The sequence below is a fragment of the Amyelois transitella genome, chromosome 10 (assembly GCF_032362555.1).
Source record: "Amyelois transitella isolate CPQ chromosome 10, ilAmyTran1.1, whole genome shotgun sequence".
Classification (NCBI taxonomy): Eukaryota; Metazoa; Arthropoda; class Insecta; order Lepidoptera; family Pyralidae; genus Amyelois; species Amyelois transitella.
Window position 1 is genome coordinate 10,145,199 of NC_083513.1, and position 247,304 is coordinate 10,392,502.

Sequence of the window (247,304 nt, forward strand, 5' to 3'; positions counted from 1 at the left end):
ACCCGAAACCGCCGAGCTTGTATGAAGAGAGTTATGAATGTGGACGAAGCGAAAGAAGTATGCAGAGATCGTGGCAAGTGGAAAGAGGTAGTCTCTGCCTACCCCTCCGGGAAAGAGGCGTGATTTTATGTATGTATGTATGTATGTAATTTGATAATTCATACCTGGGAACAATTTTTGTTTATCTGAGAACGAAAATATTTCGTGGCGATAGATCTATTTATTAGGTGATACAACTTGATGACAAATATAAATTTTGGTGATAGAAAATATAGTTCCCAATAATAACCACTGAACAATCAGCGCTGGTTTAATAGCTGGCTTATAGCTAGCATAATTGTAGATAAAACACTTAATTAAAGTTAAAATAATCAATATTTATTGTTAAATTGGTAGTAGTAAATGTATTAAATTGGTAACGAATACTATTAATTTAATATCTGAACGAAATAAAATGTTACTACTGTATTGGTGACAAAATATCAAATAAAAAGGAGCCGCAGTCAGGGATCGATAATCGATTTATTTGGTGACAGATCTACCATTCTGAGCACAGAGCTATTATTTAAGTAACAAAACTGTTATTATAAGAACGAAGTTTATATTCATGTAATTCAATATAATTTTATTGGTTATCGATCTCTTATTTTACACATATATTAACATTAATTTGATAATTCATACCTGGGAACAATTTTTGTTTATCTGAGAACGAAAATATTTCGTGGCGATAGATCTATTTATTAGGTGATACAACTTGATGACAAATATAAATTTTGGTGATAGAAAATATAGTTCCCTTTTTCAATTGACTGTCATGTAGTTATATTATGATGACGAGGAAATCCTAGTAGTACGAATAATAGTCTTCTTCCTCATGACTTTTAGTACCGGTTGCATCCTCACCGCTCTAGAGAGGAGCCCGGGGTATGCCTTTGATCATGGACCCTGAATTGGGTGAGTCAGGTTTTCACACGATGCGACTCCCATCTGACCTCCACAACCTTTGCAGGAAACCTAACCCGTATTGGATCGATCATGGTTACACATCCAGTTTCCTGAATGTTTAGGTTCCTCACGATGTTTTTCCTCACCGTAAGAGTAGTATTCAAACTAATGTACATAACTTTCGAAAATAGTCATTAGTATATATACGTTAACTTACAATCTGTAGGAAGATAATAAATTATTTTTTCGGTCATCTCGACCACGTGTCAAAAATTCGACAGCATCGAATGTGTAACTCGATTACTCGACCAATCTGAATGTTTGTTAATGTTTTTGTATCGATACGCTTTGAATAGCTTTCCAATGTTTGTGAGACGCTGAAATGTTGGGGTTATTTTTGAAAAGAAACTTTGTATAGGGAGAGAGAGGGGACTTACGCATTTTTATTGTTTGTATGAATGTCAAACCAATAGATAAGGAAATTTTTTCTGGTCCCTACCCAAATAATGAGCATTCGAAATTCAATTTGAATTCGTAGAAATATTTGTAATTTCTTCAAGTGCAATGCTTTCGAAATTTTGCAAAGACATCGGGTACCTAATAGAGAAAAAAAGTATAAAAAAGCCTTTGTGCTTCAGTGTGACGTAAAACAATAATGACAAAGTTTTCGTAAATGTAACCATATCACATGAAAGAAATACTACTACAACTACTTATTAGGAGTAGTTTTCTTCATTTTCTTAGCGTAATGTAGTGCCGTGTGGTGCCCAGCACCTAATACAAATAAAGAATAGGACCATTACATCTCTCTTTCATGGACGTCGTAAAAGGCGACTAAGGGATAGGTTTCTAAACTTGGGATTCGTTTTTTAGACGATGGGCTAGAAACCTGTTACTATTTGAATCTCAATTCTTTCATTATGCCAAACAGCTCAATGTGGTCTATCAGTCTTTTCAAGACTGTTATCTCTGTCTACCCTGCAAGGAACACGGACGTGACTATATATATCTAAGTAATTATGCTTTTATTTCGAACGGAAACATTGAATTTGTATGAAGTTTATCACAAACCGAGTATTTTTGGAATACATTATCGTATTCTCGATTTCTTAGTTAAAAGTTATCTTTGTCTAGAGCTTTGGTTAATAGGCGTGATTATTCGAACATATCAAGCTTGTTTGTTCTTATAAGTTGTTGATTAAAATAGTGACCTTAATTATACATAAACTTGTTCTATAGTTGGCGTACATTCTATGGTCATTGGTCAAAAAATTCGTCCTAGTTCTAACCTTCTTGTCTTAGATCTTTAACTAGGTAAATGCTATTCTAGAATCCTATTAATATTATAAATGCCAAAGTTTGTATAAGTTGCGGGCGGCCTCTAGTTTAAATATAAGCGTGCATATTTCACACGGTATTCCTTACTTCGAGAAGTTTCGATGCAAAGTTTGTTGACTGTAATTCCACCTGTCGCTAAACATAGTTTAATGTCTGCTTAGATTTCGATGGATCTGTGAAGTTTTCAACTGTAACTTTGAGTAGTTATTGATTCAAATTACATATAGAAATTTGGTTTATGAAATTATGACCATGTCACCTCTTTTCGTTCTCAGCTTGGTTGGCTACCTATTCAGAAGCAAGTCGTCGCAAAGCTGGAATCCTATCCATGCTGTATACTATTTCTCAAGGACCCCTTCGCTCCGGATTATAAGTCGGAGAGAAGGGGCGTTGAGAATAGATATACCTACATATACTACTCTCAACGCCTCTTCTCTATATACATAGGTATCTTCGTAATCTATTATACTCGTATGTAAGTGCATTAAGTAACCTATTATTCTTATTTATAATATTATTATTTCTTTTACAGTTATTCCATTACTCGTACATCCACCTTCCATCCAGCATTAAGTCCAAGTCTGTTGTTCATTTTACGTGCATAAAGTTAAAAGAAAAAAATATAAACTTAAATTAAAAAAATATATATTTTGCAATGACGCCCCTTTTCCGGAGAGTCATGCAAGGACTACATAGTCGGGCTGGTTGTAAGCGAGCGCACTACCGTGCCCGCCTTCTACCTTTATTTATTTATTTATTTAAGAAAACCAACAGCGTTACAGTTACAATTTACATTAATATTAAATAATGTTAAAGCCAATAACAGGTTTTCCTTTCTATGCTAGTAATTTTAACTGCCTACATATAGTTGATTAATTACAATAGTTTGAGAAAAAAAATACAGGTATTAAGAGCATTGGCAATCGAAACGCTGACCAGTGCGAGAAAGTGCCGTTATTAAATTATATGGGGTAGGTATGAACTATCATTGCTGGGTAAATACGACTATCCAGGTCTTGGGTGGCGGGAGCGGCCAGCAATTTACTGGCCATCCGTAATGTCAAGGTCTCTGGTAACGTCGCTTCTGAGAGCCAAAAGGCATCATGGTAGCTCTGCGATCATATGATGCCTTCAAAATTTCAGGATGTCAGCGCTGAAGTGGTTATAGTGCGGAAGGCTAGCACACTAAGTGTCAGGAGCCCAGGAGAAGATATATATCCTACCTCTTTAGTAAAGAGGCGTGATCATTTAGTACATACATACATACATATGGTCACGTCTATATCCCTTGCGGGGAAGACAGAGCCAACAGTCTTGAAAAGATTGAAAGCCACGTTCAGCTATTTGGCTTAATGATAGAATTGAGATTCAACTAGTGACAGGTTGCTAGCCCATCGCCTAAAGAATCTCAAGTTTGTAAGCCTATCCCTATCATTTAGTATTCTCTATCATTTAGTCATTCATTTCATCTATCATTTAGTATTCTCTTAAAATAAAAGTATTAACTACATTATTCCCTTGAAGCAGTTTAGAACCTTCAATAAATTAAAAGCAAACTCCAAAGCTCAAGTTTATATTAGTTGTAACTTAGCTGAGTTGGGTGACGTCCTGAATACTTAGTGCACCAAGAGAAGTCTTGATATTAAGGTGAGATTTCGTAAACTTTGTTAAAGAATACGAGTATAGTATCTCTTTGCAAATAAATAAAGTGCGAGTCGGACTTGCGCTTGAAAGGTTCCGTACCGTCATTTTGTTTGTTTCTTAAATAATTATTTTTATATTCACATCTCTACTTGTTTATTAAAATCGACCAAACAATCGCCTAAACGTTTGTTGTATGGTATACCCTTTATTATTTACTTTATTGCTTTTTAATTATACATACATACATATAATCACGTCTATATCCCTTGCGGGGTAGACTTTCAGCTATTTGGCTTTAAGATATGATTGAGATCCAAATAGTGACAGGTTGCTCGCCCATCGCCTAAAAGAAGAATCCCAAGTTTATAAGCCTACCCCTTAGTCGGCTTTTACGACATCCATGGGAAAGAGATGGAGTGGTCGAATCCTTTTTTTTTATTGGTGCCGGGAACCACACGGCATCTATGTTGGTATGGTTATGGGCTTTTTAATTATGTATGTTGCAAAGCAACCCGTTGAAAAAAACGTATGTAAACATAAAATTTAAAGAAAATGTTAAATCATTCGTAAATTCCATAATGATTCCAAATTTAAACAAATTTCCCGACAAAACCGCGAAAATCCTTTCTCGACGAATAAAACTATTTCAATATCTCAATATTTCCCGCAAAACTAGGTACGTTGCAAAAATGAACGGCCAGGGTCCTAAGCAAACTTCAGAAACGTTTGTAAGCATCACCCCGCCTTATTAAAATTCGACCCACCACTGATCCCCACTGCTGTGGGCCGCCCTATATTTGATTAGGACTATCATTTTGAATAGTACCCTTGATCGCTTTGAATGTGATGAGCGGAAAGGTAAGTTGGACAGTTAAATAGGTCGTTAAATGGAATAGTTTAACTATCTATCAAATATCAAAATCTCAATTACAATCTTTACTCTGGCTCTGTTTACCCCGTAAGAGATATAGACGTGAGTATGATTGTTTATGTTATAGCATTACACATACATACATAGTTTGCAGAGAATGCTTTATGGCATAAAGTGCATCTGTTGCACACAATAAAATATAATATGATATGTACGAGTATGTATTCAGTAGCAAAATTAAGTTTTACAATTTTATAACTCTGATACACTTTGAAAGCAAACCTGTAATGATTCAAGTTCGGAAATCAATATGAATCTATTAAACACAGTTTCGGAGTCAGGTGGGACTGAACAGCCAAACTCCAGATTGAAACTGAGCTAGAATTGTGAACGTAAGAAACACCTGCTTCGATAACTTAGCGGAGGTAATTTGTCGCATCGAATTATTTTTATTACTCGACTGATCTGACTTTGATCATTTTTTCATTAAAATTATAAATTGATGTATTAAATTGGTAACGAATACTATTAATTTAATATCTGATTGAAATAAAATGTTACTACTGTATTGGTGACAAAATATCAAATAAAAAGGAGTCGCAGTCAGGGATCGATAATCGATTTATTTGGTGACAGATCTACCATTCTGAGCACAGAGCTATTATTTAAGTAACAAAGCTATTATTATAAGAACGAAGTTTATATTCATGTAATTCAATATAATTTTATTGGTTATCGATCTCTTATTTTACACATATATTAACATTAATTTGATAATTCATACCTGGGAACAATTTTTGTTTATCTGAGAACGAAAATATTTCGTGGCGATAGATCTATTTATTAGGTGATACAACTTGATGACAAATATAAATTTTGGTGATAGAAAATATAGTTCCCAATAATAACCACTGAACAATCAGCGCTGGTTTAATAGCTGGCTTATAGCTAGCATAATTGTAGATAAAACACTTAATTAAAGTTAAAATAATCAATATTTATTGTTAAATTGGTAGTAGTAAATGTATTAAATTGGTAACGAATACTATTAATTTAATATCTGAACGAAATAAAATGTTACTACTGTATTGGTGACAAAATATCAAATAAAAAGGAGCCGCAGTCAGGGATCGATAATCGATTTATTTGGTGACAGATCTACCATTCTGAGCACAGAGCTATTATTTAAGTAACAAAACTGTTATTATAAGAACGAAGTTTATATTCATGTAATTCAATATAATTTTATTGGTTATCGATCTCTTATTTTACACATATATTAACATTAATTTGATAATTCATACCTGGGAACAATTTTTGTTTATCTGAGAACGAAAATATTTCGTGGCGATAGATCTATTTATTAGGTGATACAACTTGATGACAAATATAAATTTTGGTGATAGAAAATATAGTTCCCTTTTTCAATTGACTGTCATGTAGTTATATTATGATGACGAGGAAATCCTAGTAGTACGAATAATAGTCTTCTTCCTCATGACTTTTAGTACCGGTTGCATCCTCACCGCTCTAGAGAGGAGCCCGGGGTATGCCTTTGATCATGGACCCTGAATTGGGTGAGTCAGGTTTTCACACGATGCGACTCCCATCTGACCTCCACAACCTTTGCAGGAAACCTAACCCGTATTGGATCGATCATGGTTACACATCCAGTTTCCTGAATGTTTAGGTTCCTCACGATGTTTTTCCTCACCGTAAGAGTAGTATTCAAACTAATGTACATAACTTTCGAAAATAGTCATTAGTATATATACGTTAACTTACAATCTGTAGGAAGATAATAAATTATTTTTTCGGTCATCTCGACCACGTGTCAAAAATTCGACAGCATCGAATGTGTAACTCGATTACTCGACCAATCTGAATGTTTGTTAATGTTTTTGTATCGATACGCTTTGAATAGCTTTCCAATGTTTGTGAGACGCTGAAATGTTGGGGTTATTTTTGAAAAGAAACTTTGTATAGGGAGAGAGAGGGGACTTACGCATTTTTATTGTTTGTATGAATGTCAAACCAATAGATAAGGAAATTTTTTCTGGTCCCTACCCAAATAATGAGCATTCGAAATTCAATTTGAATTCGTAGAAATATTTGTAATTTCTTCAAGTGCAATGCTTTCGAAATTTTGCAAAGACATCGGGTACCTAATAGAGAAAAAAAGTATAAAAAAGCCTTTGTGCTTCAGTGTGACGTAAAACAATAATGACAAAGTTTTCGTAAATGTAACCATATCACATGAAAGAAATACTACTACAACTACTTATTAGGAGTAGTTTTCTTCATTTTCTTAGCGTAATGTAGTGCCGTGTGGTGCCCAGCACCTAATACAAATAAAGAATAGGACCATTACATCTCTCTTTCATGGACGTCGTAAAAGGCGACTAAGGGATAGGTTTCTAAACTTGGGATTCGTTTTTTAGACGATGGGCTAGAAACCTGTTACTATTTGAATCTCAATTCTTTCATTATGCCAAACAGCTCAATGTGGTCTATCAGTCTTTTCAAGACTGTTATCTCTGTCTACCCTGCAAGGAACACGGACGTGACTATATATATCTAAGTAATTATGCTTTTATTTCGAACGGAAACATTGAATTTGTATGAAGTTTATCACAAACCGAGTATTTTTGGAATACATTATCGTATTCTCGATTTCTTAGTTAAAAGTTATCTTTGTCTAGAGCTTTGGTTAATAGGCGTGATTATTCGAACATATCAAGCTTGTTTGTTCTTATAAGTTGTTGATTAAAATAGTGACCTTAATTATACATAAACTTGTTCTATAGTTGGCGTACATTCTATGGTCATTGGTCAAAAAATTCGTCCTAGTTCTAACCTTCTTGTCTTAGATCTTTAACTAGGTAAATGCTATTCTAGAATCCTATTAATATTATAAATGCCAAAGTTTGTATAAGTTGCGGGCGGCCTCTAGTTTAAATATAAGCGTGCATATTTCACACGGTATTCCTTACTTCGAGAAGTTTCGATGCAAAGTTTGTTGACTGTAATTCCACCTGTCGCTAAACATAGTTTAATGTCTGCTTAGATTTCGATGGATCTGTGAAGTTTTCAACTGTAACTTTGAGTAGTTATTGATTCAAATTACATATAGAAATTTGGTTTATGAAATTATGACCATGTCACCTCTTTTCGTTCTCAGCTTGGTTGGCTACCTATTCAGAAGCAAGTCGTCGCAAAGCTGGAATCCTATCCATGCTGTATACTATTTCTCAAGGACCCCTTCGCTCCGGATTATAAGTCGGAGAGAAGGGGCGTTGAGAATAGATATACCTACATATACTACTCTCAACGCCTCTTCTCTATATACATAGGTATCTTCGTAATCTATTATACTCGTATGTAAGTGCATTAAGTAACCTATTATTCTTATTTATAATATTATTATTTCTTTTACAGTTATTCCATTACTCGTACATCCACCTTCCATCCAGCATTAAGTCCAAGTCTGTTGTTCATTTTACGTGCATAAAGTTAAAAGAAAAAAATATAAACTTAAATTAAAAAAATATATATTTTGCAATGACGCCCCTTTTCCGGAGAGTCATGCAAGGACTACATAGTCGGGCTGGTTGTAAGCGAGCGCACTACCGTGCCCGCCTTCTACCTTTATTTATTTATTTATTTAAGAAAACCAACAGCGTTACAGTTACAATTTACATTAATATTAAATAATGTTAAAGCCAATAACAGGTTTTCCTTTCTATGCTAGTAATTTTAACTGCCTACATATAGTTGATTAATTACAATAGTTTGAGAAAAAAAATACAGGTATTAAGAGCATTGGCAATCGAAACGCTGACCAGTGCGAGAAAGTGCCGTTATTAAATTATATGGGGTAGGTATGAACTATCATTGCTGGGTAAATACGACTATCCAGGTCTTGGGTGGCGGGAGCGGCCAGCAATTTACTGGCCATCCGTAATGTCAAGGTCTCTGGTAACGTCGCTTCTGAGAGCCAAAAGGCATCATGGTAGCTCTGCGATCATATGATGCCTTCAAAATTTCAGGATGTCAGCGCTGAAGTGGTTATAGTGCGGAAGGCTAGCACACTAAGTGTCAGGAGCCCAGGAGAAGATATATATCCTACCTCTTTAGTAAAGAGGCGTGATCATTTAGTACATACATACATACATATGGTCACGTCTATATCCCTTGCGGGGAAGACAGAGCCAACAGTCTTGAAAAGATTGAAAGCCACGTTCAGCTATTTGGCTTAATGATAGAATTGAGATTCAACTAGTGACAGGTTGCTAGCCCATCGCCTAAAGAATCTCAAGTTTGTAAGCCTATCCCTATCATTTAGTATTCTCTATCATTTAGTCATTCATTTCATCTATCATTTAGTATTCTCTTAAAATAAAAGTATTAACTACATTATTCCCTTGAAGCAGTTTAGAACCTTCAATAAATTAAAAGCAAACTCCAAAGCTCAAGTTTATATTAGTTGTAACTTAGCTGAGTTGGGTGACGTCCTGAATACTTAGTGCACCAAGAGAAGTCTTGATATTAAGGTGAGATTTCGTAAACTTTGTTAAAGAATACGAGTATAGTATCTCTTTGCAAATAAATAAAGTGCGAGTCGGACTTGCGCTTGAAAGGTTCCGTACCGTCATTTTGTTTGTTTCTTAAATAATTATTTTTATATTCACATCTCTACTTGTTTATTAAAATCGACCAAACAATCGCCTAAACGTTTGTTGTATGGTATACCCTTTATTATTTACTTTATTGCTTTTTAATTATACATACATACATATAATCACGTCTATATCCCTTGCGGGGTAGACTTTCAGCTATTTGGCTTTAAGATATGATTGAGATCCAAATAGTGACAGGTTGCTCGCCCATCGCCTAAAAGAAGAATCCCAAGTTTATAAGCCTACCCCTTAGTCGGCTTTTACGACATCCATGGGAAAGAGATGGAGTGGTCGAATCCTTTTTTTTTATTGGTGCCGGGAACCACACGGCATCTATGTTGGTATGGTTATGGGCTTTTTAATTATGTATGTTGCAAAGCAACCCGTTGAAAAAAACGTATGTAAACATAAAATTTAAAGAAAATGTTAAATCATTCGTAAATTCCATAATGATTCCAAATTTAAACAAATTTCCCGACAAAACCGCGAAAATCCTTTCTCGACGAATAAAACTATTTCAATATCTCAATATTTCCCGCAAAACTAGGTACGTTGCAAAAATGAACGGCCAGGGTCCTAAGCAAACTTCAGAAACGTTTGTAAGCATCACCCCGCCTTATTAAAATTCGACCCACCACTGATCCTACTGCTGTCGGCCGGCCTATATTTGATTAGGACTATCATTTTGAATAGTACCCTTGATCGCTTTGAATGTGATGAGCGGAAAGGTAAGTTGGACAGTTAAATAGATCGTTAAATGGAATAGTTTAACTATCTATCCAATATCTAAATTTCAATTCCAATCTTTACTCTGGCTCTGTTTACCCCGTAAGAGATATAGACGTGAATATGATTGTTTATGTTATAGCATTACACATACATACAAAGTTTGCAGAGAATGCTTTATGGCATAAAGTGCATCTGTTGCACACAATAAAATATGTATATGATATGTACGAGTATGTATTCAGTAGCAAAATTAAGCTTTACAATTTTATAACTCTGGTACACTTTGAAAGCAAACCTGTAATGACTCAAGTTCGGAAATCAATATGAATCTATTAAACACAGTTTCGGAGTCAGGTGGGACTGAACAGCCAAACTCCAGATTGAAACTGAGCTAGAATTGTGAACGTAAGAAACACCTGCTTCGATAACTTAGCGGAGGTAATTTGTCGCATCGAATTATTTTTATTACTCGACTGAACAAAAAAGTGCATTATGCTCTGAGTATTATGATTTATACATGGTTATAAATGCGCATATATATTAGCTCATCTATTTTCCTTGCGGGGTAGATACAGCCAACAGTCTTAAAGGCCACGTTTGATAGCCTATATCCTACAAGAAGAATCCCAAGTTTGTTAGCCTATTCCGTAGTTGCTTTTTACGATATCCATGGGGAAAATATGGACTGGTCCTATTCAATAATGCTTGGAACCACACGGCACTAAATAATAGTATACGGCTCTGAAGAAGATCATTGATATCAGATCTTTCTGAATAAAACTTGATGCTAGGATGTACAAGGTCCAAATCCTACCGCGCCATTTATAAATAACTGTTTTCTAAATAATATAGGTACAATAGTTCAATTTTTATTACTTATTGAGTTCAAATCATAGCGAGGAAACCTGCACGTTCAGGCAACTGGATGTGTAACCAACCATCCTACTAATATTATAAATGCGAAAGTTTGTATGTCAGGATGTCAATATGGACGTTTGTTACTCTTTCTCGCAAAAACTACTGAACCGATTACGATGAAATTTGGTATGTAGGAAGCTGAAGACCCAGAATAACATATAGGTTACTTTTTATAGTTCCCGCGGGATTGATTGTTAAGATATGACGGCGGGCGGCCTCTAGTGATCTAATATAGATTAGAGTTCTGCAGGTCGGAGTTTAGTCAAGACTCCCTTCATGTTAAAACTTCTTCATGGTCATAGGCTCCAATGTGTTTCGCAAATTGCAGAAAAAAAAAACAGTTTTTGAAAGTTATTTATACTTTGGCTGTGAACTTGTGTAAAAAAAAAAACAAAGAATACGCATAAAAAATTACTTTAATTGGCATTATGACCTTTTCCCAAAAAATATACTCATACCTAATGATTAGTAAATAACTAAGCACCTAGTGTTGTATTATACAAATCTTAAAGCTAATTTCAAGACAAGTTATAAAGCTAGAATTTAATTTCTACATCGTACCGTCGCGATATTTCGTAGGAAGCGCAAACAAGAGGCGGGTTCTAACTCAATGAGAAATATAGGCAGTTACTTATCAGATTTATTATGTTTCGTCTTCGGAAACGGTGTAGATACAAAATATTTATGATACAGAAGTTTATCAAACGTGGGGTGGATAGTGCCGTGTGGTTCACGGCACCAATAGATATATCTTTCCCATGAATATCGCAAAATGCAACTAGAGATAGGCTTATAAACTTGGGATTCTTCTTTTAGGCGACGACGGGCTAGCAACCTATCACTTTTTATGAATTTCAATTCTATCAGTAAGCCCTGCAGCTGAACGGAGCCTATCAGTATTTTCAAGACTGTTGGCTCTGTCTATCCCGCAAGGGATATAGACGTAAATATATGCATGAATGTGTCTTTTCTATTCAATCTACCTACATACATACATAAAATCACGCCTCTTTCCCGGAGGGGTAGGAAGAGACTACCTCTTTCCACTTACCACGATCTCTACCTATCTGTATCATACTTTATTTTGTGACATAAAACAGGAATTCGCGGTCCAGACGAAAACCGTAAACTTTATCACAATCATAACAGTCCCAGAGGGGTAGTTATTTCATCTTATTTCATGCACAGTTATTTTATTGTCTATTCCGTTATTTTATTGCCCTCTTTGATTTTATACGGGTGATCGGTGAGACGGCGATAGTCTGATATTTAGTACCCCTTTGTTTTGGACGTGGGGCTATCGTTTGGGTATCAGTTAGGAATATCTTTAGTTTTTCGGTAGCGTTTCATTTGGCATTTTTATGAAATTGTGTTGTATTTGTTTTTTTTTTCTTCTAAATTAATGTAAAGAATATTACCATGAAAGTATGCAGAGATCGTGGCAAGTGGAAAGAGGTAGTCTCTGCCTACCCCTCCGGGAAAGAGGCGTGATTTTATGTATGTATGTATAAAGGTTTACAAACTTGGGACTCTTCTTTAAGGCGATGGGCTAGCAACCTGACACTATTTGAATCCCACATCTATCACTAAGCCAAACAGTTAAACGTGGCCTATCAGTCTTTTCAAGACTACTGTCTCTATCTTCCCCGCAAGGGATATAGAAGTAAATATATGTATGTTATCTGGAGGATATCGCTTAATGCAAATGTTCTATTGATACTATTACCTACTAATGGGTCTTGGATGTTTATCTATATAAGTATTTATTATTATTAGTATCGATGAGTATCTCGTAACACAAGTCTCGAACTTACTTCGAGGCTAACTCAATCAGTGTAATTTGTCCCGTATATATTGATATTTATTTATATATTTAAAATTTATGCACGTACTATGTACAACAGTAATGATTAAATTATTATGTTTCCTTTGTAAAATTTTAATATATTTTATATTAAAAATAAACCGTATGTTTTCTTAGTTATTTATAAAAAGATTATCTATAAAGGAAGTACAAAAATAAAGGAGATTATAGGCTATTAGGGATGAGCTATTTTAAAATCACTTTTTACGCGACTCATTTTCCTTATTTTCCTTCCTTTCACATATATATATAATATATATTCTTTCACATATATGTGAAAGAAATATAAATATACATTAATATTTTCCTTATATACATATTATCTACTTACATTAATCTATTTATACCCAGTTAAAATTAAGCAAAAACAGATTTACACCAAAACCGAGAGTTCTCAGTAAATTAATAACGAGTGACCTCAGAATTAGTTTGGTGGGAACACAGCTATTTATCATCTCACCGCCACGGAGGTTGGAGCGGTCTGTTCCGAATCTTAGACTATTTGTTAGTGGAACTGTAGCTAAACATTGAAATTCTTGTTAATCCGTTAAGGCTGCTGTAGACCTGCTTCTGAACTTGGCTTTTCAATACAAATTAACAGTAAAATAAAAGTCTCAAGTTTCTTTGGGGAAATAGAAATAAATTATAATTATCCATAGTATAACACGTGCCGTGTGGTTCCCGGCACCAATAGAAAAAGAATAGGACTACTCTATCTCTTCCCCACGGATGTCGTAAAAAGCGACTAAGGGATTGGTTTATAAACTTGGGATTCTTTTTTTAGTCGATGGGCTAGCAACCTGACACTATTTAACACTTTGCGGCGCGGAACTGTAATAGCAGTACTCGCTAAAATTCGAAAATTGACAGTACGGCATATGGCGTCTCTAAAAAAGATAGTATAAACGGAGCTACGGTGATAACCGAGCCATGACTATGGAATCATCGTATAGGCCAAGATTTACTGGCAATCTGTAATCTCAATTCTTTCAAAAAGAAAAAAAGCTGAGCGTAGCCTTTCGGTATTTTCAAGAGTGTTGGCTCTGTCTACCCCGTAAGGGATATAGACATGATGATATGTATGTATGTATAACACTGTTGGCTCTGCCTATCCCGCAAGGAGTATATACATGATTATACGTATGTATAATCATATTATTCATACTTTCAGGCGATGAGCCAGCAACCTTTCTCTATTTAAATCTCAGTTGTATTATTAAGCCGATCAGCTGAACGTGGCCTGTCACACCAAGACTGCTGGCTCTGTCTGCCCCGCAAGTGATATAGACGTGATTAAATAAATAATAAATAAATCTTTATAATTAGTTTTAATTACAAAAAAGTTACCAAAAAAACTTACAAAAATAACTTAATAGGTATTACGAAAAAGGATTATGGTGGGTTGATACCTTAACTAGGAAGTATCCTGTTATATCTTAGAATATCAACCCTCCACCCCATTAAATGTATAAATATTTTTTTTTATTATATATTTCAATTACTAGCTTTTGCCCGCGGCTTCGCCTGTTAATTTCGCTTCCATAAAAAGATTGCTTAGATTAAGAGCCTTGCATTGACATAAACTAATATTATGCAAAAAAATAGATGTGCCTACGTGAGTGCGTGTTTGAGGATGCTATTCAATCATGCAAATTCAACTGGATAGATTTTGATGAAACTTACGTACACGGGAAGAATAATGCCTGGAATAGAACATAATTTATTTTTCCTACAAAAGCAAAGTCCCGGGGGCGCAGCTGTTAAAAAACGAATAAATTCTAAAGACAAAAAAAGGTAAGTATAATAATGGAAAGTTAAAGTATCTCTTTGTATACAACATTTGCTGTCTTGCCCATTGGAGACATCACAAATAAACTGTCACAGCTGGTGACCCGCGAGCAAGCGACGTAGAGCTGTCCGTGTGAGAAGCAATTCGTCCTGAGGTCGACTCCGGCTGCTCCAAGACTTTGCGATTTGTTAATTGTCATCGCGAAACATATAGCCACTGGAAACTGTACACGCTTAAATTGAAATGGAAAGTTGTTGGGAATGAGGGGAATGCGCGGTATAAAAACAATTTCACCAGCTGCACAACCAGTAAGAATTTTAGCTTCTATAATATTGTTATGAAGCGACACCACTTTAAGGCGAATCCCATTACAACGTTTCGGCGGCGTTAAGTTGCGTAGCAACATAATTGGAATGCCTACTTTTAGTGCAATTGTATGCGCGGGCAGTCCAGATGCCGAAAGTGAATTAAGGAACTCTACCGGATAAGTTGTAGCATCGGTACTATCTAAAACTGTATTTATGGATTGGTTTTTTGGATTTTTTTTCCAAAATACTTAAATTATTAGCAGCTGGTTGCTCATTTTTGGGTGTTAGGATTGCTCGCTCGCATATCCAAGAATCCTCGTGATGAATTATTTGAGATAGGTCTCCATAAACGAAATGGATAAGTTCCTTCACCGAAGTGACTACTTGACAGAGGTTCTCTGGCAGAGTCACCAATCCGTTCGATTCAGGCAACGTACCATTACCGATTTTAAATAACACATTTGAGAATTCTTGCGCTCGAGGGTTACCACCTAACGTATTACGTGTTAGACTTAATTTCCTAACCTGAGGCCAGAGTATGGATCGTTTGAGACATGCGCTTACTTCATCAGCTCTAGTACCTCGGCTTATTACGGGTAGAGACTGGCGGAAATCACCACAAAATAATACAGTGGTACCACCCATAATGCGATTCCCTGTTATTTTCTCCAAATAAGTAAATGTCTTAACCATGGAAACTAAACCAATGAAAAAAGAATTTTTAATTAATTAAAAAATTTGCCAGCGGCTACAATCGCGTTATTTCTTAAATTCTCATGTGGCGCCATCTCGTATCGGGTGGTCAAAAAATAAATATCTAAACCACGGGAACTAAATCAATGGTGAAACGGTAAGTACTGACGTTGCTATATGTGTGTTATTCCTGCTAATCTTGAGGAACATGGCAACCGTCGCCGATGCGGAGTGCGTCAAACTTCCTACATAAAAAAATCTTCTCATACATAAAAAAAAATCTTCTTAAAGATGTGGTGAAACAGTAAGTACTGGCGAAACTAAAATTACTTAATTAAAAATTTTGCCGGCGGCTACAATCGTGTTATTTCTTAAATTCTCATGAGGCGCCATCTCGTATCGGGTGGTCAAAAAATAAATATCTAAACCACGGGAACTAAATCAATAAACAAAGCATAATGAATTAAATCAATAAAATGCTATTTTTTTAATCATCATAATAAATATAAGAATTAATTATTTATAGTGCCGTGTGGTTCCCGGCACCAACACAAAAAAGAATAGGACCACTCCAGCTCTTTTCCATGGATGTCGTAAAAGGCGACTAAGGGATAGGCTTACAAACTTGGGATTCTTTTTTAGGCGTTGGGTTAGCAACCTGTCACTATTTGAATCTCAATTCTATCATTAAGCCAAATAGCTGAACGTGGCCATTCAGCCTTTTTAAGACTGTTGGCTCTGTCTACCCCGCAAGGGATATAGACGTGACCATATGTATGTGTGTATGTATAATTATTTATAGCTTTTTATATCGATTTAAATCAAAAATTACGAAGTTCCATACAAACTTGCACCCCCTATTTCATCCCCTTGGGATAGAATTTCAGGATTAAAAGTAGCCTATATTCTAATCCAGGTTACTAACTATATCTGTGCCGAATTTCGTTCAGATCCGTTCGGTAGATTTTGCGTGATGCGCGTACAAACATACAGACAGACACACGGACAGACAGACAGACAGACAGACAGACAGACAAAAATTCTAAAAAAAATTGTTTTGGCTTCTATTGACCCTAAAAAGACCCCTTATAATTTTTTTTCTTAAATATCTTCAATGTACAGACAAAGTTGAGTTACAGTTTTATTATATGTATGGATATGAATGAATGAATATAAATTGTAAGGCGTTTGAATTGTCGTCAAAGATTTTATTTTTCTTTGACGATAATCCGTCCAGTTATTTATATGTATAACATACATATAAATAACTGGACGTATCAGAAAATGTCTAGACAGTTTATTCCGGGAACGCTTATTGTTTATGTCTAGACGTGAACACAAGAAAGTAAAGTACCTACTTCAATTAACTTCAAGATCTGCTACAGTAAAATTAACATTGTAGCATGAATATTTATTTATTGGCAATATCGAGTGCTAACTAATATTATTAAACTAGCTGTGCCTGCGACTTCGTCCGCGTGGAATAGTTATTTTGGGCATCATTGAAGCCCTCAAGGATGCTCCTACCCCGATTTTTTTTACATTTTTCATTACTTCTTCGCTCTTAATAGTTGCAGCTAGACGTTATATAGCCTAAAGCCTTCCTCGATAAATGGTCTATTCAACACGAAAAGAATTTTTCAATTCGAACCAGTAGTTCTTGAGATTAACGCATTCAAACAAACAAACAAACTCTTCAGTTTTATAATATTAGTATAGATTAATCTGAGTGCCTGTTTAAACTAAAAAAATTTTTAATAGAATTATAACCAGAAATATGTACCTACAACTTACAAAAGAAAAAGAAATAAAAATAAAGTTGAAACGCCGGTGCAATACTATCTTGCCGTCGTCGGGTTTTCCCACACTCCCTTAGGGGAGTCGGAGTAGATTGGTCAGGGCTTTTGGCCCTCTTCAATGACATCATCGCTGCCTACGACTGTAGGCAGGTCGATGGGGCGGCCGTGGCGGCCTGGGTCTTCACGACTTCATACACTGGGAGTTCCCATCGGCGGCGGCGTCGTCACTGGTCGACGATGTCTGCCGCAAAGCAGCGAGGGGAGGGTTTCACCCGACGGCCCGGAGGGCGGGCGTGGAGCGGCGCAATGCCGTGCAGGTGGCTGTGTGATGACGCGTCCACATACACATCTAGGTTCTCCCACTTCAGGTTCCTGAGGATCGTCGAGTTCCTCACGTAGCGCAGGGTTGTTTCCGACGACTGCTCTGAGACTTTGGTTCTCTTGGGCTCTGAGTCTTCTCCTGTTGGTCTCAGAGCAGTGTGCATGCGTACCACGCCGGGGCCGCGTACGTGAGGCGGGATCTGACGTACGTTTGGTAGATCCCGAGCTTCGTCCTCAGGGGGAGGCTGGAGGAGAGAACTGCGTGAAGTCTTCCCCTGGCTGCCTTGGTCATGAAGCTTGCACTCGCCTCCCGCCCCTTTTATACCCTGCCGCTGGCGAGCGCGGCAACCGTTACGCAAAAATAATCCAGTATTTATGCGCGATGGCTTGTTAGCGTATTTCATTTCATGTATAAGGTGTTTCTATACCGATTTCGATGTTTCTTTTTTTATTGAATAGGTATTTATATGAATTTTTAAGAATTACGAATGCTGCAGTGTAGTTTGTTCCGCCGCTTCTTCTACACATGCGCTTTGGAAGCGGTAGTAGTTATAATTAGATTTAAGTTATGTGACGTCAATAAGTGATACCTTGTATCCAATTTTGAAAATAAATCTATTATATTCTATTCTATTCTATTCTATTCTATTCTATTCTATTCTATTCTATTCTATTCTATTCTATTCTATTCTATTCTATTCTATTCTATTCTATTCTATTCTATTCTATTCTATTCTATTCTATTCTATTCTATTCTATTCTATTCTATTCTATTCTATTCTATTCTATTCTATTCTATTCTATTCTATTCTATTCTATTCTATTCTATTCTATTCTATTCTATTCTATTCTATTCTATTCTATTCTATTCTATTCTATTCTATTCTATTCTATTCTATTCTATTCTATTCTATTCTATTCTATTCTATTCTATTCTATTCTATTCTATTCTATTCTATTCTATTCTATTCTATTCTATTCTATTCTATTCTATTCTATTCTATTCTATTCTATTCTATTCTATTCTATTCTATTCTATTCTATTCTATTCTATTCTATTCTATTCTATTCTATTCTATTCTATTCTATTCTATTCTATTCTATTCTATTCTATTCTATTCTATTCTATTCTATTCTATTCTATTCTATTCTATTCTATTCTATTCTATTCTATTCTATTCTATTCTATTCTATTCTAGTGTAAGTGTCATTGGTATTATAAACGTCAGAGTATAGAAATATAATCAGAAATCTCCGAACTGCTGAGCTATTAGGAATTACACGTGTTATTGTGAGTCAACCATAACAGATAGACTTATGCTGTCGTGGGATATTTTTTTAATAATTTTATGTAGAATATTTCCGTAATACATGGTTTCGCTATAGCTTTAACCATTAAGGCTGCACACGCGACGGAAGCTTAAAAAATCAAGTAACTTCTCCCGTTTTCCCAACATTTACTTTCACTGCTCTGCTCCTATTGATTGTAGCGTAATGAAAAGTATACTATAACCTGCTCAGGAGTATGAAGAATAACTGTACCAAGTTTCGTTAAAATCCGTCAAGTAGTTTTTGTTTCTATAAAGAACATACAGACAGACAGACAGACAGACAGACAGACAGACAGACAGACAGACAAAAATTTTACTGATTGCATTTTTGGCATCAGTATCGATCACTAATCACCCCCTGATAGTTATTTTGAAAATATATTCAATGTACAGAATTGACCTCTCTACAGATTTATTATAAGTATAGATAAATAATCTATAATAGTTTTTGAGAAAATTTTAAAATCACATAAAGACAAAGTTACTGTTTGTGGACGTTCTGGCAAAGGGTCAGGTCAAGAGTTCCTGAAACCGCCGAGCTTGCATGAAGAGAGATATGAATGAGGAAGAAGCGAAGGAAGTATGCAGAGATGTGGCAAGTCATAATATGTAGTCTCTGCCTATCCCTCCGGGGAAAAGGCCAAATTTATTTATGTATGTAAAAACATATGTAGTTCATGACGGAGCGGACGAACTACTTTTCTCAACTGCAACGATAGATTGTTTATTTTATAATATTAGTTAGCAATATTGTCAATAAATAAATATTCATGATACAACATTATTTATATCAGAGTATTAGCATTTATCCACGCCTACGCCCGCGCAAAATTAGCGCTACCTATAAATGCGTACAGGTTTTTCGCAAATCCCACGAGAACTCCAGTATTTACTAGGATGAAAAGAATCCTATGTCCTTGTGAAATATAATAATAAATATTAATTTTGTATGTATATAATATATGTACATGCAAAATTTCAAGAAAATTGGTTCAGTAGATAAGCTAGTAGATAAGCTTGACTAGATTATAAACAAACAAACTTACTTTTGCATTTATAATATTAGTTAGGATTAGGTGATAACTGAAAATCAGCGTTTTGCACTTCAGTTAGTGCAAAAATTCCGCTGAGTTATGATCTTTTCTACTTGCTGCAGCACGCAAATGCATCTCAACTGTGTTTTTTATAATGTTGTGTTTAATTCTGTATTTTGTGTCTGTAGCAACTGAATAAACGTTTTTATCTATCTATCTATCTATCATTAGACAGGAAGCAGTGAGCACTGATTTAAACAACTTCGATGTAAACTATATTCACAAATAAAATATTGATTGATTGATAAATATCTATATTATGCAGGCTTCGCTTAATATATGATCTAGAATTTATCTATATCCATATAAATAATTTATGATATTCTATTGTATTTTTGTATTAGAATCACACAAATGTAAAGTAAGTAAAAATAATTTATTCATAAAACACCATAACAAAAAAAGACACATGTTAGGCTTGGTCCAACTTAAAATTTTGATATACAAAAATTCAACTTTACCTGAACTTTTACGTCACACAGATTTCGTTTTACAGCGAACGAAGTCGCGGGCAATAGAAAGTTTGAAATGAAATTGTTTTCTATGCACCTTCACAAGCTCAAATAACGTCTTTCCTTTTAAAGGACAAGGAATTGAATAACCTAAAAGTATGTAATACTTGTAACTCGAATCTTACCTACAACTTCTTTTTGGCTGTACGAAATGGAGACTTTCTTCATTTTGACCAGAGACCTATAAATGAATTGCATAGATTTGAGGCCATATTTTATACTGGTATTTTAAGTCTTTTCTGTCATAGATCCGAGGTCTACCTTTGATCACGATCCAAGATCTAGAAAGATCGAGTAAGCACAGCCACCGTCTGACCGACTGCTTTGTTAAACGTAAAAGTAATTCCAATAAAACTTGATTTTGTGTTGGTCTTTAAATCCACGCCCGTCTTCACAGCGCCGGTTCTTTCCCTTTGAACTACTACAGCGTCCCCCAAGTAGCTCGCTATCCTATAAGTCTATCTCTCTCATAGCTAAACCCACGACCTCTTTAAATTTATAAAAATAGTCCTAATAAAGGTTGATGTAGTTATTCTATGGATCATTAAATTAACTCTTACGACGTTTTACCTAAAACGCCACAGTGGCGCCCAACGTGGGGCCCCTGTGAAAAAATAAGTTTATATTGTTTAATACACTCAGGTACTCCCTGATATTCACTCTCCCATCTATCCCTTACAAGTCTGTGTATTTAACAAATGGCCCGTTTTTTATTAGAAAACTTGGTGCCGCTTTCAATATTTTAATGTGCCTTCGCTTATTGAATTCTCAAATGTTTCCTCTCAATATATCTTTCTCAATAGCTCTCTCTGTTCTTTGTTTGTTGAGTGGCCTAAAGAATATGGCTCTTTTGTTATAATAACTTGGTTTTGCTGTTTTCCATATAATTTAGAAAAAAAAGTTGTTAAAATTAAGTGTCAAAAATCAAGTACAAAAATAAGTGTCGGCAACGAACGTAACGTTACATTTTTGTTCTGTTCATAGTTTGTTCTATATTTTATATGGAAAAAAGCTCACAGTGAACTGAACCAACATGTATTCAAACAACTGTACATAACTTAGAAAATAGTCATAGGTACATGGCCGAGGTGGGATTTGAACCTGTGGCTTTCTGCGCATCACGCTGTTTAACCGGGCACCTTACCGATTCGACCACCGACGTTTTCAATATTTGTCTTAAACTGTCCGTCCATGTGTTACTACTGCGAAGCAAAAGTTTCCTCAATTTTCTAGATATTCCCAGATCCATCCATGTTGAATATCACTCCAAATTCGTGTTGACGGGTACAAACTTGTGAATTTGTGTTTTAAAAGACACTTAAAATCAATAGATCACCGAAAAAAGGAAATACATTATTATACTGACCAAAAAAAAACTTGTATTATTAGGATAACAGCTGCTTTTTCTTAATATCAATTCTCGTTTTAAATTGATATCTATTAAGTATACTTAAGTTCTGTTATTTTAATGCTGACAACCAAATGATTTGCATAATTTGGATACGAAAAGTAAATTGAAAAGCTCATTAATTGTATAAGTTATTTATTGACAAAGTGACAACATCGACACGAAAACCTTTAAATTATTATCTTGATTTTTAAACGGTTTTTTAATCTCGTATCTCTTTAGATAAATAATCTGTAATATCATGTATCTCTTGTATTTTATTTTTGTACGACTGGATCAGTTGTACGACCACCGAGATAGGCACCAGCGTACTTATTTCCACAGAACAGACTCCAGCCACTAAAAATTTATTTTGTGTTTTTTTATTTTGTGGAGAAAATGAATACTTACATACTTACTAACATTTTTACAAATATTATCTTGCCACTAACGACACAGAATTTTGAATCATAAAGACATATCTTCTCATTACTATAATCATGGGTGGCAACTAAACTCGAACTGCGTTTACATGTTGAGACAAGTTGTTAAGTGTTGATGCTAGAGTTTGGACTCAAGTCTGGGGACCAAGCGGTCTCCGAGTATCGCATTAATAAATTGTAAACATAAATGAAGTATTTCTGAGATAAGTGAGTACTGACATTTCTGTAAGTCGCCATGTTTTAGACAAAAAGAACCTCATAGTTCCGACTTAAGTATTCGATGTTTTATTTAGAATATTCTGCCCTTGAGGCTTCAATGATGCCCTCAAGGATGAATCACATTTGCATTTTTCTTTGCTTCTTAGTTGCAGCGTGATGTTATATAGCCTAAAGCCTTCCTCGATAAATGGTCTATTCAACGCAAAAAGAATTTTTAAATTCGAATCAGTAGTTCCTGAGATTAGCGCGTTCAAACAAACAAGCTCTTCAGCTTTACAATATTAGTATAGATTTTCACATTACTAGTCTGAATGCACGACTTACAGAAATCATCACATCACTGATTTCTGTAAGTCGCCATGTTTTAGACAAAAAGAACCTCATAGTTCCGACTTAAGTATTCGATGTTTTATTTAGTATAATTATATAATATCTTTTGGATCTACGTGAGTCAGTCAGTATACACTTAATAGAACTCAGCTGGAATCACAGCTGTTGCACTATACTCCTAAAAGACGTATCTTGAAAACCTGATTCACCTATTCCAGGATCAAGGTAGTAAAGTAAGTGTAGTTTGTTACCATTTCTTCTGCACTGACGCTTTGAAAGCGGCAAAAAATTTTGTATTAAGTAATGTATTAACGTCAACCAATGTTGTAAAACTAAAAGATATGACGGGCTCCTCTCCAGAAAGATGTGGATGTAACCGGGACTAACGCTAGGAAGATCAAGACGACGTTGTCCCAAAAAGTCCCCGAAAAAGGGCGGAGTAAACATCCACAGCTAAATTATTCGACCATTTTATTTTATTCTTTACTTATAAGGCAGACCAACAACGTAAAAATCAAGCATATTACCAGTTTAGGAAACAAAGTGTCATTTACAGGTCTTCGCTTATAAGGACAGAACAAATATAAAATATAAATCTCTTGAATTAAAATTATAACTAAACATCTTTACAATTGATTAAAAAAATGTATGTATCATAAAGCAGAAAAGACCATTTTGAATACAAACTGTCAATTTTTCATCTCATCGTCGACCCAAAGATTGACCCCGGTTTTTTCCCTACATACATACATACATATCATCACGTCTATATCCCTTGCGGGGTAGACAGAGCCAAAAGTTTTGAAAAGACTGATACTTTTATCCCGACCCCAATATTAAAATGAATATTTTCTAACGAGGACTGACTAAAACTAGACACTGGCAAAAATAAGCTCATGAAGAAGTTTGGTTGCCACAGAGAAGGAAAAAGAAAAGAAAAAAGATAAGAAGAATAGTTTCCGAGAATTACACGTAAAATGTGTTTGTTCTCTTAACAATGTAAACTAAAAACCAATTAAAGTCTCTCGGTTTCAAAACTAGGGATTACAAATAATACCTACTTATGTGTTTGTTATATTTTATTGGTCGGTCTGCAAGTTATCGCAAAAACTTCGCTAATGAGTTAAGTTTCTTATTGCCGTTTACGGAGTTAAAGCAAGAAAACGCCATTTCAATTTCTAACGAAGTTACTTTCTTCAACCTGTTTCCTACTGTTTGAATATTCACTGTAATTATTAAATTTTGCTTTTATAATTTAATACATACTCGTATTTGTATTGTAATAATTAATTTTGTGTTTGGTATTTTTTTTATGAAAACAATCTGCATTCGTCAATGATTTAGATTTAAGATATCTATATTTGTAAATTGACGTCCGATGAAAATGCTGCAGTGTAGTTTGTTCCGCCGCTTCTTCTACATATGCTTCACTTATGTTGACGTCAATCATCGTTGACGCATCATTTACACAATATATCCGAATTTGAAAATAAATCTATTATATTCTATGACTTCGATCACTTCGTTAATTTATTAATTGAACAATTTTTTTTATTATTAACATTTTTGGAAGGAATATACCTTTGATATATGCAACTCTACAACAACTTAACAATAAATTTTAAGCTATATTATTTCTAGCAATATACATACATCTTTAAAAAATAGTGTAAAAAATATATATGTGTAAAGTGTAATGTTTTGAACTCTGTATTTTTTTACCGAATTGAATGTTAAAATCAGCACTCATAACCCACCGTTACTAGCACGGTCAAGTTGAAATGATTGCAATTACTCTTGCTTCGAGCTAAGTTCAACTTGTGAAGCTAAAACTTGCCCAGCTTCACCGAATTAACCGCATTAGTGTTTAATTAAAAACTTGAATTAATTCGCGAGCACTCTGTTAATTCATATTTCAGTACGTGCTACCTTTCAGCGATTCGATAATTTCATATTTTGAGTTAAAATTTATTTTTTGGTCAAGTAAAAAATCAAATCACACAGACATCCAAGAAGTTTATTCATTCATTCATTCAGACCATACTTCATGACCAGACCTGAGTTCGTCGGTGGTATCCACCATCCATTTCACAAGGATGTCGTAAAAGGCAATTAAGGGATAGGATTATAAATTTGGGATTCTTTCTTTGGGCGATGCGCTAGCAACCTGTCACTATTCGAACCTCAATTCTATCATTAAGCCAAACAGTTGAACGTGGCCAATCAATCTTTTCAAGACTGGTGGCTGTCTACCCCGCAGGGGATGTAGACGTGACTATATGTAGAATTATTATTATACAAGGAGGGTATAAAAACAATGTTACTTATTAAAATGTTCTTTTACTGCTAGTGTAGAAAATTAACATACGTACAAGATAAATATATTAATCAACAAAAGTATAAGACACATCCGAAGCAATACCACACGCGTTGCGCCCGCGCACCAAGTAGTAGAATCCCTTATCTCCAAAGTCTCCGCCCCAAGAATTCTTGATTATCCAGTATGAGACATTTCGCTCGGGAGTAACTTAAAACATAGAAAAAAGTCATATATCTAGTCATATATTTGTTGTCTACAATAAAAAAAATAAATTAACGAACAAAAAGCAACAATTTGATGTAGACATCAATTATACTAAAATATCGTGAGAAATCATATACAAAATAGCACATGAAGATGATTGATTATTTTATGTATGTATTTAGTTACTAATACTATTGTCATTTATTTCACAGGAATTTTATTAATTTTAATTCAAAATCTTTATTGTTTATATTATCATTAAGTATATCAGTTGGATTACAGTTACTAATGAATGAATGAATGAATGAACACTTTATTGTACAACATAATAACATAGTAACTTAAATTAAATATAATCTAAGTAGGAAGTACAATTGGCGGTCTTATTGCTAAAAGCAATTTCTTCCAGACAACCGATGAATGGATAGTAATTTTATCACACAAAGCCGGACGGGATGTAACAAATGCAACAGACAAGCTAATGAGTATTAATGCATAGACAAAAAATATTATAAATCCTTTACCTACATACATACATATTATGTATACATAACAATACATACATATTATATATACATAACAATACATACATATTATATATACATAGAAATACATACTATATATTTATATAATATATACTGAAAAATATAATATATATAGTAATACATAATAACTATTACGTTGATGTGTAACATTGTTGCAAATAAAATTCCTTCACTTGAGATTTAAAGAGTAAGAGTTAGTTAGAGTTACTACTTATAAGTAGGTACAATATGAATTGGGCATCGCAATTTTAAAATAATATAAATCGACGGGCAGGTTCATATTGACTATTACATACATAAAATATGTGGAATTCTCTTGTCACAACGTTCGTTCCCGTAGGTACTCCTCCGAAACGGCTTGACCGATTCTCATGTAATTTTGTGAGCATATTGATATCGTATATTCCATTACTTCTTTGCTCCTTATAGCCCAAAGCCTTTCTCGATAAATGGTCTATTCAACGCAAAAAGAATTTTTCAATTCGAACCAGTAGTTCCTGAGATAAGCGCGTTCAAACAAACAAACAAACTCTTCAGCTTTATAATATTAGTATAGATATAAATTCAATTTTGACTTACCAGTAACACCGTATCCAACTATCAATACAGAATGGTTCAGTTCTTCAGGGTCACACTGTTCGTCTGTTGGTTCATCAATACCTTCCGTATATGTGCCCATTGATTTTGAATTTATAGCTGAAATTTATATGAAAATATTTTCGAGCAACATAAAAATGTATTGAATGCTTCACTAAATGCTTAAGATCTATCTTCTCCATTGTAAACTAGAATTATCGCTGTCATCAAAAATATTTAGGCTTACAAAGGGATTCCTCTTGTAGGCGATGGGCTAGAAGCCTGTCACTATTTGAATTTCAGTTCCATCTTTCAGTCTTTTCGAGACTGTTGACTCTGTCTACCACGCAAGGGATATAGATATGACTACATGTATGTATCAGAAATATTTATTATTAGCTGTTGGGCGGTGCTTCGCTATCGTATGAGTTTCCAAAAAAAAGTATACACACTGAAAAATATGAATGTGTATTTGTTAGTCTGTCTTTTACGTCAACACCACTGAACCGATTCTCATAAAATTTTGCATCGGGGCGTCTATTCACGAAGCTATACTTATAGTTAACGCATGACCAACCTCGTAATCACGATAAAAATATCAGCTGCTTCAAGCAAAAGTCGACTGAAGTATATGAAACAGATGCTCTTTTTTTACAATTTCGTGGTTGCTCCTATAGTAAAAGTTGTTAAGTTTGTTATAGGTACTAGTTTACATGTACATTATCTCTCTCTTTTTATCCATCCATTTTGTTATCCAAAATGAAAAAATATAAGAATATCATAAGTCATTATGACTTGTTAACGTTCCTGAATAAAAAGCCGTTTTAACTGACCAACTTACCGGCGATCAAAGGTCCATTCTTGAATAAATTCTCTTTCATAACATTCTCATCAGGCTTAACCCGTTTGTATCCAACCACTGGTACTAATTTGGACGGGTCGCCATCCCATCTGCATTTCTGCTGGTGTTCCGAGTAACTGTAGTAATATTTCTCTTCAAGAACTCCACTTAAGACTGAAACTATGTGCCTGAAAAAGTGATGGTTGGAAGTTGGATATAACAAAACAGAAAAGTGAATTCATGACTTAAAGATGGCTTGGAGTTTCGGAGATATGAAAGGCAGGTTATATAAGGGGCAGTATACTAAGATTTAAGAAATTTGTTTGACGACAACCAATGTTGTGTAATTGAAAAATTAGACAACTATTTATTAAGTGATGTTGAAAATGTCCCTGCAATAAAAGCATTTTATTAAATAAGTGTGAGTTTTATATTTAGGCTTATTTGTAGTTTTATCTTTTAGTTTTCATTAAGTAGTTTTATTTAGATTTATTTTAATTTTATTAAGGTAACTGCTACAGCATAACATGCGCCTTATTTAATTAAAAAAGAGTGATTTTAACAAAAAAAAAAAAAGACTCTGTCACTGATGTGTTACAAGTATCTACTAATACTCGTACATTAAGTGAAAAAAAAAATGGACAAAATCACGGCTGTCATCTAAGCAGTATTTGGAAAGGTTAGAAATTAATTACAAACTTTACGATGTAGGCTCGGTTGTAACTTTTAATTTCATCTTCCGTGCTTTAATTTTTTAATGCGCCCCTGTATTTTGACCAAGGCCGGCCATACTTTTATAGCTTAATTAAATATCACGCAAGTAGTAAAAATTATGAACATAAGTCTAGTTTTATGCAAATTGGTCAGATGCTATGATTTTGATGGTAGAACATTTGTTGTAAAAATCTGACATGCCCAATGCAGGATCTTTGTTGAAATGGGCGTCACGGGCTCCTCATTAAAGTCCTTGAATTAAATATGTTTAATGATATAAAAAATAAACAATCATGATTTTTTTTTAATTTATAGGCTTCTAAATGTTTCTTTTTTTAACATTTGAAGTGTATTTTTAACAATTGTTTACCATTCTTTTAGTACTTAAATAAATGTACTATAAAGAAGTGATTATGTAACCAGGTTACCTTCTGGTTTTAATCCCGGGCCTAAACTACAGCGAAGACCCTCGACCAGGATAGTGCGCTTTGAAGATATAGTATCATCACTCCTGGCGCGAGTTCCAGTTTCCCAAGTCTTTCAGTCTCCGAGCAGACACTTTTATTACTCTTCAGTAACATACTAGCATGGAAGCTTGCACTTGATTAATGTGCTTCTATTCCCTTAGTAACCTTTTACGGTACTCATGAGAAAGACATGGAGTGGCCAAGTTCTAAAGTACTTTGAACTTATGAAAAAGAAACTTACGCAAGGGTTTTCAGAACACTTCCGTTAGTACACCCCTCGTTAAATTCAATGCAATCGATCAGAAATTGTTCAGACAAACTGACTTCCTGGTTGTGAGTTATTTTCATTTGACTCTCTATGTTAGCTGGAAATTAAAAAGAGAAAGAAAACTCTCAGTGCTCAATAATCAAGGATAAATTACATACATACATATAGTCATGTCTATATCCCTTACGGGGAAGACAGAGCCAATAGTCCCGAAAAGACTGAATGGCCACATTCAGCTGCTCGGCTTAATGATAGAATTGAGATTCAAATAGTGACAGGTTCCCTTAGTCGCCTTTTACGACATCCATGGGAAAGAGATGGAGTGGTCCTATTCTTTTTTGTATTGGTGCCGTGAACCACACGGCACAAGGATAACTTGGAGTATCCCAAATCAAGTTACCGATTTGAAGCAGCTGAATATGGCCTGTCAGTATTTCAAGACTTGTTGGCTCTGTAGAAGTTACGTGGTAGCCACAAGGTATGTAATCGAGATTATATGAATGAATGAATATTAATTTATTTCCGACGCGTTCGAAGAATAAGCGTCCATTGGACAAAGTCATTGGATGTAGTCAAAGAGTATTAAGACTATTCTAATTTCTAATGTTAATGTTGCGATGAACTATGATCTTACTTTTGAATGGTGTAAAGCATTTTTTTCTTAACCAAACAAAGATTTGACAGCTTGTTTTCGTTAACGTTATAAATGGAAAGTGTACAATTCAGAATAATATTTTCTTAAATTATTTCGACATCTAACACTAGAATAGAATAGATTTATTTTCAAAATTGGATACAAGGTATCACTTATTGACGTCACATAACTTAAATCTAATTATAACTACTACCGCTTCCAAAGCGCATGTGTAGAAGAAGCGGCGGAACAAACTACACTGCAGCATTTTCATAGGACGTCAATTTACAAATATAGATCTCTTAAATCTAAATCGTGGACGAATGCACATTGTCTACATTAAAAAACATGTAACTGCAACCGAAACTAAGTATTTATTTAAACAAAGTAAACTGAACAAGAACACTAGGGACCTTATAAAGTGGGTGATAAAGTTAAATCGTAAAGCGGAACGTACTGACACCTTGCGATGATGTCTAGCTGTAAACTGTACATTTTATGGACCCCTGAAATTCAACTTAAAATGTTTGAGGTATATATATATTCAGGCGAATCATTGAAAATTAATCTGTAATACTTTCGTGTAAAATTTCATCACCGCTCACAGCATCAGCATACAAATTTAACAAAATCTAGAAATAAATAATTTATGCTTATTTAGTTTCAATTTGATTTAATTATAATCCATAGTGAAAATAAACATTAATTTAGACACAGAAAATTTATTATTTACATGTTTATTTATCGTTTATTCATGGTAAATACTCGTAGTCACTTATTGGTTTCCCCGTAGAAACATTTTTCTGGAACACCAATTCCTATATCCGTCATACATTCATTCATATAGTTATGTCTATATCTCTTGCGGGGTAGACAGAGCCAACTTGAAAAGACTGAATGGCCACGTTCAGCTATTTGGCTTCATGATGGAATTGAGATTCAAATATTGACAGGTTGCTAGCCCATCGTCTACAAGACGAATCTCAAGTTTATTAGCCTATTCTCTAGTCAGTTTTTTACCGTCAAAGATTTCTAATTAAATAATTTCCAGGAAGAAAAACTGCGTGAGAGTGAAAGTTGAGTGTGACAGAAGGATTCTCCATGATACAATATATATTGATATTATATATATTATATACAATATATATTGATATTATATATATTATATACAATATATATTGATATTGTATCGCTCAATTTCCAATAACTTCAAACAATCGGTAGCGCCATGCCTACAAAAAAGAAAAGCAAAAAAGGCGCTGCGGAAATCGGTAAAATTTAATGACATGATAAAGAACAGCGTGATAAGCGAATGTTTGTTTGTTTGTTATATCTTTATTGCACAAAAATTTACTAAGTTATGAGAAATAGTAGATAGGCATTAAAGGAATAAATCACTTGCAATGGCGGACTTTTCACATGAATGGGATCTCTTCCAGTCAACCAGGAATAGAAAAGGCAACGTTTAAATATACTTAAAAGACAAGTGTAAATAGAAATGTAAGAGTGATAAAGAGTACCCGAAACCAACGAGATAGATAGATGGATAAAACTCTTTATTGTCCATAAGTGTAAACATACAAAACAGACAGATATGGTACTCGTACAAAGGCGGGCTTATCGCTAAGTGGACTTATCGCTCTCTTCCAGTCAACCTTTGGGTGGAAGGAAACCAAACAGGAGATTGGCGTTGGCACAGAGCAAGATAAATAAATGTTTAAACATACTACAATGTACACATAATATATATCAACGAGCTTGCATGAATAGAGTTATGAATGTGAACGAAGGGATAAATAAAATCGTGGCAAGTGGAATGATATAGTCTCTGCCTTACCGCCCTCCGGAAAAGAGCCGTGATGATGAGTAAGAAGAGAGAACAGCGCGATTATCATGATTTTACAATTATAATATTTATTCAAACTTCGTGTAAATCAATTAATCATAACAATATTCTTTCGTCCACATTTCTATATTAAGTTTTGACAATTGTGAAGTTGACTTTATTGAAGAAAATGCTGCAGTGCAGTTTGTTACCGCTTCTCCAGAACTGACTCTTTGGAATTGGCAGTAAACGTAGTTTTAAATAATTTATTTAACATCAACCAATATTGTGAAATCAAAAGATATGACAATTTTTAAGTTACGTTGAAATGTCCCATAATAATGAAGATAAAATTTAATAAAGTTTCGTTTTTCTCACCAATTATACTAAAAGCCCAACAAGCGGGACATCCTCCTTGATCCTTGACTGAACTCACAGCACCCTGCTCTCTCCAGTCAAAATATTCCGGGACGGTTACATTATTTTCATCATTCAACAAAACCCTCTCATATTCCCAATACGTAAGATTCCCGATAGGTAGAAAAATACAAGAATAAAAATCGACGAAAATTATGAACGAAAAAACAATAACCCTTTTTTGAAACATATCGACTTACGCGATCAATTAGTGCGAACAAAAAACATGGATTGATTTTATTATATAGTCTACAATGGAATTATTTTCTTTTATTTTTTATATAGCATTCAGTGTTCACGGAGAATGCTCGGAATAACTCCATTTTAGTGCCTCGATGATAATTTATAGACTTGTTATTCACAAACGGTGATAGGATTCCATGAATTTTTTTATTTTATTTTTGTTAACGATTTTATTTGTTTACGATGTTGTTGTTCACAGTTTGATTTGACGATTTCTTTTTTGACTAAGGTTTTATGAGTAATTCATTAATTTAACAAAAACAGACAGCTTTCTCTACAATAATAATACAAATGTATGCAAATTCAAAATTCAAAATTCAAAATTTTTATTCATTATTATAGGATATTATTATATCGCTTAATAATTGTCGTATGGTTTAACAACTTGGTTGACGTCAAATAAATTACTTAAAAACTAAGTTTACTGCCGCTTCCAAGGCGTCAGTGCAGAAGAAGCGGTAACAAACTGCACTGCAGCATTTTCATCAACAACGTCAACTTCACAATATTAAATTATACTTAGAATAGAATGTGGACGGGAGAATACATTGTTCACGGGAGATTTATATATTTATGAGATTTAATATTGAAAAAAGAAATATATATATATATATATTATGGATTGCCAATTTTAAAAAGATTTGACGATATGATTTTGATATGAGACTGGCTATCACTTAGTTGGCTGTATCTCATTAACCGTCCTAACTAGAAAGCTGGAATTTTAATAAATTATGTTATTACTGTTGCCGATCTATCTATATATACATATCTATCTATAAATATAAATAAAATAGCGTCTCCATACAATTAACGTGTTTTTTATTAGTTTTTCTTCAATAATAATATCGGTTATACGTAGACAACTTACAATTTTTACAGAATATTAAGTTGTATTTTATCCTAAAAATAAATAATTAAATGAAAATAAAGTATTTTTTAAAGGTCCCATACAACAAACGCGATTTTTTTTTTATAAGTAGAACGGAATCGTACGTGCTCGAGTCCGACACGCTTTGGCTGGATTTTTTCAAATTATTATATCATTTACTGCCGTGTGGTTCCCGGCACCAATACAAAAAAGAATAGGACCACTCTATCTCTTTCCCATGGATGTCGTAAAAGGCGACTAAGGGAATAAGGCTTACAAACTTGGGATTCTTTTTTTAGGCGATGGGCTAGCAACCTGTCACTATTTGAATCTCACTCCTATCATTAAGTCAAATAGCTGAACGTGGCCATTCAGTCTTTTCAAGACTGTTGGCACTGTCTACCCCGCAGGGGATAAAGACGTGACCATATGGATGTATGTATTATTTATGCAACACGGATAAGCCACCTACGACTCAAAAGATGATGAAGAAGGTTGTATATTATTTAGACCTCCTACAGTGCATAGAGTAACTGCGCGATACATCGAGAAATTTCAGCATTTAAACTTTTCATATTTGTCTTCCAACGTTCGAAGTGGCCTTATATCTCTAACTCGGAATTGCGAACTATTTCAGTAATATAATATCTACGTCCCTACAAAGTTGCAATGAAGAAGTTAAATTTATGAACGTAATGCACACAGTACCTAAGTGTATGGAAATTCTTTATCGGCGGTGTGAAAAGTTCCGCTCGAAAATAGAAATTCCTGATTTTTTAATGCCGTGTGATTCTCGGTAACAATAGAAAAAGAATAGGACCACTCCATTTCTTTCCCATGGATGTCGTTGAAGGTAACTAAGGGATAGACTTTTAAACTTGGGTTTCTTCTTTTAGCCGATGGGCTTGCAACCTGTCACTATTTGAATTTCAATTTCACCATACAGCTGAACGTGGTCTGACTGTTGGTCCTATCTACCTCGCATGAGATATAGACGTGATTAAATGATATAGGTATATATTAAAATAAAAAAAAGATTTTGTATTTTTCAAACAAGAGTCGAATACTATGTGTATATAATTACAGATGGCTTAGGGTCAAGGAATGAGATTCAGATCTTAATATTTTATGTGGAAAAAAGTGTTCAAATAAAATACCTCAAGTTAAATAAGCATTTCTCTTGATTATCTTTGAAAAATATTCACGGGAAGAAAATAATTAGCTGTCCATCTTTTCAGAACCTGGCAAATCAGGCGGTCTATTCACAAACTTTTACAAAGTAGCTTTAGGAGACATATTATAAAATTTATAGTCAATCGCAAAGAAATGTCTATTTTATCAATAATCGTTAATAATGTGATTTTTACACCAAAATTTTATATACAGGACAGAAACACTCTTCACCACAAAAGATAAGACATAAAAAAATATTAAGTAGAACAAAGAGCCATTTTCAGCTTCAAATTAAAAATAGATTTTATTATGAAATTCCTTTTTAAAATGAAATACCTCAGAAATGCAAAGTCCAGTGTTCTTTAATCAACGCTTTCCTAAGAAGACGCCGCGCCGGTGGAATGATTGTACAAGAGTCAGCAATTCATAGTGATGCAGATAGCGTAATTATCTCAGCTGGTAAGCACCAAAGACTAAGAGTTTGCTAGAAAAACAGTTGTTAATCATGTGGGACTAAGTTATATACCTACATTAGTTTGAGTACTAACCGATGTTCTTAAGGCTTGGAATAAATTGGAAGGAAAACTGTACGCACATTCAGGCAACTGAAGGGTTAGTGCGAGTTTTACTCGATCAAACGCGTCGAGCAAGTAAACGCGAATTTGTATGTGATTTGATCAGCGGACCAGCGGACCAAGTGCCGTGTGGTTCCCGGCACCAATACAAAAAGAATAGGACCACTCCATCTCTTTCAAATGGATGTCTTAAAAGGCGACTAAGGGATAGGCTTATAAAATTGCAACCCTTTTTTTAGGCGATGGGCTAGCAACCTGTCACTATTTGGATCTCAATTCCATCATTAAGCCGAGCAGCTGAACGTGGCCATTCAGTGTTTTAGGGACTATAGGCTCTGTCTACCCCGTAAGGGATATAGACGTGACTATATGTATGTTGATCAGCGCCACCTTGTGGTAACGCGATGGCACTAAAGCAATTCCATACAAATTCGTGATTACTTGTTCGACGCGTTTGATCCGGTGAAACTCGCACTACTCTCTGAATGAGATGAAAGAATCATCACCCGCTACAAGTACTATTTCTTAGTTCCGTTCTGTTAATGAAAAACACTTTTGTTAGTCTATGATCGACTTGCTCAACATAATGGAAAAGAAACTTCGTGCGACGGACAAAGGTGAAGTCCGGAGATAAAACAATATCTTATCCGGGATAAAATCATAAGTTTCCATCGAAGTTTCCCACAGCTGGAGTTAAAGTCTGGAAATTTTTTAACATACCTCGCCGCTATTGTAGAGCACTTAACTGTTGAATTTTAAAATAAAGATGTACTTAAATAGTAATTTCGTTGTTGGAAGTTGGGTTTTATTATTTTTAATCTACTTGTTATAAAATGAGGTTCTCGATTTTGTTTGTTGATTTTTGTTCAACGAATTGGTAATTTAATAGGAAAATGACGGCCTCTGTGGTACAGCGGTAGTACGCTTGTCTGTGACACCGGAGGTCCCGGGTTCGAATCCCGGGCATGATGAGAAAAGAACTTTTTCTGATTGGCCTAGGTCTTGGATGTTTATCTATATAAGTATTTATTATAATATATAGATAGTATCGTTGAGTTAATATCTCGTAACATAAGTCTCGAACTTACTTCGAGGCTAACTCTATCTGTGTAATTTGTCCCGTATATATTTATTTATTTATTTAATAGGCAAATGGAATACGTACCTAAGGTGTTACATAGAAAAGTGTGAGTGTGTTAAAATCCTACCTCGGTATCAGTATTTTTTTTCTAAGGTCAAAACACTTACAGGGAGCCAATATCGTGAGAAAACCTGCACATTAAGATAACTGAATGTGTGAACGTGTTCCAATATGATTTAGGTTCCGCTGCAAAGGCTGTGACTGTTAGCCAGGAGTCGCTTCGTACGAAAACACTACTAAACCAATCTAAAAACATTGCGAAAAGGCGCACCACAAGCTTATGTGGCGCAGTGGTAGTGCGCTTATCTGTGACATTGGAAGTCCCGGATTCTAATTCCAATTAAGGCATGATGAGAAACGAACTTTCTCTGGTTTTTTACGCCAATCAGAGAAAGTTCGTAACATAATAAAATATAGTATCGTTGTTAATAATAAAATATTGAGTCATTCGTATCTCGTAACACAAGTCTCGAACTTATTTCGAGGCTAACTCAATCTGTGTAATCTGTCCCGTACCTATATAATAATGTATTTATTATGTATTTATCTCCAGATTGGTGAAAATGCGACTGGTACAAACGTTAGGAACTTGTCAAATTCAGGATAGTGATAATGAGAGGACATTTAAACTAGCTCTACAAGTAGTAGAATATTTATATAAAAACAACATTTCTATTTCCTAGAAAAAAAATAAATAACGTTTTTCCATAAAGCAAGAATACAAGTGGAAACATTTATTAAACAATTCCTTTGTAGTGGCTAACGCATTCTGCGGCAAACAGCCCGGAGTTTCGCTCGATGTGTGTATTTTCTCTCAGTTTCACGATTTCACAGATTAAAGGCGAAATCTCACACATTGAATATGAAAGAGATGTATGCTTAACATTTTAAATGATTAGGGTTTTCTTGGAATATCTTACACGCTTCTTTCTGGGCCATTTCTACGTCGTAACATTTACGAATCTACTTCATGTATCGTTAAATGGATGTTCATACAGGAATATAAAAATATGTGTATTATGTCAATAATATCCCATGTGGGGTAGACAGAGCCAACAGTCATCAAAAGGCTGAAAGGACACGTTCAGCTGTTTGGCTTAATGATAGAATTGAGATTCAAATAGTGACAGTTTGCTAGTTCATCGCCTAATAAAGAATTGCAAGTTTGTAAGGCTATCCCTTATAATTTTTTTTTATCAGATACAAGTGACATATAACCGTGTGATCATGACAAAAGTGAGTTGAAGAACATTAGGTGCATGGAGAAAATAAAACAATATTAACTTTTATAGATTTAATTTCTCTCTGTTAAATCTATACTAATATTATAAAGGATTCGGATTCAATAATTTCTTTTTGTGTTGAATAGATCATTTATCGAGGAAGGCTTTAGGCTATATAACATCAAGCTGCAACTTTTAGGAGCGAAGAAATAATGGAAAATGTGAAAATAACGGGGAAATTTATGTGGGCTTCAATGATGCCCAAAATTACTATTCCACGCGGACTAAGTCGCGGGCATAGCTAGTCGCTTAGTAAAAATAGAAAACAAAAAAAAAACAATTATCAATGTAACGCAAAGTACCTACGCATAATCAAATTTCGTTTATAATTTCACACGTATTGATTCCATCAGAGTGAATCCCTTGGAAACAAAACTAATGTATGTATTTTTAAACTTGTAGCTCTGTTAAGGCTCAAGTCATAACTCAACCTTTCAGGTGCTATAAATCAGACTTCCAATATAATCATAATTAATTTGTTTTGTTCAAAATCATGGCCGTGAACCGATTATAAAGTTCCCTCCGATTATAAGAGAGGGTAGTTTTGCCGCCGTAAGGTTTAGACGTGTTTTGTATCGCTCCTTAAAAAAATAATTCTTCCACGGACAAACTTGTACATAAATTCTCGCAAACTATACATTATTTGGATAAATATCACGTGTGCTTTCACTCGATAAACACAAAACAATAAAAACAATAGTGGACGTGAATATTTTGAAGTGCTAATTGGTTATTTACTCGACTCGATAAGCCGCCGACATCGTCCAGCGAGCTGCGCGTGAGTCATCATCGCACACAACATAGCAGCGACTGCCCCGTACCACGTTCTCGTCGCGCGAGCCGGACTCCCCTGTACTACGCTGCCGCCCGGCGAGTGTCGCCGCATCGACTGCCCGGTACCACGTTTTCGCCGTGCTAGCGATACAACGGTCGTTTTTGATCGAGGTTTGGTGGTAGAGGGATACACAATGTCTTCTACGGCAAAAAATAATCTATGTGCTGGCTGTCGTCAGGTGATAAGCGGCCGATTTATCTGCTGCTCTGTCACTTCTTGCAAACAAATGTACGATCTAACATGTGCCAAAGCTGCCAGTCTCACGACTAATGAATTAAAAGTATGGATCTGCCCAGAATGCCGTGCAACGAGGAGAAAAACTGGAGACACCTCAACACCACTCCGCCCATCAACGTACGCGGTTCCCGAGTCTGAAAATGTTACAATGAGGAAGAAGTCCTCGCTTAAACCCCAGGACACCCAGGATGTCTCAATCACGGAATCTATTAAAAAACTGACTGATGAAATTCGGGGTATGCGGTCAGATATGGATGTGTTTCGTACAGAGGTAACCACTCGTTTTGAAGACTTTTCAGCTAACCTGCTAGAAAAAGGGAACAGGATTGAGATTTTAGAGGAAAAGCAGGAAATTCTAGAACGAAGGAATTTAGATCTCGAAATCACAGTTCAGTCGCTTCAAGAGCGTATTGCTTTGATGTCCCAACAATCCCTCAGAAATGAAGCTGAGATCCTGGGAATCCATGAAGTTGCTGGTGAGGAGCCTTTACACTTGGCTTTAGTTACCGCTTCAAAGATAGGGCTGGATTTGGAGGCAAGCGACATCGATGAGGCCACCCGCGTTGGCCCCAAACGTAAGTCCACGAATCAAGCTTCTGAAGAGAACCGCCTTCCTCGTCCCATAGTGGTCCGCTTTACTACAAAGGCCAAGCGAGATAAATTCATATCTGCTGCTAAATCTAGAAGAACAGTGGAGAGCAAAGATATTGTTGAAAACGGACCTGTCCGCAAGATTTACGTAAATGAAAGACTGACAGCTGAGAATCGGCAGTTGTTTCGTGCAGCGAGAGCACGAGCTCAGGAGAGCGGTTTTAAATTCTGCTGGGTCAAAAATGGTTCAATTTACATCAAAAAACACGAAAGAAGCTCGGCATTACGAATTACATCTACAAACGACATTAATTGTTTGGGAGGGCCCGAGGCCGATGTCGCGCGTGCATCCATGGGACCGTCATACGCTGGACCCGTCAATCACACTTAGGGGGGCACCGCTCATGGGCCCTCTTCTGGTTAACATACCTACATTTAATTTCGCCATGTTAAGGCTTCTGTCGTTTTTAATGTCGTTTATAATTATAATTTTAATTCTACTTGTAACAGATACGCCTAACGCTAAACTGTCTAACGCTAAATTTCTCAAATCTAAATATCCTTTTAATGACGTCAATTCCTGTCTCTACGAGTTAGTTATATTTCAATGTATGGCAGCATTGATCAAAACAATACAAAAATTAATTTTTTGGAGCCGGTTACGGCCACCTTAGAGTTGCTTTCTGAAATCGATGAATCTTTTAATATATCATGCCATACTCTTGATTTTCCTGAACAATGTGAGAGACTGTTACCAACAAATAGTATCAAAGTACTGAATATAAATATAAGAAGTCTACAAAAAAACTTCAACGCATTCCTAATAGTATTAGCGAGGCTTAACATTAATTTTGACGCAATTGTATTTGCAGAATGCTGGCTTACTGATATATCCGTAATTCCCCAGATAACCGGCTATTTATCGTTTCGTACAAGTAAGTTCATTAATAAGTGTGGTGGTGTAGTAATGTACATAAAGAGTTGTTGGTCGCCAGTTTTTACGGAATTACCGCTTGATGAAGCTAATTGTGTGCTAGCTGACGTACCGAATGTATTCTCTATTTTAGGTATCTATAGGTCACCATCTTTCAAAGATACAACTCCATTTCTACATTCTTTGGAATCATTAGTGGTAAATGTAAAGCAAAAAGCGCGTCTGATTATAACTGGTGATATTAATATTAATATTTGTGAACAAGGTCTCCAGGATAATAATGATGATAAAATATCAGAATATACTTGTCTTATGGCCCAGTTGGGTTTTGTGCCAGCTATCACTGTCCCGACTAGAATTAATACTTGCCTAGACCATGTTTACGTACCAAATCAGGGATCAACCACATCGATAGTATGTCGCACTGAGCTGACGGACCACCATGTAGAAATGGCGGCCGTTACTTTTAGCACTCCTGATACAAGGACTACTAAGAATCGCTATCGCAGCAAAATCGATTACAAAGGTCTGACTGAGGATATTGACTCAATTGACTGGAAGGAAATTCTCGAAGGTACATGCCCAATTGATACTACAGAAAAATTCGATACTCTGTTAAGAGATGCTGTAGCTAAGCATACTAAGTTAGTTAAAGTGAGTCACTCGCAATTTAACATTCAGCCTTGGATGACACCAGGACTCATTAGGTGCGCAATTCACAAAGATAAACTTCATGCACAGGTTAGAAAAAATCCCGATAAAAAAGAGATTTATATAAGGTATAGAAATTTTTATCAGAATCTCCTCAGAAAGCTCAAGTGGGATCATGACTCCAAACTGTTAAATGATAACCTGAACAATCCCAAGAAACTCTGGCAAAACATAGGCACAATTACACATACTCGTAAGCAGAAATCCAATTCATGCGATCTTATCAAAATTAAAAATTCCCCCTCGGAATCTCTGAACCACTGCAATGACTATTTTTCTACAATTGGACAGACTCTGGCTAACAAAACTTTAACTGCAAGAAACGAAACTGAAGATGACTTATCTGCGCGCGTCAGACTAGCAGTGTCGGGTCCTTTTGAATCATTTTTTCTTGGTCCAACTGATGCTGACGAAGTTCTGTCTCGTATACAAAAGCTAAAATCCGATAGCGCACCCGGTCTGGATGGTATCACAAATAGAATAATTAAATTAATAGGAAAAAACATTGCAGTTCCTTTGGCACATATTTTTAATCTTAGCTTTTCAACGGGCGTTTTTCCAGATATCTGGAAGACTGCAGCAGTGTCCCCGATCCATAAAAATGGTGCTAAGAACGAGCCAGTAAACTACAGACCTATCTCTCTCCTCAGTTCCTTGTCAAAAATTCTGGAAAGTCTAGTAAATACAAGGTTGATTTCCTTCCTGGACAAGCACAATTTAATAACAGAATCGCAGTTTGGATTTAGGAGGAACAAATCTACAGAGGATGCCATTTCTCTTCTGGTGAATGAGGTCGCTTCGCATCTGGATAACGGGCGAGCTTGTATCGGCGCTTTTCTTGATTTAGCAAAGGCGTTTGACACTGTGTCTATCAAAATACTTCTAAAAAAGCTAGAGATAATGGGTGTGAGAGGTATAGCCCTGAAATGGTTCACTAGCTATCTGAGTGATAGATATCAATGCGTGAGAGTGGAATCTGTACTAAGTCAACGCAAATCCGTACGTTTTGGAGTACCACAAGGGAGTATTTTGGGTCCCACACTATTTTTGGCCTATATAAATGATCTTCCCTCACTAGCAACTCCCCATAGTTCCATCATTTGCTACGCGGACGATACAGCAATTATATTCTCTGCTGAAAACTGGAAGAAGTGCCATGAAAAGGTTGATAAGGGCCTGTCTCAGGTTTCTAAGTGGTTGAGCGAAAATCTTCTTACCCTTAATGTCAAAAAAACCAAATTGATTTCTTTTTATAAAACAGCGATTTCTGCTCCGACACAATTTCCAAAAATCAAAATTCACAAATGTGCGGATTGCTTGACTTGTACAGATCCTAATTGCGAGGAGGTGGAATGGTCGCAGACAATTCGTTACCTGGGTATAACGCTCGATGAAAGGCTTAATTTCGCCGCTCACATTGACGTTGCGAGCGGAAGAGTCCGGAAATTGATTCATACCATGAAATTGCTAAGAGATGCAGCAAATTTCCAGTTGTTAAAGAGTGTGTATCTGGCCCTTTGTCAATCCATTTTAACGTATTGCATATCGGTGTGGGGTAGTGCAGCAATGACATACCTCATCAAACTGGAGCGTGCACAAAGATCAGTGCTAAAAGTAATGTTGCGAAAGTCTTTCCGACACCCTACTTCAGAGGTATATAAAGAGGCACAAGTCCTGAGTGTACGAAAACTTTACATCCTTAAGGTAACACTGGATAAACATAAACAAGTACAGAAACTGCCCAACTACAATGACTTGCTCCGAAGGCGAGTTTTTAGAGTGGAGCAACCTCTTGTCAATTCCGTGTTTGCACACCGGTTTGAACCATTCATTTCAAATTTTCTTTATAATAAAATGGTACGTCTTTGTAACATAAAAGATGTGAGCCCTGGACTATGTAAACACATGGTTAGAGCTCTTTTGATGAACTGGGACTACGTTCAGACTGAGTTGATGTTGACGACTTTGAAGTAAACTTTTGATGCGTTGTCTTTCCCTATTTCCTTTTATTTTTATAAAATGTATAGTTTAAAATGGTAAACTAATAAACCTTATTGTTATTGGCTTTTTGTAAAACTCTGTTAATCGTATTTTTGGCTGCCACAGGACAGGCTTGCAGCCTAGTGTGGAGCCAACTGGCAAATTTTCAATGTAATAGTGTAAGTTATAATAATAAATCATTCATTCATTCAATCATTCATTCATTCATTCATTCATTCATTCATCCTCGTAAATACACGGCTTTAAAATCATCAGAATGGAAATGCGGAGTATTTTCAAATTTAATAATTTGTTTTGTACTAACGCGTATAGTATGCTTAGTCAGCTTAATATGATTTAATAATTAATTTTATATGGATGTGTTGTTATATTTTACATCATATTCGTAATAGCTGATTTATTTATTCATATAATCACGTCTGTATCCCTTGCGGTCTATATTTTTCTTTCTTTGTTTATAAGCCTATACCTTAGTTGCCTTATACAATATCATGACAATCACGGACTTTAGAAGTCGAAGGTTTTATTTTATACTTCCAAGTTATATTCATACACGACCAATCAGAATTACTAACACGTCTGGCATGCCTGACATTATAAGCTTAACGTTTCTAGACTACACCAGTGCTATTATCATAAATGTAACACGATCCTCCAACGTCATTATAGCTGCGTGTCACATAAATAGCTTGTAGCTATCTGCAGTAATAGCTCCCCAAACGGTTAAGGTGCGTTCATATTGAGAGTATTCGTTGCATTAGAAAATTCGACGGTATAATAAATATTTCTGAATATTTTTTTATTACTTTCAAATACCATATATATATTAGGTCAGTTATTTTCCTTTTTTCTTCTTACTTCTGATATCTCTTGTGCACTTAAGAAACCTTAATGCCAAATTTCAAATCCCTAGACCCAGCGATTAGCGAGTAACGTTGTCTGTTAATCAGTCTGTGAAATTTCAGCATGCTTGAACGATGTAACTGATAGATTTCCATTATAATAAACGTGAAAAAGTGAAAATATTGTCTTAGTATAAAAACTATTTTTTTTTCTCACTCTGTGTATAGATTGTCGGAAGCATGTACAATAGACTTAAGACCTGTCGGTGCTGTGTGGTTCCCGGCACCAATGTAAAAAGGAATAGGAATTACGAATACTCGTTCCCATGGATTTCGTAAAAGGCGACTAAGGGATAGGCTTATAACCTTGGGATTCTTCTTTTAAGTGATGGGCTAGCAATCTGTCACTATTTGAATCTCAATTCTGTCATCGAGCCAAAAAGCTGAATGTGGCCTTTCAGTCTTTTCAAGATTGTTGGCTCTGTCTAGCCCGCAAGAGTTATAGACGTGACTATATGTATGTATGTATGTATGTATGTATGTATGTGTCTTAGAAGTAAACAAGCCGCCCCACTCAAGACCTTAACAAATTGGTTTTTCGATACACAAAACAAAAACACAAAATTTCTCAAGCTGGTGCAAGTGGAACTAATAAAACAAAAAGTGCCCACAATACAGAGGCAGGACGAATCAGGTGACACGAACGAAGCGAACAACATAATGACAATAGAATGCATGAAATAAAGCCGCACCTTAACACTGCCAGCAGATCCAATGCCGCGCATGGCTGACGACTGGACCCCGAGATAAAGGGATCTGCTGACGCGATGTGTCGCCCCAGCCACCTTTCTGGCTGTTTCTGACTGGCAATAAAGTTGTCTTTTCGATAACGTGTAGTTTATGGAAATGTTTAGCTTATCAAAGCTCACGAAGAATCCATGAGTTCAGTGCGAGCGGTTCGTTTACATACATACATACATACATATGGTCACGTCTATATCCCTTGCGGGGTAGACAGAGCCAACAGTCTTGAAAAGACTGTATGGCCACGCTCAGCTATTTAGCTCAATGCTAGAATTGAGATTCAAATAGTGACAGGTTGCTAGCCCATCGCCTAAAAAAGAATCTCAAGTTTATAAGCCTATTCCTTAGTCGCCTTTTACGACATCCATGGAATAGAGATGGAGTGGTCCTATTCTTTTTTGTACTGGTGCCGGGAACCACACGGCAAAGTTCGTTTAGATGTGAATATTACCAACTAGCTGTGCCCGCGACTTCGTCCGCATGGAATAGTTATTTTGGACAACATTTAAGCTCTCAAGGATTAATAATTTATATAAACTATTCAGGTTTATAATTAGTATAGATGTGACAGTGGTGAACTGACTCCCTGACCGCCGTAGTATAGCACTCGCGACTCCGTTTTTGTCGCGCGAAGAACTATAGCTATCCCGTTTCGCGTTATAATTAAAGCGAAACAGCGATAGCTTTTCACGTTATAAAAAAGGCGATGGTGTGCCATGTTACGGGCCGGATTGGTGCAGTTTCAATGACCTGGTAATGGCAGTAGAGGATAAGCGCTCAGCTTATCAAAGGGTCGGGTCAAAGGACCCGAAACCGCCGAGCTTGCATGAAGAGATTTATGAATGTGGATGAAGCGAAGGAAGTATGCAGAGATCGTGGCAAGTGGAAAGAGGTAGTCTCTGCCTACCCCTCCGGGAAAGAGGCGTGATTTTATGTATGTATGTTGCACAAGCCTGAAATAGGTCACGGGGAAGAGAAGGAAGGATATAAAGACTACCGTCTTTATATTCTTAGAGAGTAAGTGCGTTGCGGTACACACTTTTTAACCCTACCTAATGAAACAATTCGAGTTTATTTATTTGTTTGTTTGTTACTTCATAACGAGTTATCTAATTAATTAATCTTGTTGAAATTTTACGTATATATCATTAAGGGCCTGAAGAAGGACATGGGATGCCATTTATTCCGATAAAATCTAAAGTGCCGTGTGGTTTTGGTGTCAAGGCGTTCAATGTTAACTTTTAGCAACTATTGCCTCATATATTATCAGCTGAAGCATTACATTGCATTCAAATGTAGGCATAATGAACAAAAGACGTGTAATTTCCCTAATTAGTTTTGTATACTAATAATGGGGAGGCAACTTTAGATACAATCTCCAAGTCGACGAGAAGCCTTAGTTGCGGCAACAAAAAGGACTCACTAGTGTGGTCTAAAAAGCAAGTTAGAGATATAAGGTTAGTCACACATTGCAGAAACAAACGCTATTATAATCGCCATCTTATTAGTAGTATAGATTCCATCAGAGAGTAATGTGCATGAATAGAATAGAATAGGTTTATTTTCAAAATTGGATACAAGGTATCACTTATTGACGTCACATCACTTAAATCTTATTATAACTACTCCAAAGCGCATGTGTAGAAGAAGCGACGGAACAAACTACACTGCAGTATTTTTATCATACATACATACATACATAAACTCACGCCTCTTTCCCGGAGGGGTAGGCAGAGACTACCTCTTTCCACTTGCCACGATCCCTGCATACTTCCTTTGCTTCATCCACATTCATAACTCTCTTCATGCAAGCTCGGCGGTTTCGGGCACTTTTGACCTGACCCTTCACCAGGACGTCCTTAATTTGATCAAGATATGTTCGTCTAGGTCTTCCCACCCCGACCTTTCCCTCCACACTCTCCTTGTATATCTGCTTAGTCAACCTGTTTTCATTCATCCTCTCCACATGACCGAACCATCTCAACATACCCTTTTCTATTCCTGTAACTACATCTTCTTTCACATCACAACATTCCCTTATCACGCTGTTATTTTTATCGGACGTCAATTTACAGATATAGATCTCTTAAATCTAAATCGTGGAGGAATGCACATTGTCTACATTAAAAAAACATGAATGAATGTTGAACTAATTATGTCAAATATGTCATGTTATAGATTAAGACCACATTTAAATAAAGGTTCGCGAGGTAATTACGGAAAATCTCTCTAAGTACACTTAGAGAGATTTTGAGAGATTTATGGAATCTATTCCAAATTTCAAGAATCTAGATCCAGCAGTTTGATCTGTGCGTTGTCTGTCAATTGTCAGTCACTAGAATTATAAATACCTACCTACATGTGGATTGTAAATGTATTGTGTAAATTAAGCCAGGTGTATTGCTGAAGTTCAACATTTTCTTTAAATATAAAAGGAGAATAACACTGAAATACTTTTATAAATCATTTTCCTTACGACAAAGGCCAAAAGTGATATAAAAATATTTAACTAAACTTAATTTGAAAGACACAGACTGAGTGTTACCAAAGTAAACGTATGTGTCTTAAGTGTGCAATCATTTTCAAAGCGTAGTGAGAGCAACTTAATACAATAAGGACAGAGGACCAAAACTTTGGTTCTAAAGTGCTAATGATTGCTGTGCTATTTCGCTTTCGAATTAGACTTTAGTAATTATTATTGTTACAGTAACAGAATAAATAAACATACATACATATGGTCACGTCTATATCTCTTGTGGGGTAGACAGAGTCAACATCCTAGAAAAGACTGATCGGCGAAGTTCAGCTATATCGCTTAATGAAAGAACTGAGATTCAAATAGTGACAGGTTGATAGCCTATCGCCTAAAAGAGAATCCCAAGTTTGTAAGCCTTGTATAAATAAATCTAATGCAAATGTGACCGTTCATGTCGTAAATTCTTCTTCGTTTTCTGGCGTTATTATTCTAGGTAACATTGGTCTACTCGAGCTACTTAACTACCAAGTAAAGTAGCTCGCTATTATAAGGCGGCTACTTACTCACTCAACTCGTGTATACCTATAGATAAACCCACGTTCTCTTAAAAAAAATTAAAACTAGTCCAATAAATTTTGTCGTTATTTTAAGGATGTGACCAGATCAGAGTATTATGAGTGAAATTAACCCAAACACAATGAATCAGACTCTCCAGTTAATATTCGTGACTGGATTAACGAATCCCCTAAATAAGGGAGTGTATAGCGTGTTGCAAAGAAAATTTACATAAACGCTACTATCAGTTTTTTTTGACGGCCTCTGTGGCGCCGCGGTAAATACGCTTGGCTGTGACACCGGAGGTCCCAGGTTCGAATCCCGGTCAGGCGTGATGAGGAACGAACTTTCTCTGATTGGAAATTCGAACTTCTAGGCTTACTCAGTCTGTGTAATGTGTGCCGTATATATTTATTTATTTATTAGTTTGAAGTGATAGTTATCACGTTCAACTATCGTCAGTAAACCGACTTTGCAGACAACCGATTTTTTAAAGTCAAAACATAACTTTGCAAACTTGATTTTGGTCCATGAGAGCCTGAAACTACCGCACAACATCAATATTCAGCCCTGCCAACACATTAACCGCTAACTACAGAACAAGCGATGAAAATTTTCACTTTAAATCTATTATGTTGGCATATAAAGGCCTTAACACACGTATCGGTATTTCAATAAACTATGTTTAAGTTATGTTGGTCCCGACATTAATGTATGGGAGTGAAAGTTGGGTATGGCAAAAGAAGCACGAAAGTAGAATAAATGCAGTGGAAATGAGAGCGTTAAGGAGTATGATGGGTGTGAAATTGAGTGACCGGATAAGGAACAGCGTGATAAGGGAATGTTGTGATGTAAAGGAAGATGTAGTTACAGGAATAGAAAAATGTATAATTGTATGTTAAGATGGTTCGGTCATGTGGAGAGGATGAATGAACGCAGATATACAAGGAGAGTGTGGAGGGAAAGGTCGGGGTGGGAAGACCTAGACGAACGTATCTTGATCAAATTAAGGACGTCCTGGTAAAGGGTCAGGTCAAGAGTACCCGAAACCGCCGAGCTTGTATGAAGAGAGTTATTTATGTGGATGAAGCGCAGGAAGTGTGCAGAGATCGTGGCAAGTGGAAAGAGGTAGTCTCTGCCTACCCCTCCGGGAAAGTGGCGTGATTTATTTATGTATGTATGTTTAAGTTATTCCGGTATGATCTCCCAAACGGATCCAATCTTTATAATAATTATTACTTTTGTTCGATCTGATCCTCTCTAAAGTCACCTCTATATCCCTTGCGGGGTAGACAGAGCCAGCAGTCTGGAAAGACTGAAAGGCCACGTTCAGCTGTTAGGCTTAATGATAGAATTGTGATTCTCATAGTGACAGGTTGCTAGCTCATCGTCTATAAGAAGAATCTCATGTTTAAAAGCCTATCCCTTAGTCGCCTTTTAAGACAGAGGATCAAAATTGAATAGTAAATATTTCAGAGAGGATGAGATTCCCGGCACTAATATAAAAAAGAATAGGACCACTCCATCTCTTTTCCATGTGTGTCTTAAAAGGCGACTAAGGGATAGGCTTTTAATTTTTTAAACGGCACCTCTCGGTCGCCCAGGTGCTCATAATTAAATGGCCGACGACTCTTGTAACTATCGCCTCTGACTTCTGTATTCCTATTGTCTGTTGAGTGCTTTATGCATTAAATAAATTTTCATGCTCTGCACAGGGCTGTTTATCAAAGGCAACGTTTGAAACTGGCCGAAAATGGCTACTGATGGTAACGCTACTAACAATTTATTTGCGGCTTGGCTCCTTTCCTAGTTAGACTAAATCATACATACATAAAATCACGCCTCTTTCCCGGAGGGGTAGGCAGAGACTACCTCTTTCCACTTGCCACGATCTCTGCATACTTCCTTCGCTTCATCCACATTCATAACTCTCTTCATACAAGCTCGGCGGTTTCGGGTACTTTAGACCTGACCCTTTACCAAATTATATATTATATAATTTTACTAAATCATACATACATAATATTACGCTGTTCGATGTTCAAATGCATTTACTTTTAACTTTATTGCACAAAAAAAAACTGTAGAAAAGGCGGACTTAATGCCGATTGGCATTCTCTACCAGTCAACCAGCTGACCAAACAGCTCGGGTACTTGACCTAGCTCAATTTTGACCGTAAATTATGTTGTTTTCGAATAAATAACATTTATTTACGGACAATTTATAGATATTGAGTTTAAAGTAACTAGAATCATGGGCTACTTACTTTTATGAACAGGATTATACAATATGAAGCTACCACAAATATTAGAATTTGGATGGTACGGTACAAAAATAAAAGTTGTTTCACAATGAAAAAGTTGTAAAAAATTACCATAGTTATTTATAGAGAGGGTTTTTTTTATTTTCTTTAGTAATGAATCAACAAAAAAAAACTACAAGACCGATTTCAATGAAATTCCGCACAGAAATGGACTAGTGCCGTGTGGTTCCCGGCTTCTTTCCCACGGATGTCGTAAAAGGCGACTAAGTCATAGGCTTATAAACTTGGGATTCTTCTCGTAGGCGATGGGCTAGCAACCTGTCATTAAGCCAAACAGCTTAACGTGGACTATCGGTCTTTTCAGGCCCTGTCTACTCCGCAAAAGAAATATAAACGTGATTATTTGTATGAATGTAAATGAACCAGACCTTCCATTTAAAACCCTGATGAAACCCTGAAAGCTCCAATGAAAGTTCTAGTCTCTTGTAACATTCATATGTAATAGTGCTTGTTACTCATCAGATTATCTTGTGTGTGTGTGTGTGAACTCATAAAATAATGGAACCTGTATGTATGTGTGTGTGCGACGCTGTTCTAAGCCGTGCTTAGTGCACTTCAATATAATTACTCCGTTCTGAAATTGCAAATTTCGCGTACATAATACGATTTGTACCTATTATAAGCACCAACCGATTCAGGGAAAAGTATTATTAATATATTAACAGTTTACATATAAATTGGTTACCAATAGTTGATTACCTACCATTTTTTTTTTATTTTGCTTTTTGAAACATGTAAGTAATTATCTCCAACATGCTGTTTTTAGCGGATCACATCTCCAATGTTGAAGTTAACAAATTTATTACATACTAAAACATAATCTATCTCTTACAGGGTAGACAGAGCCAATAGTCTAACATATAATTCTTTATGATTTAAAAGACGTGTACGTACAAATTTAACTGGGACCTTTTACCAATGACTCATTTTTGAGTTATGATATGACATTACTTTGATTGCTATTCGATGTTACGGCGAAGAAAATAATCGTTAGGACTCCTGCACCTCTGAATGTGCAGGTTTCCTTACGATGATTTTCTGAGCAAATTGATGTGTAACCATAATCGATCCAATACGGGTTAGATTTACCTGCAAAAGTTGCAAGATGGGAAACTGACTCATAATCCAGGATGCTTGGTCAAAGGCGCACCCCGGGCTCCTCTCCAGAGTGGTGAGGATGTAACCGGGACTAAAGCCAGAGAAGATGATATTGACAAAATAATAAGAACAGCAAAACAATTAGGCTTCCTTGAAGTTATTTTGATAGAAGCGAGGTTGTTCCTAAAATAAATGATCATGTTATTGACAACAACGAAAATAAGGTACTGGCATATTTTATGGCTTCGTTCTTTTTTAGGGAATATAATTTTTAAATTGTAGTCGATTTTCATAAAGTTAACTTAATCAAACAGGCAATGAAAGAGTATTAAATAAGATAGATACTATTGTTATAGCAGAAATTGGGAAACATTTTATTATACCTTTTAGCCGATAATATAAGTATAAAGCCTTTTTTCGGAAGGGCTAGGTAGAGGCTTCTTTATATGTATGTCCACTAGCAATGATATATTATTTTGTCAGATTTGCATTTTCATTGCTTCGCCCACATTCAAAAAGCTGGGTGTGGTTCCTGGCACCAATATACTGTAAAAAATTTGGATTCTTCTTTTAGGCGATGGGCTAACAAACTGTCACTATTTCAAGACTGTTGGGTCTACTCCATACATATGTAACTCATTCTTACATACATCTGTAAGTATGAGTTAGTATCTCCAATCACAAGTCTTTACTTCGGGGCTAACTCAATTCGTGTAATTTGTCCCGTATATATTTATTAACATGTCCTTCTATTTTTGAACTCGGTTAAAACAAAACAGTGGGTAGTTAATAAATTCTTTTTTAGTCGAAGACAAGTACCATTTCTAAAGAGTCGAGCAAACAAAGCAATGTTTTTCACGGCGGGAGCAGAACGCGTAAAAATTCTTTTGTTTGAAACCTGTTTTGTTTGTGTTCTCAATGTTATAAAAAAATAAAGATAGTGTAGATGAATACGACGGCTTCTGGCGCAGCGGTCGTGACACAGGAGGTCCCGGGTTCGAATCACGAGAAACTAATTTCTCTAATTGGTCTGGGTCTAGGATGTTTATCTATATAAGTATTTATTATAAAATATAGTATTGTTGTGTTAGTAGTATCTCGTAACGCAAGTCTCGAACTTACTTCGAGACTAACTCAATCTGTGTAATTTGTCCGGTATATACTTATTCATTATATATTTATCATTAAAATAGAATATATTCACAACTTTGCTCGCGTTAAATGAAAAATGCAAAAATTTCCATTCCATTGGGAATATCGGGAAATTCTTTTTAATTGCACCCCTAGTCCATGTGTCCCTATTTGAATCTTGTCCTTCGTCTGTTGGTTGGAAGATGAAAAGACAAAGTTTAGATAGTCAGGATATTCTTTCCACACTTTTCCTTAAAATTAAGCAATTTTTACAATGAATAGAGGGAAAAGGCGCAACGCAGCGCAGAGCCAATAGTCTTGAAAAGACTGAATGGCCACTTTCAGCTATTTGGCTTAATGATAGAATTGAAATTCAAATAGTGACAGGTTGCTAGCCCATCGCCTAAAAAAGAATCCCAAGTTTGTAAGCCTATCCCTTAGTCGCCTTTTAAGACATCCATGGGAAAGAGATGGAGTGGTCCTATTCTTTTTTGTATTGGTGCCGGGAGACACACGGCACCTGGACGATAAAAATATTAAGGGACACTTCTTTTTTCCTGTGTATAATTAAACATAATCATTCAACATGTTTCGTAAATGATTCTCAGCTAAATATCTGTACCTACGTTATTTTGTCATGTAACTGTATATGGTTTTGCAACGCGATCAGTCAGTTAGGGTTCGCAGTTACCTTTCTGTCACAAAAGATATTTGATACTGTCTATAGAGGAGTTAAGTGTATGTGTTGTATTGTTTCATGTAGAAAGTTTTGTATAATCCTACTACTATTATAAAGGCGAAAGTTTGTATGGATGTATGGATGTTTGTTACTCTTTCACGCAAAAACTACTGAACCGATTACCATGAAATTTGGTATGTAGGTAGCTGAAGACCCAGAATAACACATAGGCTACTTTTTATCCCAGAGTTCCCGCGGGATTGATAGGGTTTCCATGCGGACGATGTCGCGGGCGGCCTCTAGTAAATATAATATATATTGCAGATTAAAGTTAAGTTTTACTAGCTGTTAAGCTCAGCTCCGCTTGAGGTGAACTTAATTTTCTGAACTACTTAAACCTAACTCATGATGCATCATCATGGCCTTCGATCTACTTCAGCGCTCACTAAGTTAAGTAGCTCGCTATACTCAGGCGGCTACTTGCTGGATCTCGTGTCTATAGCTAAACCCACGGTCTCTTAAAAATTGATAGATAGATAAACTCTTTATTGCACCAAAAGAAAAAGAAAATCAGAGTAAAAACACAGGTTATGAGTACGTAACTTACATAGGTATCTTAGGTGCAAAGAGCGGACTTATCGCTTAAGCAATCTCTTCCAGTCAACCTTAGGGTGGGTGGAAACTAAAGAATTAAAAAGGTGATTAGATTTTTAGTTATTAGTAGTTTTCTTATCTATCTCGATCAGCATGCTTCTCTCAATGTTACATTGAAAAACAACTACATTTGATTGTTTTATGAGTTGGTGCTATACATATTATATGGAGATATACCACTCTTTAAAAAAAAAAACTGTGAACCAGTCGAATAAATTTTCATAAAACGAACAATTACAAATATGCATCGTAAGACCCTATATTAAAAAAAATTGTCACATTACAGTGATGACTGTTCAGCGGTCCGTGTATAATTAATATAAGTTATAAGATTTTAAATGTGAACCCAAGCTGACATCCTGCCTGACCAATACCGCTATAATACACAGTCAATTATCCGACTGCCTGGCGAGGTGTGAAACCAATGCATGCATATGCAAGCATATGGTAATGCATGAGACGCTCAGCTTCCAAATCATACAGAATAAAGCCATTTTCGATGCTTTTGTTACGTGTAACGGAATGTTACGTTCCGTTACTGGTTGCATAGAGTTTAGAACGTATATGTTTTGGTAAATAGAACAAAAATCATTATCAATAACAGATAAAAAGACATTAAAAATCGAATGTCTGAGACAGACAGAACAAATAGGGTAAGTACGTTATAACTTCCTATTAGGGATAGGCAAATAAACCTAATATTCTTTTTAGGCGATGGGCTTGCAACCTGTCACTATTTTAATCTCAATTCTATCATAAAGCTAAACAGCTAAACGTGGCCTATCAGTCTTTTCAAGGCTCTGTTTACTCCGCAAGATATACACGTGACTTTTTTTTTGATTTTTTTTTGCCTGGTGGTTTTCATAGACGGATTACATATAAATAAAGGATCGCTGTCAAAACTTTGTTTTTTAAAAAGCTACTTAATAGATCTTGACAAAAAATAAGAAGCTTCTATATGTATAAGTAAAGATTTATCATGGGGGCGGTGAACCAAAAACAAAAGATTGTCAAGCGTGGGTGTAAAACACCCACTTAGCCTTAATTTATTGTTGACCGTTACTACATTTTTAGAATTGAGATAAAAATTCGATAAAATTTTCGAAATCGTTCGATCGAAAGTCCATTCAATTACATCTTTAACTTGTGTTTGTTGTTGTCAACACATAATAATCAAATACAAAATTATCATTTCTTAGTCAAATCACGATTGAATGAATCTAAATCTTTAGGTTAATAGGTACCTAAATAGGTTGCTGAAGACGGTAAAGCACTCTATAAAAAGTGAAACTTAGATATGGAAATAAACTGGGGATGCTCTTGGGAAGAAGAAAAACTGCACTTTGGTTTAACTTTAAATATGCACTGTAATAAACCGCTAAAATTATTGATACAATAATTTAAAAAAAGATTGATATGTACTAGATATAACATTGTAAAATAGAATCAATTAATTCACACTTAAAAAAACTATTTTCCTTTTTTTGTAACTGGCCAGTTATGACACATTCTGAACAAAACTGAAAAGAGGTTGCACAATACAAATTATATTAAACAAAATTCACAATTTCACGAAAGATTTAGGTCGGGCATAAAAATTGTCCTGTTTTTACCGAAATAGCCTTTCGGTGGCCTATAAACTCTTAGTCATAATTAACGTAAAGGAGATACGCGATCAAATCCGCTGGACAAAATAGTAATAAGTATTTGGTGTGTTCAACAAAATAATTGTTCAAATTCAGCGTTTCAAGTCAAATATTCGACGTCGGATTGCCCGCCACAAAGAACTGTGGATGTTAGAATTTTCAATTTGTTGCGACCATTGACTATGAACTGAATGGAGTACTCACTAAAAAGTTAATCCTACTACTATTATAAATGCGAATGTTTGTATGGATGTATGGATGTTTGTTACTCTTTCACGCAAAAACTACTGAACCGATTGCGCTGAAATTTGGTATGTAGGTAGCTGAAGACCCAGAATAACATATAGGCTACTTTTTATCCCGGAGTTCCCGCGGGATTGAAAGGGTTTCCATGCGGACGAAGTCGCGGGCGGCCTCTAGTAAGCTATATATTTATAACTAAAGGCCGACGCGAATTCGTCCGCATGGAAACCCTATCAATCCCGCGGGAACTCCGGGATAAAAAGTAGCCAATAACATATTCTGGGTCTTCAGCTACCTATATGACAAATTTAATCGTAATCAATTCAGAAGTTTTTGCGTGAAAGAGTAACAAACATCCATACTGACATACAAACTTTCGCATTTATAATATTAGTAGGATATTTGTATGGATTGGTTCCCGGCACCAATACAAAAAAGAATAGGACCACTCCATCTCTTTCCCATGGATGTCGTAAAAGGCGACTAAGGGATATGCTTATAAAATGCGATCCTTTTTTTAAGGCGATGGGCTAGCAACCTGTCACTATTTGGATCTCAATTCCGTCATTAAGTCGAGCAGCTGAACATGGCCGTTAAGTATTTTCGGGATTATTGGCTCTGTCTACCCCGTAAGGGATATAGTCGTGGCTATATGTATGTATATAAATAATTCATGAAAGATTCATATAAAAGCCTTACTTAACTAATCTTATCCAGAACTATGGATTAAAAGGTACACCCTCTTCTCCAGAGAGGTGAGGATGTAACAGGAATAAAACGCATGGAAAAAGATAAGTTTTATCCTATCTTTGCCACTCGAGTTCGATAGTACAACAGTCAATGGTTCCGTGGTTAGCAAACGAAACGGAATACAGAACGTGTATGAGCGAAATTGCTTACGCATGGCCACTTCAACGTGCGCTTGGAATTTTGGTTTCAGCAACATTTTGACACTAGCCTATCGGACTACGTACACCGTTTGAGAATTTGATAAATCGTTTTTTTTTGTTAGGTTAGGTTACATACATACATATAGTGACGTCTATTTCCCTTGCGGGATAGACAGAGCCAACAGTCTTGAAAAGACTGAAAGGCCAAGTTCAGCTATTTGGCTTAATGATAGAATTGACATTCAAATAGTAGGTTGCTAGCGCATCGCCTAAAAAAGAATCCCAAGTTTGTAAGCCTATCCCCTAGTCGCCTTTTACGATATCCATGGGGAAGAGATGGAGTGGTTCTATTCTTTTTTGTATTGGTACCGGTATAAGGAGAGGTTATACTTTGCTGAATTTTAACCAATAGGCTACCAGACTACATTATAATAATCATCGTCTGAGAATTTTAATAAAACTGTTTTTTTTAAAGAGAGATTTTAAAATAGCTTTTGTGAATAATTTTTATTAGTTTAATTTCTCTCTTTCTATCTGTTTATATAATTACGATTCTGGAGAAGGACAAAAAGTATTTTGGATCCCGGCAAAATTATTGTTCCCGTGGAATATGCGAAAAATTATTCTGTAGGTGGCGCTAAAATGGCGCAGGCGAAGCTGGGGGAAAAAGCTAATAAATATAAAATACAAAACAATTCCAAACATAGAATAATGTTTTGTACACATCAAAGGAAAATATTTTCACAGGAATATTTTTATCGTTGTATGAATTATTGAAATAAATAATAGGTACTTATTTTTGCAAACAGTTTTTTGTTATGCCTACTTAGTTTTATTGCTTTAAGTCAATCTATTTGTACTCAATGTCCAATAATATCAAATGCCGACGTCGGAAAGTAGACGATATTTATATTAAATCGAGTGCCTAAAAATAGGTCTTTGAGGTAAGCACACAGATTTTTATTTCAAATTAGGATGTTAGTAGAAATCTAAATACGGATTTCTGTTAATATACGACTCGATTTATTTCTTGGAAATCGTAATTACCCAATAATGTGGTATTACTTATTTTATACCAACTAATAATATAAATGTGCCGTATGGTTCCCGGCACCGATAGAAAAAAGAATAAGCCACTCCATCTTTACCATGGATGTATGTATAAAAAGCAACTTAGGGATAGGTTATGTAATTTGAGATTTTCAAAAAACTCAAGTATATGGAGGATCCATTAAGGCGATGGGCTAGCAACCTGTCACTATTTGAATCTCAATTCTATCATTAAGTCAAACAGTTGAAGCTCGTCAATCTTTTCAGGAGTATTGGATCTGTCTACCATGCAAGGGCGTGATTATATGTATGTATATCGCTTGAGGGGTAGACAGAGCGGCAGTCATGAAAGGTCTGAGAGGCCACGTTCAGCAGTATGACTTTATGATACATTAGAAATTCAAATAGTGACCGGTTGCTAGCCCGTCACTACAAGAATAATCCCAAACTTTTCTTGTATGTACGAAAACTGACTTTACGAATAGTCTTAATAATATTTTTGACACGTCATTAACTTTTAAATATAATGTAAGTACGTCGCGTAAACTGTTACATATATACATACATACATATGGTCACGTCTATATCCCTTGTGGGGTAGACAGAGCCAACAGTCTTGAAAAGACTGATAGGCCACGCTCAGCTATAATGATAGAATTGAGATTCAAATAATGACAGGTTGCTAGCCCATCGCCTAAAAAAAGAATCCCAAGTTTGTATGCCTATCCCTTAGTCGCCTTTTACGACATCCATAGGAAAGAGCTGGAGTGGTCCTATTCTTTTTTGTCATGGTGCCAGGAACCACACGGCACTGTAAACTGTTACTTCCTACCTTACTAAAGTTTTTGAATTTCAAAGGATTTTGTTTAGCATTTTCCGATATGAAAAATTCAGGAAAGTTAACGTTGTGGGATAGATCAATCATGCCCTGTAATCGGCTGCCCTTGCAGGTATGAATAATTTCAGCTGCGAGAGTGTTCCTTTAATATTAACCGGGCATTTATGTTCTTGGGAATTTGTGATAAATTAGGTACTGGTATATATTTGTTTTTCTTTTTCCGATACTTCAGAAGTGTGAGTGGTTCTACCACTCCATATGTATATTTCTCATGGTTGTCGTAAAAGGCGACTAAGGCTCATAAACTTGGGATTCCTCTCGTAAGCGGTATCCCTTACGGGATAGATATTACATACATATGATCACGTCTATATCCCTAGCGGGGTAGACAGAGCCACCAGTCTTGAAAAGACTGATAGGCAACGCTCAGCTGTTTGGCTTAGTAATAGAATTGAGATTCAAATAGTGACAGGTTGCTAGCGCATCGTTTAAAAGAGGAATCCCAAGTTTATAAGCCTATCCCTTAGTCGCCTTTTAGGACATCCTTGGGAAAAAGATGGAGTGTTCCTATTCCTTTCTGTAATGGTGCCGGGAACCACACGGCACGGCACGGCACGGATAGATATTACAGATTCCAAAAAGACTGAAAGGCCACGTGGCATGATAGAACTAAGATACAAATAGTGACAAGTTGCTAGCCCAAATTCAAATTACATTTCTTGAAATTCACCATAATGCGGTATGATACTATCTCCTTGTCACCCTGTATAAAATATTTTTTTTAAAACTTGAGCACAATATCGTGTTCCTAGTACACATTGGGCCATGAAAAGTACTTATATTTTTTCCAACTCACTTTGGAAAACATAGCTACAACTTAATGGTTCTTTGACGGCTTCTGTGGCGCAGTCATGCATATGCGACGATTACAGTACTCTTTAAGTAATTTTAACATACATGACCATATGTAGGTATGTGTATGGTAGGTTTTGAAAAGACTGAATGGCCACGTTCAGCTATTTGGCTCAATGATAGAATTGAGATTCAAATAATGACAGGTTGCTAGCCCATCGCCTAAAAAGGAATCCCGAGTTTGTAAGCCTATCCCTTAGTCGCCTTTTACGACATCTATTGGAAAGTGATGGAGTGGTCCTATTCTTTTTTGTGTTGGAACCGGGAACCACACGGCACACACAAGAAATTTTAATTAAGGGATTTTCCTAAGAAACTATCTTAATCACGTTGTGTTTAATGTAGCACTCATAACAGAAAAGTAATCACGCGTTAAATCAAAGCGTTAAAAAAATCAACATCAGCGAAATATTATCACGATACAATCGCGATTTTCGTGGCCCGCAACCGGCTTAACTGGAGCAAGTGGTAACATTATACGCTGGGAAATAGGCTGCCGCGGCGGCGTTCATTTACACTACCCACCCTTTGCGGAGAGGGGTCACACCCTATCATAGTTTTGAAGAATATCTTTATAATAGATATAATAATGATAATGTCCGAAATAAACTTAAAAAATAATAGAACCACGAGTCTATCTAAGGGATAGGCTTATGATTAGTGATTCTTCTTTTAGGCGATGGGCTAGCAAATTGTCACTATTTGAATCTCAATTCTATCATTGAGGCAAAAAGTTGAACGTGGAACCTTTCAGTCTTTTTAGACTGTTGGCTTTGTCTTCCCTTCCGGGGATAAACACGTGATTAAATGTATGAATGTATGTACTCCTTCGATACGATATACAGAAAAACATATAATTTTCTCACGGGCCAAGGGGTTATGACGTATTTTGCTTTCTTTAACTGATTTATGTTGTGAGTTCTATCATAGATCAATAACTTATTTTTGGTTGCATGTTATAAAAAAAGTTAATGTAACGATTCTTACGAGGAGAACAGGAGGCCGCAAAAAGGCGGCCTTATTCTGGAAAAATAGTCCTCAGAAGAAGCAGAAGCGGGCTTTTTATTACAATACAATCTCTTACAGAATACATATATACATACACAGAAGATATAATAGGATATATTGTATTAAAAATCAGCACAGCCAAGTTACAAATGCTAATGAAATGGCAAGCATCGGTATAAACAAGTTAGCGGATTAGGGAATTTCTAACAAAATTAGTTAGTTCCTGTCATAGGATTTGGCAGATTTCTATATAAATTACCTTCTTTGTGTGTCATCTAGCTTAACCCCAGCGAACCCTCTTCCAATTAGTCGTCAAATGTAATACATAAAAATACTTAGGGCAAAACTAAGAAGATTATTTTAATGCTGGTTGCTACGCAATTAAATACAGACTCTTCTAGACTTGTAATAAGAGGGATAATGTTACGAATCGGCACAGCCAAGTTGCAAATGCTAATGAAATGGCAAGCACCGGTATAAACAAGTTAGCGGCGCGGGATTGATTACCGGCGTTGTTTATCTGTGCATTCGGCTGCTGCCGCGTTGTGGTAGTTTACTGCCAGGGGATTAAAGAATATATGTAACAAAACTAGTTAGTTTTTGTCATGGGATTTGGCAGATTTTTATATAAATTATCTTAGTTATGTATCATCTAGCTTAACCCTCGCGAACCCTGGATAGTCAAAATATAAAAACCTAAGATTTCTCCCCAAATTTAATAAAACCACTTATGGCAAACCAAGAAGGTGATTTTAATGATGGGTGCTACGTAATTCATATAGTCTTAACCAGACCTGTAATAAGAGGGATAAAGTTGCAAATGCTAATGAAATGGCTAGCACCGGTATAAACAAGTTAGCGGCGCGGGATTGATTACCGGCGTTGTTTATCTGTGCATTCGGCTGCTGCTGCGTTGTGGTAGCTTACTGTCACTGTCGAATTAATCAGTACGGCGTTTAGGATTTTTATTTATTTATTTTAAATTATTTATTTCTTTTATCACTATGTACTATTTTTTGCAACTGTGAGAATTTATGTGCAATAAACATATTACATACAAACAAACAAATGTTCTGAGATATTCAAAATAAAAGTTTAGAGAGCTTAGGGCGGTAATAGTGTAGCGGGAGCAATGATTATTGTGCTCCAATCCGTAAAATCTTTGCTTGCGCGATTTACACTTTTCGCTGTTTTTGACTGATAGCGTCGCGTGATTGATTGGTGTTACTTGTGCATAGAGATTCCGCCACAATAGCAAGGCTACGCGAGGCGTTATGTGAAGGCTGCAGCCACACCTGGAATTGTTGGTGAGTTATAAAACTTGAAGGTACTAATATTAGAGGATAATTTGAAGGTTGGTGGTGCCAATTCGTAGGAAGACGTTTGTTGTACGCTGTTTCCAACTGGGCAAATCAAAGCCTTGTGAGTGAAAAAAGGAGAAACTCTGAGCAGTTGACAACTTGCATGGTATGAAAATAACAAAAAAATTAAATATGTTTAAGTTAAACAGTATTAACTAATTTTATAAGATATATCAATTTCAACTAGAGACAGCTACATACCACAAGACCGCCGGACGCGCAGAAATGGCGGAGCTAGCACGGCGAGTATCCAATCAAAGTTTATTGTAGCCAAACCGATACTGAGGTGTTTCCTCCCACGGTTGACGCCGCTCGCCATTTCCTAGGTTTTCGGCTGTTATTTTTAACCCCCGATACAAATGAAGGGTGTTTTAAGTTGGAGTGTGCCTTTGTTGTAGTTGGACCGATTACATGTAGTAATCAACTTCTCACTACGTGTGCGGTAGATATAGTTAATAATCTAGAAAGTACTTAAGGCTAGATCAGTTGGAAGGTGTAGTAATGGAATTGAGTTGAATTGAATGAATAAATAAGTATAAAATATGTAAACAAAAATGTTGGGGTTATTGTGATTTCACGGCCAAAAGTAGTCATAATATAATACTACTAGCTGTCCCGGCAAACGTTGTTTTGCTATATAAATAATTATTAAGTAATTTCTAGTTAAAAAAAAAATTAATGTTGGACAACCCTTTTCACTCCGGGGTATGAAAAGTAGATGTTGGCCGATTCTCAGACCGATTCAATATGGTCACAAAATTTCATGTTAAAAAAAGCTAAAGTACCTACGGGTTAAAAAAGCTAAAGTACATTGTGACACGAGAATTTAATATATAAGATTATACATTTTAGTATTTTTGTTTGTCTGTACGTTTGCTTACGTATCCTGCCAAAACTACTAAATGAAAAAAGATTGAGTTAGTAACTTACATTAAGTCGATGGTCTAACATAATATAAACTGATAAACCTACATTATATTTCAAATTGTTGTTACTAGAATTGTAGAGATAAAAAAATATTAAAGAGAAAATCTGTTTCTATTTTTGTATAATCAAGTTACAGTCTTCTTTTCAATAATTATATTTTTCTATATAGACATTAATTCTCGAAGTAAATCAAGACGGGCAGACAAGGCATTCCGATAAATTAATTCGGACAAAATCTCTGGCTGCCAACCTGACCATCCTAATCTAATTGTGTTGACACTACCACGGACAAGATAATATAATAAACTGAATACTTGGGCGTAGACGTAATCATTATATTATTTTGTGCAAATATAATTTTCATATGCCGTATGATTTCCGGCACTTATTAATAGGAACACTGAATATTTTTGCCATGGATGCCGTGAGAGGCGACTAAGGGAAAGGCTAATAGAGAGAGTGAGAGCGGCTGCCATGGCAACCCGTCAGCAAAGCTTTTTTTGTATTCATGATTGCATACTTCTCTGGTAGCGATTAAAAAACTTAAGAAAATGAAATTTGGGTCACTTATGTATACTAACTTAGGCTGTTTATAGAATATTTTAATTTATGGAGATTTTCACAAGAAAAATCTTTTATTGTAGCGCGCATCCTTATTTAACCGACCTTTTCCCCAACCTTATTTTTATGCTAAGGTTGGCGGCCTGGTCGACCACAGCCTATCACAATACGTAGCGTTGCGCGCACTGTCAATTTTTCTCAAAATGGCTGTCGTTCCGTCTCGAACGACCAATGAAAGAGCTTCCCGCGTTTTCTTCGCCTCTCGCGCTGAAACTGAGATTCCATCGCTGCCCGCTCCGCTATGTACCGTGTATCCTATGTGATTTATTAATTTAATCAATCACAAGATACGTCACAAGGACGTCCTGGTAAAGGGTCAGATCAAAAGTACCCGTAACCGCCGAGCTTGCATGAAGAGAGTTATGAATGTGGATGAAGCGAAGGAAATATGCAGAGATCGTGGCAAGTGGAAAGAGGTAGTCTCTGCCTACCCCTCTGGGTAAGAGGCGTGATTTTATGTATGTATGTATGTATCAATCACAACGATGAATTGTTTGTTTTATATTAGGTACTGTAAGCGCTGGATGGATATTGTCAATAAATAAATTATTCATGCTACAATTTATTCTCTATGGAGAGATTAAGTTTTCCAATCTGTTCTATTTAAATTAACTATTCATGAAACAAGAAAAATACAGTAAATTGTACAAGAAGAATAAGACCACTCTGTGTACCCCGCAAGGGATATAGACGTGATTATAATGTATGTATGTATCTACATTGTTCAGCCAAACAATATTTACATGAAAAAATCACATTGGCACAGATTTCGAGTCCACTCATTTACTAATGGGTTTTTGACACGGAAAATTATAAATTTTTATGCGCGTATTATGTTTCGCAGTTTTTGTCATGCAACCACGGCCTTGTCACTTTTTTATGACTTACTTTTCAGTTTATTATTTTAAAATTCATGTTTAAATATACTTTTCTTTTTATTTTTTGTTTTCTATATTGATAGATACAAGGCATCACTTATTGACGTCACATAACTTAAATCAAATTATATCTACTACCGCTTCCAAAACGCATGTGCAGAAGAAACTAAGTGCGGAACAAACTACACTGCAGCATTTTCACCGGACGTCAATTAACAAATATAGGTCTCTTAAATCTAAATCGTGGACGAATGCACATTGTCTACATTAAAAAATGTGAATTAAGAAGTAAGACTTGAGATTTCCTCTCTATATATGGAGGTCCTCGGGTTACGAAGCACAAAGGCGTAAACCTTTTTCTTAATAACAAATTACCTCCTTTTTTGCTCGCCTAACGAAACAGAATGATGATACAATGACGTACGTTAAGTGCGTTCATATGATACCCGGCCGAAATTACCGAGCGGGTTAATTGAGGCGCGCCCGCGTCCTTGTAATTACAGCACGCAAAGGGCGAGGCTGAGATATCGCTGTTCAGGACGGACATGCGTACATTTTTGCTATTATATATTATATATTATATACTAGCTGTCGCCCGCCAATTCGTTCGCCGACAATATCAACACATAAAAACTGACCCCGTGAATAGACCTCTTACGGGGCGGAGGAAGAAAAATTTTTGTACACTGGTTTTAAGTTGGACTAAGCCTCTAAACATCTAAGAGAACTGCATTCAAATCTGGACAATAGATATCACGTGATATGAGTACATACATACAGACAGGAATTTTTGGGCTTCTGTTGGTCTTATAGAGATCTCCTTTACTGATTTTAGGCTATAACTTTCAGGTACAGAAATCGGCCAGTTACAATTTTTTTAATTATGAATGGACTAGAGGCCGCCCGCGACTTCGTCCGCGTGGTATAAATCCCGCGGGAACTCCGAGATAAAAAGTAGCCTATATGTTATTCTGAGTCTTCAGCTACTTACATACAAGATTTAATCGTAATCGGTTCAGTAGTTTTTGCGTGAAAGAGTAACAAACATCCATACTGACAACCTGACATACTCACAAACTTTCACGTTTATAATATTAGTAGGATTAATTAATGATAATTTATCTATTTTTATATGAAGTGAAATATCGGTAAATAGATTCATTTCTAATCAGACGTCGACGGCGGTCGAATGAATGAAAACTCGAGGCGAAGGTGCTTCAGTAAAATAGGTGAACAGTGCGCGTGGTTTTCCTCTCGTCGAAGGCGTAAGCACTGGTTCAAATCCTACATCGGCCATTATGTAACTTTATTAACTTTAAGTACGCCACCACCACGAACAAATAGTTAGGATCTTAGTAGAATACTCTAAAAGATTTGGCTATGATCCCGAAATTTTCAGTCATAACTTTAAACTCCAAATGAGTATTTATTGATGTGAAATCCCAATGTTTCATGATACCAAACTGTGATATATGAAGTTGCCGATTCGTGAATAATTTCGTCTTGGTTGACACCATTACCCTTTCGGTTATAAATCAGAATATCGGGATAAGGTTCGATGTTCGATAAATTTTGGTTATACTGGCACAAATTATTATTACTTGAATTCATTTCTGTGACGTTGGAACTTTGTTTCTCGGAGTTTCGTTTATTATTCTTGAATTTATTTTATAATTTTGTATGAGAAAATATTTTATTTTATTATGTCGTCCAATTCTAGGTTAATATGTGTCTTATCACAGAAATATGGTAGGTGTAATAACCATGACCGCATTATTTCTTTAGACTGATAAGTTTACCTTAGTAAATGTCTTACAGTACAGTACATTTACCTTAGTAAATGTCTTACGTATAAACGACTAGCTGTGCCCGCGACTCCGTCTGCGTGGAATAGTTATTTTGGGCATCATTGAAGCCGTCAAGGGTGAATAATTTTCCCCGTTTTTTCCACATTTTCCATTATTTCCTCGCTCCTTGTAGTTGTAGCGTGTGTTATATAGCTTAAAGCCTTCCTCGATAAATAGTCTATTAAACACAAAAATAATTTTTCAATTCGAACCAGTAGTTCCTGAGATTAGCGCGTGCAAACAAACAAACTCTTCAGCTTTATAATATAAGTACCTATAGATTACTAGACACTACTGCCTATTTATTTATTTAAACCTTTGTTGCAAAAAATAAAGTATACAAATGGCGGACTTAATGCCGTTTAACATTCTTTACCAGTCTACTAGCTGACCAAATGGAAAATCTTTTAGTGCCTATCCTAATGGTAAAGATTTTTATTTATAGATACATACATAATCACGCCTATTTCCCGGAGGGGAAGGCAGAGACTAGAGCCTCGATCCCTGTATGCTCCTTCATGCACGATCATAGTATTTGTGAGGTCCCTGACTTGATCAAGGTACGTTCGTCTAGACCTATGTTAATTATTTGCATTTATGTTAGTATACATATATACATACACATAATTACGACTATATCGCTTGCGGGGATGACAGAGCCAGCAATCTTGAAATACTGATAGGCCACATTCAAACAAACAAACACACTACGGCTTCCAATCATACTCTTTATATTTTTTTTATGTAAAAATATGAATTTTGAAATAAAACAGAAAATAAAACAATTATACTGAATGTATTCGTAGAATTTCTACTAAACAAACATTTCGAAATAGTATTTCAATAATCCCTTTACCTACCTTTAAGTATTAAAAGACTTTTTTAAACTGTTACTATTTTGAATTCAAGCTGTAAGAGTCGACTGCATGGAAAATTTTATGAACATATTGTACCGATAACGATTACATTGGTTTTTTTTTTAATTGGAAAAGTAAAAAAAAATATTACAACATTATTATAAGTTTTCTAATTTGTCATTTGCAAATAAGGCGACTAAGAAACAGGCTAATAAACTTGGCATTCTTCTTGACGATGGCCTTTCATGTCTCTGTTATGAATCTAAATTCTATCATAAAGCCTATCAGCTGAACGTAACTTTTCAGTATTTTAAGACCGCTGACTCTACCTACCCCGCAAGAGATATAGACGTGATTATATGAATGTATGAATGATGTATACAATAGCTTTGCTTCCCAAACGACTTGTATCAAGATATCCAATCAAGTTATATGTACAATGTGACCGTTATATCCTAAACTTTCGAACTCTCAATAGTTAAAGTTGGACATTATTTTATCGAATGAGTCCAAACTTGGTCGGTATTGCGTGCGAAATTGTTTTTGTTTACATATAATCTCATATCCGAGGCTTGTGCCGTGCCGTGTGGTTTCCGGCACTTTCTCTCCCCCATGGACGTCGTAAAAGGCGACTAAGGGCGACTAAGACTAACTTATAAACTTGGGATTCTTCTTTTAGGCGATGGGCTAGCAACCTGTCACTATTTGAATCTCAATACTACCATTAAGCCAAATAGCTGAACGTGGCCTATCAGTCTTTTCAAGGCTGTTGGCTCTGTCTACCCCGCAAGGGATATAGACGTGATAATAATTATGTATGAGAAAATTCTGAGAATAAAAGTAAAGAATATTGGCACAGACACCAGGTTTTACCTGTAGTAGCCTAGACTATTTTTATTTGTGACAATACGTGTTTTGTTATAATTTCCAATGAGCAATAATAACATAGTATTTTATTATCTCCAGCGGTAGACGAAATGTATATTTATGGTCCAGTTCTAGAGTCTACGGGTAACAATCAGATACTTTGTTTTAAACACACAAATATACAAAGTTGAGAAGTACTAATCGTTAAAATTGTGAGAATTTGTTGCTTTTCTGTAGAAATATAGTACCGTGTGGTTCCCGGCACCTATATTGAAATGTATAGGACCACATATATAGTATTCAAACTAATGTATATTACTTCGAAAATAGTCATATGGCCGAGGTACAAGTAGGATTCGAACCTGTGCCTGCGCATCACGCACCTTACCGATTCGACCGTCGATGATCTCATAGTAACCTTATCTATTATTGAATCTCAACTTAAGTCTATTGGCCCTGTCTACCTCGTAAGGAATTATAACGTGACCAAAGCAGTCATGTCAAACTAATCAGTAACTAGATTTTCATCCGTACATCTGCTTGGTATATAAATTATGAGTGGTTAATGTGCCGTGTGGTTCCCGGCAGTGCCGTGTGGTTCCCGGCAGTGCCGTGTGGTTCCCGGCACCATTACAAAAGAATAGGACCACTCCATCTCTTTCCCACGGATGTCGTAAGAGCCGACTAAGGGATAGACTTGGGATTCCTCTTTAATGTAAATCCCTGCCAATCTAAGGTCTGCCGCGCCGATGGATGCATGGCTAGGGGCGAGCCTAGTCTCGAGCGTGCCACTTCCGCCATGGGGTTGGGCGACCCCCAGGTAATGGCTAGCCTTACCCTGGCATGCGGGGCTCTGCTGGGGCGGACAAAATTGTTCCCTTGCGTCTCGTGGGAATCGCATGGATGCAAATTTTTTAAAAGAGCACCTAAATGGCGGCGATGGTGTCCGCACCCCATCACGTCTCGTTCCCGGCGGGAGCGGTATGCGGTCTGCTGAAAGCCGCTTTGCGACGATGAATGTAAGAGGAGGAATGAAGGATAAGATTGAGGAAGTATGCCAGATGATGGATGAAAGACGTTTGGATGTGTTGTGCGTGAATGAAACGAAGCGGAAAGGATGCGACGCGACGCAGCACGGCCCTTACACGGCGTATTGGTCTGGAATTTCCAGTACCAGCCGAGGCTGTCAAGGGGTCGGTCTAATTCTTTCTGCACGAATGGCTGAGTGCGTGAATGAGTATGAGTGTGTCAGCCCTCGTCTTCTATGGATTAGGCTGAAAGTTGGAATCACTCGGATCTTCGTTCTAGGTGTTTATGCACCTTGGGATGTGGGTTCGAGGGGTACAACATCAGCAAAAAGCGAAAACGAGGAGTTCTGGAATAGTGTAAGAGAAGTATTGAAAGTTACCAAGCCAAATGAGAAGATTATTATGTTAGGTGATTTTAATGGATGGGTGGGTGTAAAGCGTGATGGATATGAGAAGGTGCTTGGTGCGTTTGGTGACGAAAAGGTGAATGATAATGGAAGAAGTGTATTAGAAATTTGTCTAGAGTGGGATCTTTTTGTGTCGAACTCAATGTTTCAACATAAAGAGATCCACACCTACACAAGAGTGGAAGGTATTTTAAAAAGTATGATAGACTTTGTGATTGTAGATGAAAGATTGAAGAACAAAGTGCTGGATACCCGTGCATATCGCGGTGCTGGCATTGACTCGGACCATTTACTGGTGATATCCCGGATAAGGGGTATCTTCAATCGCTGGCGGCACAGGGTAAGGGAGCAAACCAGCGCTTTGGAAAGAGTAAAAGTAGAAAATTTGCAAGATATGGATGTAGGTAAGAAGTATATTAATAGACTGAAGGATGAATTTGAAGATTTAGAGGAAATGAGCGATATTGAAGATGGATGGAAGGAATTTAAAGAAAGAATTGTGAAAGTAGCTGTTGAAGTGTGTGGTGTAAGTAGAAGAAGGAAAGGAAAAAATCACAAAAATGCGTGGATGAGTAAAGATGTGCAAGAACTTGTGCGATTAAAGAAGAAAGCATGGCTGGATTTGTTAGCAGCAAAAGCTAACTTAAGAATGCAAGAGGTTATAGATGAAGATGTGAATGAAGCACGTAAGGAATATAAGAAAATGAAAGATTTGGTTAAGAAAGCTGTGATTAGAAAGAAAGAAGAGTATAAAGAGGATTTTGATAAAAGGCTATCAGAAGACTTTCAGTCAAATCTGAAAGTATTCTGGAAATCCGTAAGGTCAGCCCGAGGTAATACTATAACCAGAGAGCTGACTAGGATCAGATGCCAGGATGGTAGCGTTGTGAAAGGAGAAGAATGTGTACTAAAGATATGGAAGGACTATTTTGAAAGTTTATTTGAAAAAAAGGAAGGAAATAAGAAAGATTTCTGCTATAGCGAAGAAAAAGAGAATGAGATGGAAGGCGAAATTGAAATGTTCGAAATTGTGGAAGCACTTAAGAGTATGAAAGCGGGAAAGGCTGCTGGGTGTGATAGAGTGTCGGTCGAGATGCTTAAAGCAGGAAAAGGCGTAGTAGCTAGTCAGTTGTACTGCCTTTTCAATTTGTGTTGGAGAAGCGGCCGAGTACCAAAAGATTGGTGTAAGGCTGTTATCGTGCCACTTTACAAAGGAAAAGGGTCACAGCTGGACTGCAAAAATTATCGTGGTATAAGCCTGCTTAGCGTCGTCGGCAAATTGTATGCTAAGGTATTGATTAATAGAGTCAGGAATGAAACTGATGACAAAATATGGGATGCTCAAGCGGGATTTCGAAAGGGAATGGGATGTACTGATCAGGTCTTTTCCTTGCGGTGCATAGCCGAAAAGTTTTTGGCCAAGAGTCAAAAAGTCTATTGCACATTCGTAGATCTGGAAAAGGCCTATGACAGAGTTGAGAGGAATGAATTGTGGTCAGCACTTTCTATGCATGGGGTGAGCAGTCTCTTAATACGAGCACTGAAATCCTTATATGAGGATTCGAGTGCTTGTGTCAGGATAAACGGAGCGCACACTGAGTGGTTTAAGATTGAGAAAGGCGTTAGGCAAGGATGTGTTGCGTCACCGTGGCTGTTCAACCTATTTATGGATAGCTGCTTGACAGATTTGAAAGAGTCTAAAAGTGGATTAAGGATGAATGAGTTACTCGTCAAATGTCTGCTCTATGCCGACGATCAGGTTATACTGGCGTCATCAGCGGAGGAGTTACAGGAGATGGTAAACTGTATGCATGAAGCTTTAAAAGAGAAAGGAATGAAAGTGAACGTAAGTAAAACTAAAACACTGGTTTTTGAAATGGAGAAAGAAATGACAGCATGTAATATTTTGATTGGAGGAGAAAAAGTGGAGCAAGTGAAAGAGTTTGTATATCTAGGATCAAAGTTTACATCAGATGGCAAGTATGATAGTGATATTGAAAGGAGAGTGAACGCGGGGAACATGGTGAATGGAGCTTTGCATGCCTTTATGAGCAGTCAGAAACTATCCAAAAAGGCTCGACTGGCTGTGCACAGGGGCGTGTTGGTCCCGACATTAATGTATGGGAGTGAAAGTTGGGTATGGCAAAAGAAGCATGAAAGCAGAATAAATGCAGTGGAAATGAGAGCGTTAAGGAGTATGATGGGTGTGAAATTGAGTGACAGGATAAGGAACAGCGTGATAAGGGAATGTTGTGATGTGAAAGAAGATGTAGTTACAGGAATAGAAAAGGGTATGTTAAGATGGTTCGGTCATGTGGAGAGGATGAATGAAAGCAGGTTGACTAAGCAGATATACAAGGAGAGTGTGGAGGGAAAGGTCGGAGTGGGAAGACCTAGACGAACGTATCTTGATCAAATTAAGGACGTCCTGGTAAAGGGTCAGGTCAAAAGTACCCGAAACCGCCGAGCTTGTATGAAGAGAGTTATGAATGTGGACGAAGCGAAAGAAGTATGCAGAGATCGTGGCAAGTGGAAAGAGGTAGTCTCTGCCTACCCCTCCGGGAAAGAGGCGTGATTTTATGTATGTATGTATGTATGTATGTTAATCATATAATCAAAATGATACATATCTAAGTATAATTCGTTCCGCATTCAAAACCTCAGTAGAAGTATCTGTCATTTGGTTGGAACTGTTGGAAGTCAATGTGATGTAAACTCTAACCCCTATGGGTTAGGTCGCATCTGGAATCAAGTAGTCACGTCACGTTCCCGACCGACAAGTGAAATGGACACGGTGACGGATGGTGAAAGGCATCGTCCTTTACTTAAAATAGATTTTACGGCAAGCAGATGAAAGCTTTTTAGTTTGAAGGTTTTGCTGATATACGACGATTATACAATTTTGAAAATAAATCTATTTTATCCTCTTCACACATACAGGCTGACATTTAAAACAACTGCATCCTTTTAAACATAGACTATACCCATGCTTTTGAGCCATTTGAGCTTATTTTTATTAAAATTCAACGACATCATTATCACATTTAAAAAACCCTCAAAAACTACGTCACGCTTTATTAAAGACATATACTACAAAAAGAAATTAAAACTAAACATGTAAATAAATGTCTGAAAAATAAATTATTTTTCTAATATCAAGATCAAGTAAAGTACAGAGTTATCGAGATCGCTCAGCTTAATGAATTGTGTCGTTGACCTCTGAATGGTGATATGACGTATTTTGGGATCGTGGATTTTGATACTTTTATTTTTTTTCGTACTTTCTGAAATATGAACCGATATTTTTCTTTTAACGTTTTTAAATATCCTTTAGGTGAGTACACTTAATAGTTAAATTTATGCAGTTGAATTAAAAGTCACCCTGTATATCGCCTAAAAAGAATCCCAAGTTTGTAAGACACGCCTTTTACGACATCCATGGGAAAGAGATGGAGTGGTCTTTTTCTTTCTTGTATTGGTGCCTGGAACCACACAGCACTACGTTTTATATTTGCAGTCAGACTAGTATGGCAGCTGAATTTCAAATGAAGACTCATCTTTGCTTAACCCCATCCAATGTTAATATTTGATGAGCATTTCATGTAGCTTCGGAGATTCAATTCCGTGAGCCGAAAATCCGTAGTGTGTTTGATTTGTTTTGTTATTTTATTGAATGCAGATACTTATCCGTGTGGTTCCTGGCACCAATAGAAAAAAGAATAAGATCACTCCATCACTCTCCCATGGATGTCGTAAAAGGCGACTAAGGGGTAGGCTTATAAACTTGGGATTCTTCTTTTCGGCGATGGGCTAGCAACCAGTCACTATTTGAATCTCAATTCTATCTTAAAGCCAAATAGCTGAAGGTGGCCTATCAGTCTTTACAAGACTGTTTGGCTTTGTCTACTCCGCAAGGGATATAGGTGTGATTATATGTATGTAATATGCAGAGACTTATATCCAATCTAGGATAGTGGTCAAAAATTTATCTCGAGGTCCTGTCTGGAGGGGTGAAGATATGACCTGACTATAGCAAGGAGGAAGAAACGACATAAGACGATCTGAGTAATAAGATTTTTTGCAGTAATGGCCAATATTTTGACAAGTTTGTCTTTTGCTAAGCAAGAGCTAGTGATTTCACGACTTAAAACTAATTCTATATTCCTGGTTTGATGACCTTATATTAAGACGTTTTGCAATATTTAGATTGTAATTATATATTCGACAGTTCGATATATCGTAAATTTTGATCTATCTAAACTAACATGGCGTCGTTCCGGGAATTCTTAATGACTATCAATCCTCTGATTGATGCCACTTGAAATATCTGCCCTGTTTCCTATTTTCTAGATTAATTATAATAATTAAATAAATGATCTTGAAATACTGATAGGCCACGTTCAGCTGTTTGGTTTACTGATAGAATTGAGATTCTAAATAGTAATAGGTTGCTAGCCCATCGCCTAAAAGAGGAATCCCAAATTTATAAGCTTATCCCTTAATCGCCTTTTACGACATCCATGGGGACAAGATGGAGTGGTCCCTTTCTTTTTATTTTATTGGGGTCGCGAACCACACGGCTCAAACATAAAGTACAACAAACATGAAATAAGATACCACCTAATAAAAATCCTACTAAAGTTATAAATGCGAAAGTTTGTATGTCAGTACTGTGTTTGTTAGTCTTTCACGCAAAAACTACTGAACCGATTACGATAAAATTTGGTATGTAGGTAGTTGAAGATTCGGAATAACATATAGGCTACTTTTTATCCCGGAGTTCCCGCGGGATTGATTCCACGCGTACGAAGTCGCGGGCGGCCTCTAGTCCTTCATATATATGAGGTCTGTGATCGGTCATCGACAAGCCGACATCCGCGGATATACAACCGCTTTTTCACCTCCATTTTACGTTTCGCCGAATGCAACAAAGTTTTTTATTCACAACTGGAAAGCCTTGATAACTATTCGTGCTTTCAATTTTGCTTAGCGCAACCATTCAACGTTGAGTATTAGTTTCGAAAATAGAATTGAATATTCTAGTTTGTTGTTTTTTTTAAAGACTATTAAATGGCGTGGTTTGATGTCAAAAGGAATAATGTGCGATTTCAAAACTACGGATGTTGAAAAAAGTAGACAGATAATTTTTATCAAATAAATAACTATTGGATCTGGGTTAAAGCTGCACTAATCCTTTAGTCGCCTTTGACATAATAATAGTAAGTACTTATGTTTGGAGATTTTATTGTAATCATTGATTTTTAAGTGCGATAAAATAAAACTGTTATGTTACAATTTATATGAACTCCCACAGGACAAAAGAATATATATATATATGTACGTAGGTATATGGTCCACAAAGCCTTGAACTTGGACGTAATTTATATCGTGACAAGGGCAACTGTACCCACTTCTACTTTCTCCAGAGGTTTCACCTAAAATTATCTACGTACATATTATGAGAAACAAGTTTTTAATTATAACAGGACTACTGTTTAGTAAAATTTTAAATGAATATTGGTTGAAACTCTTACTTCGTTTACAATAATTAACTGGCCACTTACAAAAAAATAAAAAAGAATATTTAAATGTTCATTTGGAATTCAATCATGTTATTAAATAAGACCAATTTGATGTTTTCTACAAATATTAGCATTAATTAAAGTTCATTTTTATAAGTTGAAATCAAAGTGCAGTTTCAAGTCATCAAGAGTTAATTTAACTTTTTTTCAACAAGTGCTTGAACAAGGACTATTATCTTGTTTTCATTTTATCATATAAGTCGGCAGTTAACGTTTCTACCTATATTTTACAATTTTCATTCATTCATTCATATAATCACGTCTATATCCCTTGCGCGGTAGACTAAGCCAGCAGTCTTAAAAGACGGATAGGCCACGTAAAGTCACATTAATATATCGTAAAAACTTGGGATTCTCCTTTTAGCTAAATATTTCAGTGCAATAATTACGTAAAAAGTTCACCATAAGTTACTAGTATTTTATTCCAATGGTATGATAACAAAGGCGATTTTTCTTTCTAAACATTATGTTTACCATTAACAACAATATAATACGCAAACCGTGCAAAGTCTTACAAGTTGTATGAGAGAAAGCTCACCTGCTCAAAGAATCAGGCCGTGTAGAAACAAAAGTTTGAGCTGACGCCGAAGCTTTAACGAGAAAAGCTCCTTCGTGGCGCACAAGCGCGTATTGTTTCGTGAATTCTTTTATCCTTATAAGAGGTCGTGGGAAGTTTCACTCGTAGATTTTTTTCAAAGATTTCTTCCGGTACTGAGGTTGAGTTATTAACTCCCACTTATTAACTTTATTTAGAGTTTTCGCTGTTATTTACTGATACCATATTGGACGGCCTCTGTGGCGCAGCGGTAGTACGCTTGCCTGTGACATCGGAGGTCCCGGGTTTGAATCCTGGCCAGGGCATGATGAGAAAATAACTTTTTCTAATTGGGCTGGGTCTTGTATGTTTATCTATATAAGTTTATCATAAAATATAGCATCGTTGAGTTAGTATCTCGTAACACAAGTCTCGAACTTACTTCGAGGCAAACTTAATCAGTGTTAATTGTCCCGTATATATTTATTTATTTTATTTATATTTATAATAGCCTAGTAATTAGCTGTTGCGACTTGTGAGGTAGAGATGTCGCCACATACACACGTGCAGTGCCACTAGCAAGGACCCCTCTAGAACATACACAAAAAGGCTAATAATTATTGTAAGAAAAATTCCTTTCTACAAAAGAAGCACGGGAATCTTATTGCAAGGCAAGTGCAAAAGGAATTCTGAATAAAACGTGTTTGATCTTCCTCCTAATTTCAATAAAAATGCAGTTCTTTTGATTAAACAATGCAAATGGTCGTCAGGTCGATATTACATCAGCCTCCTTAGCCCAAGTGTCGAGAGCTCGCAAGCGTTTCTATATTACGAGCTGCCTTAGATAATTATATCACTAGATACCATGTAGCAACTACAATAAATATATAGGCCTCGTTTTTAAGCGTTGATTGTATGGTATTACTTCATCTAGTTAGTGATTTATCTATGGGTTATCGCTCGGGCGACGGCGCTTTTGTTAGCGATTTACTAATATTTTACGACGGTGTTAAGCTGTTTCATTAAAATTGTTGTGTTGTATTAAGTGATTTAAATCATTATTTTATTAGCATTAAGAGCCTATTTCATACATGACGTTTTTGTGAATTTTGAAATAAATTATAAAAAACAGCGAGCTACGCTCGGTCGACCAGGTTGTGTAAAGTAAATATACTTAGTTAACTAAGGTATGTTTCTCATCAATTAGTTTATAATTTTAATTATTTCAATGACATAAGCGACCAATCGAATACCACTTGTGGGACTGGGAATTGGGAATTACTTCAATAATTAAAATAAAACCACACCCACTCATAATATACTCTTTCATAACATTATTCTTTCGTTTTTCACCGACTACGGACTAGTCATGGGTAAGTCCTTTTATTTTATTATCAGCTTATGTGTAAAATGAATTTGTTTTTGTTCTTTTAATTTATCTGAATCAGATTGTAGAGAAAAATATGAAACGATTTAATGAAAGTGTTAATTTTTCTACAAAACTCTGTTCAGGTGGATTAAAGTATTTATAATTTTATTTATGTTATCTAGATTTTTTCCTTATTGTCTAACTATCTGGTCGAATAAAAAAAAATAAGAAGATCGTAAGGTTTTAGTGCAAAAATATGTTGCGCAAGTACATATGTATATTTAGATATCAAACTAAGTCTCAGATAGCTTAATAAAATCTTTATGAATCTTATACATTATTTTTTATTGTCAAAAATTTGGATTCCCGCAGGTAAAAAGCAGGGATAAAATATATTTCAAAAACACACTGAACTGTAATAAACGTGGCCTTACAGTATTTTGATGAAGAAACTGTTGGCTCTGTTTACTCCGCAAGGACGTAATTATATATACATAAAAGACTAAGGGATAGCCTTACAAACTTGGGATTTTGCGATAAGGCGATGGGCTAGCAACCTGTCACTATTTGAATCTCAATTCTATCATTAAGCCAAATAGCTGAACGTGGCCTATCAGTATTTACCGTTGGCTCTGTCTACCCCACAAGGGATATAGTCGTGACCATATGTATGTATGTATGTATGTAAATACACTGAATAGATTTTGACAAATGAGACATTTGAGATCGTATCTACTGATATTTCAAAATTTGATAAATTACTCTGCCTTGGCACCCCGTGACAGGATAAATGACGTTATAATAAATCAAATAAGGGATTCGAGTGCGATCATGGAAAACAATATACGTTATATTTATTGTCGTGTGGTTCCCGACACTTAAGAATTGGACCATTCCATATGTATCCCATGGTTTTCGTAAAAGGCGACTAAGGGAAAAACTTACAAAATTGGGCTTCTTCTTGTAGTCGATGGACTAGCAACCTGGACACTATTTAAATCTCAATTCCATCTTAAAGCCATATAGATGAAGGGCGTTTTCGGTCGTTTTGGCCTTTCAGCCTTTTCAAGACTGTTGACTCTGTCTACCCCGCAAGGAATATATGTATAAAAAAGTTGATTTTTCAATTATTTATAGGCAAGTAATTTTTCGCCATTTGAATTTTAATTTCATCATAAGCATGCATAGATGAACATGGCCTTCCAGTCTTTTAAATATTGTTGGCTCTGTGTACCCTGAAAGAGATAAAGACGTGATTATATGAGGGTAAAGTTTTAATGATTTCGTGGTAATATCTCAAATGTTGCCAGTTATCATGCTATTATTAGATATAATCATATACGCTATCCTTTGATAATGAAATCTGATAAAGCAATGTGAAATGTAAACCCAATTAGCCAGGGTCTGACCTTTCCTAACCTTCATCCGGGATTCTGTAATTTTGAAATTGCAACTAATTTATGTATAACGCATAAGTGTATCAGTGAAGGAAGTATGCAGAGATCGTGGCAAATGGAAAGATGTGATGTCTGCCTACCCCTCCGGGAAAGAGGCGTGATTTTATGTATGTATGTATCGGCGTGAACGGAGTGCCGTGTGGTTTCTGTCAAAAATAGAAAAAAGAATAGGACCATCTCTTTCCCATGGAAATATAAATAGGGTACCCTGGACCCTAGACCGGTAGGTCTAAGGTGCATCTTGTGTTACTCTTCAGCTCAGACATGCGAGGATCGAACCGGTACTAATGTCCGTAAGATCTATAATCTTTACTTAGACTCCAGATAACAATGATCCAAAACAGGTTCTCGTACCAAAGGTTGCAGAGGTCAATTGGGAGTGGCTACATGTAAAAACCTGACTCACCCAATTAAGGATCATGCCTCATGTGCTCCTCTCCAGAAACCCTAGGATTAAATAGGATATGTTTTGTCATAGACAGGGTAAATATGAGAACTTTAATCTCTTTTGCAAAGCCGCCAAATAATCAAAAGGAACTACTTTTTGAGAATTCCCATTTTTACGTACATACATACATATGGTCACGTCTATATCCCTTGTGGGGTAGACAGAGCCAACAGTCTTGAAAAGACTGAATGGCCACGTTCAGCTATTTGGCTTAATGGTAGAATTGAGATTCAAATAGTGACAGGTTGCTAGCCCATCGCCTAAAAAAAGAATCCCAAGTTTGTAAGCCTATCCCTTAGTCGCCTTTTACGACATCCATGGGAAAGAGATGGAGTGGTCCTATTCTTTTTTGTATTGGTGCCGGGAACCACACGGCACCAATACAAAAAAGAACAAATAGGTACCCATTTTTCCCATTTCTATTCATTCGTGTTCTATAAATTATTACACACTAATATTTTTGCATGACTGTCCCTCCCTTTCAACATCACGGTGACTGATTTATATAGCCTCTACTTTCATATTAAAATTACCTAAGTGCTAACGCATAAACACAATATTTTCGAACGATTTTCGATTTTGTTCCTATGGCAATATGTGTCAGTTTCGTGTGCAAGATTAGCCTTGTGATTTTGTTTTACGTTAAAATTATAGTTACAACGGCTGATCGTGATATTCCAGCATGAAGTTACTTTATTTATTTGTAAAATCAGGCAATAGCCCAAAGGCAAAGTGAGACCAAGAATAAAATATTTTCATCAAATAATGCAAAAAAATAAACGTAACATACCAACAAATAAAAAAAAATACAGAGAATAGACAAGAATGAAGGAAGCTCCACTTTACTCCAAGACAGGAGTTTGCTTTTTTTAAGAAGAAGAAGAAGCACTACCCCTTTGAGGTATATCTAACATGGTTGGGTCACTTTCAGAGTATGAATGAATGTTATATGCTAAGGGAATGAAAGTTATATAGAACAATTACGAACGAATGGGAATGTTCTGATGATTAGTCAGGCCACAAGTACCCAAAACCAACGAGCTTATATGAGCATGTATGTTGATGGAGTAAAAAAAAGTATGCAGGCAGGTACCGAAAGATTAAATCTCTGCCTACCCCTTAAGAGACTTTGTATGTGATCAAAAGCTGTGCGGTTTAGCGACCTAAACAAATTATTCACATCTGAATGGGTCCAGTATCATTATTCCATCCATTTATTCCATCCACGGTGAGACCATACCATCTTCAAGAGAAATGGTTAACATGCAATCCTAGAAGGCAGAAATTTTTTTACCTAAAAGTCTTATTACACAGTGCCGTATGGTTTCCGGCACCAATAAAAAATTATAATAGGATCACTCCATCTCGTTCCCATGGATGTTGAAAAAGACGAGTAAAGGATAGGCTTATAAACTTGGGATTCTTCTTTTAGGCGACGTGCTAGAAACCTGTCACTATTTAAATCTAAATTCTATCATTAAGTCAAATAGCTCAATGTGGTCTATCAGTCTTTTCAAGACTTTTGTCTCTGTCTACCCTGCAAGAGATATAGACATGATTATAAGTATGTATGTATGTATATGTATGCGTAGATACTTTTCGGGCTCAATGAAAAAAGTTGTGTCAGCTGACATATTATTAACGATTGTAAGACAATCATAAAAATGACTTCTAAACTTAGGATTCTTCTTTGAAGCGATTGAATAGCAAACATGTTCTTATCTGAATCTCAGTTCTATCTTTAAGTCGTTCATCTGAACGTTGCTAACGAGTCTTTTTAAGACTTAATAGGCTCTGTCTGCCGCGTCGGGTATTACATAAAACTTGATATACTTATGCAAGAATTTTTACAATACCTACCAAAATAACACAGTAAGAAAGCAAGGCAGGTCGTTGGTAAAAAAATTAAGTATATTAAAAGTAAACATGCACATATGTAAATGCTATTCAGCGGGCACAATCCACTTAATCCCACTGAAAGTTTACCCACGAAACCGTACTCAGTATAATTTTATCAGGAAAAATGTGAGGAACATTTAAAAAAAACCTTGTTATTTTAAAATCTCAGCGTTTACTAATGACTGGAACATTTTGTGATATCTAGACGACATGTCATTGTCGTACAAATAAATGTCACGTAATGACATAAAATGAACCAGGACATCTAAGGAATTTAGTTCTTAGATTGCTGAGAATAAAGTTTAAAATTGCATTAAAAGTTGTGATGGAGTTCGCTGAACTTATAGATAATCTAATAAATGGATTAGATACCTATGGATTGTATTAATTTTAACTTGGCCAGAAATGGCTCTTACAGAAGTAGTTCAACTTGAATGACAATGAAAAGTAGATGTTGCGTGGAGTTCATTCCATCCCTTCTTATGAACTTGCATTATGGGAAGTAGTAGTAGCTAGTAGCTTTAACTTAAGTGCTTACAATGAAAGTTTAACTACCTTTAAGGTAGTTAAACTTTCCTTAAGTAACCAATTCATTAGAAATGTCAGTCTTTACAGACTTGTAAGAATATTAGAACAAGGGGAAGGTGGAGCTGACCTGTCCCTGTAGCATAGCACGCGTAACGAGGGTTGGTCGTTGGTCGTACATACAGACAAATAAAATTTTATAGTTATAGTTTTTGTTTTGGGGGACTTTTCTTAATAAATAAAAAAATCTCGTTTCAACATCTCAAACAGGAACAAAATCCGTCCACAACTGTCCTAGATTAGCGCATAAATACAGACAAAAAAAAAGGAGAAACTAAATAAAAAATAATTATGTAGTAATAATGAAGTGATAAGTAATGCAATTATTCTTTTCTTGTATCTATTATAATGTAGGTCATCGTTTTTTCTTTCACTGAAATCCAGCTGCTTTGTGGAGGTCTACGAGTACCACGGATCCATGGGTATTTCTACTGTCATTTATTCATTGCTGGGTTTAAAGAGAGCGCACTCGGAAATATTGCAGTTATTATAATGCACGCTGTGAAGTTAAGCGGAATGTTTGGATTTAATTTGACAAGGATGAAAATTATTATAGTTGCCTTGTATTTTTTTTTTTCATTTATTTATTATTCAGATATCATGATCCACTTTGTTAGTAATACAGAAAACTTTGAGATAGTGTAAGTAAATATATATATACAAAAATAAAATTTAAAAAGGTACCTTCCCAATAAAAGAAATCCCAATAAACAACTGTACACCGAGGTGCTGCTGAATACTCGGCTTCATTTGGCCATATATAGCTATCGGCATGGTGAAAAAAGTGGTGGCAAAAGGTGGCCCATAATTGGTGCTTCCGGTCTATCCGCTACAGTTTTCAGGATGCTGTTATGACTCGCTCTTAATCGCCCTAGCAAAGATGCCATTTTTCTACGGATCACGGCATGAAATCTATCCGTTTTTGCCTGAGCAAACATTTCAGAGGCACAACAGAATCGAAGGAGTCTTAGCAGCATTCTAAAAATATTATTATACTGGAATAGTAAAAAAAATTTTTTTTTGGCGAATCACGTTGTGGATTATTTAACGAAACGTGTTGCTGTTTTGATGTAGCATGTTACCGATGGACGTGTCACATTAAACAGTCGTATAACAGTTTACTTTTAAAAGATTAAGTACCTTAAAAATTCTTTAACTACTAGAGTACGCACGCGGCTCTGCTTATGTCAAACGAAACGCTTATTACTGTCTATATATGTAGATTTCTGGACCCAGCGGTTTGAACTTATTTGATGTTAGTCAGCGATGGAGTTAATCTATTTCTTATTATAGAAAAATAGATGACTTTCAAAATATACCCTTTAAAAATTCCTGTAACATTTGTCGAAACATATTAGTAAAAAATTTTTTTTTCTTATTAAATAAAAACGATGGATTATTCTTCTTGTAAACGGGTCACACGACACAAACCTGATGCCTTTAAAAAATGCACCCTACTAACTACTACTAGAATTCATTTATGCAGTTTTGACGAATTGTTATAATACAATTCGTCAAAACTGCATGCTACGCATACTTAAATATGACATTCAAATTAATATACATAATTATTTGTCGAAATCGTGCAACGAACTCAACGCGTACTTTTCAAATATAAAATACACATTATTTCAATTATAATGATTCGTCGAAACTGTGCAACGAACTCAGCGTACTTTTCACGGGGCGCCCGCAAACATTGCGTTGTAGTCATACAAGCTGCAATTTATTTCAGAAAGTTCGCGGTTATTGTACACATTCATGCTTTAAACTCCCAGTTTGAGGAACGCTGGATTTAATTTTTGGAAGTATCCTTTTCAGAATTAAGTGTATTTGTGTTGGCTTGGAGTTATCGCGGATTTAGTTTTCTATGGCACATAAATTTTAGAAAAATGAAATGGAATTCAATGGTCAGCGTGGACTAATGCTTCATAGCATGGTGCCTTAATAGTTAACTGGCATCCATCAGGGTCTTGATTCGAGTTTAAATTCTAGCCTATGTAGAAGAGCAAAGTGAAGAATAGCGTCGATGATAAAACCGTTATGGTTCCCAATTAAAATGCCTGATTCATCGAGGCACAGGTTCAAATCCCATCTCTGACATACCACCACCAAAGACTCTAAGTTATGCAATTAGATTGCTAACCGAAGCCTTTTTGTTACGGAATATTTTAATAAAGTCATAGTTTCGCACAAACTAGAGGGGTGGATAGACCTTACTTATAGAGTTTAGATTCAGACTTACTGATGGAATTGAGATTCAGATAGTGACAGGTTGCTAGCCCGTCGCCTGATAGAAGAGTCTGAAGTTTAAAAGCTTACACTTAACATTTATAATCTGCTTTCTAAAGAGATGCAACCGGCACACACTATATCCTGTTGTTAAAAGGACAAAAACATTAACAAATCTGCATGTTTAGTTCCAAAGTGTTGCATAAATTAGCGCTTAACGATAAGAAAGAGTTACAGCTGCCTTCTTGCCAGATCTTCAGTTTAATTTGCATATAAAAGATCTTGCCTGTGAATAACAGAGATAAAGCTATAGGTATTTTGTTATGTGCCTTTATTGCTAAAGGGATTTAGGTATTAAGGTAATCTCAATTCTATCATCGAGCCAAAAAAGCTGAACGTGGCCTGTCAGTCTTTTCAAGACTGTTGGCTCTATCTACCCCGCAATGGATATAGACGTGACAATATGTATGTATGTATGGATTTAGGTATTCAAGAGAGTCGGTGGTCGAATGGGTAAGTTGGCCTGTTTAAAATGCGTGATGCGCAGAAAGGCACAAGTTCTAATCCTATCTCGGCCATGTACCAATGACTCTTTTCAATGTTATGTACGTACATTAGTTTGTATACTAACCGATGCTCTTACAGTGAGGGAAAACTTTGAGAGAAAACCTGCGGATTCAGGCAACCATGGTCCAATACTGGTTAGTTCCCATGCAAAGGTTGCGGAGGTGGGCGTCTATTGTGTGCTGATACTAGAAAGTAGTTTATAATCTATATATAATTTCCACTGTACTGCATGTTAATAATATGTAATAATAGCGAAGAAGTTAATACAACTAACCAACTTAAGAGTCGCTTCGTGTTATGACAGGACTCATCTAATTCTGGATAATGGTCAAGAAGGTGCACTCCGGGCTTCTCTCAAGAGCGGTGGGCATTTATTGAACCAACTTAAGGAAGAAGAAGAGTGTGTAAAATAGTTAATATATCACAGAGTGCGGGGAAGTTCGTCAAACCTCGGTGTTCCGTGAGAGATATTCATAAAATCACGCGAGTCTTAAATAGACGAAGTGAAGTAAAAATAAAAAGATATCAGATGAGTAGATTTTTATTCCTTATACCTATGTGAAAACTTATAAGATTTCTTCAATTTATGTTACTATATTTTACTCGGGGCTTCACACTCGTTGGAATCGTCAGAAAATGTAATACAAAATGGATTCCGTGTCCGTTCTCGAATAATTGACAAAAGAAGAAATTCAGTCTCCGCAGCATGGCACGCGATACAGCGTTTTTATATCGTTTTATTGCGCGAAAAATTATCGGTGTTTCGCTTTCTATTATGACGTAGAATGGGACAGGAATATTTTTGCGCTTGATGATAACGGCGTCGCGCCTGCCTTGTTGCAGGTTAGAAAGGTTCCTTATTTGAGGGTGATACAGGTAATATTGGTGGTACTTCTGTGCTTCTTATATTTCTGCGGGGATGATGTAGTAAAGATTCCATTCATCGTGGTATGCCAATAAGGAAATATAGAAAAAAATTTTTTTAGTTTATTTGGTGTGTAATAGACGGGTAAAACATTTTTTTTTGTTTTTAAATATTGTTTTTTAAATATGTTATGACCCAATATCTAAGCTACGGGAAAGTCTCGTCTTGATTTCACATATTATGTTCTCTTATATGTGTGTTGTTGGGTTTGAAATTAAAAAAAAATTAATTACTAAAGTACGTCTGCGGTTTTGCCCGCGTTATTGGTAAAAATCTTCGTAAATTTAATTTACAACAGGAATTTCGGAAATTCTTTCATATTATTAAAGACATTGATCAATATAATCTTTGAAAAAAGCATATAAATATATCCTCGAGTAAGCGATATGTTACTGTAGAAAAAAAATCTTAGACAGATAAGGACAGGGTTGTCATATAACAAAATCAATTACTCAAGAAAATGTGAGCGATTTTAGATGAGTAAGATATTAAGTTCAGATGTAGGTATTTTGATTTAAAGCCTGTAACTAAATATGACGAAAATTTTCGCTTAATTCTCCAAGCCAATCTGCTAATATTAAATTTTAAATACAGTTTTAAAACAACAAATGAAAGGGTCTTGATAAATTGAGGAATTACAGAAATCGTACAACGTTAGCACGTTCAAAAAAGGGACGATAAAGTATAATGGGCATCCGTGATATGTTTCAAACGACTATGACGCCCGTCCGGACACAATCCTCATTTAAATCCTCCCAAATGAATCGTTTGTGTGACACCCTAATGACCCCAAAAAGCCACAGTGTAAAAAACAACCAAACACAAAATCCACTTAAACACCAGTACGCAAACAATTTTCTTTCATGTTATTTTTCGAGATTTCGCTGCGCTGAAGTCTGACGCTGACAGGTGCTTCTTGCCTTCAGTGCTCTACAGGATTTCGTTGATGACGCACGTGCGAAGCTCCCAAATTTTGGCGGATTCGAATTCCGATATTTGAATCCGGAACGTAAATTATTTTAATTGACAGTCAAAAATGATACTAACGAACTTAGTGGCCAGTTTTTATACTGTTAATTAAAAATAAAAAAGTTTTATCGTGTTGTGAGTATATAAGTGAATTTCATGTGGAAGATTGAAAAAATGTTGCGACGCGACGTGATAACGGTTTCGTCGTTGTTCCTGGTATTTTTTGGAGGTAAGTTTTTATTCGAAATTCGAATATTTCGTTTCCATTTGTGTGTGCGCGATAAGGGTTGGTTTGGATTCACAGGCGATTCCAATATTTATCATCCTTTTAAAAGTGCTAAAAGGAAATTGGATTCAGTCTATTACCGTTTGTATGAATTTCAGTCACAGATTTTAAAAATAAAACGGTTTTCAGGTTCTTTTCAGGCAAATTAACATTAATATCTGAATATATAATTTTCATTTGATTTAATTTTAAATATGGCGTTCAGTATTTATTTAGATTCGTATTCCATAAAATTAATTTGAACGTAATAAAATTTATTAAGCCTAATAAGAGGTTGCTTTAATTCCTAATATGCATAGGTACCTATGTAAATGACAAAAACATGAATATAATAATTATTTATCAAAGCACATCGTTATTCATAGTGAACTTTTAATTATAATTAAGTACGTTTAATTGAAAAAGTTTGAGGTGTTCATATGTCAAATGGTATTTTTTATATTAACATTAAAATAATCCTGGGTTCTATAAATCAAATGCCTAATAATGACGAAGAACATCAACATAACTTTATTGCAATTGTAATACTTTGTATATAGATTAATAGAATAGTTTAAATGGAACTGTCAAATGCAACACACTAAGAACCGAATGTAGCTTACATCTATGTAATCTTATTTATTTTTAATCTCAACAGTTGTTAATTATTTTCAAAACAGTTAATTTAAATTTAATGATTTTAACACTATTGTGCTAGAAATGCTTTTTAATAGGTAAAAAAATGAATAAAAATTTCACAAAATAGGTATTTATGTAGAAATGCAGTAATTTTCACCTTCTTTGAAAAGCGGGCTTACAAAAAGCTTAATTTATGTAATAGACTAACTGGGTAAAACAAGCGCAAACACACTAAGTTTTTCTTTTTTCTAGACCGGCTTCGTCTGACAATGGACCTAAGTTTAAATTATCGAACACAATAATGTGCCGTGTGGTTCCCGGCAATAATACAAAAAAGAATAGGACCACTCCATCTCTTTCCAATGGATGTCGTAAAAGGCGACTTTTAAGACGATGGGCTAGCAACCTGTCACTATTTGGATATCAATTCCATCATTAAGCCGAGCATCTGAACGTGGCCATTCAGTCTTTTCGGGACTATTGGCTCTGTCTACCCCGTAAGGGATATAGACGTGACTGTGTGTGTGTGTATCGAATACAAATACAAAAAAAAAACAAACAAATCAATCAATCCCCGTAGCATTGGACGCGCTAAGCCGTTTTTATCGCGTAAAATCTATCGCTGTTTCGCTTTTTATTATGATGTGAAACGGGACATACATACATACATAAAATCACGCCTCTTTCCCGGAGGGGTAGACAGAGACTACCTCTTTCCACTTGCCACGATCTCTCCATACTTCCTTCGGTTCATCCACATTCATAACTCTCTTCATGCAAGCTCGGCGGTTTCGGGTACTCTTGATCTGACCCTTTGCCAGGACGTCCTTAGTTTGATCAAGATACGTTCGTCTAGGTCTTCTCACTCCGACCTTTCTCTCCACAAACGGGAAACGGGACAGCGATAGTTTATCGTGTAATAAAAATGGCGTCGCGCGTTTGTTTGTTTGTATTTGTGTTTGATAATTTAAAATTGTGTCCATTGTCAGAAACTTATTGTTGGAACGCTGATACAAATCCACATAATCTTACTCTTAGCGTTTGTCCCGGGTACTGTCCTCACCTGTGGAGAGGATCCCGGGGTCCGTTTAAGACCATGACCCTGTACATACATACATACATATGGTCACGTCTATATCCCTTGCGGGTAGACAAAGCCAACAGTCCTGAAAAGACCGAATGGCTACGCTCAGCTATTTGACTTAATGATAGAATTGAGATTCAAATAGTGACAGGTTGCTAGCCTATCGCCTTAAAAAGAATCCCAAGTTTGTAAGCCTATCCCTTAGTCGCCTTTTAAAACATCAATGGGAAAGAGATGGAGTGGTCCGGGTATTGGTTGTATTGGTGCCGGGAACCACACGACCCTTTTTGTGTATTAATACGTCATATTTCTAAACTTAGCGAATGTCTGACTTCCGTAACTTTTGCAGGGGAACTAAATCCATATTGGGTTATGTTGAACCAGTTTCTTCTGTACTTTCTGTCGCTGTAACATATAATCTTCATATGTGATCCAATTTACAAATGAGTTCTTAAATAAGAATTTTCATATTGAAAGGGTGTAAAATATTCTCATTAAAATGTCTCGTAAGCTCTTCGTGTCCATTCATAAGATTTTCAGAGTGATGTTTTTCTTTGCATATGTAGTCGTTTAGGTACTTTAAAGTTAACTGGACGATATCATTTCCTGTCTCTGTAGCATGACACGCGCGACGCCGTTTTATCGCGCGAGAAATATAGCTGTCTCGTTTCACATCATAATCAAAGCGAAACAGCGATAGTTTTTACAATTTTCAAAGAGAAAATTCTTATTAAAGAACTTAAGTAGGCCCACAGGGTTTGTTTGACTAATAATATCTAGATTTCTGAAACGCCTTTGTCTAACTAAAGAAAATAATAAGATGTAAGTACTTTATATTCGTTCTTTTATCATAATGCCCCGGCCGGGATTCGTACCCGTGACCTCCGGTGTCACTGACAAGCGTAATACCGCTGCACCATTGAGGCCGTCAATATACAAAAGTCAGTCACAATGTTTTCCCTCATCGTAACTTCATCGTGGTCTCCATCCTACATATATACATACATATGATCACGTCTATATCCCTAGCGGGGTGGACAGAGCCACCAGTCTTGAAAAGACTGATAGGTCACGCTCAGCTGTTTGGCTTAGTGATAGAATTGAGATTCAAATAGTGACAGGTTGCTAGCCCATCGCCTAAAAGAGGGATCCCAAGTTTATAAGCCTACCCCTTAGTCGCCTTTTACGACGTGGGAAAGAGATGGAGTGGAGCTATTCTTTTTTGTAATGGTGCCGGGAACCACACGGCACTCTCCATCCTCTGCATTCAAAATTAAGAACTGAGACGAACAAAACATTCATTTCATTCCAAAATCCTCTCAAGAAGAGCCTTACAAGTTGCGAAGTCATAACGAGAATGTGATATTATTAATGTGCCGTAGGAACTTCTCAGGTAGGTAATATTATGCTGTCAATTTTAACATTTTACATAAAATTTAGGAAGAAACGTAAAATTATCGCCGTGTTACCTGCCAGCGGGCCGAGTTTAATTTAATTCTACAAATTGAGGCTTGTTTGCGATTCCAATTCGGTATCAATTTACTTTGGTTAACCTTACAGAATAAGGACAAGTTTTGGTTAAAAATTATATTATTAAATTCGTGATTTTCAACTTTATTTTTGTTCAATATTAAAATGTTTTCATGCTGGTCTGGTAGTAGAGAAAACATAGTGCATGCCTGCTGCTTCTCTTCCCGTTCATATTGTAAAAGTCAATTAAGGGAAAGGCTTATGAACTTAGACACACACACACACAATAAACTTGTCACTATTTGTATCTCAATTTCATCACTAAGCTGGATGTGACCTTTCAGTTTTTTGAAAGTGTTGTCTCTCCCTACCCCGTAAGGAATGTAGACGTGATTATAAGTGTATGGTGATGATGGTCAAATGTCTGACCTTATTTATCGAATGATGCGATTATTACAGAAAGTTCCAGTTATTTTTTTTTAGTCTGCCGTGTGGTTCCCGTCACCAATTCAAAAAAAGAATAGGATCACTCCCATATCTTTCGCATGGATTTCGTAAAAGGCGACTAAGGGATAGGCTTACAAACTTGGGATTCGTTTTGTAGGCGATGGGCTAGCAACCTGTCACTATTTGATACTCAATTCTATCATTAATCCAAATAGCTGAACGTGGCCATTCAGTCTTTTCAAGACTGTTGGCTCTGTCTACCCCGCAAGGGATATAGACGTGACCATATGTATGTATTTTTTTAGTTTTATTAAATATAATGCAAATTGTTCTGTGTCAAATAAATTTCAGAGCATCAAGATAAGGACTAGACAAAGGGAATCCCTTTGGTACGATGTGTCAGTTACTTTCATAATATAACTAACTCACTCACACGATATTACTTTTACATGTAGAAGTACTTACTCAGTCAACAAAATATATTTGTTTAATATTAATAAAATTATCTTAACAGTTTACTGTCCGTAACATTTAATTATTTTTCCTTTTTACTTGACATGTCATGACGTTGACAAATATTAAAACGCGGCAAATTTCAAATAAAGGAATAAAAGTTTTTTTTTTACACACGTACATAGAAAATTCTTCAAAGACCACAGCATATACTGCCAAAGTGGATATTATAAAGACGGTTAACGATAAGAAGCACTTAGTACATTTTGATTACATAATGCGCATATTGCTCTCGGTTCCCTTAAATCCCAACGGGAGTCAGTCAATTTAGGGAATTGTCTCCTTTTTAGGGTTTTTTGGTTAAGTAGATAAGGGGTTGGTGCAATTTATAACGAACTAGAGGCCGTCCGCGACTTCGTCCGCTTTAAAAACTTATCATAACGTAACAATCAATCCCGCGGTAACTCCGGGATAAAAGTAGCCTATGTGTTATTTTGGGTCTTCAGCTACCTTCATACCAAATTTCATCGCAATCGGTTCAGTCGTTTTTGCGTGAAAGAGTAACAAACATCCATACTGACATCCAAACTTTCGCATTTATAATAATAGTAGGATATTTGGGTTTGCCTCAAGAAGAAATAAAAATTTAACAAATAAGGTTTTGTCATTTGAATAATAAGCCGTGTGGTAACCGGCACTTAAGTATAGAACCACTCCATCTCTTTCTCATGGTTGTCGTGAAAGGTGACTATGGAAAAGGCTAATAAACTTGGGATTCTTCTTGTAGGCGATGGGCTAGCAACCTGTCACTATTTGAATCTCAATTTCATCATTTAACCATATAGCTGAACGTGGCCTTTTAGTATTTTCGGGACTCTTAGCTCTGTCTGCTCTACGTGGGATACAGACGTGACAAGAGGAAACCTATTATAAGCATGTCCCTTAATCGCTTATTACGACACATATGGGAAAATATCAAAAGGTTCTATTTTTAAATGCCGGACCATCTTTGACATTAGTACATTCTTTCATTCTTTATTATCATAGACTATGTTACATAATTCTCGCGTGATGCGAGTAGAAACACACTGATTCTAAAATACAGAGACGCGGAAATTCTAAGAATCACATTTCCGGCTTTTGTTGGTCTTAAATACATTCCCATAACGTTTCTTTTTTGGCAATATTCATCGGTCAGTTAGTATTTTATTAATGTGTTATTTACACAAAAATTTAATTATATTCCCTTAATACATTACGCGAATCCATAAAATGATATAAGTATTGGAATATTTTTAACCCCACATCGCTCAACAGCTTTTATTTCGATATCTGATTAATATATTTCCATTGCAATATGTACTGTACTGATTGCCGGAACTTTTACACAAAGAACGAATTCACGAAGTTACCGTAACCGAATGAATTTTCGATGTTCATACAATTTCGTGCGGATATGTTTTTTAAAATAAACCATTTTCGGATATTCAATGTTCGAATTCGGAAAATTATTTAAATTTTCATTGCCCATTTTACATGTGCGCGAAAACTGAAAATTACTGTACGGATATAAGTATTTATTTATAATACTAGTTGACGCCCGCAACTCCGTTTGCGTGTTATTGGAAATACGAAGGTTATGGTTGTTTAATTTACTAAAATTTCCGTTTATTTGTTTGTTTGTAATATTTTTATTGCATAGAAATTTACACAGTAACAAGAAAATTGTAAGTAGATAGTTATAAAAGAAACAAATCACTTGCAATGCAGTCCGTTCATATTACAGAGTCGCTAGTTCTTTTGGCTTCTACGTCACATGATCCAGATCTTCAATTTTTTTTTCGCAAAAAGAAAATGCTCATGCCCGATTTTTATACGTTACAGATTGAACAACTTTTGTTTCGATATTTCTTATAGTTTAGCTGAGTTGTTATGGTTCCATATCAGCTGTACCAGATTCCAAAATGAATTATACCCTATACGTTGGCCAGGCATAAGAGCTATACAACCAAAAAAGTTTCATTAAAATCCGTTCAGTAGTTCCGGAGATTAGCGTGTACAAACAAACATGCAAACAGACAGACGTTTTTTTTTTCAAATTCTTGCTCGGTTACTTTATCTTCATAGTAATAAGTTATATTTTTGAAAATGTACTAAATATACAGACAATTTTTTTTATATGTAGGAATTAATATTATAATGCTTCAATGCTGGTTTCGTAAAAGTACCCTCACTTTGGGACTGTTTACTTGTGTAAGCCTCTCCCCTGATAGACTTTTACAGTCTGAACATGAAGAGAAGCAGCTGGCACACATTATGTTACGAAACCACATGCATATAAATATGTCTATATCGTTTACGGGGTAGACAGAGCTTAATGATAGAATTGATATTCAAGTCGTGACAGGTTGCTAGCCAATCGCCTAAAAGAGGAATCCCAAGTTTCTTAGCCTATCCCTTAGTCGCCTTTTACGAAATCCATGGATAAGAGACGAAGGGGTAATATTCTTTTTTCTTTTAGTGCCGGGAACCACAAGGCACCAAAATAAGCGGCGGGCGTCTTTCAAATCCCTATGCGATCCACTGTCCAATTTTCTAAAGAGTATAAACTCGCGTATCCCAATTTTTTTTTCACATCTGCTTTACGCGGCTGCACTTCATTAAGGGTTCGTACCCTTTTACCCTAATGGGGTATGTACCATACCCCATTAGGTATCAAGTAACTGACTTAGTTTCACAGCTCATTTGATATGTTGTCGTCATAAAGTAATGTACGCGATTCGTTTAAATTACCTTTTTTTTTCAACCTTTACTTGCTGCTTTTCATGATGCTTTCTTAAAATCGTATTTACCAAAAGTTGACTGATTGACTCGCTTTTCGATTATTCATGACGTTATGAGTACCTACTTAACTTTTATAGTATGTGAGTTACATCGTGTGGTTCCTGTTAGCTCGGTCTACCCCGCAAGGGATATAGACGTGACCATATGTATGTATGTATGAGTAACAAAGCATCACTACTTGAATCTCAATTCTATATCATTAAGTCAATCAGCTGAACGTCGACTATCAGTCTTTTCAAAACCTTTGGCTCTGTCTACCCCGCAAGCCATAAATATCTGATTAAATATATGGTTGTATATTATATTACATGCTTTCATCTAAACTATCGCTGTTACGCTGTTTATTATGACGTAAAAATGGACAGCGATAGCTTTTCTCGCTATAAAAAATGGCGACACGCGTGTCATGCTACGGAGCTGGTTAAAATTTACAATTCTTACACAAATAAATAAATTTCAAAACAGAATTATTTTGTATTGCAACATTCAGATGTATGCTTAAATTAAAAACAACATGTTCATAAGAAAAGTTTCCAAAAAGACTGCAATTTGGAATATTTTAATATTACGAGAGGGATTATGAAATAACCTTTCAGAAAATAACCAATAAGTATAGGAAATTTTTTCGAATATAATGGATAAATAAATTCTTTATTAGTGTTATATTCACCGGCGCGAATTTAGCGCAACCTGCAAAAGAATACAGGTGTTTTGCGAATCTCACTGAAACTATTGTTTTTACCAGGATGAAAAATACACTATGCCCATGTTCAGACTATTAAAAATATTATTAATTTATATGTATATTCAAGGAAAAAGGAAAAATATAACTTAAACTAAAGAGAAATTATATTTAAAACTATATTTAAATATTTAATTTGCAATATATATAGGTATCCATCATTTTGGTTCAGTAGATAACGCGTGAATAGACAACAAACAAACAAACTATCGTATTTATAATATTAGTTGTTATATCTATCTCCATCGCTTTCAAATATATTACGAATTCCTTCGTCAACTATTGCGCTGAATGTTTTGCATACTCTTCCCATCTCGAACCGTAGACATATTTTATACGTAAACGCTGGATTAAAAGAGTGTGATTTGATTTGTGCTTAAAATAACGAAAATAATTATTGCGTTAGCAACAAAGTAACCTAAGACATGTACCAGTTAATAATATTGTTGCACGTAGCACAAACTCAGCGAGGTTACCCCACTTCTCACAATTTACCTTAGTATATGACCTGTTGATTAATTATAATAATGCATTAATTTATTCCCGTATTATAAACCGGTCTTAGTGGTTTAATTTACCATCGCCATAATAGTCTTTTTCCTCTTTATTTTTGTCTATTTTATTTCTACTAACTCGCTATGCTGAAAGAGAATAGTTAAAGCATAGTCAGTTTGCAACTTATATTTTCTTAATTTTTGATGGAATTTGTCTAATTCTATCAGAAGTATAGATATTTAGTGCAAAATAATCTACACGAATTTACTGTCTTAAAAAATCTCCCTATTCATAACAATCCAGGTGCGACATAAATCAGGTAATACCCCAGAGTCTCTAATGGTTTTCTAACTCTTTTAATAAGCAAACTAACCCAGTTTGATTATATTATGTCCTTTCCCGCTGAAAGGTCGAAATCTCGTTAAAAAGTTAAGTCCAGTGAACAATGATATTACATGTCAGCGCCGCAAATTCACTGTATGAGTGTCACATCCAGTGACTGGTGACAACTTTATTAATTGCAAATACAATGTAGCATCATTGTAGATACTCATTCATCGCGTCATGAGTGCCCGAGTTAACAATACAAGCGTTCACTGATGATGATAAATTGTGGTTTTAACGCGGTTCGTTGTGTCTATAGAGTAAAGTATTTGGCATTTTAGAAATGAACGAGAATTATTTTTCTTGTGAATGTTTTAAGTGAGGATTTTTGTGATATTTTTTTTAAATTAGAGTTTTCTGACATTTAAGAATAAGGTTCAATACATCTGTGTTTACGAAAAAGACCCTGGATTGCGTAAGTTATTTACGTTTCTTTTTTTATGTGTAATAATTTGACTGCGATTAACCTAAATCAGCTTAGTGGAAATCAAGATGAGGGATCAAATAATGTTTATTCACTATTGCTTTTAAAATCTTAATCTTTATGCACGAAGCATCCCGTCTGACCTCCATTCGACTTAATCGTTTTTGGATCATACTATACCTACTCATAAAGGTAATTAAACGTACAAGTTTTCTCAGTATGTTTTTCTTCATTGTAAGTAAGAGTATTAACGGTTAGAAATCAAACTCATGAAAAAAATACTCTGAAAAGAGTCTTTAGCCGCGCGATAGAATTCGAACATGTCCAGAGCGTTTTATGTATTCAGGCATCTTAACCGTTCGACCACTACTCATTCGGTTTGGAATATTAAACATGTATTAATGTGGTCAATATGCAAACAGTTTCTATAAATGTTTTCCCTTCCACATACATACATATAATCACGTCTTTATCCCTTGCGGGGTAGACAGAGCCAAAAGTCTTGAAAAGACTGATATTTGGCATAATGATAGAATTGAGATTCATACAGTGACAGGTCGCTAGCCCATCACCTAAAAGAAGAATGCTAACTTTATTAGCACATCCCTTAGTCGCCTTTTACAACATCCATGGGAAAGAGATGGAGTGGTCCTATCATATTTCCTATTGGTGCCGGGAACCACACGGCACATGTTTTCCCTTCTAGTTATACAAATTTTGAGCCTTCCTCGCCCTCCTATAACCTACTTTTTTAAAACAAATCACCATCTCAGTTATCTCCTCCCACTTCTATTGTTATTCCAAGCACTTTTTCGGCATGTAATTGCATGCCGGAGCAATGAAATTCCATCTTGATGAAATAAAGGAGAATTCTAAATTTTCATTTGGAATTGAATTTCGAAATTCGTTAATTCACAGACTTGTTTTGCAAAGAGTGCGATATTAATAGAAATAGCACTCTTATTTCAATTTCATTTTAACTTTCCAAGTTTTGAAACAATGAATGGCTTGTGCGGTCTACTTGGACGGCTTCACCTTTATTTACTTATTTACTAGCTTTGCCCGTGACTCCGTCCGCGTAGAATAGTTATTTTGGGCATCATTGAAGCCCTCAAGGGTGAATAATTTCCCCCGTTTCTTTTCAGATTTTCCATTATTTCTTCGCTCCTAATAGTTGTAGCGTGATGTTATATATTTCAATTTGAAACAGTAGTTCCTGAGATTAGCGCGTTCAAACAAACAAACAAACAAACTCTTCAGCTTTATAATATTAGTATAGATTTATTTAAACTTCATGCACGTAAAATGTACAACAGGTGGACTTAATGCCACAAGGCATTCTCTGCCAGTCGAATCTTTGGACCGAACTGAGATGGATTTACGGGTGATGCAATGACTGTAAAAGATTTTATTATGTTTTTTCTTAATTAGTTTCTATTGATTTGCCAGGTTTTTCGCATAATTTTACGATAACGATGACTTAAATTACTTAAAGAAATAATTAAAGTGAAGAAATGTGATACAAAATAGAATTTATGATAGTTTTTGTTCAACGCTTTGCTATCGTACGAATACACACTTAGTTGCGTTTTATGACGTCCATAGATAGATATGTAGCGGAAGCCAGTTTCGGCTCGACCGCCACCAAAGGGAAGATCTTCCGTCAGGCTAGGTGTTATGCCTGAGGAACCGCGGCTCCGACGATGTTGTGTCGGAGGTTGTAGGTGTATATGCTCCAATCCGTGAAATCTTTGCTTGCACGATTTAGGTTTTTCGCTGTTTATGACTGATAGCGTCGCGTGATTCTATTTTTTATTCTTGTGACTTGTGGCGTATAGATTTCGCCACAGATATGTCGTATGGTTTTTAGAATAGCATCATCAAATGATCACCAAAATGCCGGTCAGGGCATGATAAAAAAAGAACTTTTTCTGATTGGCCTGGGTCTTGGATGATTATCTATTTAAGTATTTATTTTAAATGTAGTATCGTTGAGTGAGTATCTCGTAACACATGCGCTTTGGAAGCGGTAGTAGTTATAATTAGATTTAAGTTATGTGACGTCAATAAGTGATACCTTGTATCCAATTTTGAAAATAAATCTATTCTATTCTATTCTATTCACAAGTTTCGAACTTACTTCGAGGCTAACTAGAATCAGTGTAATAGATATTATATTAATGAATAAACATAACATAACAAAAAATCACGACTTCGCCCCGGAGGGGTAAGCAGAGACTACATCTTTCCACTTACCACGATCTCTGTATAATTCCTTCGCTTCATCCACATTCATAACTTTCTTTATGCAAGTAAAATGAAAAAAAAATATCGGGTAATCCATTGATATGAAATTATCAAATCTTTTTACCTAAAAATAAAGTACATCAACTTTCTCAAGCTCGCATTAAATTAATCAAATAAGTTTAACACGAAAGAGCTTTCAGTGGCGTTTTGAATCCATATTAACGTTCAATTACAGGTCGGCTCATCTCTGCTTTATTGGGAAGGGAAGGAAATCTTACGAAAAATTAATGGAAAATTTTTCCCTCTTTGTATGAATTAGATTAACCCCTGCTTTTTATTTAAAACATACATATAATATCTTGTTCTTTTGGATCTCGTAAAAGGCGATTAATGGATAGGTTTATAAACTTGCGATTCTTCGTTTAGGCAATTGGCTAGCAACCTGTCACTATTTGAATCTCAATTCTATCATTAAGCCAAACAGCTGAACGTGGCTTGTCAGTTTTTTCAAGACTTTTTAAGGCTCTGTCTACCCCGCAAGGGATATAGTCAAATGTCTGGCTTTATTGAACGAATGACACAACACAATGTTGCAATTCTTTTTTATTTCATAAAAGTGAACGCAAATTGTGCTATGTCGAATAAATTTCAGAGCATCGAGATGAGCACGGCAGTGCCGTGTGGTTCCCGGCACAAATATAAAAAAGGATAGGACCACTCCATCTTTTTCCCATGGATGTCGTTAAAGGCGACTAAGGGAAAGGTTTACAAACTTGGGATTCTTTTTTAGGCGATGGGTTAGCAACCCTGTCACTATTTGAATCTCAATTCTATCATTAAGCCAAATATCTGAACGTGGCCATTCAGTCTTTTCAAGACTATTGTCTTTGTCTACTCCGCAAGGGATATAGTCGTGACCATATGTATATATGTATGCATCGATATACGCTAATAAGGCTAGACAAACGGAACCCCTTAGGAACAATATGTCAGAGTCTTCATTTTAGTAAAAAGACGCTAATCATGATTGAGTAGTTACCGCGTGAGTGAGCGCTATAATGTAACAATATACAGTTTCTAAACAGCGTTGCTTTGAAACTATAAGGTTTCCAAGTAAGGTACAATAAGTTATTAAAGTGAACAATGCGCTGTTTTAGTGACGGCCTCTGTGGCGCGGCGGTAGTTCGCTTGCTGTGTCACCGGAGGTCCCGGGTTGGAATCCCGGCATGGGCATGATGAGAAGCTAACTTTCTCTGATTGTCCAGGGTCTTGGATATATATCTATGTATAATTATTTATTATGAAATATAGTATATAAAATAAATAATAAATAAGTTCTAGATTTATGTTACGAGATACTAACTCATAGTATCTCGTAACATAAGTCTCGAACTTACTTGAGGTTAAATCGATATGTGTAATCTGGCCTGTATATTTATAGTGCCTAAATCATACATAAGATATGTTGTTGTTGTCAGTTTCAATCGCGCGGAAAACTATCGCTGTCTCAGCTCACGTCATAATAAAAAGAGCAACAGAGATAGTTTTTCAAGATATATACAAAACAATCGAGTTCGTAAATTAAGCTCTCGTTTATCATGAATATTTTAAACAAGTTTTGGTGAAATTAAATATCACGAGTACTTATATATACCTACTTTATTAACCTATCATTGCAATAAAATATATACCTACTTAAAGCCAAAATATAACACAAAGTGGCTTACGTTTTATGATACGGAAATAAAATACAAATCCATGTTTAAAATACGTTAAAGCCTGGCGCACACCTATGATGCTTTTATATCTGTTATATGTGCAATAAAGTAAAAATATAGTGGGCAGTTTTCTCTGACCGCAAGTATAATACAAGTTCTAAAATAAAATACGACTGTAAAATAATGTAAGACCAGAATAGAAACTTGATTCCATTTTATATATACAAAGTGAATATCAGAAACTTTATACTTAGTTAATATTTCTTCTATGTTTAATTTTCTTATTAACTACTAGCTTCCCCCCGCGACTCCGTCCGCGCGGATATCGGTCTTCGCGTGGATGGTTTATTTCTCCATTTTGAGTAACTCTGACAATGACATCTTATAAATATCTATTGGACCCAATTACGGCTAGGCCTATAATAATTAAGGAGATCCCTCTATTGAGCTACTGCTGTTGAGTTCGCGTTCTGTAGTAAGTAGTACGGTCAATTTAGACCAAAAAATAAGAATGAAGCTACATTAATTCCCATCAAGCTGAGAATGAGTATAATTGTTTAAAACACAATCAAAAGCATTATTTCAAAATTCCCCATGATTCCGGTTTAAGGAAAAAAAATTACCCAAGGTCAAAGGTAAAAAATGGGTTTTTCACGATTTTCTTCAAAGCGGTAAGTTTTATCGGAATATTACCTCAGACATAGATTGTATATAATAAAGTTATCTATAAAAAGGAATCAATAATTTTTTTTAATAAAGCTACCGTTTTTGAGATATAACGATGCAAAAAGTTGCAAGCGTCATAATATGCATAAGCACGTCTCGTATATACCCTGTGTAGCAGTAATATAAGTAAAAATATTGTTCTGTCGGTAATTTTACTTGAATTCAAAATATAAAATATACATAAGTATAATGAAACCCAGTCCCTTCATTTATACTATAGTGAAACCTTGAGACAACATCTGTCTCTCTGTTAATTGTGTACGTGGCTAGGGTCGTATACCTGATTTACCTCAGAATGCTCAACACATGAAATACCGTTAGTCTTTAATAATAGTAGTCCTTGCGGGGATACCGTTAACGGCTATGGACACCACGGCCTCTCATGCCCTAAGAGTGCCGGCCGTTTAGGGTGCCATGCCGCCCTAAATAATATAATCCTCTGTGCTCTTGCCACCATCCATGTTCCAGCCGTTCTAGAACCAAACGGTCTGGCTCGGGTCAAGAGACCGGATGGTATGACTTTGATACCCTGGAGATTGGGGCGGCTTTTGGTGTGGGGTGCTACTTGTGTCGACACACTTGCGCCGTCTCATCTTCAGGTTACTAAATCTAAGGCCGGTTCTGCTTCAAATGAGGCAAAAATCCTCAAAAGGCGCAAATATGTAGGTATCGGTAATACCTATACTTTTGAACCTTTTGGGGCAGAAACTCTGGGACCGGGGGGCTTATCTGCCTATATATCTATTATTGTTCTAAGATGATTTTTTTCACGTAGGATTATTCTATTTTTTTAAATAATAAATGCGAAAGTTAGTCTTGAGTGCCACTGCGTAGTGAAAACACGTGTTTATTCTAACCTATTTCAGACTCTTTCAAGTTTAATAATAAAAATGTTAAAAAAACGCGCTAATAGTAGGTACACTACCTCAGAGGTGGCGTGGAAACATGTGCATCGTTATATCTCAGAAACGGTAGCTTTATTGAAAAAAAATATTCATACCATTTTTATAGATAACTTTATGATCTACAATTTATGTCTGAGGTAATTTTCCGATTTGAAAAACTTACCGTTTTGAAGAAAATCGCGAAACACCCATTTTTTACCTTTAACCTTGGGTATTTTTTTTTCCTTAAACCGGAATCATGGGGAATTTTGAAATAATGCTTTTGATTGTGTTTTAAACAATTATACTCATTCTCAGCTTGATGGGAATTAATGTAGCTTCGAATGTCTAGATTGACCGGACTAAAGTATTTATTTCATAGTAATAGTAGCGGCCCGCGTGTGGTGCCGCAAACGGTTCAAGCTAAATCCAACTTTCGGTGCTACAGGTTACGGCGCTGAATCCACTGCGGGTAACGTAACGTGTGTTCGCGGTTCTACAGAACAACGTCTATGGATAAACTGAAAAATTAAGATTTTTTTTCTTCGTATTTTTCCAGGATAAAAAGTATCCTATTTTATGCCCAGGATAATAAGGTATAGTTATACCAAGTTTCATCAAAATAGAACCGTTAGTTTTCACGTGATGCCTGAACATACAGACAGACAGACAAAAATTTTTTTAATCACATGTTTGTGTTTGGTATCGATCCAGTTACACCCCCTGCTATTTATTTTTTCAATATTTTCAATGTACAGAATTGACCTTTCTACAGATTTATTATATGTATAGATTGCTTTAAAAATTTCGAACGTTCTTATTTGTATATTCCCAGTTGGAGTCCCATCGGAGTCTGGGATCCCCTAGATATACATATATCCATGTAGAGAGCGCCTTGAGTTAGTCAAGGAATGTTTTTTCTGTTTAGATAAAATTAAATCATTAAGCCTAACAGTTGAACGTGTCCTATCGGTCTTTCAAGACTGCTGGCTCTGTCTAACCCGCAAGGAATAAAGAGGTGATTATATGAATGATTGGTGAATAAAATCGTTAATTTTATGATATAAAAAAATTTAAACCGACTTCGAAATGCACTAAAAAGCTAATAATAATTGAAAATTTAAATTTTTTAATGTATGTATTTTTCAGTATGCATGTGCACTTTATCGCACCACCAACTTGAAGTTTTTCTGTTTGGTCAGCTGGTTGACTGGTAGAGAATGCCAAACGGCATTAACTTTGCCTTTTGTACATTTTTTGTGCAATGAAATTTTAAATAAATAAATAAAATTAAAATAACAAGACGTCGTACCTATGCTATTAGTAACAAGAGCAAAGCCTCAAACAAAAGCTAGAGTTAATAATTTTAACTTTATTATCACGTGCCGTGTGGTTCCCGGCACCAATACAAAAAAGAATAGGACCACTCCACACTCCATCTCTTTCCCATGAATGTCGTGAAAGGCGTCTAAGGGATAGGCTTACAAACTTGGGATTCTTTTTTAGGCGATGGGCTAGTAACCTGTCACTATTTGAATCTCAATTCTATCATTAAGCCAAAAAGCTGTATTTGGCCATTCAGTCTTTTCAAGACTGTTGACTCTGCCTACCCCGCAAGGGATATAGACCATATGTATGTATGTATGTATTATGACGTTATTTTGTAACGGTATTGTTACACTGTTATAAGATTACCTATCGTTTGATAAGACTTCAGACATCGCAGTAATTTCGTTCTCCAGCTATAGATCCCGTGAGCCACATTGTCCGGTCGTTCTTTGAATATATACTCTAGTTTGGCAAGTGGGTTACGTGTACAGCCAAATATTTATTGCTCTTTGTTTGTTTGTTTGTAATATCTTTACTGCAGATAAATTTACACAGTAGCAAGAAAATAGTAAGTACATAGTTATAAAAAAAACAAATCACTTGCAATGGCGGACTTATCCCAAGAAGGAATCTCTTCTAGTCAACCGGCTCTTTTAGTCAATTTCCACTGGGTTATAGAAGTCTGACGGAAGTAGCTCATCTATACTAATATTATAAAGCTGAAGAGTTTGTTTGAACGCGCTAATCTCAGGAACTACTGGTTCGAATTGAAAAAATATTTTTGTGTTGAATAAACCATTTATCGAGGAAGGCTTTAGGCTATATAACATCACATTGTAACTTTTAGGAGCGAAGTGATAATGGAAAATGTGAAAAAAAACGGGGAAATTTATTCACCCTTAAGGGCTTCAATGATGCCCAAAATAACTTTTTCACGCGGACGAAGTCGCAGGCACAGCTAGTCACTACATATTATAAAGAAAAGTTCACCTATTTTCTCGGTATGTACATTATGTGCTAATCTCAAGAAGGTGAAAGGCTTCAAAACTTAGGGTTCTTCTTTTAGGAGATGGTGGGCTAGCAACCTGTCACTATTTGAATTTCAATTCTATCATTAAACCGTACAACTGAACATGGTGATTGGTCTTTTCAAGATTGCTGGCTCTGTCTACCCCGCAAGGTTATTTGTACGTATGTTGACCAACATGTTAGCAGCTTACATTTTAATGGTTTATTTATAACGTGAGAAATAAGTTTCAAAATAGGTTTCTCACTTTCAGTGTCAAGATCGACGGAGAGTAATCGTTGGCAATAACGTTGACAAGAACATAAACAAACATACAAAGAATTGCTTTTATGTATGTAGCTCGGTTCCTTTACATCATTGTTTCTCTAAACATGACATCGATAAATTGCGTAGACAACCCCCATTTGTTCCTTCTGTTATGTAAAAATAACGGCGGTATAGAAACGAATTAACTATTTTTTTAATTTTTTAATCTCATGATAGAAAGAAAACAAGAAATTTTACAATTCAAATGTAGTTTTAATATACATGTAGCGGTCTTCGTAATTTATGAGGCATATAAGCCATAAGAGACATTTTTATTGAGAGAAAAATTATATAAGCCTTTGTACTGTACTACTGATTTAATATTTGTAATGTACTCCTTTAGTGAATAAATTACTTACTTTTCCGAAGTAGCTTGGTCAAATTATTTCTGTGTTTGCAGTTTACTCGTAAACAATAAATATAATAAATAAATATATATATATACATATGTATAGCCGGGACTAATAACACAGACTGAGTTAGCCTCGAAGTAAGATCCAGACTTGTGTTACGAAATACTTACTAAATGATACTATATTTTATAATAAACACATATAAAGAATCTCAAACCCAGGCCTATCAAAAAAGTTCATTTTCATCATGCCCTAACCAGGATTCGAACCCGGGACCTCCGGTGTCACAGACTACCGCACTACCGCTGCGTGAGAGCGTCAAATCAAAAGCGTCTAAAAAAGTCATACATAGTTTAAGCGTAAAACAAAAACGATTATGAACACAAAGTTAAGAGTATTATCTATTTGTTGTAGATTTTTCTACGCTCTCCATATTTTATAGCACCGGAAAATAAGTAAGAATATTCTTTGCATGTCAGCGGCAGACGCTTTTGAGTGGCCCCATGGCTATATTTAAATAGTATATTGTCTGTCCTTTACATTATCTTGGAGTGTTCTTGCCGTCCCTTTCGCACCTTCTGCTAAATTGCTGGCATTATAATATCCGTCATTTTCGTGACTTATGCGCCTGTTAACAGTCAGTTTAACATTAGGAAATGCCCGTAAAGTTACAAAAAAGGAACAGATTTTTTTCATTTCGCCGTTTTATTAAAAATCAAATGTAGCATTAACACGATTTAATAAAGGAGCTGTTATGATTTATGTACGTTTTTTTTGGCGGGTATTTTTAAGAATGTTTGCGTTTGTTCTGTCTTTGTCCTTTTTATATAGGCCTCGCGTGACCACGATTCAGGAGTAGTAAGTCAGAGAGGAGTTTCTCCTGTTCTTTTAGCAGGGGAACCTAAGATGGGATAACGTTTGTTGAGCATGGTAAAAGTGCTTTCCCTTAATCGGCTCTTACAAGATCAATGAAGAAGAAGAGACGGAATAGCTGTATTCAAAATTTCCAGAAATTGCTAATTTTGTAATTTCTCAAGTAAATGATAATTCCTATGCAAGTTGCTAAAAGCATTAAAGTTTATACTCGTATGTTTCACTAAGTATGATGCCTCTAAGTGCTGTTGTTCTAAACTTATATGTGGGTATAATTCTGGGAAATGATTATTTCTGACATTCAGCTTTTTCTATTAATACACGTGAAAGTTTGTTACCGCTACTTCTGCACTGATGCCTTGGAAGCGGCAGTTAACTTAGTTTTAAGTTATTTATTTGACGTCAACCAATGTTGTGAAACCAAACGTTTTGACAATTATTAAGCAATATGAAGTATTCTATAACAATGAAGAAAAACATTGAATTTGAATTTGAGAGGATAAATGTTAAGAATGAGTAAAAATCAAAGAAATGATCATACTCTTTCCAGGAGGGGTAGGAGTAGACTGTATTCTTCCACTTGCTACAATCTGTGCAATTTTCTGTTTACTTCATGTTAATAATTAGATCTTTTCAAGTCAGCTCGTCTCACATTCGCAGTCCAGATATACCTATGCTATGCCTGAAGGATTGATGATGTAAGATTTTATTTCACTTTGACGAGTCTTCGGCATAAGACAATTTTAAGTCTGAAAAATCTTATGGGATAAATCAAAACGAATACTTCGTTCTCGAAGAGATAGCGTCAGTGGTCTAATCGGCTAGGTGCACGGTTAAAATGCGTGATGCGCAGAAAGGTACAGGTTCAAATCCCACCTCGGCCATTTACCAATGACTATTTTTGAAGTTATATACATCAGTTAGAATACTAACCAATGCTCTTACGGTAAGAGAAAACATCGTGGGAAACCTGTACATTCAGGTAACTGGATGTATAACCATTATCGATCCAATACGGGTTACATTTACCTGCAAAGGTTGCGGAGGTCAGATGGGAGTCACTCGTGTAAAAACCTGACTCGCTCAATCTAGGATCCATGGTCAAAAGAATACCCCGGGCTCTTCTCCAGAGTGATGAGGATGCATCCGAGACTAAAGCCAGGAGGAAGAAGACATAGTTCTCGAAAACTTTTCAGATTAGATAAATCTTCCAGCTAAAGTAAACTAAATTCATAGACAAATATACCCGACACATGTCCAACTTACCTTGAAGGTACTAAGTAATAACTTGTTACAACTTAACATGGGTTTATCCCTGAGGACAAGTGTATTCATAGAGTAATTTAAGTTTATAACTTTTAAGCTAGAGCACGCACTGTAAAATAAAAATAATTTTATTATTTATTTTCTTTCTAAGAGGCTGATCGAGGCATCTCGTGACCATGGCTGGAAACTTCCTAGGTCAAAGATTAAGCATTGCCATTCAACGTAGCAATGCAACCAGCCTTCTGGGCACGTTGCCGTGGGCAAACGATTGACAGAGACTACATAATTAACTAGCCGTAATAGGGTCCAATAGATATTTATAAGATGTCATTGTCAGAGTTACTCAAAATGAAGAAATAAACCATTCACGCGAAGACCGACATCCGCGCGGACGGAGTCGCGGGGGGAAGCTAGTAATTAATAAATTATTTACGAGTTTTTTTTTCTTTTCACTTTTTATTTATTATAATAAGTGTTATATATGTATGTTAAGTAAGTTATTAAAAGCATGGCGTTTGTATGAGGTATGCATTATTATACCCTTCAATATTATGTTTTACTAATTGTGATACTAGCTTATTCCCGCAACTTCATTAGTTCAGTATTCATAATCAACAAAAAGCCATGATTTTAACGCCGTCTACAAAAAAAGCGACGTAACAGAACTACATACAAAAAGCAACGAATCAAACGCTACCTACAATAATCGACGAATTTAGCGTCATCTATTCAATAATGCAGATTTTTACCGGTATGAAAGGCACCCACCCCAATAGAACCTCTTTCTCTTGACTATTAATTATATATACGTGAATATTTAAAGAAGACTAATTCAGAAGGTAATCCGCGAAAAAGTAACAGAAAAACCGACTTACTTTCGCATTTATAATATAAATTCGGATTAAATGTTATTTTCGCGCGCCCTACAAAACTATTGTCACTCTACTGGAGCAATCCACTCGTGTGTACAGGGAATTCAATCGTGACATAATCTGTATACATTTTAATATGCAATGAAGCCTTATATCGGGAATTCGCTGTTATTTCGCCATAAAATTTTATATACGGTTTTAAAATTGAACTAGTTTCGATAGAGAAGTTTATATTTTAGCGCACAGAAAATGTTTTGGAATTGAAAATTGTGCTTGTTTATTGATTTAGTGATACGTGTGATTTTGTCCACTATTTTTTTACGTCTTTATCCCTTACGGGGGGACAGAGTCAATAGATACAAAGGCTAAGTCTAAGGAAAACGCTAACAAACTTGGGATTCTTCTTGAAGGGCGATGGGCTAGCAACCTGTGACTACTTGAATCTAAATTTCATTATTAAACTGAACGTGGCCTATCAGTCTTTTTAAGACTTTTTTAGCCCTGTCTACCCCGCAACGGATATATAAATAAATGTCATAAAGGCAACTAAGGGAACTAATTAACTTCTTCTTGTAGGCAATGGAGTAGCAACCTGTATATATTTCAACTCAGTTGCATCACTAAGCCATACAGCTGAACGTGGCCTATCATTATTTTCAAGACTGTAGGCTCTGTCTACCCCGCAGGAGATTTAAACGTGATATAATATACGTATGTAAACACAAATAAATATTCACTTATCCCCAAAAAGACATGAAAAGTTGCAACCGAAGTTCCGTATTCAATGCGCATATTACCAATTTATTTGACTTGTAACTTGAAGCTCGAGGGACAAAAGTTCGGGAAAAGTAACTTTGGTAATGAAAAAACTTGAGACGATGACCACTGTAGTTGCAGAGTAGATGCTTCAGACAAAGTCGTGTACAATTGGGGACATTATTCATTAATCTACACTAATATTATAAAGCAAAAAGTCAAAAGTACCCGAAACCGCCGAGCTTGCATGAAGAGAGTTATGAATGTGGATGAAGCGAAGGAAGTATGCAGAGATCGTGGCAAGTGGAAAGAGGTAGTCTCTGCCTACCCCTCCCGGAATTCAAATTCAAAATTCTAATTCAAATCTCTTTATTGCGGAAACACAGGTAGAAAAGATGATACAAAACAGTTCGTGTCAGTGTGATCTGTCTTCACAGACGTACAATAATTCAGTCAGATAATTTTTTTCATTTTAAATTTAAATCATTCAATAATAAATTAAAAATCGAAAATTCGCCTTAATTTATACTTAATTAAAAATAATATATATTTAGCAATAATGTCATCAATTAATATTTAATAAAAATAAAATATAATAATTATGTCACAATATCTTTTAAAAAGTCATTAACGCTATAAAGAGGGGGGATATGGGAAAGAGGCGTGATTTTATGTTATGTTATGTTATATTATAAAGCTGAAGAGTTTGTTTGTTTGTTTGTTTGAACGCGCTAATGTCAGGAACTACTGGTTCGAATTGAAAAATTATTTTTGTGTTGAATATACCATTTATCGAAGAAGACTTTAGGCTATATAACATCACGCTGCAACTATAAGGAGCGAAGAAATAATGGCAAATGTGAAAAAAAAAACGGGGTAAATTATTCATCCTTGAGGGCTTCAATGATGCCCTAAATAACTATTCCACGCGGACGATGTCGCGGGCACGGCTAGTAATTTATAATTCTGCTTTTTTTATCGGTAATAATTTTTTTTTGACCGATAACTTTTGTACATTTGACCTACTTGATCTTAAAAAAACATACATAGATACATATCACTTGCGGGCTAGACAGAGCCAACAGTAATGAAAAAACTGAGAAGCCACATTCAGTTGAACGGCTTTATGATGGAATTGAAATTCAAGTTGTCACAATTTCGGTTACTCAAATAATTGTAATATTTTTGTGACAAATTAAAAATATTAAACAGTGGAAAAAATGGCGGCATAACTGAAGAGGTTGACAAGAAAAACGTAATTGCCTACGAGTATTATTATAATTTTTGTTATATTTGTATACCTATTTAAAAATTTTAATCTCAGTTCTACCAATAAGCCAAACAGCTGAACATGGCCTTCCAAGATTATTGACTCAGTCTGCTCCGCAAGGGATAAAGACGTGGTTATATTTAAGTTATATATAAAAAAAAGAAAAAATATAACGAATTTCAGCTGAAAATTAAAAATGGCTACATAACGAAACACGTACGCCATTTCTGTTTGAAATATCTCTGTTGAAATTGAAAATATTGAATACATAAGCAAAATGCAAGCTTAGATCAACAATATGAGAGCGTAAGGATTTCTTAAGAAAAAAAAAAACTTTATTTTTATATACAATACCTATACACAGATATTAACAGATATTGCCGTGTGGTTCCCGGCACCAATACAAAAAAGAATAGGACCACTCCATCTCATTCCCATGGATGTCGTAAAAGGCGTCTAAGAGATAGGCTTACAAACTTGGGATTCTTTTTGTGGCGACGGGCTAGCAACCTGTCACTATTTGAATCTCAATTCTATCATTAAGCCAAATAGCTGAACGTGGCCATTCAGTCTTTTCAAAACTGTTGGCTCTGTCTACCCCGCAAGGGATATAGATGTGACCGTATGTATACTTTATTTTTGTATGTAGATAATAACAGAAAACAATGAATTTTAATTTCAAAAAACTAATTGAAAATTTTCAACAAACATACCAATATTAAGAATTTTATTAAACTTGTTTTTATGTTACGAAAGAAACTTCAATTATCTTGAGTAAATTGATATAGAAAGCTGGAAATTAAAATATGATTTACAATTTCATTGAAAAACTATTATATCTCGGCTTTACAAACAGCTTTTGAAATGAATTATTAAGTTGAATAGTTAGTACCTTGTGGTTCCAGCCACTTAAGAATAGGACCGCTTCATATCTCTCCAATGGATGACGTAAAAGGCGACTAAGAGAGTACCTAACTAAATAAGCTTGTTTCCTCTTAAGAGCGTCAGTGGTCGAATCGGTAAAATGCGTGATTTTCGAAAGTTATGTATTGTTGTATGTAAAGGATTTAATGCCGTGTGGTTCCCGGCACCAATACAAAAGAATAGGACCACTCCATCTCTTTCCCATGGATGTCGTAAAAGGCGACTAAGGGATAGGCTTACAAACTTGGGATTCTATTTTAGGCGATGGGCTAGTAACCTGTCACTATTTGAATCTCAATTCTATCATTAAGCCAAATAGCTGAACGTGGCCATTCAGTCTTTTCAATACTGTTGGCTCTGTCTAGCCCACAAGGGATATAGTCGTGACCATATGTATGTATGTAACCGGATTTAATACGCCTGGATGAAGCTGTTTTGAAAATTGCATCCAAGCTTCAGCTGTCTGTCAGTCAATTGGTTGTACAGTTCCTATCATTTTATTTGAAAAGTTCTATTCTTAGATCTCACAAACAGCGATGTTTGACCTGAACTTTTTCGATGAGATATTCTGTTTTTATTTAAATTCGTTGCAATGATTTTCGACCATGATATTTTTCGAGCGATCAATTACATACATACGAGTATAATTACGTGTTTATACCTTTTGGGGTAGAGAGAGCTAATACTCTTGAAACGAAAAGACTGAAAGGCGATCTTAAGCTGTATTAACATGGCTTTTCCGGACCGTCGCCTTTAGTCTACTTCAGCGCTCACCATGTTAAGCTATCCTCGCTATCCTCAGCAAATACTTGCTGAATTCGTGTATATAGTTAACACACGCTCTCATGAAAATTGTAAAACTAGTCCAATAAAGATTATCGTTATTCTATACATATTTTGATAGTGCCGTGTGGTTCCCGGCACCAGTACAAAAAAGAGTAGGGCCACTCCATCCCTTTCCCATGGATGTCATAAAAGGCGATTGAGGGATAGGCTTACAAACTTGGGATTCCTTTTTAGGCGATGAGCTAGCAACCTGTCACTATTTGAATCTCAATTCTATCATTGAGGCATAAAGCTGAACGTGACCTGTCAGTTTTTTTCAAGACTGTTGGTTCTGTTTACCCCGTAAGGGATATAGACGTGACTATATGTATGTATGTATGTAATCATCCCTCATCACCCTTACCTGGCGCCCAACGTGGGGCCACTATGAGGTTTAGGTAAAACTCCACAATAAATTCAAAATAATAGTGGACGTTGGTATCAAAGCAGCACCGTTCTTTATGACTTGTAGAGAATCGACTCAAAAGAAATAGGTCGGCGCTGGCTGCAGCTGCTATCATTTCAAATGCAATTATTTACTGCCACCATTTGCATATTTAGAATGGCTTCTTAAACATTTAAACCGAAGAAGGACTGTTTACTTGACTAGCATTTCTATGGGGCTTTGCTTTTACGGAAACCCCGAATTATAAATGTGAAAGTAAGTTTATTTGTTCGTTTGTTACCTCTTCACGAGCTATCTTCTGAATTCATTTTCTTAAAATATCACGTATATATAATTAAAAATCTGGAGAAAAACATAAGATACATTTCATCCTGGTAAAAACTATAGTTCTAGTAAGATTTTCAAGAAATCTGTATTTGTGGGTAGCTTTAAATTCTTCGCTTTTTGTAGATGGCGTTTTATTCGTTGCTTTTTGTAGGTGATGCTTACTTTGTGACTGTTTTGAAAATGGCGTTGAGTTCTCCGCTTTTTGTAGTTAGCGCAAAATTCACGCGGGCAAAACTTCGCGGAAAAGTTAGTATATAAAATCACATCGTAATGGCCACTGTTCCGAATGAATTATTTTGAGAAGCCGCTTCTATTGTCTTCCGAGCGATTTTATACAATTACCGGCTTTTCTTCTGACCTTTCAAATTACCGCCTATTTTGTCTTTTTCCTTTGTTTCTCAATTTGCGAGGAGATTAAAATTAATACAGTTAGCACCTTTTGATTGCTGCCTCTTTTATTTATATTTGACGGGGAAAATATTTAATTTTATCGATATAAGCACCCTGTATCGAATAAAATAAGAATTCTGTTGAAAATTCGTAAAACATGTTATGGAAGCAAGTAATTATTGTCAAAATATTGATTCAAAATTGAACATACATACATTTAGTCACGTCTGCATCCCTTGCAGGGTAGACAGAGTCAACAGTCTGAAAGGCTACGTTCAGCTGTATGGTTTTATGATGGAATGGATATTCAAATAGTGACAGATTGTTAGCTAAAGTTTATAAGTATTTCCCTTAAACACCCTTTCCGACATCCATAGATCATGATGTATAGTATATATGGCAGGATAAATAACACACAGATTGAGCTAGCCGCAAAGTTAGTTCGAGACTTGTCTAAATAGATATATACAAGTATACAACCAAGTCCCAGGCGAATCCCACAATCCCAAATAGTATAAATGAGAAAGTAAGTTTATTTGTTTGTTTGTTACCTCTTTACAGGTTATCTACTGAATTAGTCTTCTTGAAATATCACGTAAATATAAATAAAAGTCTGGAGAAGGACATAGGGTATCTTTAATCCCGGTAAATTGTAAAGTTCCCGTGAGATTTGCGAAAAACCTGTATTCTTTTGGGGTGTCGCTTTTTGTTGGTGGTGTTAAATTAGTATTTTTAAGCTGAAGCTGCGAGCTAAAGCTAGTCAGAAGAAAAGTTATTTTTCCATCATGCACTTACATAGCTGAGCGTGGCCTATCAGCCTTTTCAAGACTGTTGGCTCTGTCTACCCCACAAGGGATATAGACGTGACCATATGTATGTATGCACTTACCGGGGTTTGAACCTGTGATCCTCGGTTCAATTGCGCTGTGCCAAATAATAGCTAATCTTTATCTAATAAGTTACATCATGCCTAGTTAATTGACTGTTGGCTCTATCTACCCCGCAAGGGATATAGACGTGACCATATACGTATGTATGCCTAGTTAATTTCTAATTTTCTTTTATGGCCAGCAAAGCTAATCCTCTGATAAAGGCTTTCATATTCCACATAACAACAAAGCTTTTAAAAAAAAAAACATCTCTTACCCCTTTTTCAATCCCATAAAGACCGCTGCTTCATCAAAAATGCTTAATTAAAAATCTGAGAAACAATAGTGGCGGGAAAAATATGGCCAGTGCTTATAACGGAACGGAATAATACGGGATTCCTTTTATTTAGTACTCTGTTTGTGTATTGAATCTTGTTTAAAAAAAAAAAAAAAACAAGGATTATTTTCTTGCTATGTTCTGTCAGTTTTACATCTGAACGTGGCTCTTGTTTGCTAATGGACGTGGCCTGGCGTTGGCTTTGTCTACCCCACAAGAGATAAAGACGTGACGTATGTACAGGTACCTAATACTGATTGAGTAAGTAAGTTCGAATAAATACCTAAATATAAATAAATAAATATTTACGGGACAAATTACATCTTGCTTACCGCAAGCAGATTGTGGTAAAACACACTCAAACCTTGCATAAAAAAATATATTCTTAGAACTCTTCGCTATCAGACCATTTAAAAAAAAAGAATATTCTTACAACTCTTCGCTATCAGACCATTTTAAAAAAAGAACAGCTTTTAAATTTTAATTTTTTTTTAAATGCTCACATTTTTACTGCCCAACAACCATACAGCATTTCAAAAATTACCATATATTATGGAAGAGTGCTCCTGTTTAATATACCGAAAACGATTCTGTATGTTTGGACCTGAATAAGCAAAAACAAGCGGCCAAGTCCGAAACGAGAATTGTACTTATTACGGTTGTTGAGCTAATTTTATGATACGATGCTATGTGAATCAAACAAATCTATGTAAAAGTGTATATTATATTATTTTACTAGCTGTACCCGCGACTTTGGACTTTCCGCGTGGAATAGTTATTTTGGGCATCATTGAGGGCTCAAGGATGAATAATGTACCCCGTATTTTTTCACACATTCCATTATTTCTTCGCTCCTAGTAGTTGCAGCGTGATGTTATATAGACGAAAGCCTTTGCCGAATATAATGCTTTCAGAACATTCTAACTGAGTAAACCAATATTTATGTAACGTATGATTAATATGTATTATTCAGTGAAAATAATGAAAAACCGTTTTCTTTTGCGATGTTGTTTTAGGTAAGTTTTAACAGCCCAGAGGAATTTGTGGTAGGCTTATTTTTTCTACAAATTCCTCTGAGCTGTAAAGTATTCTGGCTTGAAAGCATATTTTTTTTCAACTTTATTTTCAGTAAATGTCCGATCACTAGTTATTTAGTAAGTACTTTGCTTTAAAATGATTTTTTGTTTTTTTATTTATCCTGATTATATATTTTTTAATTGGAAAGTATATTATCAACCGTTTTAATTTAATAAGGTCGTTCAAACAAAGCATTAATTACTGGGTGGGTTACCTACCTAATTTATTTTGGTTATAATGAACTTGTAACTAAGTATATTTTTTTACAAAAACGATTTTTCTATTTTTATCTTGGTTACATACATACACACACATATAGTCACATCTATATAACATGCGGGGTAGACACAGCCAATAGTCTTGAAAAGTCTGAAAGGCCATGTTCAGCTGTATGCCACTGTGTAAATTTCTATGCAATAAAGATATTACAAACAAACAAACAAAAATAGATGTTGGCCGATTCTCAGACCTACTCAAAATGCTCACGAAATTTCATGAGAATCGGTCAATCCGTTTCGGAACATTGTGTTACGAGAAGTTTATATAATTACAAGAATAAAAAATATTCGACTTTTTATTCCTCCTATACCAAACACCTATTTCATAATTATGTAAGGACCTAATATTAACAAAGTCTGCCATTCTACTTAGAATATTATACATACATACATACATATGGTCACGTCTATATTCCTTGCGGGGTAGACAGAGCCAACAGTCTTGAAAAGTCTGATCGGCCACGTTCAGCTATTTGGCTTAATGATAGAATTTAGATACAAATAGTGACAGGTTGCTAGCCCATCGTCTAAAAAAAGAATCTCATGTTTGTAAGCCTATCCCTTAGCCGCCTTTTAAGACATCCATGGGAAAGAGATGAAGTCCTATTCTTTTTTGTATTGGTGCCGGGAACCACACGGCACTTAGAATATTAATATTTTATTTCACTGTTAGACACCCAAAATAGAGATTCACGTTCAAAGCTATATTTGCTTCATAAAAACAAACGCTCCAATGCCATTATTTGTTTTCGGGCGAATATTCAAATGTATTCAGTTAAACTATTCTGAATTTAATCCACAACTGTTCAATTGAAAAAGAGTGAAATGAGTTTTGCCTGTGGATGAAGTGACAGATGTTTTTAGAAATCGTGGCAACTTGAAAGATGCAGCCTCTGCCTACCTTTTGGGAAAGTGGCGTTATTTTATGTATGTACGTCTATTATGTATGTATATTATGTACGTTTGTCTATTAGATAATTATTCTACACATGCGCTTTGGAAGCGGTAGTAGTTACAATTAGATTTGAGTGATGTGACGTCAATAAGTGTATGTAACTTGTATCGAATTTTGAAAATAAATGTATTCCATTCTAATCTATTCTATTCTATTGGGTGGGTCAGGTTTTTTATACGACGCGATTCCCGTCTGATCACCGCAACTTTTGTAGGGGAAACTAGATAGATAGATGATACTCTTTATTGCACCATAAGAGAAAACATACAAAACAACACAAAGCTAACCTGTATTTTGGATCATGGTAACACATACAGCCATACATACACATATGCCTGAATGTGCAGGTTTAACCATGTTTTCCCTCCGCATAAGAGCATCGGTTAGTAAAATTACATACATACATACTCTCACGTCTATATCCCTCGCGGAGAAGACAGAGCCAGCAGTCTTGAAAAGACTGATAGGCCACGTTCAGCTGTTTGGCTTAATAATAGAATTAAGATTCAAATAGTGACAGGTTGCTACAATAGGAATTCCAAGTTTATAAGCATATACCTTAGTCACCTTTTACGTCATCCATGGTAACAATAAAAGACCACGGATCGTTGTAACATGATTCTAAACGTCTGAGATAAAATAAAGGTACGGACGTTACGTGCGCGTTAATACATACATACATACATATGGTCACGTCTATATCCCTTGCGGGGTAGACAGAGCCAACAGTCTTGAAAAGACTAAATGGGCACATTCAGCTACAGCAGGTAAGTATTTAAGCCATCTATGTAAGAATGCACAGGTTTTTCGCTAATCCCACGGGAACGATAGTTTTTTTCAGAATGAAAGGTACCCTATGTCCTTCTCCATACTCTGAGCTATATGTGTATATCCGAAATTTCAAGAAGATTGGTTGTGTTGATAACGCGTGAAAAGAAAACAAACAAACAAACTTACTTTCACATTTATAATTTTAGTTGGGATAGATTACGATGTACATAAAAATTTAATTATCCATTTTATATTCGAGGCTTTCAATAAACGATTCTCACTCGCAAAACGAAGTAACCAAATCGATTTTGATTAATTTGTTTTCAGAAATTCAAATTTAATTTGTTATAATTGGAACTCATCTCGTATGAAACGATAATTATAATTATTGTTATGTCGTCCACAGCTGTACAGTTAACGGCGCAGAAAACTGTCTTTACGTACTTTAGGTATAGTCAGTAAAATACTCGTTTAGGTTATTTTTATTAAAAATGTGCCGTGCGGTTACCGGCACTTTAGAATATACATCTTTCTCATGGATGTCGTAAAAGGCGACTAAAGGATAGGACTATTAACTTGGGATTCTTCCTTTAGGCGACGGGCTAGCAACATGTCACTATTTGAATCTCAATTTCATTATGAAGACGTAAAGCTGAACGTGGACTCACGGTCTTTTTGAGTCTGTTGGCTCCGTCTACCCCGGAAGGTACATATACTATATGTAATATGTATGTATGAAAAAAAGCATACTATAAACAACTAGACATAAAACACATTTTATTATAAATATTCTACAAAATTCGTACTTCCTACTCGATTCAATCTCATTAAATTATTTCAAAGGATTAAATTGCAACTTTCCATTACATTTTTTTTAAATAATCCCCAAAATGTTATTATTCCTTTTGGCGTCCATCCCGTTTGGAAGTGCTGGGAACCACACGGCATATAATAATCATTCGGCACTTAATCCTTAAAATTTTAGTCGGTAAAATAACTAGTTACTCAAGTACTTATAAAAGGCAGAACTTCCTCTAACACGTATCGAAACGTAGAACCGACTTGAGCTAACCAAAATTGTTGAAATTAGCGTTAAAAGCATCACTCGCCTTATGTTGCGGCCTAAACAATAAGATCTAGCGTTTTTCGGCTAATGCTACTTTGAACATAATTTAATATCGTACGTAATAGGCTTACAAACTTGGGATTCCTTTTTTAGGCGATGGGCTAGCCAACCTGTCACTATTTGAATGTCAATTATATCATTAAGCCAAATAACCGAGCGTGGCCTATCAGTCTTTTCAGGACTGTTGGCTGTGTCTACCCCACAATGGATATAGACATGACCATATGTATGTATGTATGTAAAAATCAATATGAACTCGGATTTTTATGATCTCATTATCTCAAATGAGCTTTTAAGTGTAGGTTTAGGACTTAATAGTTCTAAACCTAACCTTAGGTATTTTTATTTAGTAGCTGTTAAAGCTTTTCCGCTATTTACATAGAAAGATATTGCCTAATCTACGGTCATGCCTTCTATTGGCGTTGGATCTAACAATAAGTGTAGGTCACATCGGTGCTATAACTTAAGATTTTTGTACATTACTATGTAGAAAATGACTTTTAAAATACATGTATATAATTGTATAATAAGTGTAGATATCATTATTTATTATAAAATATTGTATCGTTGAGTTAGTATCTCGTAACACAAGTATGGAAATTACTTCGAGGCTAACTCAATCAGTCTAATTTGTCCCGTATATATTTATTTATTTGTACTTTTTACTTTTAAATCCTCTCATAACTTGTACCACACATAAACGCAAGAAGTAACCCTCTAGGGTTGTACCGCTGGCGTTTAACTAACGTTTAACTAGTGCCAACTTCTCGATAGTTTTGAAAACTTAAATTGCCCTGTTACGTAGCAGCTATTTTAAGTCTCACCTTATTCCTCGGGGATTTCCTAATGGGCGTAAACTTTTACACCATTATGATTATGATAAAGGTAAAATGTTTATAACTTGTATGAGGATTTATTTTCTATCACGTATACATAATTATAGGTGTATGTTTATTCTATGTTAATATTATGTCCTCAAATAAGACCAAATAAATGTCATTATAAAACCATCCAGGTGAACGTGGCTTTCAAGTTTTTGGAGACCGTTGATTCTGTCTATTTCACATGGGCTAAAGACGAGATGTACTTTTATCTTTTCCACGATCGCCAAACTTTTAATTACTACTTAACTTATTACTATTGAGAATGTCTCATAAAATATAGGTAACTTAGCCATGCAATTTTTTACCGCTATAAAAGATACTACTCCATATTTTCCCCTATTAATTTAGTAAAAGTCTAACAAAGAATAGATTAAATAAAACACAGAATATTAACAAGCAATGCATCAAAAATTCCCAAAGAGTTTATATATGCGAGACAGGCAGTCGACTGTATTTCGCTCTTGACAACATGTTACATCAAAAATTCACAATGAGAGTTAGTGTCAGGCAGGCAGCAGCCGAGCGTCAAAATTTCATAAGCATTCAAGCCGAAAATAGAATTAAGTTTGAAAATACTCCAACCAATAGATATATAGAGAGAAAGATAGGTATATAAATGTGACCACAGATATCTGAAAAACAAACCAATAAGTTACTAAGAATAAATGAAGCAGCTGCCTTTAAATGTCACCAAGTCATGTTGAAGGTTCTACAGATCATTGAAAACATTATCTCCATATCTAGAAGTCCTGATGGACAGATACCATCTGAGTGTATTTCGGGATGCGACCTTCGCAAATTTAGTGTCAGAGTTCTCTACCAGCTTATCATCAAGGTTAGGTTCTTATCTAGGTAATTTGACAAGGTTTCTGGTTATTTATAACTTTGTTAAAAAGTTACTCAAATACTGCACACGAAAAACAAAGCATTTGATCCAAATTTTTGTGGTAACATCAAAAATTTCTTACACCACCGAATTTCCCAACCTATTTCGATTTATATTTTCCCCCGACATAATTTGATTTCTGTGTTGGTAGATAAAACAATGTAATTACATTTTTCAAGTTCCTTGCCGATCGGCCTGTTTAATGTACTAGAAAATGGAATGCCCGTACAAGCTGAGACGCATTACCTTATGTTTGCCGTTGGTAAAATATATTCGGTGCCATTTTGGACTTTGATAAATTGTGTGGATTGATTCCTTTATTGTTATTTTCATTTTGTAATTTGGTTGATATTGGATTTTAAGATTTAGCCGATCCCTTTTGCCTTTTATTATCATTGCCTGTATTTTAACTTTCATCATTATTAGGTCCAGCATTATTAGGAAATGTTTGTATGAGACCAATACATTGGTATTTATTATGTCAGCTATCGGCTTCAAAAATTGGAATCAGCATGTGTGCAAAGACATATCTTCGTCTCTTTCCTGAAGGGTAGAAACTCTCAACCTGCTGCGAATCCTGCAGTCTTCATTAATTGCATCCACATAAATCCCTTTTTCTCCATGTTCATTCGAAAGCTATAAAGTCAATTGAAGGTACTCTTTGCCCTTCGCCAGAACTGCCCCGTATATTCTGGAGCAATAAATTTAGACCCTCGCTCACATACATGCCTATATCTATGTTTGACAAAAATGACCTAATATGAAACTAAAAACATAAAATCCTCTGTATTTTATGATAGTATACGCTCGGTTGCATCCTCAGCCGTTTGCTAAACCCAAAGTTACGACCGCATAAGTTATACTCTACAGCTCGTCTTACTTCAGCATAGAAGGTGATTTGGCTGGGGCTTCTAACACAGCTATGGACGTTGCATCCTAGCACAGAATTATTAATGAAGCTACTCAAGTTGGTAACTGCCGGTTTGATAATATTTGTTCTCACATAAACAAAAGAGCACAGGAATAAAGATTTGATAGCTTTTGGGTATAAATATTCAAATATTTTTCAGTTATTTCATATGGTTTTAATGACTTTTTATTATTATAAGCTAGCTGTTACCCGCGACTTAGTTTTGGTCAATAAAAATCTTTAATTCTTTAGATAGCCTTCTAAAAAAGTGGTAAAAGTGTGTACTGGCATCAAATTTTGATACACCATTTGTAAGTGCTGGAATTCTTTGGTGTTTTCATCACTTTTATTTTCTTTTCTTTTCAAAGGTCCATTATGTGAAAATTACCATAATTTTACAAGAAAAAGGTAAAAAATGTTATTAGTTACCCGTTTGCGTACCACATGCTCTGATTGACTGGGGTAATGTGCTAGAAAATGGAATTTTCTTTTGTGTACTGAGACCAATTTTTTCACTTGTTTTGCTCGCTTTGTTGTCTCCTAATAACGTATACGTTGAGTTGTGATTTACCTACAACAAAGTAGAAATATTTTCTGCTAGTCTGGTAGTAATGAAAAAACAGTTTTCTTGAAATATACATTTTGTTTTTTCTTATACATACCTAATTAAAATCTGATGAAATATTAAGAGGTGCTTGTTAAGTGCTTTTTTCCTTTACTTCTACAATATTGGAGAAATCCGTCTTATTAGTCAGATTTTTATGATCGAAAATTAGACCAGTCTACCTCTTATGATACACATAAGAGGTAGACTGGTCTAATTTTTCTTTTTTATTCTTCTTCAATGGATTGCATTAGCGATAAGTTCGCCTTTGTACCATCTCTATCTGTTTTATGCTGTTTTGTATGTTTTACACTTATGGTGCAATAAAGAGTTTTATCTATGTATGGGGTTACGCACACAAAATTTTTTACATAAATAACATCAAGCCTCTTTCCAGGAGGGTAAGCATAACTTTATCTTTCAACTCGCAATAATCTCTGCACAATTCTTTTGCTTTTGCTCACTTGCGCAAGCACGTTTCTTGACTTGACAAAACATCCCCTTCTCTCTCTTAATATACCTTTGTTGTTAAAAACTGATTTCTATTGTCTTCTCCTGACAAGAGACAAGGTGCACTAAACCAAGTTAAGTGTCTAACTTCCCCGGATTACAGACTAAGCGCCATTTAAGTTGCATCATACTGCACTAGCATAAACCGCTATACTTAGATCAAACCATAGTTCCATGAATTCTACGGATTTGAAGTTGCGCAATTCTGAATACGGCCCACCGTTTCTTGCTTTAACTGTGCACAGGATTATTACAACTAGCTTTTGCCTGCAACTCTGCTGCGAAAAACATAGAATCTGTCATTGATTTGATTTGGCTAAATCAATTTAAGCTTAAAACGTTCAATAGATTCGATTGTACGTTGTCTGTCAGTCGCTAAGGATAAATAAGTTTTTTTAAATAATAATATTAACCCCTATGCAATCCTACATCCACATAATCTTGGCGAATTTCATCAATTAAGTTAATAGTTTTTCTGTAGAAAATTTCCTCTAATAAATCAAAATAGTATCGCACAGTTGGTACATTTATCAAGTGACATACTAGAATATATGGCCGTTTCTAATCCCCTGAAGACATTATAATATAGCCAATTCATAATTCTAAAGTTTCTATGCAATATCTCGAATGTAATATAATATAATGCTGTCTCCTGAAAGACATATTGCTTTCAACCGTTCGACTTCAGGATTCAATACAAAAGTTTCAAACGTATTTTAAATTATCGATTTAGAACCCTTTATATTCTGTGATTCGAATTTGAAACTTACCTATTTCATTTTATTACTTGGTAATATGACTTTTAATTGAATGTTATGTGAAGTTTCTATGAGGTTGAATAAGTCATTGTGAAACAGTTGACTAAATTTTTGAAATATTTTTATCTCATAATGCCCACAGAAATCTCAAGAATACTCAATCATACGGGCATTAGTCCTGGTTACGTTACCTCTCTAGAAAAGAGGCCACGGTCTGCGTATACGCTCTTTGATTGGCTAAGTCATGTTTTTACACGAAGCGACTTTTATCTGACCTCCGCAACTTTGCAGAACTAACGCTTATTGGATCATGGTAACACTGATGTGTTAGAATGATCCAATATGCGTTAAATTGCCTGATGGTGTAGGTTTCCTCACGATCATTTCACTCACAGTAAGAAACAATTAATGCACACACATAATTCCAAAAAGAGTAATTGGTCTATATGCTTGGGACATGCCGTCGTTGCTATACTGATAATTTTCTACTATTGTAACTTAAATAATTCAACATTATAACATAACATATAATGACTAAATCCCTTGCGGGATAGATAGTCTTCAAAAGGCTGAAAGTCCACGTTCGGCTGTTTGGCTTAATGATAGCAAGCCCGTCGCCTAAAAGACGAATCTCAAGTATTAAAGCATATAAGTGTTCAACACTAGGTCTACCCAAAATCGTATGCACCAACTAGTTTTCACATAAAAGCGAACCGGGCCGTGTCTCTAGAGAAATGGCGAAATCTTCACATGAAACATACTGCATCCCTTAATAAAATATCTTTCGCCTGAATATAAATTGCCCAATCACATTCGGTTCGAAGATCTCGATTCAATTTGAATTTATTTTATATGCCGACCGCATAGGTTTCTCCCTAACATCACTTGTCCCAAAGGTGGACGGGGATTGCTATGTTTTAACATTGGAAGTTTAAGTTTATTTTTAGATCACCCATAACTATACCCACATACATTGATCAAAACAGGTACGTCAGAACAAGAACAGATATACAGAATATCGTGAGGAAACCTGCACATTCAGGCAACTGAATGTGTTAAGTAAACCTGACCAGTGTTGGATCGATCATGGTTAAAGGCATACCCCGGGCTGTTATCCAGAGTGGTGAGGATGCAACCGGGACTAAAGCCAGGAGGAAGAAGTATTAGTAATATTATTGTGAATGAAGCGAAAGAAGTATGCAGGGATCATGGACAAGTGGAAAGATGTGGTTTTTCCAGGACAGAGGCGTGATTTTTACATACATACATACTTATATATCCCTTGCGGGGTAGACAGAGACAACAGTCTTGAAAAGGCTGAATGGCCACGTTCAGCTATTTGGCTTAATGACAGAATTGAGATTCAAATAGTGACAGGTTGCTAGCCCCTCGCCTAAAAGAGGAATCTCAAGTTTATAAGCCTATACCTTAGTCGCCTTTTACGACATCCATGGGAAAGAGATGGAGTGGTCCTATTCTTTTTTGTAATGATGCCGGGAACCACACGGCGTGATTTTAATGTAGGCATAAATAGTATTAAACATCTCTTTATTCTTCACGAAGTTATAGAAATTGTAATATCTTTCGTAATAATTTTCAGCTGAGAAACTGCTTGCTCAACAAGAATTTGCTCGTTATCTGAGTTGCTGACTCATTCTGTTGAAAGGGTGTGTTAATTTCCACGTGGAATTAAAATGAAAGTTAAATTGTATAAACTACCTGTATAAAATACAAAAAAAATCTATAAATAATATGTAAATGCACTTACATAACACCTACATCGAAATAAAAGTAGTAAAAATATTTTTTTTTACAAATTTAGAACTTTTCTTAATTATTTGCAAATTTCTTTTTTTATTGAAATTTATTTTATTTCGGAAGTTCTCCAACTTTCTCGAATATTTTATCACCCATCAAGTGGAACATTAAATAACCTCGTTTTAAAATATTAATACATACATACATATACTCACGTCTTTATCACTTGTGGGGTAGATAGAGCCAAAAGTCTTGAAAACTCTGATATCAGCTTTAACATAAATAAATAATATATTGCTCATCAGTTTTTCTTATTTATTTAAATATGTATGTACTTACATCAAGGAAAAAAATAAAAATAGACCTAAAACTAAGAAGTAATTTACTACAAAGGCACTACTTATTTCTAGAGATTTATTTTATCTTTTCTCTATCTCTTCTTATTGTAATTGTTTTAATAGAGTTTAAGTTGGAGCAAATCATTTACCGGATTTATAACTCTTTTTGTTAGTCGTGACTTTAAAAAACCCAATAGTTTCCTGAGAAAATTCGCGTAACAAAAGAGATGTGTCACCCACAAATTGCGTACTATTCCTTAGTCTCACCATCAGCATCCTATTTTTCACGAAGTCAAAGAAGACGTGTGACAGTCCTGATAGATACGTTGGATATTTTTCACAGTAGATATAATCAACTTACTGTTTATTCTGCATTGATAATTAATGTTCATATTGACATTGTATAATTAATTTGTATATATATATATATAGTATGCTGTGTGGTTCCCAGCACCAGTAGGAAAGAGAATAGGACCACTCCATCTCTTTCCCATGGCGTAAAAGGCGACTAAGGGATAGGCTTATAAACTTGGGATTCTTCTTTTAGGCGACAGATTAGCAACCTGTTACTATTTGAATCTCAATTCTATCATTAAGCCGAACAGCTTAACGTGGCCTATTAGTCTTTTTGTAAATTTTTTTCTGTTGGCTCTGTCTACCCCGCAAGGGATAAGGACGTGATTATATGTATGTATGTATGTCAATTATAAACATTTTCCAACATGTTTTGCGCTCTTGACAGTGTGCAAATAATAAGTAAGTAAGTAAGTAAATGCTTTGTTGTTCACTTAAGGAGTACATTACACATATAAAACAGTACAGTACAAAAGCGGGCTTATCCCTAAGTGGGATCTCTTCCAGCAAACCTAACAATAAGAGGATCACATACAAAATTGAGGCAAGGGTGAACAACAGTTTATTAACGATAATGTGATTCACTTGCAAATTACTTAGTCAAATTTTTGAAGTAAGCATACGTTATATTAAACAAAAAACATACAAAAAAAAACTGTTACAAGCGAAATCATCATCAAAACAGCATCATTAAAGTTTGTCAGACAGGAATTAATTTACATTATAATAACATTACCCAATAAATAATATATAATGTATATGTAAAAAATAAAAATAGAACATTGTTTCAAAGTACATAAGCGTAATTTTAAATTACCATTTCTTTTTTCCAGGTGTTACCAGCCTCCGTGATGTGAAACTCCTCGTCAGACCGTCAGTGGTGATCAGAAATGGTACAGCATCACTGATCTGCTCCAGGGACATGCAGGGGGCGCCACTGTACTCCGTGAAATGGTACAGGGGAAACCATGAGTTCTATAGGTACACGCCTTTGGAGACTCCACAAACTAGGGTTTTTGGTCTGCCCGGAATTTATGTCGATGTAAGTATAAAAATATGACGTGTGATTTTAGATACTTAAGAATAGAGTCATAAGAATTCCGACTTATTTCTAAACTAGAGGCCGCCCGCGACTTCGTCCGCATGGAAACCCTATCAATCCCGCGGGAACTCTGGGATAAAAAGTAGCCTATGTGTTATTCTGGGTCTTCAGCTACCTACATACCAAATTTCATGGTAATCGGTTCAGTAGTTTTTGCGTGAAAGAGTAACAAACATCCATACATCCATACAAACTTTCGCCTTTATAATAGTAGTAGGATATGATCATAAAAGAAATTTAAAAGAAAAATCAGAATCACTTCCCAGCGCGACAATGGTGGAATGACTTTTTTATTTTATTTTTTACCTGAAACTGTCGAGCTTGCGCGATGAGAATTATAAATGTGGATGAAGCGAAAGAAGTATGTTATGCTCGTGGCAAGTGGAAATATATACTTAGTTATATCCTATTAGTTATAGCCTATCCTTCCGGCAAAATATATGTATGTAAAATCTCTTCACTGGGTTCAAGCCTTGCTAGGGAGTTAAGGATAAAATAAACACGACAGAAGTTAAAACATTAAACAATTTAAAGTAATAATAGATTTACAGAACACACGAGAAAGAAAACAAAAAAATAAATAAAAAAGGAAAACTCATTGAGAACGTTCGCGAAACTTTGTAAAAGCTTAAAGTCTGTGTTGACGAAGTTTAACAGCTTTCAAGGAAATCTCCGAATTACTCAACCGAACTCTCGGTGGAGTAACTGAAAAATAGTTTCCCAATCCCCTACTCGTCTTTATCGTTTCAATCTAGCAAATTGGGAGCGTGTTCGTGATATCGGCGGAAATCCTGGATTATTTCTGGAACAAGACAATGCAGGTGCTCTTCTGTTTTAGTTGTTTTTGGGTTTGGTCGAATTGGTTTTTATTTGCAGCAAAAATCGAAACATACATACATATATCTCTTGTGATAAGCAACGTTCAGTAGTTTGGCATAATGATATAATTGAGATTTATGTAGTGACAAGTTGCTAGCCCATCGCCTAAAAAAAGAATCCCAATTTAATTTTATAAGCCTATGGTCGCCTTAAACGACATCTCTGGGAGAAAGATGGAGTGGTCCTTTTCTTTTTTCTATTGGTACCGGGAACCACACGGCACAAAAATCTAAAAAAGGTAAAATAAATAGTTTATTATCCTTATGCTATAAGGTGTTTATTTACGTTACTCATTTCACGTGCATTAAGTTTAAATAAATAAATAAATATTATCATTCAAATGTAACAAGACTGACGTTGCCCGCGACTTTATACGCGTGAAAGATTGTGTCGTAGTACTACGTTTATAAGCTCTGTCAATCCGCAAGGGATATAGACGTGATTTTATGAATGTATGTACTACGTTTCATTTGAAAAAAAATATATATTTAAGGCAAGGACGATGTTTTGTGCTGTTATAATATGTGCTTTCGTTCAATCTTATGGTTAACAGTCTGGGATTTGTTTTACGAAGACAAACCTACCTTGTTCAAATCTCGTTCTGGCGAAAGATGAATGAAAAGTGAATGAAGCAAAAGAAGTATGCAGGGGTCGTGGCAAGTCGAAAGATGTAGTATTTGATTACTCCTCTGAAAAAGAGGCGTAGTTTAATTTATGTAATACGTATTAGTAAAAGCTCTCAAATTGGAAATGAACGGTTTTGCCTTTTTCAAAGTAAAGGCCATTACAATATACCTACTTACTTAGAATTTCAAGTTAATTCTCGTAAAAAATTCAGGTCTAGCAATCTTGAATAGTTTTGTTACTAGGCATTATGTAAGTTTTATAAAGGGAAAACCTTTTATCGAACCTTGTAGCCTGCGATCCTTAACCTTTGAAAATTTACATTTTTTGAGCCATAATAAAAAATAAGATTGAAAACATACTCCGACTATACTTGATGGTATTATAACTTACGTACACACATAAAATCACGCCTTTTTCCCGGTGGGATAGGCATATACTAAATCTTTCCACTTGCCACGATCTCTGCATACTACATACGTGGCCATTCAGTCTTTTGAAGACTGTTGGATCTTTCTACCCCGCAAGGGACATAGACGTGACCATATGTATGTATGTATGTTATTCCTCATTTTTATATCATGAAATTTCAGATGAACAACTCGAATGGTAGCCAGGTGCTTCTAAAGCACATGGACATCACTCTAGCTGGAAATTTCAGTTGCGAAGTGACAGCGGACGCTTCGTTCGCGACGCAGATCGATACGAAGTTCGTCGACGTTGTGTGTAAGTATTTCTATAATGATAATTAATTTAGTGCCGTGTGGTTCCCGGCACCAATACAAATAGGACCACTCCATCTCTTTCCCATGGATGACGTAAAAGGCGACTGAGGGATAGGCTAAAAAGAATCCAAGTTTGTAACTTGGATTCTTTTTAGGCGATGGGCTAGCAACTTGTCACTATTTGAATCTCAATTCTATCATTAAGCCAAATAGCTGAACGTAGCCATTCAGTCTTTTTAAGACTGTCGGCTCTGTCTACCCCGCAAGAATATAGGCGTGACCATATGTATGTAGGATGTATTATAACTTTACGACTTAACTTTGACCGCCTCTGTGGCGCAGCGGCAGTGCGCTTGTCTGTGACACAGTTGGTCCCGGGTTCGAATCTCGGCCAGGACATATTATATCCCACGCGGGGTACACAGAGCCGACAGTCTTCAAAATCTTGATTGGCCACGTTGAGATTGAGATTAAGATTCAAATACTTTAAGTAGGTGGCGCTAAGACTTTGTGATCCATTGCACAAAAACCTTAGGTACCACTAGCACCAGATTATCTATTAAATCAAATCTACTAGAAGATAACGTTGTGTTTAGCGCGGTGAATGTAAATGTTTGTTACGTTATGAAGAGTTTTAATAAGACCGTTTGTAATAACGTTGGTTACCGAGAATCGTTTAATACTCGTTGAAATGTTTCCTTTCATATTTAATTTATAATTGTATCTAACATTCATGGAAATGTTAAAGTAATTAGCCGTATTATTAATATTAATTAAAAAAAAGTAAGTTTATTTAATACTTTTGTTATTAGTTATAATTTATGTAAAGCAAATTTCGTTAGGTACATAAAAGTGGTATATACATTATATTAAACTTATTGCAAAAAAAAAAATTAAATTTATTCGGAGAAAAAGAAAAGTTTTAGTAACCTACCATTTATTTATTTAAAAGAAGTCACTAACTGACAATCAACGCATTGCAAAATCGTCTATATTTTCTAATTATCTGGAACGAGAATCATATACTGAGTGCTCTCTTTCAATATGTAACGCGATTCAGCAGACACCCTGTATATTATATCTTATTCCAAGTTTAAAAGCTTTGATTTTGATTGACTTCTGATTTTATCGATCGAAGAGAAGCGCTTGTCACATACTAATTTGCACCACTAAAACCAAGCTAAAGCGAAAATATATTTAAATGATGATGGAAAATGAACTCCACAAAAGTACTAAATTAATACGAATATAGCGAGATCAAAGTTCCCAGCGCAAACGTAGCCACTCTCCATAGTTGTGTTAATTATAACTTCTGTCTGGATTAAATTTCGAAACTTTAATACAAATGTAATAAAATTTAGTTTTTTTGAATATTATTTTTCAGATTGTTTGGGGTCTCTTTTAATGCTCTTTACCTAGACCTAAGATATATATTTGAATTTGTAATTTGACGTCGTTGATAAAAACTGTGTAATTTACGCCGCAAATTATATAATTATTTTTGTAAAAATAACAAATTTGAATTTAAAGAAAAAAAAAAAAACAAAACAAAAAGTAACTCAATCGTGCGTCATTTCACTGACAATTTTAATAAAAAAAAGCTGTCCCTTTATACTGCCTTCTTAGAGGGACTGGCTGGGGGAATTTTATGTACACTTTTTAACTTCTAACTACCCAAGCGACAAAATATGGTACTATAAAAGATCTGAAAACATTTATATGTAGAGATTCTACCATTTAGTTTTGATTCTTGCTTCATAACTGTCCCGACGACGACCCCGGTATATAATTAAATAATTTTAAATTAATAAAGTTTTATATCTCACAAACAAATTAACGTAATAACGTACCTATTTGCATACGAACCAGCAAAGCATATCATTGTATGCTAAGCTGGGTGCAGTAAACATCGAGTATTGGATAATTATACTGAATGAGACGCATCGCAGGTTCATATCACTCGCGCGTACATGCATAATGTTGAACTGCATTAATTTACGTTTGATGCATCTTTTTGTGTTACAGCTATATACAGCTCACGTCTTTATTCCTTAAGGGGTAGACAAAGCCCAAACAGTCTCGCAAAGATTGAAAGATCACGTTTTTTAGTAGTCTTTTAACCGTCGTCCACTGACAACTCTCATATTATATAACAATGCATTCTCGTAATTATGAATGCTATATGCATCGATTTTACATTTGGTTCATAGATTAACCAAAATTCTAGTTTTAGTCGAGTATTCCATTTCTATATATTTATATTGGTACCGTGTGGTTCCAAAATAAAATAGAATAGGACTACTACATGTCTTTCCCACGGATGTCGTAATAGGCGACTAAGACATAGGCTTATAACCTTGGAATTCTTCTTTTAGGCGATGGGCTAGTAACCTGTTACTATTTGAATCTCAATTCTATCATTCAGCCTATTAGCTGAACGTGGCCTATCAATTTTTTTAAACTGCTGGTTCTGTCTACCCCGCAAGGAATATAGACGTGATGAATGAATTTATTGATTCCCTTTCTAATATTCCCCATCACTGTTACCGCGAAATAAATCGTATGCACGAGCGATTGGTATGAATAAATCTAAAATTCAGTAGGTTCACGTTAACAAGAATTGAATTTAGAGTAGTTAGGCACTAGGTAGATTTTAGAGCGTCAGTAGTTGAACAGTTAAGGTGCTCAGTAATAATGAGCGAGTGAAGCCTTTCAGATACAGGTAACTTTGATCATGTACCAATGATGGATCTTTTACAAACATTAGTTTGAATAACCTATGCTCTTACTGTGAGGAAAAACATCGTGAGAAAACTTGCATAATCTTGAAACTGAAACTATGATCCAATACCTATGAGGTTCCTCTGAAAAGGCTGCGAAAGTCAGATGGGAGACGCTTTGTGTAAAAACCTGATTCACCCAATCCAGGATCCCGCTCATGAAAGCAATCCCAGGGCTCCTCTCCAGAAAGGTGAGGATATAACCAGGAATGGATTGGGATTCTTCTTTTAGGCGATGGGCTAGCAACCTGTCACTATTTGAATTTCAATTCCATCATAAAGCCAAACAGCTGAACGTGGCCTATCAGTCTTTTCGAGACTGTTGGCTCTGTCTACCCGCAAGGGATATAGACGTGATTATATGTATGTTGTATGTATCCAGGACTAACGTTGGTTCCTAAATTGGTTGAGTCAGTTAGTTAGGAATATGAGCGAGGGCAGTTCATGCTTCTGGCAATGAAGCGGTAGGCGATGGCACCGTGTGGATTTAGTGGGTTCAAGCTCCACATAACCCGTTCGGCTTCCCGTAGCCGGACGGGTAGACGAAGGTCTTTTCACACGTTAAAAAAAAAACAAAGCAAAAAAAAGGTTTTTACACGAAGCGACTCCAATTTGACCTCCACACCCTTTGCAGGGGAAACTTAACCTGTATTGGATCTATCATAGTTGCTTAAATGTGAAGTTTATCTCACGATGTTTTCCCTCAACGTAAGACCATGGGTTAGTATTCAAACTGATGTACATAACTTCGAAATAGATGCTTTAGCGATAAGTCCGCCGTTGTACCATCTATATCTGCTTTGTGTTGTTTTGTATGTTTTACTCTTATGGTGTAATAAAGAGTTTATCTATCAATTTATCTATCTATTTATCTATCTATAGTCATTGATACATGGCCGAGGTGGCATTCGATCCTGTGTCTTTTATGCACATCACGCATTTTAACCGCGCCCAACTTTGCAATTCGACTACGCACTTTAATACTTATTTTCATCAAATGCAAGTAAGTATATGTTAGTTCAAAACTTCCAGTTTGTAAGCACCCTTATTTCATTTCCGGCATTTCATGCATATGCCAATACAGGGAACTGTATTCTCAGAAATTCGGTTTATTTGTCATATAGTATTTTAGCAGTATGCAAGAGAAGGGTTGATCCTTTTGAGTGGTATTATGTAAACATATGATCACGTCTTTATCTGTTACTAGGTAAACAACCTTAGTATGACAAGATTGAAATGCCATGTTAAGCCGTATGGTTTCAAAAGCGTTAGCTCTGTCTATTCCGTACGGGAGATAACGAGAATATTTCTATATTATATATGTATGTATTCTATATGGTATGTACTCTGCTTAAATATTTTCTTTACTTTCGATGTTTTGCGCTCAATCTACCGACCGAAGTAACCGTAGTACCATGATGCATTAGTGTATATAGGCCTTAATCAAACGCATTAATTCCCTTTGACTGACTCGTAATGAAGTTCCTCTAACGTGCCACTAAAGCTTATTTATACATTCCATAAAACCACATTTCTTCTCTCAACGATACTATATTTCATAATAAATACTTATATAGATAAACATCCAAGACCCAGGCCAATCAGAAAAAGTTATATTCCCATCATGCCCTGGCCAGGATTCGAACCCGAGACCTCCTATGTCACAGACAAGCGTACTCCCGCTGCGCCACATAGGCCGTCAAAACTATAGCCTACTAACTAATATAACTATACCCTATTTTCGTAATATCGCATCATCTTCTTATCCCTCACGGGGTAAACAGAGCCAACAGTCCGAAAACCCTGAAAGGCTACGTTTTGAGTTTAGCGCTACAAACATATACCCAATAATATAGCTGAGCATGAATTGTATTAATGTATGTTATGCCTTATATTTTTTTTTGTTCCTTCTCTTTTTTCCTTGTTATACGTTAATAAATAAAAATTGAGCTCTTACTGGTGGCACATCAAGATGTAAGGTACTTCATAAGATTCCAAATGATCATAAAATATCAATTTCTTTTCTAGAATTCATCAATATTATTTCAATACATAAATACATACATATGGTCACGTCTATACGCCTTGCGGGGTAGACAGTCTTGAAAAGACTGAATAGCCACGTTCAGCTATGTGGCTTAATGATAGAATTGAGATTCAAATAGTGACATGTTGCTAGCCCACCTAAAAAAGAATCCCAAGTTTGTAAGCCTGTCCCGTAGTCGCCTTTTTCGACATCCATGGGAAAGAGATGTAGTGGTCCTATTCTGTTTTGTATTATTTCAAGCTTTGAGAAATCCATAAAATTTTGTTGTAAATCAAAATTGAATCATAAATCCGAGGCTAGTTATAATGGCGGAACTAAATTGAGTGGAAACGGTCTTAAATCCCGCATTTGTATTCTGTCGAGCATTCCCTTCAACAGAATTGGGACCAAACATGATATTATGTGCTTTCCAAACGTTTAATCGCATTAGGAAAACAAACAGATATACTAATTTTTATATAGGTAATTGAAGCTAGGAAAATTCAATCCTTTATTTTTTACATACATATATGGTCACGTCTATATCCCTTGCGGGGTAGACAGAGCCAACAGTCTTGAAAAGACTGAATGGCCACGTTCAGCTATTTGGCTTAATGATAGAATTGACATTCAAATAGTGACAGGTTGCTAGCCTATCGCCTTTAAAAAGAATCCCAAGTTTGTAAGCATATCCCTTAGTCGCCTCTTACGACATCCACGGGAAAGAGATGAAGCGGTCCTATTCTTTTTTGTATTGGTGCCGGGAACCACACGGCACACGTGCCGGGTACCTTTATTTTTTCCGAAATAAAATTCAATATTAAACAATATTGAATTTTATTTGTTGTTCGTGAATCCAATATATCGTTCGAAAGTTATAATTGAAGTACTTTTAATATCATCAAACCTCCTGTCGTTTGTCCCGGTTGCGTCCATCTCTGTAAAACCTTGAGTCTTGAAATATATAGCGATACAGTTTATAAGCAGTAAACGTATGCATTATAAACTGAAGAACTAGCATTAGAATAAGAGAATTCTGATGATTTGTAACATACATACACAAAATCATGTCCGTATCCCTTTCGGGGTAGACAGAGCCCACAGTCTCGAAAATACCAAAAGGCCACGTTCAGCTGTTTATGATATGTAAATGATTTTAATATTTATAAAAATCTAAATAAATATATATTTCCATAGCTTCCATGCTGATCTGGAAGTGGAGATAAGGCATATAATGTGCCAGCTGCTTTTTGCAGCTATAATTAGGTCAATTTTGTATTGGTGCCGGGAACCAACGGCAGTGCCGTGTGGTTCCCGGCACCAATACAAAAAAGAATAGGACCACTCCATCTCTTTCCCATGGGTGTCGTAAAAGGCGACTAAGGGGTAGGCTTATAAACTTGGGATTCTTCTTTTAGGCGATGGGCTAGCAACCTGTCACCTGTATTTGAACCTAAACCAAATAGCTGAACGTGGCCTATCAGTCTTTACAAGACTGTTGGCCCTGTCTACCCCGCAAGGGATATAGACGTGATTATATGTGATGTGAACCTTTACCAACCACCAAAGTTCTCTAATCTGTAATAGATGTTTCATTGTAATTCCAGGTCTACCGACCTTCGACCCAGTCCTGAAGGCCGACAAAGACCGGTACCAGCCCGGGGAGATTCTCCGGGCCAACTGCAGCTCATCACCTGCAAAGCCTGCTGCGAACCTGACCATCTCCGTTAATGGAGAGCCTGTATGTGTTAATCAACTTCTATTTTATCGATTGTGACCTCATTAATATTAAGTCTTAAGTTTGACGGCCTCTGTGGCGCAGCGGTAGTGCGCTTGTCTGTGACACCAGGGTCCCGGGTTCGAATCCCGGCCAGGGCATGATGAGAAACGAACTTTCTCCGATTGGCCTGGGTCTTGGATATTTATCTATATAAATATTTATTATAAAATATAGTATCGTTGAGTTAGTATCTCGTAACACAAGTCTCGAACTTACTTCGAGGCTAACTCAATCAGAGTAATTTGTCCCGTATATATTTATATTTATTTATTTATATTTATAAAAGTTTGAATCCAGGCTAGGGCGTGATAAATTCGTTTTTCTGCTGACCTGCAACGTCTGAATTGAGGCTTTCAAAAATATTGTATCTTGGTTACTTATATGCCTGAATTACTTAAGTTTCTTCATGATGGTTTCTCTCATCGTAAAAGTATCTGTAACCATGACCACACGGCACATGCATGATTGTTATCATTAAAATCTCTTTCACTTATTCATACATACATACATACAGTCACGTCTATATCCCTTGCGGGGTATACAGAGCTAACAGTCTTGAAAGGACTGAATGGCCACGTTCAGCTATTTGGCTTAATGATAGAATTGAGATTCAAATTGTGACAGGTTACTAGCCCATCGCTTAAAAAAGAATCCCAAGTTTGTAAGCCTATCCCTTAGTCACCTTTTACGACATCCATGGGAAAGAGACGGAGTGGTCCTATTCTTTTTTGTATTGGTGCCGGGAACCACACGGCACAAACTAATTCATTATTGAATCTATTCCAGCTGCTGGCCTCGGAGACCAGTCTGCACCCATCGGAGTCAGGTCTCCTCTGGACCCGCGTCCACGCCGACATCAAGGTGACACCAGACCTCTTCATCAGCGGGAGACTGCGGGTAGCCTGTGTTGCCACCGTCTATGACGTGTACAAGAGATCTGCTAAGCTGGACTTCTTCACGCCAGAAGCGGATCCAAGACCTGAGAGAAGTGAGTGATATTCGTTGAACCCATCTTTGCATGTTTGGCTTATAGTGGGGAGAAGCAGAGACTGCACTTGGTTACAGGTGAGTGTAAGAAGAAGCATAAAGTAAGTCTTTGCAAGGATTTTGTTTTGGTCTTTGCCATCCTCACTTTTAAGTCCATTAGCTCCCAAAATTACGACAACATATCAGGTATGGACAAACAACATATCAATACAAATGATTGATTAATAGCGTTTCTTCCATTCTTTAAGTGAGAACATTAGCCAAAGTGACTAAAGTAGTCCCCACCCCTCGAGTGAGTCCTCCTCTGAACCCAAGTCCACTCAGTCATCAAGACCTTTTTAATAGCGGGAGACTTCGACCTACGGGAGACCTGTGTCACAACAGTCTCTGACGTTTACAAGAGATGCCGACTCTGTCTATCCCTTGAAGGATACTTATATGTATAGAAAAAAAATTTGAGAATCTCTATTTAACATGATTTCTTCAATTCTATTTCAGTAACACTCAACGGTGGAGCAACAGCGTGTGGAACATTCAATAAATGGATTCTTCTATTTCTCCTCTTCTTCTTGCCTATGCTGGTATCTTCTGATGACTATACCCTGGACGATGGAGGGGATTACTACGATGACAACACAAGGCTGAGACAAGCAGCTTTAACTTTAATTCATCTATGAATAGCTTTTAAAATAACTTAATTATACGAATTTAGTCTGTCTATATTTTGAATTGGCTAAGCAAAGTTTTGGTAACCTTTGCTTTTTTTACTCGAGCCTTTATTTGAATAGGAACGTCTTTTAAATTTAAATAGTGACATCAAGAAGATTTTCATTCGCAAAAAATAATATTTAGTTTTCGAAGAAGAGAATAGCGTTGTATTAATAACTGGTAATTGCGTTTTGTTTTCAATCACCGTTAATTACTCGTAACTGACTTTCATTCAGGTTTAACTCTTATTTATTGGATAATAGTAACTTTTAATTGTTATCAGAGTCCTACCCTTCATAATGACTTACGTATGTATTTAAATAGTCTCTAAGTTTTATTGTAACAGTGACTGGTTATGGTGACAAATATACCAAAAAAAATATTGCATATAGCAGTTACGAAAATCGGTTTGAAATATTATTACGTCATTATTTTTAACCATATTTAATGAATAAATTAATAATATTTCTGTTTTCTGTCAAAAAAATTAAAGTATAAATAGGTTAGAAAAAAGTTTACTTAGCCGATTGAGATTTTTTGCCATGTTAATTGTTTTTGTTAAATATCATAGTATTTATTTCAAGTTACGCAATTTTATGTAAGTGTAAATAATATTTATGTAGGTACACGTTTTAATACATACTAAACTACCTATTTATTAATAACTATATGACTACTACCATGCCGCACTGGTAGCGAGAAAAACATAGTATGTGCCAGCTGTTTATCTTCTGTTTTTATTGCGCGATAAACTATCGCTGTCCCGTTTCACGTCATAATGAAAAGCGAAACAGTGATAGTATACCGCGCGACAAAAAAATCGTCGCGCGTGATATGTATATAAATTTAAGATTCTTCATTAAGGCGTTTATGGGCTAACAACCTGTCACGATTTGAATTTCAATTCCATCACTGTTACATTTTTAAAAGGCTCTGTCTACCTCGTAAAGGATGAAGAAGTGACTATATGTATGAATCTATTACTGCAACAGTGGGAATTAGTGTAATTCTTGAATATTGCCTTTAACAATGGTAAATCATAGGTCATACACACATATATAATAAAAATATATATAAAAAAGTCGTCTATATCCCTTGCGGGGTAGACAAAGCCGACAGTCTTGAAAAGACTGAATGGCCACGTTCAGCTGTTTGGCTTAATAAAAGAATTGAGATTCGAATAGTGACAGGTTGCTAGCCCATCGCCTTAAAGAAGAATCCCAAGTTTTTAAGCCTATCGCTTAATCGCCTTTTACGACATCCATGGGAATGACACGGAGTAGTCCTATTATTTTTTTTATTGGTGCCGGGAACCACACGGCACTAATATTATAAATGCAAAAGCAAGTTCATTTGTTTGTTTGTTTATCCTCTCTTCACGCGTTATCTACTGAACGTCGTCTGGAGACGGACTTTATATACTTTTTATCCCTGTAAAACTAAGGTTTCTGTGGGATTTTTTGAGAAAACCTTTATTCCGTTGTATGTGGCGCTTAAATTGCACGAGCGAAGCTGCGGCTAAAAGCTATAATTGCAAAATCTCTTTGTTATTTCCATTATAATGTCATTGAAGATGAGATACAGGATTATTTAAAACTAGCTATGCCCGCAACTTAGTCCACGTGGAATAGTTATTTTGGTCAACATTGAAGCCCTCAAGGATTAATAATATTCCCCGTTCTTTTCACATTTTCTATTATTTCTTTGCTCCTTATAGTTGCAGCGTGATGTTATATAAATAAAGCCTTCTTTGATAAATGGTCTATTTAACGCAAAAAAAGAATTTTTCAATTCGAACCAGTAGGTCCTGAGATTAGCGCGTTCAAACAAACAAAACAAACTCTTCAGCTTTATAATATTAGTATAGATAGTATAAATTTAAACACATATAATTCTACCGAAGGAGTATGTAGACTGTGTACACAACTTTATTGTCAAAATTTCCGTGTGGTTCCCGGCGCTTAAGAATTTGTATATATTTGTTTTTTAGTATAAAAAAGAGAGTATCTTGTATCGGAATTAAGTATTGAAAAAATGATCAACTTCCTGAAATTTTCTTTTCATCTTGAAGTAAATGTACCTATATTTGACAGCTTGAATGTTTTTTGTCTTTTAAAATTAATTTCTAAGCCAGTCAGATTTTTCAGCTTTTGTCAGATGTACAAATGTTGTGACCGAGCACATAACACTTGCATATCTAACAAATTTCATTTCTTCATTCTGAACTTAGCAATATAATTGTTTAAGTCTTATTGAAATTGTAAGTAACTGCTAAGTCTTAGTTTATAAACACCTAATTTTAAATGTAAAACACGAATTAGTATGTAATTAGTTAGCAATGATGATAATTCAAAGATTTTTATTATGTAAATATTACAAATTAATAAATTAATTAAACACCACAAATTTGGCGTCGATTATTTAAAGTGTTTATCAGAATTATTCCGAAAAAACATAAAAAAAATATCTGTCACTATTTCAACTCTATCAGTAAGCCAAACGGTTGAACGTGGCCTATCGGCCCAGTGGAAGTTCCTTCCTCTGAACCAAAGGACCCAAGTTCGATTCCCAATCAAGTCATTACGAAAAATAAATAGGTCTTGGATGGTAATATCCCATATCACAAGTATATACTTTGGGGCCAGGCCAATTTGTGTGATTTGTTCTGTCAATGTATAAAATCCGCAATTTGAGAATAATATGATCATATTGACGGCCTCTGTGGCGCAGCGGTAGTACGCTTTTCTGTGACACCGGAGGTCCCGGGTTCGAATCCTGGCCAGGGTGTGATGAGAAAAGAACTTTTTCCGATTGGCCTGGTTCTTGGATGTTTATCTATATAAGTATTTATTATAAAATATAGTATCGTTGAGTTAGTATCGCGTAACACAAGTCTCGAACTTACTTCGAGGTTAACTCAAGCAGTGTAATTTATTTATAGACATTCACATGTATGTTTAAGTTACCAGAAGGCAGCAGTAACTAAAATAGTTGATTAAGATAATGTAACTAAATACGTACTTAAATTCTCTTCATCATAGAGATGACGTCACAGCTCTATTATCAGATTTTATAAATGTTCTCAATAATAAATCGATAAAAAAATTCAATGAAAAGTAAAAATTTTATAGTTACCCTAATTTTTCTAATTATTTGGAATAAACATCAGATACTGAGTGCCCTTTTCAAAATTCAACGCGATTTGCCACACACCCTGTATAGCTCCAAACTTTGATATGAATCAAAAAGGAGTAAGTATTATTGTTTTGGATCTCGAATAGTAAAATAAAGAAATCTTTATTTCTGTTTGGGGGTTTGATTATAAATATTGTTAAATTACCCTTCGCCACTTCTCGCCAACGATTGACATTCTAGGTTATCAGTCTGCAGTAAAGTTACTGGTTGGTTTATGTAAAATATTTTATATGACAAGCAAAAAAATGTTAATTAAAAAGTGTTTGTTTATAGGTAAATATTAAATATTCAACCTATTTGTTTAACCTTCATAGTTTTGATTTTAATTACAAACACCCTGGCCGTTGTATTAGTCCCCGTAAAACTATACTAATATTATAAAGCTGAAGAGTTTGTTTGTTTGAACGTGCTAATCTCAGGAACTACTGGTTCGAATTGAAAAATTATTTTTGCATCAAATAGACCATTTATCGAGGAAGGCTTTAGGCTATATAATATCAAGCTGCAACTATAAAGAGCAAAGAAATAATAGAAAATGTGAAAAAAAATTGTTCATCCATAAAGGCTTCAATGACGTCCATAATAACTGTTCCACGCGGATGAAGTCGCGGGCACAGCTAGTCTACTCATGAATTATTGTATCTAAGATTTTATCTACAAGAAATAAAATAACGTACTGCACTTTTTATTTTCCAATGTTCAATACTATACTATTATACTCTTATTTTGTACTATATTGTCACTATCATTATATATTATACTCTGTAAAATTTTCTTAAACTGAACAACTGCGGCGCTAAATCTAAGCGTGTTTTAAAGCCGTTGGTGGTTTAAAAATACAAATAGCACAAACTAATTGTTTGGGCGTCCCAGTGGCACAAATGAGCAGAAAATTATAAGAGAGCGCAATTAGAAGCGGCTAGAAAAATCAAATTAAATCTCTAATGAACAAACAAGGTGTGTTAGCGTAGTGTTGGTATACAGAGTAAATGTTTTATAAAATAAACATTTATCTTTGAAGATAGCTATTTAGAAACGGCAAATACCTGTAGTAGGAAGATAGCGGTAAATTGGTTTTTAAAAATTATATTTATAATGCGTGTTCTAGTGTAAATGAAATTAAAAAAGGAAAGAAATTGTACAATGCACCTGGTTCTTTTTCTAACACATGTAATTAAAATTACAAAGTATTTGTAAATTAAAATATTTTGTTTTTTTTTTTCATTCATTCATACGTTCATAAAGTCACGTCTTTATCCCTTTCGGGGTAGACGGAGCCAACAATCTTGAAGAGACTGATTGGCCACGTTCTGCTGTTTGGCTTTATGATAGAATTGAGATTCAAATAGTGACAGGTTGCAAGCCCATCGCCTAAAATAAGAGTTCCAAGATTATAAGCCTGTCCCTTAGTCGCCTCTTACGACATCCATGGGTAATGATATGGAGTGGTCCTATTCTTTTTTATATTGGTGCCGGGAACCACACGGCACCATTTTATTTTCTTTGTTGCAGAAAATATATGTACGTGTTGCCTCACGGCTAACATTGTGGCCGATGTTACAATCAAAAAATGACAAGCTAAAGTAATAATTAAATAACGGTTTCATTAAAAAACTGTAATTTCGCTACTACATTTTTAAATGATTTTATAAATCTTTTATGGGCTAATAGAAAAGCTACTTTCTGATGTACTAATTATTATTATACTGCCTGTAATGCACTTGTTTTTGGCCATATCCTACCTAAGAAGTACCCTTAACCTATTATATATTTAATATGTAAATTTCCTTGGCATTTTTTCACTCATCCTACATCTTTCAATTACATAAAAACTTCGCTAAAGAAAATTCCAAAAAAAATTTTTGCCGAAATGCGAAAGATTGCAGCGCATTTTCATAAATATTCGCGAAATCTCTGCAATCGCATACTCTGTGCATCCATCGCGTCGCCTTTACGAGTATGAAAGCCAATAGAGTTGGCGTTCATACCATCCCAATCCTAACTAATATTATCAATGCGAAAGGAACTTTATTTTTGTTTGTTTGTTGCTTACATAAACTTAGCATTCCGGTAAAACTAAATTTCCCGTGGGAAGTTGCGAAATAGGTATCTGTATTATTTTATTGGTGACGCAAAATGAATGGTGTAGGTGGCCCTAATAAATAACCTAAATTCGCGCATAAAGATGGCGCTAATATAGTGCAGGCAAAGCTGCGGAAAAGTTAGTCAAAAATAATAATTGTATTTCTTCATTCATATAATAAAGCTGAAGAGTTTGTTTGTTTGTTTAAACGTGCTAATCTCAGGAACTACTGGTTCGAATTTAAAAACTCTTTTTGTGTTGAATAGACCATTTATCGAGAAAGGTTTTAGTCTATATATAACATCACACTGCAACTGAAACTGCAAAATAAGGTGAACGGGCCGAGGGTCTGTTGTCTGTCTAAATAAAAAAGAATTTTCCCGTTCAAGATACGTCTTGTCGTCTCGTCGTCTTATGGTCGTCTCCTTAGTGTCCAAGTCGATTGTCCTTTTTTTCACCGTCTGTCAGTCGGTTTTAGTCATCTAAAATGTTAAGTCAAAAAGTGGATTGTCCATGGAGGCTGAACGGCCGCTACATTCCCACCTCCAATACCAGAAAGCTGGTACTCAAGTTGAGGAGCGGACGTCCAGCCGACACAACTTTGTCACAGGTCTAACGTAAAGTCCATGTCTTGTCTTGACTTGGGCCACACGGATCAGGCCGTCCTTGCCAGGAAAAACCTGATCGACCCTGCCAAGAGGCCACTGATTGCGGGGTAGTTGATCGTCAGCAATCACAACTAAGTCACCTACAATCAGTGGTCTGTCGTTGTCGCGGTACCATTTGTCACGTCGAGTCAAAGTCGGCAGGTACTCCTTTACCCAGCGCTTCCAAGTCAAGTCTGCAAGTCGCTGGGATTCCCTCCAGGTCTGTCTTAGTAAGTCATAATCAGTGAATACTCCAAAGGGATAGTCATGAGAGTCGGTTTTCATAAACAGAAAATCATTTGGTGTCAGAGGTAAGTCGTCATCATGGTCTAAAGGTACGTATGTCAAAGGTCTTGAGTTAATCATAAATTCAGTCTCAGTTAGCACCGTAATAAAGTTTGGTCAGTCGGATTCGTAGTCTTAAGGGTCATCATAAGGCTGGTCCTTACTAAACGCTCCCACCATTTTTATCTCAACGCCACCCTTGGGTCTGTCTGGGTCGAGTCTGAATAAAATAGAATTTAGCCCGTTTAAGATACGTCTTGTCGTCTTATGGTCGTCTCCTAATGTCCCAGTCGATTGTCCTTTTTTTCACCGTCTGTCAGTCGGTTTTAGTCATCTAAAATGTTAAGTCAAAAAGTGGATTGTCCATGGAGGCTGAACGGCCGCTACATAAGGAGCGAAGAAATAATGGAAAATGTGAAAAAAAAAACGGAGAAAATTATGCATCCTTGAGGGCTTCAATGATGCCCAAAATAACTTTCCGTGCGCTCTTCTTGCCATTTTGAAGGCATCATGAGATCGCAGGCATTTTACTGTTGACTCTGTGTGCCCCGTAAAAGATAAATGCGTGACTCTCAGGGGAATTTTAATATTCCACCATATATGCATTAATAATTTAATCCTATTATGTATTTTAATTAGTAACAATATTTTCTAAGCATCGAATAAAAATCTGCCCATAGGAATTTTATCATTCTAACTCTATTTCATTCCTAGTTCCTTGTCTTAACCCGTCAACGCATACTTCGTCCCGGAGGCTTCCGGGCCGACCCACAAAGGCTTAGCTAAGAATTATAAGGCGAGCCGAGTCCGTTTGAATAAACTGAGAGATGGTGAAATTTATTCTATTTTTTTTTTTGTTAGTCACGAAGTTTGTTGCACAATTTCCATAGTGGTGATGAAGAAAGAGTGTGAGCCGGCTGTCCTTTTTCACGCACACTGTAAATGTAAACCAAAGAAAAGACTTTAAACTTGGGCTCTCTTTTATACTTAGGACTAGCGACCTGCCTCGCTGCTTCGCACGGGTGATTTTAGCGCTATATACAAAATGCGACGAAATTAGAACCACCTTAAATACATTATACATATAAAACTTTCTCTTGAATCACTATCTTCCGAAAAAACTGCATCGAACGTTTTAAAGTTTTTAAGATCTAAGCATACATACATACAGACATAGGGACGGACACGCGACTTTGTTTTATACTATGTAGTGATTAGTGATATAACTGTCACTATCTCTGATTTTACACACAATTTCACAATTCAATCACTTGTGACCATTGACTCCGTCTAAATCGTAAGTAATAACGACGTTTAACGTTTAACGAGGTTATGTTTAACCTACCTGGGGAGGAGCCTGGGTTTTGACTCTAACCACAAGTAAGAGTAAAAAAACAGGACATGGAGAGACTCCCTTCCCACCTTCATTTCCCTGTAATCAGGTAACAGGTAACAATTCTATCATAGACAACAACTGTTTATGATAGAATTGGTAAAAGTACTTTTTTCCTTTAGTCTCTTCAGACATTCACGGGAACAAGAGTTGTCTATCCAATAGATCATATCAAATATTCAAAAAAAGAAATTAAAATAAAATTCCTATTCGAAATATTTACAAAACACAAGAGCAATAATTTGTTTATACAAAGAGTACCTACACTACAAATTGGTTGAGAGTTATTTAAATGCGGACTCAAACGGATAATACAACAATTTAAACGGGAATAAATCCGACTGACACGCCATCTAGCGGGTCTTGAGAGCGGAAAGAGCTTAGAAGGAGACTCCTGTGAAATCTCGGCTCAATCACTAAGTTGGATCTTGTAGATAGCGAACTGTATTTAAAATAGTCGAGAATTTTTATGCTTGCTCTTGAATTAGGAGTTGCCCTTAATACGATGTTGTATGAAAACATTTTGAATTTGATTGAAGCGAATATGCGTGCCGTGTGGTTACCGGCACTAATAGAACAAAGAATAGTACTGCTCCATCTCTTTCCTGGTCGAAACAGCGACTAAGGGATAGGTTTATATACTTGGTATTTCTCTTTTAGTCGATGGGCTAACAACCTGTCACTATTTGAATTCGAATTCTATCATGAAGCAAACAGCTGCACGTGGCCTTTAAGTTTCTTCAAGACTATTGACCATGTCTGCCCCACAAGACGTGACTGTATGTATGTATTATATATTTTGTTACCGCTTCTTCTGCACTGACGCCTTGGAAGCGGCAGTAAACTTAGTTTTTAAGTAATTTATTTGACGTCAACCAAGTTGTTAAACCATACGACAATTATTAAGCGATATAATAATATCCTATAATAATGAATAAAAAATTTTGAATTTTTGAATTTTTTTGAATTTTGTATATATGAAGCGCAAGCAGTATGCAGGGATAGAGTCAAATGTAAAAATGAGTCTGCCTCCGGGAAAGAGGCGTGACGTATGTACCTATAAAATCTTATCTCTATGATGTCCGAAATACTATGTTATAATTTTTATAGGCAATGCCTTTATTTGTCGTATTGCAAAGTGTACTGTCTGACCCCCCTAGCATAGGGGGCGAGTAACATACAACTTAAAGGCACTATAAAGATTTTGTAGGGAGTGTAAGTTAAGAAAAGGATGCGCTGTTAGAGAGAAAACGCGAGAGTAGCGCACTCCTCCCATGTCATGACTCATTCATTCATTCATATAATCACGTCTTTATCCCTTGCGGGGAAGACAGAGCCAGCAGTGTTTAAAGAAGCAGTGTGAGTATTATGCATATGTTCCCAAAAAAAATTCTATTACGCATACATCATTCATCATCAAATTTTTCATCATAATCAGGTCAGCTTTATGAAAGAGTAGATTGCAGACAGACAACTAGACATTGAATATATGTTTTGAAAATGTATGATTTTTTTTTTAACAATTTTGTTCCAACCTTTGCGGTTAACCAACTAAAAAATAATGTCGTACAAAAATGTCGCGTATTCAGAAACGCACAGGAATTCCCGACGGGTTGATTCCCGGGAAATCCCGGCTCAATCGCGAAGCCCGTAAAACTGGAATTCGTGTTCCGGGAACGATTTAGTGAAAATAGCTCGGGAATATTGAGGAATGAGGAAAATAAAGGGCTTACATAGGTAGGGTTTTGGTCGCGAGCCTTCGTAGGTTTATGTTGAAAAAAAAAAACTAATTTTGTTATATCGCTAACAACCCGGCTTCGAATGAGTAGAATTTACAAATATAAACTTACTTCAGAAATACTTCTTTTCATCATTTTGTACAGGAAATCAGTCCACAAATTTCTGAGATAAGCACATATCGTCCAAGATAGCGTAGATAGCGTCCAAGATATATATATATATATATATATAGATATATATATAAGATGGAGAGAGAATGGGAAAGAGATATAGTGGTCCTATTCTTTTTCTGATGGTGCCAGAAACCACACGGCATACTTAGCCACAAACCAACAATAATACGTAACGCAAACGTAAACACAGAATATTTCCAGCTTTTTCGCTAACTACAAATGCCAACAGTAACTACGCGGCAAAGTTTCGGAGCCGCGGTAACCACAATTAACAATGCAAATGTATCCAAACTAAAGCTGCTCTGAATTTCATAGCGGATACATATGGTAATCAAGTTTGGCCCAAGAAAAACCTCATTGGATAGAATTTAGCTGTTACTCGTTAAGATTTGCAACGCTAAACTTGGAGGCGCGAGTTTAGCAAGAGTTTGCTATGTGCGCAAAGAACACTTAATTTTTATAGAATACAAATAATCGCGAGGGTGTAAGTTTAATGGGTATTGCAAAATACGTACGCACATATCATACGTCTGAAGGCTGAGAGTCAATAGTTGCAAAATTTAAAAGACAACAACTTAAAGGGTATAATCCTAAATTATGACGATGCTACTTCGTACTGTAAAACATACTTACTGGTTTAATAAAAATTGCATCTATAAATAGCTGAACGTGATCTTTCATTCTTTTCAAGACTGTTGGCGCTGTCTACCCCGCAAGGGACATAGACGTGATTATATGCATGTATGTGTGTATGCATCTATAAACTTAGAATGATTACTGTCTTAACCCTTTACAGGACAGAATACTGAACTCAAATTACACAGGGTGACACTCCGGGTTTTCATACAAAAAATCACCACGTCTATAGCAGTACTTTTTAAAATGACTACTAAAATATCAATATACGTCTGTAGCTACGGGCATACCCGCTGTACGGATACAACCGGACTGTTATTGTAAATAGAAACTTAAACCAACAAGACGGTTAGTTAGCCTCAAAAGGGTCTGTTTCAGTATTTTCTGATGTTTCAAATAAACTATCATCGTCGGTATCTTCCGGGGTCGACACATCCTCCAACAGTTTTTTGATTATTCTCTTCGTCTTTATTCATCTATGACAAAAAGTGAACTTGAGCAAATCACGTAAGTTCGAGATTTGTGTAATGGCATTAGTGTCTTCAATAGCCAGGTTTTCAACGCAACGTCATAAGTTTAGCGCGTCTTCTTTTTGCCTGAGTTTTCCTCAATTTAACCCTATGACAAAGTATGTATATACATTAGTACCTAACAATTTCTTTCAATTTTAATACCAAATAACACCACTGAAGGATTTTCCTTAATGCCTATGGATACAGTAATATCGGTATTGTTAACTAGTATAGCTTGAAGCAAAACCAGGTTCATTTATACATATATTTTTTTTTAATAAATACATATTTCTAAATGGTATGGCACGTAGGAAATTTTTCTTAAGCTCATTACAAATCTACATCACTAAGTTATCATTAACTCGTTTGTGTGGTGTAGTTCGTTAGTATTTTGTCTCAGTCTTTATAATACCTAGACGCGATAGTCTAGACCAGTTTGTTCCTAGCCGTCTGTTCCGTCTTGAGGGTTCTTTGCCTAAAGCACTCGAGAATTCTAGATTTAATTAAAATTCATATTTTGTACTGCTTCAGTCTAGTTGATTTGTTTTAAACTTGCGGGAATAATTTAAATTTTTGAATTGTTTGAATTTCTGTTTGCAGAGATTCCTATGTCATCTGGAAAATGAAGGAATGTATTCATTTTACGGATGCTATCTTTGACTTTTTCTTTATCATTCTTACCCTTATTACTTCTATGCTGGTCTGGTAGCAATGAAAAATTCAAGCTGCTTCTCTTCTTAAGTAAATTGTAAAGATAAGACAAGATATATATATATATATATCTTGTCTTGTCTTATATATATATATATATATATAAACTAGCTTTTGCCCGCGGCTTCGCCCGCGCAAATGTATTTATATTATAAGGATACGCCATAAAATTTCACCCATTTTTTTATCCCGTATCGTGCGGGGCTGTTTTATGTTTATATTTGGTTTAAATTCATATGGCTTCTCCCGTTTTGTCCCGTCTCTTCTCGTTCTGTTCCGTCCCGTCCCAACCTGTTGTGTCCCGTCCTGCCCCGTCCAGTCCTATCCTGTCCCATCCCATCCTATTTAGTGCCATCCTGCTTTCCGCAACTGATACGTATTTTTTACTAACCAATATTTAAGACTTCTCGCACTTCGACACCTATCACTATCAAAAATATCAAATCTAATCAACAAATCAAAAATTAACTGAAATAGAGAGTAAAATAAGTTAAATAAGTCAAGTTTAAAGTTAATGAATCAAACGAATAATAATTTCAAATCAAAATATTTGTAATGTGTAATATGTAGTTTCGCGTATGTCCGCTAGGGGCGCTGCTAAAATTACACGATAAATTAAAATATTTTACGCTACCTAGCTAAAGGACGGTAACGAAACGCCATCTATCGAGCATCGAGACAACTCGTGATAGTTAATAGAAAATAAAATTCGGGTGTTTTATTTATGCATACCGATTACGCCGAGATTTATGGACCGATTTACGTGATTCTTTTTTTGTTCGGTAGAGTATACTTTCAAGTTGGTCCCGTTGTTACCTAGTCAGGATCTGATGATGGTATTCCAGGGAAATCAAGGGCAAACCTCAAATTTACAGGCAATTACGTTTTTGACAATTTCATAGATCTGTTTAAGTATTTGCGTCTGATAGTCTTCATCCCATGTGAATGAGCTGATGATGGAAGGTACAACTCCTCAACGGTTAGGAGTTGAAAGAAAATTCTTACGAAGTTATACGTACATGTGAGGCTATTAGGTTGACCTGATAATAAAAAGTAAATCTCATTAACGTTAAGAATTTAGGTGAAAATGGATGCGGACAAATTTCGTAGCTGTTTGTATGGGTAGTGTTAACACAAAATAGGGATTTAAAGGCGTGATGTTATTAATGTTATGCATGTACAAAGTCTTTTTTTTTTAAGGATGTCATACAAAGTCTTTTTTTTTAAGGATGGGAAATCATCAAATGACCTCTCCCGCTCTGGGTGGAACGGAAGGGAGTGTCAGACTTTTACTGACTAAAACCCACCTCGTTCTTTCAGTTGCCCTTTGCGTTCCGGGGCCACGGTATCTCGTTAGAACTTTCCCGCAGCCCCGGCTCAGTTTATCCCGTTTCCCCCCCTTGGGGGTTGACATTTCAAAAATCCCTTCTTAGTGCTCACTTATGTTACTAAAGGAACCTCTGTTCAAAATCTCAGACTCCTATACCGAGCGGTTTCGGCTGTGCGTTAATAAATCAGTCACCCAATCGCACCCCCTAAATCACGATTGGAGGGTAGTTTGAAAAAACTTATAATGACAAACATATTTACTTACCTATGTACGTGTTCATGCCAAGTTTCAAGTTTATAAACCCAAGGAATAAGATTTTTCATAGAAACGTTTTTACCCCTTTTCCCCCCCTTGGGGGTTGAATTTCCAAAAATCCTTTCTTAGTGCTCCCCTACATATCCCAAGGAACCTACATTCCAAATTTCAGCTGTCTACGACCAGTAGTTTCGACTGTGCGTTGTCTGTCAGTCAGTCACTCAGTAACGGAAGAGTTTTATATATATAGATATTCTGAGATTAGCACATATCGTCCAAGATATATATATTTTAAAATTCACACTGGTATTGTAAAATTCGGTCAAGGGAATGATTAAAGGATCACGTTATCAAAACAGGGCTAGCAACTAGCACCATATAGATTAATGTACCAAAATGTAAATGCGTAATTAACTGTATCTTCACTAAGCATCTGTCTAAGTGAATTAAAGGCTTACACCCTGACGCATACTTAAACCTACTTATAACAAAGGTCATACTGACTATGATCAACATAATCTAGTTAAAGCCATCACTTGCTGATTACTGAAAAGCTACAGATTATAATATGTTTAGTTTAGTGTACTTAATGGATGTGTTAAAAGACGAGTCGAAGATAGGTTGACTTTGATTTCTTTTGTTTAGGTGATGGTCAAGTAACTTATTTGAATAATAATTCTTTCATAAAGCCAAACATCTAAACGTGACCTTTCAGTCTTTTGGTGACTGTTGGCTCTATCTACCGCAGGGGATATAGACGTGATTGTATATAAATATGTTATGAAAACATAGGTATAATATTGCATTGTATTTAGGCTCCAATCCATGAAATCTTTGTAATCGTGATTCATGTTGTCACAACATCGTCGGAGCCGCGGTTCTCCAGGCATAACACCTAGCCTAGCGGAAGATCTTCCCTTTGTGGCAGTCGACCCCGAATCTCGCTACTAAACTAACACATTTATTATTTGGGATTAAATCTAGATGGCATATATTACTACTGCCACGTTATTTTTTACACTGATTACTTTGAACGCAAGTTAATATTTCTCTGAATTTTGTTAGCACAATCATATAATCCACTAACTCAATAAAAACATGATTTTATATTTAGTCAATTTTGGTTTACTGCCTCGTCGCGAATTTTATTATTTATAGAAATGTTTTGACATACAGAATACAGAAATGAAATTGGTTTTGCGGAGATTGTGTTTCGTTCTTGTCATTGCGGCGAATGTTCGAGTGTTGGCTAGAATATTCGATAAAATTGATAGAAGTGCAACGCAGGTTGTTAGGAGCACGGCATTCGTGCCGAAAGGTAAGTGTTTAGGGTTTGGTAGATAAATACTTTTAGGGCACCTCTCTCAACTTTAATTTACATACATACATATAGTCACGTCCATATCCCTTACGGGGTAGACAGAGCCAATAGTACCGAAAAGACTGAATGGCCACGTTCAGCTGCTCGGCTTAATGATGGAATCGAGATCCAAACAGTGACAGGTTGCTCGCCCATCGCCTAAAAAAGGATCGCAATTTTATAAGCGTATCCCTTAGTCGCCTTTTACAAAATCCGTGGGAAAGTGATGGAGTGGTCCTATTCTTTTTGTATTGGTGCCGGGAACCACACGGTATAACATTAAAATTTTCTTTATTATCATTTCTTCTTATGGTGCCGTCTTCCGATGGATGGTCATGGATGATCATCAAGGTCACCACACTCTGAGATTCCTGCTCGGAACAACGATGTGGTGTACTAATGAGGAACCATTGACGAAGATCATCCATGGTCTCCTTCAACATTGCTATTATACTTCAGTTGCTTTCTACGAAATCCAGTATATAAAATGTTCCTTTTATCATGTCTTGGCATTAGTCCGGTTGCATCCTTACATCTTTGGAAGGAATTCGACTATGACCTGGATGCAGGATGGCGTAACTCAAGTTTTTACTACGAAGTATAGGCTTATAATGTTGAGATTCTTCTTTTAGGCGACGGGCTAGCAACCTGTCACTTTATATGAATCTCAACTCTATCAGTAATCCAAACAGCTGAACGTGGCCTATCAGTATTTTCAAGACTGTTAGCTCTGTCTACATTGCAAGGGATATAGACGTGATTATACGTATGATATAATTATCTTCTCCGCTCTTGTTCCAGTGGCAAAGAAACTATGTCTGCTGAAGCCTCAAAGAGGTCCTTGTCGGGCATACTTGGACATGTATTACTTTGACCCAAAGACCCTAAACTGCTCCACGTTCACGTGGGGTGGGTGCCAGGGTAACGGTAATAGATTCGACACAAAAGACGAGTGCGAAGACTACTGTAAAACGAAACGTGGTGTTCGGCGTAAGTGGAATTTTCCATTTTTGTCTGCCTCTGTGGCGCAGCGGTAGTACGTTTGTCTGTGACACTGGAGGTCCCGGGTTCGAATTCCGGCCAGGGCGTGATGAGAAAAGAACTTTTCTGATTGGCCTGGGTCTTGGATGTCTATCTATATAAGTATTTATTATAAAATATAGTTATATAGTTAATATATAATATCGTTGATTTAGTATCTCGTAACACAAATCTCGAACTTACTTCGAGGCTAACTCAATCAGTGTAAGTCCCGTATATATTTAAAAAAGAACAGATTATTTTGTTGATCCCGCAAGGCGTTAATGTAGTTACACGAGGCTTTACGTGTATCGTCAGCCCTCCTAGAATTATTTGTATGGTAATCATCAAGCCTATCCCTTAGTCACCTTTTACGACATTAATGGGAACGAGACGGAGTGATCCTGTTCTAAAGTGCCGGTAATCACACGACATAATTACTGTTCAACGTAATTATTGAAAGTTTGTGGATAAACGTTTGAAATTATAAGAGACAGTTCTTATGATGCAAAATCTGATTAACTGTTAACTTTACAGCACCTGTTCCCAACTTTTGTCAGTTGTCATTCGACTACGGTTACTGTTTCGGAGAAGTGAAGCGGTATTACTTCGACCCGATATATAAAACCTGCAAGTTGACCATTTATTCTGGATGCGGTGGGAACAGAAATAATTTTTACACGCTGGAAAACGTATGTGTCCTAAGCTTCTTTCAGTTCATAAAGATTCTTCTTCTTTTTCGTGTGGTTGATTCAACCCTTACTTTTATTACAACATCCATCTATTTGAATCTCAATTCTATCATTAAGCCAAATAGATGAACGTGGCCATTCAGTCTTTTCAAGACTGTTGGCTCTGTCTACCCCGCAAGGGGTATAGACGTGACCGTATGTGTATGTATGTATCCACGCTGGTCTGTTAGCGAACATGTTAAACATGAATGAACATGTTAAAACATAGCGTGTTCCAGCTGCTTCTCTTCTTGTGCAAATCGTAAACGTCAATTAAGGGAAATGTCTTCTAGGTACTATCGACAAATTGGGATATGGAGTAGCACTATGTCTTTCACAATAGAATAGAAGCCACGAAAAAAGGCAACTAAATAAATATTCTTTTTCAGTGCCTCTCGATGTGTCTATTCGGAAACGGACGCGTCACCACTAAGGCGCGCGCAGGCGCAGATTTAGAGTACAAGACCGTCGTTATAGTGAATCCCCCGTTCACCACCCCACCACGAGGTCTGGCGCAGACCGGGAAAGATGGCCTTAATTTGACACTAAAAACGTTTGTGAGGAAATATCAGAACGGATCAGGCGTTTACTTTGTTACTGTTAAGGGATAATTTGTTAAATTATATTAAAATTGATTTAAGTTTTTTTTAGTTTATCCTTATAAAAGCGCGTATTTAACGCCAACTATATAAGATATAGGTCAGCTCGCTTGAATTAAGCGCTGCCTACAGAGGAATACAGGTTTTTTGCAAATCCCACGGAAACAGGAACATGTGTTTACCTGGATGAAATTTCTTTCTTTCTTTATCCATCTCATATTATTTAACGTTAAGAAGAAAAAATAGTTAATCCTTCATTTGGCCAGTTAGTTAGTTAGTCAGAGTTGAAAAACAGACGATAACGTAGAGAGTCAGTAATGCCTATCAACAATACATTTATAATAGGCTATAACTTCAAATCACATTTAAAAAAAAAGAGCTTTTCCAAATAATAAATCTTGCTTTATTCAATAACCTTTATTTACAAAATATAATACAGTTGTTGATATGTTACCTCGAAAGGGATATAGACGTAATGATATGTATGTACGATATAGATTCAGATTACAGAATTCAGTCTACGTTTGACATCAAAATCACAGATTCAAAACCATTGATTGGTAAGAAGGGGACACACAGAGAGCGTGTTGAAATTTATTTATACAGTGTGTTTGTTTGTGTCGTAATTAAACGCACGGTAAACCAAATATTGTGACTTTTTAGAGGGATATTCTGAATTATTTCCTAATCTATTCGAAAAGATTTTTCATTTCATTTCCCATATATATATTTTTTTCAATCCACTGTAATATGCAAAATTGCATTTTTATTTATTACAAAGAGTCATGTTTATAAAACAATTTCAAAAAACTACATACAACCCTATTACAATACAAAAAATTTAAATGTCTTTTCATATATTTATTACCATCATTACTCTACATCTACATAACATCTTGAACAAAAGTATAACAACAGGATGTTTTGATCACGCTTTGGTTTGGATAAACTTTAATATTAACAATTAGAAATATTTTTACCTCCGACGTAATGCTTGTAAAGTTGAAATATCAAGAAATAAATGTGCCAATAGTGTGTCAATATAGTCTCGGTGGAATTGTTTATCTCATTCGGTTGTATAATCTAGGATCCATGGTCAAAGGCATACCCCGGGCTCTTCTCTAGAGAGGTGAGGATGCAAACGGGACTAAAGGTATATACTAGGTAGGTATATACATACATACATATGATCACGTCTATATCCCTTGCGGGGTAGACAGAGCCAACAGTCTTGAAAAGACTGAATGGCCACGTTCAGCTATTTGGCTTAATGATAGAACCGAGATTCAAATAGTGACAGGTTGCTAGCCCATCGCCTAAAAGAGGAATCCTAAGTTTATAAGCCTATCCCTTAGTCGCCTTTTACGACATCCATGGGAAAGAGATGGAGTGGTCCTATTCTTTTTTGTAATAGTGCCGGGAACCACACGGCACCAGGTACCAGGTAGGTATATACTAGTAGGTATAGGGTCTGTTACCACACATCACCATAAATACACTACGGGTATATTTATTATTACAGACGTGACTCTTTTTTACACTATTCATTCAAAAAAATATGAGAATAATTCCTGTTTGACCTAATATAAATCGCACATCAGTTCTTAAATTTTGATCAATTTTATTAAATTTTATTCTGTGAAAATAATGAATGATTCAAAAGTGAACAATCCTCAATACGAGTATAACACAGCCCTCAAAATATTTCCCTAGTTTTAATAAATCCTCAACCATTATACCTTTCGAAAATATAATATAAAACTGAGAGTTATGTAAAATTTAACTATAACGTGTAAAAAAAGAAAATTATCAATTCGTCTAAAATTAACTATAAAAAATATTCTAAACACCCGCAGTCTTCTTTAATGCGTCTGTCAAATTCTTCTGTATCAACTCGGAGCTGAAAAGAGAAATAGTTTGTATTATTTTCAACATTCAAGCTCCGCAACTTTAACAGGGGAGCCTCGCCCTTATTGGAACATGGTTAAACAGCAAGTTGCCACAATGTGCAGGTTTCCTCACGATGTTTTCCCTCGCCGTAAGTGCATCGGTTAGCACTCAAACTAGTGTGCATAACTCAAATAAGAGTCACAGTGACTCTGAACCATGACCATGACATGTAACCATGGTCGAGATAGGATTTGAACCTGTGCCTTCATACTCATCTCGCATTTTGTTTGGGCACTATAACGATTTGGCCACCCATGCTCTCAATTTTCTTTACTGATCGACTTGATGGCCATTTTTTTTAATAAATGTTAATAAAAATATCCTGTCTACCCGACTAATTCTATTAAGTTGTCCCATGGTGGGTCATATAAAAGGAATTCTTTCGTGTGACAAGTCCCATGAGATCACTGTTACAAAATCGTCTTCAAGTCACACCGTGGGACAATTCCACACATAACCCCATAGTACCAGCGAGAAAGACATAAAATATCAATACAAATCAAATATTAAAGGTATAAAGTAGAATAAATATAATAAAAAAAAATCATGTAAACATTCATGAAATGTAATAACAAAAACGATAAGATTCCACGTCGTATTACGGCAGGTATGTCAATATGACGCGACTGCGACTACCCTCGTGTATTCAGAAGTCCGGATTCTCAATGTAAATATCCAACAGAGATTTAATAAACATGTATGAAATTGTTCGGGGCAAATTGTTTTGTCAAGGCAACTTCACTTATTGAATTTTATATATATGTACGTAACTAGCTGTCCCGGCAAACGTTGTTTTGCCATATAAATATTTTTAAGTAATTTCTAGTTAAAAAGAATGTTAAGGGTGGACAACCCTTCACCAGGGAATATGAAAAATAAATGTTGGCCAATTCTCAGATCTATTCAATATGATCACAAAATTTCATGAGAATCGGTCAAGCCGTTACGGAGGAGTACGGGAACGAACATTGTGACACGAGAATTTTATTTTTAAGATCATTGGATGATGCTTGTGCCAATGTTCACCACGGGGTAGACACTGCTAATTATCTCAAAAAGAGTTCACTTTCAGCTTAAGAATGGAATTAATAACACGTTCAGCTGTATGGCTTAAAGTTGAAGTTAAGATTAAAATAGTGACAGGTTGCTAGCCCGTCGCTTAAAAGATGAATCTCAAGTTCATTAGTCTATCCTTTGGTCATCTTTTACGTCTACTAATCGAATGATATAATCGAAGTAATTTATTTGACGTCAACCAATGTTGTTAAACTATACGACAATTATTAAGCGATATATAGTATCCTATAATAATGAATAAAAATTTTGAATTTGAATTTGAATATATTTTTTCTGGAAATTTCTACAGAAGCAAAGCCACAGGATAAGCTATACTTGCGTTTCCAAAGTGCAAGTTTAACAGCAGCGGATAAATTGCAGGCAGCGGTTTCTTCTATAACGCTAATTTACAAAAAACCGTTGGCGAATAAACGTTATTAATAAAACCAAGTGTTAAATGAAATATAAAAAATAAATAAATATGGGACAAATTACACTGATTGAGTTAGCCTCGAAGTAAGTTCGAGACTTGTGTTACGAGATACTAACTCAACGATACTATATTTTATAATAAATGCTTATATAGATAAACATCCAAGACCCAGGCCAATCAGAAAAAGTTCACATCATGCCCTGGCCAGATTTCGAACCCAGGACCTCCGGTGTCACAGACTAGCGTCTTACCACTGCGCCACAGAGGCCGTCAAAATAGTAACATACCATCCATTGCTTACACCCCTCATGAGGTTGAAGATATATCCGGGGCAAATGTCACTATCCATATATCTCGCATTGAATAGGGTCCCTTGACAGAAGCAGTAGAGCATTTCCGGTAGAGGAATGTTATCTGGTAGAACTTTCTTCTCGTACAAAATCGTTGAATATAACTGAAAATGACGAAAAATGTATTACATATATGTGTCTATTTGCCATCTATAGGTACATATAGTCACGTCTATATCCATTGCGGGGCAGACAGAGTCAGCAATCTTGAAAGGCTGACCGGTCACGTTTAGCTGTTTGGCCTAATGATAGAATTGAGATTCCAATAGTGACACGTTGCCAGCCCATCGCCTAATAGATGAATGCCAATCCTATAAGCCTATCCGATCCATTAGAAATAGATGGAGTGATCCTATTCTTTTTTATTATATTTGAAGAAGATTTAGCCGTCCTTTTTGTATTCGAGCGAGCTTTAAGTATTAAACGTAATAATTATCATCTTTCTGATCTATTTTCTATAGAATAAATAAAAGCGTAGTAAAAATCAAAGTAAGAATAATGAAAACAAGCGTTTAAATATTGACATCAAATATGCCAAGACAATAAAATTGCGATGTGTTCAGAAACAGGTATATATTCAGATCTTAGGCTTGGAGAAAGAGTTTAATAATTTTATATACTTACTTTGAGAGCCCCCGTTGCAGCGGCTATAGAAAGCCCTAAGGATTGATTAAACAATATTGAAAGTCCAGATAAACATCCCGCAGGCAAGGCGTATTCTGCTGAATCGTAACCTCTCTTACGGCATAAGTAGCAGATCACAGCCTGTAAAGTAAAAGAAAATAATATTATGACTATAAATTGATCAAAAATTTCAATCATCTAATAGAATAGAATCTTTATTTGCTTATGATAAGGATTTACAAAAGGTGTAGCATTAAACATGTTTCCTCCTAACCAGTTATTAATTATAGCTTGCATGCTATATTAATTGTTACACATAAGTCAAATAATTACACCTCTAAATAAAAAGATAATATTGTTATGTCAATTGAACTGCAACGCTGATAGAAAATCAGATAAAAAATAACTATTTATTTATTAATAGAAGTGTGTCTAAATATCTTACTGAATGAAAGGTTCAATCATAGAAATTGAAATAAATAACTTGAAGGGTAGTACAATGCAAATTACTTTACAAGCTTATAAAGCTAATATTCTTGGCGAAAAAGTTATTCGCGGTATAAAGTTATTATCTATAGTTTACACTTCAAAAATACAAATACAAATTTATAAGAAACTGATTAAAATAATTTAAAACTAACTACAATTAATTTTCGCTGAAATGGAGTATTCCTTATTTTGTTTTTAAATGGAATTAAAAGGGATATGATGACGATGGCATTAGATTTATTCGGCAAAGCCGATCCACAAATATCCTCATGTCAGTCGGCGGCCATTTTGGATTTTTTAGGTTATGTACTAATACTGTCATTTTCAGAGGTCGATGTGCATGTTTAGCTTAAGGTTTAACTGATAACGTGGGCGATAATTTTTATAAATACAATTAATATCACATATCACACAAATGTTCTCTGCTTAACCCAATGGTAGACTGTCAGATAATGCTATTAGCATTAAGTCCGCCAATTGTACTTTACAAATTGTAATTTTTACAATATAGAAATATAAAATAAATAGGTACCGTGTGGTTCCCGGCACCGATACAAAAAATAATAGGACCACTGCATCTCTTTCCCATAGATGTCGTAAAAGGCGACTAAGGGATAGGCTTACAAACTTGGAATTCTTTATGTCGTTTGTGTTTGTTGTTAAACGTGGCCATTCAGGCTTTTCAAGCCTGTTGGTTCTGTCTACCCCGTAAGAGATATAGACGTGACTGTATATATATAATGTATAATAAATAACCAAATCACCATATCCCATAAGAACTGTACAAATTCGTACTCTGTAAATACCGATATAACTGCCGAAGAATAGCGCCATCTTGAAAGTCTTCCTGTTGATTGTGGAGAGAGCTTTGATAGGAGTCCTGATTCTGGGCAAAATCATTCTGGCCAGGCTAATTGCGAAACCGATACCGAAGTATGTTCCATAGCCCTGAAACCCGAATATATTTTTAGATTTCCTACAAGTAGACTACTTACTATACAAGTAGAATACTTCTTTACATACATACATGCGGGGGAGATAGAATCAATAGTCTTAAAAAGGCTGATAGGCCTCGTTCAGCTGTTTGCCTTGATGATAGATCGACCACTCCTCCCCTGTCCCATGGATCTCGTAAAAGGCGACTAAGGGATTGGCTTTTAAACTTGGGATTCTTTTTTTAGGCGATGAACTAGAAACCTGTCCCTATTTGAATCATTAAGTGAAAAAGCTGAACGTGGCCTATCGGCGTTTTCGAGTCTGTTTGTTGGCTCTGTCTATCCCGCAAGAGATAAAGACTGTTATGTTTATTGTATGTCATTGCCGAAATTAACGCAAGGAGATACAATTTGACAAACAACTGTTGTTGGTAGCAATTAGGTTTATGAAGATGACTCACACTGATATAGAAGAAAATTGAATTTCTATTACAATAAAGTAAGTATACAAGGTATAAGAACCTCTTAATGAGGTCATACTTATAATTTAAAATTGTAAAGAAGCTTTTTATATTATTAAAGAATAAACATTTGTACCTTCAATATATGTTTTTCACATGATCCTTCATGGGGGCAGACATTTTTCGAATCGTCCGATTTTCTTCTCACCTTTTCTGGCGTGAATAACCTGAAAAAGAATTATAAAATAATATTTCTTATGTTCACTAATAATTTTGTACGTACATACATACATATGTATATATATGCATACATAAAATCACGCCTCTTTCCCGGAGGGGTAGGCAGAAACCACATCTTTCCATGCCACGATCTTTGCATACTTCTTTCGCTACATCCACATTCATAATTCTTCTCATGCAAGCTCGGTGGTTTCGGGTACTCTTGACCTGACCTTTTGCCAAGACGTCTTTAATTTGATCAAGGTACGTTCGTCTAGGCTATCCCACTCCTAACTACTTAGTAATTAGTAACTTTTGTAATTAAAGGTGTATTGTGTGGTTCCCGGTACCAGTACAAAAAAGAATAGGACACACACACTCTCTTTCCAATGGATGTAGTAAAAGGCGACTAAGGAATAGGCTTACAAACTTGCGATTCTTTTTTAGGCGGTGGGCTAGCTACCTGTCACTATTTGCATCTCAATTCTATCATTAAGCCAAATACCTGAGCGTGGCATATTAGTTTTTCAAGACTGTTGGCTCTGTGTACCCCACAAGGGATATAGACGTGACCATATGTATGTGTATGAATGTAATAAAAAGGGAACCGCCATCAATCGATTCCATATATTAACGCCATTTCAAACCTAGGTCAAAAACGCTGGGTCTGGAGATTTGAAATTGGGGTTAGGTTATTTATGTGGTCTAGGGATGCACTAAGAGAGGATTTCGCTAAATTCCCACGGGAACGAGAATTATGGTGATAGTGAACTATCTACATTTTAGCCGTAGGCGTCTCCTAGTAACATAATATTAGTAAGTTTTTAGGCGTCAGTAAATACAAGTTATTAGTCTCTCTAATATCTTTGAACTTTATTTGGTACAATTATCAAGTTTTCTATGAGAGCGCTTATTCAGCAAAATCAGCAGACTGTTATTTAAGTTCTAGGTCGAATATTTGTTTGTAAGGGATGACACCGGGAATGTTTATGTATTACCTTGTAGTTGTAATTTTTTATATTATTTGTTTTTGCTTTACTCCATCACTTTCCTATTTTTGTCGTAGAAGGCGACTAAGAAATAGGCTTTCATACTTGGTATTCCTCTTTTAGGCGATGGGTTAGCAACCTGACACTATTTGAATCTCAATTCTGTCATTAAACCAAACAGCTGAACGTGGCTTTTAAGCCTTTTGATGACTGTTTGTTCTGTCTACCCCGCAGAGGATATAGACGTGATTATATGTTTACGTATGTTACGTTTTTACTGATTTGGCACGAGTGTTTTCAAACTTACCAGAAAAGTGGAGTCCGTTCTTTTTTCTCCCCTTCTAACCGCATAAGGTAGAAAAGGATAGAGCTACCGATCATGAATAAAAGAGTCTGCTTAGTCTTCGTTATCTTCAGGTATCCTGCTCTTTGTAATGCTTTCAAATAGTATTCCACCAGCTAAAAGAGACAGTACCAGTAATATTATTTACAAATTAAAAAAATAATCTTAAAAAAATCTTTTGTTGTGCCGCGTGGTCCCGGGCACTTTAAAATAGGACCACCTCCATCTCTTTTCCAAAAAAGTTATATAAGGCGACTAAGGGATATGCTTATATACTTGAGATTGTTTTTGTGGGCGATGGGCTAGCAACCTGTCACTATTTGGAATCAGTTCCATCATGAACCCATACACAACACACCCTTGGAACCTCCACACAATAAAAAAAATGTATAACCTTATTTATGTATGTAAAATATTATATGTATAAAGTATTATATAACCTATTTTATATTATTATTACTTATACAGTTATCACAATAGCCATACATCCATCTCAGTTTGGTCCAAAGGTTCGACTGACAGAGAATGCATTAAGTCCACCTGTTGGATATTTTGCGTGCATAAAGTTTAAATAAATAAATAATCAGTCCAAGGTTTAACATACATATTATGCGTCTTTATCCTTTAAGGGGTAGACAGAGCCAATAGTCTTTAAAAAAAAATAAAAATAAAATAAAATAAAATAAAATATGTTTATTTCAGACACAGTCCAGAGTTGTTAGTAAATCTTATGTACTAATGTTAGTAATAATTTGACACGTTTTTATTTAAGCTCGAATGCTGTCGAGTCCAGTGACATAAAAAGGGCCCATCTACCCTGCCAGCGATGACTCTGAGTAGACGATTGGGGGTGCCGTTCAACCTGCACATCAAGGAGGCTACCCTCTTTCGGGCTATAGCTTGAAAAGTGTCAATTTGAGCCTGTACGAACATACCTGATGCGGAGCAGTATCTTGGCAACCCCAAGAGCGCCCTCAAGCCATTATTATATGTAACACGTAGGGCACTGTATGCCCTCTGCGTAAAGTTGACCCATAGACTGCATGTGTAAAATACCTGGCAGTATGCCTTAAACAACGTTATTTTTACACTACAGGGGCACTTAGCAAATCTACGGGCCAACATATTACATCTGACAGACAATGCCCTACGCTCCCTATCAATGTCCAGGTCATCACTAAGGGTCTCCGTCACCCAGTGCCCCAGGTACTTGAACTGCGAGACCCGTTTAAGCGGCGTACCAGCAAGCGAGACAGGCGGGACAGATGAATATGTCCTAGCGGTAGCCTTAAACATTAAAAATTCGCTCTTAGTTGCATTGTACCTGAGGCCATGGGCCACGGCGTAACGCTCACAGACTGAGATCAGTCGCCTGAGACCGCTGATCGATGGGCTCAGCAGCACCATGTCGTCAGCGTAACTTATGTTGTTAAAAAACGTACCGTCCACAGAACATCCTATCATGGTGCCGCTGAGCCCACGAACCAGCTGGTCCATGTAAAGGTTGAACAGCGTCGGGGAGGTTAACCCCCCCTGCCTCACCCCACACTCCATTGCGTATTCCTGAGACAAAGAGCCCGCCCACCTAACATAGTTGCTCTGGTTACCGTACCAGTACTTGAAAATATCTATAACTTCTTTTGGTACTTCTGTATTATCAAGTTTGCTCCAAAGTTTGTCGTACGATACGAGGTCGAATGCTTTAGAAAGGTCCAAAAAACAGGCATAGACGGGTGTTTTCCTATCCGTGTAGTACCGGACAGTATGCTTGAGACAAAGAACAGCTGATTCGGTAGAGAGTCCGGGTCTGAACCCGAACTGCGCATCATGGAGAGTGATATGCTTGGTTAGTTGTCGATCAAGCAAACTGTCCAGCACTTTAGCAAGGATAGCGGCTAACGAAATGGGCCTATAATTTTGTATATCCGACTTATCACCCATTTTGTTTTTTGGGACTGGCACAACTAAGGTCAACATTAACTCTTTTGGCAAGTATGCATGTCCCACACAAAGAGTATAGAACATCGCCAGCACGCGCGACAAGTGTGGCCCCGCGTGCTGAAGATGCTCGACACTGAGTGAGTCATGTCCCGGGGATTTACCACGGGTCATGCCTTTTATTACAGTGGCCACCTCTTTGGTAGAAAAGTGTAGATAGTCTTGTTGACTATCACTTGCATTGATTATACTATGTTGCATGGTTGGCCCCAACGGTGAAACAACCTTAAAGTGGTCTTTAAACTGGTTTGCTATTGCGGTAGGATTGTTAATGCCCCCCACACTGGCAGGCATACCCGAAGGGTGATTAAGTTTGCTAGTTTGTTTCCAGAACTTGTCAAACCGTTTAGCAGCGTGATGGGAAGCAATCAAGTCCATTTTTATTTCTTCTTGACTGTCTTGACACCATTTTAATTTAGACTTAAACAACCTTCGAGTCTCACACATCTCATTATAAATGGGCCCTGACGAGGGTTTATTAAAAAATACCCAATTCATAAAACTAACTCTGGCCGCGCTGTGGGCATCCTTAACATGCTTATTCCATCCAATGACAGAATTACGTCCCTTTTTTGTTTTGCATTCGTATGACAAAACAGATGCGTCAATTAAAATATTCACAATTTGGATATACATTTTATCAATTAATTCTTTATGCATAAAATTATTACATTTATGGTCAATACAATTCTTAAATTCTGATGGAAAAACAAATTGTTCAAACTTATTATTACAAACGTCATTATATTTATCTATTTGGTTACTTTCTCGGTTCCCCCAAAGTATTTTATTAATAGAATTATTATTTTTCTCTGATAATGACACAGATTTAATTGCATTAATCTTTATTTCTACACGCAATGGGAAATGGTCTGACCAGCGAACATCATAAAGCACCCTTATACTTGAAATAGATTGATACGTTATGTCCGACACAACACAATGGTCTAACCAGCTGGTGGTACCGTGACAGTCACTTATGTATGTATATGTGTTACCTTCAAGTCCGAGGAACTTCCAGTCCGCACACACCCACTGTTGTTCATCACAGTAACTGTCAAGTTCTCTGCCGAATAACGTACTATGGTCTGCGTTAAAGTCGCCCAGTATGTACACAAACTCGGTGTTATATTCGTCCACAATTGCACTTATTTCACTTAGGCACTCGGTATATTCGAGGAGGTTGTCGTCCGAAACAGTGGGCATATAAACAGAAAACACTAACAGTTGCCGATCTGATAACACTATCTTGATTGCCGCTAGACGCGCACTTTTACAGTCTAACACTGAGACTGTATTAAATACACTTTTACGCCATAACAAAGCTACGCCGCCGTAGGGTCTTCCTCTTAAAATTCCCACAGACGTATCTACCGCCGATTTGCCACAGTACGCAAATTCACTATCGATGGTACCTAGATATGTTATATCGTGCGGCCATAGCCATGTTTCCTGTAGGGCCACTAAGTCTGCCGTTCTACAAAGGCTTCGCACAGCGTCAATGGACCTTGTAACCGATTTACAGTTATAACTTATTAGATTAAAATTGTTTAAGTTATTTTGCATCATTAATGTCAATTTATGTTTTTTCTGTTCATGTCATTACTATCTTTCACCTTGTTTTGTCCATAATCCTTGAAATAGACAAAACGGCGAAATGATATCCCTTCCGGCCACAAGTCATCTTTCAAAAACAGTGATAATTTCGTTTCTGGAATAAATATTTTATATGAGTTATATCCCCTCTTGTACTTCATCTCAATCTTTTTAAGCGTCACTGCGACTCGTGTTTTGTCCATAATGTAGTCTATGATATCTTTTTCAGACGTATCATGGTGAACACGGTTAATAAATAGCGGGATTTTTGTTTCAGCAGCTTTAAATTTACTATTAGGTTCCATTATTGCCTTTCCTTGTGTACCCAATAGACGATTTCTATGCCTTTTCTTTTGATTTAGTGTCCATTCTTCTGACGGTTTTTCTATTTTGAACTCATCTCCACTCTTAATAACGTCCGCAAACAAAACATTGCAATCGACGGATTTCGTGGCCACACACTGTTGTTGTTCGCACGGAGACTCGGGCGCCGATGATTCACGCCCAGCTGTGACGGGTACCGCAGGTGTGAGCGAGACCCTGTCTGCCGTACAGCGCTCGGGGGAGGGAGATAGATGGATACTTGGCCGTTGCTCCGCAATAGGTTTCGATGATTTTTCGACTATGTGGGTAAGACCCATTGGACCGCTATCGAGACAAAAACTGTCGTTTACAACTCCACCGCGTTTACGATTTATGTTTAAATCGTAATTATGAAAGCTCGTCTTGCTAGATGCGCTATCTTTAATGTCTTTTAGCTCCTGTCTCAATTCACTTAACTGTGTAGATGTGACATAAGTTTCTTGCACTTCTCTGAGTCCTCGTTGTAGTATCAATATGTCTTTTAGTAGTCTTGTGGCATCGATGTGATCAAAATTTATGGGGGGTAATTTTTGAAGATCACGAGCACAAAAGATAGGGACTAGTTCAGGATCAGTCTCTTTGAACAAGGCTATCACGTCGAATAAGTCTCTTTTCGTCTTACCGTCCCGCCTTCTTCGAATCATCGGTGCCGACGTTTGCACGGATTCAAATAGTAGGCGCTTTGCATTCTCAATATCCGTTTCGGAGAATGATTCTTTGCAAATTCGTACTAAACACTCTTCGTTCATAATATCCACTTTGTTTTGGATAAATGCCAGCACTTCACAGATCACTATGTTGCAGTTATTACATTTAATTACGGAAGAAGCCATTTTTAACGCACTCGCTTTGACAGCTCGATAATCTAAAAAAAAAAGGCCATGTGAAATTATAAAAAAATATCCAACTTTATCCACTGTCACACGTTACTAAAACTGAATAGAACAATAAGCAGACATAAGTTTTAAGTAAAAAAAAAAACAAGAATTCTATTAGACGTACTTTTATGGTCTTCATACATACATAATATGCTCAGGATTGCATGCCAAAAGATGTGATAAATGGGGTCACATCGGAAGATGCGGCATGAAATAAACATAATCTCTCTTGTTTTGTGAGAGGTTTTTGTAGTATATTGGTATATTTTTTGTGCATACATACATATGGTCTCGTCTATATCCCTTGCGGGGTAGACAGAGCCACCAGTCTTAAACAGACTGAATGGCCACGTTCAGCTTTTTGGCTTAATGATAGAATTGTGATTCAAATAGTGACAGGTTGCTAGCCCATCGCCTAAAAAAGAATCCCATGTATGTAAGCCTATCCCTTAGTCGCCTTTTACGACATCCATGGGAAAGAGATGGAGTGGTCCTATTCTTTTTTATATTGGTGCCGGGAACCATACGGCATATATTTTTTGTACGGGATATTAAAGCCATTCAAAGTAAAATCTATTCTATAACACCTTCCTTCTGGGTTCTATTGAGTCTGAGTCTGAGAATATAGCTGAACGTGGCCATTAAGTCTTTTCAAGACTGTTTTCTCTGTCTACCCCGCAAGGGATATAAACGGGACCATACATATGTATGTATGTATGTTTTTCGTCGCTTTTCGTAGATGGTTCTAAATTTGTTGCTTTTTGTAGGTATCTTTGAATTGGTAGTTTTTTGTTGATAGCGTTATATTCGCGCACGCAAAGCTTTGAGTGAAAGCTAGTAATACATCAAATATAAAACTGGTTCAGGATCAGATTTATATGGAAGTAAACAAGAAACTCACCAAATTGAAGAACAGGTTGATGACCAAACTCCGCCTGCTCGGAGGCTCAAGGTATATGAACAGTCCATTGAGTGTAAACGGCAAGAGCATATAAGTGTGATACCTGAACTTGTCTCCTTGTAGTTTTCTGAAATTAATAATATAACATAATATGATGATTGACTGATGTATGTTGGTACGATACATGTACAGCTCAGATGATTGGATCTGGAAAAAACTTAATCTCTTTATGTGATCTAGGGTTGCACTATGAAAAGATTTCCCAAATTTTCCACGGAACTGAAATTCAATAAAGATACAAACAACGTTCTTCTTTTAAAATTCTTTATTTGCAACTAGTTGCTTCTAAATAAAAAGAAATCGTCCATCGCAACTTATTGCCAAAAGACAATAAAATTCCTTTTTCACAACTAGTTGCGAAACTGAATTGCCACGGCGGCCGAAAGGGATTTTTCGTATATTACACAAGAATCACAATGGCAGGTAATTAGAAACTCACATCGTCTTTCTCATTTTTAATCTAACTGTAAGAAAGAGTCTGGGCATAGAGACTTCCCTGACTCTAACGTATATTGAATCATAGCTTCACATTTAGTTGCTTTAATATGGATACTCTTCCCAATATTACCCTCGCTTGACGCATCAGTTAGCAATCAAACTAATGTACGTAACTTAGAAAAGAGTATGAGTTCACATACCTTACCTAATAATGCAACCAATTGAGATGAGCGTGCCTGCAACACCCGCGCCAAGCAGCGTGGACCTAATGTAGTACTCTCCCATTTTTATCCACATTTCTTTTTTATGCCACTTTTTTCTTTGCATTAATAATTGTGCCTGTAAAAAGAAATTATAAAATAGCACTACTGTCCCGCAGCGCGAAAAACGATCGCTGTTTCGCTTTTTATTATGACGTGAAATGAGACAGCGATAGGTTTTCGCGCGAAAAAACGGCGACGCGCGTGCCATGCTACGACCAAAAAATAGATATGTAGATAGATACATAGATAAAACTCTTTATTGCACCATTACAGTAAAACAAACAAAATATAAAAAGTTTTTAAAAAAGTTTAGCTAATTTTTTGGTAAGTATTAATTTTTTTTTTTTGCTTCAGACTTAACCGCCGACTTTTGGTATAGTCTACGGAGTAAGGAATAAAGACGCAGTATGTTTTTTTTTTCACTACCAGAATAGCTTTGAAGTTTACACTAGAGAATCGAGAAAAAACACCACTTATTTCGGTAGTATACCTTTTTTTTGTTATAGAAGGGGAAATCCTTTTTATGGACTACCCCCTCGGCTCTTCACCCGGGAGAGTGTGGGACTCCTGGTACCTAATGTTTCCCACTAAAACCCCTCCGTGGAGGGGTTTTAGTTCTTTCTTGCCATTTTGAGGGTATCATAGGGATTAAAAGAATAGTTAAGAGGCTTACCACAAAAATAATAGAATAAAACTTAGCACTGCCGACCACAGCATGTCTGTAGGTTTCAGGCATTGACTTTATACAGCTTTCATGCCACGGGTGCAGCATGTACTGGCATGAAAGGTCTTCGCAAGCTGTTTCAAAAACCAGCTTGCTGATATTCGCCATTTTGAGGTAGTTCTGTAACAAGAATAAAATTTTCAACTATTTGAAGTTAAACTGACAGTTGTGCATACAAAAAAAAACTAAGAGTTAAGATTTTTTAATAATAGGGTTAGAAAATGGATTTTGGTTATTGTTTTTTTTGTCTGAAATCAAATGAATTTGAATGTCTTAAGGTGCTAATGGCGGTCAAAGATTTTCAATACTTAGAAGACATTGGATATGAGCAATACGCGTTAATTTTTTTTATTATTTATACACCCTCAATCGAATGAGTTTGATCTGATAATGCTAGGAGTATATTCATTTTTATAAAACTAGAAAACTGCTTTACTACTACATGTAATACAACATGATCACACTAGATTGTTTTAAAACAGTCTACAATATTGATGTAATTTTACAAAACCGCACGGCTTTGTTCATCTCATGTTAGTAAACTACATATTTCCTCTGCAATGATAGTCGTGAAATTGTACCGTTAAATCCCGTCAACTCAAACGATACAACGCACTATGCAGTTAATTGTGATTTATACTAGACGTACATTCATTTAGTTCACAGAGTAGAAATTCAAGTGACGTTGTAATTCAGTGATTTGTGCTGTTTGTTGTAAGCATGTGATGTTTCATATTATGTTATTATGTTAAATAGATTCATTAATTTATATAATCACGTCTATATCCGTGTGGTTCCCGGCACCCATACAAAAAAGAATAGGACCACTCCATCTCTTTCCCATGGATGTCGTAAAAGGCGACTAAAAGATAGGCTTTTTAACTTGGTATTCTTATTTTAGGCGATGGGCAAGCAATCTGTCACTTGAGATGGAGTGGTCCTATTCTATTTTATATTGGTGCCGGGAACCACACGGCACATTCAAATGATGTTTTAATTTGACCACAAGAGCACTATAGTGCTCACACATGTTATTATAATAACAGTGACCTGAATGTGTTTATCAATTTAAACATTGTATCAATATTAAAAACAGTAGTGAACTTCGGATACATTGCTATCACCAAAACATTTAATGAACTGATAAATATATCTTTATATTAGTATGATAGTGAAGAAAATAAATGTGTGCCCATCCACTTCTCTCCGCACAAAGATTTTAAAGAGGAAGTCATTCTTTATAGGGAGCCAACAGTCTTTGAATCGCAATGGTCGCGTTAATGATGGAATGAAATAGTTGTATTATTGACAGATTGCTATACCATTGCATAAAAGAATTTTATTTATCTTCATAATAAATAAAATTTATGTAAACAAAATTACAACTACCTTACAAAAATCACTTTTCACGTATATTTTAGTTGATAGATTTGAAATCTTGATAATAAATAAAACATTTCAAGCTTCACTTGGCTCAATTATTAATCTTTTGGAGGAAGAAGATATAAACTGTTGCCTAATACATTCAAGACTGAAGATACCAGAGCCAAAGAGGGAGATTTAAAAGAAAAAGATTGGTCCCAAAGCCAACAACAAAGCAACATGCCTATCTTATTGTGTTATTACATACTATCACAATAAGGATTATGGAGTAAGGATGGATTAAGTTATTAACAGAGATGGGACGCCTATAATAGAACTAGCTATTGCCCGCGACTTCGAACGCATTGAAATGTCTTACGATACATAATTCGGATTTAGCAAGTCAGGTATTTACACAAAGCGACTCCATGCTGATCTCCGGAACATTTATTTTTTATTTTTTTTATAATTAGTAGGTAAGTACCCATTAGTTAGTAGTATCCAATGAAAAGAGTGTTCAAACAGATTTTGGTTTCAGTTCTGTGATGATAAATACATTGACTTGATTCTTTTGTCCATATAGAAATAAACTTTTCAAAAACTCTTTGATTATTTTTGCTAAAGAGCATTTATGCCAAACTTTAACTGTATCAGCCAAGATTTAATGTTTTTTCATATAAAATTTAACCCTCTTTTTGATCACTTTGGGGATTGAATTTAAACACTAAAATCGTATCTCAGCACTACATGATATCATATAGCTGATGTCCCAATTTCAACTTTGTAGCTTATATGATTTAGGCTGGCGTTGATGAGTCAGTCACCCGTAGTCATGTCATAAGATAGATAGATAGATAGAAGAAGATAGTTAGATAAAGGATGATATAATGATGTTTGTTTTGTCATTACTTGGTGTATGACTCAATAAGTTTATCTATTAAGACATTATATTGAGATTTGTAATGGTTGAGAACAATAAATAGTACTGGAGATAGGACACTACCTTGTGGAACGCCGGAATAAGTGACACAGCACATTCTTAAATATACTTATATTTACATCAGAAACGGCTCAAATCTATGACAAAGTTCACACTATACATCATACAAAACAGATTGTATGTTTGTTTAACAAGGATTTTGATTTTCATCACAATAAATAATATATGCATGACCTTCATCTTTACTTATCCCTAGTTGTCTTAACAGCGTAATGTGATTCTTTTGTATCTTACAATGGACGAAATTTAGGGTTTTTAATGTTACTGTTATATGTTTATGTAAAGATATTCTAGTAAAATGTATGTCATTTCAAAACAGGAAAAGAAAAAGGCTAACTAAGATTTTTACTGGTAAATTAGTGTGTGTTAATCTTCTAAGAGATCTAAGAGAAAGAGAGGTAAAGAGGTGGTGCCATCTTCAAAAAAAATATTTTATGTTTATTTTTAATTTAACAGGGACTTTGGGCAAAAGTTTGAAACTGAAGACCCAACAACAAAAAATAACATAGTAATTTTCAAATCACATTAAAATTTAATGCATTTAAACTATTGACCTTTTAAAAGTCCTACGATTTCAAAGAATACGCGTATATACATAGCTTCGTAACAATGTAACATCATATAAATAGAATAACGCGGAACAAAGTCATCGGGTGAATAATTAAATGCAATCGATTGCAACGGAACATTTGCGACACAATGAGGCAAACGATGCATGCTAGTCCATTTGGCGGGTGTAGTAATCTATACTTATATTATAAAGCTGAAGAGTTTGTTTGTTTGTTTGAACGCGCTAATATCAGGAACTACTGGTTCGAATTGAAAAATTATTTTTGTGTTGAATCGATTTTTTTATCATTTATCGAGGAAGGCTTTAGGCTATATAACATCACGCTGCAACTTTTAGGAGCGAAGAAGTAATGGAATATGTGAAAAAAGCGGGGAAAATTATATATCTTTCAGGGCTTCAATGATGAAAAACGAAAAAAAAACATCCTGACATACTAACAAACTTTCACATTTACAATATTAGTAGGATGTGTAAATATAGGTAACTTAAATGGAAAAATCCGTTAATTGTTTCGTTTTTCTGTAAATTTAAAACTCATTGAAATGTAGTAAATATACAAGTAGAAACACAATCACGACTTTTGACCTTTTACTTCAGTGAATCGGTTAATTACAATGTAATTTTATGGTTACGCAATTTATTCTGCGCATAACAAAATAAGTGTGTCTTGCACAGATAATCTTATCAAAGGAAAAATAGATGAGGTGATATAAAATTTTATTCGTTTAGATAAATTCAGATATTAAGAATACTTTTGTGACTGAGTATAGTGTCTGAGCAGTTATAAGTATAATAGAATTAATTCACCTAGGTAAATTATGTCGATTTATAATTAAGTATATAAATAAATATGGGACAGATTACACAGATTGAGTTAGCCTTAAAGTGAGTTCGAGACTTCTGTTACGAGATACTAACTCAACGATACTATGTATAACATCCAAGACCCAGGCCAATCAGAGAAAGTTCGTTTCTAATCATGCATGGCTGGGATCCGAACCCGGGATCTATGATGTCACAAACACACACACATACCTCAGAGGATATCTATTTGGTAAACTTACTGATAGACTTAAATTTACCCTTTGACAAAGACGAAGAAGTTGATTTTATGCCGTTATAAAATTTATTCAATTTTTATATCTTCTACGGATTCATCTGTAAGGCAGACTGCCAATAATAAAATCTATGTAAATATATTTGCCGTGTGGTTTCTGACACTTTAGAATACAACCACTCCATATCTTTCCCATGGGTTTCGTAAAAGGCGACTAAGTAATAGGCTTATAAAATTCTCCTGTAGGCGATTGGCTAGCAATCTGTCACTAATTGAATCTCAATTCCATCATAAAACCATACAGCTGAACGTGGCCTCTCAGTCTTTTCAAGACTGTCGGCTCTGTTTACACCGCTAGGGATATAGACGTGACTATATGTATGTATGTGAAAATATTTCAGAAATTATAAAATAGACCGTGAACTTTGAATCCTTTTGACAGTTGGAGTGTGAATGTTTAAATAGTTTTCAAGGTATTTCATAATCCCGCGATTATCTATTTTTAAATACCTCAATTTTACGAAAGAACGAGTGATTAGAGTAGTGATAAGTTGCTTTGTAAATAGTGATAAGTCAGGTAAGGTGTTATAAATGACATGTACACAGAAGTGGCTCTTTTAACCCTTCAGTTTTTGTATACTGTGTATCTTGTACTGTTACCGCTTCTTCTGCACTGACGCTTTATAAGTGACAGTAAACTTAATTTAAAAAAATTTATTTGACGTCATTCAATGTTATGAAACTAAAAGTATATGACAATTATTAAGTGATATTGAAATGTCCCATAAAAAGGATAAAAATTTTGAATTTAAATTTAAATCTATTTATTTATGGTGAGCATATGGTCATATGCCTCACGTTAAGCAAAAATTTGCTGAACAATCATTTCAATTCCGATGTATTTATTTTCTTAGACGCTTTTAAATATATCAAATACATATTATCTAGTCGATAACCCTTGCGGGGTAGACAGAGCCAACGGTACAAATATGTAGAAGTATTGAGTATTGTCACGAATATGCCTCACGTTACATACACACACACACACTTCATATTTGCATTTACATTTAAGATCGTTATATATTTTGACAATAACGACAACTAATTAACAGTTTGCCAATAAAGCTATGAATTTCATAAAAAAATTGTAATGTTTCCTATAATGCATTTACTCTATACGGCTGTAGTTTAGAGTAAATGCATTCAGTGTCACTTCTGCATATTTTTTGTTTTACAATCATGACGTTATATTTTTATCATACTATGCTTATATTTATAACTTATATGAATCACTATGATATGAATATTTGGGTTATATAGTTAAACATAACTTGATGTTAGTCCTGGTTACGTTCACCTTGGGGAGCCCAGGGTCCGGCTAAGGCAACCCAGGAGTAAGTAACGTCTAACAATAATGACCTTATCGAAATCTACCACACCTCTATCGAAATATATCCAAATTTGGATCATGATCGATCATTGAAGTACTTATGGCTTCTTAAAAAATTCAGGGCATAGACAATATAGATTGCTTTAATTCCAAAAGCATCGAATTTCAGACGATATTTTAATCAACAGAGATAAGTGTCATTCGTCCACATAATTATCAATTAAGTAAATAAAAAGTAAGAACCACATAATTTTAACATGTTTTTCTTTCTAATAATTTCATTAAGTAATAAGTGAGTGTCGTGTCAAATAATTTGTATCCTGTGGTTACCGGCACTTTATTGGAATAAATCCACTCCATCCCTTACCCGTGAATGTCGTAAAAGGCGAGTAAGGAATACACTTATAAATTTGGGATTCCTCTTGTAGGCGATGGGATAGCAACATGTCACTATTGGAATCTCAATTCCATCATAAAGCCATACCTACAGCTGCGTAAACACCTTTCAGTATTTTCAAGACTGTTGGCTTTGTCTACTCCGCAAGGGATATAGACGTGATTATATGTATGTATGTAATTTCATTAGGCTTTGCGATGCTATTCAAACAGCTAAAGACATACCTAATGTATTTTAAATTTGTTTACATTATAAATATTTATATACCTATGTGTCGTACCTATTACATATTCCTAATACATCTTATATATAAAATTATTGTGTCACAATGTTCGTTCCCGTACCTCCGAAACGGGTTGACCGATTCTCATGAAATTTTGTGAGCATATTAACTAGGTCTGAAAATCGGCCAATATCTACGAGTATTTTCATACCCCTCAGTGATAAAGGTTGTCCACACTTAACATTTTTTTTTACTAGAAAATACTTAAAAATTATTTATATGGCAAAACAACGTTTACCGGGACAGCTTGTATAGTATGATGTTATACTTGTTGTACTTTGAACGTACGAGGGTCAAATGTTGACTTTATCTCGATATAGCTATCGACGCAACAAATTGAAAGGTTTTAACTTGCTATTTATAATGTAAATACAAAACTAATTACTTATTGCATCTTCCATCTTAAAACATTTCATATAGTCACGTCTTTATCAATTGCGGGGTAGACAGAGCCGATAGTCTCGAAAAGATTGAAAGGCCACGTTCAGCTGTGTAGCTTTTAGTGCAACAAGAGGAATTCCAAGTTTATAAACCTATCCCTTAGTCGCCTTTTACGACATCCATGGGAAAGAGATGAAGTGATCCTATTGCTTTTTATATTGGTGCCGGAAACCACACGGCACATAAATGTAATTTCTCCTTTTATTTATTTTATATTTGTGTTCTATTTACGGCATCGTGACTTCTAAGCAAAATAATTCTAAGTATTCTAAGTATAATTTAATATTGTGAAGTTGACGTTGTTGAAGAAAATGCTGCAGTGCAGTTTGTTACCGCTTCTTCTGCACTGACGCCTTGGAAGCGGCAGTAAACTTAGTTTTTAAGTAATTTATTTGACGTCAACCAATGTTGTTAAACCATACGACAATTATTAAGCGATATAATAGTATCCTATAATAATGAATAAAAATTTTGAATTTTTGAATACATATACCGATTTCTATGTTTTTATTCCTATAAGTATAAGAGATCTTGTTTGCCTTAACTTCTGTAAGTATGATGTTACAGAGACAAAGATCTCAAAATTTACATAAAGTCAATCAAATAAACCGCTGCCGAGCTTGCATGAAGAGAGTTATGAATGTGGATGAAGCGAAGGAAGTACGCAGAGATCGTGGCATATGGATAGAGGTAGTCTCTGCCTACCCTTCCGGAAAAGAGGCGTAATTTTATGTATGTATGTATGTCAATCAAATAAAAGTATTTAAATTTTAGTGATTTTTTTTACCCTATTTTGTAATTACCCTTTTGCGTAAATGGTTTTAATTTATAGAAAATTATATATTCATTTACAAATACAGTAAATTAAAGTTACTCTAACAGTAATAAGAAGTTAAATTTCCGTAAGAGTATAATTACTTAGATAGGTACTAATTAATTATACTCTTAATACTAATGACTACTGCATTTTTCCTATTGATGTCGTAGGAGGCAATTAAAGGACACAAGCACTTGCAACTAATATAAGTGTCCAATTACCGAGTTGACTTGGTGTCAGGCAAACAATTAATGTTTGCTCAAACTTCCGTGATTTGAAGCCGACAACTAAGACTGCATAAATATGTACTTATTTATTTATGTTATTAAGACTTTACCCTTACGGGGTAGACAGATTCACAATACTCGAACTACGTTCAAATAAATGGTGTAGTTATTAAATTGAAATTTTAAGATATTGACGGTTTGCTTACTATATATAAGAAGAGTCCCAAGATTTAAAAGCATTTACCTTCCAAGATTTAATTTCACGATAATAATAATGCAAAGAATGCAGTCGAAAATCAACCACGATGAAGGAGAAAGTCCAAACAAAATTTTAATTTCAATGAGAATTAATTGTAATAAATTAACTTTGAAACATAGAACTCAAATAATCTTATCGAACTCACCTTTTGGCCTATCAATAATTACGCTAAAATCAATACCATATCGCTGATATGATAATTGAAAATTTACACAGCACTTTATTGTATTCACTCAAAGTCCAGTTTCGTTTGCCACCAAAATTCAAATATTGAAAACAGAACGTAGCGCAAGAAATTCCGTTTCGTTTCACTTACGTTCGGGTAAACAGTAAAAAAAAAAAATCGAGTGCGTGCGTACTGGCTGGATCGTTTAAACGCATTGAAGTTTGTACTATCTTTAGTCATGTTCTATTGGTATCTATTTGTATATTGCCGCTTATTGGCGTTGCATGCTGATGACGTGTTTGTGTGTACACAAACGCTTTTGTTTTAAAAAAAGAGCGCGTTGTTCGAAATTTAACTGTGTAGGGTCAACATGTCAAGTATGTACATTTTAGGGGTTTAGTACAAGATTCCAGTCCATATAATTTCTAGCTGTGAGGACTAAATGGAAATTTTAAATTTATTTAAAAGTAGATTGACTGCTTTAATGTCTATTTTTGGCACATATTATAAACATATTGCTATTGGTTACTCTAATAAAATAAAATAATGCAATGTTTATTTTCCCCCTCCCATTTTTCCCCCAAAGGTGATTCATAAAACTATTGTTGTTGTTTAAGGAACCATAATAAGTAGTAAATAATAATTATATTCAGTCATAGAAAAACTCAGAATTCCCCTTATGTCGATTTTGGTATATTTAATAAAACTTATTTTTATTTATTTAATTTATTTCATACAACAAGCTAAACGGTCGTAAAATGTGATCTCATTAAATTCATGTTCAAACATTTTCACCACGTTGAACACTCCATAAAACAATGGTTACTCATTCGTGAAACCAATTTACTGCTAGAAAAAAAAAAATTAAGTGCGCGTGCACCGGCCGAGTAACTCATCTATGGTCGTGCGCCATATCATTGGACCTGAGCAGCTACATTGACCAATTTAGTAGCCTACCGGACTATAATTATTGGTTACATACATACATACATATAATCAGGTCTATATCCCTTGCGGGGTAGACAGAGCTAACAGTCTTGTAAAGACTGATAGGCCACGTTCAGTTTAATAGAATTATTGGTTACTTATATAGTCAAGTAGGTATATCGTCAAAGAACTACCTACGCTAATTTAAAAAAAAAAATTGCAATGAATGAATTTACAAATTAAAAAGATATTTAGGAAGTATAGCCGCAAAGTTAGTTATTATCTACAGAAGACAGAATGAGAAAAAAGAGAGAAATAATCAGTTTAAAAGGAGGTACTATATGGTTGGAAATAAAATAAAAATATTTGACAATAAAATACACTCTCTGACATTTTTTTTCCTAACTAAACAAACCATGGCAACCGTTGCTATGGCGAACATTAAATAGGTTGCCTACAGATAATATAATTACTTGAATTGACATTTTCTTTTTTTATTGTCGTTGTGCCCATTACCATTTAGGTAGAGTTCGTAAAAGTTTGATTCTAAAACTTAACTAACGTTTGATTCTTGTGATCACTGTCTTCGTCTACCCCGTAAAGAACAAAAACGTGGTACACGTATAGATTTTACACTTTCACTGAGCCGGGAATCAACACCTCGCGTGTTACAATGACTGCCTAAATTGTTCCCTTAAAATTGTGTAGTATAGTTTAAAATTTACTATAGAAAAAAATAATTGAGTACATGCGCACTAACTACATTATTCATGTGAATTGAAGTAAACTTGTCATTGATGTTAAAATAACTCAAAATAAACAATCTATTTTTATGTAACATAACTTATTGTTTAGGATTACGTCAATCTTATTGCATACCGTTTTTGTACAGAAAACAAGAAAAAACAATTACTTTTCAATGAAAAATTCGATGAACCACTGGGTATTTTCATAGAGCAGATAAAATGTGTTTAAAAATTTTAGTTTTTCTCAGTTTGATCGTTAATATTCTTTTATTCTTTGTGTATTTTTCAACATACGATTACCAAATGGCGCCAAAAGGAAACATCATTTTTCCTATTTTAATTATACGGATAACTTAATTATCGAAGAAATTTATGATAGAATTCATCAGCCGATTTGTTTGCAGAAAAATTAGCTTCGGCAGGTCAGAATAAGTTAACTCAACGAATTAGGAGCAAGCTGAGAATTTCGTAAGTCTATGTAAATTACTTACGTTAATGACCGACTTTGCAGCCTAGGACATACATACATACATATGGTCACGTCTATATCCCTTGTGGGGTAGACAGAGCCAACAGTCTTGAAAAGACTGATAGGCCACGTTCAGCTATTTGGCTTAATGATAGAATTGAGATTCAAATAGTGAAAGGTTGATAGCCTATCGCCTAAAAGAAAAGCCTCAAGTTAAAATTAGTCTTTGTCACATGCATTGGGTAAGAGATGTGTTGATATGATTCGTTTTTATTTGTGCCAAGAACCGCACGCCACATCTCTACGGTATATTATTTATTAATTGACTAAGCACATTCATTTTTAATGAAAACGCACAAATGTTTCATTTGAAATGCATTTTTTTTAACGTACCACACAAAATATTTCGCCTCACTTACATTTAATATTTTACATATACTTTTTCAAAACAAAAAAACAAAAACAGGTGGCTGTATCGTTAACAGATTTAATACAAATAAAATAATTAAATAATTATATCAATTGATATCAATAAAAATTATCTATATCTTCGGTAATCCGATTACTAATTATTAAATTTCATTACGTGAAAGGTCGCGAGAAATATTTGAAAACATAACGTACTTTGGTATTTGATAGACTCAGATCAAATCCATCTTGCCCGACGTGGAAAAAATCCTTTATAAGGAATAGGTAAATTAATAAAATTACATACATACATACATATAATCACGTCTATATCCCTTGCGGGGTAGACAGAGCTAACAGTCCTGAGCGGACTGATAGGCCACGTTCAGCTATTTGGCTTTAAGATAGAATTGAGATTCGAATAGTGACAAGTTGCTAGCCTATCGCCTAAAAAAAGAATCTCAAGTTTGTAAGCCTATCCCTTAGTCGCCTTTTACGACATCCATGGGAAAGAGATGGAGTGGTCCTATTCTTTTTTGTATTGGTGCCGGGAACCACACGGCATAATAAAATTAATTTGACTAAATTTTTTATTAATTTTTATTTTTACTCGCACACTGTAGCTTTATCATTTTGTTATCTTTAGTATTGTTTAACATTTATTTTTGCTCATTTTCCTATTAATAGTAAACCTCAGCGAATTGTAATAGTTTTTTTTTAGTCAGGAGGAAAAAGAGTAGAATCATTATACACACTTACCAGATGTTAGATTTTTTTTGCAGGCTACCACAGAGCACAGCATCGGCTTCCTTGACTTGAAGTGCTTGTAAATTACAATTTAATTTACTTGAAATACTCATTAATATGATAACTTCCCACAGATATATAATTTAAAGATGTAAAACCTGGAAGAAATAGCTTTTAGTGGAAAGACTGCCTTTTGCTTCAATGTTTTTTACATAAATCCTTCCTCCTAATATTATAAATGCCAAAGTTTGTGAGTATGTCAGTATGGATGTTTGTTACTCTTTCACGCAAAAAAGTACTGAACCGATTACGATAAAAATTTGGTATGTAGGTAGCTGAAGATCCAGAGTAACACATAGGCTTTTTATCCCGGAGTTCCCGCGGGATTGATAGGCTTTCATGCGGACGAAGTAGCTTGCGGCGTCTAGTTTATTGTATTGCAATAAAGAGTTATTGTATTGTGTATATAGATGGTAGCACTAACAATAAAAGTATATAAACAAAGTTACTCACAGTTTTATCTTTAAACCCGAAATCCAATATTTGCCTCGATTAACTGATATTATTTATCGGATATTCGACTTCAGGCAATGTCGATATTGTATCAATACCAGTTCAACTGTCGCTTGGCAACTAGCAAACAATTTGAATGAATATAATGAATAATGAACGAATATAATGATAATACTGTAATAGGTGGAAATAACTAGATTTCGTCAAATTACTTAAGTAATTTTTGTGAACAATGGATAATTTCTTCCACATAAAATTAAAACAATAAATTTATTCTAAACTTATTTATTTATTTACGCCAATAAAACAACGGTAGTAGTACACCTCTTAAAGTATTTGGCATAAAATTGTTTTAAAACAAAATATAATCCCACTAATATTATAAATGCGAAAGTTTGTGAGTATGTCAGGATGTCAGTATGAATGTTTGTTACTCTTTCACGCAATAACTACTGAACCGATTACGATGAAATTTGGAATGTAGGTAGCTGAAGACCCAGAATAACATATACTTTTTATCCCGGAGTTCAAGTATGGAAGTAAAATTGTGGCAGATGAGGCAGTTTTATATTGTATTTGTGCAATAAAATTTAAATAAATTATAACAGGCGATTAAGTTATATTATGGGGAAGTTCATTTTAATGGCTTATATTTATCGAATGAATATGAATCGAGTAACAAATCGATGATCTTGTCATTAGATTGCGACAATCTGATTGTTCTCGTTAGTACAACGCCGCTAGTGCGATAGATACGGGTTCAAAGAGATTATATTGGAGTGAAGCCAATTTTAATTTCGCATAGAGTGTGCTACATATCACACAAAAAATAAAATGATTACAGGTATTGTTCAAGTTACTGTTTGAGAAACATTGAGAGTCTGAAAAAATTAAATAAATATGTACTGCTTTTTATGTGCACTGCCTCTTTAATTTTGGATTTTCTTTTTGATTGCGGTTGACTGGAAAAAATTCCGATTGGGATAAGTCCGCCATTGTACATATTCTTCCAAACCCAAGTACTGTTTTATATTTTTTTAATATTTCTTTTTATGTGCAATAAAAAGTTTACAAACAAACAAACAAATATTTAATACCAAATAATTCTATAGTAGTTAGTAAGGTCTTCTAGAAAAGTGATCAAAAGTACCCTCGATTTATTTCATGTAACATCTATCTTTCCAAAACAAAGAAAACCTTAATTTAACCCGGTCAAGGTCCTTTGTAATATAATTATAAAAGAGTTCATGCTTAACGCTTTCTGTTTTTTCTAAGATGGCAACTCTTTATAAATAAGTCTTTCACTGGACAGAATGCTGAAGGTTTTGACGTTAAGACGCAGAGCCCAGTGTTGCAACAATTGATTTTCTTCAAGGCTATCTATCTGTATACTAACTATTTTGTGACATAACATAGAGATATGAGCGCGTGCCGTTGTAAATATGAGCGGACTCCTCAATTCTGTGTTTGTTTAGTAGATTATAACGCTAAAAGCCTTTGCAGTGCAGTTGCAGTACATTTTGAGTATACATTGTGAGTGTGTCTTCACGAGGAACTGTACGGTGATTGCTTTTCACATTTTTTTAAAAGTCTGTCCAAAAATTGTATCAATTTAATGAGTTAATTTAAGCGGTGTCGAAGTGAGGGGAAAATGTCGTAAAATGGACCCCGGTTCCGGGGCTTAGTTCTGGAAGTATAAAAAGAAGAGATATATTTTATCGATAAATTTTGTACATACATACATATGGTCACGTCTTTATCCCTTGCGGAGTAGACAGAGCCAACAGTCTTGAAAAGGCTGAATGGCCACGTTCAGCCCATCGCCTAAAAGAGTTGAGAGCCCTTAGTCGCCTTTTACGACATCCATGGGAAAGAAATGGAGTGGTCCTACTCTTTTTTGTATTGGTGCCGGGAACCACACGGCTAATATATTTTGTCGTGGTCAGGATTTTGCTTGCAGGTGTGCTGCACTGTTTCTTTCTACTTGTCTCGAATACATGCTTGGTGCATTATCATTGACTGAAGCGAAGTTAGAAAAGGAGTCTGAGTCGCCCCTGGGACTTGAACCTTTACTATTCTATCCTGCATCCAGACATTCCAGTATGTGCTCATGTCGTCATACACAGGGGTTTCTATCTTTTAGCATAAAAAAATAAGTCATAATATAATGTAGCATACCGTATTATGGCATAATGATTTTTAAGCATAACGTTTTACCGCATAATGGTCTACGCATTACTATTTAAAGCGCAACTAACCTAACTTAGCCTAAAAGTGTTTAAGCCACATTTACGTGTATGCCAAAAATCAATAACATCTTAGACAAAATGTTTTATGTCCAAACCGTTATGCCAAAAATTTTTGGAGAGATTTATGTTAAAAAAGAGAGATACACAAAACGGCGCTGAAGAGAATGAATATAATAGATAGAATAGGACAAAAAGGCAGGCGTTTCGTCACGACTTTAAACCTTAAAGGGTTAACAGAGATGACAGTCTCCAATCGTTCTATGTAATTCTAGAAAAAGCTTATTCGTATACAAAACCTATTTCGCTCATAGGTAGTTAATTAGGTAAACATGACTTTTGATGCTTTTTTTGATCAACATTGTCAAGAAAGAGAACTAAACGAAGGGAAAAAAGATATTTTACTTAAAGATTACATGACAAAACATTTGGCAACAAAAATGGTACTGAAAATTTGAGTGTTGAAAATAATAAGTATAACTTCAACTTACGTTTTGTTCACTACACTTTGTCTTGTCGTAAAAGCAAGCAAGCATCATTTTACATTCGCTTTGTAACGATAGAAACAATATGGATATGACATAATTAAAATAAAATCAACTTAAAAAGTCGAAAATGATTTGTTATTCATTCATTAATTAGTTTTCTCAAAAACTAATAAGCCGTGTGGTTTCCGGCTAGTGACGTGTGGTTCCCGGCACCAATAAAAAAAAAGTATAGGTCCCTTCCATCTCGTTGCCATGGATGTCGCAAAAGGCGACTAAGGAATAGGCTAATAAACTTCGGGTTCTTCTTTATGGCGATTCGATTAGATACTGACATAATTATCATCTTGATACATACATAATAAAGTATATGCCCAAATTTAAGTACCTACGTTTATTATATTAAGTTTTTCATTATAAGATCTGATATTATTGATACTTTGTTTTTTCTTCTCACAGAAACAAATCAATAAAAAAAATATTTACAAAGGTTTGCTATACTTTCTTTCAATACCTAAAGAAATGGTCTAGGATCACAAAATCAATAACTGGTAGCAATCGTACCTATCTACCTACAAGTAGCTCATGTATTCGTCGAAATCACATTCTCTTTAATCTTACAGGCTATTTATCAAATGGTAGACGTCCCGTGCACATATTCTTAGAAGTAAAACCTTAGGGCAGGTTTCCACAGTAGTTAATCTTGCAGAAATCGATAAATCAGGTAGTGGAAGAACAGCTATGGGTTTGGTAGTAACGGAGGGGAGTCTTATCCACCTGACCTGACGGAGGAGACTCTCATCATTGCGTGTACTCTGCACCCTCTTCAGCAGTGTTTCGGGGCCCAGAGTACGCCTTTTCTTTCTCCACCTGTCCTGATTTCGGCTTCCGTAGTTTTCGGTCTATTGGCCCAAATATCATCTTCTGCGACGGTAAGCTATTTTTAGGCCTGCCTCTTTTACCTGGGCCCTGGGCAGAGGCCGCATGGGTAGGCATTGTTTTCCGTAAGACGTTGGCGTACAAGTGTAGGCGGCTCTCTGGAAATTAGTTTGCCATATCATGGACATGAAGGCTGCCGCAGATATTGGAGTTCCTCACGCGGTTACCAACATAACGTCTGGTAAATTGTATTAAAACGCGGCTCTGACGGCGTTGAATCAAAGGGTGTGTTTATGCTCTACATACATACCATCACGCCTGTTTCCCATTGAGGTAGGCAGAGACGATGGATTTCCACTTGCTACGATCCTTACAGACCTCTCCCGTTTCTTCTACACTCATTACTCTTTTCATGCATATTCGACGATTACAAGTACCTACTACAAACATCTCCCTTTTTGTTCATGCTCTAAACTGAGACACTTTTAAAAAGGCCACGTGTCGCCATCATTTCTTATGACAAATTGCTGTGATTGGTTGAGTCGTGCGGAGATGTGCAACAATTGACCAATCAGAACACAGTCGCGAATATTGGAAAATAAAAAAAGAATTTCTACGTTGGTACGTATTTTATATCTTTGGTAAAACAATTAACTCAGTAACCATCATTAATTAGTTTCGAAATGAAAGGTTGTTTAATTGACTTGGCTATTGTGATGTGAAAATGTGATTTAGTTTACTTAATATCTTTTGACATTAATTAATGATAACGTTTCTTATTTCGTTGTTACCATTTTTTTAAACATATTACCAAAAGAGTTATCAATAGTTTTTATCGCAGTCATCCTCAAAAGGACCTTAGCCGCCTTAATGCATATTTTTTTTTAAATCTTTTCCAGGGCTTAAAAAAGGCATGAATATAACACAATATTTCATCATTACCACATCAGCCGTAGGACATCCACTACTAAACATAGGTCTTCCTCAACGACTTTTACCTCGCTTAGTTAAAAGCGGACTGCATCCAACGATTCCCCTTGGACTTCACGAGATCATCGGTACAGGGACTGATTTTCAGTACGTGGTGGTCTCCATTCAAGAACTTTTTGACACCATCGGCCATGAGTTCTCGAGAAATGTGGCCTGTCCAATGCCACTTCAGTCAGTCAGTCAGTGGACGACCCAAACAGCTATATCGAGATCATCAGCTATTTGGCTTTCACACACACTAACAATATTTACAACACAATATTAGTTGCAGTGCAGTGCCGTGTGGTTCCCGGCACCAATAGAAAAAAGAATAGGACCAGTCCATGTCTTTCCCGTGGATTTCGTAAAAGGCGACTTAGGGGTAGGTTTACAAATTTCCTTCTTCCTTGGATTCCTCTTCTAGGCGATGAGCTAGCAACCTGTCACTATTTGAATCTCAATTATATCATTAAGCCAAACAGCACGTGGCCTTTCAGTCTTTTGATGACTGTTGGCTCTGTCTACCCCGCAATGGATATAGACGTGATAATGTATACAATATTACAATGTAATAATTTTATTTCAAGTAACAGAAATTATAAAAAAAATGATATAAACCAGTAGCTATATTACTGTTTGCTGAACAATGTACCACATCTATATAATTATGAAACAAAGTAGATTTTATGTCACCGCAAAACGATCCCTTTGTATCCTTAAAATACTTATATTCTATAACGTTGTCTGCGGTAGAGAGTAGATAAAAACTAAGTCCAAGCTCTTTACTGTATAGTATAAAGCAAAGCCGCTTCTGTCTAAGTGTCTGTATGTATGTATGCTTTAATCTTTAAAACTACACAACGGATTTCGATGTAGCTTTTTAATAGATATAGTGATTCAAGTGGATTATTTATTTGAAATGCTATGCGAGGCCGGAGCGCTAGTTTACAATAAGAACCTTTTTCTTATTAAACAGTTAGCTCTCGATGTTAAATACGTAACAGATAGATTTCAAATTTCAATTAAATCGTTAAAGCCATTTTTGAAAAAGCAAATACAGAATCATATACACTTTTGTTTTATACACACACACACATATGTATATGATTTTGTATTTGTTGTTGTATATATATAAACGGTATATATATATATACGGTAAATAACGGTAAATATATATATATATATATATATACATACATATATTGCAAGTTTAATAGTTAATAATAAAAATTCACAAAACGAAGTTGAATCTATAGACTGAACTTCCTCATGGTCGACACAATACATTTTAATACAAAACTGGGTCAAATTCATAAACGCCAATAGAATGTACGCTATGTTTCAATTGTTATGTGATTTCAAGTTGTTACAAGATATTATCGACTCAATTTTTATTGTAATAAGACAGAAATTTGAGGCCAAAACTCTAAAAAAGATTCCCGTTTTATTACAATTATAATAGTAGTCATTTATGATAATTTCAGTGTGATTGAAATGTGCTACAACATTATTAAGTTTATTCTGTCCATTTTTTCTCTTTTTTTTTAATAACCAGCATTCGTTTCTTAAAGATTATTTATACATTTTTTTTTATTAAATTTTCGAACTTACTTGCTATTGGTATAAAGAAAATTAGTTCGGTTTCCGTCATTCTGTTGCCATTCTCATAGAACGTAAAGGTACCTCACAATTTGAATAAGCTGCAATTAATATTTTGAGATATTTGTCGGTAAGCCAAGGCTGCCTTTCCACTGAAGCAAGCGCGCCGAGGAGGTAAGCGGTGTGTGGTTTGACCAATCATAATACTCAAAATTTCTGCTCTACTTCAGTGGGAACACTCCAGCTGCTATCCTCTCCACTTCAGTGGAAACGCACCCTTACTGAGAAAAAAATTCTGACTTGGTGGTTGAATGCACGTTCCGAAAGTACCTTTCAATTCTACAGTAACATCCATATAAATCCAACCCAAAAAAAAACATGCTCAGTTAAAGAAAGCTCATACAATGACTCATTAAAACAGACAGACCCACTCCTGTCTTCATTCCTTGTATTCCCTGGCTTTGTCTGCGTATCTACCCCAGTTTTTATATCTCCAAGAAACCTCTTCATTTCCTGTTCGTTATATATATCTTTGTATTTTGTTGGTCGGTTTTAATATTTTTATTTTTTGCTTTACAATTCCCATTGTGTATTCGAAGGCACTCGGATTATTAAAAGCGGGATTATGATTTCGTGTAAGCGTAATCCATTAGAGACTTTTATGTAAGAACGTAAAATGTGTTATTAAAAAAAATATATATTTATGTAATTTAATCGGTAAATTATATCTACTCAAAGCATTATCCAACATTCTAAACGAAGAAAATTTCAAACATAAACCTTTTATAATTTTTCGTAATTATAATCATTTATTTCACGAATATGGTAACAATAGGTATACAATAGGTCTTTTTACTAGGTACAGTTGAATTTGAATTTTTTGGGCGAAGTGTAGGCCCGCATTTTGGTTACGAGTGTACTCTTTTAGCCTTGTTGACAAATCTTTAAATACAAATTACAAATCGATCTATATTTATAATTATTAGATATATTAGTTTAATTTAATTAGATTTATTATAAGTCATACTTATATTTATTCCCTGATTTATAAAATATATATGAGAAAATAATAACTAATAAACCAAATCACGTGAATATGATATGATTATGAGAGATGACTCATGATATCATTCGGCATTCTCTGGTTGCAGTCCATTGGCTCGAATATCATCTTTTGCGACGTTCATCCATGATCTTTTTGGCCTCCCCCTTCTACCTGGATCCAGCTGTAGCGACATGGCCAGACATATCATTAAACCATCCCATTCGCAACTAATATTTTGAATACGAAAATAAATTTGTTTATTTACTATCAAATGTCTTCCTATAAAACTTAAGAAAGCCTCTTCGCGACTTAATAGGTAAAAGTCATCGATATAGCTGTAACTGTTACCAATTAACTTTGCAATAACAACTCTATAAATCTGAACAATTTCCAGTAAACAACAATAAAGCCAGGATCAACAACATCAGGAGCGGCTAAATCCTAATCCATTAGCAATTAACAACAAAATGGCACAATAAACATAAATCATAACAATTTGATGGCACGAATCGAAACATAAACAGAGCGGTTCTAAGATCAAAGATATTAGGAGATATTAATTCAAAATGAAAAAGCATAAAAGGTAAAATGATTGACAAATGAGCATGTAAAAATTGTTAATAATGATTTCTGACACCTTTTTGTTAGTTTTTATAAATCCATCTTTTTTTTTAGTAAAAGTATGACTAAATGCAATATTTCCAGGCGTTGCTCTCAATCTGCAATATAATATTAATACTTCAGAGCTGTCAAAAAATTGAGAACTTTTGTTGCACTAGTTCAAGTGTTTTGTTATTATTTAACAACATACACAAAGAAAAAGATAGATTATATATTTAGTCACTTTAAAAAAGATGCAATAAAATATACTTGTAAAAATTACGACTCGATTGAAAATAAGCCACATCTCCTAATTTACATAATCCGTACAACAAACAAATGCCGCGTTTATCGTGGTATTTCTGAAGCGTTCCAACCGCTTATATTTCAAGCGAATATTTTATGAGTTAGCGGGTTCGGTAGGTCATAATGTAAATCCTAAGGAAGGGTGACCGACCACTGAATATATAAGTGAAGCTGGAAAGCAAGATCGTGAAATTTTCTTATAAAATTCGAGTGTTGTTGAAAAATGTTCTGGGTTTTCGCGCGCAGAATTATCACGCCGTGTGGTTCCCGGCACCAATACAAAGAATAGGACCACTCCATCTCTTTCCCATGGATGTCGTAAAAGGCGACTAAGGGATAGGCTTACAAACTTGGGATTCTTTTGGATTCTTTTTTAGGCGATGGGTTAGCAACTTGTTACTATTTGAATCTCTATTCTATCATTTCAAGACTATAGTATGTATGTACACAAATAAAAATTCTTTGCAAAGCGTGGTAAAGCAACATCGTAATATTTATAAAAGCAAATATTGTATTGATTTAATGTAAAAGTCGGTTCTGAACTAGTGCATAGCGGAATCGTTTGATGGTTGGGTAATTTTTTAAATTGATATTTTCTACTGGATAAACGAGCGAAGATGGTTTGAAATATAGAACGTAGCCGATATTAAACTGGCTTACCGTACTGTGAGGTATAGGTAGTTTAGATTCTGAATCTAGAATAAGGTTACCTAATACCAATGTTTAAGAACATACATACATACATATAATTACGTCTATATCTCTTGCAGGATAGACAGAGCCAACAGTCTTGAATAGACTGATAGGCCACGTTCAGCTGATTGGCTTAATGATAGAATTGACATTCAAATAGTAACAGGTTGCTAGCCTGTCGCCTAAAAGAAGAACCCTTAGATTATCAGCCTACCCTTAGTCGCCTTTTACGACATCTATGGCTTGGAAGCGGTAGAAGTTATAATTAGATTTAAGTGATGTGACGTCAATAAGTGATACCTTGTATCCAATTTGGACAATAATTGTATTCTATTCTGTTCTATTCTATTCATGGGAAAGACATATCCGATTCTTTTTTCTATTGGTGCCGGGAACCACACGGCACATCTGTATATATATACCTATATTATATCATACACGGAAACCAAAATGGCACTTTTACTAAAAACCAAGTGGAACATTAACCTGGCCAGTTCAAACTCCAAATAGAAATCAATAAAGGAACTTTACTGCCCCAACCGGTAGCAAATTAGGAAATAAGAAGCGAACCGTAACGTTCCATTTTATCTAGAAAATAGACTACAAATACGTGGAGCGGCCTCATAAAGAGTCTGAAAGTAAAATGGAGACAGCGAAACGTCGTTCATAACCTCTCTCACCGAAAATTGCATCCGAATTGGGAAAAGGAGGCGGGGCATAGATGTTAAATAGATTGGTTGAAATGCTGGACTGAATAAATATATCGGGCTAGTCGTGCAGATTAAGATAGCCTCAATGTAAGATCGAGGTTTGTTGAACTTGATTAGGTATAAAGAAATATAGTAGATAGGCAATGAAAAAAGTGCCGTGTGGTTCCCGGTACCAATATAAAATAGGGCCACTCCATCTAATTTCTCGTGGATGTCGTAAGAGGCGACTAAGGGATAGGCTTTTAAACTTGGGATTCTTATTTTTGTCGATGGGCTAGCAACCTGTCACTATTTGAATCTCAATTCTATCATAAAGCCAAACAGTTGAACGTGGCCTGTCAGGCTCTTCAGGACTGTTGGCCCTGTCTACCCCGCAAGGGATATTGACGTGACTAAATGTATGTGTATGTATGTAATGAAAAACTTCAGTTCTTTCAGCAAATACAGTTGAACATGGCATTCCAGTCTTTTTGAGATTGTTGGCCCTGTCTATCCCTAAAAGAATAAACAAACAAATAAGCTAAAGTACTATTCACTCATAAATAAGTTAATAAGGAACTTGCCATAAATAAATTAATTGTTATATAATTTGTATTAAAATATTAATAATGTGCAGTATTTTATTTCAATAAAGCTTTTTTTTCTATTAATTTATTTCTAAAACTATATTAAAGAGTAAATTTTATTGCCTGTAACAGGTAAGATAAATGTGGATAAATCTTTAAAACATTTTTTAAACAGAAAACGAGGTAAACCTCATTATATGTAAGAGAATTAAAATTCTTCAAAGTCTGTCCAGTGCATTGAATAATTGAAATCAATGCTAGCGGCTGCATATGCTGAAAGTATTGGCAACCGTCCACCGATTTGGCTACTCTATTGCTTTTAGTGTTTCTTAGCTCTGTGTTTTCAGAAAACTACATTGTTGCATGATGTTCATTGCTGGTTATATCAAATTTTTGCTATTTCTACACATACATATGAAATAACATTTACTTATAATTCCGTCTATATCCCTTGCGGGGTAGATAGAGGCAACAGTCTTGAGAAGACTGATAGGCCTCGTTCAGCTGTTTGGCTTTATAATATAATTGAGATTCGAATAGGGACAGGTTGCTAACCAATCGCCTAAAAGAAGAGTCCCAAGTTTATAAGCCTATCCCTTAGTTGCCTTTAACGATATCCAAGGGAATGAGACGGAGTGGTCCTATTCTTTTTTTATTGGTGCCGGGTACTACACGGCAAAATGTTTTGAGAGATACATATCTAAGCAATGTACATCGTCCAACGGATAAGGATCGTTATGTTATATTACAAGTTAGGACAAGTGGCAGTCAAATCGATTTAAAGTGACGCCCTTTGGTTACTCCTAATACTAAGATGTATTCTAAGGAAACTTCTTAACCTTTCCACATAGAAATAAGTAAAGAAAACAGTATTTTAAAGTCACCTTGTTACGGGTTTGCAAAGCGTGGTAAAGCAACATCGTAATATTTATAAAAGCAAATATTGTATTGATTTAATGTAAAAGTCGGTTCTGAACTAGTGCATAGCGGAATCGTTTGATGGTTGGGTAATTTTTTAAATTGATATTTTCTACTGGATAAACGAGCGAAGATGGTTTGAAATATAGAACGTAGCCGATATTAAACTGGCTTACCGTACTGTGAGGTATAGGTAGTTTAGATTCTGAATCTAGAATAAGGTTACCTAATACCAATGTTTAAGAACATACATACATACATATAATTACGTCTATATCTCTTGCAGGATAGACAGAGCCAACAGTCTTGAATAGACTGATAGGCCACGTTCAGCTGATTGGCTTAATGATAGAATTGACATTCAAATAGTAACAGGTTGCTAGCCTGTCGCCTAAAAGAAGAACCCTTAGATTATCAGCCTACCCTTAGTCGCCTTTTACGACATCTATGGCTTGGAAGCGGTAGAAGTTATAATTAGATTTAAGTGATGTGACGTCAATAAGTGATACCTTGTATCCAATTTGGACAATAATTGTATTCTATTCTGTTCTATTCTATTCATGGGAAAGACATATCCGATTCTTTTTTCTATTGGTGCCGGGAACCACACGGCACATCTGTATATATATACCTATATTATATCATACACGGAAACCAAAATGGCACTTTTACTAAAAACCAAGTGGAACATTAACCTGGCCAGTTCAAACTCCAAATAGAAATCAATAAAGGAACTTTACTGCCCCAACCGGTAGCAAATTAGGAAATAAGAAGCGAACCGTAACGTTCCATTTTATCTAGAAAATAGACTACAAATACGTGGAGCGGCCTCATAAAGAGTCTGAAAGTAAAATGGAGACAGCGAAACGTCGTTCATAACCTCTCTCACCGAAAATTGCATCCGAATTGGGAAAAGGAGGCGGGGCATAGATGTTAAATAGATTGGTTGAAATGCTGGACTGAATAAATATATCGGGCTAGTCGTGCAGATTAAGATAGCCTCAATGTAAGATCGAGGTTTGTTGAACTTGATTAGGTATAAAGAAATATAGTAGATAGGCAATGAAAAAAGTGCCGTGTGGTTCCCGGTACCAATATAAAATAGGGCCACTCCATCTAATTTCTCGTGGATGTCGTAAGAGGCGACTAAGGGATAGGCTTTTAAACTTGGGATTCTTATTTTTGTCGATGGGCTAGCAACCTGTCACTATTTGAATCTCAATTCTATCATAAAGCCAAACAGTTGAACGTGGCCTGTCAGGCTCTTCAGGACTGTTGGCCCTGTCTACCCCGCAAGGGATATTGACGTGACTAAATGTATGTGTATGTATGTAATGAAAAACTTCAGTTCTTTCAGCAAATACAGTTGAACATGGCATTCCAGTCTTTTTGAGATTGTTGGCCCTGTCTATCCCTAAAAGAATAAACAAACAAATAAGCTAAAGTACTATTCACTCATAAATAAGTTAATAAGGAACTTGCCATAAATAAATTAATTGTTATATAATTTGTATTAAAATATTAATAATGTGCAGTATTTTATTTCAATAAAGCTTTTTTTTCTATTAATTTATTTCTAAAACTATATTAAAGAGTAAATTTTATTGCCTGTAACAGGTAAGATAAATGTGGATAAATCTTTAAAACATTTTTTAAACAGAAAACGAGGTAAACCTCATTATATGTAAGAGAATTAAAATTCTTCAAAGTCTGTCCAGTGCATTGAATAATTGAAATCAATGCTAGCGGCTGCATATGCTGAAAGTATTGGCAACCGTCCACCGATTTGGCTACTCTATTGCTTTTAGTGTTTCTTAGCTCTGTGTTTTCAGAAAACTACATTGTTGCATGATGTTCATTGCTGGTTATATCAAATTTTTGCTATTTCTACACATACATATGAAATAACATTTACTTATAATTCCGTCTATATCCCTTGCGGGGTAGATAGAGGCAACAGTCTTGAGAAGACTGATAGGCCTCGTTCAGCTGTTTGGCTTTATAATATAATTGAGATTCGAATAGGGACAGGTTGCTAACCAATCGCCTAAAAGAAGAGTCCCAAGTTTATAAGCCTATCCCTTAGTTGCCTTTAACGATATCCAAGGGAATGAGACGGAGTGGTCCTATTCTTTTTTTATTGGTGCCGGGTACTACACGGCAAAATGTTTTGAGAGATACATATCTAAGCAATGTACATCGTCCAACGGATAAGGATCGTTATGTTATATTACAAGTTAGGACAAGTGGCAGTCAAATCGATTTAAAGTGACGCCCTTTGGTTACTCCTAATACTAAGATGTATTCTAAGGAAACTTCTTAACCTTTCCACATAGAAATAAGTAAAGAAAACAGTATTTTAAAGTCACCTTGTTACGGGTTAATCATAGACCATAGATTCGTTCTAATTTTTCTTAAGACTATATGATTTTTATTTTCTTTTTTTTTTTTGGAAAATTTAATAGAAGTCCTGGCGGGTAGCAACCTGACTTCCAGATTATCCCATGGTGGCGATAATGGTGATTCATGATCCTGGAGTCATGGTCAAAAGACTCACCTCGAACTCCTCTTTGGAGAGGTATATAGCATTTGCCGTGTGGTTCCCGGCATCAATACAAAAAAGAATAGGACTACTCCATCTCTTTCCCATGGATGTCGTAAAAGGCGACTAAGGGATAGGCATGCAAACTTGAGATTATTTTTTTTAGGCGATGGGCCAGCAACCTGTCTCTATTTGAATCTCAATTCTATCATTTAGCCAAATAGCTGAACGTGGCCTATCAGTCTCTTTAAGACTATTTGTCTAACGGCGGCTCTGTCTAACCCGCAAGGGATTTAGCCGTGATTATATGTATGTATGTATATAGCATAGGAATGAGCATACGAGTATACCGCATTATCAAGTTACCTTGCACTGATCGCTACGAGACGGTAACAGTGGTGAATTTGCTGTGAGTTTGGGTAAGTTGATATGCCGTTGACTGTACACATAGTATTACCAAATGTTCGCAATATTATTGTACCTATGTAAATATTATTTTTATCGAGTGAACTTGTAGACATGTTGTCGCAATGAGATTCAACTTGTTTGGTTTGCTTTATAAGTTTACGCACTACATTCACTATATCCAGATTCTGTATGTTACATCGACTTAAGTACAAATTACATACATATAATCACGTCTATCTCCCTTGCAGGGAAGACAGAGTCAACAGTTTTGAAAATAATAAAAGGCCACGTTCAGCTGTTTGGCATAATGATAGAATAATAAATAAATAAATTGAGATTCAAATATGTAGTGACAGTTTATAAGCGTGTCCCTTAGTCGCATTTTACGAAATCCATGAGAAAGAGATGGAGAGGTCCTTTTAGTTTCTTTTTCAAACTAAACAACTCATTCAAAATAGATAACATATTTTGGCCCAAAAAATTGACTGGAAAAGAATAGCATTCCACCAGTCCATGTTTAGTTTTAATTTTTTTTAAGTGTAATAATGTTTGAAAGTAAATAATAAATTGGTATACCTTAGTAAATGATGTAAGTACATTTCTGATTTTGAGGTTCCGTGACAGAAATAAAACAATTAGGTAGGTATAGGGTATTCCTATTCTGAGTTAAGAATGTACGATCTATTATGAAGTCTGATCACCAGCATAAATTTTTTGATTACATTTTTATAATGGACTGCTGTGCCCGCGACTTCGTCCGCGTGGAATAATTATTTTCGGCATCATTGAAGCCTTCATTATTATCATTGATGAATAATTGTATCCGTTTTTTTGCACATTTTCCATTATTTCTTTGCTCCTTGTAGTTGCAGCGTTATGTTATATAGCCTAAAACCTTTCTCAATAAATGGTCTTTTCAACGCAAAAAGAATTTTTCAATTCGAACCTGAGACTAGCGCGTTCAAACAAACAAACAAACTCTTCAGCTTTATAATATTAGTATGGATATATATAGGTATAAAAATGGATCCACTCTTATTATACCTAAATGTGGTGTGCGTGTTTTCGATTAAATTTTATTAATTTAGGCTACTTTTGTGTGAATTTAACGGTATGTAAATGGAAAAATGTCGCAGGCTAAGGTTAGTATGCGTGTGAATGTAGAAAATTCACTCAATAAACCTTTTCAAGGAAATCACGCTACCGTGTGACAGACGGCCCAAAGGTACACAAAGATCCAAGTTATTTTTTTCCGAATATCTTTAGATGTGAGCGAAAAGAATTCAATCCCGCCTCTATTTGGAATACTATCGGAAATTGCTTTTTTCCTATCCCCTGGCCTATAGGTAATCCATTGTAGTGACGTCACTTGTTGGTATAGCATAAATTGTGAATTTCCTAGAAACTTAGCTTCTCTTCCAGTGTAGTTGTAAAATTCAATTAAGGGAAAAGTTCGGGATTCACTTTAAAGGCGGTGGGCTATCAACTTGTCATTGTCTGTAGCTCAATTACGCTACTAAGCCGTGTACAATACAATACATATAATCACGGCTATAGATAGACAGAGTCAATAGTCTTGAAAATACTGATAGGCCACATTCAGCTGTTAGGCTTAGATGATAGAATTGAGATTTAATAGTGAGAAGTTGCTTACAAACCCTTATAAATAGTGACAGGTTGTTAGCCTATCGCCTAAAAGAATCCCAAGTTTATAAACCTATCCCTTAGTCACCTTAACGACATCCATGGGAAAGAGATGGAGTGGTCCTATTCTTTTTCTATTTGTGCCGGGAAACATTAAATATGAATATGTTGACCAAAGGCGGACTTATCGCTAAGCTATCTCTTGCAGCCAACTTTTGGGTAATGAAAAGTTAAACCCTGGAACTAGGTGGGCAGCATACTTTACCGATGTTAGTGTATAATAAATAAACTACATACATACATAACACAATTTTACCTGGGTGACCGTGCAGTGCTCAGTGGACGTCATAAAACAGTCTCTTACGTCTTTATTCCTTACGGGTTAGACAGAACCTACAGTATCAAAAAGCCAAACTAGATATCAAATCTGCACGGAACCGTGAATACACTGCTGTGAAGAGTATGTATACGTAGTACAGTCGGCTGCAATTTAAATCATTGGAACAACATAAAGTACTTACCTGCCCTACTTCAGTCTACGATACCATAGCCATATACTTTTCTATGTGGCCCACTGTACTTACAAGATAGCAGTATGCGAAGCAAAATTACGGTCCCCTTTTGAATTTTATCGTTCGCATACTCACCTCAGTGATTCTAAGCACATTTTTAACATCTCCAAGCCATTAAGTAATGTGCTAATGTTGCCCCTTTGTAATATTTACCGCCAAATGTAATTTTCCCGCCATTTTTGTGTATTCGTAATCTTATTTTGCCGCTGGAATAGCAAGAGGGGGCATAAATGCATTAGGTCTATTGTTCGTAGAAGTTTTGAAAGGATTTTAAGGATAAAACTTAGGTTTTTATATAAAGTACCTAGAACGATAAGGACACGAATGGTATTAAATATGATACCTAGAACTTATTCTCCTGACGATAATCCCGATTGCATTCTCACGTCTCTGGAGAGAACTTGCTGGTTCCTCATAAGCAACCAGTCTGATGTTATACTCAATTCATAATCAGTATCAATTCGAAAGGAAAGTAAAAGTACTGACTATGTAATGAAAACTTTAGTACCAGGCTTCGGTATAAATGGAATCTTGACGCCTGTGGAAAATATATAGCAATGTAACACATGTACGGTTTGTTGCTTCACTTTCCTTTGAGGCGCAGCTCGTTACTCGCTTGAGTGGCGTGTACGTGAGCGGAGAATATATACGGCCTCACATTTCACAATAATACATTTTTTATTAATCGTCAGCACATTTTTATTATCCATTAATCTAATTATATTTAACCCATTGCGTTTAAATCTTTCTTTCAATAATCTCATCTGTTGCATCCTCCTTGGCTATGCTTCGAAGACCAGTGTCCGCTCTCCGATATTAATCTCACCACTTCACTTTCTACCGTCTTCGGTATTCTTAAATTTAGGTCATTGGCTGGCATACTATGTTTCGTGATGTCTTGCTAGACTTTTCTTCCTTTCTACTCGTGCTTGGAGACGAAAAAGCCTAGCATTTGTAGTTCTAGTGATACGGTGATGCGATTCCGTAACGGCGTAGGCGGCTCTATTATATTATGTCTGCTACCTACCTGTCCTACCTGTATGTCAAGTCACACTTGGCCTAGAGATTTGAAGTTTGACATTCCCGGAATTCCCGCGAGAAATTAAATAACGGGATCTTCCATTTTACGTCTTAATAAAAATATTATAAAAATTGGAGAAAAAGTTTGCACGAAGCTAATAATGTTTATTTATTAACAAACACTTTGACGATAAATATACAAAATGTTGTTGACTGTAATAAAACATTTTTACGGCTCATTAAATAAACAATTTTATTGTTATATTAGCAATAACACGACAAACTTCTGCCATTTCCAATACTGAATGTTATGGGATACAAAAAAAATATTGGCATTTTTTTATATTTGCCTAAAATCTTGGTCTTAGTAGGTACTTGATTTATTTTGGCTATCAACAAAATGTTCCCCAAATGGATATGCACCTCACCACATGACCAAAATATATAAAAATATTTTGGTCATGTGGTGAGGATGAATGAAAGCAGGTTGACTAAGCTAATATAGAAGGAGAGTGTGGAGGGAAAGGTCGGAGCGGGAAGACGTGGACGAACGTATCATGATCAAATTAAGGACGTCCTGGCAAAAGGTCAGGTCAAGAGTACCCGAAATCGCCGAGCTTGAATGAAGAGAGTTATGAATGTGAATGATGCGAAAGAAGTACTTAAGTATGCAGAGATCGTGGCAAGTGGAAACATGAAGTGTTTAATGTATGTACGAGTATGTATGTCAATAGAAATATCACATTGTATCGAACTTAAAAATATACTTAGTACTGATGTCGCGTCGTAAGCAATTTTTTACTCAGAATTAAGAGTATTTATATCACCGGAAAATAATTTCCATTAATCACATTGTCCCTTAGTCGCCTCTTACGACATCCACGGAAAGAAATGGAGTGGACGTAACATACATATATGTATATTGGCTATCATTTACAGGCCTCATTTAAGCCATGTGGTTCCCGGCACCAGTACAAAAAAGAACAGGACCACTCCATCCCTTTCCTATGGATGTCATAAAAGGCGACTAAGGGATAGGCTTACAAACTTGGGATTATTTTTTAGGCGATGGGCAAGCAACCTGTCACTATTTGAATCTAAATTCTATCATCAAGCCAAATAGCTGAGCGTGGCCTAACAGTCTTTTCAAGACTGTTGGCTCTGTCTACCCCACAAGATATATAGACGTGACCATATGTATGTATGTATTTATAGGCCTTAAGGCTTCATGTCAACGGTATGAGAACGCTAACTCACTACCTACATACGATTAAATCTCTCAATTTTTTATCGTCTGATTTTATCGCTCCGAAAACACCAATAGCTTCAGAATTTTCAAGTAATCGTCGGCGATTCATCATGATCCGTCTTCAGAGTCCGTACTTAACGCCAAATGTGATGTGTTGCTATACTTTATATGTGTATGTGTGTCTGGTGATCCATTACGTGTGGATTAACGCTTGTGAACGATTATTTTTTTTTTGTATTTATACGAATATTAACTGACAGATTATTGTAATGATGTAATCAGATGATGCTTTTAGGCGTGATAGAGACCTCAAATATAAGCCTATTCTTTGGTCGTCATTCGCGACATCCATGGGAAGAATGTTCACTAAGTATAACTTTATCTTCATCACCGTATTAAGTAATATACCTATCTTAGCGTGGTTTTTAAGTCTTATGGAGAGTCTGTCGGCTCTGTTTACCCTATAAGCGATTAAGACGTGTCGTGTGTATCTTTGTGTGTCATTACCAATCTCCTGACGTTAGATCCGGTAGGATCCTCAGTTTTATGGAGGGAGCCCAAAGAGCGCTGTGAATGGCCTGGATTGGGTTTAGGTTTCTATACAAAGCGACACCCTTTTGTACTTCGCAACCTAAGCAGTATATAACGTGTGTTGTGTTTAATATAATACCTATTAGCTGTGCCCGCGACTTCGTCCGCGTGGAATAGTTATTGTGGGCATCATTGAAGCCCTCAAGGATGAATAATTTTCCCCGTTTTTTTCACATTTTCCATTATTTCTTCTCTCCTCATAGTTGCAGCGTGATGTTATATAGCCTAAAGCCTTCCTCGATAAATGGTCTGTAAAACACTAAAAGATTTTTTTATAACGAACCAATAGTCCCTGAGATTAGCGCGTTCAAACAAACAAACAAATTCTTCAGCTTTAAAATTTTAGTATAGATAATCACGTCTTTAACCGTTACGGAGTAAAAACGGCCAACAGACTTGAAAAGACTGAAGGGCCACGTTCACCTGTATGGTATTGTTTATTTATTTAATTTATTAACTTTATTGTAACAATTACAATTTGTTAAGTACAGTTGGCGGACTAAATGCTAATAGCATTATCAAACAGTCTACCATAGTGACAGATTGCTAGCCCACTGTCTCAAAATTGGATCACAATTTTATTGAATTTTTCAGTCTACACGGAAAAAGAATCACCTACAATTTAATATTTTTAGATAGCTAATAATAGCTTCTAAGTGTTTATCTTGTAACTTTTGTATCTCGAAATCGATTAAAACGTGATACGATTAAGTATATTTATATAAAATAGTTTATTGAAGCAAATAGAATAAGATTAACATAACTCGTCCACCGGGCGATAAACTGAGTACTGTTTGCCGTATTTCTGAGAACAAAATAAAAGAAGATCGTGCGTATGTTCCGGCCACAATATGGCGTCCGCCGTAAAGTTGTCGCGGGCAGACGCTGTAAATATTGCAAGGGTTCACCTGGGTGTTTACTTTTATTAGCTGTATACTCATTGTATATATTTATGTGGAGAAAAACATAGAGCCTAGCAGAAGCTTTTAAGCATGTAGTGTTAACATTTAAAAAAAATAGTAGGTATTTTATTGTCATGTGTTGGCAATACTGATTTTGCTTTTTGACGTTTGAGTTACCCGCGTTTTTCGGCGTCATTGAAAAAAAGGGAATTCGAGCTACAAGAAGTATAAAGATGTTTTATTGTAATTTATTAAAGAAGAACTGAGAAAGGAATTTTGATTGTACTTATCATTTAGTAAGTTAACAGTAGGTACCATTTGTGGATTCCCCGATATAAATAAAAAAAAGGCTACAATAAAAAATAATCATCCTAGTTTTATGTGACTGGTTACGAATCAGGTAAGTTCCCAAATTGGTTAAAGGGCTGGCATTAGTCCTAGTTGCGGTCTTAACTTCAAATTCAAAATCAAATTCAATTTTTTTATTCAATTCATATCGCTTAATAATTGTCAAATCTTTTGGTTTCGCAACATTGGTTGACAACAAATAAATTACTTAAAACTAAGTTAACTGCCGGGTTGTTTTTACGGAACGACTCCTGTCTTACCTTTGAAACCTTTGAAAAATCTTATACCCACAACCAGTGCAAGTTAATTTTTTAACAGCATAGGTTACTAACTTGCATGAAGAGAGTTATGAATGTGGATGAAGCGAAGGAAATATGCAGAGATCGTGGCAAGTGGAAAGAGGTAGTCTTTGCCTACCCCTCCGGGAAAGAGGCGTGATTTTATGTATGTATGTATGTATGTATGTATGTTAATAACATAACTTAGGTAATAATTGATACAAATGTTCGACATTTAGGTACGCTTAATATGTGATCAAAATTTTTGCAATACATACATACAAATGGTCACGTCTATATCCCTTGCGGGGTAGACAGAGCCAACAGTCTTGAAAAGACTGAATTGCCACGTTCAGCTATTTGGCTTAATTACACAATTGAGATTCAAATAGTGACAGGTTGCTAGCCCATCGCCTAAAAAAGAATACCAATTTTGTAAGCCTATCCCTTAGTCGCCTTTTGTGACATCTATGGGGAAGAGATGAAGTGATCCTATTCTTTTTTGTATTGGTGCCGGGAACCACACGGCACCTTTGCAATGTGAACGGCAAAGAGGCCAATATGGTCGGATGTTTCGTCGAACGCATATTCATGAGAGTGACCGCGGCTGTTTGAACACGGTCCATGCAAATGTTCAGTTCTTGATAGCCCCGTCTCAGACTTTGTACATAAAGGTATTAGACAAACATATTCATTTTTGTGCCGTGTGGTTCCGGCACCAATAGAAAAAAGAAAACAGGACTTCTCCATCTCTTCCCCACGGACATCTATGAGAAAGATATTGAGTGGTCCTATTCCTAAGTGCCGTAAACACACGGTGCCAATACTTTAATTCTTCTTATACCTAAGCATAACTAAATTTATACCCGTACCTCTAAATAAGTGTTTTAGATCATTCTAGGTAACATAATGGGTACTAAACTACGAAGCTGTTAATCTAAATAAGCACAAGCCCTTATAAATCTATCCCACATTACCTCCATCACTGTAAAATCCAAACGTTCAAGTGAAAAAGCTTGAAACTAACCAAAATTTCATACGTTTCTAGCAAAGCAGAACATGAATTTATAAACTCACAGAACACACACGGCATTTTAAACCTTACGTGCTTGCAATAAGGGTGTAAAAGGTTACGTGTAAGTTAACATAACGTGATAAATAAGAGGTCTGACATTGACTGATAGTGGTTACATTTTCAGGGACCTGACCCCACTCAGATTCTTGTTTGTTCGCTGGCAAAATATTGTCTTTATGTACTAATAAATTAAGATGCCTCTTCACGACTCTTAGAAATGGGAGACGACGCTCGCTGTTTTTTTTTGTTTTGGTCTATTGTTGGGAGAAAGTGGAATAAGTAGGTATCTTTGAGATAGCGTAACTTTTTTTGATAAATTATAGACATACATACATAAAATACATAAAATCACGCCTCTTTCCCGGAGGGGTAGGCAGAGACTACCTCTTTCCACTTGCCACGATCTCTGCAAACTTCCTTAGTTTCATCCACATTCATAACTCCCTTCATGCAAGCTCGGCGGTTTCGGACATTATAGATACATTTAACTGATTTTGAATTTTCACATTGCATTAAGCGTCTAATTTATCATCGTTCGTTTCATCATTCTACTTTTAGACCATTTTGTTAAAATGAACGTTGGTTGTAGCGGCCGTTCAGCCTCCGTAGACAAACGAGACTCTTTGACTTGACAAATTTAGATGACTAAAACCGACTAACAGACTGTGAAAAAAAGGACAATCGACTTGGACACTAAGGAGACGACCATAAGACGAGAAGACGACAAGACGTATCTTGAACGGGAAAATTCTTTTTTATTTAGACACAGACAGACAGACAACAGACCCTCGGCCCGTTCAGTGGTCGAATCGGTAAGGTGCCTAATTTAAACGCGGTTGCGCATGAAGGCACCGGTTCAAATCCCATACCAAATACCAATGACTATTTTCGAAGTTATGTCCATTAGTTTAAGAACTAACCGATGCTGTTATGGTGAGGGGAAACATCGTGAGGGAACCTGCACATTCAGGCAACTGGAGTGTAACCATGATCGATCCAATACGGGTTTGTTTTACCTGCAAAGTTTACGGAGTTCAGACGGGAGTCGCTTTGACACCCAATCCAGAATCCATGGTCAAGAGCTTACCCCGGGCTCCCCTCCAGCATAGTGAGGATGATTACCTATTAAGAAGGATAGCATTCTCTTTTTAAATCTGAATCTTAATAACACGATTTAGACACCCAACTCAATCAAAATCAAGTCTATATAGACTGCAATAATAAAACCTGGTACATTGTGTGTAAGTGCGTGTCATAAGTCATATTAGTACCTCCCAAAGTGTCACTTTAGAACAGATTCTCAAAAATACTCAAATTTCAAACCTTTTCTGAGAATTTTCATTCCGATCAAATAGTTACCAGCCAGTGAGTCTAAAGTAAAAAAAAAAAAAAAAAACCAACTTGTTTTATATCTAAGCTCTGCTCCGATTTTATTGGCAGCGGTTGATTCGGAGAGCCAGCGCGCTGCAAGCAGCCGATTTCTCTCAATGTATTTTCAACTGATCCTTTTAATACATACGCTGGTTCGTACACCGATCGACAAAATTTAAAAGGTTTCTATTTGACTTTTGTATTCATCTGTACTATGTAAGGTAAAAGCTCCTAATACGGCGGTAGTCAAAATCGCTTCCAATTACGGTGGTATTTATATTTCTTAGTTTTATTCCTGTTCTATTCAGTGTAAGTACATCATAACGCAAATGTGTCATTCTAAATTTATTACGTCACGACTTAACTGACATTTGCAACTACAACACATTGGCAACACAACAAAATCAATCAGTCTGTGTCACGGCATCGACGGGACAGGTGTTTTCATACAAACGCGGAACAACAAAATTAAGTACACTAATATTTACAAAGGCAATTTTTCGTATTAATAAGCCGTTCAAGTTTGTTTATGAATAACTTATAGCATTTCCCTACTTTTAAATTTTTAAATTAAATAGCTTGTTTCACGTTTGTAACTCAGTTTTTACCCAAAAAATAAGAAATAAAATACCGCCGTAATAGGATACGAATTTTATAGACTAATCCTAACTCGGTGGTATAACTCCGTAATAGGAAAAATACTGATAAAATTTAATTGTTTCTAACTTTCAAATTATTAAATTTTTGAATCAGTTACAAGTTCAATTGAAATAATTATTAATCTCATAAATTAATAACCATATTCTGAGGTATGTGTTCTCAATTTGAAATCTAGTTAAATAATAAAACTGTTGAATACAAAATGTTAGTTTCTTAGGAGGGGTAAAAATTGAGAGGTGTGTTTTAATTTATCACAAATAATATCCTGTGTATAACTGTTACTTCAGTTTTACACATCTGAGCCACAAAATAGTTGTCGTTTGATTAAAAATTTACACTCTTTTGTTAATCGGAATTTTGATGGGTCAGAATTAGGATTATTAAAAACACGAGTAGTTTTCCTAATACGGTGGTAGTTATTTCCAGGTAACTCTGTATTAGGTAATATGGTTTCCTATTATGGCTTTATTAATTAAACAGAAAATCACAAGATTTTAGGGTTTCGTAAATAAATAAAAAAATCGTCTTTTTTCTGATTCTTATTTTTTATAAATGTTATTTTTTTGTAAAATCAAAAACATTGAAAAAATTAAATATTATAATATCAATTAATGCAATCTACGTAATTGTTCTTTTCATTTTTTCATAGCTCAATTCAGGCAGCAGTGGCAGCGGGCAGCATTGACGCAAGTTTTAAAAGAGTTTTAAACTTTATTTTCATTATTTTATAGACCAGTAATCGCTCGAAAAAATAAAACTGTTAATGACTGATGCGGCGTCGGTTGCTGACGACAGCCAGCAGTTTTGAAGCGAAGCTAGTCTAGTAGCGAACGTTTAAGATTCTTCCGAAGCTGTAAATGCTCTTAGGGCTGCTGTCGACCACTGTAACTGCAGCCTGAATTGACCCTAAACTTTACTTAGGTATCTTATATTAAGTTCACTTACCATTACTAAAGTGATTATTTTTAATATGTAAAACTTTTAGTTACAGTTTACTATCCTCTGCGGAGTGTTAGTTTTTGAAAGACTGATGTTATAAATATTTCATTATTGTTACTTTTTGTTCCTCTACGAAGTGTTGATTTTTGAAAGATTTTAGATGATTGTTAATGTTCGTCATTATTTCTTAGCCAAAGTAACTAATTGTAATAAAAAATAAAACTTAATTCCTAAATGAACCTGCATTTTTAATATTGTTAAATCCGTGAAAGCTGTACACACGCGTGTAGAAAACACTAAATAATAATATATACATATATATACTTTAAATAAATAATATACTTTAAATTCAAAGTCGTCTTTAATTTCATTAAAGTGAAATAATGTAATTAAATAGTCAATGAACGAAAAACTTACAATAAAGGTACTTACGACCTAAATTAATGTACTTTCTGACCCTCCGTATTAGGAGCCGTCTACCGCAGTAATAGGCTCTGACCAAAATCATACCTCCGTATTAGGGAAAATCGACCTGCCTTTTTAAATATTTTTTTTAAATAAGAAATCGCATGAAAGGATACTTAGACTCAACAGCAATACAAAATTTAAATTCCATTTTAGATAATAATTTTGTTTGGAACCTTTAAAAATACTTACTTATGCTTATTTTTGCTTCTTACTTTCAAATGTTGCGAAATACCTCCGTAATAGGTGCTTTTACCTTATGTAGTATGGGAGAGAAATCCAGTTTTATTTATATTTAGTAAGCACTAACATTTTATTGCTCTACTAGTCTGGTAGCAAAAAAAAATATGGTATCCTGCCTTCTCGCCGAAAATTGTTTAGCGGATTATCACTTGCCAACCAACGGTTCGCCTGATTCTCACTTTGACAACTAACGATTGTCAAATTTTTGTATGATAACGTTTCATTTGGTAGAATTATTGTTAAGCTCATTATTATAATGACAGAACACGTTTCGGGCACTTATCATTTATCAAATCCTTCACTAGGCCAGACAACTTTAAGACGAATAACGTTTCGTCTGTATAACAGTACCTTTTTCGTACATTTATATTATGATATAAAATAAACTAATTTCGACATGCAATTTTTATTAAAGAATTACAAAAAAAAATTAACACTTTAAATTAGCAGCAATGCACATTAATAATTTTCATGTGAATATGAAGATTTGTGTTCAAGAATTCTGTTGATTCTTTCGTCTTTGTCTAAGTATTTTTTTTCTTAGGTTCTGGTGGGGCACCTGTTAATATATTTTCTATTTCCCCCTCGTTGGCAACGGTTTCCTTTATTAACGTAGTTGAGGTGAAATCGAAAGAAATCGGTTAGGTTAGGTTAGAACTGCGACCATCAACGCACGAGCCGAGCGAGCGAAGCGAGCGTGCCGCGGCAGCGGCCGGCGAAGTGCCAGAACCGAATCGCTTTTGTTTCACTACACAGGGCACTTGAATATTAGCTACAGTAGAAAAATAATTATGGAAAAAAAACAATAATATATTATTTGGTAAACAATACATAAAATTAAATGAATATTACTCTAACTGAAACGTTCGCTACTTGAAAGTTGGCCTTGTGAAAAGTGTCATTATAAAAGCCAGACCAAACGTACAGTTGGCAATAGTTAAGTTGGGAAATGAAACAAAATTAAGTGATATAGTTGGCAAATGATTATTCCGCGAAATAAAATTCTGCGAAACGTTGATTGGCAAGTGATGATCTGCCAAACGATTTTCGTCGAAAAGGCAGAGAACCAAAAAATATCAATAATAAATATTTACTGGACAGTTTACATACATTGAGTTAGCCACGAAGTAAGTTCCACACTAGTGTTATTTAGATATTAACCCAACGATACTGTATTTGCTTACTATCTTAATTATTCCGTCCTTAAATCGTATGAATGTGGCTTCAAAGTTTCGTTAGACACGTCTTCTCCGTAATAAGACAATGTTCTAGCAACCTGTCACTATTTGAATTTCAATTCTATCATTTAGCCAAACAGCTGAGCGTGGCATATCAGACTTTTTAAGACTGTTGGCTCTGTCTATCCCGCAAGCGATATGGACGAGACTATATCTATGAATTATTGTAAATATCCTTGTCTTGACTTTATATTTTAATTTCCTCCCACCCTAAGGTTGACAAGAAAAGATTGCTTTAGCGATAAGTCTGCCTTTGTACCATATTACCTGTGTTTTATTATCTGTTTTTCTTTTTCTTATGATGCAATAAAGTCTATCTATCTATCTTTTCTAGAAAATAATTCAATCTACCATTATGAGATAAATTTAAACAAAATGTTTGCATCCTCCCAACTTTCACAATATAATGCTTTTCAGCTATTGTACGTGGAAATTTAATAACAAAATGTATGTGTTTAGCCTCTTGACCTCACTACGATGTTGATTCAGTTTTCAAATAACGTTTGTTAAGTTTCTAAAGATATTTGAGTTCACTTTGTATTCCGGGGTGTAAGTACCTAATCCATTTAATATAATCATAGGCAAATGTCAGGTCAAGAGTACTCGAAACTGACGAGCGTATATGAAGAGAGTTTTGAACGTGGATGAAGCGAAAGAAGTAGTCACTGCCTACCCCTATGAGAAAGTTGCTGTGCAAATTAGGACCACTCCCTGTCTCTCTCATGGATTTCATAAAAGGCGACTAAGGAATAGGGTAATAAACTTGGGATTCTTCTTTTAGGCGATGGTCTAGCAACCTGTAGCTGAACGTGTTACTCGTATCAGTGACCGTGAGGTGTGTTTCAGTTTTTTCATGACTGTTGGCTCTTTCAACCCCGTGAGGGATATAGACGTGATAATTACGTATATAAGAAAGAAAAACAAACGCTTACTAAAAATAATAAAAATTTGTTCCAAAATAATTCTTGCGTAAGATATTATTATTTAAAACCAATACAAATTATTTATTTAATCGTTATCTCTTAAAAATTGTTTCTTTAGTAGTCAATAAATATAAATGAATTAAATTTTTTTGTATGAAAGACCTCAGTATTACATACATATAATTACGTCTACAATCCCTTGCGAGGTAGATAGAGCCAACAGTCTCGAAAAGACCAATAGGCCACGTTCAGCTGTTTGGCGTAATGATAGAATTGAGACTCAAAAAGTGACAGGTTGCTAGCCCATAGCCCTTATAAACCAAAGAATTCTATGAAAGTAATTAATATTTAATTAAGCATGAATTTGTATTCAATTTTAAACCCATTCTTCTTCGCGTACTGGTTCATGTATCTCGTGATGTCTTTGATTTTCTCCATAACTTCTTTTAGTGATAGGTTGTCGATCATTTTTGTCTTGACTTTTCGAGGTATCCGATAGTTTTCTTTCGCCTTAAGAGCTTTCTTTATGTAGTTAGGAGTATCTGAAAAAAAAGTAAATAAAATTATGAATAAATAAATATATACGGGACAAATTACACGGATTGAGTTAGCCTCGAAATTAGTTCGAGACTTGTGTTACGAGATACTAACTCAACGATACTATATTTAATAATAAATACTTATATAGATAAACATCCAAGACCCAGGCCAATCAGAAAAAGTTCTTATCTCATCATGCCCTGGCCGGGATTCGAACCTGGGACCTCCGGTGTCACAGACAAGCGTACTACGGCTGCGCCACAGAGGCCGTCAAAAGTAATTATATCAAACAGTATTGCACATTATAGATTGACATTCGGGGTTCTCCTTGTAGGCGATTGGCTAGCAACCTGTCACTATTTGAATCTCAATTCCATAATTAAGCCATACAGCTGAACGTGGCCTTTCAGTCTTTTCCAGACTGTTGGTTCTGTCTACCTCGTGAGGGATAGTGACGTGATACATTAAAATAATATTACCTGGAACAACCCATGGACCATGGTCATACTGAGCAGTGACACATAATGTTGCTACAGATATACACAGATAAAATAGAATCCTCGGAATACTGCACTTCATTTTTATTTCTTGTAATATCTGTATTAATATCTGTATGAACATTGTTTAAACAATTTGTTTGATAATAATTTGCAAGTCATTATTTATTTTTTATTTTCATTTATTAATGGAAAAAAGAAAGAAAATTAGCATTTCATTCGCATTAAATTTAATTATCAGCATTTTCTGTAAAAGCAATGATATCATTAAAAATAAACATTATTTAACACCAGTTTGTCATTTTTAAAGATAGATTTTTATAAAAGATTTTTCAACTGAACGTGGCCTATCAGTGTTTCAAGACTGATAGGATTATAGAACGTGATTATAGAAACGAATAAATGAATTTTTGTCAAAAGTAAAACACTTTTACGCAATCGAATTCGCATGCCGAGTAGTACCTAGTGTAATAAAACTGAATCTCGACTAGTGATTTCGACAACACAAACAGTACGCTAGTGTTTCCGTTAGAGACCTTTGTTTTTCAACCAACTTCGGTTTGCGGTTGCTAAGTTCTTAAACAATGTGTAGGCTAGGAGCCCAGTGTCAATTTTATTAGTCGCTTTTAATATTTACATAATTCTGAATGTCTTTTCTAATCTATTTAACTGATGGAAAATGGTATATTGTGCCGTATGGTACCCCGCACTTAGAATAACACCACTCTATATCTTTTTCTAGGATGTCATACAGGGCGATTAAGGGAAAGGCTAATTAAGCTTGGAATTCTTCTTGAAGGCGATAGGCTAGAAACCTATTTGTACCTCAATTCTATTATAAAGTCATATAGCTGAACGAGGCTATGGCTCTGTCATCCCTCAATAGATATAAACGTGGTAGCAGACCCTAGATCCCGAAACAAATGGGAACACACAGAGATAAAAGAGAAAAATTAAAGCTGTTCTTGGAAATAAAGCAAAAATAAGTAACATTAAACAAAAATTTAATGAAAATATATTTTTAGTATTTGTGGTTTTACAGCATCAATGTCAGATAGTGTGTTCAACAATATTTATCCAAAATTTTCTCTTTCTAGAATAACTTCACTAATTTAACATAAGTATTTTGTGATCTTTATTGAGAGATTTTTGAGATTTTAAATATTGCATTTCAAATATGATTACAAATAAACTATTATTTTGATTTGACTTTGCTGACCTGACTGTAAAAGTCGAGATTTTCATCTATACAGTTGCTTGTTTCTCCAAAACCTCATTCGATCGAGTTAGTGGTAATGTATATTCTATATGTATGCCTACATGTCATAGTAGTAGATATATTATAGTAATATATAGTATACATAGGTATAAAAAATCAATCAATATTTACAAATAAAATTATTTTAAATTTGATGTCATCTCTGTGACTATAAGAAAACTATTTGCTTTTGTGCTGTTATGTATTTAGTTTTTAACTCTCGGTAATTTTTAAATTAAAGTTTGTCAAATTAATATCCTTTGAATCTTACCCATTACAATCACAGTTATAATTTTCACTTGCCTATTAAAACTTTTGATAAAAGTGTTTTCGAATACATTACAGTATCGGTCGTTGAGTGGTGAATTAAAAAAAAATCTAAATTCAACATATTTATCTATTAATGGGAAATTTTAAACATCCTAATATTATAAATGCGAAAGTTTGTGAGTAAGTCAGGATGTCAGTATGCACACTTTCACGCAAAAACTTCTGAACCGATTACGATGAAATAGTAGTAGCTGAAGACCCAGAATAACATATAGGCTACTTTTTATCCCGGAGTTTCCGCGGGATTCATTCTACACGGACGTAGTCGCGGGCGGCCTCTAGCTACTTAATAATTGTCATATTTGGTTTCACATCGTGGGTTGACACCGAATTAGTTACTTAAAACTATGTTTAGTATTGTTTAGTGCCGCTACCGTTGCGTCAGCGGCGAAGAAGTGGTAACAAACTGCACTGTACTGTAGTGCAGTTAAGGTCGACTTTATAATAATTCAAACTTAGATTTTGAAATGTGGACGAGAGGGAGAGATTCATGTTCTACTGCAGCCATGACTATTTTCTTAGTAACGTACTTTATTTCTGGTTTCTGTTTTTTTTTGGTTTTGTTGGCTCATGCCTTGCCTTGTCGCCTTTTACGACATCCATGGGAAAGAGATGGAGTGGTCCTATTATTTTTCTATTGGTGCCGGGAACCACACAGCACATTATGTTAGTTATATATAAAAGTTTGATTCGTCATGTAATACTTTTTTACATACATACATACAATCACGTCTATATCCCTTGTGGGGTAGAAGAAAGGTAGCCAACAGTCTTGAAAACACTGATAGGCCACGTTCAGCTGTTCGGCTTTGTGATCGCCTAAAAGAAGAATCCCAAGTTTAATAGCATATTCTTTAGTCGCCTTTTACGACATCCATGGGAAAGAGATGGAGTGTCCTATTTTTTTTATTGGTGCCGGGAACCACACGGCTATAATACTTTTTTACTCGTAAATAACGCTAAACCGGTGGGTATATTGAATATCAAAGAGCAAATATGATGTAGTGTGGCCACATCACAATTTTGCAGTGTAATATTTCAGCGGACTGGCGACATTGAGCAATAACAGGCAAAGATGAATCTGTTGTATTTTGTGGGTTCCGCCGTTGTAAAAGAAATAATTGAAAATGTTTCACTTTTCTAGAGTTTCAAATGTACGCTTGACTAAACTAACTGAATGACATGAAAATGGTGCAATAAAGAGTTTATCTATCTATCTATAATGACTGACGCAGAATGTCGGCTATAGATTTGTGGCGTAACCTATCAGTCTTATTAAGACTGTTGGCTCTGTCTACCCCACAAGGGATATAAACGTGACCATATGCATGTATGTGTGTATGTTTAGAAGGCAGTGTTTTTTTTTCATTATTGAAATAGAATCATATTTGCGAGGCAGTTACGCATCTCCGAAGTAGATCTTAGTCCTTCACTCTTACAATGTAAAAACTGGCTGGGCAGACATAGAACATTGAATTTTTCAATAAACTTCAAGAGGTATTAGATTAATCCAAGCTCATTCGTACAACTCTAGTAAGTATTTTTCTTAAATATAAAATAAATATATACGGGACAAATTACACTGATTGAGTTAGCCTCGAAGTAATCTCGAAACTTGTGTTACGAGATACTAACTCAACGATACTATATTTTTTAACAAATACTTATACATATAAACGGTTTCCTGTTTTTACAGGGGGACCCCAAAAAAGGTCGTTTGGCGATCAATCAAATGATTGAAAACTACGGTCCCGATACGATAGCTAGTTGCCTTTGTCCGCCATAAAATATGAGCTGCGACGTTGAGAAATTTGAACTGGGCTGAATGAAATTCACGAGCCACCGACTCCTGTGTTTGCTTATGAAAGACACCCATTTTTAACATCGTAATTATTCAAAGACAAGCTATAAATGTATTTTGGTCCCAAGGATTTTTTTTGCACAATTGTTTTTGTTTTACTTGGTTGGCTTATTGGGGGTTATCTTGGAACCATCGGCTCTGTCTACACCGTAAAACAAATTTAACGTTTGTAAAAATAACAACTAATTATAGCCTATATATATATATATAAGTTCTGAAATAACTAAATAATTTTGGTACATACCTACTTACATCTTTAAATTAAAAAAGTACATTTCTGAATATTAATGTACATAGTTAATAGCAAAAGTAATAATTATAAATTGTGTTATTTCATTTTCTTCGTATGGCTTAAATTAATTTTATAAAGTAACATACATTATAAAATTAATTTAAGCCATGCGAATACTCAATTCCATTTTCAAAATTCATTAAAATATATATCAAGGTTCCTTATGTAATTTTATTTCAGTACCGCACCTTAAAAAAGGACTGTACATCCATACTCGTAAAGCTTACATCGCATTTCTAAACCTTAAGTAGGCATTTGTTTAAAATGCAAGAGCCTAAAAGCTGGACCATTCTTACAATTCATAATAAACACGTAACCCTCGTCAGACTTGTCATTAATCATTGAATGAGGGGTCATTGTGACCAATGTTTACTGGTTGAGGGTTATCACGCCAAAAAAGTATTTATCTTGCCCTCAATGCCTGTTAGTAGGGTTGGCAATAAAAGACTAGGATTTTCACATACAAAAAACAATTAATGCAATACATGTATACATAAAATACATGTATTGCATTTAAGCCAAACAGCTAAATGCGGCGTATCATTCTTTTGTAGACTGTTGGCTCTGTGTACCCCGGAAGGGATATAGACGTGAATATATGTATGTATGCATACATGCATAAATTCACGCCTTTTTCCCGGAGGAGTAGGTAGAGACCACATCTTTCCACTTACCACGAGCTCTGCATACTTCTTTCGCTTCATCCACATTCATAACTCTCTTCATGCAAGCTTCGTCGGTTTCGGGTACTCATGACCCTACCTTCTTCAATCAAGGTACGTTCGATTATTTTTTTAAGAATTTAGATTTATTTGCATTGAATGACTGCTAATGATATTATGATGGCAAAATAAAGACAAATCAAAACAATAATAAATTTTAATAAGTAGAAGAAAAAGAAGTTCCTATATGAGCCAAAGCCAACACCCAAAATATCGAATTCTGTTTTTAAATTTCAATTCAACACATAATACAACATAAAAGTAAGAAAAAAAAAAAACATTTTTAGGGCCAATCACAAAACTTCACAAATAAACAGACTAAAAATTTTAGATTTAAAAAAGGAAAACAACACCGTGCCGTGTGGTTCCCGGCACCAATACAAAAAAGAATAGGACCACTCCATCTCTTTCCCATGGATGTCGTAAAAGGCGACTAAGGGATAGGCTTACAAACTTGAGATTCTTTTTTTAGGCGATAGGCTAGCAACTTGTCACTATTCGAATCTCAATTCTATCTTAAAGCCAAATAGCTGAACGTGGCCTATCAGTCCGCTCAGGACTGTTGGCTCTGTCTACCCCGCAAGGGATATAGACGTGATTATATGTATGTATGTATGTATGTAAAACAACAATTTGTGCAAAACCGCCAACCCTGTTACGTTGGACTTTGACAGATCGTCGTGTTGGTGTTTTGCTAAATAAGTCAAGATTCACTGGTGACGCCATTTTGCCCACTTTTTGCCCAATCCCAGTCTATTTTCCCTCTCACGCAGCTCGCCATCAATTTGTTAATGTTTTTCGTCGCGTTGTCTTAGAGATGTGAGATCACTCGAAATTATTAATACGGTGTTTTGGTAAGAAACTATCTTCCTATTTTTTTGGATTAAATTGTTAGATGTTTTTTTTTTTTAAAGAAAGGTATTACAAATTGCCCTGTGGTGTCCGGCACTTAAGAATAGAACCACTCCGTATCCTTTCCATGGATGTCGTAAAAGGCGACAAAGTATTATGCTTAAAAGCTTGAGATTCCCCTTGCAGGCGATGGGCTAGCACCCTGTCTCTTTTTTAATCTCAATCTTATTATTAACTCATGCGGCTGAACGTGGCCGTTCAGTCTTTTTAAGACTGTTGGCTTTGTCTGCCCCGCAAGGGATATAGACGTGACTTTATGTATGTATGTAGGTAGCCAAGTATCAATTACAAAAAAAAAATGGTGCGACTTTGATCTACCATTTTGAAGACGACGGCTTTGACTATGTATAGTTACAGGTCGTATTTATGTTCCAATCATTGGAAACTTTTTTGGTTTAAAGATTCTTCGCTTTTATTGGCTCGAGGTGTAAGGACACCAAATAATTATTTTCCCGAATTGTTATTTTGTTTTTAATTAATATCTTGCCACTTACTAAAATGGGCAACATTTAATATTAACACCTTTGTTCCTAAAATAGGACCCCTTATCTCAATATCAGTTCAAGTTTTGAACTTATCTCACCTACGTCTAAAGTCAAAACAGATACATTGGCAGGTGGCCATCCATTATTTGGCATATCGACTGGATATGTAATTACCCCATGCATTAATCACTCTGAAATCGAACCCGTCACGAGTGACGTGTAATGATTCATTGCAACCATTGAGCTAGTGAGATGTTATATTAGTTTCTTGATTGGAATTTTAGGAGTATTGGAACTTGTAAATGACATCGGGACAATATTTGCTGAATGATAAAATGATAGAAATGCTTCCTGTCCAGATTTCTTAACTTTAATAATTTGATTTATCAATATTGGACACTATTCGTTATTTATAGACGTTAAACGCACTTATAAAGATTCTAACGTTTCCAAAGCGCAAATTTAAGAGACATTGCGTAACAAACTACATAAATTGTGGAGTTTTATTCAACGATAATATATGGTTCACTGATGCATCGCCTAAAAGATAATCCCAAGTTTATTAGCCTATCCCTTATTCGCCTTTAACGACATCTATGGAAGTGGTCCTACGAGTATTCTTAAGTGTCGGGAACCATACGGCATAAAGATTTAACGAGACTTAAAGAATTTTTAAGTGCCTGTAGGTTAAGTCGCCCTTATTTTCATAAAATAGTCCCAATACATCTTATCCCTTAAACTTGATATTAAATCAAGATTATATAACTATTCTCATACTAATCGATAGCAGAAAGCAAGCCTATTAAATTTTCTGATGACTCCAGAAAATTAGGCTCACCATACTTGAAGTAGATGTGGCGAATAATGATAATGTATTATGTTAATGTACCTAACGACTTGACTACGTCCTTTTTATGGGACACAGTGTTGATGCGGTTGGAAATCTTATTTATCCGGCGCATGTTCGTTTAGACTATTTGAACTGAGTTTGATTCATAAAAAAAATACAAATAAAAATATTGTTTATTTTGGAGATTTCACTTTGGATGTATTATATTATGTAGGTACAACTTCGTTAATAATGTGGAGTTGACATTTATACATTCATACATAAAATCACGCCTCTTTCCCGGAGGGGTAGGCAGAGACTACCTCTTTTCACTTGCCACGATCTCTGCATATTTCCTTCGCTTCATCCACATTTATAACTCTCTTCATGCAAGCTCGGCGGTTTCGGGTACTTTTGACATTTATTCTTAATTTTTTGTCGATATCTTTGAGTATTTCACCCAGTTTTAATCTACTAGACACGTCGGTATTTAAATAAAATCTAATTAATCATGGAACGGTTCGTATGATACGAACATTGTAAATTATTTCTAACAAATTGAAAAAAAAAAATACAAGCATCCTCACTTTATTAAAAAAAATTTTTTTTTTGATAAATGAGTGCGTTCCTCTAAAACACAAGATTTGGTAGTTACACAAAAGGAACATTTTAAAAATAATTTAAATATGTTCAACAAAAAAAAAAAACTTATAAACAGATAACTAACTTTTTTAAAAGATGAATGTCAATTCGATATATTCAAATCGTTCTCGCAAAAACATGAACTTTATTTACAGTAAGATACTGGAGGACCTATCTGTCCGTGTGTCACGCCATGAGTGTTAAGAAGGCAGATGGCGACAATTGGACATTATATACCGCCTTTCTTGCTAATCCACTTTTCCGTCCAATTAATTCCATAATTACAGTACTGCCCTGCAGCACCTAAAACGCAGTAAGAGAAAAAACGCGGTTTCGAGAAAACCGCGAAATACTTTTTGATGCTTTATTTTATATTATTATTTTATATAATTTGATGAAATGTTTTTAATACAATGAATAACTGATATCAAAGATTGAACTGACATTAATAATATATCTAACATTTTGTTTATTTCCAAAATATAAAAGTTTTTTTTAAACAAGGCCTATTACGTGCTATTACTGCATCCAAAAATGTAAACATATGCAGATTAAAATGCGGCAAAAAAACCTAGCACTGCAAATATTTTGATTTGTTTGCAGCGTTGCAGACTAATTTGCAGCAAAACGTTTTCTTTACTGCATTTTAATTTGTATCTTGAATATGCGTGTAGTAATGAAATACAGAAGTCTACTTCTGTCCTCTTGGACATGGAAGTGTGGCGGATACATCATCAACAAGAGTTTAGCTCTTAAATTAAATTGAAATGAAACAAGGAAACTTCTTCTAAGGGTTTTGGAGTCTCAGGATTCACTGTAGGTATTGATGCAGGTAGAACCTCGGAACATAATTAATTTTGTAATGTAACCAAATCTTTACTTGAATAAGACTCTTCTTCTAAGGGTTTTGGAGTCTCAAGCTTCTCTGTAGGTATTGATGCAGGCAGAACCTCAGAGCATAATAAGTTTTGTAATTCAACCATATCACTATTAGAATAAAAATCTATTTCTTTTAAGGGGTTTGGAGTCTCAGGTTTTTCACTGGTTTTTGGTTGGATAAGCTGTTTGAGTTGGGATGAGAAATTAGATGAATCGTTTTGTTTTATGTATTCATAGGAATTGCTGTATTTTTAGAGTATTTGATTTTATTAATGTCTTGCAGTGTTATATAATGAGACCAAATTCCTTTATCATCGAGTATTTTTGTTGAATTCAGACGATTTTCTTTGTCTTCACTGGAACCCGTAAGCAAAGGAACCATTTTCAAAATATTTTTGGACCTGGCACTCATTTTCCTAGTTGCATATCTGTAAATAATCCATACCAATATTACAAATGTGAAATTGTGTTTGTTTGTTCGTCTTTCACTTCGAACGAAGCGATCGATTGGTGTGGATTTTTGTGTGGAAATTGGAAGACTGGCGAGTGACATAGGCAACTTTTTCGACGCGGGTGGAAATGCGGGCAACAGCATAAAGTCTTCATAAAATCGATAACTAAACAGTTTTAGTTCTGTTTTTTAATAGTAGGCAGTGACCATAAACAAGTTATTTACAAAAATTTCATTTTTGGCACAAGCTTTTATCTTCAGGAAGTGTGTCATCTCATGGGTATACACGGTGATTTTGTCATCGTTGCGGAAATTTTGTATATGTTATCGGCAATCTGTATAATCAGGTATTCTATACATGACTTAGGCAATGTATAGAATACCTAAAACATCATGTATGAAACATTATTTATTTTATACTCTGCCTAGGCATTCTATACAATACCGAATGCTTTCTACGCTTGAAGTTTCTCTATGTGGTCATAAAAAAAAACTTAAACCGACCTAGCTTTTTGTCCTTCAAGTTTCTCTACGTAATCATTAAAAAATATCCCAAACCTACCTAGCTTTCTGCTCAGTTTAACATTGACAAATATAGATCACGATCTATTTATTTGACACATTGCCTGTGAAACAATAGGTACTCTATACAATATCTAGGCATTGCATACATTACCTAGGTAAAGAATGTAATGAACAATAATATTCATAATATTTCATACATTGCCTGAACGCCCCAGGTATTCTATACATTGTCTAGGCATTGTATAGAATACCTGTATTATACAGATTGCCGGTAACATATACATGCTCAGTCCATGATACTGAACAACTTTTACTATGGGGCCAACCTCGAAATCACGAAAAAAAAATCAGGTGTTCCATATAAAACTAAATATGACCAAAATGTATGGAACAGCTGATTTTTTTTCGTGATTTCGAAGTTGGCCCCATAGTAAAAGTTGTTCAGTATCATGGACTGAGCATGTATACAAAATTTCCACAACGATGACAAAATCACCGTGTATCCAAACAAGCTTTTAAAAAGTTTCTAGATAAAGTATTTTATTTTAAGGATAAATTGTTTACCGAGTTAGGGATAAATACGGGGTAGTGATTTATATAAAATACTATAGCTATTAGTACTAGCTGCGACCTGGGAATTTCGGGCTAAACATTAGGTAGGTACCTATCATGTTATTCCAGGTTATATTCTACTCGTGTACCAAATTTCATTACAATCTATCCAGTAGTTTTTGCGTGATAGAGTAACAAACACACATCCTTACAAACTTTCGTATTTTTATTATAAGTGGGTTATAATATGGCTACCTTGAGAATCCCGAAAAAATGTAATTTGCGTTTTCGCACCGACGCGCTGCGTACGGTAGGCAACTGCTAGAGCGAGAAAAAAGGATACGTATCCCGACAAGAACGCAGTAAATTAGGTATCGTTTTAGAGTAAAACAGTCTTATTTGTATACGTAACTAGTTGAAATGCAGTAATAGATAATATTACTGCGTTTTAATTATTTTATACTATTTTGTAAATTTAGATTAGTATTGACTATACTGCAGTAAATAAAAAATATACTGCGTTTTAAAAAGTAACGATCGCGATCAAAAACGTTTTAAACAAAACCAAATAAGGTATTTTGATTTTGCTGCAAATTAGTTGGTATTTATTTCAGGACCTACTTTATGAATACTAAATAAGAAACCGTATTCAACTCTTTTGCTGCATTTTAATAAGTAATTCATATAATATTTATAAATGCAGTAAAAATCCTTACCATACAAAAATGTATTACTGCATTTTAATATACATGCATTAATATTTATTTAGGTATACATCAAAGATTTTTTGAGGCAGAGACGATATTCACTGCGTTTAAGGTGGTGAAATCATGGAGCCGCGTATGCGTAACTGCTCTTACTGTATGTTAGTTAGTTTTCAGTGTAATCTGAAATGCGATTTTGAGTTACTGCAATCTAAAAAATTGATTTTTTTATCTTAAAAATCCTTGTATTAAAAAATCTGTTAAATCACATTGCTCCTAATGACGTACGCTATAAAGTTCAGTATTAAACACAAAACTCTTAAAATGTCTATTACTGCGTTTTAGGTGCTGCAGGGCAGAGTAATACAGATAATAATAGCGTGCCTGTTTCCTTACGCTCTTGATATTTTTAATGAATACTTTATTGATGGCAAAATAGAGAAGGTAATTTTGAGGCACTAGGTACAGTGAGTGGGTTTTTTTTATAGATGAATGTGTGCCCTTAGTTACTTTTTACGACATCCATTTCAAAGAAATAGACACGGCGCAGGAGGTATAACTATTAATATCTCTCGAATCGAAAAAGTTCTTATAAATTAGTCCACCTTCTATATACAATAACGCCATAATTGACTTTCAAGGCAATGCCCCTAAGTAATTTTCTCTTATATTTTTATGTTTTATTCCATGTAACTTTACCCGCTATGAAATGGTTGACGTCACTCCAAATGACGTGGGTCCAGGGGTAACAAAATACTTCTTCGCATCGCCACATATTTCATGGCCTGATATTAATCTAATAAGTCAGCAAAATCGTTTCTTGTTTCCAAATTTTATGTGCAGGAAATGAAGTTTTGTCAGCGACTATTGTACAAGAAAATTGCAAACAATATAAAATTGTAACGATGTTTTCGATATTAATTTAAAAGTGAGAACACTTATAAGAGGCAGACTTATCGCAAGAAGAGCTATCTTTCTGTCAATCGACATACCTACATACATTTAATTGTCATACATACATGCATATAGTCACGTCTATATCCCTTGCGCGGTAGACAGAGCCAACAGTCTTGAAAAGATTGGTAGGCCTAGTTCAGCTGTTCGGCTAAATGATAGAATTAAGATTCAAATTGTGACGGGATGCTAGCCCATCGCCTAAAAGACGAATCCCTAATTCATAAGCATATCCCTTAGTCGCCTTTTAAGACATGCAGCTCATAAGCATATCCCTGAGTCGCCTTTTACGACATCCATAGATAAAAGATGGAGTGGTCCTATTCTTTTGCTATAGGTGCCGAGAACCACACGGCAAATTATCTTTATTGCCTGCCTTCGCAATACATGCTTATGAAAAGTCACGCCTCTTTCCCTAAGGGGTTGACAGAGACCACATTTTTCACTTGTCATGATCTCTTCATAGGTATCAACTTATTTCACTTCCATTGGCAATAAAAAAGAACAAAGTCAACAATTTTTTTTTAAATCTTTGACTTACGAGCTGAGTCCGAGGAAGTGATGAGTGAGCTGATTGTGGCTAGTAAGATGAAGCATCTGGCTACTCATCCGGTAAATAAGGGTAATTTTATGTACGAGTATATATCAATACAAAAAATTAGGACCACTCCATCTCTTTCCTATGAATGTCGTAAAAGGCGACTAAGGGATATGCTTACCTACAAATTCTTTTTTAGGCGATGTGCTAGTAACCTGTCACTATTTGAATCTCAATTCTATCATTAAGTCAAATAGCTGAACGTGGCCATTCAATCTTTTCAAGACTATTGGCTCTGTCTACCCCGCAAGGTATATAGACGTGACCATATGTATGCATGTATGTACAAAACAACAAACCAATGGAGCCCTAAAACTATATTCCGATTGAAATAAAATCACCCGAAACAATATCCGAATAGAGTTAATATCGTACTGGTAGTAAATTTTCTGGCCTTAACCGTAACTTAACTGTAACCATTTGAAAAATACGTCTTGTTACCTGCGAGTTAGGATTTATATTAGCGTGTCCGTTCGCGTGTGCCATGATGGTATGTGTCAGTGTTACGGCACGAGAGTCCATTATCGATAGTTTGAATGAAGGCAATAGAATCAGCATCCGTAGCATGACACGAGCGACGCCATTTTTATCGCGCGAAAAGCTTGCGCGAGTTATATGTTTCGCTTTTAATCTATACTGATATTATAAAGCTGAAGAGATTATTTGTTTATTTTTGTTTTGAACGCGCTAATCTCAAGAGCTATTAATTCGAATTGAAAAATTTTTTTTGCATCGATTAGACCATTTATCGAGGAAGGCTTAAGGCTATTTAACATCACGCTGCAACTATTAGGAGCGAAGATATAATGGAAAATATGTAAAAAACGGGGAAAATTATTCATCCTTGAGGTATTCAATGATGCCCAAAATAACTATTCCACGCGGACGAAGTCGCGGGCACAGCTAGTTATAACAGGTATTGTTAATTTCAAGTATGATATAATACCAGATGTCCCGGCAAACGTTGTTTTGCATTTTGTGGGTATGAAAAATAGATGTTAGCCGATTCTCAGACCTACTCAATATGCTCACAAATATTCATGAGAATCGGTCAAGCCGTTTCGGAGGAGTACGGGAACGAACAATGTGACACTTGAAGAGTATTGTATAAATAAGATTGTTGATTCAGCTGTAATATAGAGGCTATACCCATCCATATTACATCTGAATATCAAATTATTACAGATAATATTGATACTAAAGTACCCGAGCTTGCATGAAGAGAGTTATGAATGTGGATGAAGCGAAGGAAGTATGCAGAGATCGTGGCAAGTGGAAAGAGGTAGTCTCTGCCTACCCCTCCGGGAAAGAGACGTGATTTTATCTATGTAATATTGATACTACCAAATTGAGCTAAGCCTATCGATATTGTAAATGATTTCCGAGTTCAACTATCGATATTAATACTATCGATAGTTCAGCAGCACTAGTATGCGTATAAGGGAATCCAAGTCAGCGGACAATGTTGATAAGGGTCACAGGGTCCTTAGGCGACGGTGTCCTATCGAGCTTTACTGTGTCTTAAGATAAATGATTTAAAGCAGAGGAGACAGCGGTAAAGTCTTGCCAAATCACAACCCAATGATGATTCAACGTCATCATTTCATGACATTAAGGATCAATAATGTCTTTAACTTTCAGTGTCGGTGGTCGAATTGATACGTTTTGTACGCATATAAATACATACATATAGTCGCGTCTATATCCCTTGCGGGGTAGACAGAGCCAACAGTCTTGAAAACCCTGAAAGGCCACATTCAGCTGTATGATAGAATTGAGATTCAAATAGTGACAGGTTGCTAGCCCATCGCCTAAAAAATAATCCCAAGTTTGTAAGCCTATCCCTTAGTCGCCTTTTACGACATCCATGGTAAAGAGATGGAGTGGTCCTATTCTTTTTTGTATTGATGCCGGGAACCACACGGCACTCATTTCATGACATTAAGAATCAAGAATGTCTTTAGCTCTCAGCTTCGGGTGTCGAATTGATACGTTTTATACGCATATACATACATACATATAGCCACATCTATATCTCTTTCGGGGTAGACAGAGCCAACAGTCTTGACAACACTGAAAGGCACATTCAGCTGTATGGCTTGATGATGGAATTGAGATTCAAATAGCGACAGGTTGCTAGCTCATCACCTAGAAGATGAATTTTAATACGGTCTTTTCTCATCGTTTTTATTGTTACCTAGGTCCGTTCCTGTATAATGGGATTAATCGCATATTGGAAATTCATCTTCAAAGTAAATTCTTATGTAAAAAGACTATCAAAGAACACTTATTAGGTCTTGATTATAATTATACAGAAAATTTGTTACAGCCTATTGCTTAATTTGAGAAATTACATAAATCATTTAAAAAACTTTTCTTCTTGTATTATATACCCTATTGGTTGAAAGATTGCTTCTCGAAGTTCTATTGTCTTTCTTTATACTTTTACTTTTTAATAACAATATGACACTATGTACACCAAGTGGGGAGAGGCTAGTGTTCTGAGATACAAGCTCTGCTTAGTTTAGGCACTAGTCTCTCACAATATTTAATGTAATTTGCAACATATTGTTTACTTTGTTAATGTATTTATAGATTGTAGAGAAAAATAAAGATTTTTTGATTTTGATTTTGAATCCCAAACGCCAATCTGTAACGTGGCGCTTATAACTTGGCCAATAGGGTAAGTCCCGGTAACAAATTGAGTTTACAACATCGGATTAGGAACTAAATTAGATCATATTTCTCGGGCCGGTTTATGTAAGCGCTTACCTGTAACTTGTGCTTAACTACCCTGTCACCTGTTCTCTTTGGTTGAGTAATTCGGCAATTATGCTGAATGCAGTTAATTCGTATGATATAGTTATTACACTAGTGATAATGTTTTGGGATTGCTTATGGTAGGTATTTGTGACGTGGTTTCCGGAAAAGTATAAAATGACAATTTTATGACAAGTTAATTTGTTCCGGTGTGGTTTCCGGAAAAAAAAGGAGAGATACTATTCTTTTTTTTACATTATAAATAAATTGAGCCAAACAGCTGAACGTGGCCTATCAGCCTTTTGAAGACTGTTGGCTCTGTCAACCCCGCAAGGGATATAGATGTGATTATATGTAAACATACATTATATAATATATATTACATTTATAATAATAATTATATATTAAACTTACATAAATATGAGTAGGTACATTGTTATATTTGTTTTGTTTCTGTTGCACTGTCGAATAAACGTGTTATTTATATTCTTAAGTGGACTCTCAAAAGCCTATATTTACTGTCCAACAAATAAAGTTATTTTAAACAATAGAATAAAATTTTGACATTTACCACTTATACATACTATGTTGATGTGATATAATTCATAATATACTTTCAACAGAACGAAATTCAGTAAAATAATAGCAATGATCGAGAATTGCAATTTATACTGCACTTCCTATCAGAAATATGTCATGGCAAACATTGTGACATGACAAAAAACATAAACAATGACAACAAACAAAGCCTCTACTTGTGCGTATAAAAATAATTGTTACACATAAAGTTGTAAATTCAGTTGACAAAAGGGTAGCGTACAGTTTTCATAATGTCCAATAACGTATTTAAATCTGATCTTTTTATAAACACCATTCATGTACATACATATATACCTACATATGGTCACGTCTTTATCCCTTTCGGGGTAGACAGAGCCAACAGTCTTAAAAAGACTGAATGGCCACATTCTGCTATTTGGCTTAATGATAGAATTGAGATTCAAATAGTGACAGGTTGCTAGCCCATCGCCTAAAAAAGAATCCCAAGTTTGTAAGCCAATCCCATACATACATACATACATACATAAAATCACGCCTCTTTCCCGGAGGGGTAGGCAGAGACTACCTCTTTCCACTTGCCACGATCTCTGCATACTTCTTTCGCTTCGTCCACATTCATAACTCTCTTCATACATGCTCGGCGGTTTCGGGTACTTTTGACCTGACCCTTTACCAGGACGTCCTTAATTTGATCAAGATACGTTCGTCTAGGTCTTCCCACTCCGACCTTTCCCTCCACACTCTCCTTGTATATCTGCTTAGTCAACCTGCTTTCATTCATCCTCTCCACATGACCGAACCATCTTAACATACCCTTTTCTATTTATTCCTGTAACTACGTCTTCTTTCACATCACAACATTCCCTTATCACGCTGTTCCTTATCCTGTCACTCAATTTCACACCCATCATACTCCTTAACGCTCTCATTTCCACTGCATTTATTCTGCTTTCATGCTTCTTTTGCCATACCCAACTTTCACTCCCATACATTAATGTCGGGACCAACACGCCCCTGTGCACAGCCAGTCGAGCCTTTTTGGATAGTTTCTGACTGCTCATAAAGGCATGCAAAGCTCCATTCACCATGTTCCCCGCGTTCACTCTCCTTTCAATATCACTATCATACTTGCCATCTGATGTAAACTTTGATCCTAGATATACAAACTCTTTCACTTGCTCCACTTTTTCTCCTCCAATCAAAATATTACATGCTGTCATTTCTTTCTCCATTTCAAAAACCAGTGTTTTAGTTTTACTTACGTTCACTTTCATTCCTTTCTCTTTTAAAGCTTCGTGCATACAGTTTACCATCTCCTGTAACTCCTCCGCTGATGACGCCAGTATAACCTGATCGTCGGCATAGAGCAGACATTTGACGAGTAACTCATTCATCCTTAATCCACTTTTAGACTCTTTCAAATCTGTCAAACAGCTATCCATAAATAGGTTGAACAGCCACGGTGACGCAACACATCCTTGCCTAACGCCTTTCTCAATCTTAAACCACTCAGTGTGCGCTCCGTTTATCCTGACACAAGCACTCGAATCCTCATATAAGGATTTCAGTGCTCGTATTAAGAGACTGCTCACCCCATGCATAGAAAGTGCTGACCACAATTCATTCCTCTCAACTCTGTCATAGGCCTTTTCCAGATCTACAAATGTGCAATAGACTTTTTGACTCTTGGCCAAAAACTTTTCGGCTATGCACCGCAAGGAAAAGACCTGATCAGTACATCCCATTCCCTTTCGAAATCCCGCTTGAGCATCCCATATTTTGTCATCAGTTTCATTCCTGACTCTATTTATCAATACCTTAGCATACAATTTGCCGACGACGCTAAGCAGGCTTATACCACGATAATTTTTGCAGTCCAGCTGTGACCCTTTTCCTTTGTAAAGTGGCACGATAACAGCCTTACACCAATCTTTTGGTACTCGGCCGCTTCTCCAACACAAATTGAAAAGGCAGTACAACTGACTAGCTACTACGCCTTTTCCTGCTTTAAGCATCTCGACCGACACTCTATCACACCCAGCAGCCTTTCCCGCTTTCATACTCTTAAGTGCTTCCACAATTTCGAACATTTCAATTTCGCCTTCCATCTCATTCTCTTTTTCTTCGCTATAGCAGAAATCTTTCTTATTTCCTTCCTTTTTTTCAAATAAACTTTCAAAATAGTCCTTCCATATCTTTAGTACACATTCTTCTCCTTTCACAACGCTACCATCTTGGCATCTGATCCTATTCAGTACAAGGGCACTACTTATTACTAGAGAAATTTCTTCCAGCAGGCCCACGACAGGAAAGTGTTAAGAAAGACATTGGCTTGTGTACACAATAATTAAGATATAATTTTGGTTCTGAAACTCGTGATTTACATTCTTATACGTTTATTACATTAATCTTGTATAGGTTTAACCATAATTCAGTTTAGGTTGAGTTTTCCTAAAGGTCAAACGGGAGCCGCTTCGTGTAAAAACCTTTCTTAACCAATACAGCGTCAATGGTCTAAGGCAGTTCCCCGAGTTCCTGAGAGGTGAGGTGAGGAATAACTAGGACTAACGTCAGGACGATGAAGACTGCACCTAGAGGTCACCTAAACCTGGTTTATATAAAACAATTTTCACAAGATTTAAGTCGAATAAGCAGCGTAGATTGAACTGTCGAAGTATTTGAAATTGGTAAAAAAAAAAGTCGCTTCGAAAATTGCCGAGCAAATCTAGCGATAAGCCTGTGATGTATGGGAGCGATTGCTTTGTGCAAATAGGGTTGTGTCCTTAAAGAAACTACATTCCTGCCTCCGTAGTATTGCACGCGCGACGCCGTTTTTATCGCGCGAAAAACTATCGCTGTCCCTTTTCACGTCATAACAAAAGCGAAACAGCGAAAGTGTTTTGCACGATAAAAACGGTGTCGCGCGTGTCATTCATCAGGGACTGACATTTCTGGTTTATATAAGATAAAAATGCCTATTAAAGACCTCTAGGTGCGCTGAGTACTTTTTGAATCTAGAAAATAGTTCGATCCTTGGTTAGATAAAGATGGAAAATGATTTTCTAATTCAGTCAAGTAATTGATAAAGAATAAGACAACTCCATCTCATTCCCATGGATATCGTAGAAGGCGACTAAGGGATATGCTTATAAACTTGGGACTCTTCTTTTAGGCGATGGGCTAGCAACCTGTATTTGAATCTCAATTCTGTCATTAGGCCAAACAGCTCAAGGTGGCCTATCAGTCTTATCAAGACTGTTGCCTCTGTCTACCCCGCATAGGATATAGACGTGATTGTATGTATGTATGTATATAATTGATATAAAACATAATAAACAGTAAAATAATCGCTTCCCGCCTTCAGAGTGCTAAAATCGCTAAAACCAGAAAATTACTGAACACATAACAAAATAATTAGGGATGAAATTTTGAAATGTAATCAGCTACCTAATTAGCAACCATGGTTGGACAAAGGTGTTTATCTGTTTGGAAATCTGCTGAGCCGCGCGAGTGAAGAAAATGGAATCCTATACAAAAATAAGTTTGTTTATTTCGAAATTTGCTTATCAAGCTGTTTTTCGAAACAAAATGGCCGATCTTGAAATCTACGAATGGTCATTTCGCCGATGATAAATAAATTCGCATCTTTGAATATAAAATCCATTCATTCATTTATATAATCACGTCTATATCCCTTGCGGGGTAGACATAAGCTTGCAGTCTTAAAAGACTGACAGGCCACGTTCAGCGGTTAGGCTTAATGAGATTCAAATAGTGACAGGTTGCTAGCCCATCGCCTATAAGAAGAATCCCAAGTTCGTAAGACTATTCCTTAGTCGTCTTTTGTTGTGCTGTGTCATTTTCAGTACTAATATTAAAAAAGAATGGGACCACACCATCTCTTTCCCATCAATTTCATCCTACTAATATTATAAATTCGAAAGTTTGTGAGTATGTTAGGATGTCAGTATGAATGTTTGTTACTCTTTCACCCAAAAACTACTGAAGCGATTACGATGAAATTTGGTATGTAGGTTTGTAGCTGATGATCCAGAATAACATATAGGTTTTTTTATATCCCGGAGTTCCTTCGGGATTTATTCCACGCGGATGAAGTCGCGGGCGGCCTCTAGTTTTGTCATAAAGTCAAATAGTTTCAAAAAGAATAAAGATGCATTATTTAATGCATCATTATTCTTTTGAAAAAAAAAAAAAAACAAATATTGTACTATCTCTATTTGGTTTTCAGCTTCTGTGTAAACACTTCTTTAACTACAATTAAAAAAGCAATAACAATTTTCGTTACTGCAAACATTATGTTGAAAATAATATCCAAAATAAGGGTCCAGTTAATTGAAAATTGGATAATAGTAAAATTGGATGTTTATAAAATAATCGAGTCTGTTATTACAATGATGTGCTTCTCATTACACTAAAAGGCTTCGTTTTGTTTTCAAACCAATATTTTATTTTTTATATATGTATTTATATACCTACATAGATAGATAGATAGAAAGACTCTTTATTGCATCATAAGAAAAAGAAAAACAGAAGAAAAAACACAGGTAATGAGGTACAAAGGCGGACTTATCGCTAAAGCAATCTCTTCCAGTCAACCTCAGGGTGGGAGGAAATTATATATACATATTTTTAAGCAATATTTGTAATATTTTATTTATATCTTATATATAAAATTCTCGTGTCACAATGTTTGTCTCGTACTCCTCCGAAACGGCTTTACCGATTTTAACCAAATTTTGCATGCATATTCAGTAGGTCTGAGAATCGGCTCACATCTATTTTTCATACCCCTAAGTGTTAAAGGTTGTCCACCCTTAACATTTTTTTTAACTAGAAATTACTTAAAACATATTTATATGGCAAAACAACGTTTGCCGGGACAGCTAGTGTTGGAAACTAGTGTGTGTTGGAAACTACACGGCATGAATCATCCAAATTAATGTACATATTAATTTTAATTTGGAAAATTCTTAATTAGATCACTTCCAAAAAACACAGGGAACAAACTTGTCGAATTTCAAGACCCAAATATTAGATATATCGAGATATTGGTCAGTCAATAAGTTAGTTTCCACAGTTAAGTTAAGTTCCCGGCTAAACCACATTCCGTTATCTCATAAATAAAACCGTAGTTGTGTTATTTTGCTCAAAGCTGTAAGCTAGCTTCTTATTTGCATTTAAATCTATTCTATTATTTACTGCGGCCCTCGACTGCTGCGTATTGAATATATTTCATGTGAGATTTATAAATTTGCCGTGTGGTTCCCGGCACCAATAAAAAAGTATAGGACCACTTAATCTTATTTCTCAAGGATGTCGTAAGAGGCGGCTAAGTCATAGGCTTATAAGCTTGGGATTCTTATTTTAGGCGATGGGCTAGCAAGCTGTCACTATTTGAATCTCAATTCTATCATAAAGCCAAACAGCTAGTCTACGAGTCTCTTCAAGGCTGTTGGCTCTTTCTACACCGCAAGGGATATAGACGTGACTACATGAGATATATATGTTTGCCATAGTATTAGATTTTTATTTTTTTTAGAAAAAATTTGCAAAATTGCGTTCTAATCAATTAACTAACTAGGTTATGCCAACGGCTTCGCTCGCTCACATTGGCGTTAAATCCTACGGGAATAGTCCCTTTTTCCGGAATGAGAGATAACATAAGTCCTTCTCAGCACTCCTAAAATGGAGACGAGAACTTGAACGAATAGGGAATTTAGTATGCAAGAAAAACATTATGAATGTGAATCAAGCAAATCCTATTAGTAAATATCCTTGCATACTAATGCAAGGATATTTACTAATAGTATTTATATCTTAATAGTCTCAAGTCTTCGGTCGGTTTAGTTTTAAGTCTACAATAATCGATGATTGCACCGTCATTAAAAATGCATGGCTTTACCCATAATCTGTATCTTTTGATCGACATTTTGGCAGAAAGGGACGTTAAGGGTTCAGTAAATGGCAGCATTTTGAAAGGATTTGTAACTAAAGTTATTTTGGTGTTTATATGGCAATTGTAAAATGTACCTTTATTTAATTTTATTGAATTTATTATTTAAGAAGTTTAATTTAACTGTGCAGTCGAAAGCACTTAATGGATTTTGCTGATATTCGACACAAACATTTAACCAAATCATCATTGTACCAAAAAAAAAATTATTTTAATTTTGCCTCTTACTTCGATAAATCAAGAATGTCCTGGTCAAAAGGTCAGGTCAAGAGTGCCAGAAACCGTCGAGCATGCATAAAGTTAAGAATGAGAATTAAGCGAAAGAAGTAAGCAGAGACTGTGGCAAATGGAAAGATGTATTCTCTGCCTAACCCTCCGGGAAAGAGGCATAATTGTTTGTATGCATGTAGGTACATCGATAAACTTATAATATGTCCCGAAACTGCAAGCAAAGCTAAGTGATTCCGGAACACGGCAAACGTCTCTAAATCTAATATCCGTCGATATAGCATCTCAACTATGCAAATATCTGTTCCAATCTACGCTATTTGTCGAGAAAATAAACGTTAGTGCGGGGCGCGTATTGCACCTATACATACGAGTACGTTCATTCACACGAAATACTTTCTGCCTTCCAATGCGGGAGGAACCGAGCCGTTGTGACATTCCTAAGATGTAAATAGATCTGGAGATAAGACTCGATATATGGCGGCAATTTCCTTTACAGAAGGGCGAACGGAAAAGGAGGATATTCCGCTTCACTCGATCCGTTTTATGTCTCCGAATATTCTGTGAGGCCGCGAACTCCCATGGTGAGTAATAACGCTTTAGATGTTACTATTTCTTTAAGCCACCCCTTCGGTAGTAAAGCGAAACACTAATATCTTGAGATTGCATACGTGTTTTGTGACTGTACTGAAGGTGTAACCTTAGAAGCACACTGGCTTCCAAGGTTACATAAGTCGGATAAGTCCGCCGTTGTGAATTTTTTTCATGTCTTATTACGAATTACTAAAATATTATTGTGTACAATAAAGTATTTACAAACAAACATATAAATACTCAATAACCAAACCAAATAGTTTAATGCAAATAAGGAAGAAGCTTACAGCTTGGAGTGAAATAGCGCAGTACGGTTCCGTAGTGGAATGTGAGGGATTTTATTTCTGGAGATAATCGATGTTAAAATTTTGTTGCGTTTTTAAGTAATTGATTTCTTGATATTTCATACATACATATAATCACGTCTATATCCCTTGCGGGGTAGACAGAGCCAACAGTCTTGAAAAGACTGATAGGCCACGTTCAGCTGTTTGGCTTTATGATGGAATTGAGATTCAAATAGTGACAGGTTGCTAGCCTTAGCCATCGCCTAAAAGAAGAATCCCAAGTTTATAAGCCTATTCCTTAATATTACCTATCCATTTATCACGGTACAACCATCTTAACCTACCCTTTTCATATACATGCTTGTATTTTTGGTCAGTTAACCTACTTCTTTAACTGTGCCCAATATTTACAAAGAATATAAAAAGTGCCGTGTGGTTCCCGGCACCAAAAAAGAAAAATGAATAGGACCTCTCCATCTCTTTCCCATGGATGTCGTAAAAGGCGACTAAGGAATAGGCTTATAAACTTGGGTTTCTTCTTTTAGGCGATGGACTAGCAACCTGTCACTATTCGAATCTCAATTCTATCATCAAGCCAGAAAGCTGAACATAGCCTATTAGTCTTTTCAAGACTGTTGGCGCTGTTTACCCCGCAAAGGATATAGACGTGATTATACATATGTATGTATGTATGAACAAAAAAAAAACAATTTAAAACCTGGCTTGACGCCGTTAAAGATGATATGCGTGTCAATTCTGAAAACTGAAGATGACGACGACGACCGGAGAAAGTTGTAAGAAAAATTTAGGAAAACGTATCGCAGGGCCCGAAGCGCTATAGTAGAGATTGCACCTGCGCATGCGCAAAGATGCAAGAGAGCAAAGACAGTAGACAAAAGAGTACATTACAAACAAAAGCGGTTCACACAACTCTCGCAGTGCAGAAAAATTATTATCATTTCACTTAGTAAAGCTTTACCTCACCTCGGGAGCTTTCAAACAGTAGCTTGTAAACAAACTTCTTTACAACTGCTGTTAGGATTAGCACAAAGTACTATTGCACAAAGAACTAAATAACTAGGTATCTACTTTACGCTTTGTTCTGTTTTGAAAGTTCTGTGATGCTATTTTTATGTAAGAATTAGCCTTTGTTTTTCTTGTTCTGACAGTTATATACTGTTTTTACAGTTTAATTAGTTGTGCCGTGTGGTTCTCGGCGCTAATATAAAAAAGATTAGCATCAGTCCATCTCTTTCGCATGGATGTTGTAAAAGGCAACTAAGGGATAGGCTTGTAAAGTTGGGATTCTTTTTTTAGGCGATGGGCCAGCAACCTGTCGCTTTTGAATTATAATTCTGTCATTATGCCAAACAGCTGATCATGGTAACACAACAACAACAAACAGTCTTGTACAGGCCACAATTACATCCCTTTCGGGGTAGACATAGCCAACACACACACACACATATGGTCACGTCTATATCCCTAGCGGGGTAGACAGATCCAACAGTCTTGAGAAGACCGATAGGCCACGTTCAGCTATTTAATTTAATGATAGAATTAAGATTCAAATAGTGACAGGATGCTAGCCCATCGCCTTAAAAAGAATTCCAAGTTTGTTAGCCTATCTCTTAGTCGCCTTTCAAAACATCCATGGGAACAAGATGGAGTGGTCCTATTCTTTTAAAAAAATAAATATAGCCAACAGAAGACGATTACATGAAAGCGTGTGATTTGACGCACCTTCCTATGCAAATAAAGCTAAATCGGTCCTCAAGAACATCTGGCCGCCGACCAAAAAAGATGGGTACCATTTTGTATATTTCAATTTCTGTCATCGGCCAACTCCGTAATACTTCGGATGCTTATAAATCTTGTAAATGGACAGGAATGAAGAGGGTTGTCCGTAGGTCTATGCCGGCGACTTTATTGCTCAGCCTATAAATATAGTCTTTTTATAGTGTTACTTAGTAGTTGGTTGATAAAATATTGTTGTTTTGTATATTTTCTTTCTATTGGTTCCCGGCAATCCGGAAGACATAAAGTGTTTGAATTATACATTTATTAAAAAAATATATATATTTTGCTGGCTTATTGAACATACTTTTTAAACAGTCCATGAATTTCTCAATTTTAGATACAAATTTAATTTATCCATAATTATTTTATTTTATTGAAATCAAGAGTCATTAATGTGTTTATTATTTTTTTGTTTATTGTAACAAATTGGCATAATAATATCATCGTTTTTAGTAAGAAATAAATCAAAGGGACTTAAGTTATTTATGTGTTATTTTAAAATAATTTGCATGCTATAAATTAATGGCTGACCAGGAGGAAATATGTTTTGTTTTACACCTTTTGTAAACCCTAGTCATAAGCAAATAAATATTCTATTCAACAATATCCATGGATGTCGTAAAAAACTAAGGCTCCTAAACTTGGGATTCTTCTGTTACGCGATTGGCTAGTTACTCTATTAAAATCACAATTCTATCATTAAGCCAAACAAATAAACGTAGCATATCAGTCTTTTCAAAAAGCTAGAATGGCCTTGTTTAGAATTTATGGTGAAATTGAGATTCATACAGTTATAGGTTGCTAGTCCGTCGCCTTAAAGAAGAAACCCAAGTTTGTTTGCCTATCCCTTAGTCGCCGTTACTGTTTGTTATTATTAACTAGTTGTTCACCGCGACATTGGACTTCGTGAACACTAAACAAAATTGAGAATATCGCAAAAACTATTTGTATTTGTAATACCTATTCTCAAAATAAAAAAGTGATTTGTTTCTTTTTTAACTATGTACTATTTTTTTATTACTATATAAATTTATAAGCAATAAAGATATTACAAACAAACAAACAAACTATTTAACCAATTTTGTTGCCCTACTAATTAGAAAATTCTATTGACTCTAGAAATTGATCTTGAAATCAAACTTAAAAGTTATGGCGTTACAAACATATATACAAATACTGTTGTTTCAACCCAAGTTGATTGCTAAACTCACTCGCATCGCTCGCTCCGTCAATAACTAATTATTTAAATTTATGATTTCGAAAAATAACATTTAATATTTAACAACTATTTTGATACTGAATTAGTTATTATAATCCACAAAAGCTTGGTAAATATTGTTGTAACGCTTTAACTAATTGCATATTTCATTTCACATGTTTATTATTTGTTCGTGTTCATTCATAATTAAATAACACACATGAATTAAACAAATGAGTTAATTCAATTAAAATTGTTTGTTTGATGCGGTTATAATGATTATTAGAATAATAACTAATTACATGTACCTACCTTCCTAGTTCACAGATAAAGTAGGTACTAACAAAAAAATAATCTTTTTGAAAAGTCTAAATCATTGTTACTCGTAAATTGCTTCATTTATAAAATAACCTTAACAGAAAATAAATATCATTTAAAAATTTGACGTTAATAACTACATACCTACATATATTCCCAGTTTTCGTTAAGTGTAATTTAATTTCAATACATACATTTAGTCACGTCCATATCCATTGCGGGCTAGACAAGAGCCAGCAGTCTTGAAAAACTGATAGGCCATTTAATTTACTTTCTTAAAACAGAAACGTATACCGTTACAAATATAAATATAACAACATACTGATGCCATTCTGTTGAAACTCCAAAAAGATTGTTAAAACATACCTATACTTATATCAAAAAGCTTGTTAGAAAACAGAGGTAATTGACCCTTACACGAACAAAAGTGAACAAATCAAAGGAGACATTTGAAACAAAACGGAACAACTGTCGTTCGGAATATACTTGTTAACTAAAAATAGATTTAACATCTACATTTCACCTTATTTACCTACGTATTCAAACAACAGTGTCTATACTAACATTGAATCAAATTTCAAGAAATGACCTGAGATTTTAGACATTAAATCACGGTAGTTATAATCCAAGAGGTTACGGTAATTGTACTAGACCACCCCATTAAGAGATGGGGTGGTCTAGTGGATCGTGGATATTGTGGAAGGTGACTTAGGGAATAGGTACATTTATCCATTGCAGTTTTTACTATGCTCCAATATGGGTCAGGTTCGCTTCATGGGCATCATGGAACCCCTTAAGCATGGATCAATAATTTTCCCCGTTCTTTTTTACATATTCCATTATTTCTTTGCTCTTTATAGTTGCAGCGTGATGATGATGAGCCCAAAGCCTTCCTTGATAAATGATCTATTCAACGCAAAAAGAATTTTTCAATTCGAACCAGTAGTTCCTGAGATTAGCGCGTTCAAACAAACAAACAAACAAACTCCTCAGCTTTATAATAGTATAGATATATAGATAAACAGGACAGCGATAGTTTCTCGCGCGATAAAAACGGCGTCGCACGTGCGATTGTATGTGGCAAATATGTAGGTAGGTCCAATATGGGTCAGGTTCCCCTGCAAAGGTTGCGGAGGTCAGACGGGAGTTACTTCGTGTGAAACCTGACCACCTAATCCAGGGTCATTAAAAAGGCCCACCTCGGGCTCCTTTACAGAGAGGTAAGGGTGTTACCTGACAAGTATTGTCCGCGAACATTCAAAATTACATTAAATGAATTTCACTTGAATAGTAAAGAAACATCTTCGTCATCACTCACCATCAGATAAGATGAAAGACAAATGCTAAATCCAATATAGAATAAAAAATAATGCCCAAGAAGTTAATACGGTAACATAGCTCAGACAGAACAAAAAAAGTCTTCATGGGATAAGTCCGCCATTGCAAGTGATTTGTTTCTTTTATAACTATGTAGGTACTATTTACTTGTTACTGTGTAAATTTCTATGCAATAAAGATATTACAAACAAATAAACAAAGGCCGCCTCCATGCTGTTAGAGACTCAATGTCCTCGAGTGAACAGAAATATCGCCATATATTAGCGGTCGTTTTGTTCGTTTGTCCGTCCGTGCCAATATTTACTGCTTCGCGACTGTCTTAAACAGGAGCCGATATTTTATCTTTGGATTTGGAGATATCGTTGGGACCATAATATATCGCATTGAAAAATAATTCCATATACATACATATGATCACGTCTTATATCCCTTACAGGTAGACAGAGTCTTGAAAAGATTAGAAGGCCCCGTTCAGCTGCGTGGCTTAATGATGGAATTGAGATTCAAATAGTGACGGGATGCTAGCAAAAGAACTTCTTATTCTTAGCTTGTATAATTCTAAACAGATATTTTGTTACATTTCAATTAATGCGCTATTTATACTTCAAAATCGTTCGCGTGTTCACGAAAAGCTTCTTCGAATTGAAGTTGAATCGTCACAATTTTGAAGTTTAAACATGAAAACGTTACGTTCATTCTTTCAAAGTCTTATCAGCAAGGACAATACGAATTGAGACAATGGCATTGTCTAACTTCGTATTGACTAAAACAAAGATTTAGTGACGTCCGGAATGTATGTATCGCAAATAATAAAGTCGGATAGCGGATCGAGTGGCTTGACTTATGTGAAAACTTGGACCATCTTACCCGGCGAATATTTAGACGCAGATGTAGAATGGAAAGTTTGGCCGCGCGGGAGCTTAGTTCGGTTGTCTTGGTCAGAATTGACGCGGGAATAATGATTGGTACAGTAAATGCAGTATTAATTAATAACTATTGCAAAACAGCGGATCTAATGCACTAAAGAATAGTGCTAGGGGTGCAACTGAAAAAAAGAAAAGGTGAACGATTATTTTTGTTAGTTCTTTCAACTGCTCTATCACTTGCCTTTTCAATATTATATTAGTTGTCTATATTAATATAAAGGCGTGATTTTATGTATGTATGTATTTATATAAACACTGTTACTTTCTAACCTCTGCTCTGTAAGTGTTATACTTGTATATGTTGTACTGCTTTTAAATAAATAAAATAGTCACGCGATCATGTTTTTACTCAATAGTAAGACTTACGACAATAGATAAAAAAATTATACCATCAACAAAACACTGGCCACTAATACAAGTCAAAAAGTACCGTCCGAATTTAGAAAACACAAAAGGCATTGCAATAATCCCTAAATCCGCGTTGGCGGTACATTCGCCGCCATAAATAATAAGTGAGAGACCGGAGGCGCCGCGGATCCGTACAAAAAGTAACAAACAGATCTCTTAAATAAAGAAAACACGGGCATATGTTAACATCTGTCCGTGGACGGATACAGTCGCGCGGTAAAGCGTTAGCGCGCTGGTAAATAAACGTTCGGATTAATACCCAGTAGAGTAAGAACGCAAATAAACGGCCGGTGTTTTGAGTTTTATTTTGAGAACTAGCTTTTGCCCGCGGCTTCGCCTGCGTTAATTTCGCTTCCATAAAAAGATTGCTTAGATTAAGAGCCTTGCATTGACATAAACTAATATTATGCAAAAAAATAGATGTGCCTACGTGAGTACGTGTTTGAGGATGCTATTCAATCATGCAAATTCAACTGGATAGATTTTGATGAAACTTACGTACACGGGAAGAATAATGCCTGGAATAGAACATAATTTATTTTTCCTACAAAAGCAAAGTCCCGGGGGCGCAGCTGTTAAAAAACGAATAAATTCTAAAGACAAAAAAAGGTAAGTATAATAATGGAAAGTTAAAGTATCTCTTTGTATACAACATTTGCTGTCTTGCCCATTGGAGACATCACAAATAAACTGTCACAGCTGGTGACCCGCGGAAAGCGACGTAGAGCTGTCCGTGTGAGAAGCAATTCGTCCTGAGGTCGACTCCGGCTGCTCCAAGACTTTGCGATTTGTTAATTGTCATCGCGAAACATATAGCCACTGGAAACTGTACACGCTTAAATTGAAATGGAAAGTTGTTGGGAATGAGGGGAATGCGCGGTATAAAAACAATTTCACCAGCTGCACAACCAGTAAGAATTTTAGTTCTATAATATTGTTATGAAGCGACACCACTTTAAGGCGAGTCCCATTACAACGTTTCGGCGGCGTTAAGTTGGAATGCCTACTTTTAGTGCAATTGTATGCGCGGGCAGTCCAGATGCCGAAAGTGAATTAAGGAACTCTACCGGATAAGTTGTAGCATCGGTACTATCTAAAACTGTATTTATGGATTGGTATATAATTTTCATATTACGTGTTAGACTTAATTTCCTAACCTGAGGCCAGAGTATGGATCGTTTGAGACATGCGCTTACTTCATCAGCTCTAGTACCTCGGCTTATTACGGGTAGAGTCTGGCGGAAATCACCACAAAATAATACAGTGGTACCACCCATAATGCGATTCCCTGTTATTTTCTCCAAATAAGTAAATGTCTTAACCATGGAAACTAAATCAATGAAAAACGAATTTTTAATTAATTAAAAAATTTGCCAGCGGCTACAATCGCGTTATTTCTTAAATTCTCAAGTGGCGCCATCTCGTATCGGGTGGTCAAAAAATAAATATCTAAACCACGGGAACTAAATCAATGGTGAAACGGTAAGTACTGACGTTGCTATATGTGTGTTATTCCTGCTAATCTTGAGGAACATGGCAACCGTCGCCGATGCGGGGTGCGTCAAACTACCTACATAAAAAAATCTTCTCATACATAAAAAAAAAAATCTTCTTAAAGATGTGGTGAACAGTAAGTACTGGCGAAACTAAAATTACTTAATTAAAACTTAATTAATTAAAAATTTTGCCGGCGGCTACAATCGTGTTATTTCTTAAATTCTCATGAGGCGCCATCTCGTATCGGGTGGGAAAAAAAATAAATATCTAAACCACGGGAACTTAATCAAAAAACAAAGCATAATGAATTAAATCAATAAAATGCTATTTTTTTAATCATCATCATCATTATAAATATGATAATTAATTATTTATAGCTCTTTATATCGATTCAAAAATGACGAAGTTCCATACAAACTTGCACCCCCTATTTCTTTCCCTTGGGATAGAATTTCAGGATAAAAAGTAGCCTATATTCTAATCCAGGTTAATAGCTATATCTGTGCCGAATTTCGTTCAAATCCGTTCGGTAGGTTTTGCGTGATGCGCGTACAAACATACAGACAGACAGACGGACAGACAGACAGACAGACAGACAAAAATTCTAAAAAAAATTGTTTTGGCTTCTATTGACCCTATAAAGACCACTTTTAATTTTTTTCTTAAATATCTTCAATGTACAGACAAAGTTGAGTTACAGTTTTATTGTATGTATGGAGTATGGAGTATATGGAGTATGGATATGGATATGGATTATGCAAAAAAATTGATGTACCTACGTGAGTGCGTGTTTGAGGATGCTATTCAATCACGAAAATTCTACTGGATGGATTTTGATGAAACTTACGTACACGGGAAGAATAATGCCTGGAATAGAACATAGTTTATTTTTCTTACAAAAGCAAAGTCCCGGGGGCGCAGCTGTTAAAAAACAAATAAATTCTAAAGACAAAAAAAGGAAATTATAATAATGGAAAGTTAAAGTAACTCTTTGTATACAACATTTGCTGTCTTGCCCATTGGAGACATCACAAATAAACTGTCACAGCTGGTGACCCGCGGAAAGCGACGTAGAGCTGTCCGTGTGAGAAGCAATTCGTCCTGAGGTCGACTCCGGCTGCTCCAAGCGTTTGACCTTGCAATTTGTTAATTGTCATCGCGAAACATATAGCCACTGGAAGCTGAACACGCTTAAATTGAAATGGAAAGTTGTTGGGAATGAGGGGAATGCGTGGTATAAAAATAATTTCACCAGCTGCACAACCAGTAAGAATTTTAGCTTCTATAATATTGTTATGAAGCGAAAATGTATTGTGAGGGCAATGTTAAAATATTAAGGGTTTTGAAAAAATCTCTAAGTGAATCTATTTGTTTTAAGCCGTAGATAGCTCGAATTGCCCTTTTTTTGTAAACTATAATAATACTTTTAATTCTCATGTGGCGCCATCTCGTATCGGGTAGTCAAAAAATAAATATCTAAACCACGGGAACTAAATCAATGGTGAAACGGTAAGTACTGGCGTTACTACATTGTGTGTTATTCCTGCTAATCTTGAGCGATGCATTGTCGCCGATGCGGGGCGCGTCAAACTACCTACAAAAAAAAAAATCTTCTCAAAGATGTGGTGAAACGGTAAGTACTGGCGAAACTAAATCAATGAAAAAAAGAATTTCTAATAAATTGAAAATTTTGCCAGCGGCTACAATCGTGTTATTTCTTAAATTCTCATGAGGCGCCATCTCGTATCGGGTGGGAAAAAAAATAAATATCTAAACCACGGGAACTTAATCAAAAAACAAAGCATAATGAATTAAATCAATAAAATGCTATTTTTTTAATCATCATCATCATTATAAATATGATAATTAATTATTTATAGCTCTTTATATCGATTCAAAAATGACGAAGTTCCATACAAACTTGCACCCCCTATTTCTTCCCCTTGGGATAGAATTTCAGGATAAAAAGTAGCCTATATTCTAATCCAGGTTAATAGCTATATCTGTGCCGAATTTCGTTCAAATCCGTTCGGTAGGTTTTGCGTGATGCGCGTACAAACATACAGACAGACAGACGGACAGACAGACAGACAGACAGACAGACAAAAATTCTAAAAAAAATTGTTTTGGCTTCTATTGACCCTATAAAGACCACTTTTAATTTTTTTCTTAAATATCTTCAATGTACAGACAAAGTTCAGTTACAGTTTTATTATATGTATGGATTATATTTTTTACGAACGTGAAGATAGGTTAGTTAAAGTTGACAAATAAAATGCCAAGACTATTAGTAAGTTATCACAGTGGTATGCCAATGACCGCTGTACGTTTTGTGAATTAATCTGTTTTTACACGAATCTAACATCTATATTATTATTTATTGTTCGATCAAAATGCATGCCATTAAGAAAAACTTTTATATTTAATCATGTCATGGGGTAAACTAATATTGGACTACTCCGTGGCTCTCTTAATATTATTATCTAGGCCATTTTTTTTTGGTTCAAGTTATTTAATATAAATACGTACATATAATCACATCTGTATAACTTATTGGGGTAGACAGAGCCAACAGTCTTGAAAAGACTGAAAGGCCACAATTAGCTGTGTTTGGCTTAATAATAGAATTGGGATTAAAATAGTAACAGGTTTGCTAGCCCATCGCCAAAAGAAAAATCTCAAGTTTGGTCCAAGCCTGGACTAATAGATCTTAAAAAAAAATTTGAAATATTGTAAATAATTAACACTAATTATATCGAAAAAAATTTACCTTTCACCTGTAGGTATCTTTTGAAACCAATCTAATTGTAGCTAATCGCACGTTTCTACGTCTGCACTTTTCATTACCTTTTAATTCATTGAAAATTTAACTCTATTTTGACTGGAAAACGGTTGGAAATCTTTGCTTAATGGTTAAATGTTGAATTGAACACAAATCAAACAGCTATAAACTGCATTTTACTGATTCTGTTTCGAATTTGTTGCCTTCAAATGCTTTGGGCGTTTAAGAGATGTTTCATATTGTTTATTTATTTATTTATTCTTTATTAGCTGTGCCTGCGACTTCGTCCACGTGAAATAGTTATTTTGGGCATTATTGAAGTACTCAATAATGTACACGTAGGATGAATAATTCTGATAACTGGTATCTAGTTACATTATGAAGTGTAACAATGATCGATCCAATACGGGTTAGGTTCCCCTGCAAAGGTTGTGGAAGTCAGACGAGAGTCGCTTCGTGTAAAAACCTGACTCATCCAATCCAGGGTCCTTCATCAAAGGCACACCCCGGGTTCCTTTCCAGAGTGGTAAGGATGCAACCGGGACTAAAGTCAAGAAGGAAGAATTAACATAAAATCACGCCTTTTTACTGAAGGTAAGACAGGTGATACTTCAAAGATGGTGCCGTGCCGTGTGGTTCCCGGCACCAATTCAAAAAAGATCCTCCATCTCTTTCCCATGGATGTCGTAAAAGGCGACTAAGGGATAGGCTACAATCTTAGGATTCTTTTTTATCTCAATTCTATAATTAAGCCAAATAGCTGAACGTGGCCATTCAGTATTTTCAAGACTGTTGGCTCTGTCTACCCCGCAAGTATTATAGACGTGACCATATGTATGTATGCGCCTTGAAGCAATCAGGACAGACACAAGACAAGCTGAAATTTATCTTATTCCACATCGTACGCAAGATCAAAGGCATGAATAAATCAATTTGCAATTGGATACAAGCGTCGTGTCACCGTGACTATATTGAATGTCCGTTTCTCTAGCCGTCTGAGTGTGGCACCTTGAGTCTCAAAGGCAATCCGATAAATAGTCAGTCACCTTTGAGATCGATTGTAAGACAAGACATCTTTGGAATTGGCTAACTTGCATAAAGGTTGATATATGCATGTTAAACGTTGCCGTGTGGTTCCCGGCGCCAATAGAAAAACAAAAAGGAGAGAGGGATTTCCCATACATGCATACGTACATATGGTCACGTCTATAGCCCTCGTGGGGTAGACAGAGCCAACGGTCTTGAAAAGACTGATAGGCCACGCTCAGCTATTTGGCTTAATGATAGAATTGAGACCTTTTCCTTTACTATTTTTACTACGCTTTTATTAGCTTGGGTTGTATGTATGTATGTATGTATGTATGTATGTAACGGAATCTTTGAGCTTAATTTTCACTGATTTCTAAACGTCTGATCAACTTGGAACTTTGCACACGTATCAAGGACCGATGACAATACAATATTTTGATAAGAGTTTCTCATTATCCTTATTAAAACTGCCAGGATTAATAAATTCATTTTTAGATCCTTCGTATGAGAGTAAGAGAGACAGAGATAGCACCAGTGCCAGTAATCTCCATACAAGAAACCAAGAAGTTCTGACGTGTAATGAGTCAAAAAGAGATGTAATATATTTCCATATAATGTCACTATTAACCTGAGGCTTCTTTATTTCATCGCATTGCTCCATTTAGAATTACCATTAGAAACAATAGTAGAATTAGTAGAATATTTTAAAACAATAAAAAATATATAAGTAATAAAACAAAAGTAATAAATGAAAATTGAACAACTAAATTTACAATAATACAAGAATAAAGTTACTACCTACAGAACTTTGCGATATTTAATACGTATTTAACATATTAATGCAATTCTTGAATTAACATTAGGTATCTTTTGCCTATTTATAATAGCAACACTGTAATACTCGTTTGGACAATGAGTGACAGTTAATTTATGTCAAATAAGTTTTGCAGTAAGTTTTGATTGAATTCGATTCGAACACCTGTAAACTTTCTTTCTGTTGTTTTTTACCGGTGCCTGTGTATTTACCTATTTGCACTTTGTTTTGTGCTGATAACTTGTCGTTATTTGGAGTTTGGAATCTTCCGTTGAGTCGAGCTTTGTTCTTCCGGATATTCGTGTGATTTTATCATCTGAGATTGGACTCGAACTGTGTTTACTGTGTTGTGCAAATATTTTGAGATAGGACTCCTGTAAAAAGTACCTTATTATTTGAGATAGGAGTCCCAAGTTTGTGTTTGTTTTTGTGAAAGACAGATTTTACAACAAAAGTGCCACGATGTCTTCAGATAAACTTTGTTGCGTTCCTGGTTGTAAAGGCAGTGGAGGTATGTTTGAAATATTTTTGTTCCTGTATCAATCTGCCTCTTAATCTTGTGGTTTGATTCCTGGCAAGGCCACAATCGAAAATTATTACGTTTGCTGGATAGTCAAAAATATTATTAACAGTGATTTATCACTATAAAATTCTTTTCAACTGGGTTTAACAATCATCATACATACATATAATCACGTCTATATCCCTTGCGGGGTAGACAGAGCCGACAGTCTTGTAAAGACTGATAGGCCACGTTCAGCTATTTGGCTTTAAGATAGAATTGAGATTTAAATAGTGACAGGTTGCAAGCCCATCGTCTTTTTAGGGTCAATAGAAGCCAAAACAATTTTTTTTAGAATTTTTGTCTGTCTGTCTGTCTGTCTGTCTGTCCGTCTGTCTGTCTGTATGTTTGTACGCGCATCACGCAAAATCTACCGAACGGATTTGAACGAAATTCGGCACAGATATAGCTATTAACCTGGATTAGAATATAGGCTACTTTTTATCCTGAAATTCTATCCCAAGGGGATGAAATAGGGGGTGCAAGTTTGTATGGAACTTCGTCATTTTTGAATCGATATAAAAAGCTATAAATAATTAATTATCATATTTATAATGATGATTAAAAAAATAGCATTTTATTGATTTAATTCATTATGCTTTGTTGTTTGATTAAGTTCCCGTGGTTTAGATATTTATTTTTTTTCCCACCCGATACGAGATGGCGCCTCATGAGAATTTAAGAAATAACACGATTTTAGCCGTTGGCAAAATTTTCAATTTATTAGAGTACTTACCGTTTCACCACATCTTTGAGAAGATTTTTTTTATGTAGGTAGTTTGACGCGCCCCGCATCGGCGACAATGCATCGCTCAAGATTAGCAGGAATAACACACAATGTAGTAACGCCAGTACTTACCGTTTCACCATTGATTTAGTTCCCGTGGTTTAGATATTTATTTTTTGACTACCCGATACGAGATGGCGCCACATGAGAATTAAAAGTATTATTATAGTTTACAAAAAAAAGGGCAATTCGAGCTATCTACGGCTTAAAACAAATAGATTCACTTAGAGATTTTTTCAAAACCCTTAATATTTTAACATTGCCCTCACAATACATTTTCGCTTCATAACAATATTATAGAAGCTAAAATTCTTACTGGTTGTACAGCTGGTGAAATTGTTTTTATGCCACGCATTCCCCTCATTCCCAACAACTTTCCATTTCAATTTAAGCGTGTTCAGTTTCCAGTGGCTATATGTTTCGCGATGACAATTAACAAATTGCAAGGTCAAACGCTTGGAGCAGCCGGAGTCGACCTCAGGACGAATTGCTTCTCACACGGACAGCTCTACGTCGCTTTCCGCGGGTCACCAGCTGTGACAGTTTATTTGTGATGTCTCCAATGGGCAAGACAGCAAATGTTGTATACAAAGAGATACTTTAACTTTCCATTATTATAATATCCTTTTTTTGTCTTTAGAATTTATTTGTTTTTTAACAGCTGCGCCCCCGGGACTTTGCTTTTGTAAGAAAAATAAACTATGTTCTATTCCAGGCATTATTCTTCCCGAGTACGTAAGTTTCATCAAAATCCATCCAGTAGAATTTTCGTGATTGAATAGCATCCTCAAACACGCACTCACGTAGGTACATAAATTTTTTTGCATAATCTATACTAATATTATAAAGCTGAAGAATTTGTTTGTTTGTTTGAACGCCCTAATCTCAGGAATTACTGGTTCGAATTTAGCTTTAGGCTATTTATTATCACGCTGCAACTATTAGGAGCGAAGAAATAATGAAAAATGTGAAAAAAACGGGGAAAATTATTCCTCCTTGAGGGCTTCAATGATGCACAAAATAACTATTCCACGCGGACGAAGTCGCGGGCACAGCTAGTAGAAAATAAAAATTAATGACAAAGGAATTCAGTAGTAGCAAGTCGAACAATCAGTTATAGTCAGTTATAGTAGTAATTACCTCAGATTAAAATTATAACAAAATTAAATTTATAAACAAAACAATTTAAATCAGAGTAAAAAGCGTGGGGTGCATTTTACTTCATTTTCATAACTCTCTTGTCATAAATATATGCTAATAGAATGATTTTAAAATTTACTACATCAGGCACCCCACGCTTTTTACTCTGATTTAAATTGTTTTGTTTATAAATTTAATTTTGTTATAATTTTAATCCGAGGTAATTACTACTACAACTGACTATAACTGATTGTTCGACTTGCTACTACTGAATTCCTTTGTCATTAATTTTTATTTTCTATTTTTTAGTTTGATTAACAATAAAAGCGTAGTTTTTTAGTTTTTTTTAATTACCTTTTCCCATGGATGTCGTTAAAGGCGACCTAGGGATAGGATTATAAACTTTAGATTCTTCTCTTACGCGATGGGCTAGCGATCTGTCATTATTTGAATCTCAATTTCATCAATAAATCAAACCGCTGAAGACTGTTGGCTCGTCTTTTGTCGTATATTAGTATTGATATGTAGAGCAATTTATGATGATTCTGTTTATCTCGTGAAGATAATGACGCGGTTTTGGGTTTTGTGTGTGTGTTAAAAACTACGGAATATTCCGCTTCAAAGGAAACACAATAAATAATCACTTTTAAGATCTTTCGCGGGACAAGCCTTAGAATATAGATTGCTAAATACGAACAGAAATATGTATTTAAATTAAATTCTGACTTTGATTTTTTGGAATGTTGGTGACTCTGTCTACCGCGTAAGTGATTTGATCTTTAAAAGTAACATCAAAATTTTAATTCAAACGCATTAAAAATTGTGAAATGAGTGCTGTGATAAATGTAATATGATTTCAATGCACATTCAAAAATAATTTAACCAAACTCTTCAGATTAACAATAGCACTTATAACGTTTATGCGAAATTTATTTCATTCAAGTGAAAATTGAAACCGACAAAACCGCTTTATTAATCCTTTTACAAATTAGTGCATTTTGATTATTAACAAAATGTATGTGTGTATGATTATTAACATTCGACAAAAATATATTTTGATAATGATCAAAAGTGCTCAATTGAAAAACATACATATATAAAATCACGCCTCTTTCCCGGAGGGGTAGGCAGAGACAACCTTTTTCCACTTGCCACGATCTCTGCATACTTCCTTCGCTTCATCCACATTCATAATTCTCTTCATGCAAGCTCGACAGTTTCGGGTACTTTTGACCTGACCCTTTACCAGGACGTCCTTAATTTGATCAAGATACGTTCGTCTAGGAAAAACAGTTTAATCAATTTGGTTATTTGATTCTATTCCAGTGAGTTCCAGCTCAAATCATTCAGTAAAAACTTACGTATAATCGTACCATATCCCTTACGAAGTACACAGAGCCATCAATCTCGCAAAGAAAGAAAGCCCTACAAAATGCTGCAAACTGTTCAACAGAAAGTCCCCAATTTGATTAAAGTACGATCGTCTACGTCCTTATTTTTCAATATTTCATAAAATATCTGACAATTCTGACTTAAGGATAACAAAAAAATATGCTACATGCAAGATGAGAATTTACGCAATTTGTATAATGCCTAAAAAAAATACTTCTTTTGCGTCGTACAAAAATAAAGTGGCATTATGTACCCGGGATCTTCAAATTCCCACATCAAAATTTGATCACGTCCCGGTCTAAAAGCGGCGAGGACAAATTCTAAGTTAAACCGAGTTCAGACAACGGGACGAAAATAAACACATCCAATTGAAGACTCGTCAAAGTGCAGCCATTTTTAGGGTTCCTTACACAAAGGGATTATTAAGATTTCGCTATTCGTCTATCTTAAGGGGTTCTTTCTTGAGAAGAACTTTTTAGGAGACTTCGCTATTCGTCTGTTTGTCGCCAGGATGTATCTCATGAACTTGAAAACTTTAAGGGGACTCCCATACATAAACGTGATTTTTTCGCACATTTTACCTCGACATTGTTAACGGCAACATGTAATATTAATTAGCTATTCAAAAAGCTTTGTTAATTACAGCTGAACGTGGCCTTTTCTAGTCTGTTGCCTACCCCGTAATAGATAAAGCCGCGATTATGTATGTGCTTTGTTTATTTCACATTAAAAAGTGTGTATACGGATGATACGGAATTCTTCTTACGCGAGTCCAACTCGAACTTTGCCAGTTTTTAAAATTCCCCTCATTCCTGAATCACATACTGGTTTGAACATTTGTCAAGATTTATAGATGCTTTCGGATGTAAATATATTGCGAAGTTATAAATTGGACTGACAAAATGACTGGGCATGTTTCTGAAGAATGAATGAATAGTATGATGAGTAGGCATATTTTTACAGGATGAAAAAAAAAACGTGTTGAGTTATGAGAGTTTTTTCGAGTGCGCTCCATTTTCTTTGTTACACTCATAAATATATACATACATATAATCACGTCTATATCCCTTACGGGGTAGACAGAGCTAACAGTCTTGAAAATACTGATAGGCCACGTTCAGCTATTTGGCTTTAAGGTATAATTGAGATTCAAATAGTGACAGGTTGTTAGCCCATCGCCTAAAAGAAGAATCCGCAGTTTATAAGCCTATCCCTTAGTCGCCTTTTACGACATCTATGGGAAAGAGATGGAGTGGTCCTATTCTTTTTCTATTGGTGCCGGGAACCACACGGCACTCATAAATGATTATAAGATACAGATTCTAAGAATTGTTTTATTAGTTGAGTATTAAAAATCTCACTGAATCCATGGCCGAGGTAATTCTGAAAACTACAAGTCAAATTGCAATAAATACTAGACTCAACGGTGACTCAGTCAATCAGTCAGGGTCCTCCTTTATATATGAAGATTTTGGGTTTCTTCGCTTGACTTACTATGTATTAGTATATTATCATTCTTGCTTGTATCCTTTTAATCTTGTCTTTCTCTCTTCGTATATAAACTTCACTATATTATTTACGTATTGCTTTAGGTTCCGTGGTCCCCAGCACATTGGTGGTGGGGGCGTTTGTATTGACAAAAAAGAATAGAACCACTCCATCTCTTTCCCATGGATGTCGTAAAAGGCGACTAAGGGATAGACTTACAAACTTAGGATTCTTTTTTAGGCGATGAGCTAGCAACCTGTCACAATTCGAATCTCAATTCTATCATTAAGCCAAATAGCTGAACGTGGCCATTCAGTCTTTTCAAGACTGTTGGCTCTGTCTACCCCGCAAGGGATATAGACGTGACCATATGTATGTATGTCCATGGTCCGGTAACGTTTTTGCGGTAAAAGTCTGGATTAAAATAAAAACTCTCGCGCATGTCAAACATCATTTATTCCAAATTTCAATTTCAAAATA

The 247,304-nt window shown here is 35.6% G+C and overlaps 5 protein-coding genes across 6 annotated transcripts; 2 read left to right on the forward strand and 3 right to left on the reverse strand.

Annotated features, from left to right (window-relative positions):
- Window positions 1-25,601: 25,601 nt before the first annotated feature.
- LOC106133063 (uncharacterized) lies at window positions 25,602-29,806 on the reverse strand. Its single transcript, XM_060946276.1, has 4 exons — window positions 29,787-29,806; window positions 27,704-27,891; window positions 26,866-26,982; window positions 25,602-25,744 (listed from the first exon to the last, which is right to left on the reverse strand). Exons 1-4 carry the CDS (start codon window positions 29,804-29,806, stop codon window positions 25,602-25,604), a joined length of 468 nt encoding a protein of 155 aa, XP_060802259.1.
- A 55,306-nt stretch (window positions 29,807-85,112) lies between these two features.
- Window positions 85,113-134,875, forward strand: LOC106133062 (uncharacterized). The gene is made up of 6 exons (XM_013332662.2): window positions 85,113-85,363; window positions 124,129-124,337; window positions 126,494-126,626; window positions 133,039-133,172; window positions 133,998-134,199; window positions 134,697-134,875. The coding sequence occupies exons 1-6, from the start codon at window positions 85,291-85,293 to the stop codon at window positions 134,873-134,875; spliced, it is 930 nt and encodes a 309-aa protein (XP_013188116.2). The 5' UTR covers window positions 85,113-85,290.
- A 5,875-nt stretch (window positions 134,876-140,750) lies between these two features.
- LOC132902183 (uncharacterized) lies at window positions 140,751-141,224 on the reverse strand (the record flags this gene model as incomplete). Its single annotated transcript, XM_060946277.1, has 1 exon — window positions 140,751-141,224. A coding segment is annotated over one exon (474 nt), but the record flags the coding sequence as incomplete, so codon positions are not given.
- A 7,827-nt stretch (window positions 141,225-149,051) lies between these two features.
- LOC132902184 (tissue factor pathway inhibitor-like) lies at window positions 149,052-151,588 on the forward strand. Its single transcript, XM_060946278.1, has 4 exons — window positions 149,052-149,184; window positions 150,028-150,216; window positions 150,784-150,938; window positions 151,367-151,588. Exons 1-4 carry the CDS (start codon window positions 149,052-149,054, stop codon window positions 151,586-151,588), a joined length of 699 nt encoding a protein of 232 aa, XP_060802261.1.
- A 1,432-nt stretch (window positions 151,589-153,020) lies between these two features.
- On the reverse strand, window positions 153,021-177,263 carry LOC106133126 (transmembrane protein 135). Of its 2 annotated transcripts, none has more exons than XM_060946183.1 (10): window positions 177,152-177,263; window positions 166,596-166,766; window positions 165,865-165,998; window positions 165,162-165,288; window positions 159,390-159,541; window positions 158,011-158,101; window positions 157,274-157,426; window positions 155,990-156,130; window positions 155,303-155,469; window positions 153,021-153,476 (listed from the first exon to the last, which is right to left on the reverse strand). In XM_060946183.1, exons 2-10 carry the CDS (start codon window positions 166,752-166,754, stop codon window positions 153,419-153,421), a joined length of 1,182 nt encoding a protein of 393 aa, XP_060802166.1. In that variant the 5' UTR covers window positions 166,755-166,766; window positions 177,152-177,263; the 3' UTR covers window positions 153,021-153,418. The 2 variants fall into 2 exon arrangements, with proteins under 2 accessions (XP_060802166.1, XP_060802165.1); XM_060946182.1 differs by lacking the exon at window positions 177,152-177,263 and adding an exon at window positions 174,596-174,839.
- Window positions 177,264-247,304: the final 70,041 nt, after the last annotated feature.

Coding starts and splice junctions, on each gene's coding strand:
- LOC106133063 (XM_060946276.1), bottom strand. CDS start 29,806: ATGCTTTACACCATTCAAAA. Junction 26,983..27,703: donor GAATGGACCTTTGATCGCCG/GTAAGTTGGTCA, acceptor TATAAATTTCAG/CTATAAATTCAAAATCAATG. Junction 25,745..26,865: donor AGTTGGATACGGTGTTACTG/GTAAGTCAAAAT, acceptor CTATGTTTTAAG/TTACTCCCGAGCGAAATGTC.
- LOC106133062 (XM_013332662.2), top strand. CDS start 85,291: ATGTGGAAGATTGAAAAAATGTTGCGACGCGACGTGATAACGGTTTCG. Junction 124,338..126,493: donor TGCCCGGAATTTATGTCGAT/GTAAGTATAAAA, acceptor ATGAAATTTCAG/ATGAACAACTCGAATGGTAG. Junction 134,200..134,696: donor GGATCCAAGACCTGAGAGAA/GTGAGTGATATT, acceptor ATTCTATTTCAG/TAACACTCAACGGTGGAGCA.
- LOC132902184 (XM_060946278.1), top strand. CDS start 149,052: ATGAAATTGGTTTTGCGGAGATTGTGTTTCGTTCTTGTCATTGCGGCG. Junction 149,185..150,027: donor CACGGCATTCGTGCCGAAAG/GTAAGTGTTTAG, acceptor CTCTTGTTCCAG/TGGCAAAGAAACTATGTCTG. Junction 150,939..151,366: donor ATTTTTACACGCTGGAAAAC/GTATGTGTCCTA, acceptor ATTCTTTTTCAG/TGCCTCTCGATGTGTCTATT.
- LOC106133126 (XM_060946183.1), bottom strand. CDS start 166,754: ATGGCGAATATCAGCAAGCTGGTTTTTGAAACAGCTTGCGAAGACCTT. Junction 165,999..166,595: donor TTTATTCTATTATTTTTGTG/GTAAGCCTCTTA, acceptor TTCTTTTTACAG/GCACAATTATTAATGCAAAG. Junction 155,470..155,989: donor CTGCAACGGGGGCTCTCAAA/GTAAGTATATAA, acceptor CGTCATTTTCAG/TTATATTCAACGATTTTGTA.